General features: G+C 38.0%; 13 protein-coding genes across 33 annotated transcripts in view; 5 read left to right on the top strand and 8 right to left on the bottom strand.

Annotated features, from left to right (window-relative positions):
- Nucleotides 1-1059: 1059 nt before the first annotated feature.
- lgals3a (lectin, galactoside binding soluble 3a) lies at nt 1060-7030 on the bottom strand. 2 transcript variants are annotated; one of them, XM_023286668.3, is made up of 6 exons: nt 6885-7030; nt 6468-6485; nt 5633-6349; nt 4507-4595; nt 4018-4174; nt 1060-2073 (listed from the first exon to the last, which is right to left on the bottom strand). In XM_023286668.3, exons 2-6 carry the CDS (start codon nt 6480-6482, stop codon nt 1918-1920), a joined length of 1134 nt encoding a protein of 377 aa, XP_023142436.1. In that variant the 5' UTR covers nt 6483-6485; nt 6885-7030; the 3' UTR covers nt 1060-1917. The 2 variants fall into 2 exon arrangements, with proteins under 2 accessions (XP_023142436.1, XP_054861752.1); XM_055005777.1 differs by lacking the exons at nt 1060-2073; nt 4018-4174; nt 4507-4595 and adding an exon at nt 4873-5311 and having other exon boundaries at nt 6885-7029.
- Nucleotides 7031-9387: 2357 nt separating this feature from the next.
- Nucleotides 9388-20856, top strand: gmfb (glia maturation factor, beta). The gene is made up of 7 exons (XM_055005781.1): nt 9388-9525; nt 13565-13661; nt 15752-15801; nt 16094-16145; nt 16369-16449; nt 16544-16617; nt 17536-20856. The coding sequence occupies exons 1-7, from the start codon at nt 9523-9525 to the stop codon at nt 17605-17607; spliced, it is 429 nt and encodes a 142-aa protein (XP_054861756.1). The 5' UTR covers nt 9388-9522; the 3' UTR covers nt 17608-20856.
- Nucleotides 20857-23001: 2145 nt separating this feature from the next.
- On the top strand, nt 23002-33465 carry cnih1 (cornichon family AMPA receptor auxiliary protein 1). Of its 2 annotated transcripts, XM_035955601.2 has the most exons (6): nt 23002-23165; nt 26696-26764; nt 27041-27088; nt 29252-29364; nt 29452-29595; nt 32108-33465. In XM_035955601.2, exons 1-6 carry the CDS (start codon nt 23085-23087, stop codon nt 32133-32135), a joined length of 483 nt encoding a protein of 160 aa, XP_035811494.1. In that variant the 5' UTR covers nt 23002-23084; the 3' UTR covers nt 32136-33465. The 2 variants fall into 2 exon arrangements, with proteins under 2 accessions (XP_035811494.1, XP_023142388.1); XM_023286620.3 differs by lacking the exon at nt 27041-27088 and having other exon boundaries at nt 23004-23165.
- A 2027-nt stretch (nt 33466-35492) lies between these two features.
- Nucleotides 35493-45367, bottom strand: cdkn3 (cyclin-dependent kinase inhibitor 3). The gene is made up of 8 exons (XM_023286659.3): nt 45299-45367; nt 42823-42928; nt 42611-42666; nt 42460-42504; nt 39881-40103; nt 37561-37592; nt 37362-37465; nt 35493-35753 (listed from the first exon to the last, which is right to left on the bottom strand). Exons 2-8 carry the CDS (start codon nt 42915-42917, stop codon nt 35664-35666), a joined length of 645 nt encoding a protein of 214 aa, XP_023142427.2. The 5' UTR covers nt 42918-42928; nt 45299-45367; the 3' UTR covers nt 35493-35663.
- A 996-nt stretch (nt 45368-46363) lies between these two features.
- On the top strand, nt 46364-58109 carry LOC111579390 (uncharacterized). 5 transcript variants are annotated; one of them, XM_035955596.2, is made up of 15 exons: nt 46364-46556; nt 46903-47016; nt 47396-47440; nt 49352-49516; nt 49608-49696; nt 50767-50903; nt 51206-51326; nt 51950-52088; nt 52170-52274; nt 52355-52444; nt 54037-54176; nt 54260-54349; nt 55142-55784; nt 57326-57429; nt 57635-58109. In XM_035955596.2, the coding sequence occupies exons 3-15, from the start codon at nt 47399-47401 to the stop codon at nt 57720-57722; spliced, it is 1953 nt and encodes a 650-aa protein (XP_035811489.2). In that variant the 5' UTR covers nt 46364-46556; nt 46903-47016; nt 47396-47398; the 3' UTR covers nt 57723-58109. The 5 variants fall into 5 exon arrangements, with proteins under 5 accessions (XP_035811489.2, XP_054861751.1, XP_054861748.1 ...); XM_055005776.1 differs by having other exon boundaries at nt 46903-47054; nt 55145-55784; XM_055005773.1 differs by having other exon boundaries at nt 46903-47054.
- Nucleotides 58110-58498: 389 nt separating this feature from the next.
- sos2 (son of sevenless homolog 2 (Drosophila)) lies at nt 58499-112027 on the bottom strand. Its single transcript, XM_023286646.3, has 23 exons — nt 111119-112027; nt 92475-92600; nt 91569-91700; nt 91208-91372; nt 90923-91129; nt 84877-85020; nt 83244-83354; nt 75489-75587; nt 74553-74680; nt 72470-73125; nt 72292-72373; nt 72048-72170; nt 70553-70665; nt 69294-69516; nt 69085-69204; nt 68834-68996; nt 67748-67865; nt 67334-67506; nt 67113-67229; nt 64692-64956; nt 63545-63586; nt 63316-63416; nt 58499-61478 (listed from the first exon to the last, which is right to left on the bottom strand). The coding sequence occupies exons 1-23, from the start codon at nt 111200-111202 to the stop codon at nt 60972-60974; spliced, it is 3999 nt and encodes a 1332-aa protein (XP_023142414.1). The 5' UTR covers nt 111203-112027; the 3' UTR covers nt 58499-60971.
- A 1326-nt stretch (nt 112028-113353) lies between these two features.
- l2hgdh (L-2-hydroxyglutarate dehydrogenase) lies at nt 113354-124494 on the bottom strand. The gene is made up of 10 exons (XM_023286657.3): nt 124242-124494; nt 121568-121683; nt 119766-119917; nt 117252-117383; nt 117006-117168; nt 116886-116920; nt 116637-116804; nt 115307-115464; nt 114918-115049; nt 113354-114828 (listed from the first exon to the last, which is right to left on the bottom strand). The coding sequence occupies exons 1-10, from the start codon at nt 124355-124357 to the stop codon at nt 114633-114635; spliced, it is 1368 nt and encodes a 455-aa protein (XP_023142425.2). The 5' UTR covers nt 124358-124494; the 3' UTR covers nt 113354-114632.
- Nucleotides 124495-124504: 10 nt separating this feature from the next.
- Nucleotides 124505-131543, top strand: dmac2l (distal membrane arm assembly component 2 like). The gene is made up of 5 exons (XM_023286656.3): nt 124505-124637; nt 125751-125854; nt 127075-127283; nt 129544-129715; nt 129796-131543. The coding sequence occupies exons 2-5, from the start codon at nt 125760-125762 to the stop codon at nt 129908-129910; spliced, it is 591 nt and encodes a 196-aa protein (XP_023142424.2). The 5' UTR covers nt 124505-124637; nt 125751-125759; the 3' UTR covers nt 129911-131543.
- Nucleotides 130051-146248, bottom strand: cdkl1 (cyclin-dependent kinase-like 1 (CDC2-related kinase)). Of its 2 annotated transcripts, none has more exons than XM_055005685.1 (12): nt 146059-146248; nt 145860-145956; nt 144315-144482; nt 143458-143693; nt 141147-141268; nt 137739-137811; nt 137329-137419; nt 135777-135977; nt 133840-133922; nt 133340-133396; nt 132493-132645; nt 130051-132022 (listed from the first exon to the last, which is right to left on the bottom strand). In XM_055005685.1, exons 4-12 carry the CDS (start codon nt 143623-143625, stop codon nt 131921-131923), a joined length of 1050 nt encoding a protein of 349 aa, XP_054861660.1. In that variant the 5' UTR covers nt 143626-143693; nt 144315-144482; nt 145860-145956; nt 146059-146248; the 3' UTR covers nt 130051-131920. The 2 variants fall into 2 exon arrangements, with proteins under 2 accessions (XP_054861660.1, XP_054861659.1); XM_055005684.1 differs by having other exon boundaries at nt 143458-143645; nt 146059-146243.
- Nucleotides 146249-146338: 90 nt separating this feature from the next.
- On the bottom strand, nt 146339-188119 carry map4k5 (mitogen-activated protein kinase kinase kinase kinase 5). Of its 7 annotated transcripts, XM_035955612.2 has the most exons (36): nt 187695-188119; nt 187045-187290; nt 180023-180080; nt 175186-175276; nt 173117-173181; nt 172958-173013; nt 172827-172874; nt 172071-172113; nt 171891-171963; nt 170728-170859; nt 170449-170511; nt 170247-170328; nt 169393-169509; nt 167470-167548; nt 165602-165673; nt 164505-164563; nt 164278-164345; nt 163791-163829; nt 163166-163210; nt 163038-163080; nt 162040-162250; nt 161916-161939; nt 161726-161808; nt 161267-161308; nt 160944-161028; nt 160768-160847; nt 159235-159295; nt 158361-158475; nt 158029-158087; nt 156906-157009; nt 156115-156292; nt 155545-155613; nt 155348-155440; nt 154782-154852; nt 151915-151970; nt 146339-147330 (listed from the first exon to the last, which is right to left on the bottom strand). In XM_035955612.2, exons 2-36 carry the CDS (start codon nt 187150-187152, stop codon nt 147243-147245), a joined length of 2760 nt encoding a protein of 919 aa, XP_035811505.2. In that variant the 5' UTR covers nt 187153-187290; nt 187695-188119; the 3' UTR covers nt 146339-147242. The 7 variants fall into 7 exon arrangements, with proteins under 7 accessions (XP_035811505.2, XP_054861653.1, XP_054861654.1 ...); XM_055005678.1 differs by lacking the exon at nt 161916-161939; XM_055005679.1 differs by lacking the exon at nt 163791-163829.
- Nucleotides 188120-190824: 2705 nt separating this feature from the next.
- atl1 (atlastin GTPase 1) lies at nt 190825-207580 on the top strand. 2 transcript variants are annotated; one of them, XM_055005955.1, is made up of 14 exons: nt 190825-191008; nt 192207-192457; nt 194192-194326; nt 194701-194805; nt 196210-196260; nt 196465-196521; nt 196673-196765; nt 196904-197042; nt 198505-198632; nt 199655-199711; nt 200076-200147; nt 200805-201236; nt 202434-202448; nt 205814-207580. In XM_055005955.1, exons 1-14 carry the CDS (start codon nt 190969-190971, stop codon nt 205925-205927), a joined length of 1689 nt encoding a protein of 562 aa, XP_054861930.1. In that variant the 5' UTR covers nt 190825-190968; the 3' UTR covers nt 205928-207580. The 2 variants fall into 2 exon arrangements, with proteins under 2 accessions (XP_054861930.1, XP_054861931.1); XM_055005956.1 differs by having other exon boundaries at nt 190826-191002.
- Nucleotides 207581-208947: 1367 nt separating this feature from the next.
- On the bottom strand, nt 208948-221499 carry sav1 (salvador family WW domain containing protein 1). Its single transcript, XM_023293745.3, has 5 exons — nt 221199-221499; nt 218647-219138; nt 214757-215027; nt 211645-211800; nt 208948-210105 (listed from the first exon to the last, which is right to left on the bottom strand). Exons 1-5 carry the CDS (start codon nt 221290-221292, stop codon nt 209892-209894), a joined length of 1227 nt encoding a protein of 408 aa, XP_023149513.2. The 5' UTR covers nt 221293-221499; the 3' UTR covers nt 208948-209891.
- A 1812-nt stretch (nt 221500-223311) lies between these two features.
- Nucleotides 223312-236967, bottom strand: part of nin (ninein (GSK3B interacting protein)) — a 36473-nt gene continuing 22817 nt past the window's right edge. For 3 of the 7 annotated variants that reach the window (XM_035940745.2, XM_035940748.2, XM_035940747.2), the window contains exons 17-29: nt 233776-236229; nt 233333-233431; nt 233175-233244; nt 232931-233077; nt 232727-232843; nt 232415-232528; nt 231284-231430; nt 231016-231195; nt 230792-230926; nt 230597-230698; nt 230301-230393; nt 226027-226143; nt 223312-224249 (exon numbers count right to left, since the gene is read on the bottom strand). In XM_035940745.2, coding sequence (XP_035796638.2) covers nt 224034-224249; nt 226027-226143; nt 230301-230393; nt 230597-230698; nt 230792-230926; nt 231016-231195; nt 231284-231430; nt 232415-232528; nt 232727-232843; nt 232931-233077; nt 233175-233244; nt 233333-233431; nt 233776-236229 — 3991 coding nt within the window. In that variant the 3' untranslated portion in view covers nt 223312-224033. Of the gene's footprint in view, nt 224250-226026; nt 226144-227196; nt 227408-230300; nt 230394-230596; nt 230699-230791; nt 230927-231015; nt 231196-231283; nt 231431-232414; nt 232529-232726; nt 232844-232930; nt 233078-233174; nt 233245-233332; nt 233432-233775; nt 236230-236967 lie in introns of those variants that run through there. The other 4 variants (XM_035940746.2, XM_035940749.2, XM_035940751.2 and 1 more) reach the window with 4 other exon arrangements.

The raw sequence follows: 236967 nt of genomic DNA, 5'->3' as shown, positions 1-236967 counted from the left end.
TTTTGAACAATTTCTCAATAATAAACTTTAATTAATGTCTATTAGAGTTAATTTTCTGGTTGTCTGCTACTGAAATATGTCCAAACTGATTGTTTTTAATCACAAATTCATTCCCGTAATGCGTCTGGTGAGAAATGTTGTAGCTTAATGTCAATTTAGCGTGACAAATCACTTAAAATTCAATTCAAATTTGAGGAAAACAGCATCAGAACATGAGAACTTAAAATAATTAATTTTAATTTCAAAGTACATTGTGTGACATAGTTCTTTGATACCAAAGTATTAAAAAGTAAAATCACAAATTCATTACCATGATGTATCTGCTGAAAAATGTCTTGTCAATTTAGCATAATTAATCAAGCTAAATTCTTAAAATAAATATTAAATTGTTTAAACCTTTATTTTTTTTAACAGATTTTAATGAAATTAAACTTTTCATTTTTTTAAAGGCACAGTGTTGGGAATTTTAAATACTGAGTTTTAATTTTAAAGCACACAATGTCAATTATTCTTGAATTGCCCCCAGGGGACAAATAAAGTTTTTTTAAAATTTAAATTGAGTTAGTCTCCTATCAAAACAGTATTTTATGTTTTCTATGTTTTTGGGTCACAAATTCATTACTGTAGTGTGTTTGCTAAAAAATGTTATGGTTTCATGTCAATTTAGCATAATAAATATTAAAATGAGTTGTAGAAATTAACATAAATTAGATTGAAACTGGACTATTTAACAGACTGGAATCATTTCATGGTTCTAAACAAGTTCTGAAAAAAAATATTTGAGAAAAACAGAGAACCGCAACATGTAAAGCAGGGAAAGATGCCCCTCTTCACAATAATGTCTATTCTCTTTTAAGACGATTTTTTAAAATATAAATTATACTTATATTAGTACAATGCGTATACATATGTATAATATACAAACCTTATTTGAATGTCTGCAGAGCCTTGACCTTGGTCAGCTATATTTTAGTACCTAAATCTGATCTGAAAATGATCTCCAAAAGTTTTGACTTCAAAGGATGACATTTCTCCCACTGCTGAATAAAAAAGAAAGCAAACAGGGAAACCAGTATTTATTGTGTGCAGGTAGGTAGCTCATGAAAAGTACAACATTCTGAATTAAAACAGCTTCTATCAGTCATTATTTGTTTGTTGCCCTGTTATTTATAATCTCAAAATACTGTACCACTGTTATCTTTGGCAACAAATCAGAGACCCCCACTACTTCCACTTCATTTTGCCACGTTTTTCTTTCGCACCTCTCTTTTTTCCGACTATCAGGTCTGACTTCAACATGAAATCATAATTCGTAAAACGTTACGCGACCCTCCAGTCTGAGAGCTCAGGAGGAGAGTCGGCATATAAATACTTTTTAAGAAACTTCATCATACTGTGCTTTGACAGGCCAGAGAGTCTCGGAGGGGGTCGACCAGCATTGAAATGAAAACGGTGAGAAGGAAGTTGACTTTCAGCATCACACTCTCATGCATTACAAAGGCTTATCATGGTCTGATAGAACGGACAGAATAATCAACATACATGTAAACAGAACAGCATTCTAGTGGAAAACAGAAGAAGAAATGTTTGGGACACTTTTTTCCCACTTAACCTACAATCTTTTCATCAGGTATAAATTAGTTCATCCTTAAAATCCTCATTCACTACTATTATATCATAAAATATATTGGATTGTGAGTGGCTATGAATTGAGATGTCATCCAGTAAAAAAAAAAAAAAAAAAAAAGGATTAATGTGTGCAGACCTGGGTTAATCTGCCATCTGTTCTGCGATAAATGTGCCATGTGGGCAACGATTGCACTTCGCTGACTTATAGTGCCGCTAAAACTCCATCAAAAGTATTTGAAAGGATTTCAAACACAGCGGTAAAGTTTAACCTCGGCCTCCTGCACGGACTCAGATCATACTCGGGGCGGCGCTGTACAGGACGATGTCTCCTACGACTCGCAGCAGAGTCACTTCCTCCAGCCCGCCGACTCTGTGCTCATACTCCAGCAGGTGGTTGCCGTCCACGGCCACTTTGAACATGTCCTCCTCCACCAGGATCTTCAGCTGCAGGGACGACAACACGTAATCAATTAGTCGACTGACAGAAAACCAATCAGCTGCTTCTACTTCTAATGACAAAGTAAAAAACACAGCACTTCCTGCTTTTCTTCATCTTCTGTGGCAGTAAATGAAACATCCTCACAGCCATTTGCCTCCATCGACCAGTCAGGTTACAGTTTACATTCGTGACGTTTTGCACAAAAGTTGTCATCAGATAATTTTTTCCTATCAGAGATTTGTGTGAAATTTTATCATAATGAGTACATGACTTCTGAAGTTGTGGCAAAATTGTGTGTTGTGAGATGACAGGGGCCTTTGATGAATTCCAATCAGTTCATCCTTGAGTTCACATGAACGTTTGCGCCAAATTTCATGGAACTGCCTCAAGCTGTTCCTTATAATTCACATTCAAGAATGGGCCGAACATATGGACAACCTGAAAACAACACCTCTGATCTTGGCTTTGTGGAAACAGAAAAATACTTTGGTGATTAATTGCAGCCTTAACTGGAATATAATGATGTTAAGCTAATACAAACTTTTCCCTGTGAGCCAATTTTGAGGTGTGGAGGACAAACACTATTTCCAGAGTGAATTAAGGAGCCAGAAATAAACTGTGTTTGTAGCTGATGTTAATGCATTAACAGGTTTTTCAACCCAGATACTGTCCACAACTGGTTACTGTATAATCCTACCTAGTGTAAGAGCTGCTAGTAAAACTGTAGAATGTGAGTAGTTGAAACAACAAGCCTGCAAAATAATTAAAAAACAAAACTCTTGTAAGATGAACATTTTCCTCTACATTTGGGCCTCTCATCCACACAGACATGCATTGTCTAAGGTCACTCAAAACTTTACTTCTTTATCCACTTTATGTGCATTTTTGAGGACATGTACATGGAGAGTTTGGGAACGCTACATCTGAATTTGCAATTTCAGCTCTTTGTTGCTTTGTGTAATGAGCCTTTACCCGAAACAACAAAAATAATGGCAAATCTACACTAATTTCTTTATGTTTGGGGAGCAGTGGCAGATACAAGTTTACAACTTAACTTTGTAAATCTCTGTTGTTCCCTATTTTACTTGGTCAACAGCATCCAGTTTTGAATCCACAGGCACAATGTGTTCTCTGGTGTTTGATTTATTGTTGATGTTGACTGGAGTGGTAAGCTTGTTGGAGAGTTTGTGGTTGGTTTTGCATTCATGTGTGTATGGAAATACAAGCTAATAATGGGCATGTAGTCTGATCCTTTTTTTTTTTTTTTTAAATAGAAAATATTCTTCTAGAGAAATATTTTAGTTGGTGTGTGCATGGCCTCATTCTCTTATCAACAGGAAGTACAAATATTTAAACATGAATGTGTACAATAAACTTTAGAAAGAGAAATGCTGAACATATTCTCACCCTGAATGCTGAATTTGTTTTACAAAATTAATAGTTTCAATGGCATGAAAACACAACACTTGCATCTTGAACAAAGATTTGCACAAACTCTAGTGCATGTGCACTGAAACATCTGTGGACTCAGACGTTGTTAAAATACCCAGATCACAGAATTTACCTTTGAGTAACTGTGTAGCATGAACATAAAATGCAAGCTAAAGTCATGTTTAGTTGGCATATTCAAAAACACACCTCCTCTAATCTCCCTGCATGGCTCACTGACCTGCTCCAACATTTTCCTGAATTGAACTTGTCTCATCTTAAAGGCTCTGCACAGTCCAACAGATATTTTCATTTATTCCGGCTCATTAGAACTCTACAGTGTGTATTGCATAATTCACCAAAGCCCTGGTGATAATCAGGATGGCAAAGGTGTAAAGTATCCCACATGTATGGTTTAGTTTTGGACCTTTTTGCATGTCACCTCTCTATCAAAAAAAAGTAAAACTACAAAAATATGCAATGTCTTGAGTTTTAAGTAATACTGTTAGATAATTTTTTACCTCAAAACGTTGTCCCTGAACAAATGGGAAGCCTCCTTCCCGCTCCTCTGGACCCCAGTATCCTCCAAGGTTGGAGTTCCTGACAATTGTTTGCTCATGAAATCGAGGGTTGAAGTGAAAGACGACATCTGAACCTTTGATGAAGTCAACATTGAACCTGAAAGAAATAAAAGATAAGTTGCTGCTGCTGAAAAGTGATCAGTCTGCCTCTGTCCAATTAATAAAACATGGCTTGAACAGATAAAATAACTACAATGATGATTCATTTTGGAAGGGTATATTCATTCTGCAGGATGAATGCCTCATGTCACTGTCAATAATAGCATATTCTTAATAGATGTAAATGGTGCAGAGTGTAGCTGGGCCATTGTTATATGTTTATCTGAGTTTTTAATATTTAGAGCTGTTGAAAAAGACATCCAGTTGTGTTTCTTCCTCCAACAGAAAGCACCACCTGCAGCAGACATAAAGGTTTAATGTTGTTCATACCTGTCTGCACCTGGAACGGGCTCCCCGACTATTGTGATTAAAAGTCGTGGCATAATTCCAGCATGAAGCGGGAGATCATATGGCACCATCTGCAAGAAATATTTACATTTTTAATCAAGAAAAAATGCATTTATTGTGCTCTGTTCAGAAATTAAGTGCATTTCTCATTATGCCTTTACAGGAAAAATACACAAATGGATACGGTGTTTACTGTTAATAATATCCCCGGGGGCTGAAGTACATTTACATTTTATCACTAACAGTCTGAACTTGGTAATGGACAACACAGTGCGTCATGACAATTTTAGTTAAATATTAGACAAAACTTTGACCCTGCCCACATTCCAACTGCAACACCCCAATGACTCATTTTCTCCTTCTTTATTTCGCCACTGTTATGCATGTCATAGCAATTAGCCAAGGTAATGACAGAAAAAGCATGTTTTGTACATTTTTTCAAGCTATCACCTGTACAAATTTACTTCTGAACAAAGTGATAAAAAGATCTTTAATTATAAACATAAACACAAGTGACAAGTCAGGTGTAAATGAAATCATCACTTAGAGAATACAAAGGTGTCTTAATGCAGTAAACGTGTGGAATACAAGTGTATAATTCATCATATTGCACTTAATTAAAAAGTTACATCCAGCAGATTGAGCACATCTTTAATTGTATACTGTGTGTTGTATATGATCAGTCTTTGGCACTAGTCAAACCACATGTAGATTCTGGAAGTGATGTCCTTGTCCGCCTGAAAAGTTGAGTTCATTGCTTTCAATAAAATGGTGGTTTATATCTGGGCTGAAAGACAAGACATACATTTTTGATAACTACTTTTGAATATTTATTGATTCTGCTTTATATTTGATTTGCACCACAGCAGAGCCCAAGATACAGAAAAAAATAATAATCCAGACGCAGCCCTCAGTGACAATCAACCTTCTTGGATTAAATCCCAACAGTAGAGGCAGGAAACTAACCTCCTCTGTCCATCACCTTCAGTAATTTTACAAAAATACCCCACAAATACAGCTGTTCCATTGTCCACAAGAGCAAAAAGACACCAGGAAAGAAATGCAGCAAGCAAGCAACATAGTATTTGTGAAGAGAGCTAGTACTCACCAGCGAGCCTCCTGGAGCAGCAGGCCCACCATATGGAGGCACAGGCCCTGGACCGGGACCAAAGTTGCCAGGGGCAGGAGGGAAGCCTCCACCTGCAGGTGGTCCCCATGACCCAGGGGGTATTGGGGGAAAGCCTCCAGCTGGGAATGCAGGGAAAGAGCCGGGGCCAGCTGGAGGGGGGAATGCACCTGGACCACCTGGTCCATACATGCCATTGCCTCCTCCCGGCTGACCACCAGGGAAAGGCACATTTGGGTAAGGCCCAGGTGGAGCTCCAGGGCCCGAAGGAAATGGTCCGGTTGGGTAGGGAACAGGACCTCCAGGTAGCTGTCCTGGAGCACCTTCAGGTGGATACTGCCCAGGGAACTGCCCGGGGGCTCCAGGGCTGGAGGGGAACTGCCCCGGAGCTCCTGGTGCTGGTGGATATTGTCCAGGTATCCCAGGACCAGGTGGGAACCCACCAGGGGCTGAAGGAGGTGCTGGGTACTGTCCCGGTGCTCCGGGACCTGAGGGGAACGGGAACTGTCCCGGCGCCCCTGGGCCAGATGATCCACCAGCGTAGTCACCCGGAGCAGAGGGCTGGGTGGGAGCTCCTGGGGCTGAACCAGGCCATCCTGGGTTTGTGGCAGGTGGGTGGTTGCTGGCAGGAGCAGACGGGTTAGTGTTGCCTATTTTCTTTGCCTGGCTTGGAGTGTCGTCTCCTAAGGCATCAGCCAGCTACAGAAAGAGAACAGAAGAGAAAAGTGACTCTCCAGCCACGACAAAGAATCTGATTAACTACCAGGAAAACAACGAACATGAATTGATGTGAAATTGAGCAATCCTTTGGACTCACCGAGAAATCTGACATGATCTAAAACGAAACAAAAACACAACTTTCATCAGTTTTGTTATGTAGTTATAACAACAGATTATACAAGCTGTCAAACACTGTGGGCTTGTCACACTGAGGCTCTGAGTAATAGCACAGTAAATGTTTCCATCCTCGACCTGTGATACACAAAAACCATTATGGCAGAGCAAAAGCAGCTCGACTTTACGAAAACAACACAACAACAAAATATACAGACGTCACACTGACTTCAAGCTGCGTATTGGGGAGGAAACAATGTTTAAAAAAGCTAATTAACTGATGTTAGAGTTGGCTACCGACCTAGCTAACAGCAGCTAACTGTCACTTCTCCGTTGCTCGCTAGTTTATTTTTTAGCTTCACGGGAGAAATAAGTCTTGAAAGCCGGGTTTTAATGCTACCTCGCCAGAAGGTGGACTCCTCTTCGAACACAGTGGGCGACAGTGATGATCTATGCAGCTGTGGGAGCCAGTTAGCAGCTAATTTAGCCGAGCAGCAGCAGAAAAGCTAAACGATGATCTGCTTCAACTACAACTCTGGAGAAGGAAGCTCGCACACGCGCCTCAGCGGTGACGTATGCTGAAGGGAGGGCGCGTTCCGGAGCGAAAACACACACACGCGTGTTTGGGTTTCTATCTCTGTGAGGACTCCGCTCATTCGTTTAAGACGCAACCCCGCAAACAAAACAACAAAATTAAACCAACTGACTCTGAACTGAAATTGAAAAATCAATTGTCAGACGTGTCTAAGGTGTGTCAAACATGGAAGATATCACTTTCCAAAAAATGCGCTCACGCCCAAAGTGAGAAATTCAAATGAGTCCTCACAAAGACGGAATAAATGCACACCAACTAACACAATGAACCCAGTTATTTAAAAAAAAAATGATGATGAAAATACAAGACCATGTGGCCAAGTTTTCTTCCAGTTATAAAATAAAGCCAGTAAAACACTACACCCAATATGTCTGCCTCAACTAAAATGGCCCTTTATTTTATTAATAACATTATTTTATAAATCACTGTACTCACTGTATAAGCAGTATTAAATCACTTAGAGAATAATATATTCTATAATATAATAATTAATTAGTTTTAAAAATATTTCATCACATGGTGTTTTATTTTCACGATATGTTTCTCATGATATATCACTATAATGTACTCTATATTGGGAGCAGTAACAACAACAACAACAACAACAATAACAATAATACATTCTAGAATCCAACAACATTCATGAATCTTGGCCCAGGACAGTATTCTAGAATCCAGCAACATTCTACAACCTTAGCCTAGGATAACAAACTTAATAATAACCATATTTTTTTTATTTAGCAGCTCTGAAAAAGTTAAAAAAGTTTAAAAAAAAAGGTAAATTATTAATTTTATTTTAATTACATTTTTTCAAATTTATTTTAATTAAATTTTTAAAATCTTGCTGTATTGTATTTTTAACGTATGTTTAGGAGGACCAAATTAATTTTTAGACCATGGGAGGAATAATAATACTACTATTAATGTCTGCAAAGTGACCGTGTCTTTCTATATAGGCTACATTAAGTCCCTGTGTAGCCCTGAGCTGTTTGTCCCTTTTGTTGTTTATTTGGCATCTATTTTAGGTTTCTGAAGCTGCAAAGACACAATGAAGTCATAAAGACACACAAAGATTACATAAAGTGCAGGAGTCATCTTATTATTTTAGGTTATAATATGTTTTAGTGGCTCATATTACTCAACAAACTATGAGTTTTCCAGCCTTGATTCCACAAAAAGGAGATGGCAGTTAGACATTTTCTGTACAATTTTTGATACAAGAAATGGATACATGATATGCTGAATGTGACCTATTTTCTGTTTGTACTGAGAGATTCAGTCTGTTCATATCACAAGCAACAAAAGAACTTTTATTTTAGGGTTATCACCACATATTCAGTGGTGATAAGTATTCTAATGCTTTACTTTGAAGAAACTGTCTCAAAAATGTATCTTCATTGAAACTACGGAGGAGAAAATATCCTAAATACACATTTAGGTGTTTATTTTACAGCATTTCAGTACTTTAAATGCCATTTTAATTAAAATTAGTTTTTTTTCTGAAAGTCTGAGGCAAAAATTTCCACTTCAGTAGAACTTAAATAGACCTTTTAAGTTTAATTCTTATCTATTTTCTGAAAATTTTTGTAGAGGGGTTTGCTTGTATATTATTCACAGTCTTATTCATATAACATGTTATTCCTATAATTTAAAACTTCCTTTATCTAATGCTAAGATGTCTGTTATGGAAATTAATGCAAATCTGGACATTTTTAGATATTTAATGTCTTATTTTGTATCTAAAGATACATTTTCTAAAACCCTTAAAGCTAAGAAATCATTGTCTCAATGTAAGTAATTAAATGAGGAAGTTTAATGGTGCTATTGATCAGGTAAAATGTTTAGCCTGTTCACCTGTAGTGTTGACATTTCAATGAAATCAGCTAAATGCAATTATATTGTGTCATATTGTATTATCTATAGTGAAACATTAATATTTGAACAGCCTTTTACTGTTGTTTGGGAGATTTCAACTTTGTTAGGGGAGTTTATTATAAAGCAATGTATTCTTTTTTAAAGAATTTATTTAGATTTTGGTCTAGAATCTTATTTTGGAAAAGCTAAATTAATGTGATAAATGAAAACAATGAATAAAACGTGCATTTTTGTATTCAAATTATAATAAACTACAATTACTGTATTATAATTATATAAGTAACACACTACAATAAAGCTTTCAACGTGATAATCTAATCAGCTCTTTAGAATTCATACACAAAAGCTGACATTAATAAAGATAAATAAAAGTGGTGATTGCGTAGCGTGATAGTGAGGAGAGATTTATGAGCAACTTTTGAAGGAGGGGCTGCCGGTGTGGGATTGGTCAAAGCAGTCACAAGATGATGAAGTAAAAAAAAAAAAAAAAAAAAAAAAAAACATTGAAAGCGTCTCTACCATTGAGAGCAGCAGCTGCAGCTTCACAGCCTTTTAACTCTACAACACAATGGTAAGTTGTTCTGCTTTCTTCCGAGCGACCTGTCGACATTTTCGTCTCTGCGTTTTGACCGAAAGCTCGAAACAAACGCCAAGTTTAGGAGACTATTGAGGAAAAGTGAGGTCGCAGATTGGCGAGCGTTAGCCTGCTAGCATAGCATTAGTTCCACCCTCTGTTCATTGTAGCAGCGGAAAGTTAGACGGCGGACTGGACCGACTTCCTGTTAGGGATTTCAAAATAAAACCAGAGGGCGATGAAACCACGCAAAATGCAGCACTGTCATTAATCACCTGAATCATATTAGACAAGACTGAAGTTATCTGAGAGCATTGCAAGTTTTATCAACAGTTACACATTCAAGTAAAATTAAAATAAGTAAATAATGCAGTCTGTAATAGTAACTTCCTCATAATTATACAAATAGCTCAAACAGAAAGAGCTTACACAGAAGTCTATTAGAATTCATGTAGAGTAAGAATGCTTTGTAGAGAAATGGGATTTTCTGTGGTAGATGATGCTGTTTTGCTGCAAATATAATGATGTTCAGAGTCAGACTTAACACTGCACAGATTTTTTCGTGTGTTCTGTGTCAACTGCAGTGTTTTGTTTGTTAGATCACCTATAAATGTAGCTATCAAAACTATAGTAAGCTACACTACCATTTTAATACGGGAAAGTGACACTGCAGTAAATCACAGTTCCTGCTTCAGTAAGGCTGAATAATTAATCAAAATATTATTGAAGTTGTAATAGGACTAGTACTATATATATATATATATATATATATATATATATATATATATATATTTTTTTTTTTTTCTTTTCTAGTGGGACAGAAATGCAGTGACTGTTCCCATCAAAATTAAAACTCACATTGCAAAATCAATATTTATCTAAACAATTGCAATCTGATTTTTATTTATTTGTGGATTGTTCAGTCCCATTCTACAGTAATAGAAATAAAATACATCGCAGCAGCAGAATTTCGACACTAAAATAGTAATCTGCTAGTTTTCCTTTTCACTACTTACATATATTTTAGTGTTAAAGTTATTTGTTTACCAAATCAAATCGGAGAAATACCATGGCAATCTATATCTTTAGTAGTGAACATTGGAACATGTGCTAGTATGAAGTGGATGTAGTCTGAGAACTGTGATAGGTTGGTTATCAGACGGCTCTTTGTACATCCAGTAATGCATTTTGCATTTTCCCCTGAACTCTTTGACAAGTGATTATTATTATGCAAAAATGCAAAAAAATGAAGTAGTTCAAGTATTGAAGTGTCAAGTCTGTGTCATTGTTATTTATAAAGCACATTTAAAGCAACACAACAGAGGGCTATTCTATTCCATTTGATAAAAAATAACAGCATTATAGCCTGCATGACTAAACCAAGGGAAAAGTTAGATAGTTGTCTCAGGGCATTTTAAAAGGCAAAATTAGGACTTTACAGCATTATAGAGAGAACACAATGGTTCCCATTGAACAAGCACTTACTAGCAGTGTTTTATCACTGTAAATTAAATATCTGGGGGTTTTGGACTGTTGGGCGGACAAGAAAAATACAAAAAATTCTTCTGTTAATTAACAAATTATTAATTGATTTATGGAGAAGATAACTAGCAATGCATTATTAAGATGGTTTGGTTGGTTAGTTTGGTTGTATGTGTGGGAGAGTTTTGGAAATGGAGTCAAAGCTAATGTCAAATACTGCAGCTGAAGACAGGTTTGAGTGTAAAGGTTTTTATTTTGAAGCCTGAGCTGTCAGGCTTCTTGCAGCTGTGCGTTTGCAGCTTTGCACAGCGGCTGCACTGATGTGTTTTAACATGTCTGGGTTTGGGGAGCTGCCTTAAAGCTAGCTAACCTCCTTATCATTTTATCAGCAGTACTTCCCTCTGGGTTTACACCTGCATGTCATGACAGCTCGACTCTCCTCGCTGCCGATCAACACTCGGGCGGTGTTACTGTGTAACATTAGCTGCATTATTAACTGGAGAGTTAACTGGCTCTCATTTACTGACTGGATTAGCAGCCAAACTGGAGAGCTAGCTGTCAGTGACTGGAGGAATTCAAAGCCGAAGTAAACCTGTGGCCACCTCCGGCTTTTATTGTCTCGCCTGTTCCCCGTCCTTTCCCCTCGTATCCTGTTTTTCAAGAGTCCCAGCCACAGACACTCGAGTCTCTTCTTAATCTGTAAAGATCTCTCCCTGAGCTCAGTGAAATCCTAACTCCCACCAGCCATCTGTTCAGGAAGGTGTAATTATAGATTTCAGAGAGTCTTCGGAGACTCTAAGAGAGTTTATGTCTTTATGATGGAGTTATGTAAGGCGGCGTGTGGACGTGACAGAGGTTCAGAACAACAAAATCCTGCTCAAACTGGTGCTCTGTTGTCTTTCTGGATTAAAGCTTGTGGGTCAGATTGGACCCCTGCAGAAAGTAGCACAGTGGCTATTTGTTGAGCTGCATTTTTGATGCGTGCTTTCAAACAAGGGGATCAAAAGGTCAGATTTATGGGGATTGAAGCGCACCACTCCACTGGACAAAATGATTCCACAAAGGCACCAAACAACTGAGCAAAATAAAAGCCTTAGCATGGCACAGAGCAAGAAAATACCACATCTTTCCTTACAAATCTGTGATACCTATTGCTAGTCAGCCTTGATTTCCTCACATATAAATAAAAAAACTATTTAAAACAATGAGGCATTGCTTTGTGGAGGACTGAAAATAGCCACTAAATATAGTGTTTACTTTTATTCTGGCTTGTTATTTCAGGATACATCCACATATTTATTTAAAGCAAAACAATAAAATGAATGAAAGCCGCTTAAAAAGCTGCAATCTGTGACTCAGCAGCTGTCTTCTATACATATAATCCTTCTTCAAACATTCTTAGAATTAAAAATTAAACTTAACATATTCAGCAATGGATTAAGATGCAGACATATTTTATACTGATTTTTAAAGAAATAATTATATAGAAGAAAAAGTGCTCTATATGTCCACTGCTGGAGCATTTTCTTGTTACTGATGAACATGTATTTTATTCAGTTAGTCCGTTCAATCACAATAATACTTATTTTTCCTGTGTTATTCAGTCGATTATTCTGTTGATTTTTTTCTTGATTGATCATTTTTGGTGCATAATATGTCAAAAAATGGTTAAAATAAAAATATCAATCTGTGTTTCCTGAAGCCCAAGATGTGTCTTCATTTGTCCACAGCCAAAAAATATTTAGTTTCCTGCCATAGAGGACTAAACAAACAAGAAGAAAATTAGACTTTAAGGAGGCTGGAATCAGAGATTTTTGACAAATCTTAAAATAGTTGTTGATTATTTGATAGTAGACAACTGCAGCCGTGTAACTGCTATAAATACAGATAATAATACCAATAGAAGCACTGAGTTTGCTTTTATTCAACATTATCAAGTTTCTGCACATTTTTGCATAAATCAGGGCAAAACCGTAAGTGAATGAGACTTCACCACAGTCATTCCTGCTTATTTCTAATATATTCTGGTTCATTTTCTTTGCAGTGTTAGTCAAGCTATGAGAAATTCTTAATTCTTTATTGTATTGTAACATGAAAAGGTTTTGAAAACGTGTGTGTGAAGCAGGTGGAAGTGAAACTCTTCAACTCAGACAACAGTGAGCAAACGCTGTTAGTTTTATGCTTTGCAGAACAAAGGCGTCATTATTATTTCCTCTGATAGCAGATGTGAAAGTGAGTGAGATTATAGGGAGGTGGAAGACACTCTTTCTGATGCAGATGCTGTGAGTCTCCCAGGTAAAATAAAGAGAAGAAAACATCTGTTGCACAAAATATTACAGATATATATTCTGTACAAATTAGTCTAAAGCAGGCATGTGATCCCCAAAGTAAAGGTCATAGTTTGGGTTTCTTAACTTCTAAAAAAATGCAAATAATTAAGTTGTGCAGCTTAATTTGTGTACACAGTCGCTTGTGTTGATAACATATGAACTTTCAGTGTTATTAATGTAATATTTATTGATATTTTTGCATTTCTCCCCTCATTTTGGAACAGAGTGAATCACTGGTAGTCTGTGATGTGGATGAAGATCTGGTTAAAAAGCTGAGGGCGTTTCGTTTCCGGAAGGAGACCAACAATGCTGCCATCGTTAGTGAGTCACTGACCTCATCTTCTTGCATGTTTATTGACAAATGTGTTCACTGAATATTTAATCTAAATATAAATAACCTTAATAATTAGAATTGTTTGTTACTGTGTTGAACTCTGTGAGAAATTGAGTACTGTCTAAAGTTCAGCTGCCATTAGCACTGGTCACTGCTTCCTGCTCGAACAAAATGGAGGCAGAAACGCCGAATCACAGTAATGAACTCTTACATTTACCCACCTCTAGCTTCAGATATTTTCAGAAACAGATTTTAGTTTCTAGTCTGTGTGGCTCAGTTCACTTCACTGACTTTATGCCCCTGTCTGCTGACATTTAAAGCAGCATTTAATCAAACTCTCATTAAAAACCAAGGAATACTAGACAAAGAGCTAGTTTCCACAACATGTGATTAAAGTCTCACAAGTGTTTCTAGATGTTTCCAGTGACTACACTCACAGGCAGGTTAAGAAGCGTGAGGTAAAGATTAGGCCTGTTAATCATTCATATATGATTGTGCTTGTCTGCAACTTCATAGTGCAGTTGGTTAACATTAAAAGGAGTGGTTTGACATTTTGGGAGACATATATACACTGTTGAGCCACAACATCAAAACTACCCTGCTGATAGTGTGTAGATCTAAAACAGCTCTGACCTGTTAAGGCACTAAGACGTCAGCAGCAGATCCTTTAAATCCTGGAAGATTCATAGTGAGGCCTCCATGGATTGGTTGTTCTTCCTCAGAAGCTTGACCGGATTGTGATCTGGAGAGCTTGGAGGCCAAGTCGACACCTTGAACTCTTGGTCATGTTTCTCAAATCGTTCCTCAACAATGTTTGTTGTGTCTCGGGGAGCTTTATCCTGCTGAAAGAGACCACAAAGAGGGGTACATGGTCTGCAATAATGTTTAGGTTAGCTTCAGTCTGCCTTCTTTAACTCCCTTCCCTCCCATAGTGCATCCTGCTGCCTTCCCTTTCTCAGGTAAATGACACAAACACACCCGCCTGTCCTCATGATGGAAAACAAAAACGTGATTCATCGGACCTGGCCACCGTCTTTCATTATGATCTGTGATGTTCTGACACCTTCCTATCATAACAGTATTGAGGTTTTTAGCAGCTCCTCTGGGATTGACCCACACCTGCCTTGGGCGTCCATCACCCTGTTGCAGGTATACTAGTTGTCCTTCCTTGGACCACTTCTGGTATCCACTGCACATCGTAAACATCCCACAAGACCTGAAGTTGCCTCACCATCAGTTTGGTCCTTGTCAAAGTCTCTCAGATCCTTAAACTGTCCATTTCTCCTGCTTCCAAAAGATCGACTTCAAGAACTGACTGTTCACTTGCTGCCTTATATATCCCAACCTTTGACAGGTGCCATGCAACGAGGCTATCAGTGGTATTCACTTCACCTGTCAGTGGGTTTAATGTTGTGGCTGATTGGTATATTTGCTTTCCTGACACGAGTTAGAAGAGAAGATTGACACTACAGTCATATCTGTCTATTAAATATCAAACTACAGCCAGAAGCCAATTAGCTTGGCATAAAGACTGACTAGCTATTTCCACTTTATTGCAGTCTAGTAAAAAATTGAGTGTCATCAATCCTGGCTCACAAAAAAAGCAGATGAACTTATTGCTTTTTCATGTTTGATTTGTAAAATTCTTCCTAGTGTGTTCCAGTTGGAGACAGATGTTAAAAATACGCTCAGTCAAAACTTACATAATGAAAGGAAAAATGACATGAGCCAGCGACAGAGTGATTCTATGAGTTACCTCTAAATGCAGCAGGTGGTGTGACAGGAGTGAATATCAAAACTGAGCTTAAGCTTTATCCTAACAGGTGTCTGGATCAAAATGTCATTTCTGCTGAATGGGATTATAGCAGCGTGTTCGCATGACCTGAACTCATAAACACCTTTTACACCACAACATTCACAGCAGAATATACTGACTCATTTTCTTGGCATTTTAGTCTTTTTCCTTCAAAAAATATGTTGCTTGAGACTCACTAATCAGTAATTCTAAGCTGATGTGACAGTTTCCATGTAAACTGATTCAGATACTGACTCCAATGTTTGTTTTCTTTGTCTTCAGTGAAGATTGATAAAGACAAGCAGCTTGTTATTCTTGACGAAGAACATGAGGTAGGTTTTCTGTTACTGTCTTTATGCTCATATACTCCTGTGTCTGCAAAAAAGTAAAGGTTCAGCTCTGGCAATGAATTTTCTGGTAATTAAAGTAACATTATAGCAGTGGATTGAAAGATGTGATGATGAAGTGGATAAAATTTGTCTGGTGAAGCTCGTTTTGATTTTACGACCTGTGAGCTGCTGGATGTTAAGAGATAATTGTTTCTTTAGATAACGTGTAACTAACTGGAGGCGTTGCATCACAGCGGAGAACTGAAGTGTTTGTTACATTTCTGTCTTGCTTTAGGATATTTCTCCTGATGATCTAAAGGACGAACTGCCCGAGAGACAGCCCAGATATCCTTTGAATGGATGTTCTGCCTTATTTTAGCAGAATTTTAATGATTTATCTCCCCCATTTTCCTCTATCATGAATTATAAACTCTTTTTCCAGCAAAATGTCACAGATTTTTCAAAACAGTTTAAATATTTACTTGAAGTACATCATTTTACGTTACAGGTTGTTGACGTGTTTGTTCATTTGTTCTGATGTAAACAAACTGTCCTTAGCACCAGGAACATTTGTCGTCTACAGTTATAAATACCAACATGATGATGGACGTGTGTCTTATCCCCTCTGCTTCATCTTCTCCAGTCCAGTGGGTAAGAGCAACTCTTTGACTTTAAATATGAAGCAGCACTTACTTTTTTAAACTACTACTGATGCTGTAAATGTTGGTGTATTTGTGTTGGACAGGTTGCAGACCAGAGCAGCAGATGATGTATGCAGGAAGCAAAAACAAACTGGTGCAAACTGTTGAACTGACCAAGGTTAGTGGACTTTTTATGAGTCGTAGCCATAATAAAGTAGTCCTGGGTGTAATTACTGCAACTCTGTAATAGGAACTGTAGTATTTGCCACATTAGTCAGATGGAAATATCTTGAAACTGCTGGATGGATTGTCATTAACTGTTGTACAGACATTCATGATCCCCAGAGGATGAGCCTGACTACCTTTTCTGTTCCCCAACTACTTGTCAAACCATATAATATTTAAATTTGCCTGCTATTCCCTTTGAAGTAGTCTTTTTGCGCAATAATAAACTGCTCCCAGTGCTTCTGCTACATTTAAAATGCTCCATGGTAGTCCTGGTCTCCACCTACATCAGGTACCATCTGTGGTGCCTGCTGGAGTTCCTCCACTGGGTTAAAATGACAAACATTCAACTTAAATTTTCAGTTTTGGAAAGAGGTAGAAGTTTCAGGGAGCCAAATCTGGTTAGTTGGGTAGATGAAGCGCAACAATTTTGTCAGTGAAGCCAAAAACTCCAACAAAACTACGAGCATGCTCTTGGTTATGCTGCTGTATCCAGCCTTGGATACTTTGTTTTGCTGTTTGGTTTCTGGGTCGTAGCTGTAGACCCACATTTGTCAGTAGTGATGACTCTCAACATCAAAATTCTATTAGTTTGCCACAGTATTTGACCTCTCTGTTTAAGTTTAAAACCCATGGTGAAAACGCAAATACACACCTGTATCTGGTCAGAACAGGACTTTCAGAGATCGCTCAAGACGTAGCAGGAGCATTTGGAGCAGTGTATCACTGCACCAGGAGACTCCTTCAAAGAAGATAGTGGTGTTGGCTTTTAATAGGTGCAGTCTCAGAAGTTCTTGTCTTGCTTTCCCCTGATTGTACTAAAATAAAAGTCCAAATCCTGCTTCTCATTGTAATTTCTGTGTTTTTACAGGTGTTTGAGATCAGAAACACAGAGGACCTAACGGAGGAATGGCTGAGAGAGAAACTTGGGTTCTTCCGCTAAAGTCGTCGCCTCATCCAGAGGTCTGGGATGTGAGGAGGATCCAGATTGCACAACTCGTGTCCTCTCCGAGAGAATACGCAACAGTTAATATTTCCCTTCTCTTTGCATCAGACCTGATTTAAATAGTGTTTGCTCTCTGTGCTCAGTTTTAGGCCTGTTCGATCGAGTTTATTACAATTCTATGTGTGCTCAAAGGTTCAGACAATCACATGAGTTTGAACATTCGCAGCGCTAACTACACCTCACCCACTGGGCAGCCTAAAACTTGAAATGCTATTTGACGCAGGTCTGCTTTTGTCTCCCAAACAATCTCTCCATGTGCCAGTTGTGTGTCTGTGTTGAATTAACACTCCCATAGATCTTGAAGTGGACAGAAATTGATCATATGTATCCGCCCTTCTGCCGTACACTCACTTTAAAGGCATTGTAACTACAGTTTGTGTTTACACTCAGCATTTTTTTTGCATCTCTGAACCTCCTGAGTTTCACCTTTTTCTGTTTATTAATTTTTCACAATTTGAGGGAGACTTATTTTTAGATTTTTTTTAGCTATTTCTGTTGTATGTAGGGTTAGGTAAACATATAGATTTCATTTCCTTTTGTTGTGAAATTCCCACCAGAACCTCTGAACAATCACAGCTACAACCCAGAGAACAATAATAATTTCTGTTTTTTTCAGTTTTCCTTCGGTGTTCATTCAAGGGCATTTAAATTATAATTTACACACTGTCATCACTCCAGTCTTTAAAGTAAAAGAACACTAATACTTACATATGATGTGTTACAACACGAACAAGCTGGCAGACGCCCTTCACTGGTGCTTATTCTGCTGCAGATTTGACCCTGTTAGTCTGTCACCAGATCTGTTTATCTCTGTTTTGAGGAAAAACAGCGTGAATCATGGATAATGCCTTTGACCTGCATATTTGTTACAAAGATATAACACTCCAGGAAACAATATTTCCACTGAAACATTCCAGACATGAACATTTACACACGAAACCTCTAGCGACCATGACAGTCATGATAACACTGCACACAGGGCGGCAATACCTGCCCTCTTTTTAATCTACTGGGCTCCTCTTCTAAGTGGGTTACTGTGTCTTTAGGGAGATTGTTAGCTATTATTGTGCATTATAGCTCTTACTGTTATTAGTGTTTATGAATGTTGTGCTTAATTCTCATGTAAAGCCACTTTTGATTGCTTCATGGTTGCAGCCTTGTGAATGATAGCTGTGACTTCTCCAAATGCCAGTTGTGCTTAATATTTAGACTTGGTAGGTTAAAGGAACAGCATGTGGGCAATTTACATTCCCCATACAAAACAGGGTTCGACCAGTGTAGCTCTTTGACAACTGATATTTATGTACTAAATGTGCCAGCTGCTCATTTTTTGTGCCAATGCCGCATATCCTCAATGAAAAACGCAACATTTTCAGCTTTTAGCACATTTTGAATGAGTCAAAGCAACAGAAACGTGTCACTTTCTACTCTATTTTATACATTTGGCTATTTTCTGGCCCCAAAAGGACTTTCAAAAATCCTCCGACACAGCAATTAAACCCGTGCAGCACCCGTAAAACCAGTTGCTAATACTTTAAGCTCTTAACAGCAGGGTGACAAGTCCCCAGTGGGGTTAACCCAAAATCAGCACACAAAATTAAATGTTTGAAACATGCTACAGTCTGGTTTTGTATACAAGAGAGAAACCTCAACTTGAAGGGCAGAGTTCTGATTCTTGATATCAGCTCAGTATATTGGTCTGACCCTAATAAAGAACTACAGGCACAAATGAATTCCACATGGTCTCTCATCGGTGTCGTCTCCTACTCAGAAACTTATTTTGAAAAAACACAAGGGAGAGTTGTGGCCGGTTTAAAGCCCAAAGGGTGCAAATCGCCACATAATGTATGTTACTGCTAAGTCTACCATACCAATGCCTTGTCTTAATTTTTTTTTTTTTTGTATCATGTCTATGTCTGTTTAAAGACCATGAGGCTGGAATGAAAAAAACTGACACAAGAGAAAAACTGAAAAAGCTTTTTTTGCTGACTGTTTTTTTTTTGTTTTGTTTTTTAAACTATGATCTGAACTTCCAAGAAAGATAATCTTGTTCTTCAGATGTAGTCCTGGTCATAGTAAATAATAGAAACAGTTTCTTTTCCCAGAGATCTGACTCAAAGATAAGTAGGTACAATCAAACCACTTAATGTAAAATCATTTGTTAATGTAAAATAATAGACAGTAAATTATGATTTACATGTCAGGACAGGGTTTAATCCAACAGGAACAGCAGGACACAACTGAAATCACGTGTTTTAATGTCTACTGATAACAAGAGTTACACTGTCAGCTTGATATTAGCCAGTATTATGCTGCTGTAGCAGAAAAACTTGACTCCCACCAAAGTGATAGTTGTGTTTATAGTCATTTTGTTCTTACTTGAGCCGAAGGTGTACCTTTTTTTTCTTTAATGACCCAAAAGATTTGCAAAACACTTTGAGGTCATGTTAAATTTTGAAAAATGCACACTTAATCTGAAATTAATAATTGATTTGCATGTGAATTTAAAAACATTTATTGGTTATCTTTCTAAATTCTTAAAACCTCTAAAATGTGGAGAGCTACTGTAAAAGACGTGCATTTGTTAATGTATTTAAACAGTTTTTTTTTTAAAGCCCAAGGACGTGCTTAACCATTTTCTGCTCAGTTGCATTAATTCTTTGACTGATACAATTTATTTGCGCATGAGCTCTTTAAAAGGGGGCAACATTTGCATCTCAAACATCTGGTCCCATGTGTGGTCTTACTCTTAAATCCAACATTTACATACTGACAGACATTTATTTAAATAAACCTGCTGCTGTTGCTATTTTTCCTGGAAATGTGATGTAATAAACTGTTTATTCATCATGTCTCCCCAGCATAAGGCCTGTTCAACTGGAGCCATGTATCTGGTCATGTCCTGTGGATCTAATAGCTTTTCCTCCTATGTGGTGAACTTGTTGTATATTTGGCCTCTTGAGTCTTTTACTTTTAACCTGCAAATGTGTCGTTCAGCTCTTGGTGTCCTCTCTGATCAAATGCCTATTCTATTTTCTTTCCTTTTTACTAAAAAAACCTCAAAAACACCTGAGACATCTATCATAACCAGCTGCCTCATGGCATCAGTGAAACTTGAGATATTTGTATTTTCCCATACTTTATAAAAGTGTCTATTGTCCAAATAAAATGACAGTGATGTCTAAACCTTCTGTTTTCAAGAGCGTCTTGTTTTCAAACTGTTCTTGTGTGCTCACCCTCTTTGCTCCAGTGCTGGTCCAACAGAAACTCTTTCCAGTTTGATTCCTGAAAAAAGAAGCACAAGGTTTAAAAATTAACAAACAGAATAAATGCTGTATAAGGTAATGAATCGAGGTACTTTTTTGTAAATTGCATGTAAATATACAGTCATGTGGGAAAAACATACATCCCATGGAAAGTGTTAACTTAATTCAGTATATTTTAACAAACCAACACTTAGTTCTCTATAATTCTCAGTATTCTCTATACTCAAATGAGATAAAATTTTGCTGTCATTTTCTTGTTTTTTAACTGAGCATATTACACCTTAAAATCCTTAAAATGAAAATCAGGTTCAAGATCAAGTGTGAATGCTTAGATTATTAAAGGAGCTCACCAGAGTCTTTAGGGGAAAAAAGGTTGTTGATGACTGAAAGTCTTGCAAAAGGATTTAAAAAGATTTTTGAATTAATCATTCTAGTGAAAGGAAAATCATCAACAAGTTGCGTAGATTTTAAACTATTTCCCCAGGGCTGGGAACACCAGCAAATTCATCCCAAGAAGAGACAGTTTCATACAAAAAAAGAGTCTCCAAGAACCCAAAAATGTCATTCTAGGATCTGCAGGTATCTCTGCAACTGTTTCTGTCAAAGTGCTTGAGTCTACTTTAGCAAGTAAAATCATGCAATATACCAGTTTCTAAGGTCAAGGGTGTATGTCCTTTTTCCACAGAGGAAAATTACATCTATTGATGATTTCTTTTAAATAAATTATTGAAATGTTTCCCTGTGGTGTTGTTCAAGGATATCACATTAATCTGTTGCTGTTAAATCAAAGATGACCAAACGTTTGCTTGATCATATTCAGCCATTTCCATGAGATACTGTTTTTCTCATTTGAGTATAATGGAAAAATACATGTTGTTGCAGTATATTAAACTATGAAATATGTAACTAGTAAGCACAGTAGTAGCTTCAAAGTGCTTAAGAATTAAAGAACATTGCTACAAACAACAACAAACAAGCAAAAATGCAAAGTAGTGACACGATAGAGAATTAAGAAAGGAGTGAAACTGAATTTATCACTGTTTACTTAGGTATAGGGATTGTTTTGACAATCCTGAAAACCTCTCAGATGTGGAGAGCTACTGTAAAAGAAATGCATTCTTCAGTTTTCATAAGCCCAATTTAAATGTTCTAATAATAGACTCTGGAAAATAATATAGAATTTTCTGCTTGATTGCATCAGCTCTGACTGAATTTGTTTTAACTTTCACATGAATGCTTCAAAAAGAGGCAACATCTGCATCTTAAACATCTGGTTCCAGCTGTGTTCTTATAAATCAGTGGCGTTGCTGCAGCTCTACAGTTCTAAACAAGTCTGACAGAAGTTTCTTAATAACACAATAATTTCCTGCTCAGTTCATAATAGTGATTTATGATTTTCAAGTCAGGACAGGGTTTGATCCAAAAGGAACAATGGGACAGAGCTGAAACCACATTCTTTGATGTCTACTGATAACTAGACTTACACTGTCAGCTTGATGTTAGCCAGAAAGATGGAACTCCGACCTGTTCTTGAAAGAGCTCAAGTTTTACTTTTTGTATTCTTATACAATACGTGATGTTGTATAAAATGAATACCTGCAAAACACTTGATAAATTTAGAAAAAAAATAGGTAAATAAGATATATTTGTTTTGACAAATGTATTACAGGATAACATTTTTTAAAGTGTAAAATAGTGCATTCTTTATTGTATATAAATCGTTTTCAGAAACCTGATGTTATACTCAAGAATTTTCTGCTCAGAGGCATCACTCACTTTAATCAGTTGCTTTTACACTATTATAGTCTCTACATAAGATAACTCTACAAACCCCATAACTATCACCATTGTCTAACTCTTCATAAACATAACTTACTTAACTGTGACAGTGTTGTCAAATCTACAAATGTCTGTCTCATTGATGAAATTTTACTTGATGTGGCAGAGTTTGGAGGAAAACAACACTAAGACTGAGAACACACACTAACAGGAATCCAGAAGATGGCAGTAATGCTACTATAAGGACACCAGCTCGCTAAACACTCACTGAAGAAGAAGACCCACCGACAAATCTCAAATCGGTTGGGGAGCTGCCTGCATCATCCGCCGACCGGAGCCAGGAACCGACGAGCAGAACCGGAGGAAAAAATGGCGTTCACATTCGCGGCCTTCTGCTACATGCTCGCTCTGCTGCTAACGGCGGCGCTTATCTTCTTCGCTATCTGGCATGTAAGTAAACACGGACACGGACCGCTGGCCCGGCGCTCAGAAACGGGGGATGAAGTAGCGAAAGTTGCCGACAGCGAACACCGGAGCTAGGCCGGTCGGGGATCACCCAGGTTGTTTTCCGTTAGTTCGCCGTGGATCCAGTAACGGCCGGCTAGTCCGTTTCTATGCTAGCTCCATAGAAACAAAGCCATAGAAACGGCCGCGCGCAGCGAACCCGCCCGTTATAGAATGAATCGCACACACCCTGATGCTAGCTAGCTGAAAAAGTTAGCCTTGTAAACAACCACATAAACACACTTTGCGTTCACATATCATCTTGACACAGTCTTTCCCATCTTGTACATTTAATTGTGCACCACACGAATACAACAAACGTCTATTAACTTAAGCTTGTCAAACTAACATCCAGCGTTGCGCTAGTAGCTAGTTAGCAGGCTAGTTAGCAGGCTGAGCTAACTTATCTGTACCTCCAGTGCTGGAAGAACTGATTCTGCTGTCATGTGTTTCCTGTCATGTCACAGTTATTATGCAACACTGGTCATTTTAATGCGAAAAAGTCAACTTTAGCTTAAGGGTTTTGTCGATGTTTGATAATGGTTGTAACTCGTTTACAACTAATTAATGACATAACATGGTTAAAACACAGGCGTTGGTAGGATCTTGACACATTGGTGAGTACAGCACAGAGATCTTTATACTTTAAACTGATAATAGCACTGTTTTTAAAATTATTTCTGAGTAAAATGTACACAAAACTACTCGAGGTAAAGTCAGGTCATGCCACTTTATTACTGTACTCCACATTAACATCCCAGTGAGTTACAAAGCTATACTCATATGTAAAGTTGTGTCTTGGAAATACTTGTTTTCTTAAGTTAATTTGGGTGACCAGGAGGGGAACAGATGGGGGGAAAATTCACCTATAACACTGTATTCAACTGCTCCACAATACCAAATAAATAACTACCAATAATCAGCACGAATCTGCTGTTTGTGTAGCTGAGAAAACCCTAAAATAGTGCAAACGTTTGTACAAATACAGCAACTTATACAACTTAAATGTGTTTTAATTGTTGACTACCTGTTGTCGTAATTGATTAGTTACTTTAATGATTAGAGGTCATATTCTATTTGTAGTTATTTATGTGTATATCTGTAATAAAACACGTGACATGACAGAAAAATATTCTGACTTTAGTAAACAGATCAGATGTTTATTAACAGTACAATACTACTTTAATGCTTTTCATACATATTCATTATCATTTTAAAATGTTTTACACCTGATCAGTGTCAGAGTGCCATTAGTTTTTTTTTTTTTTTTTTTTGTTTTTTTATATAAATTATGGTTTATATTTAGAAAAACACTACTAAATGTACTAAATTGTATAACTTATGAAGATAAACAGCAGTGATCTCTGAGCAAAATGCTGAAACTATTCTCTGGTTCTTCTGGTGTTTTTGACACTTTGTTGGACAAGGCAGATCATTTCAAAACTTTACCTTTGATTTTGCAGAAGTCAAAGTCAGATTTATTTATGAAGCAAATAACAGCCAGCCATAAAACACAATGACTCGGAGATAAATGGGAGTGAGAGGAGACAATAAAATAATATGAATATGAGGTTATGATGCAATAAAAGATGGAGTCAGTGTGTCGAGTTCTGCTTGAATCGAATACTAATGAAAAGAGGTGGTGTACAACTGAAAGTTTTCACCTGTGCTTTTAACATTTGCTTTTAACATTTGCCGACTAAATTACTATTCGGTTCACTGGAAAAAATACATACTATGATTATAACTTGTTAATAAGTACATAAGAATTAATGACATGACATGGGGTAAAACACGAGGAGTATCATTGGTGATAAACAACAGTAATTCCAGGCTAAAATACAGAAGCAGTATGTGATTAATATGAATTAGTCATTCCTGAAAATGAACCGAAAGCAATCTGAATAATAACACAGAACAGTCTCCCTTTCCAGCCTCTTAGATGTGGGAATTTGCAGATTTTCCCAAAGTGTTTGTTATTGTAAACAGAATATTTAGATTTTTTTTCCGCAGTTTGTTGGGCAAAACACATCATTTTAAGGCATTACCTTTTGATTTTGTAAACCACCAGTCTTCTTAAGTTTTCCAGACTACATTAGTGTTTGGTTATCCTGAAAAAAAAATCTAATTTAAAAGAGCAGACAATGACAGTAACTCATTTACAAGTACACAGGGATTAATGATATGACATGGAAACATAACGCAAAACATATGAGAAATATCGTCACTGTAACTTACTATCTCTGTGTAAAATGCTGAAACAGTGCCGGATTAATATTAATTTGTTACCATAACTATTAATCTCTGAGGATTTGCTGCTGTTCCCTGGTCATGTCATTATAAATAGAATATTGTTGGACACAATAGAACAGGGGTGTCAAAAATGCGGCCTGCAGGCCAAAACAGCCCACCAGAGGGTCCAATCCGGCCTGCGGGGCAACTTTGCAGAATGTAAAGATTACTGAGAAGACATTAACTGCAAATTGTAAATTTAAAATAATTTCTAGACCATGACAAGCTGTTTTGATCATAAAGTAAAATACTATATTGCTCATTGTTCTTTTGTCATTTTGTGTCTCATTTTTGTAATATTTTGTCTTGTTCTTGTTGGTTTTTTGTCTGACTTTTGTCGTTTGTCTCATGTTTTTGTCATTTTCTTTCTCGGTTTGTGTTTCCTTTTTGTCTCGGTTGTGTTTTTTGTCTTATTTTTCTCATTTTGTGTTTTGCTTTATTCATTGTTTTGTGTCTTGTTTTTGACGTTTTGTGTTTTTGTCTCGTTTGTGTTGCTTGTCTATTTTTTGTTGTTTTTTGTCTTTTTTGTCATTTTTTCTCATTTGTGTCATTTGTGTAATTATTTGTCTTGTTTTTGTCCATTTTTTGTCGCTTTGTAACTTTTTTAATCAAATTTTTTGTCTCATTTTGTTTGTCATTTGTCTCATTTTTTGTCATTTTGTTCCTCGCTTTTGTCGTTCTGTGTCTCATTTTTGCAATATTTTGTCTTGTTTTTACAGTTTTTTTGTCTTTTTTTGTCTGAATTAAAATACTATATCATTCAGTTCCAGATGTGACTAAACGTTTTGTGCCCTTTTGTAGATAAACTGTGATCTGTAAGTTGTAGTGTGTGTATATGATAAACAAAGGCATAATGTTGTTGAAGTTGAATTTATTTATCTTAAGAAGTTTCAGGTTGTTCATAGTGTTTTGTAAAAAGATAATTCCTTAAATGTGAATATTTTCAGAATGTACATTTTGTCACTAAAACAAAGGAACATTTTGGAAAATTTTGACACCCCTGCACTAGTACATATGATGCCATCACCTTGGATTTTGAAAACATTTGCATTTTTCACCTGTTTTCTTAACATTTATAGACTAAATTAGTATTTAACTGGTAAAAAAAAAAAAAAGCAGACTGATAGATGGAATGTGAGTTTCTCTCTGTGCGTTTTTACATTGCGATCATCTTGTTCCTCCAGATAATAGCATTTGATGAGCTGAAGACTGATTACAAGAACCCTATAGATCAGTGTAACACTTTAAATCCGGTAAGTAAAATCCATCGCACCTCTCACACCTTCCTTGCCTCCATGACCGCATGCGGATTTGCTCTGTTGAAAGATGTTTTCTTTATTTTTAGTCTTAACTTTATCTGCCTCTGTGTCTTTTTCTATCATCTTTCTGCACTGTTATGCTAAATAACCTGCCTGTTATTCAGTGATCTTGTCAGCTGTCAATCTCTAACGCTTTGTTTTTCCTAATCTGCCTTTTTTTTCCTTTTTTTTTTTTTTTACACTTTTTTTTCTTTATTTTACGGCAAAAAGACAGTTGAAAAGGTCAAAAAGATTAAAAGAGTCAAAATTGCATTAAAGGTTTGTACCAATCTTTAAAATGCCCGCTCAGTTCAACTCAGTCTGCAGTCTTGTCATTTTGCACGGGGAAGTGTTTGCAAACGTCTTTTCAGTTAACTAATCTCAGAGTTAAGGCCAGAGTACAGCTCGGGATTACACAACTTGCCACCTGTGCCTCAAGTTACACTGTTGCTCTTAAATTTTACGTTTAAATTTTTCTTTTTTGTAAGCATTTTGATGTGAATTTTTAAGAATATTGCAGCTTTTAGAATGTAAACATTTGCTAAAACTTTGCATTTTGCTTTCTTTCCTATTGAACTGCATGTTTTAAGCTTTGTTAAACATGTTTTTTTTGTTTTTTTTTTAGAATATGAAGCAGTGGAATGTTCTTTTGGATGGTTTATCAGTCGTTTTTTGATAATTGATAAAGTCTAGCTGTTAACTGAAAAGACTTGCAAATGCTCAAAACATGCATGATATATTACAACCTACCCTTTGTTTGCATAAAGTGCTACAGTTACTGGTGCAATAAATTCCCAGTAAACTCAGAAAGTCAGATATTTGGTCTTGAGTTTGAGGCGAAACTAAAATCCTGACAAAGCTTTTCATGGCGTTAATCACAGAAAGACAGATTATTGGTAATTGGATTTTGTAGAAAATACTTTAAGCTGTGGATCGTGGTGATGTTTGATTGGTGTCTGAGGAAATTTATTTTATTCTCCAAATACTTTTTTCTTTTTTTCCTAGTCTTTAATGCATAGTATTTTTCTATAAGGTGGAGGCTGCAGTTTGAGTCAGCAATTAGCAGATTTAAGCTGCTGCATATGAGCTCAGTTTTGGCTCGAACCTGCATCACCTGTGGTTCAGAACAGATGGCTGCAGAATCCCAACACTCTCCAGCTCAGCAATATTTGGGGCCACTGATTGGTCAGTGATTTCACTCATAGGAAGAGTTATTTTAGCGGAAAAAAGTGCAGATTTCTTGATTTCTAACCCACAAAGCGCTCCACAGTTAGGCGGATCTTTTTTTGCGTGTGGGCCGCTCAGCTCAGTCGGCACAACTTTTTTTACTGCCGCGTTTTCTATTTGGCAGCACAGTGCAGGATTTCAGCACATTATAGCCCCTCTCCTCCTCCACCTTTCCTCCTCCTTCCTGCACCTTCCTCCCCCCTTACAAGCCCCTCACCTTTTCCCATCTGTGGGCCGTCGGTCGCCCTGCCGCCCTCTGCTCTTTTTTGAATGCATGGCTTCCATGTGGTGCCTCCATCTGCCCCCTCTGAACCTCCCGCACCAGACCGAACTCCGCAAACCCTCGAGGCAGGCTGCTGCTGCTGCATCAACACTGCTCGTGCTCACAGCATGGTCCTTTTCTCCGGTGTGTCGTCCAGTACGTTTGATCAATCTGTAGGCTCGCCCTCACTGCAAAAAAAAACATGTTGAGATACGTAAATATTTTATATATTAGCTTTTTAAGGGTTCACTCTTTTACTCGTGGTCAGATAATGCTTAATAATGCATGGGAAATGAGCCGTTTTCTATCCACTTGCAACAGGAGATTTCTAAATTCTACAATCAGCTCATGTAATTTACCACAATTATGAGCAGGTGAAGGCAATGCATCGTTTGGTTGCATCTGTTCAGCCATATTGTTTGCATTTTAGTGTCCAAAATCACCTAATTTGTCACCCTGCTTCTTGTGTTACAAATAACATGAGTAGTGCACAATAAAGCTCTGTTCATGTAATTTACCTACAAAACAGGAGCTCACCGTTGCTTATTTTGCACTTTTAATATAGTAAAATAACTGAATGTGAAGCTGGACCTGCACAGTTTAGCCTCATTATTTTGTATTTCACTCCCTTCTTGGACTCTCTGGAGTTTGACTGCAATTTTTAGAGATCCAGCTCTTTAAATAGCTCAGCTTCCTCTTTGTTAAAAAGGACTCGATGCCTTTGAGGAGCTGAAACTTCAGTCTGTTCCGTCCTCTGACCGCTCTGCTTTAGCTTCTTCCAAGTCGCTGCATTTGTTCCACCACACTTTGTACTTTATTATATCTGTGTGGACGTTTAAACGGTTTGTCAGCATATAAGTGTCGCTAAGTCAAAGAAAGCAGATGAGAACAGGGGAATAAACCACTAACTGTATGTGGATTTTGACGTTTTCTTTACCTTTGGCTCGTTCCAGCTGGTTCTCCCAGAGTATCTCATCCATTTCTTCTTCTGCGTGATGTTCTTCTGTGCGGCCGAGTGGCTCACGCTGTGTCTCAACTTACCGCTGCTGGCTTATCACGTCTGGAGGTACGTAATATCAAACTTTGTCAACCTGATAAACTATTAAACTCCTATCGGCTCTCTAGAACCTGCTCTTCTTGCGTTCGGCTGCAGGTATATGAGCAGACCCGTGATGAGCTGTCCAGGACTCTACGACCCGACGACCATCATGAATGCCGACATCCTGGCGTACTGTCAAAAAGAAGGCTGGTGCAAATTGGCTTTCTACCTCCTGTCCTTCTTCTACTATCTCTACGGGTACGCTTTTCATTTTCTAACTCCGTTATCTGCTTGAACTGTATTTTTTTCATGTGTAATCTCAGTGATTTTCAGTAACTTTAACCTGTGTAAATATTTGTAAAAGAATAATGGAAATATCTTGATCCTGTATTTGTTACTCTGTCAAGGAACGCGGCGGAGTTATGTGACAATCAGCGTACGTTTGTCTGTCTGTCTGTCTGTCTGTCTGTCTGTCTGTCTGTCTGTCTGTCTGTCTGTCTGTGCGCAACATTACTCAAAAACAAACTACCGGAATTGGATGAACTTTTCAGTTAAGGTCAGAAATGACACAAGGATCAAGTGATTAGATTTTGGCAGTGATGCAGCTTATAGTCTGGATCCATGGATTTGTTAAAGATTTCTGGATCACTGCGAGACTGTAACTATGACAACAAATGAACACTACGTTCAGCTGCCAGCTGATGATCACATGATTGTAATCCTACTACAAATTGACCGTTGCAGACTTATCGGGACTTATTCTTTGAAAATGATACAAGAAACAGTTGATTAAATTGTGGGGGTGTTTCCGAGCCCCATCAGTTCCCGACGCCTGCTACATATTTAGGTCACGTGATTCGGAATCCGTACATAACATACACATGCACAACACGCCTGTGCTCAGCGCAAGGTAGTTTTTTTTAGAAAAGATTTCATCCATCGGAAATGATACCACAACTGAGCAGCCTTGGCGGAGTACTGCGATCTCCAAGTGCTTTTCTCAACATTTTGGGTTGTACAAAAGATGAATCCCAACATTTCTGATCGTAACAGGTTAGCTTAGCATGAACACTAAAAGCAAGGTAAAAAAGTAGCCTGTGTCTGTCCAAAACTTTTAAAAAATCTTCCTACCAGACTATATCTTCTTTTTCATTAAATCTGTACAAAAACAAAAAGCATAAAACAACAAGTTCTGGTTTGGCAGGGAGTAATGTGCAGGATTTAATGTCTGATAAGCAGTTTTTTTTCCCTAAACACTTCCTGGACCTCAGTGGAAAATGTCATGAGGTGAAGGAAAGACATGAAGGTGAAATAGTGAGTAAAAGACAATCGCAGTGCTAAGAGAATGCGACTGCAGCTTCACTAAACTAAGATCCTGTTGATGTGGGTCTGCTGTGGAGGTTGTGTTGTTTTGAATGTTGCTGCAGGGAACTATGAGTCGGCATGACCTTCTCTTCTTTCCCTTCACAAAGGACAGACCAGTGTATTGTCTACTAAAGGAGACAAAAAGGAAGCACCTTTCTTTAGCATTCAGTAGCTACATTATAAACCACATACTTTTCTTTTTGCTTTAATTATGCACTAGAGCTGCCCCCACAAAGTACATACCGTTTCATGCAGTATACATAGAATTGCATCATTGTACTTTGTCATAATAGTGCGCCTTAAGCTTTGTCTGTGGTGGTCTGTGATGTGAAACGAGCTGCTATGTTTTAACATGCAAATTTGACATACTAAATCATTTTTCAGGTGTACTGTATGGTATGGATATTAGAGAATTCAACCAGCTCCTGTCACGGCTGCCATTTAAATATTTCAGGATTATTTCACTCAGTTAGCAGCTTTCCTAGGGGAAAAAGACTGTTCAAGCACACCTGTGACATTTAAGCTGATTGCAGGCAATTGCTCCTGGTGAATCATCTATTATTTTTTTTTTTTTGCACTGCGAATGTCTTAAAGAAATGACATACAACTCATTAATTAGTGAGTTTTAAAAGGTGCTAACAGGTGGATTTTGCTACCATTGGACAAGCTAGCTAGCTATTTCCCCGTTTTCAGTCTTTGCGCTAAGCTAACCACTTCCTGACTGTAGCTTTACATTTAACCTGTTTTCACAAAATTGGTTGACTATGGCTGTACAGTTAATCAAATATTAATTAAAATCACAGCTTCCCACAGTTAAATGAGTTTTTAAAGGCAGCCAATTTAAATGTAAAATCCTCAACTTCAGTAAATCTGGTACTGAAATGCCTCATTTTACTCTCATCATAGTGATTTTGGGGGATTAGAAGCTTCTATGTGCACAACAAACAGCTAGTTTCTATGGTAGCCTGCATATGAGTTTTTTAGGGACAATCTGTAGATTGTAGTGTCTATAGATGAGCAGGTTCAGGTACAGTTTGATTTATATTTTGTTTATCGGAGAACTACTAAATAGAAATAAAAATCTAAAGTAAGTAGTACTCAAATCATCTCACTTGCTGAAAAAATGCTCATCTTTGACACTACAATTTACAAATGTTCCCTCAATGCATCACATGCCGGCTACAGTAGAAGCTACCTCGGAAGAACCTTAATTTAAGTCTTATTTTGGTGCAAATATTTCTATATTACTAGGAATGTAGCACAACCTGGACTTTAAATCAATGTTTTTTCTATTTAAATTGATCAAAATAATCATAATTACTTTGTAAAACGCTGCAAAACCCACCCTCTAATGTGTTCAAGTAATGCAGTATTTAATCTGTGGTTTATTTGCTCTTCCTGACAGGATGATCTACGTTCTGGTGAGCTCTTAAGACGGGACGACGAAGGATAAAAGGACCTGCATGTACAGTCGACGACCAGACACTATGATCTTAGTGCTGGAACACTGGACCTGCTGGAGAACCACCGTTCAGCAACACAAGACGCCATCTTAAAGTGGACGAACTCTCGACCCCCCCAACAACAACAACAGCGCAGAGTGTCATTTCAGAAACATTTAGCCCGTTTTAAGAGAATATCTCGGTCGCAGCGTTCCTCTCTTAGCACTATAGTTAAAGATTTTATGGAAAATATGGACAAAACCTGAATGGACAAGTTTATTTTTTCCTCTTTTTTTTTTTTTTTTTTTTTAAATTTTCGACGGTGTGGTGATTTTTTTTTTTTGGTTTTTTTTCCTGACGCTCGGGATTGAAATTATTTTTTCTTCATCAACTTTTGAGTGTTTACAGGTTAGGTAGACATCTTCAGGTTTGCATTTATCTGTGAGAATCTGAGCTGCGTTAGAGTTTTTTGTTTTGTTTTTTTTTCTTCCTGTGAAATTAGATTCTGGGCTTCGACGGCTAATTTATACCTGCCACGTGATTCATTACTTTAAATAGCTAAAAGTGCAAACCAGACTTCTGTTCTTGACGCGTTTAAAGGGAACAGCGAGGCCTGAAGTGCATGGGCTATTATCACTGAGTGTTGCACAAGGACAATCATAGTCTGGTTGTTCACAACATCAAACTATCTGATGTGTCGTTTCCATACTTCCAACTTGTAATCCCTTGTTGAACTCTTGGCAATATCTGTTTTCTTGAGTGTGAATCCAGAGTAGAGCACCATGTGTACGTGACCTGTATTTCTGTAGAATTGCCCTTTGCAGCTACAAATAAACTTCCACAAAAAAAAAAGGTAAACTCAACAGTACAATGTGTTCAGCATTAGGAGGCGACAGTACTTTTGCTTTTCTCTGCTTTCTGCGTTTCATAGCTGATGTGCCACACTGTTGAATGGACCTTTTTTTTTAATAAACTTGTGTTTTTGTTCAGTTTCACCACCAAATATTCCACGTTTGTTAGGAAATCCACTGTTTTATTTATTGTGCGTTTTTAATTTTTAAAGATTTTTTTTCCATCATGATATCAAGCACTCCTCGTGGTGTCTCCGGAATCGACATTTCTTTCAAGGCCATTGGACGAAATTTTCTCATTAATACTAGAGTATTTATTGCCATTTACAACATGTAAATTTATCAGGGAAAAGGATTATCATTTGTCACATAATAAAGGAAATTTTTATGTATTAGATCCCATCATGTCACATCTAGGAAATGATGACTTATGATTTTTGAGTCTAAATAAAATGATCCCACTCTGTTAATGTGGACTGGAGTGTTAATTTAATGCTGCATTTTTAATTTCCTTGTGAGATGTCTCAAGTTGTTGCACAGATAATGGTGATAAAAACACTAATCTGAATGATGCTGAAGATCATGTTAATGCCTGCAGTTTTGCTTTGTATTAAAATACAGACTGGTGGCAAATTAATGGGAAAACAGTGAGGACATTTTGCAGGCATAGTTTGTCCTTGCAGAGGAAAAAGTCCTTGCAAATCAACACAAAGTTGTTCTGAATGATCACTTTTATCATTGGATGAAATATTTCCATCCTTAAGAAAGTTGTCTTTTCTTCTGGGCATGAATGACGGTTTGATCAAAGTAAAAATCATATGCACATTACGACCAAACTGAACAACTCACCAATGTGTTAGACAGCGCTTTGCACAATCTTTAAAACAAAATAATGGAATATCTTCAGGAAAAATGGTGTTTGTTCCTCCAGTAGAGTTCCAAAAACTTGAAAAATCTATGCAAAAAGTGCATTACAGCTGCACACTAGGGCTCAAAATCTTTACTGTTTGTTGGTTTTCCTTTAATTTGTCACCTGTTTTTACCTTTAACTGGTAGATGGGGCTTCAATAAAATGTAGTTCGGACATTTGTGGCTCCCAGAGGTTAAACTGTAGTAAGTTTTCTCCTCAGAATTTATTTTGTAAAAGTACTTCTTATGATTTTTGAAGAAAATACAACATTCTTATCAGCTTCAGATATACTTAGTCCTTTGTGCCAAGGAGCAAATTTAGCAAAAACCAAGATGGTAAATGTTACACCTGCCCAACATAAGCAAGGTAGCCAGTGGTGGAAGAACCGTTACTTTACTGTAAAATACTTTACGGTATTTTAAAAGACTGTTATATCAGCCATTGTGTAACTGAAGCCGTCAGGTAAATGTAGTGGAGGAGAAAGTACAATATTAAGCTCTGAAATGTAGTATAAAGGAGCATAAAATGGAAATACTCATGTACAAGCACCTCAGAATTGTACTTGAGCATAGTACTTGAGTAAAAGTATTTACTTTCCATCACTGATTTTAGGACACTGGTTGTGCTGAAGTACAGCTTCAAAGAGCCATTCACACGACTGTTATTTATCATTAATGCACAAGTCTTTATCGCACAGAAAAAACTGTCAGCGCCACAAACTGAAAAAAAACGACACAAATCACAACTCGTCTGACTGAGCTGAACATAAACAAGAAATTCTATTATTTTAACATCTTTTTTGTTGATGTTTAAGTCTCTGCATCAGAGTAAAACCACAATCATAATCAAAACTGAAAATAAAATACAGAATAGTAATTTTTTAAACATTTCAGCACAAATGTATTCAATTTTCAGGATGTGAAAATCACTAAAAAAGAACAGATGAGGCATATTAGTCCTCAAGATTCTTTTTTGAAAATGTTTGTTTTAAAGTCCAAGTTAAGAATTTACAACAGCAATACTTACATTTAATTGTTGATTATTTTCTCAATAAGGGATTTGTTGTTTGGTTTTTGTCACAAAATGGTGAAAAAACGTATTTCCAAAACCCAGAATGACAAATGGCTTTAGTTCACAACTCAAAAGATAATCAGTTTACACAAAGGAGAAAATAAACCAGAAAACATTAAAATTTAAAAAACTCTAATCACAGAACTTAGATTTTTTCTTTAAAAAAAAAAAAAATTGGCGATTAATCAATTACGAAAATAGTTGGCAAAATATTCAATAGTTTAAATCAATTAATTACTGCAGCTTGAATTCCACGCCGTCCAAAAGACAGGCTTGATAGATTTTGCATATTTAGCAAGAAAAGTGCAGCTCCTTCGTGAACATATTGTACCTAAAAGGCACCAGAAAAGCTCCTGTTCAGTGAAATCCACCTTTAAAAACAAGGACACGGTTAAAAACAGAATAAACATGCATTAGGTGAACATTTCTAAATAGAACAACACATGATTCATGTGAAAAACCTGCGTTATTTTGTTTGTGAAGCAGCTGCAACAACATGAAAACACAGAAGCAGCGTTTTTCCCAATGATCCTTTTATTTGGTTATAATGAGGAAGAGAAGCAGAAATATATTAGAGTATTCTTTTAAAGTGCAATTCTTACAGAATACAATTACATCACACGTGATCAGAGAAGAATCACCGATGAATGAGCAGATTGGATTCTTCCTTTAGAAGAGCAGCAGCGATCACCGAGACACCGAACGCTCTGAAGCAGCTCCTCTGCTCTCCTGGTAGGACGAGTACCGCTCCCGAAACTCGTGAAGGAAGTTGTATTGCTACGGAAACGGAAAAACATGTTCAGCAGGAAATCTTTGAGGACAAGGAGTCGTCAAATATTGAAAACAAGATGCATCGTACTTTGGATTTTGCGTGTTTCAGCGCAACAATTGTATATACAGAAACACCACGTGCACATTTCCTAAAAAAAACTCAAAGAAAAATGACCATTTCTCAGTGAGAGATGTAAAAAAAAAAATTAAAATAAAAATCAGAAAATATAAAATTATAATATTTTTTTAGATTCAAGAATTTAAAGGTTTTGCGACAAAAAAAATAAACTGCCACACACAAAATATGTGCAATAAAATGAAACAAGGCTGGAAAATTTCTTTTAAACATAAGAATTTTAGGGCTGCATCTATTGATTACTGTCTTTATCAATTATCTATCATTATTTCTATTGACTGATTATTTGTTTTATTTATCAAATGTTAAAAGTAAGTGAAAAATACACAATTTCTCAAGGAGCTCAAGTTTTTGTTTTTTTTTTTGTCCAACAAACTAAAACTAAAATAAATGACAACTAAATAAAACTGAGAAAATTAAGTTTGAGGCATTAACCAGAGTGTTTTTGTGATAAATAACCTGAAGAACTGATCAGTTTTGTAAACTATTGATTACTCTTAATTTCTTCAATTTGTTTTTAAATATAAAATGCCCCATTTATTCCTAATGGCTGTATTATTTTACTCTTATTGAATTCTCGGTACATTTTTTTTTGTTTGTTTGTTTTTTTAACGTTTTGGCTTCTTCTTGTGCCAAGAAGTGCAGATTTTTTAAATTTTGTTTTTTATATTTTACAAAGTCTGGTTAGAGCAAAAAGTATTCAAATGGGATCTGTAGAATAAAATGATTTTTGATGAAATATTACGTTTTTAAGCTTAGGTTTTGTTAAGTTTTCTGATTAACAAATGAGTAGATGGAGGACCATTAGAAAGTTAAAACTGATGATTCTTTATGTTTTTACAGTGTCTGACTCTGATAAATGGTGTCATTGTAGCACTTTTTGTCTTTCAAATCTTTCGACAGGTTTCGGGATTCAGAGGATTAAGAAAACAATCAGAAATCAATAAAATGCACCTTTCAGAAACACCCATAAGTGCAATATCACGGTATTATTTGTATAACACAATTCATACACAGTGGCAAAGAAATGCATTCAGAAAAAAAATATTTAAAGGTAGACGTACATTAAAATCAAAGAAACAAAACATAAAAGTAGACAATAAGATCATAAAAGCGCATTAAATGACAAGAAAATAGATTGAGTATCTGCAGTTAATCTGGTTTTCAGGCCGGATTTAAAAGAGCCGACAGTTTGAGCAGACCTCAGGTGTTCAGGTAGTTTGTTCCACAGGTGAGGAGAATAATAGCTGAATGCTGCTTCACTATTTTTTTTATTCTGAGGGCTCTGGATATCTATTAGAATTACAATGCTACTAAAGTCTCTGCACTTTTATTATGAAAGCAGTACTGAAATAAAATGAAACCAACAGCAGCAGTTTATAAAGGCAGAAAAAAGTGATGTGATTTTACATTAATGGGATTAAACGTGTAAAAACAGCTCAATGATTCCTTAAAATTCTTAAAAAGCAACGTCTCACCTTCACAGTTTGTATCGCTCCTCCTCCTCGGTGCTCCCTGAGGATCTCGATGGCTTTATTGGGCGTCATTGCTAAGGAGAGTTGAAGCAGCAAACAGGCGGCGACTGAACAGAAAACACGACACAAAAACCACATTTTACACATCAAATGTCGTATTTCCAAACACTGATATCAGATAATAGTGTGAGGATTTTCTTACTTAAAGCGGAGCGTCCCAGGCCTCCATAGCAGCTGAGGGAGGAGACAAAAAAAGTGCAAAATCCCATCAAATGCACGGCTACGGAGCAAACTGTTGTGTAATGAGGTGTCCCGAGGATAGCTGGAAATAGATGCTTTGTGGTGAGAAGCCATCTGCTGCTTCAGGATACCGAGGCTTAAAAATACCTCGGATATTAAGGCACACAAAAGGCTGCACCCGACTCTATTTTCAACCTTTACAGGACCAAGTTTGCATGCTGTGGTCGCAGCAGCAGCCTCCAGATTTACATTGTAGATGTGTTTAGGTGAGTGGAGTGCAGCTGGTTTCCTCCTGTTGCCTGGTGAAGCAGCTTTATCAGCTCTCTGGGGCATGAAAGAGCCTCAGGAGCCTTTTAACAGCAGCAGTAAAAGCTTTGCCGACTTCAAACGTCCTCGTTTTACTGAGCGACACACGAACCTTTAGTTTACCGTCTTTATCTGCACATTATTTAAAAGAAAAACTCAATCGAGAACACATAAAAGCATCTCGTAACATCAAAATGGACTGGAGAATTTCACTCAAACACAAGTTTCACATTAAAACAAGATAGTCTCATGCTATTTTGATGATTTATTACAAGACAGACCTAATTATTTAGGTTTAACGAGAAATCTTCTTTTAATTCAATATTAATAATAATTACACATAATACTTAAATAGCGCTGTTCAGGACACTTTACAAAGTCAGAAAGAACACAAACGATAAAAAAGAAGAAAAGAACAGATAGAAAAGGAGGTTATAAGTTGTAAGCAGTGTTGAAAAAGATTCTTTCCATAATTATGTCAAATTTATTTCCTGATAAAACAACAATTTCTTCTCATAATATGGCACTTCTTCTCATAAAAATAATTAAAAGATGATCATTTAAGAAAATATTCTTTTTATTTCATGTGTCTTCTTCATTTTGTATGAAGCCTCTCAATCAGTTTTTCATCCTTTCAAGGAAAACTGTCTTTAAAATAAGAGATTTTTTCATATTTAGGGCAAAGAAGTAGGTGGTGTATCCTCAGTTATGCAGTTTAATTAGAGTATTTTCAGAAAAAACAAGCATTAATATATGAAAAATCTACATATTTCAGCAGAATCCACGTGTATTTATGGAGAAGTCCAAGAGGATTTGCAAAAAAAGGCAAATTTATTAACTTTCACTGCTTTACTTGACTTGCATACTGTGTCAGAAAACAGATGAGGCATGTTAGTCGTTAGATTCTTTAAAAAAAAAACAAAAAACTTGTTTTTCCATCTACAAATTTTTAAGTGTTTACAACAGCAATGTTCCATATTGGGCTGCAACTAACAATGATTTCAATAGTTTATTTTGTTCTTAATTAAATAAATGATTAGTAGTTTGTTTTTATCAGAAAAAGGTGAAAAATGTCTGTTTCTCAAAGCCCAAGATGACAAATATCTAGTTTTGTCCACAATCCAAAGATATTCAACTTTACTGTCGTAGAAGAGCAAAGAAACTGGACAATATTTAAATTTAATAAAAGGATTTTCTCCTCAAAAAAAGAAAAAATGCTCAAACAGCTTAATGAAAATAGCCGGCGAAATATTTTATACTTTAAAAATATTCAATCGCTGCATCTTAAATTCCACATGTTCTAAAAAAATTATACGATATTAGATTTTTAGAAGAAAGACAGTCTTGATAATTTAGTGACGCTATTAACGTTCAAGCAGAGATGGCAAAATTAAAGCAGCAAAATAAATTATCATTAAATCTAAAAAAAAAAAAAAAACAACTTTTTGAGCAATCAGAAAATAAACTCTTTAATTCAGATAAATTTGATCACTGAAAACCTCGTGAAGTACAGAAGAGGAAATGTGGCCACATATGAGATGTACAACTTCCTTGTACTCGTTTTCAGACATTGTTTCAGGTTTTCAGTCGGTTTGGTTGCATTTTGTTTTATCGTTTTGTGTATTTTATTTTTTTTTTGCTTTTATCAGACTGTGGCATGTCTGGAAGTGCAGCTTCTTAGGTTGATCTATTAAACATTAATATATTGCTCCTACAAAAGATGCCTGTGAACAGATTTTTGCAGGTTATTTTTCTTGAAAACTGGCAGAAAATCCAAGTTTATTGTCTTTCTATGCTTCACTCGGTTTGCATATCAATCTCTGACACCAGTTTGAGATTGTCTGGTGAATAAAAGTCAACCGCACATTTAGTATTTGACTAAATTTAGAAATGCCTAAAACCCTGCAATACAAGTTCTTTATTTCTAACTCTGAAGCAGCTTTTTGTAACTTTAAATTGTGGATGTTTTCACTCACTGGATCACCGTCCTCCGGTTGTTCTCGAGGCTGACCTGCAGCTCCTCCAGGATCCGGCAGCACTGCTCCAGCTCAGGAGCGTCTCCGTCTGCGAAAGGCATGTGGTGGACGGTGAAGCCTCGCTGCTGGTAGACGTCCAGCAGGGAGGGAACCCGGTACTTGTTCAGCTCTCCTCTGGTGCAGAACACAAACACGTCCTGAACGCCCTGGTTCTGGAGCTCCTCTGGTGAAAACAAGGCAAGCAAACAGCTGCAGATTTTAATCTTTTTCTCATTATTTGTTTTCTAGAGTCTAGTTCAAACAGGATTGGAGGCAATATGCTTCATGTACATGTTTAAAACTGCCTCTAGATGTTTAGAATGTTAGAAAGTGACACATTAAAGTGCATTTTATTGTTGCAGTTAACACCTTTATACAGCCAAAATTCAAACATCATTCTACATACAGAATAACCCTGTCAAATACTATTTTCCACATTCAAAGGAATTAGAATTTCTACATTTAAAAAAAAAAAAATAAAAAATCGCCACAATATTAACTGTACTTGGAGTATTATGTGTTTATTTTTAATTTTCCAGCTGATGTCTCTACATTTTTACACTCCACATTTCCCCACTGAGGGAGACTTATCTAGAGCATAAATTGTGGTTGACTGTGGCTATGCAGGGCTGTACAGTGGCTCAGTGGTTCACACTGTCGCCTTGCAGCTAGAAGATCCCCGGTTTGTGTCCCCACCTTCCTGCATGGAGTTTGCATGTTCTCCCTGTGCATGTGTGGGTTTTCTCCTGGTTCTCCAGCTTCCTCCCACAGTCCAAAAATATGCTGAGGTTAACTGATTATTGTAAATTGTCTGTAGATGTGAATGTGTGAGTGTTTGTCTCTATGTGTAGCCCTGTGATAGACTGGTGACCTGTCCATGGTGTCCCCTGCCTTCACCCTAATTCAGCTGGGATAGACTCCAGCTCCCCGCGACCCTAATGACGATTAAACAGTGTATAGATAATGGATGGATGGATGTGGTATGCAGCCCCATACAGTCAAATGTGATGCACCTTTCTATCACAGCAAACAAGCACTAAAGAATTTCAAAACATGACCTGCTGCTGCTGTTCAGGAGATGCTCTGATCAAAATGTGGTCTCTCAGGTCCTTCAACTGCCCCATTTTTCCTGCTTCTAACACGTCAAGTTCATGAACTGACTGTTCACTTGCTGCCTGATACATCTCACCACCCTACAGGTGTCTTTGTAACGAGTTAATCAGCGTTATGCACTTCACCTGTCAGTGGTTTTAATGTTGATCCTTCATTAATCAAACAGTGGGGAAATGTGCAATTTTACAGCAGTAAATTGGAAAGTGCCATAGTGTAGGAAACATCAGTAGAAAATAAAAAATAAACAGAATGATTTTAAAATACTGAGGATTGTATTACTTGTTTTGCAGGAGTCTAAAAGTCTGTGAGAAAGTCCAGGAGGTCTTGAATAAAGTGAAGATAAGAAATATTTTAGAGCTACTCTCCCATGTCAGAACAAAGAGACACTATCCAGAACAGAGAGGACTGACATGTAGCTAAACAACGTGATACAAGAGTATAAATACTGTCATTCCTCCTGTTCAGGGAGCTCCATAACCTGATGTGTGAGATTCTGTTCACTGCCTGAATAAAGAGACGCTGACTTAAAGATCCTCACTTTGAGAGTGTGATTCGTTTTCACATGACAGATTTCCCCTAAGTAGAAAAATACTGATATTACACAGATTCCTGTATGTAGAAAAACTGAAACAGTTTTAATATGTACAAAAAAAAATCCTAAACAGGCTGAATGTGTTGATGTTGCACCACAGTCAAATATATCAGTCTAAAAAATAGAATATTTCCTAGTCAAACAAGTAAAATTAAACTAAATATTAGAGTTATCTATCTTTACCTGAATTAAAGAGTTTATTTTCCAATTGCCAAAAGGCTTTTTTTCAGATTTAATGATAATTTATTTTGCCGTTTCAATTTTGCCATCTCTGTTTGAACTTTAATAGTGTCTCTAAATTGTTAATAAAAAAAAAAAAATCACATCATCTTTTACATCATGTGGAATTAAATCTGCCATTATTGAATATTTTTAAAATATATAAATATTTCACCGGCAATTTTAAATAAGCTGCTTGAGAAAAACTCCTTTGTTAAATTTAAATATTTTCTAATTTCTTTATTCTTCTACGACAGAAAAGTTGAATATCTTTGGGTTGTGGACAAAACAATTTGTTATCTTGGGCTTTTGGAAGCTGACATTTTTCACCATTTTCTTTTAAAGACCCATCAACTAATCATTCATTTAATGAAGAAAACAATAAACAGTTGAAATTGTCAGTACAACATCTTTAAACATGAAGCTATTCAACATAGAAAGATTCACGGAGCTAATTTTACTGCATGGGATTTTCTATAATTACACTCACATGCTGCATTCCCCACGTCTCCTAGCAGAAAGTGTTTCGAGAAATGTCAAATACAGACTAAAATATGTTTTTTTACTCACATCTAGACATTTATTTCGGCCCCAGTAAACATCAAGGTTGTCTTACCAACATCTCTTTGCAGGCTCCTGCAGATATCTTTGTATTTGCAACCTAAAATCAAAAGAAAATCAGGAAAAAAACTTAGACTTCAGATTTTATTTCTAGATTCATAAAAGATATAACAAATAAAGTGTAAATTAATAAACTCTGATTTCACCTGGTAGTGCACATATTCCAAGAAACTGCGAACACTCTACTATGGACAGAGGCAACCTGAAGGCCAACAAAAATAAAATAGAAAAAAAAATGTGTGAATTAACAGAATCATATATGTTTAACAATGCTTGAGTTAAAAAAGATGTGAACTAACAACACAAAACAACACAGTTTTTGTTGGTTTAAGGTCAAACCAAAGCTGCTGAGACTCACCAGGAGATGTGGAAGGGAGTCAGCTGCTCCTCTCCGACCTCCTCGTCTTCAGACGACGAGTCAAACTCACTCGTCTTCATTTCTTCATTTCTCATTTCTCAGACAGCTGAGGAAGGAATCAGGAAAATTAAATTCAGGACTGAAAATTACATTTTTTTTACCATGTTAGCTGCACATCATGTACACTTTCATTGGCGCTGATAATCAAAACTACATGATAAATCTGTTTTGCAAGTTGGGTGCAGTTTATCAGCAAAATCAGTGAACTAATCACCTAAAACATCACATTTAACTTTATTTTTTCCAGGTTTTGTTATTGAAGTGTGCTTGTGAGGCTAAAGGCTGCAATATGTAACAACGCTGACAAAAATAAGTTAGCTGTGATGATGTTGAATTCTCTGCAACTAGAGATTTATATTTGACTGAATACCTAAATTACAGCATACTTTAGAAATGATTGAAAAGATTGAATAGTACAAGTACTATACTTGTAGATTATATTTAAGCACAGAGCAAGTGACCTACAATAAATCCCACTATTTTTACTGTTTTTGATCACTACAGAGATATTGATGTAGCTCTCAGGTAATTCCATTTTGTTTTGTTTACTTCACAAATGGTAGAATAACATACATACATTAAAATATATATATATATATATATATATATATATATATATATATATATATATATATATATATATATATATATATATATATAAAGATAAGATTTATTTATATTGTACAAGCCTGTAATGTTGTAGGCCGTTGGCTGTTTGAGGCTATAGGCCTGAACTGTTAATAACTGGCACACATCTATTTATCTGTCATGTATTAAACCTTTTAAACCTGTTAAAATAAGATGATATTGATAACACGAGCGGCCTACATTTGGCTCCTCTGTGCATCATTCAAGCAGCAAAGAGCACAACAGTTAGAGGGTTTGTCTTTGCAGAGATCTGGTGGTATCCAGTTAACTAATTCAATAAGCCAAGAAAGAAAGCCTTCAGATATAAGAAGCTTTGTAAAAAAGTAAAAAGGATGATGGTAACAAGGTGCAGGTGAGGCTCAGGGAGGTGGAGGAGGAGTTATCTCCTCTTGCTGAAGTTTTTTTTTGCTTTAGCAACACAGACAACAGATTTAATTTGATAATTATTAGTCATTTATTTTGGTTTATTGTGTTATCTGGCATTATGGGGAACTTTTTCCTCTCATCTCATCTGCATCTCCATCAGTCACCCAGATTAGAGTATTAATAATTTATCAAATATAACAATCTCAAGTCCAGCCGGAAGCTAAAACCTGCATCTTGCCTTTACATGTAATTATAGCTCTAAAATTGTCAGAAATAAGACTAATTTAAAGGCTGAGAACCACTGGTACAGGAGCCTGCACTCAGTGTCATGTTAATGAGGAGAATGTACCAAGTATAGGAAGAAAGTGGGATAACCTTACTTTGCAAAGAGCACAGTGTCTCACTTGTTATATTTGTTATATTAAAAATGTGCAACTATTAGGTTAAAATTCCAATATTTGTGGACAGGGTTAAGCAGGCAGAGTGTCATGATGCCAACAATTCTGGTGCAGGTGTGAGCTGGAATTGCTCCATGAAATGTCAGAAAATGGTGAAAAACATCCATCAGTGTTTCCTAAAATCCTAGATATTCAGTTTACTTCATATAAAATAAAGAAACCAGAAAATATTCCAATTTCAGAAGCTCGAATCAGATAATTTTGACTTTTTTTCTTTAAAGAAATTACTCAAACAGAATACTTGATTATCAGAATAGCTGGGGGATTAATTTAATAGCTGCCAATGATGTAAGGTGCAATACTGTGCATATTGTATTCAAACACTGTGTAACCGACCTGCAATAAATCCTACTATTGTTAAAGTTTTGCACAATCTGTCAGAGAAATATTGATGTAACTCTCAGATACTTGCATTTTTTTTGTTTTCTTCACAAAAATGTGGTGTAATGTAAATGTTTGATATAAAATTAGTCCTGCACAGCATAAGTCAAAAACAAGACTTAATTATATCATATAGGCTGCATATATATGATTTTGGACCATGTGAGCTAAAACATGCTAAAACAGCATCATGGAAAAGGTCCTTTAACTAAGCTAAGGTGACAGTAAGACGAGTAGCTACAGGCTAAACATGAACCTGCTAACTACAAATTAAAACTATAATAGTCTTGTCGTTTCTTCTATATTTAAAAGAGTATTAAATTTCCCATAACAAGACGTTATTATCTGAAATAGCATAAACGTTAAATGCCAGAACTCACGAGACTGTTCCTGAATGTTGCTAACGTTAGCTGTGCAGCTTGTAGGCCAAAACAAAGCAAAACGGAGAAGAATTAAACCAAACCTTTACCTAAATGTTATCAGAAGAAGATAACAAGCCTTTTATGTATACATATATGTGGCTAAATATCAAGAATCTGTGCGTATTAGTCATTATTTCTCACCAGCTTCGCTCTGCTCCGCTCGTCTGTTTTGACAGCTCCGTCAGCAGCTGCTGCAATTTGAAAAGTCCGTGACGCCAGCAGCCAATCAAATTGAAGAACGGAACCTCAGCCACGCCCCTTGCAAAACAACCCAGCCGTGAAAGCGCTCGATTTAGAGAGCAGAGATATCAAGGGGGGCGGAGTTAAGGTGGTGACCTTTAATAACGTCCCTAAAACTTTAACAAATGCAACAAATGAGAACTAGCTCTCTATTTTCTGAAGCTTGACGATAAAAACGTTGTATTTAATTACTTGCAACATATTAAAATTAGCAGATAAAATGTGAACCGTTAGGAGCCGGTTCTAAATTCAAACAACAGTAGTATTAAAGTTATTTAAAGTGTATACCAACACTATATAATCTACTATATACGTGTATGTGTATTTTATTGATTATTCATATTTTTAAGCTACCTATATTTTCATTATCTATTATAAGATGCATGACTGAATAGCTTTAATTTCATTATATCACAATCAGATGGTCTAAGGTATTGCAGTATATATAGAATAGAAATAAAATACTGGAAAAATTCTGTAATATAATGTCATCTCTCCCTAAAATGATTGTTATTCATCTTATACTACTACTTTATTTACCATCCGGGCAATTAATTTGTTTTCTTACATTTCATCCAATTTATCTTTCAATTTATAGCAAAACATTATAAAAGATCGTTTGTTTATTATCCATATTGGGAAAAAAGAACTTCTTTATGAGCAACATTTAGATGATATGTAAACAAAAAGGCAACACAAAGATAAAGACGTGTGTCATAAAGTTGAAGCAAAATCAAATACATTCACACAAATGCACCACTCATTTACTCTATAAATCACATTTATTGATATACTGCATGAGTTGCCCAGAGTGCTGTATAAAACAGGCATAGACAAAAATATGTGCAAAGCAAGGCAGAAAACAGGATCAAACCTGGAAAATCAATACATTTAAAACGCAGCAGTTCTTCCTTACAGGCGTTTGCATGCTTCCCTCTCTGCCTGGCTTCTCTCAGCAGATCAGTGCTGCTCACAGAGCATCATGCAGGACATCTGCTGTCCACACAGAGCAGCACACAGCTCAACACGAGCCTTCAGTCGCTGCAAATGACTCAAAACAACACAGAGAAGGACCAATTTGCAGGATTTTAGGGATTTTTTGAACCTTTTCCACCTTTTCAAATGTCTGGAGGGTTATTATTGCGGAGCTTTCACTAAGGTGAGTTTGGTTTTGCTTCATTTGCTTTGACAGTCAGTCTTTTTCTTCTGTTTTTTGGTTGCTTGTTGGATATTTGGGCACCACTGACACTACATTTCTGCTTTACAATACTGTCTGATGTTTTAAAGCAGCAAAAATGTAAATCACAGCCTTGCAATCTGCAATAAAAATGATTTTTTTTTGCATATTTTGCTTCCTTTAAATGAAATAAACTCAGCAAAGCTTACATTATTTCCTATAAAACTGATCTAATCTGGTTTTAATGTGAAAATTGAAATATAAAGCTTTTGCATGTTGGATTTTCCTTTCATTTTTTGCTGATCCCTGCCTGTCCTTCTGTCAGCAGACTTATAAGGAGGGATCTTGGCTCCTGCAGCCGTTTCCCCTGCAGGGCTGAGCTCTTTGGCTGGCTGCTACTTCCTTAGCAGAGGGGCTGCTGGCAGGAGTAACATCTGAGCAAGTACCACAAACAAACAGGCTCAAAAGTCTGAAAATAAGGTTATTAATGTTATTCAAACTCCTCTGGTGAACATAGAGTCTTTAATGCACATTTGAGGAGGATAACTGATGATGGAATTAGCATATTTGTTATTATGTTAATGCATATTTCTTATAGAGCATTTGTTTAGGTGGACAGTAAAGATTTATATCAATATTTAATGTATTTTTGGTAGATGGATTGTATTTTCTCTGCATAGACTCAAAGCCACCACTCTGCTTTCAGTCTCTCAGCTTCCCCCGTGTGACTGCTGGAGAAACCAGAGATCAGATGGGCTGCACAGTTTGTGCACATTAATCTCTGTTTGCAAACAGACTTGTTTGTGTCGCTCTCTGCACAGGTCATGAAGCCTCAGGAGGCCGAGCTCGTCAATGAAATCTCCAAGGTACTCTGCACCGTCCCTCAACAGCCAGCCGGGTTCTGCTGGTTTTAAAGAGACAGTTTGCTTCACATTCTGAGCTTTAACCCTGACAGAGGTCAATTTTGACACTTCACAGCAGTAAAAATACCTTAAATGTCATTCTTTCTACAAATTTTTGTACACTGAGGCTGTTTTGGATCACATTGACCCATATCTATTGAGAAGGAGTTTAGATCCACCAGTGATTACAGACCCTTTGATGAAGAGGGTTAGTTCCACACTGAGTTCCACACACTCAAAGTTTCCTACCACTGCTTTGGATGCAGAGACTAGTTTATAATAAGCGTTTTACTCTTCAGCATTTTGAGCACTAAGTGGTGAATGCTGAATTAATGTTGATAATGATGATTTTTTTATGATATAGCAGTGAGAACACTGATAGTTGCACTGGTTAAACATGGATATATTATAAATTCCAACAGTTCCAAAATGTTCATAGCGTTTTCAAATGCAATAGAATATGTTTAAATCATTGTGGCTTTTATCTTTTTATGTCAAACAGGACATGATATTGTGTAATAGTAGATGCTTTTCTCTAAAAACAAATGTAAAAACTTAAAAAACACACTTTGCTTGCTTTCTGAAACATTTATTAAGGATTAATCATATATTTGTTAATGTGACATAGGCTATTTAGACATTCTAAATAGATCTGGAGTTTCTAAGTTGGTATGGACACTGATAAGGAGGGAATAATAATATAAATAAGTATTAAATATTAATTTATATGTTAATCCTAAATTTGCAATGTTTGACTGTAAAAGTGCATTTTTAAAAAAAAATATTTTGTAGGCTTTTTTGGCTTTTATTAGATAGAGACAGTGAAGAGGCAGACAGGAAAGCAGGGAGAAGAGTAGTGGTAGGACATGCAGCAAAGGGCCGTCAGCTGGAATTGAACCCAGACCGCTGCATCAGGATCCAGCTCCTGTACGTGAGTCACCTGCTTAAACCGTTGAGCTATACAGGCACCCAGTGCATCTTTTTTTTGTATTTAAATCAGCAAAAACAGTCTTATTTTTTCCGGGTACTTGCCATCATTTGAAAGAAAAATTTTGAATTTAAATGGTAATTTGTTCTTTTACAGTTGACCATAAAATGACACATTTATTTTACTGTAGCTAAAAACTAAACCTTCCTTAAACCTTAAAGGAACATTGTTTGAAATGCTAAATATCCCTGAAACTTTATTAGAAGCTGTCGATGTTGTCAGAAAGTGTTGTGAGCACCGGGAAGGCATAAAATATGAACAATATGTAAGGGTTAAATACAGTTAAGATAAAAAAAAAAAAAAAGTTAACTAAGACTGAAAATTCATGGGATGTTTGGAAGATTCTCAAAGCAACATACAGAAAAATGTTCCAGTAATGTCATATATGAACGAGAATTTACCCTGAAATTCTTCTATAAAACCTGGTAGCAGACTTTGATGAGAGGTGGAACAACTTCAAGAACCAAAAAAGTAGAAGTTTGGTTGCCTTTTACTGAATGAACCAAACGTCACATTAAAAATACGACAATTTAGGCACTAACGGCTTTAACCCTGACATACTGTTCATATTTTATTCCACCACAGTAGAATTTCCTCTTAGTCAGTGACTATACCAACTTTTAAACTCCAGATCTATTTAGATCTTAGACATTCTAAATAGATCTGTAGTTCAAAAGTTGGTATAGTCACTGACTATGAGGGAGTTCTACTGTGAAGGCATAAAATATGAACAGTTTGTAAGGGTTAAATAGTTCTAAAATTAGCAGCAGATGAGGGAAAAACCCAGCTGATGTCCCAGAGTAAACTAAATAAAACAAGTTAGACAGACATCTGATGCTCCTCTCAGCTGAACTCCCTTCTGATGTTTTCATTTTGACTTCCTCCAGCTGCAGTGCATGGTGTCGGAGCTGAAGACGGGCTTCACCAGCGCTCTGCTGGAGCTCAGTCAGATCCAACATGGAGACACTTACCTGAGGGAGGAGCTGGAGGAGAACCGGAGGAGCTGCCAGAAGAAAGCTCTCCGTCTGGAGGCTCTGGTCGAATCACTGAAGGTGACACTGAAAAGCTACTTACAGCTGATGTGTCAGCGTAGAATGATGACGTTTGAGATGATAAAGTGAACTTTGCTGTGTGACTCTGCAGGAGGAACTGGGTGTGATGAGATGTCAGGTTGTTCAGCTGTACAGCAAAAGACCTCAGCAGGAAGGAAAGAGCTCCACATCTAAACAGAGGTAGAAACACACATATGAACTACAGAGCTGCCGCTGTTTCAGATGAATGTACACGACTGTTCAAAAGTTTAGGGTCACCCAGACAGTTTCAGGTTTTCCATGAAAATGCACACTTTTATTCATCTCCATAGAGGTACAGAGGAACATTTCCAGCAACCATCACTCCTGTGTTCTAATGCTACATTGTGTTAGCTAATGGTGTTGAAAGACTCATTGATGATTAGAAAACCCTTGTGCAGTTATGTTAGCACATGAATAAAAGTGTGAGTTTTCATGGAAAACATGGAATTGTCTGGGTGACCCCAAACTTTTGAACAGTAGTGTAAATACAGTATACAGATCCCACTGTAGAGTTAACATATACTTAGATATCTACAAGAAAGTGTACATTTTTCTGCTCTATTTGCAGTCAAGCCTGAAATTATTCATACCCCTTGCAAATTTTTAACTTAAAGTTACTTTTATATTTAAATAAAAGCTGAGAAACTATTTTTTCCACAATGATGCCTGTTGTACATCATCTTATTATCTTTTGGGAAACATCTGTGTCATTTCCAAACAAAAAAAAAAAAAACTTGCTGGTTGAATAAAAGTAACTTACAGTCAAAATTTGCTAGGGGTATGATTAATTTCGGGCTTGACTGTAAATAACTTTACAATTAAAACTAAAAGGAAAAGGAAGCTTCTATTTTTGTCACATTGTTCTGAGCTTTAATTTAAATGCAAAAGTACCAATACATGACTCTACTTTTACCATATTTTGGGAGGAAACTGTTTATTTAATAATATTTTCTAATAAATTTGCCTCTTCATGGTCATTTAAGTGGCAGATAGCTACTGAATAAACTCACCCTGAGTGCTCATAATGTCTGGGAGTTATTTGTTAATAAATCACAATTCTGAGTGTAAAATACCTACAATTCCTCATAAACAGGGTGATTGTATGTGGTTAGCAGGTGGTAATAACACAGTAGGCAGAGCTGCAGTCTGTATTATCCGTGTCGTAGCCTTGGTGGTAGCAGAGGAACATGTCGAACCTGCAGACAGACTTGTTGCCATCTGTTGTGCAGCATCGATCCAGCAGAGTCGGTCGGTGGACGGAGTCGCTGCGACTGTTCGTCTGCTCCACCAGCCGCTCTGTCCAGAGGAAAACTGCTCCTCCACTGCTTCCTGCAGGGCCTCAAGGCTGGACTGAGCGAAGGAACAGGTCAGATACACAACACACACATTAATATACAGACAGTTTGGGGTTTTGCATGCATTTAAAGCCAATTAGGCTGATTTTAATACTTAAATAAAACAACACTGAAGCCTGTTGACACAGTGTAATAGGATTTATTGCTGGTTATAATGATAATTCTCTTCTGTAAGGCCAAAGTCACCAGATTTCAGGCTAAAAGAACAACATTTAGGGTATTTTTTTTACTGCTGTCAAATGTCTAAATGGGTCAAATTTGACCCAAGCAGCATGTAAAGGCTAAACGTAGCTTTATATGTTTGATTTTCCAGATGCTCGACACCAGGTGGCGATGCAGCTTCTACACTCTGAGTGGGAATATGTGTCAACTTTAAACCAACTGTACGACAAGTACAAGACGCCACCAGCTCACCAGATGACCATGGAGCCGTAGTGAGTCTTTAGAACACATTAGAGATTAAAACAGCTAAAAAAAAAAAGGAAGTGTAGCAACTAATAATGTAATGATGGCTAATAATGTCATACCTGCCAATAGCGTACCGACCACAAACAGAATGACCTTGCACTGAGCACAGGTGTGTGATTTGCATGAGTACGTTATGTACTGATACCGAATCATGTGACCTAAATATGTAGCGGGCGGCAGGAATTGATGGGACTCGGAAACATCCCCACAGTTTAATCAATTGTTCCTTGTATCATTTCCGACAAATAAGTCCCAATAAATCTGCAGCGGTGGATTTGTAGTAGGATCAATCATGTGATCGTCAGCAGGCAGCTGATGTAGTGTTCATTTGTTGTCATAGCTACAGTGCCGCTATCTGGCAATGATACAGAAATTTTTAACAAATCTGTGTATCCAGACTATAAGTTGCATCACTGCCAAGATTTCATCCGTCGGAAATGATACAACAACTGAGCAGCCTTGGAGGAGTGCTGCCCTCTCTAAGTGCTTCTCTTGTTGGCTTTATTACATTTAAAATGCCCAGATGTGTTACATTACTGGTTGCTACAAGGAGTAATTGTGTTTTTTTCCCTTCTTCTTTGTGATCCAGTCAGACTTACGTGAAGTTCGTGGAGCAGCTGCTACAGCGCCACCTGCTGTTCAGAAACACTCTGCAGGAGCGTTTATCCGCTGAACACTGGAAGTCTCTGGTCGGGGACATCCTGGTGCAGCTAATCGGACAAAACGACGTAAGATTTTAGGATTTAAGTGCTTTAAACTCAACAATGAAGGACATAGTGCTCACATTAGCTCTGCTTTGCATTGTCCAGACAGCTTTTTCAGACATGTACCTCGGATACACGACCACTCTGGCCACGTTCCTCTGGCTGGAGTTCACCAGACTGAACCAACCAGAGAAAAGCCACAAAATGCAGGTGATGCAGCGTTTAATCAGGTTTAATGCATCTAAAAGACCAGATCCACCAACAGATGCTTCCTGTCTTGGTTTGTACAGAGCGGCCAGATGGAGAGGGAGGAAATAAAACTGCTGTCGTTGCTGTTGGCGCCAGTCGCTCGAATCCACAGCTACCTGAGTCACATCCAGGTGAGTCAGCAGCTCAAAAGACACTTTAGACGTATTAAGCATCAAATGCAGGTTATTTATTGATTGAATTTAGTTCACTGTCTTTATCTACACATTATTTAAAAGAAAAGCTCAATCAAGAACACATAAATGCATCTCCTAACATCAAAATCAACTGGAGAATTTCACTTAAACACAGTTTCCACATTAAAACAATATAGCTTCATGCTTTTTGATCACTTATTACAAGATAGAGACCTAATTATTTAGTTTTAATGACAATTTTTTCTTCTTTTAATTTAATATTAATGATAATTATAAAAATATACTTAAATAGTGCTGTTGATGTGGACAATACAGTTTTGTCCTGTTTTTTAGGGTTAATATGAAGACTATTAGTAATTTAATGTGATTTTAGTAGATATTATCAGTTTATTTAAGGGAAAAAAAATTTAAAAATGATATTTTTTCAATCCTAAATATAAATAAAAGGAAAGCAAATATCTGTAAAATAATTAAATTTTTTGTTGATTAAAATACAACAAAATGATTGTATTAAACATCAAATGTAGGTTATTTACTGATCGAATTTGAATTTCTGTCTTTATCTGCACATTATTTAAAAGAAGACACATAAATGCATCTTGTAACATCAAAATTAACTGGAGAATTTACCTTAAACACAATTTTCAAAATAAAACAAGGTAGTTTCATGCTACTTTGATGGTTTATTACAAGATAGAGACCTCATTATTTATGACAAACTTTTCATCTTTTAATTCAATATTATTAATAATTATAAATAATTCTTAAATAGCACTGTTCAAGATGCTTTACAAAGTCAGAAAGAACACAAAAAAATTTAAAAATGAAGAATATATATTAAGGGATTATAAGTTGTAAGCAGCGTTAAAAAAGATGTGTTTTTATGAATTTCTTGAATATGGAGAGTAATGTAATAAAAACACAGTATAATTAAATGTTCCTTTTGGGTAAGAAGCATCAGTTTTATCTTCTTTTAATCCTCCTGTTGTCCTCATTTACATCCACCAAAAAATATTGTTCCCTTGTCAGAAAAAATTCCAAAATTTCAGCAAAAAAATTCCCCAAATTTATAAAAATTTGCAAAATGTTCAGGAAGAAAATTCAAAAAATTCCTTAATTGTTTCCCTTAAAAGATTCATTTAAAAAATACCCCAAATTAGGCAAGACATAAAAATAAAAAAATAAAAATTGTAAACATTTTCAAAAAATGAATAAAAATCTTCCAAAAAAAAAATCTAAAAATATCTGAAGTGATTCCATATATATCAGTAAAAGCGCTAATATTTTCTTTCAAACATTCAGAAAAAAATCTACCAAAATCCAGTAAATTTCACTGGATTTTGGTTGATTTTTTTCTGAATGTTCTTAAGGAAACATTTTTTAAAACATTTCTTTTTTTCCACCAAAAAATGTTCAAAAATTTCCCAAAAATGTTGAAAATGTGGAAATTTTCACTGTGGAATTTTTTTTCCCCACATTTTCAAACATTAAAATGGGTCAATTTGACCTGCAGGACGACACGAGGGTTAAACGGTTTAATTAAAGTGTGTTGTTAAATGAATGTCCAGAACCTGCTGCAGTGGACGGGTAAAGAACATCCAGACTGCAGCCTCCTGCTGGGAACCGAACGAGCGCTGAGGAGCGTTTTGTCTCGATGTCATGTGATCCTGGAGGAAGACGTCCGATGGGAGGAAGGAGAAGGACAAAGGTTAGAGAGTCAGGAAAAGGACGACACCAGATTAATTAACAGTTTAGAGGTAAATTCATGTATAATTTCTGTTTTATTGGCAGCTGCTCTGATGCTGCAGCAGCAACGTCATCTGCAAACTGCTGCACAAGAAGCCAACAGACCAGAGACGAGAACAACCCTGCAGCTCAGAGGTGAGTGTCAGGAAGGGTGGCAGAAAAAATACGATAAAAATGTAAAATATGTTTTTAGCTGACCTAAAAACAGTTTTTATAAAAAGGCGTAATTTTATGGTCAAATGTAAAAGAACAAATGACCATTTATAGCCATAATTTTTCTTTCAAATGATGGCAAATATCAGAAAATATACATTTTTGCTGATTTAATGCAGATTTTTTTTTTCAAAAGTTCAAAATTTTGACAAAAAAGGGAAAAATCTGTAAAATAACAGTTAATAATGATGAATATTTTCCATTCCCAATATATAGTTTTAATTTTTCTTTCAAATGAAAGTAAATATCAATTTTTGATATTTAAAATACAGTGAAAATAGTTTCATTTTACAGTGAAACATTTGCAGGGATTTTTTATTTATAATCTAACTGGGGAAAATCTGTACAATCATAGTTTTTAAATCTTAAAATATTTTTTGCATAAATGACAATGAAAATAAAGATGTGTTTTACTGATTTAAATACAGTAAAGGTCTTGTAATTTTATGGCCAAATATTGGGGGAAAAAAAATTCAAAAAATGTTTTGCTGATTTAAATACGGGAAAAAAAAGATTTTACAATGTGTAACAATTTTTTTTGTAAAAATCCAGCTTTCTGGTGTGATCATTATTTGTAGTTTTGTCTTTTTTTCTTACAGTCAACATGTAAATTATTGTTTTTTTCAGTGATTTTACTAGATAAATTTGGCGTAATTGTTTAACTATTTCCCTCCTCCATGTGTCCTGGTTCAGTGACTTTCCTTCGTGTCCCAGCAGAGACCTTCAGCCTCCAGGACTCTCCAACGGGCTGGACGGCGGCCACTCCATGCGTCTGGAGTGTTGGTCCTGCAGCCCGGTGAGGAGGGACCGGACCGTCCAGAACCAGCCGGCTCACGACTGCAGACGCTGCTGCTCTCTCCTCACCCCTGACGCTGCCGGATGGGGGGAGAACAGCGACTCGGGCCAGGGCACCTTCAGCCAGAACAACGGAAAGGTTCCCCACCAGAACCACAGCCTGGAGGACGGAGAGACCGACCCGGACGACACCTCGGCCTTCGACTACTCCTCCGTCACCTCCTGCAGCCCGGACGGAACCCTGAGGAGGGAGACGGTGGAGAGCGTCAGCGGGGAGGACGAGGAGGACAGCCAGGTCCCGGTTCTCCTGAAACCCTCCTACAACCAGCAGCAGCAGCAGCAGCCGGAGACGCCCAGAGAGAGGACGGTGTGTCTGAGGTGGCAGATCCCCAGGTTGACCCCCCATCCTCCGCTCAGGAACCCCAGCGGGCCCTACGGGGACGGACCCATGCCCTGCCTGGTGGGGTCCTACGGAAAGAGGCTGGTCAGCGTGAGGAAGGGTTCTCCTCCTCTTCATCCCAAAAGTGCCTTCAGACCCATCTGGGACGACCCGTCCAAGCAGGTATGCAAGGTTTCATTTATACAAGCGATGCACTGTAACGAAAACAATCTGTAAAACAAACAAACACACAAAAGAAACCAGTAAAAACCTGCAAAATTTGAAACATTTTTTAAAAAATTGTAAAAACCTGTAAAAAAAAATAAATAAAAGAATCAGCTTTGAAGTGCTTCAAATATAGCACAAAAACAAAGCAATAGGAAAAGGCAGTTCAACACAATAAAAAAAATTAAATAGAAAGACAAAGATAAAACATGTAAGAGTGCAGCTTAAAATAAATATCCAAACCCACTGTTGCAGAAATACATCAGTCGTAGTTAAAAAAAAATATTATTTTCTATTATACATCAAAATATTTTTTATTTATTTATATATATATATATATATATATATATATATATATATATATGTATATACGAGGAGAACATGTAACATATAGGATATATAGCTCATTTTCTTCTATATTTGGGTTTATATATATATTACTATTATTATTTATATTTATATTATTGATTTTTTGTTCCTTTTTTTCTAAATTTGGGTCTTACAGGGTTGAGGACAGAAATAGAAAAGAAAAACTCCCATCAATTTATCAGTCAGATCTGTTCAGGCCAAAATAAAACCAAACACCAGAGTATCTCACACACAAATATCCAAATTGAAGCCTGCAGGTATTTAGTTAAACAGTGTAGGAGGAATATTTTACACGTTGATCTATCAGATGAGAGCAGCAGAAATTTGTAGATTTGTGATTAAGGAGACTAAACTTAACTTTGGAGGACAAAAGTCCAGTTCAGTCAGGAACATCTGACCAGTCAGCAGGTCCTCATTGCCCAGTTTATCCAAAAATCTGTCCTGTTTACTTTAATCTGTCACACCTTTTAAAACCAAGATGTCCAGAAAGTGGATTAAACTTTCTAATATCTCCTCAATTTGTTTTCCTGCAAACTTGTTTATTTTTCAGCTCACGGGTGTTTCTGATTTATCTCCTCCCATTTTGTCCAGTCCAGGTTAAAAAAAAAAAAAAAAAAAAAAAAAGAGTTAAATTATGTACATTTTTCTGTCCCCTTATTGTGCATCACAGCCAACTTGTGTTTTTTTTATTCACATCTAAAACTCTACTGCACATATGGAAAATAATTTAGTAATAATCTAGTTTCTGCTTCATTTTCTGACATTCATTCTCCCAAAGCTGCTCTTTAAAGCCACTCAGTGTAGATTTTAGAGCCCCCTAGTGGTGAACTGCTGCAGCAACACGTGGACTCATTTTCACTGGGATCGTCTTTCATTTTATAATGTAAAAAAATGTCATCAAAGCATCATGTAAGACGATATAATCACATAAAAATCCTACATGCAGTGGGTTTAATGAAAGAAAATATTCAATCTGTTTGTGTGGATCAGAAAATTGTCCAAAAATACCCTTACTCCCATGTTTTCCATGTATTTTTTGTCCTACAGCATCCTGGCTGAGTCCAGTTTTATGTTTTCCTGTGATAAACTCCGTCTACCTGCTCTTTATGTCCATGTTATTCATGTTTCAGGCTGATTCGGCTCCAGAGAAGGACAACAGACAAGGCTTCATACCGATTCAAGCTCCAACCAGACAAAACTTCCAGAGTTTCAACCCGAGCAGAGAAAATCTGAGGTGAGCCTTCGTTATGTTGAAAATACAACAGAAATGAACATCAGCAGGATTATTTTATCTTTAATCATCAGGTGTCTTCTGCTTGAACATCTCTGATTTGCTTTAAACCCTTTTTTTGACTGACAGCTCAAATATTTTCTGAGATTATATGTCAAACCAATAGATGATCAATAAGATGATTTCACCTCCTTCTGCTCGTCTTCAGACCTTCAGGAGTCGTTCAGCAGCAGAGAGTGAACCAGGGGTTGTGGGACGACAGCGAGGACAGCGAAGGACCCTGCAGCACAGTTTGACCTCCAGCAGAAAACAGACTGATGATAAACTGAAGTTGAATCCAAACAGGAGAAGATCTGTGACGGAGGAACTAAAAGCCACAACAGACGTTAACAGAAGTGAATCAAAAGCCTGAAAACTGAGTGTTTCTGATTTTATCTTTAAGCTGAAACTTGTACGAACACTGAGGACTTCTACATGTGGGATTATATTTAAGTACAAGTTAAATTAAGGCTGAAAAATTAGAGGGAAATATCTAATTGTGATTTTCTGCCACATATTTAAGTTTTAGTTTAATAGTGGCTGTAATAGATCTTAAACATGTGATGCAGTGTAAACAGCTGAGACACCAGGAAGGACGGCATGAATCTGAACATCCCAAATTAAAACCTTTGCGATTTTTCTAATTGTGCTGTTTCAAATTGTGATTTCTCCTTTTATTGCTGTAAAACAAAGAAACTAGTAAGACCAACCAAGAAAGCTATGAGTCCTCCTCCAGAGGTGGTTAAAGAAGCAAGAAACTAGTAATCAAGGCCACCAAGACAGCTATGACTCCTCTGACCTTGGTGGCCTCTGTCAGAGAAGTCATAGATTGCATTTCCTGTATTTTGCAGTCACTGTAGCGCCTCCTACAGACTTGAAAAGGCAACGTAAGGTGACGGGTAGGTTGCTGTTTGATGCCAACTCTGCCAGAAAAGTGAATAAATCTCTTCCTTCCGTCTTCTTAACACCTTTAGCTGTACATAACTAGCTGGATTTACAGGGGGAAAAAGAAATAAAGCAGAGAAATGAGTAGTTCAGTACAAAATAAGACTGGGTGATTTATTAATCTCATCAAGACCATTAATACAAAGCTGTTAAAAGGCCACAAACCATCAAATAAACCGACTGCTGGATCAAGCTGTTACAGTGCCACCGAGAGGAAAACTAATCTGTTATTCTGTCAGGGGTTTTTTAATAAAAAATATCAAACATAAAAAAAACAAAACAGAAAATCTTGGCAAAATTAACCCCACCAATACTGACATTTGGGAAATTTGGGAGATGGATTAGAGCTTCCATAAACTCCCCCTTTTTATCGCTAGTTTGATCAAAATCACCCGCCGCCATCGGCACGAAACAGAAGACGAGGAATTTGTGTTTTCAGAGCGACATCCTGGGGCGTTTGTGTCGTTCACAAACTTCAGCAAAAACGGGAGCAGGAGGAGGAGGCGGCGGCAGCGGGGTAAAAGTGAGGTGGTAGACTTTTTTTCTGCCCTGATCCACGTAAGAAAGTGAGTTTAACAGTTGCATAGGACCACTGCATTTACAAACATGACCTATAACAACTGCGGCTCTTCAACAGTACAGCCTAAAGTGCACAAAGTGTGTTTCTCAGGAAAAAAAAAAAAAAAAGAGTCCAATTTTTCACTCCCAATACTTTGCAAGTGAATATATGTCTGTACATATTCAGCTGCAAGCTTTTAACACAACCTCTGTTTAATGAGTAAGCATTTAAAAAGTCTTTGAAAAGGAGGAAAAGGCAATTAGTAGTAGGATGTACAAAGTGAAGCACACGTCTAAGTAAGTGCTTGGCATACTGAACTGTGTGTTTTTTTCTCTCTCATTGCTTTAAAACACCTAAAGGGGGCAGGGAAGAAGAAAAAAAATGGCTTTCCTCAGTTAATACTCCCAGTGTTTCAACTGGAGATTGTCTGTAAGTAAGTTAGTGACAGCGACCTGTTTTTTTTCTGTTGGTTTTTTTTTTTGTTATTTTGTTTTCTTATCCGACTGTAGCAGCATTGGATTATTAGGCAATATTTGACTGAACAGATGCGGATGGAGGATACAATACAACAAGGGGGGCGAAAGAGGAGAAGAAAAAAAACTTGTCACTTTATACAAATTATTTAGTTAGTGTATACATGTTATATATACACAGTATCCACAAACATGTACAATTTCATAGTGTATAGCTTTTGTTCTAAACATTACATAGGCAACTTTATTTTCTTTTCTTTTTTTTTAGCATTTTAGACACCGTTTCGCTTATTTCTGTAAAGTAGAAAACAAAAATAAAAAGGCACATCTGAGCAATGATGTATGGATTATTTCAGTCTTTCCAAAATGAAACAAAAACAAAAATGTTTCAAGCAGAGAAAGAAAAGAAGCCGGGTTAAAAATTTCCTCTTTTTCAGTTTTTTTTTTGTGTGTGTTTGTTTTTTAGGAGCAGCCACTGGGGTGGGAGGAGGAGCAGCTTTGGTGGGAGGATGCGTGCTTCCAGTGCTACGTTTGAATACCAACGAAGAAGAAGAGTGGGCCGCTGGGGGTCTTCTGGAGGGGAGCACAGTGTCAGACAGCAGTGAGCGTCCATGAGGGGATCAGTTAAGACGTCTTCCATCCGGATCCCGGTGCTGTTTGATATCGTGGGGAGTTTTTTTCCTGCTGACATTGCCCGAAGCCTGATGTGCAAATGGAGTGTTCTCGGCTCTCGTTTTTCCCCCCATCTGGGCCGAGACGCCTGGAGTTCGGGGTCAGAGGTCACCGCTGTTGGATTTTTTTTTTTTTTTAATATATATAAAGGCAACGTTTTGTGGCTGTCGCGAAACGAAACAACAAAACAGTCAGGACAGTTTGACTCTTTACAGTCACAGTGTGAGAATCCAACGTTGGGGGGGGGATTCAGCGTCGCCTCCTTTGTGTGTTTCTTTTTAAATGTCACATTTGTGTGTTTAAAAAAAAATAATCCCTTATCCCCCTGCATAAAATAAGACTTTGGCAACTGTTTGCTTTCAGTTAGTAGGAAAAAAAAAACACAACAAGTTGGTGGAAAACGTCTGCTGCTGCTCACAGCCGCCACCGAGGAGCTACGAGAGGAGAAAAGAGGTTGTAAAAATCCTGCAGCAGGACTCCAGAGGACGTCAATGCCCAAAAGAAACCAAGCATGACTGGTTGAGGCTACAAAGTCCGAGGCCCTCGTCACGTTCACCCCCACCGTGAGGGGTAAAGTTGAGCGTGGGAGGGGTGAGAACTTTTTAAATCGGGAGCAGAAGGCCCCCGCTCCAACAAACTCTCCTCGCTGTTCATTAGCTGGCACACCGGTGTGGGTTTTCTCATTGGCACAGAGGGTTTACGATGGAGGCGGAGCTACTGATCCCCTGAGAGGCACAGCGGGGGGCGACGATGCACGGGGTGGAGTTAAGAGAGTATGGAGCAGTGTTATTCTTTCAGATCAGTAGCTATGAGTCAACTGTGTCGTAGTTTGAAGCGAGGAAAACAACGGAGCGTGCTCACTGGCTGCTGTCGGTGTTCTCCACCAATGAGAGGCCTTGTAGCGGCGGCTGCAGCGGCTCCCTTTTGTATGTCTTTGGTGGGAGTTTGGGGAGTTGCGGGCTGGAGTTGTGGCGCGGGGGGACGGGCGGGGCGGTGATAGGGACCGGCAGGGGGCAGAGGCTGTTCTGGCTGGCGCTGAGCTGGCAGCTCCGCCGGGGGACGCGAGGGGACGGCGTGCTGGGCGGCGTGCTGGGCGAGCTGGGCGAGCTGCCAAAGTCCCAGTGGTATCGGCCCACCGGGGAGGGCTGCAGGTTCAGGGGGTAGTTGATGAAGATCTCCGGGGGCCGCTGGGGCACCGGGGGAGGCGTGTCGGGGACGGGGTCGCGGGGAGGCGGAGGAGGAGGGCTGCTCAGAGGGCCGTCGATGGGCGGTCCGTTGTGGGCCAGCGGCCGGGGCTGGTTCCGGGGAACCGGAGGAGGCAGCCGGGGAGGGATGGCTGGAGGGTTGTCGGACTTGGAGCTCAGCTGAGACAAAACAAGATACATTAATTACAACACACAATAATAATAATGATAATAATAATTAACAATGTCTTGATGAAGTATGAGTCATTCAGTATTTAGCATTTGCCAATAATCCAGCACATTTTCCTGTGTAATACTCAACTGTTAGATTGTGTTGTATCTTATTTTTCTTTATTTTGTTGTGTTTTTATTTAGATTTGTCTGTATTTATGTCCTATGGGTTGCGATACATAATTGCACATCACTTTGGTTCAACTCCTTTTGTTTCAATTGTGCCTAGAAATAAAACTGACTTGACTTTAACCCTCGTGTTGTCCTCATTTACGGGCACCAAAAAATTATTGTTTCCTTGTCCGAAAAAAAATCCAAAAATTCAGCAAAAAAATTCCCCAAATTTCTCAAAATTTGCAAAACCTTCAGGAAGAAAATTCCAATAATTCCTTAAAAACTTCCCTTAAAAGTTTTATTTAAAAAAAAAAAAAAATCCCCCAGGTTTGGCAATAAAACTCTTGTAAACATTTTCAAAAAATTAGTAAAAATCTTCCAAAAAAATCCTAAAAATATCTTAAGTGATTACATATATATCACTAAAATTTCTAATATTCTCTTAAGAACATTCACATAAAAATCAACAAAAATCCAGTGAAATTTGCTGGATTTTGGTAGATTTTTTTCTGAATGTTCTTTTTTTCCACCAAAAAATGTTCAAAGATTTCCCAAAAATGTTGAAAATGTGGACATCAGAAGTTTCACTGTGAAAATATATATTTTCTCCACATATTCAAACTTTAAAATGGATCAATTTTGACCAGCAGGACAACATGAGGGTTAAGTATTGCCGATCAGTTGTAGTATCTGGTCCCTCCACCAGGTGGAGCCGCTTGCTGTTTAATACTGTAGCAACCTGAGGAGGCTGGAGGTTCGGTGTTGGCAAGCAGAGAGCATTGTGGGAGTTTAGCTAGTAAAGGAGCACTATGACAAAGACTTCACCGAGGCTGAATGACCTCAGGCCAACAAACGTGTTAAAATTTGCACCTTTTTATAAGATCTCGTAGCTGTTTTTGTTGCTTTTTCCACTTCCACATGAAAACAAAGATACCTAGCACTTAAAATTCCAGTGATCAGGGTCAGGGCATTCCTTATAATAACAATAATATTAATAATAGCTTTATTTGTGTAGCACCTTCCAAAAAACTAAGCTACAAACTGCTTTACAATAAAACAAATGTCAATTTTGATAATTAACTATAATAAGTTTTAAAAACTAAGACGTTAAACATGTAATATAGCAAGATGAAATAGCTAAAACTTTCAAGTAATGTCCCTGATGATAAAGAGGGAACGATATGAAAGAATTTATATTCATGGAAAGTTGTATTTATTTTTTAAAAGAGCTTCATCTTATTTTTTGTGTCTTCTAACGCTGAAAAATCTCAAACAATCTAAAAAAAATGGCAGATAAGTCAAAAAAGTTGGGAACCTTGGTGTCAGTCTTTATGGATAAACTCAAAACACTGCAGGGGTGACTCCTCAGATATCATACTTGAGTTAAAAGTCGGGTATCTTGAGCAGGCTTCTTTCAAACCGAGGTAAATTAAAATGCAGGACTTAAGGACTTTAAACTGTGTACCCTCTGGAGCAATTAGTGACGCATCTAAACTACCAAAATGCACTCCTAAAGGAAATTTTTATTCCAAGTTGTCACCTTAAAAGTCATCTTTGCACTTTACTTTTTGCACTCAGCCACAGGTGCTATATGTTCAACTGCACTGCATAAAATGTAGGTTAGGATTTGTAAATATGTGTTTAATGGTGAGAAACGATGCGCTGCTCTTACTTTAACTTCAGACATGGCGTCTTTCCTTCGAGGCGGCAGAGGAGGCGGCTTCAGCTCCTCTACCAGCTGGTGGAGGCTGCCGCAAGACACAGACTGGAACTCTGAGGGAAACATAAGACAACAGATGAAAGGTCAATGGGATGCTATGAATGGCTCCTCATTGTAACAAACGTAGAATTACTGTGAAATAATCAACTGGAAAACTACGGAAACAAAACCCCTCACTCACTTGAAGGCGGCAGGAGGACTGAAGCAAATATGGCGTTACTACCTGTAAAATGTAAACACAGAAATAATAAGAACCTCAACAAGATGTGAAGTTCACCTTCTCTATCTTTATTCTGAACAAAACAATCCATATTGGCTCTATTTACCGACGTCTGAAGTTCAACACAAACCTGAATCTGTGGCTGAACAAACATTTTAGTCTGAGTGAAAAGGAGTAAGTTTATGAGAATAAATTGTGAAAAGCCAAAACATCAGTGGGTGAAACAAATGTGCACTTTTTGTAAAGAAATTAATTTCTATAATTTTTAGTCATTCCATCTCAAATGATCAGTGTTTAGAACAATTCCTGCTCAACCATGTCTGATTTGGATATTTATAAAGACATTTGAGAAAATTTTAGGCTCACACATCACATATTTCCAATTACAAAAAAAAAAGTGGCCTGTTGACCCACTTTCAAGAGGTTTCTTTGCACATTAAAATTTGAGGCCATGTTTGAATCACAATATTTCAAGAGCTGTAAGATAAAAACCTGGAATTTTCACTGTTATTTCTTATCATGTCCCTGATTTAGAATCTGAAATATGTATTTATTTGGATGGGACAGTGCATATGAATGAACATACAGTCTCATAATAGTTTACACAAGGTTGCAGTAAATACGCTGGATTTAGCACAAGGCTTATTTCCATCCGTTGTACCACACATAAAAGAAACAAATTAAAATAAAAGATACAGTGTTACGGACGAATAAAAAACAATATAATAAAACAAAGACAACGACAATTCATACTGACAGGGTTAAACCTACCCTGAAGTGATACTATTTTAGAAAAGTGCTTTCTAGGCAGAGCCTGTCATAAAGTGCAGATAGTTAAAGAGCCTGTTTTTAAAATATCTGATTTTAAAGTGTCTGAATTTAAAGTGCCTGAATTCCTCAATGTTCACAAGATTGACTGTCAATCAGCCATGTCTTATAATGTCCCTTAAAACTGACAAAAGTCATGTCGGTGTTTCGGCCACCATGTGCATGACATAAATTTTGTCATTTCTAACTGTCTGTGCAACAAGCTGGTGAATGCACGTGTATCAGGGATATAAATGCTGCTTAAAACTTAGAATTCCCGTCTGCAGGAGGATGAACTCACCGCCGTACGAGCTGCTGAGGTCGTGCTCCATGAAGACTGAGCTGAGGTCGGACGAGGCGGACTGCGGAGGGGTGGGCGTGTTCGGGGAGGTGGGCACCGACGCCGACGCCGGCGTCTCCGGCTCCGTCTCGGCGATGCTCCGGAAAGTGATCTTGTGTGGGGGCTCCCTCTCCAGGGGGACGGGGTGGCCCTTCAGGGTGCCAGAGGTAGACGTTCGTACAGGCCGGATCCCCGGAGATTTCAGAGTGTAGCCGGTCTTCCTGGGCTGAAGGGGGAGAGAAGAGGAGGAGGTGGGGGATTCATCACTGAAATTACTCATCATTTTACTGCATGCTGCTAAAGTTTTATCTCATAAACCATTACTTTAAGGATTGTTGGAGAAGAGTGGTAATAATACTGCAGATAAAAGGAAGGGGGGAAAAAAGTGGCCTGTAGAATCACAGCTGCTGCACCAAAAGGAATCTAATTGATTTGTGGCTAACAATAGTATCGGTTTCTTAAAATTTTCCTTGGATATACTTAATCCTGCAGTGAGGAGCTTTTGTCTCCCCCTTCAGGCAGTGACAGGAATTACATAAACACTGTCAACGTGTTTATAACGTGCCTTTCTGTTCATTACTGTCTTTTTTAGATTTTAGTCTTTCCTCTAATAGGAGAGTTTCTCTTTTATCTGGACTAGAACTGCACATTTTAAACAATTAGCTTAGCTGACAGTCAGCCACGCTAACAATCAATAATCAATTAATCACTGTCATATGCTGATTAAACTGTTTTAACCACCGATACTTAATGTTTGCCACAAAATTGGCTCATTACTATAAGAATCTGAAGAAAAGCTAAACACCAGGTAGCCTGACTTAAAAATTAAATAGCAAAAAATAATGACTTCACCTCAATTTGCTATTTTGCCGCCCACAAAATCAGTTAAACTCATTAATCTCTTCACAGCAGTTTGATATCAGATTAATCCTCACAGCTGATCGACATAACAGAGCGATTTGTTCACTGTAGTTAATGCTAGTCCAGCTGAAACATATGTCCAAAAAACTGTCGTAAGAACTTTACAAGTCCAGGAATTCTGTCATTACTGACCTCCACCTCTAAAATGTGTTTTATACCTACAACAGAGTGTTCATCACTTTAGGTTGAATGTTGTTGAAAACATGGAATCAGAGTGAAACAAACAAACACTCCTGGCCTTTGTTAGCATTTAAAAATCCTAGTTTAGCGTTAGCTTGAGCCTCGGATAGCTAGCTAGACCTTTTTTACAATTTGATGCTGCAGAATTTATCAAAAAAAACGCCACAATTAGCAGTCAGACAGCAGGGAGGTGCGCTTGTTTTATGCAAACCTTGTGTCGGTTACCAAACACAACTCCATGTAACTCCATCTCAATAAACAACAAGAGGCTCCACCTGGTGGTGTAAACAGGTACTACAGCAAATCGACAAAACACTTCCTGACACACGTCCCACGTCTTCTGCCTTATCAGTTAATATAACTGTAATTTAAAAAAATGCTAACAGCAATAGATTAATCAACAAATAATTATTAACATCCCTAATCAGAAGTATCACAAACTTTTTCTGCCACAAGTTACACTATACTCTTATTTGCTGTAGCCTACTTCATCCCCATCACTATAGTTGCTCCTGTCTTTAGTTTTACCAGATTTAAAACTCCACTATACTGCAAAATAGTGATTTAACTGTATTAAAGCTGCAGCTATTGACTATTTTAGTAATCGCTTTAGGTTTGGTCTATTTAAGCTGCTGGTACTGCAGCTGATAGAACAAAAATAAGACAATTGATCAGTTTATTATTTATTTCAGAGAATATTCAATCAGTAACTTTAGTTTCACTTTGATTTGGCCACAAATAAAAAATTAAAGACCAATAAATAGAGATCTATGGATTATTTAGTGTTACAAACAGACATTTCTTTTGGTGAGCTACGGTGCAGTTCATTTTTTACATGTACAAATCCACCTCAGTGTGGCTGAAATCTCAGTAATTTACTCTAAAAACATGAGAACATCTTTACCAATATCATTCACTGCAGTTCAAACAGGGACTAAATTCTGAATATTTCTCATTTCTAACTATCTCTTTGAGCTTTTCACTACAGCCACCAAGCAAAGCAGCCTGTTGAGGCATCCAGGATCTGTTTCCTATTAGAGCTGCGACTAACAGTACAGAAAACATTCCTATCAATGGTCAAATTTACCATGGAAACATTACACTTTATTGTATATTCTACTTTTATGGTTTTGAATCGCGATCAAAGAGCAGAGTCATGTTCTCTTCTCCGATCTGCTGTAAATTTGGATTTGGGGCTGAAACTGAACAAACAGAAGTGGAACTGGAATTACACCACACATTGCTGCAGTAAAAACGTTTCTGAAAAGCATAAACACTCACAAATCGGGGAGGCTGCCTGCAGTTCCGTGGCTCAATGTCCAGAGACATTTGGAACAGGTAGTCAGCAAACTCCTTCTCGCTCCTGTTACCCATCGGGTTCAGGTTCTCAAAGAACCTCTGTGGAACAAATTAAACACATTTTAAGTTTAGGATTTGAATTTTAAAAGCTAAAAAATTCAGAAAAGAACACCAAAAAGAAACTGTATAGAAGGAGTTCTCACCCTGATGTCGTGTTCCACCTTCAGACAGTAGGGCTGGTTCTGATACTGCTGGATCTCGCCTGTGATCTCGGCTACTTTCCTCCTCTTGCTAAAGTTGATCAGCTCCTTGCCGTGGCGTCTGAGGAAGTCAGGGTTGCCCTCCTCCGTCTTCAGGATGTTGGTTAAATAGATACCTGAGGATGACAGTAAAAACTCAAATGCTGCTTTGTGTTTTTGTCTGTTCAAATCATCATTTCGAGACCAAAAAAAATCATCCAAACTGGTAAAAACTGCAGGAAAAATGAAAGATTCAATGGTTTTGTGATAAATAACGTTGACTCACAAAAGGACAGGATCCAGACAAGACAGTTTTATATAAATATTTTTTTTGTCTCGTCATACTCGACTTGCACAGTAACTCTGCAGAGGACTTACCAAAGAAAGGCACACAGGGTGGGTTTATTGACTTGAGTTTAGCCAAGTATTTCTTAAAATGGTCCTGGCTCAGCTCCACAGCTTCTTCCAGGATTTTCTTTTTCCTCTCTGGTATTGCCTGCAGAGGAGACAGAGAAAGTCACACAGATTATCGTCTGATCACCAGTTCAGCTTCAGAATAAAAAGGGTCTATTTTCTGGTCATAAAAGTAAAAACAGACTTCAATCACAAACCCATTTATATCACGACTGACAAAATGACGGGAAATTTTCCCACTAAAACTATGAGGTCACAATAAACAGCAGATGTTTCTCAGTTGCTAATGGCTGCTGCTTTTTTTTTTTAACATGCAACAAGCAAATAAACATAATTCTGCAGTTAGATAGTGGCGCCAGCACCTTTTGCCAGTGTCAGAGACTAAATGTATAAATTAAATTCAATCACAAACTAATTAAATTTTGGAATAAGAAGAGCATGTTAAGCATTTTAAATTTGAATTTATAATGTCTCAACCTTCATTTTTAATCCTGACAGTTCAAAACAACTTGAACGTTTATTAAGAACACCTTATTTCACGTCTCCTTTCAAGATCTTTAACCATTTGCTGTAACCAAATCTGCACTTCCTTGCATCTCCGAGGAATCATCCGCTCTGATAAACAGCCATGTTACCAAAATTTGGAGACTTCTCGGTTGAACTGCAGACTGTGTTTACATAGTGCAGGGTAACAAATTAAACATCTAAGTAGTAAAGTAACTATAGTGTGTAGAGCAGGGGTGTCAAACATGCGGCCAGACTTTGTAAAGCGTAAAAATTACAGAGAAGACATTCACTGCAATTTCTAAATGTGTAAGACTGTAAAATTACAACACCTTTTTGGAGTTACCATCAAGTAAAATGTAACTTTTTTGCTCCACTAGTTGTAAAAATCTACAAACAGCATGAACATTCTTTTATTTTCATCCATTTAACAGCTTTGTTTTCCAGTGTAACGAGTTATCAAGTGTTTGGAGCAATGCTAACGCAGCTTCTCTGGCTTTATGATTTAATAAAGGCCACAGGTGCATATATTTTTGTTCGCCTCACCTCGAAGGTGTGGTCAAGCCTGTAGACGGGGACAGAGTTGATGGCGCTGACCACCTCCAGCACGCCGTTGAAGTTGTTGAGCTCCTGGAAAACCTGCAGAATCTCAATGACGCGCGACAACATGGCCACCCTCTCCTCCAGGTTCATCGTCTCGACAATACACCTGAAACACGATGACACGAACACGGTTAGATTTATGCAATCTATGAAATCTAAAACCAGCGTTCTTTCTTGTGGATGGAGCGACTCACTTCTCGAACCACAGCGTGAGGTTGGTGGTGTGACGGATCATACGGAGCAAGTTGGGCGAGTTCTTCTCTTTGTCCTCTTTGGTCCAGACGCTGCCGACCAGCTCAGACGGCCTCACGGCTCTATAAACGAAGCAGGTTTTTATCTTATTCATACATTTCAGTGACTAAAAACTGATTCCTACACACAGATTTTGACTTTAACCCCTCACCTGTAGAGCTCGGACTCGAGGAGCGTCAGCTGGCGGGCGATCTCGATGGGGTGAAGGGTCATGAGGTCGAACGATTCCACCTGTCCGGCTCGGCAGATGTGCCACTCGATAGGCGGAGGCGAACTCTCGAAGGTGATGTTGTGGCTGACGCCGTTCGACTGAGTCTGCAGCTTCCTCCTGATGATCTTGTTGATGGACTCCACCCACTTTCTCATGGACTTTCCTACAGAAAAAATAGGTAACACACAAGATAAAACATCTGTATATAAACTCATTTCACCTTTATTTCAAGAGAGAGAACTTATAAATGCAGATAAGAAAAATTAAAAGATAACTCGGATAACAATGACAAAGCAAATGTTAACAGCAAAACTAAAAAAAAGAAACAGTTGGAGCATTTAAAAATGTAAAAAAAAACAAATGAATCAGCTAATACACGAGCAGCTGGAAGTAAAATAAGCAGAGATTAGAAGCCTGAATTGCCCCGAGGATGAAAATGAGTCAAGCTTTAAACTGTTCTACATGTTATTCCAAGTTGCAGGTGCACAGTGAGTAAAACTGGATTTTCCGAGATCGGTAAAAACAGTCGCCACCTGCAGCGTAATCGGATCGTTTTAGTGTGTTTAGCAAGAGAAGACATAAAAGGCAGAAATTAAGTCATGTAAGAGGGTAAAAAAAAACCAATAAGGCTCATTGTATGTGAAAACTTTATCTAAATAAAATATTCAGGTCACTGTCACAAAGGAGTAAAGAAATTAGAAGATATTCAGATTAAAAAGCCGAAATTGGAGAATTTTGACTTTCTTTTCTTTAAAAAGTTACTCAAACCTTTTCCCTGATTATCAAAATAGCTTCATATTAATTTAATAGTTGACAAGTAATGGAATAAACGCAGTTCCATAGTGAATGAAGGCGACTTTTTTCCAAATAAGACCCAGGTGTGTCAAACTTTGCTTTTTTTGTGGCACAATAAAGTATCTACACATCTTTCCATACATATGTGTGAGATATATTTGTATAGACACCAGATATGGATCAACCATTAAACAAAAATATATCATAAAATTTAATCCAAGAACTCCAAAAAAAGCCTATTTCATGTAGGGATCCTGCAGGTTAATGTCATATTTTCCACCTTAAAAATCCCTTGATGACAAAATAACCTTATATATTCATAAAGCGCTTTTCCTAAGTGTATTTCAGTTGAAGAAGACAACAAAACAACAAAAATAAAAAGCTTTTGTGTTTCAGGAGCTGACCTCGCAGTTGGATTTTGCTGGTGATGTATTCCTCTAGTCGACTCCTCAGCTCTGGATCGTTCTCAAAGTCGTAGAAATGATGTTCGACCCACTGACGGAAAACGTTGAGAACCCTGGGAAGCGAAGTAAACACTGATTAAACTGTGCACAATTATTCAGTTATAAAAACTGAAAAAAAAACTTTATTTTCGCTCAAGTGGCTGCATATTTTTACTTTGTGTGTCAACAGAGAAATATGACTGACTCAGCAGGTTGTTTAAAGGTCTCGACTGAAGAGTTTTTGGCTGGAGATCATTTTTTTTAAGGAGAGGATACTTAAAAATAGAAGCAGCAGAGATGTTTTGAGTATTAAAGGGTAGAAGTCACGCCTGAAGGGATATTTTTAACCACTTTGAGTATCCTGGTTTTAAAATAAACAGTGGAACTAGATAAAAATGTTTACTTAAAAACAGACCACCCAAAATTGAATCCCAAATCTCTGCTCAAACACAATCTGTATTCTTTTTCTTGGCATTTAAGGCAAAGATGTTAACAAAACTAACATTTAATTTAACATTTAAAAGGATTTATTGCAGCTGCCCTTCAGTCTGTCTGATACCAAGAAGCTCTCAGCTTTAAATGGTGCCAACAAGACTCGTTTCGACTCCCTTGTACAAAATCCAGTGACAAAAATGGTTCTGACTCAGAACTGAACAATACAGTGTAAAAGAGCGAAACAACAACAGGAGACAGACACAGAATCATTTGTGGTGTTTTGCTCGGAAATAAAAGAAAGCAGAATAAAATACTTTGTACACTGTTTCTACAAGTTTAGAGACTCAAGATAAGATATTTCAGGGATTCTTCTCTAAAAATACAAATAATGACCCCATTCCAGCTGAGTTTTAGTGTAAATGTTGGATTTTAACCTCCACAGAGTTTACACCAACATTTGGTAAATCAAAAGGTACAAAGAGTCATCAAATGTTATGTTTAACAGTGTATGATATGGCATTCGAATTTAAGAAATTCAACAAAAGTGCCAAGCTATTAATAAGCTATAACCAATATGAGGACAAAACTGTGTTTTGGTTTTATCATGTCCTACTGATCCTAAACAGGCGCGAGAAATTAAAAATGTACATAAAATGAAGTCCAGTTCTGAGGAGGCTCAGATTAACATTAAATCCACTCATCTTGTGCATGTATTCAGCGTTTTATTCTTGACAAAGCCTTGTTTATGTTTTAGCAAGTGCCACACAACTCAAATATTATTGCTCTGTAAGCAACATACAGCTAGCAGCTTTCTACAATGCAGCATTATTCTGAATCAAGAAAAGAGACAAACCCAGACATTATTTCTGCTTCCTTAGTCTGCAGAGTTCCTTGAATTGTTTTGGGGACTGATTCCATGTCTAGTGGAAGTTTTTTTTTTATTTTTTATTTTTAGCCTTTAATGTATACTATTTGCACAGAGCTGCAGACAGAACGAGCTCTGATTAAGCTGCTGTCGTACCTGAGCTGAACCGGCTGCACGTATTCCTTTCGGAACCTCTGAAGTTCGGCTGCCATCGGCTGGTCGCCGTTCCAGAGAGCCTGTCGGTCCTCCTCGGTCGGTTCTGGCTCGGGGATTTCAATCCTGAGGAATTGATTTAACAGACAGATTGTCAGAGAGTCTACAACCACTTAACTAATAGAGATATTTCAGACCACTGAAGAACACATTGAAGAACTGCAGTATGTCGAGTGAACGTCTGTACCTGTCTATCAGCAGAGTGAGGAGCTCCTGTGGTTTGCAGAATGATCGGTACGTGGTAAGAAATGTGCGCACAAAGTTGGGATCTAGAAACATGTCAAACAGATTAGATGACAAACATCACAATCTAAGTCTGAAACTGACGTATTCCTTGTCGTTGTAGAGGCGTTGCAGTAACTCACCAGCATACATGTGGTAGGTGAGCCTCTCTATGAGTTTGACCACAGTGCCGGCCTTGATGATGGGGATTCCCGTTTTGCTCTGCACTTTGTCCTCGAACACTATATTCTCCTCAGAGTCCTGCACAGCGAAACGGTAAACCTCCGGAGACGGCAGTCTTAGAGGATGCGCCTGCTCTTCCTGCTGCAGCTCTGTGTCCAACATACGGTCCAGAGTGGAGCGGTACTGCAGGGTCACCAGCGCCGCCATCCACGCCGCCTTCTCCTCTGCTGTCCGTGCGCAGAAAACCGCGCAGTTTTCGTCTTTGCCTATCAGTTCAAAGGCGTGCCGCAGCTCCGCCGAGTCCTCACGGTCCACAATGCGGATCTTCCTCAGAACGAACTTCTCCTTCAGGCGGTACTCGGCGCTGCTGCCCGACCCCGGCAGCCGCGAGCTCTGATTGGCCTTGCAGCTGATCATGAGGCCGTCGAACAGGAAGTTGTGTCTCTCGTGCTTGGCGCCGGCTCGTAACAGCGGCCCCTCCAGGATGAACTCGCTGCAGCACTGGCCGATGTCCTTCCCCTCCCAGCCGTCGATGCTTTTCTGGATCTCGTTCATGCGTTTGATGGCGAGTTGTTTGCTACGAACCTGCCTGCTGTAGAGGCGGTACATGGGCTCACTGTGAAAGAGGATTAAAGATCGGTGAGAAAACAGAAAAGATCAGAGCAAAATTAAACCTCCACAAGCCCAAAACCTGACAGTAAGCTCGACAGACAAGTTGCTATTTAAAAAAAAAATCAGCACAATTTAACCAGAAAAACAGAAACAGTTGATCGATCTTTAACTCCTTAGATTTAGGCAGACTTACCATCATTCAGTATACAAAACGTGAACACAGAAAGAAATTTTGTTGCCATTGGCTCAGCACAGATTTAACATTTAAATGATTCTAAATCTTTACAGAACAAGTTCAAAACTGTCCAGAGTGACATAAAATTGGTCCAAAATTGCCAACAATTTGCCCAAAATACCTCAAAATGTGTCAGAAATTCTTCAAAATCTGCACAAAACAAGTTAAAATCTGTCCAAAGTGACATAAAATTGGTCCAAAATTGCCCAAATTTGTCTAAAATAACTTGAAAATTGTCAAAGAACCTGTTCCACATCTGTATAAAACAAGTCAGAAACTGTCCAAGGTGGGATAAAATTGAATATAAAAGTATGTGTAAAAATCTAAAAAAAATTCATCTTAAAAGTATATCAAAATATACAGCAGCAAAATGCTATAAGAACTACTCATCTATGATCTGCTGTTTTGTCAGAAAAATGGATCAAATCTAAGCTTAAAATCATGATATTTCATCAAGATGAATTTCCTCTCCATGTCTCGTCTATAAATTAACAGAAAATAAAGTGTTTGCAGAAGCCAGATTCTATAGAAAACATAAAATTCTGTGCTCCTCAGTGCAACTGTGAGGATTTTAGTTACTCAGCTGCGACTGAAAGTCACACAACAAAAATTCACAGACTTTTCTGCTGAATTTGGCTGAACTGCAGGCTGTGTTTACACAGAGCAGGAAGGAGAAGTGGGCAACCCAATTAAAAACGTAAGCACTAAAGTATCTACAGTATACAGAGGCACCATCTTTAAGCCAGCAGAAAAATGTAGCACGTTTATTCCAGGTTTTTTAAAATTGTTGGAATATTATAATCAAAGGAATTCAACTTTTGTTTTTTTCTTAAGTGAATTTTGTTATTATAATTTTGCTATGCTGTACAGAAGACACTTTAAAGTTCTCTCTACTTCTAGTTTTTTTTTTTATTGCTCCCATAAAGGTTCTGGACTTCATATTGCAGTGAAAAATGAGCACACAGTGAGTAAATATATGACAGAAGACAGAAACTGCGTGGTTTTCAGAGAGTAAAACCACAGAAAAATCAAAATATAAAGCGGGTCTGAACCACTGGATGCGTATTTTGCGAGTATTCACAGGTTTATGGTACATGTAAAGAATAAATACCTGTCCTCTGGTCGATTGGAAAAGAAAAAAGACAAACTGAATATTTAGTTTAAATACTGTGCTGTACGGTAAAAGGAGGCGTTACCCAGGTTTGCGGCGAGGCTGGTGCTTGGCATAGATGCGCTCCACGCTACATTGAAGGTTAAGCAGAGCTGTGATCGCCTGTTTCAGACATTCTCTGTCGTCTTGGTCTTCACTGCGCTCCTGAAGTTGCTGTAGAAGTACAACAAGGACAGTAGATATAATGTTACATCTAATAATACAGACGCTTTTAGTCAAAGCAGGAAAAGCACAAGTGTAGCTGGTAACAATAATGATAAAGGAGGTGCATTTAGGTGTGCTAGCAGAATAAATGAAAGTCTCACTGGGACACTTAGTGGAGCCGAGCTATCCTCTGTTATTAGTTTAACTCGTTTTTACTAAAACATGCTGTTTAAAAGGTCTATAAAAAAGGCATCTTTAAATAATACAAGTGCCAGCAGATACAATTATATTTTCCCCCAAAGCCACATTATTAAAGATTATGTCCCCTAACTAGAACCTAAATTTAATCTAAAAGCTACTGTAGAAGCTCATTTAGAAGCAAGAGAAGCACAAGAGAAGCTGCAAACATTAATGCTGACTGCAGAGTATTTAGATGTGCTAGTATAATAAATGAAAGTCTTATTGGGACACTGAGTGGAACGGAGTTATCCTCTGTTACTAGTTTAACCTGTTTTTACTAAATTATGTGCAGTATTAAGGGGTCTACAGAACAGGCATATTTTAATAACACAAATACCAGCAGATACACACTATATTTTTACCAAAATACACAAGAAGTCACGTTATTGAGGGTTATATAGCCTAACTAGAGCCTAAATTTAATGTAAACGCTACTGTAGAAGCTCAGTTAGAAGCTAAGAAATCCGCTATATTTATCATTAACAATAAATCTGGTCTGTTTTCTCCCAAAACAAACCCCAAAAAACGACTGATTAGACTTATTATTGACCATATTAGCGGGTCTATCAGGACATACCTGTAGTAGCTCAAAGTAGTGCATACAGTGGTACACTGGGACCATCATCAGCTGGGGGAGGACATACTGGACAGCTTCTTTAAAGCCCTCTGCAACTGACTGGAGACACAAAAACACAGAAAACAATTGTGATGGACCAGTATGATGACATTAGAAAACATCTGACCAACTAGGATGCCATTTGCACCCATAAAGTCACATTTTTCTGCTAATAAAAGAAATAAAATAAATAAAAGCCAATAAAAATGTCCCAAAAAGTCACTGGTTTGCTAATTTAGCTCAAACAAATCAAATGTCTTGGGTTTTCAATGGTCAGAAATGGCAGGAAAAGGCATGTCAAACAAGGTAACAGCACACAGACTGGTCTTATTGATGTGCACAGTCACCATCCAAAGGCCTATTTTAAGACAGGAAAAACCCTGATGTGTATTCTTATCGAGAAAGAAATGGCTATAAAAATTACCCATTACTATGAGTATTTTCAACTCATTTAAATTAACCAATTACGTTATTTGACATGTCTGACGCCTGTGTTTTGTGGCTGCAGTCGGAGCCATTGTCTAAATTTATGTAGTTTTATTCATGTCGTCATCATAATTGAGAAAAATGTGATCATTAAGGAGAACTCTGAATCAAAAACGGGGCATTCCGCTCTAAAAATACTGCAAAAAAAAATTCACAAATGCTAGAAAGCAGAGGCCGAGACGGCTAACATGTTTTAGTGTATAAATGTGAAACCGGATCAGAAGAGAGGCTGCAGGGTGACGAGTCATGACTAGAGGGAGGAAGAGGCCGTTGACCGAGTGAGGCAGCAGAGTAACCGGAGAGGAGGCCGTCACAGTATCCATTTAAATCTCCCGTTCCCCTGATAGATGACTCTGAATCGATGTGCGAGTACTCAGACTCCACAGCAGCGGCCACAGTGTCTGCGAGTGTGGAGGGAGGAAGAGGGTCGTGTGCACCGAAGAGAAAGACATCAGCTGCCTGACAAACAGTGACGGACGGCAGGCGAACGACGAGCGTCCTGCAGGTTTACTGTGAGTGCAGCAGATGAGCAGCATTTCTGGTGCTGTCAGTTTAAAGTCAACGCTTTGTTGGTTCATCATTTTTACATCTCAAATCATTAAAGGTCTTCTGCTCGACAATCTCTGATGTGAGGTTTTTCTCATAAACTATGGGAAATCCAAATAAACTCTATTAAATTTTAGCTTAACATACATAAAGTGCTTTCTGAATTTTTTTATTTTTTTATTTTTTGCATTTTTTAAAAATTTGAGGCTATGTTTGGATAACGATATCGCAGGAACTACTTAAGATAAAAGCCCTACTAAAAATCCATATTTTTGCTGTGAATATTAGTAGTTTTGACCCATTTATTTGGGTTTACATGTGAATTAAGGCATTTTTTTTCCATGATTTTACTAGTTATTTGTAATTTAAATATTCCATCTCAAATCATCAATTTTTTTTTTAACAATTTCTGATTTGCCTGAACGTGTTCTTTTTTAAAAAAATAATAAACTACGGATATTTATAGAGAGATTTGTGAAATTTTGGATTTATATATTAAACATTTTTTGGGAAAAAAACTGCCTTGTAAAATCCCTTTTCAGCATTTTTCGAATATTGAAATTTGACGCTATGGTGTGTTTGAGCTACTATATTTCAAGAGCTATCAAAGATAAAACCCTGAAATTTTGGACAAGTATACCAAATAACCTCTGATTATGAGTAAGATGAAATATGAAAAACTATTTGAAATAACTAACAAATGATTTCAACAGTTTTTGAGATGATGTGATCAGAAAAATGCCTAAATTTTAATTTATAAAGTGGGTCGAATAGCAATCTTTGAAAGTATTTGATACACCAACCTAGCAGCTTAACAAATAGCTTTATGAATATTCATATTTTATGTTGTACGAATTTCAGATTTCCGGCAAACTGGGCAGAAATTTTCTCAAAATTTGATGATTTAAAATAAAATTACTCTTCTCATATGATCACCAGTAAAACCAGAGCCGAAATACACTCATGTTTTTCTATTTTATGCCACTGTGTTTATTCTTTCTATTATATTTTGTGCTCTGCTGATGACTACACAACTAATATCCAAAGCTGATGATACATCTGCACACATAAAAACCTGCATAAAGTGTTTATATGCCACAGGATAAAATCCAGGAGCCATAAAACCAGAATTTGACACTTTTACATGCACAACATTGAAGCCCAAAAAATCCCAGTCACAAAATAGAAAACTGCACTTTTTTAAAATTAGGATGCACATTTTCAAGGTAGCAGCTTCACGTAAATCATGAAAGTAAAGTTGGCTTTCTGTCCATTTGAAACATCAAACCAATATGATGGTTCTACTGAAATAGATGCCACTTATACACCTAATTCTGAGTAAATAATTTAATCTCAACAACCACGGATAATTTTGTTCTCTACAGGAGAATGCATCATTGTGGTTGCAGCCTAAATATAAACACAAAACAGCAGAAATCGGGTACACAGTGACTATGAGACAGCGTGTTCCCATTTCAGAGGTACAGGGGCCGCCTAAAGTCATGTCGTGGTCTTTTGCCGTCCTAATTCACAGCTTATTTTCAACATGAAATGTGCCTCGGGCCAACCGCCCCCTGCCTCCCCCTCCTCCCCAGGAGAAAAATGGCCCGCAGTGTGGCTGCCTGTTCTATTTTTAAAAGGCGATGCAATTTACCCACAATACCAGACGCTGCAGAGTGCAGAAGCTGAGTGCTCGACAGACACATCTATCTGACGGGGAGGAGGGAGGCACAAAGTCAAGAAGGATGGAAGGATGAAGCACATGCAAAGAGGCGAAAGCTGAAGAGGAGGCGCAGAGGAACACAGGTTTGATCTCCAACACAGAAAACGCTGCAATAAAGACACGTTTATACCCGGAGCTGTGGATTTAAGTGTCCACATAATGTTCTTGTATAAAGAAGGTGACGAGATGGAGGCAGTTTGTGGAGAAAGATGATCAGAACACACACATCTCTGCATTCACACATTCATGGAGAAAGGATTTGTAAAAGATCAACTTTGACGAGGTCCGATCACAATAAATTAATCTAAATATTTGCTCTTTCTATCTTATGCACCTTGTATTTACACGATTGTTCAGAAGTTTGGGGTCACCCAGGCAATTTCTTGTTTTCCATGAAAATTCACACTTTTATTCATGTGCTAACATAATTGCAACAAGGGTTTTCTAATCATCAATGAGCCTTTCAACACCATTAGCTAACACAATGTAGCATTAGAAGACAGGAGTGATGGTTGCTGGAAATGTTCCTCTGTACCTCTATGGAGATATTCCATTAAAAATCAGCTGTTTCCAGCTACAATAGTCATTTACCACATTAACAGTGTCTACACTGGATTTCTGATTCATTTAATGTTATCTTCACTTTAAGAAACTGCTTTCTTTCAAAAATAAGGACATTTCTAAGTGACCCCAAACTTTTAAATGAGAGTATGAACTGAATCTACATGTTTATATACGTTTACATACAATACTTGTATGTACTTTTCACACTACCTTAAGTCATTATATTTTCATTTCTGTGTAAAATCCAAAAGTTTGACATCAGTTGAAGAGTTTGGAAGCAGAGTGGTCTAACCAACTTTCTGTAGTTTTTGATAAAAATGGGTTCAAAGTTTTGTGTTTTCAAGGCTGGTCTAACATTTGAAGCACCACTGTAAAGCTTGTGGGTTCGACCACTTTGCCACTAAAATGTAGACCATAAAATATTAAAGAATTTATATAAAACTCAGTTCGGATTTTTTGGTCCATTCTTGTCCACATTTCAGTTGAGCTGCATCTAAAGTTTTTTTTTTGGAAGCAGACCAATCACAGTAGTTTGTTTTAATCGAACAAAGCCCAGCATGAATTAACTTGTAGATTTACTTAATTTGCTTGCAGTTAACTGTTGAAATTATTTCTGAGAGGTACATTGTTTCTCATAAAAAGTCCTGGTGGGTGCGACCACTTTGCCACTAAAATCTGAACCATAAAATATTAAAGAAATGATAGAAAACTCGGTTAGACCACTCTGTTTCTTCTTTTTATAGTTTGTAATACACAGATTAAGCTAATCTTCCAAATCACTGGATTCATAGATTACGCTTACAGATACTATATTTCAACTGTATTTTTATATTTGCACTTATCTGACTGTACTTCATAAAAAATAGCTTAATTTTGTGAACATACTGACAGGATTGCTGCCTAATTTTGTTGCACACTGCAATGACAATACAAGAATTCTCTTCTGTTAGCTGCTCAGTTGACTCGACTGTTTAACTGATTATAAATTAATAGGTCAGATAATGTTCCCTCTTCTCAAATTTTCTGATTTTCTTATTGCAGAATAAAGTAACTTAATTATACTTATAGCAACACATTACTATGAATGCAGTAACATGCTGCTGCTTCCTCCCTCACTTCACAACAAATATACATATTTATTCATTTATATTCATGATTTTTATTTTTAAATCTTAGATTTCCAACCTTGGACATGAAGTAGGGCCTCCATTTTCAAATAATATGGCAAATATGTTCTCAATTAATCAATAATTTCTTTGGTTAGGAAAAAAAAGTCAGACAATATTGACAACAATGAGAGCAAATTACGCTTTTCAGGAGCCCAAGGGAATGACTTCAAATGTTAGGTTTTGTCTTGGTAACTTCAAAACTAATTCTCAGTTACAACATGAAAAAAATTCTCACAAGCAACAAGCTAAAATGGGGAAATGTTTGGTATTTACATGATCAAAAAAGTTTTAAAAAGTTGATTAGGTTCTTAAAAAAAGTTTCAATTGATTGACTAATCAACGTTAAAAGTAAGGCTGCAGCTAATTATTTGAAGGTGCTAAAAAATTATGCAGTGAATACAACAAATATTCAATTTGCTTCCACACAAAGCAGAAAACAGCACCTCTGCAAAACGAAGAAGCTGAAACTGGACATTGTTGGCATTTACACTTAAAAAAAAAAAGAATTGATTCCAAACATAGTTGCAAAAACATTTTCTGTTGATTGAATAACTGATTAACCGTTCGGCCTATGAAAGAAAACGGGGTGTTTCAAATGAATACTGTTATCAAAACAGTGCAAAACTAAAGCTGCCCTTACTCCAACTCTCACACAATGAGTGAATGAAAATAAACTCTGGGTAATCAGAGCACAGTGTTGATCTAAGTGGGGTTAAAGTGGTGGTTCGAGGGTAAACACAGCGAGGCCTCAACCTGAGCTGGAACACGACTGTTTTGGTCTTTCCTAAACAGGAGGCCTCTGGGTGGATTATCGGTTATAAATCTTCATTTTAATTGGAGAAAAATGGGACATTTGTGCTCAAACTCTCGAGAAGAAGAGCAGAAAATTGCCCCACTCTGTAAATGCTGTTGCGTTGAGCTCTGCTGCTGCTGCTTCATGTGAACAGTCGGCCTTCGGCCTGAAAAAACACCAGCAAATATTTCATCTTCAAAGGCTGCCAAACTGCACCCCACCGAGCATAATTCAATGCTATTCTTGTGAGGAATGTCCAAATAAAACAATGCGGCTGCAGTGAATAAACTGTACACAGGACGCTGAATATGTCATGACAAGCCCTCGACGATATTCGGAGGAATTCCACCCAATGCTCAGGTTAACATCAAAGCAAAACCGGAACAAATACCGAAACGCTGTTTGCCGAGTGTTAACACATAAATGACCCGCATGTACCTTCATACTAAAAACAAAGCTTTCATTTTTATGACAAGTTTACATTGGAGAATGCCAGGAAAGATGTGACAGTGAGATATCAGAGCTGTAACAGGTTTGAATTTTAACACCCAGAGCATGATAATTAAATCAGATTGAAGTTCTCAGTAAGTAAAGAAGATGAGCGGCAAAGCATGCAAAATATGTTTTAAAATTACGCACAGCAAACATGCCGACTTGTACAAAGAATTCAAGAGTTTGACGAGGTAATTAGCTATGAGAACTAATAAAGGTTAAACTCAGATTTTTCCTTATAGCTAACTGACCAGACTGGAACTTTACATGCAAACCAAGCCTTCCAAGCAAACCAATACAACTAACATTAACTGTTTTTATAGCTCATAAGCTGCTAAAACTAACAAGTGTGCAGAAATCAGCAACTCTAGTTATAATGATCACTTCATTAATTGTCAGTAATTATTTGAATTATGACAAAATGCATTAAACAGAGCGCAGCCCTGCCAAGAAGCTGTGTTCAGTCTATTAAATGCTGTTTATGAAGTAACATCAGTTTGAAATTAGAAAGGTAACTACAAAATAAATCATGTATAGCAGACATTAGATTACTGCACACCATGTAAAAAGCTTTTACAACACTGTGACAGATGTATTTTTAAATAATCCAAGATTAATGTTATAAATGTAATAATTCATTGTCAAAACATTTCTCTATATATGAGGAAGGAAGCAGGTTTTGTATCTAAGTCAGAATTGGGTTGTTGTAACATGTAGGTTCCACATATATCTGTCAATTTGAGAAATTTGGTAAATGCGTTTAATTCTACATCAGGGGTGTCAAACTCATTTTAGTTCGGGGGCCACATACAGCCCAATTTGATCTCAAGTGAAAAGTAAAATCACAGTATAATAACCACTAATTAACGACAACTCATTTGGAAAATGTTCACATTTAATAAACTATCTTTTCACAAAAAACTATGAACAATCTGAAGAAGAACAAGTTTAATTTCAGCAATATTGTGCCTCAGTTTATCATTTACGATTTACAGATTAGTGTACCTGCAAAGACATAAAACATTCAGCCACATGCATCAAAACAACTGGTCAAGGACTCAAAAGTTATTTTAAGTTTACATTTTTACCATTTGCTGTTAATGTTTTAGATTTGCAAAATCACCCCTTTTCTGCATGATAATAATCACACAACAGGTCTGAAGAAGGTTGTGGCTCTTGAAATGTACCACACCTTTAACTAAAATCTGTAAAATGAAAGTAGTACTGTGGTTAAAAGTTTTCAATTGTTCTGAGAGTGTTATTTCAGCATTTAGTGATGACAGACTTTTATTAAAAAATTATTCATTAACCCTCGTTTTGTCCTGTGGGTCAAAATTGACCCGTTTTAAAGTTTGAAAATGTGGGGGAAAAAAAATATATTTTCACAGTGAAACTTCTGATGTCCACATTTTCAACATTTTGGGGAAATTTTTCAACATTTTTTGGTGGAAAAAACAAAACGTTAAAAATCTTTCTTAAGAACATTCACAAAAAAAAAACGGTTTTACTGATATATATGTAATCACTTTTTAGGATTTTTTTGGAAGATTTTTACTAATTTTTTGAAAATATTTACAAGAATTTTCTTGCCAAATTTGGGGGATTTTTAAAGGAAACTTTTAAACTTTTTTCTTCTTTTGCAAATTTTCAGAAATTTGGGGAATTTTTTTGCTGAATTTTTGGATTTTTTTTCAGACAAAGAAACAATATTTTTTGGTGTCCGTAAATGAGGACAACAGGAGGGTTAATATCAAGGCTAATTTACAAATCTCAGATAGACTGAAGAACTTGTGAGGGGATTCACTCCTTTACCCCCTCAAAAAAAGCAAGCGGTATTATTGTATTTGTATCGCTGCCGCACCAAAAAGAGAAAATCGGATTAGTTTCTGACACTAAGCATTCCGGTAGAGCACTCTGTGACAATCTCTGATCAAACACCTCACCTGAAAGTAGAGGCCGACTGTTGGTCGTGCCATCAGGTTGTTGAAGTGCTCGTGGAAATCCCTGCTGAGGATGTCCTGGGACAGAGTCTCATAGGGGTCGAATGCTTGCTCCTAAACACACAATAATCCAGGAGTTAATATTCATGTATTGTTACCTGATGAAGGTGCTCAGATGTAACACAGCATCTCAGACATTTGGTCAATCTGCTTCACCGAACTCAGCTGCTGGCATTAAACAGAGAACTGGTTTACCATAACTACCTCATCCTCAAGTACAATGAGGAAACAGCATCATATGGTCTATCTGCAACTGTTGCCACTTGCACATTTTTTGCATTTTTTTTTTTTTGGCAAAGATTTCTATTTACCTCTTTTACTCCACTGTCTAGTTATTTTTTATTCTCAACTTATTTTTTGTCTTGTATATTTAAAAGGGAAAAAGTCATCAGGAATTTCATTGTTCACTGTGTATAATGACAATAAAGCTTTCTTATCTCAATTAAGGTAAGATTTATAATAATTAAAGGGTTTTTCCTGGCTCAGAATGGGCCTTTATCCATGATTTCTTGCAGTCATAGCGACGAGTTTCTTGCTTTTTTGAACAAATCTGTGCATTCTCATTTTGATTTTGCTCATTGACCAAAACAAAAAAATTAAAAAGGTGTGCGCTGCTACCACCTGTTTAGCTACTTGCTGGAGATGCTGCAGGTATTCACTCCTATGCATCTAAATACTGACTTGAAGGAGGCAAATGCAAATCCCCCCCCCCCCCCCTTTTTTTATAACTTTGTATTTTTAATTAATTACACAATACATTACTTTGTAGAAATGCGTTTTCACTTGGACTCCAAAGAATGATTTGTAAATTCTTCAAAAAGGCCAAATTAAATTGACCACGGTTCAATGTTGGCAAGCAATAAAAGGGGAAATCTTTCAAGGGGGGTAAATACTTTGTATCGGCCCTTTATGATGGTATTTATCAGCTGATAACGTACGAAGAGCTTACAAAATGCATTAAGGAATCAAAATGCTGTCAAAAATTGTTCTGTTGCCCACAAACACACAAATATATGTATGATTCTGTCACCTGAACTGAACTGTACTGTGCTTTTATAACAGGAAGAACAAGGTAAGTGTGAATTTTTGGCCCCGTTTTTAGTTTTTTTAGACGTCTTTGGTCCATTCTGTGTCTACATTTCAGTCGAGCTGCATTTAGAGTATGTTTGGAAGCAGAACAGTCGCAGCAGTTCCTTTTTAATTGAACAAAACCTGCCCAGCATGAAGCAGATTTCCTGTACTAGTGTGCAGTTATCCAGTTGTTGGAATTATTTCTAAGGAGTACATTGTTTCTCATAAAAAAAATCCATTTGGGGAATTCACACAAACAAAAAGGAATATTAAACAGTGTTTGTCATTTTTACACCTGACTGGGAAAGACTTAAGAAATTATTCATTCAAACCTCATCATGTTGATGTAAAATGTGTTCCTCTGATTACTTCATCATCACACGACCCTCGCAAACTAAACTAACAACTGAAGCAAATTCCTGTGATTTTCCTGAACTCTGTGATTCGACCATTCCATAATCGGATAAGTAGGTAACCTGGTTTTCAGGCCAGAAAGGTTTCGTACCTCTGCGAGATCTTCAAAGCAGCTGCCCACCAGCGGATGAGGGCTGCCGTCAGCTGTCATCTCCACGGCGTCCTCGATCAGTCCGAGCAGCTTCATCGTCAGCTCGTGGATGTCCAGGATGTTACTGAAGATCACCTCCACATCCTGCAGGAAAACGTGGATGAGCAACGCTTTATTTCGACTACTACTTCTTTTTAAATCACCATTTTTGCCTTCTTCAGCTTTTGAGGTGTCACTAAAGTTTTCTCCACCTGCTTGGTGACAAAAGATTGACTGTTTCCAGGATTTACATGTAGATAAGGAAGCTGCTTATTGGGAATAAATCAGGTTAAGGTGTAAAATCAGAGATTGTGGTTGTTATAAAAACCTGTGTTAACATGCAGTATTCAAAATTTTGTGTCTTCCAGTTGGTGCATTTGGACTGACATTGTGGTGAAACTACACAGTCGACTTATTTACACTTTTCATTTCAGTTCCAGTTTTTGATTTAACTGTTTTGAAGATGATGATGAACCACTGTGACTGGAAATCTTTCCTTTCATCCCACAACAACAGCAACCACAGGGATGCCTGGAACCTTATTCATGTAGAAATCTCAGTTGGGCTCCACATGACCAAATTAAAAATGTTTCTGCTGCGGATATCCATCTGTGTCAACTATACTTCTCTTATTTTGCTATAAAAGTTATTTTCAAACTGAGATGTGCCTCTTGAGATTGTATAGAAGGCAGAAACATGAAGCGAAGAAGTTGCATGAGGTGAAAGGGACAGGTGCATGGAAGTTTTAGTTACTGTAATCTGGCCATTTGCTAATGTGGCCCAATTACCAACACAGTCAGCTGCAGCAGCTTTAGTGGCTGTGACATACAAGTTTTACCATCTCAAATCATCACGTTCCATCTGCTTGACCATCTTTGATTTACTGCTAATCATAAACTATAATATTTAGAATGGTATCTGCATAATTTTAGCTGGATATAACAAATACTTTTCAAGGTTAATCGGTTAAAAACCTACACGTCTACCACTTGCAAAAACTATATTTGGGGAACTACTAAAGAGAAAAGCCTGAAATTGTCACTGGTATTTCTCATTATGTCATTGATCAAAAATTTCTTCTCAGTGAATGAGTAATCAAATAATCTGTGATTATAGGGGAGTTGAGACATGAAAGAAAAACTGAAGCAATCATGAAAATTCAAACAAAAAAATTGATAATGCAGAACTCACAGTGATACATGTAGTTTCATGTCACATATACATCTTTTTTTGATTCATTGAGCCAAATAAATATCTTTAAATCCACATGGAAACATTAAAAAAAGCACTCGGAAAGTGAGATGCTCTGACAAGGCTGCCAAGTCGTATCATTTCCGACAGATGAAATCTTGACAAAAGTCATGGCAGAAATCACGGCACTACAGAACGTAATATAGATGTACTCACAAATAAAATGACCTTGTGCTGAGCACAGGCGTGTGTTACGCATGTGTATGTTATGTACGGATACAGAATCACGTGACCTAAATATGTAGCAGGCAGCGGGAATTGATGGGACTCAGAAACACCCCCACAATTTAATCAATTGTTCCTTGTATCATTTCCGATGGATAAATCCTGATAAGTCAGCAGTGGTGGATCTGTAGTAGGATCACAATCACGTGATCGTCAGCAGGCAGCTGACGTAGCATTCACTTGTTGTCATAGTTACAGTAATGCCAAGCCGTTACCTCGCAATGATACAGAAATCTTTAACAAATCCGTGGATCCAGACTGTAAGCCGCATCACTGCCAAAATCTAATCACTTGGTCCTTGTTTCATTTCAGACCTTCCCTGAAAATTTCATTCAAATCCGTTCGTCTGTTTTTAAGTCATGTCGCTAACAGACAGACAGATGGACAAACGTACGCCAAACATCACATAATGCCGTTGTTCCTTGGTAGAGTAACAACACTCATGATTAGAGGTGTGACGGATCACAACACTCAAGGTTAGGATCATATTAGTGCTTTAGTTCCCGTATCGGATCAGTTTTCAGACAGAAAAAGACACCAATACTGCCATGACTGTTACTGTAAAATGCTTTTAACATTTCATGTAAACACACAACTCATTTGTATCTTGTCAATGCAACTCTGTGTCAGGATTTAGGGTAATATTTCTCATGGAGGCATTTTGCAAGCAGGATTACACAAAAACTACCCGGTTGAATATAATTTCATGAAACTTGGTGGAGAAGTGAAGGATTTTCAATAAAATTATGTTGCAGATACAGATTACTGTCGTAGAATTTTTGAAAAACAGCATTAGCTAGAGGACTGTGCTCTCAAAGTTCTTTCTAACTTTGCATATAATTCACGGGATACATTCATGCGAATTCATGGGATACTTTTAACTATCAAATATTTATTCTCAAAGTACTATGGAGGACTTCCCAACCATGAGTAGACTGACAACAGGAATATTTGACAGCTACTTTGGCATGCCTATAATGGTGCAACAGCTAAACTATAAAAAGAAAAGTTCATGCAGATGTAGCCGTCTCAGATTTGTCCGGGGGCGCATACAGTGTCAGTGCCTGTATTTCTTAAAATGATGTTTAAGAAATCCTCTTGCCAAAGAAAACTGACAACAATCAGGTTTTCTAAGTGCATGTAAACACAGTAAGTGTGTCGCAGGGTGCTGCTGGAAGAGCTCCCATCCTCCGCCAGCCTCTCTTGCATAAATACATGGGGGAAAAAAACACAGAGAATGTGCTCTAAACAACAACAACAGGCTCAATTTGCCTGAGGAAATGATTAGTCAAGCAGATGAGGCCCCTAAAATAGCACGGGGCGATTATTGACTGCTCAAGTCTGAATAGAAGTTCAGCCCTGTCATTATTTGACCGTAACACTTTCTTGACATCTCCCGAGTAATTTCAGATTACGCCGTGTTTCAACAGACATAATTGAGGTTGCTCTGGCGGGGGCTGCAGATGTTGTTCCTGTCTCAACATAATTACATGTTCTGCATTCCACTGGGCCTCACAAAGGTTTATCCTCCTCACCCAAATGATACCGCAAATTACCCAACCCAAAATATGCAAAGCCACAGCGACCCATTAAACCCAACTTTCCACTCAGTCCTTCCCAATACGTAGACACACTGTTCGATTCTTTACTTTATCTACACTTTTCTCTGTTTTTTTTTTTTTTTTAGGGAATTATTTGCCATATTAGACATGTTGTAATTAATATTCTGTTTCTTGGGTTGACCCTCTGAGACAGATACGAGCGTCTATTTACTGTGCTGTTTACTGGAGGAGTCAACGAGCACCAGTGACGGCACAAAATTGGAGCTTTAACCATTTTTATTAGGATATTTGAAGAGGTGTGACATTCTGTACACACACTAATTGCTCTGACTGTGCAGTAACCACCGATTCTGAGAGCGAAGAGCCTTAAACGTCATCAATAACCAATATTCAGTGTATTTAATGGGATAAAAGATAAATATGTAACCGTAAAGCTGCTTCTGCTTGACATAAAACAACTCTGTAAAATCTGTTTGAGTTTTTCACGCTGCTCCATGATGCTGATTAGCAGTTAGCCGATTAGAGTTTTCAGCTGTAATCTTTAAATGATCTTTTGCTGGATTTGACTGAAATGGCTTTGATGGAAACTTGACTGTTTGTTTAGAAGCTGGATTTGGAGTAAATCGGCCTCAGCTGCTTATTCAGCACAAGAAGTGGAGAATTCATCACCTTCGGGTAGCAATAGGCTGTTTTTTTGCTGCGTTTTATGTCTGTGTGTTGTTTTAAATAGTTTTGTTTGGATGCGGTCCATGTTATACCTATTTATATTACACTTGATTTCACTAGATTATTAATTTTATATGACATTTCAGTGTCACTGTGTTCACTGCAGAGCAGCCATTGTTCTCTCTTCTGTAATTAGTGATCTCTACACTTTCTCTTGTTATATATTACCAATGTGACAAACAGAAAGTATTATACAACCAGCACTGAGCAGCTCTATGAACTAAAACGTTAGCCTTTGGTGTCTATTTCAACTGCACTCCTGACACACTCAATGTCCATATAGTGTCTTCTTTTAAGATCAAGTCTTTTAGCTTGTAACATCCCAATATGGTGTTTTTTAATATACTATACATTAATTAGCAAAATAAGTAGTCAGCACCATAGCAAATATTACTAACTTGACACTGCAGTATCCTGAGTTTAAAAAACATAGACTCAGACTTTAGGGTTTTAAATTTAACACACCTAAATGATCGATTTGGTCTATACTTCCATAGTCTTCTTCTTCATAATCTGTTTCTTGCTCCTACTCGTTCGGCTAAATTACTGAAATATTACAAGTTGTCACGGTGCAGCATAGAACAGTTTTACCTCATAGATCTGCACATTCTAGAGGAGGCAATGTTGTACGTTACATCTGTGTCATTTTAAGGAAAGAAGGGCTATATTTCTAGAAAACATTGGTGGCACAGAGATGAGTTTTAATTTTCATTTCAGCCAAAGGATATGCTTTAAATTGTTCCAGATAAGACAAAAAAAGTTGAGGCAGCCACCTTTTTTTTCTACAGTTTTCTAAAACTTTTCAGAAAGGTGCTGGTGTCATCATTGCTGTTTCTTTTTGGACTCATCACCCAGGTAAACAAGAGATGGAAATAAAGCTTGTTTTAGCCGTTTCTGGTCTGACTACAGCTTCCTAAATGTGAATATTTTCAGATTTCTTACCTCTTCTATGACTGTAAATTGAACAACTTTGGGTTGCAGAGAAAATGAGACATTTCAAGAAATTATCTGAGTAAAATTTTTTAAAGTTATTTTTTGGGCCTTTTGTTGGCTTTATTGGACAGCTTAGTATAGAGACAGACAGGGAGAAGAATGGGAGAAGACCTGCAGCAAAAGGCTGTGAGCTGGAATGGAACCCAGGCGGCTGCATTGGGTACTATAGCCCTTGTTCATGGGTCACACGCTCAACCAATTGAGCTATCTGGGCAACCCTGAGTCATTTTTTAAAAACCATTTTCTGACATGTGGCATACTAACCAACTAAACAATTAATTCAGAAAAACAATCAGATGAATTAATAATTAAAATAACTGTTAGTTGAAATGCTACAACTTTCACAAATTATCTTACAGCTGAGTGGGTTCCTACTGTGACAATGCGCTATTAATAATATCAAATAAATGTATTGGTGTTGGTGTGGTACAACAGCAGAGTGAATGCAACAGAAAAAATTTAAATATATGGAAATATTGGTGTTTATCGTGCAATTTATGTGAATCTGGCGATGCTGGCTAAACTCAATTTATTACTGAGTAGCTGAAGACTTTCCACAGCAGTGATTATTGATTTTAGTTGCTGACGGAGCTTGTTCTTAGAACATGAGAAAAAATGTGTAAAAAAAAAAAAAAAAAAAAAAAACAGGGTTCTGATGAGTTTACTTTACAGTGCTTTAACGTTTACTTTGTATTCCATAATTAGATATATATTCATGGATTAATTAATTAATATTAATACTCACTCAGTATCTCTTTTCATCAAAAAAAATCTGTCATACCACTGATATGTGAAATACTGTTATTTCTAGAACTAGTATCTATGTATATTTTGTTTTTTGTGCTACATTCCTTAAATTTTTGCACAATCTTTGCTGTAAATACTGCAAATTTCCCCACTGTGGGATTAATTAAGGGCTTATCGTATTGTTATCATATCATATGTTATAGAACAGAACAGAATAGAATAGAATATCCTTTATTAGTCCCACAAGGGGAAATTTGCAATGTCACAGCAGCAAAGTGGCAGTAAGAAAAGCAAGAGAACACATGTATAAATTAAGACATATAATATATACACTATATATACAATATAAATAAGAAAAAAAAAGAAAAAAATACACACCAGGATGCTATCTGATCTTAGATGAGTGATCTTGTACATCATCAATGTATTTAGTCTGAAATGATTCCTCCAAATGAGCAACAATGAAATGTTTACAGCTTTTAAAAGTTGACGGTGTTCCTCACCTGAGTCGTGAAGATTTTCGGGTTGGACAGGAAGTGACGGCGGAACACTTTGATGATCAGGTCGAGCTCTCGCAGGTACTGCCGCTCCTCTGCGATTTCAAGCCTCACCAGGTCGTCGTACGTGAGCTCCCCGGAGGACGACGGCTCCTCTGGACACTGCGACATCAAGCCGAAGTCCTCCTCCTGGTCAAACATGTCCATCAGCACCTAAAAACAAGCGACTGATCAGTCAGAGTCGATCAGAAGCGCTTTCTTTCACCCCTCGTTTTGTTTGACGACTCTCACCTTGTCTGCACACATGGACACCTTGATGTCCTGCTGGCTGATGTCAAAGTGACGGATGTTGCCAACGTAGTTGCCCGCCAGTTTCAGTATATCTGCTGATATGTACTCAAGCACTGCCACGATGTACAGGGAAACATGGTAGTCCACTTTGTAGCCCAAAACCTCCTGTTGGAAGAAAAAGCAGAATGTTTAGGGTCTGTCTGAACCTGCATGACCAGATCACTTCAGGCTAATTTCATTACACCGAACCAAGCTGTCAAAACAGAAAGCTAAACTGGATTTCAAATATTTCCCAGCAGTCGTCTGTGTGTGAGGACAGGGAGTAGTTATGGAGAGAGATGAGCTGTTCAGGAGACTTTACCTTAAGCAGTGGGTGTATCTTGTCCACAGGAAGAAGTAAAGGGTTTCTTCTCTTACGTTTCTCGATGGCTGACTGGGCGTCGGCGATCGCCCACTTATCTATGGGGTGGGGGAAAGTTTTCTGGACACGTTCCTAGTGAGAGGGAAGAGGTAAAGTACCGTAATGTTAGATGGCTTGGGTTCTTGTGAAATACTGATGGGATAGCATTTATATAGCAGACTCATCTCTTCAGCAACTGCAGTTGGTACAAAATGCAACAGGAAAAAGAAAATATGATCCCCTCACACCAATATTCGTCTCTCTCCACTGGCTTCCCGTCTCTTTCAGGATGGATTTTAAGATTTTATTGTTTGTTTTTCAGGTTTTAAATAAGGTTTATTTAGCAGAACTTTTACATTTTCACACCCCTTATAGAGCACTGAGGTGGAAGAACCACATGTTTTTAGATGTTTCAAGATCTCGACACAAGAAAAGAGGCGATCAAGCTTTTTAAACTGCTGCATCTCATCTGTGGAAGAGTTTGCTTTTCATTTAAGAACTGCTGAGACTTTAGAAATTTAAATTTACTGCTGAAGACTCGCCTCTCCTTTTTGGTATTCCATCCAAGTAGAGCTTTACACTCTCATTTCATATTCTATTGCGCTGCATCTTTTATTTTTATTTTTTATTCAGATTTGTCATTTTAGTCATTATGTTTATGTCTTATGGGTTGCTCTTTATAACTATACAGCTCTTTGATTCAATCTGTGGTTTTAAATGTGCTTTAGAAATAAAATTCACTGGATTTGACTTGATCATTGGGGAAAAATGGCATCAGGATCTGTTACAGTGATGCATTTTCTACATTCCACATATCACAAGTTCAGATTTGGAATAGATACTAGGAGAGAGCTGTGAATGATTTACCTCTACATCCTGCACAGAGCGAGGCTGGGCCACACACAGCATGTTGAGCAGCTGCAGGATCAGCTCCTCGATGTGCTGGAGGGCGTCCTCCTTCGCCGTCAGGTTTGGGTGGACCTGCTTCTGTACCTGAAACGTCAGAGACAAGGCAAGTCAGACATGGAACAGTGGGTGAAATATCTCAATGCACTTTAACATGGAGTGAAACTGTGTTTATTTTAGGACAAGAAGAAAAAACTGTCGTCTGCACTGGTGACATGATGTAAACTGAAACTGATTGTAACCATCTGGTATGATGCACCTCAGCTGGGCTCGAGTTTAATGACGTCAAGGCTGCAAGTACAGACAATCACCGAATGAACATAAACGCCTTTTCTTGGTCTTCAAAGGGTCATACTGGTGGTTTTTTTCCATGTTTCAGCCCACTGACTGCAAATTAGAAGTGATTCTTGTCATAGCTGGTTATTTTCCAGATTATATCCTGAATGAAAAAAAAGGGTAGACCTCTAGTTCTGTTTCATTTGACAACCATGTATAAATGAACATGCAGAAACTCTTACATTATCATCACTCAGTAATGCATTTGCACATAGGAATATTTAAGTAGTGCTTTCGAGGAAGCTCAGACATCTGAGAGTCAGTATGCAAACAGCCTTAAAGACAACAAGCATTTCTCAAGTTCTAATCCTCTGTTTCTGAGTTAACTAATGAGTTATTTCTTATTTCTATATGCCAAATATATGTTAAAATCATCCTCTTTTCTCTTCTGGTAAAATGTTATGGTTTTGATGACTCCCAAAATCCTGAACTCTGGTGTTTATGCTTTCATTTTTGCAATCAAATGTCATTTGAGGAAACTAGCTGACCTTTTGCATCATATAAAACCATTCACTAGCTTATATATAACAGCATAGTGATATTATAGTATTTTATTACGTGTTTGGATGACACCTTGTGAAAACCTTGTGCATGTTAATAAACACTGTGGCTGAACTTTAATTTACTACTTTCGCTCTTCAACTTTAGAGGAAAGAATGAAGGCTACGAGTCCTGTTCAGCTCCATGCTATGCTGTATTTGCTAAGCAACACTTACTATAACTATATTCTGTCCACATATTGCATTTTACTTGTAAATATGTATATTATAGAAGACAAACACACTTTAACTGTGTTCAACTGTGACTACGGAGCAAGACAAAAGCAAAAGCAAAAGCAAAATCATAATATGAATTTCAACATTTCCACAGTGTAAATACTGGATTTGATTTTGTGAACAAGTTTAGGATGTTTGTCTGTTCCTGAATGCAACACCAAGCCAGGGCTTTCAAAACTCTCTGCGCAAACACACAAAAAAACTAATACATATATAGAATAGATCTATCAAAATATAACAGTTAAAGCTTCATTGCTCAAGAACTGGGAAGTTTGTATAATAACTGGAAGCAGTTAATATATGAACAAAATTAGGCGCATGAAAGGAAGGACATGATTCCAGACTAACTTTTCATACTGGCTGCACTGAAGCCTTTAATATTTTCATTCAGGTACACTAGCATAAACATTAGGTGGACCCATATTGCTTTAACTGCACCTTTTGGTATTACCATTTTGTCCGTTCCCATACAAATTGGTAGTGTCTTGACACAGAAATGATTGGAAACAAGATAAAGGTGCAGTTAAACACATTTAGCATTGGCATTGCCATTTCTGACTTCTCACCAACTCCTTAGGTTAGCAACTGCTTGGGGCTGCAACGCTGAAGAAAGACAGGCATTGCTTTCATAAATATGAATTCTCAACGCCAGTGTCTCTACAGCAAATGTAATGTTCCCAGCCATGCAACTCAGGTTGTTTTCTGAAGCAAAAATTTACAGATGCTCCCTTAATGTCTCATATGCAGACTATAGACAGATGCTTCAATTTACTAATGTTCACCTAAAAGCCTCTATTAGACCCTTGTGCACAAAGAAGCCTCTAGTTTCCACTCAGTTACTGCAGCACACCCAACTCTGACAGAAAAAAGTCTGACAATTAATAATGTCAGATTAATTTGAGTTGAAATTTTTATCTACCGTGGATGGCCGCCTAAAGACACACAAACAGACTTGCTAAATGTCAGGCACAACGATGCAACAATTGAAACCGTTTAGTCACACTTCACTGATTTTTGGCTGCACTCTGCATCCCTTTAGGAAACCAATCTAAAAACACACAGATAATTAAGCTGCAGGACACAAATCACAAGCATCTCTCTATAAACTCCTGCTGCACGCAACAGATAAAATCTCTCTCCACGAAGGAAAGAATTCAGCCTCAAATTAGTCTGCAAGACACTCCTAAACAATAACTCTGTCATCGAATATGATCTCATTAAAAAAAGAACTATTTAAAGCTCTCTTCTGCTGATTTATTAAGTCAGCGGCCAGGTTTGCTCAGCGGCGAGGGTGGAACCGGCCTGACAGAAGGTGTGGTTTACAGGTGCAAACAGCAGCGAAGGTGTGGCTTCGTCGGGTCTGCAAGTGGAAAGAGAAGAACACCCCCCGACTACCCTCCAGCCTCCCAAAAGTTGTCGTCATTCGGGCCGTGCCCTCTCGCAGGAATGCTGTCAGTTGAGATACTATTATAGCACCCAAAGCAGCCTTGGAGGGGGAGGAAAGAAAAAAAGGAAAGAGCTGTGGGAGAGAACACGAGGAGAGAGGTGGATAGAAAAGAGAGCCTCACATTTACTCTCGACTCACAAAAGCGCTGCCTGTTCACATGCTACTGATGGAATTACCCTGGCATATAGTAAAGGGGACCGCTATGATGACAAAACATTGCCCCCGGATTGAGGAATGTGAGAGGAAAAGTTAAAAGGTCAACGCAGACCGGGCTTCGCGCATTCTTCTTCTCTGACTTAACAGAGATGCAGCGACAAGCAGGATGTCCCCTCGAGTCTCAAGTTCATTTGTTTGAGACAGAATAACAATCAGAGAAAAAAGGGAGGAGGGTGAAAGTGTCTCTCGAGGGACTATAAAAGACCCTAAATCTGCTTTGATTCATTAATTGCATTCAGATGCGTTTTAAAACAAGAGGAGCTGGAAAATCTGAAGCCGCAGCTTGGCCTCGTTTTGTTTCTGTACGTCATTTCTGTTTTGATGCACGCTCACAAGACCGAAAAGTTATAAATAAGCCGCAAGCATAAACTCGACTCGAAAAAAATATATATCAAAGCAGAAGTAGGTTATGAGATAGATCCTTTGGACCGCAAATAGGCACTTGACCAAATTCCACAGGACACCAGGAGCTGTGAGTCACCACACTGAAACTACGGGGGTTTCCCTCGACTCCATTCACAGAATAGTTGGCCCGTTTCTAAGAGGCCCAGATCCAACAAGTGTCGTCTATCTCAGGACGGGAGACCGAGCAATGAAAGTACACAAAATTCCAAGTCATTTGAATAAAAACATAACCAGAAAGTGAATTCAAAGCACAAAGTGTGACGCAGCAAAAAAAAAAAAGGCAGTAAACTGAGCAGTTGTTGTGCTGCAACACAAGAGGAAAATCTATTTCTGAGTCAAAGCTATTAGTCAGTTAATAAAAACTAAATTTAAATAACTGACAGTTTCAGTTAGTAAGAAAATTCAGTGGTTCCAGTTTCTTCAGTGTGAATATTTTGTATTTTTCTTGGCCTTATAGGAAATTATAGTATTTTAGGAAACAATGAGACGTGTAAATATGACCCTTTTAATTTGATTTCATAAATTTTAGCGACCAAATAATGTATTAATCATCAGAAGGCTGATCAATATCATCATTAGTCAGAGCTCTACCTGTTTAATAGAAACAATGATCATGGATTATCTGGTTTACAATGTTTTTAGCCCATCATAGCTACAATGACTAATCAGTTGTCAACTATTAATTAAATCCCCAACTGTTTCATTCAAGGTCCATTTAATTTAGGTTTGAGTCATTTCTTTACAAGTGAAAGAAAAATTATCTGATTCCAGCATCTGAAATATAAGAATTTTTTGGTTTCTTTACTCTACTATGACAGCAAAATGAGTATCTGAGTTGTGAGAAAAAAAAAAAATCAAGAAATGTACAGACAGTCTCGGTCTTTGCCATATTTCAGTATTTTCTGAAAATACTGAACAAGCAGCTGATCAGTTTATCAAGAAAATAAGCGACAATTTAATTGGCAATCAAAAAAAACATTGGTTTGGGCTAGAGCTGGAACAATTGATTAAAATATTTGTCAACTATTTCGATAAATCGATTTGAGTAATATTTTTTAAGAGAAAAAAGTCCAAACTCTGTGATTTAACTTAATAAATGTGACCATTGTCTGGTTTCTTTGCTCCTCTAGGACAGTAAAATGATCATCTTTGTTTTTTGAACAAACCAAAATATTTGTGGACACTTTCTAGGACTTTGGGAAACACTGAAATTTTATAGACCAAACAATTGATTAATCTAAGAAATAACTAGCCAAGTAATCAACAATAAAAGCATCACCAATACTAATAAACGCTCATATTTCTTCCACTGCTGAGAACATCCGGTCTCTCCTGTAGCAATATGAACATGTTATTTTTGCCAAACCTAATAAAAAGGAACAAAGGGAGGTGCAGACATAAAATACAATGCTTTTCAAATGTACAAATTCACTACAAAAAATAAGAAAACTACTTTCACACACATGTAAAATATTCTATATTTATTTTTATGTAACATTTTTCAACCTAACAAGCCGATTCTGATAACATCCTGCTGTCACCACGCATCCCGAGGGAATATATTCGTGAAAAACCCTTGACAAACATTTGCGACTCACTTTCGTTGAATTTCTGGACTGATTTAAAAATATTCTACGAGTCAGCAGTGAATCAACGTCTAAATGCAGGAGTGAAAGCAGCACAAGGCCATGTGCAGGTATGACTGCGGCTCGGTGTATTTACAGTACCGCTGCAACTCGATCCTCATGGGTGATGGATGCAACACGGTCTAATACAGTTGGCGGCGAACTCTGCAGTTAAAGAGTGAGCAAAGTGAAAGCTATCAAGTGGAAAAAAACAAAACAAGGGAACTCCTGAATTTGAAAAGTTCTAAACATCAGAGACAAGGACGTAAGAAGAAAAGACTTTTCCGTTTTACGACATTAGTACTCTGAATTTGTAAAAAACAGAATAGCCTCAAGGCAACAGGTTCTCCACAGAAGCTGCTATAAATGTCTAAATGCAGCAAAAAAGCAATTTCTGAAATGTTTAAGCAATTAACTGACTGTTCCAAGAGTCAATCAACATAGTATCTAATAGACAATAACTATAATCTATTAACTACCTATTAACTATCATTTATCAAGCACGAAATATTCATCTCATACCTTCACTATTATTCTGTATTACTGTGAACAAGGTGGGCAATATGGATAAAATCTATGACAAAGTCGCAACTAGACCATGTTGATTAGCAATATGTACCATAACTGAATGCTAAATATTGCCAAAATCTCACCCAAACATAAACTGATAAGTTGTCCAAAGTGATTAAATTCAAAGTGAGGTGTTTAAATTCAAAGTGAATCTTTTATGTACCAGTCCTCTTGGGAAAATAAGTCAATAAAAATGATAAAAATGATCAATTTTGACTGAAATGAACATTTTATGCACCATTATTACATTAATTACTATGCAATGCACATCATCTACCATGCATTACGTATTTTTTTATACTGTACAATTGAACATGTATCTTACTTCAATGAATGTTTTTATGTCCAAAATGTCTTCCATTTAAGTAAAGGCATTTCCAAATGTGTTGTACATTTGTATGATGACAAAAAAGGCTTTCTATTCCATTTTATGTTATATTTGTGACAAATTTTTCACCTACATCCATCAACCCTTTTTGAAACCATCGATTATTTTATCAATTATTCTGCCAATTATTTATTATGTTATAAATTAGATAACTCATTGATAAATTGCTTAAATTGTTGCAATCAACTGACTTTCAGCTCTGATAATATATTTCATATTTACATACCAACATATTGTTTAAATTAAAGTAGATCAATTATTTCACACATCAGAGTAAAGCTACAGAAATAAGATAGGTATGACATAGAATCAGTAACTAATATCTAGAATTTATAACCGTTTTCAGAAAATATCCAGCAGATTAATTGATGATATGACCTAAGCCCTACACCAGTATGCAAATTCTCTTATAGAAGACAGATTACATTTACTTTGTGTCATAGTATATATACACACATTCATTTAAAAAACTAGAATATTGTGAAAAAGTTTCCATGTTTTACATTTTACACACATTACAGGTTGAGTGAAACCTTTAAAGCTTCTATTGTTTTAATTTTGATGATTATGGTGTAAATTATAAGAATATTACTGTTCAAACAATATAAATACATGCATTTATCGGTCTATTTCAGTGCCCACTAAACTGGTCTATAATAATTTTAACTAAAAACTTTTAAAAAATCCTAAACTTTTGCACAATTTCCACATTTCAGTCAGTGGTTCCTAATTCTAAATGTGTTTTATTAGGGTTTCTAGATGTCACCATGAGCTAAAGGCAGATGAGGGATTTCTCTAAATTCACAAACATTTATAGGTGGAACAGCCAATTAATCAAACACATTCCACAGAGTAACTAACGACAGGTTGTAGTAACTTCCCACCCTGCTGCTAGACATTAAAATGAAAAGTATCTCCATCACACAGTATGTCAGGCTTCGTGCTCATCCTCCTGTGCCATGTTAAGGTGTTCAGTTTCATGGGTCAGCTCCATTAAGAAGGGAAAGGCTCGCGTACAGGAAGTCCCAGCGCTGGCTCACTCTCACTTTTCCCTCCTCCTCCTCCACCTCCACCCCCCAGTCCTGCCTTGTTCTCTGCCCACACAGAGCGAAGCCCCCGGGGAGAGCAGATCATAGCAGCAGACTGAGAGGTATTGATGTGCATGTACGAGGAGGAGGCAGCAGCAGCAGCTCACGCTACACACCGACTGGAGACGAGCCAAAACCAGGATTCACACACAGACAAAAAAAAAAAAACACCGGGAGAAAATATATAGCAGCTCCGGTTGATCCTCAGAGCCCTGCAGCAGCATAACAGTATCCATGTCTGTCAAAACTTTTCCAAAAGGAGACCACACAGAGCGCAAAGGTTTTCAAAAACAAGTCAACAAAATGCCAAATACAAATGTGAATAGATTTAAACAGAGTCTAGTTGATTAATTTCTGAAAATGATTCAACAATATTTTAATTTTATTTTTAGTCACTAACCTCCTAAAACCACTGGTATGTTATCTTTAAATAAATAAATTGCAAAAACTACATCATTTATGAGAGCCAGAAATGCTAAAAACACAAAGAGGTGTCGGATTATGGACTTTCTGAGGGACCTTGAACTAATCATGTGTGCTGTGCGGTTGATGTGCAGAAACCTTAACAAAATTTAACCTTAAATTATGATGATTCATTAAAACCATTTTGTCCTGCACGCACATCTTACTTAAAATGTACCCGATCCTGTAAAAAAAAAAAAAAAAAATTCTTCACTCCTCTGCAAAACTTTAAAAAACATTAGTAGGGCAGGGGCGTCAAACATGCGGCCTGGGGGCCAAAAGCAGCCCTTCAGAGGGTCCAATCCGGTCCATGGGACGACTTTGTAAAGTGTAAAAATGACAGAGAAGACATTAACTGCAAATTGTAAATTTGTAAAACTGTAAATTTAAAATAATTTCTAGACCATGACAAGTTGCTTTGATCATAAAGTAAAATACTAGATTGCTCATTGTTCTTTTGTTGTTTTGCGCCTCGTTTTTGTAATATTTTGTCTTATTTTTGTTGTTTCTTGTCTTGTTTATTGTCATTTGTCTCATGTTTTGCTTTTTGTCTCACTTGTGGTTTTTTTTGTCATTTTGTGTTTTGCTTTATTCGTTGTTTTTTGTCTTATTTTTGTCATTGTGTCTTTGATTTGTCTCGTTTGTGTCTTTTGTCCATTTTTCTGTCACTTTGTGTCTCGTTTTTGTAGTATTTTGTCTTGTTTTTCGTCTTTTGTTGTCTGACTTTTGTTGCTTTGGTCATACAGTAAAACACGACATCATTCAGTTCCAGATACCTGTGACTAAATGTTTTGTTCCTTTGTAGACACTCTGATCTGTAAGCTGTAATGCACAAATGATAAACTGAGGCATAATGTTTTTGAAATTGAACTTATTTTTCTTAAGGAATTTCAGGTTGTTCATGATGTTTTGTAAAAAGGTAATTCCTTAAATGTGAACATTTTCAGAATTTTTAGAAAGACTTTTTTGCACTAAAACAAAGGAAAAATTTGGACTTGCACAAAAGACATTTTTGAGTTTTCTCTACTTCTAGTCATGGCTTTGCTGTTTCCATAGAGGTGCTGCAGTAAAAAATGAACCCACAGTAAGAAAAAAGTGAGTAGCGAAAAACACATAGAAACCACTTCAGAGTATTATAGTCACTCATCTAGAAAATATGCAAAACATTCGGTGGTTAGAGCTTCCTAAATGTAAGGATGAGCTGCAGCAATACCAATATATTCTACTGTCAGATGTACATCACTTTGGATAAATTCAATTGTAGAACTGCAGAATAGTAGAATATGTATAATTATCTTCTCCATTCAGTGATGAAATAATGTAAAATCATCAAATGTTCTGTTTTTTTTTCCTCCATCCACGAGCCAAACCCAAAAACATTTAGTTTATATGCACTTTTTCCTGGCTTATAGTGAGCATTTAGGCGGTGATTACATGTAATTAGGATGATTGATTAATGTGCAGTAAAGGCAAGGAGATTCATCTGTCAGAAATCGGTTGGAAAATGACAGAAATGCTGAATTAACATTTTAAATCAAGATGAGTCGACTAGTCTAAAAGTAAGTAAACAGTCAAAATTGTAGACAGTTTAAGTGTTAGGGAACCTAAAGCCCATCCCTAACATAAAAGTGCCTCTCTTTTTTGATCACCTGTATCAATATCTTTCAAAACTGACTCTTGATAAAACAAATTAATTTAAAATTGCAATACTCCAGCTGTCATTCCTCTTTCTAATCATCACTCTGCGGTCTTGAGGAACGTCCAACTTGCAGCACTATCTGACGATTACACATCATGAGTTGCATGATTAAACACCAGTGAACGAATGCATTTTAGAGTTTGAGTTATTCTAATTTTTAAGACTCCTTGATCACTAATAATCGGTGTCAGTCAATCCCTAATAAAAATGTACTTTTATCCTACACAGGTGCCTCCATTTGTAGCAAGAGGCACATTTATAAAATCATTTTTAGTGAAGCCTCTGTAGAGATTCAGGTCACGAAATGACAAATCTTACATAAATACAACTGTCAGTTCCTGCTGTGTGCTCGCACTGTGCCTTAAATGCAACATTGTGACGTGATCGGCCTCAACCCACAGAGAAAATTAGATCTGACATCAAAACAATGGAACAGACTGTGCGGCCTAGTAGACAAAGTTAAAGCAAAAAAAAATAATAATAAAAATCTGACAGTTCAAGTGGAAAAGTACCAAAATACTGACACCAGGAGAAAATGTTACGACAGCAAAAATCTCAATTATATGTGTTAAGGAGCTGCCTCAATAGTTAAAATCTGTGCATCTACACTGAGGGACAAAGAGATGCAGGTCACTCGTACACAGGCAGCTTTTTAATCAGCTTGCATCCTGTTTCATCATCTGTGTTCACATCTCGACTGTAACACTGTGATCAGGTGTTGTGTGTGTGTGTGTGTCGGCAGCAGGAGAACAGAAAGGCTGGAGGTAATAATAGAGGCAGCATGGTGTTAATACAGGGTTAACATTTCTAATTCAATTGATTACTCTCCTGGCTGTGTATATGGGGCTGCATCAGGCTCAGGTTGCAGGTAATGTGGCTTGTGTGTGCGTGTGTGTTGTGTTGTGCAGAGGTGAGTGTGGGGCTTGTTATTATACCCGAGCATGTGTCACTGTTTGTGATTCATGCTATGACATCATCTGCCATTACAACCAGACTGTCTGGGGAACCATAGGGCAGAGATCAACTCTGAGACAACAGGCATTAAAAAAAAAAGACGCACACATGATGCATGAAGCAGACACACAAAGACAAAGACCCATAAGGAGAGATCTTTATGATAAACAAGCACATGTGAGCACGATAAGTAAACAAAAACTCACTACAAACACACTGCTATTGTGATATTTCGCAATCCTTCCTCACATTCACATCATTAAGATAATGGCTGGTGCATTTAGAAGCACATGGCCTCACTTTGACCCCCGTCTGACCCGACCCAGTGACCCCTACAGGCCTGCATCCATCCATCCTCCATCTGAACCCGTCTGAGGTCAGGCTGACGGGAAAAGACCTGATTCAATATTCTGGGAAGTGTGGAGAACCTGCGTTTTAATCAGCCCAATCTTTTCTCTGTGCGCGGCCCGAGGCTGCTGCTCAGGAAACACGACCTGCTACCAAGAACATCCTGCCACCAACACACAAGCTCATCCCGGAGATGAAGCAAACCGCCGCTGCACGAAATCAACAAGGTGCAGATTATGTCACTTGCATCTTTTACTGCTTTACTTTTCACCCACCTCGTACGTGTATTACTTCTGCTTTGGCTGTTTCGCTGCAATCCAGAGAAACGCATTTATGTGCACCAAGATCATATAAACAGAAATTAACAACTGTCAGACAGCAACTACCTTTGCTATGTGCTAAACCTGTAGCTTTATCCTTTAGCTTTCTTAAGTGATATGAATGACTGAGCACTGGGGCTTTTGATTCAATTTCTAAACCCCAGAACCCTCCAGCAGGTTTGAAAGAAAACCTCTGCAAAATGACACTATTAATAAAAACCAGAAACTGCCCAAACACAAAGAATCATCAGATTTTCAGCTTTCCAGTGATCCTTGAACTACTCATCTGCAATGTGTCAATTCACTGGAAAACTTGGGAAAAAAAAGGCTTAAATTGTGTCAAGTCAACAAAATCACTTTGTTCCACGTCTCAAACAGTTTACCACAACCTGTTTGCACTAGCCAGATTCTGCAAAAAACAAAAACATTCCAAGAAGTTAGTTGTGACTCAACCGCAAATGACAGTCATCTGATAAAAATCCAAGCGCTTTTCGAGAGAACTGCAGAAAACTGATGAAAAATATTTGACAGTATTTGATATTTTTTTGTTTGTTCATCCTCTAAATGCACCCGTGGGTGACGAAACAAACAAACCAGTTTCAACTTTTCGACGGTCTGTGAACTACTCATAGTAAGTGACATGCAGTTCTGAGAAGTTCACCAATTCCAAGCTTAAAATTTCATGTCTCATTTAAATAATGCACTAAAAATATAGCAGTTACACCACATTTTGTAAAAAAAATAAAATAAAAGCATTCTGCATTCCTTGACTCAACCAAGAAGATATTAATGATGTGGCAGCAAACAGCAGTCAAATGGCTAAAATTCACGTAATTTTCAGCTGAACTGCAGGCTGTGTTCACTCAGAGCAGATAGAAGACAAGTATGAACACAAACAATCTAAATAGTGAAATATCTCTAGTTTGTAGAGTCACTGTTTTTTCCCCATTATTGGTAACAATTGCGGACACTTGGAAAATGTTGTACATGTTGATTTCAGGTCTTTTTCAATCATTGCAAAATAAACAAACAAACGCAACTTTCATCTTCTTCTTTTTATGATTTATGGCATAATAATGTGTTTTTACTGCACAGAGGACATATTTGACTTCTCTTTCCTTCTAGCCATGGATCTGCTTTTCCTACAGAGGTGCAGAACTTTATGTTGCAATGAAAAATGAACCCACAGTGAATAAAAATGTGACACAAGCAAGAAAACACTCAGTTTGGAGCTTAGAGGGTAAATTAAAAATCCCCCAAACCCATCCACATTGCTTGTTTTGCCGTGCTAAAAACTGACAAACATTCAATTTACCATCACGTAAATCCCCACACGTAAGAAACTGAAACTAAGGAATGTCTGGCACTGCCGCTTGAAATATGACGTCTACGATTATCAACATAAATTATTGCCGCTTGACTGTGTAAACAGTCTTTGAACCTTGTTTATTCACAACCTTTGTCCTTGCATGCCTTCTGATTATGATATAATTTTAAAAAATATGAGGATTCGGGTGCACCGGCTGCCCAGGAGATCTGCTGCTTAATATTATCCTTATTTCTGTATCCCCTCATTTTCTGCCACCTCTGCACTGTCAAATTTGCAATAAAGGCCAAAAATATTTGAAGAACGAAAGCATAAGAAATCTAATATGTTGCTGAAAACAAAACTTCATACTTTATCCTGAATCCATGTGAAGAGATGTGACACCAAAACAAAAAACAAAACCTAAAGTGTTGACATATGTTGTGAGCACTTGGATTAAAACGATACACATAAAACTACCTTTACCGAATACCCAAATCTGCAGAAATTCTGAATGGACTGGCTGCAGGCTACTCATATAATAAAGTTTTAGTATGACGAATACTAGCTGGTAAACAAAATCTAATGCCTTTCAGTTTATAATACTGCCAAGTAAGCATTCAGCAGAGTCACCTAAGGTCACCACAGACCTAAAATGAACTTCCTAAAGTCAAAATTTCTTCATCCAGCTTGATGACAGGTCTAAGATGAGACACATAAAAGGTAGAATTGAGTTGATAAAATAAATTGACACATAAATAAAAAGCATACGACACAGCAAGACTGGTTTCTGACTGAGTTAATATTTCACTCTGCATTTTCTAGGTATTTGGCACCTCTAGATTTAAAAAAAATAAAAAATCTAAGACGCCAAATAAAAGAGAAACAAGTGAGAATAAGATCTTATCTGTGGGAAACATTACAGCAACTTTCTATGGCAACAATGCACAAAGAGGTGTGTTTACTGATTTCACAGAAACCTTCTGCGGTCACAGCTGACGGATTCGACTGTGTGTTTTTTGTGTGTCACATCCTGCCTCTATTTCGCTGTCATTTACCACTAAAAAAGAAAACTCGAACTCGGAACTGTTAAGGTGTAAGACGTGACAAATAAATGACAAATACAGCCGTCTGCGCTAATTAGCCACAACGACAAAACCACCCATTCTGCTAGTAAATCATCGAGGCCTGAACTCCACAGACCTCTAATGGTGTCCTGTGGTATCAAGCACCAAGACGTAAGCAGCAGATCCTGTAAGTCTTTTGGAAGTTTCACAGTGGGGCTTCCATTGAATTGGCTTGTTTTTCCTGAAACTTCCACAGATGCTCGGTCAAATTTGGAGTCATTTGGAGCTTTTGGCCATGTTCTTCAAACGATTCCTGAACAATGTTTGCAGTAGGCAGGGAAGATGATCTGTCTGAAAAAGGCTTGATTCAAAAATGTTAAGGTAAAAGTAACATCTACGTGAGTTTTCCACCACCTATGCCAACTTGCTACCATTCTGCTGCCATCTTTTCTCCAGGTAAACAGCGCATTCCTTATAGCTAATCCATGCTTTCTACATACAATTCACTGTAGCATCGTGTCAGTGATTATTCCCGTGTGAACATAGCACAGGATTACTGGAGAAATTAGCACTTCCTTATCACTATTTCCATACCTTCATTGAGAGAAAGCTGGTGCAAACAAAGCTCCCCCAAAGTCCAGCAGCAACTACTTCAATTACAATTCTGCTAATGAGGAATGTTAAAGGTGTGGATGGCCGAGATTTTGCTCGTACATTCTCTCCTCATACCAAACATCTGTTTTGAGCACCACTTGTTTTATTTGCACATGTGCAGTAGCATCATGGACTTGGGTGGATGACAGAAAATGCAACATTGCGGACGCAAAAAGCCTGAATTGACCTTTAGCTGTCCACACAATATGAAAAAAGAAAATGTTCATCAGGCAAGGCCACCTTCTTCTGTTGCTCCACAATCCACTTTCGATACTCATGCTTATTCTCTGCATTTTCAGCAGTGGATAACCACACAGTCCCTTATGCAGCAAAGTGCTTTACAGTGAGTTTTGACACCTTTCTATCATAGCTAGCATCAAGGTTTTTAGCAGTTTGTTGTACAACTGGATCACACAAGCAGCCTTTACTCCAACCATTGTCCTTTCCTGAACCACTTTTGGTACAAACTAAGGATGTGAATGTTTGCATTTCAATTCAATTTTATTTATATAGCGCCAATTACAGGTCAAATTGTCTCAAGACGCTTTACAGGTTAAACATTAAATTTGAAATGTATTAACTGATAAGGCAGAAAATGTGCTGTACATTAATTGTAGTACCTGGTTGTTCCACCAGGCGGAGTCATTTGCTGTTTAGTGCTTTAGTGACCCCAGGAGGCAGCTGCTCGAATTTCAAAGCAGAAAGCATTGTGGGAGTTTAGCTAGCAGAGTACTACAATGAGAAAGTATCCTGTCAACAGAATCACACCAATTTAACATCACCTCAAGCTAGGGGTTTATTTACAACGCAAGTTAAGCAGTCCATATGTCTTGTGACCACAATCAGGACAAATAATGATGTCTACTGGGTTCATTTTCCGTTACTGATTCATTGATTATTGATTGTTAAGGTTGCAAACAACCAGTTAAGGAAATGGCTGAAAATTTGCACCCCTAAAATGAACTACTCCATACCAGGAACAACCCAGAAGACCAGTCAATTCAGAGATGTTTTGATTTAGTCGATTTAGTCGAAGCCCTTCTTAAAGTCTCTCGGATTCTTACTTTGACTATTTTTCCTACTTCTGACACATCAATTTCAAGAACTGACTGTTCACTTGTTGCCTAATTTATTCCAACCCTTGACTTTTGCTACTATATGAAGGTAATCAACATAATTCACTTCGCCAGTCAGTGGTTTTAATGTTGTAGCCGATCGGTGCAAGTTGTCATAAACTGACCGGAGTGGAGGCTTTCAAATAAATCTGTCTGACTCTGTAGTGACAACAGCTCTGTCTAGTCTGGGTAAAAGTGGCAACAAAACCATCTGACGAAAATAAAACAACTACCTCTGCTTCAGCTCAGAGTGAAGTCACCCTGTCAGAATGCTCAGGTCGGGAGGATTAAAGAGGCAGCGCGCACAAACTCAGAGCAGGCTTGTAACCGGACCAATCTCAGCTTTAGACGTTGGCCCGTTTCTCATGGAGCGACGCCTCGTGAACTCAGCAGCACCGAACAGCGCTAACTCATCATGGCAATGGAATGAAACTGTACCCGGCAAAGCTCTCAATGCCAGCGAAACAGCAGACCCAGGGAATGCACAGTTATTATTAACGCCAGCATGTCTGTGGTGAAATGACGCTCTTCCATTGCACCAGGCACGAGCCGCAGTGATCAGGAACAGCCAGACGCAGCAAGAAGACTCGTCTGTGGTGAAATATCGTGAACATCAACAACACACACACAAATACAGACGGCTGCGTGTGAATACAAGTGACTGGAAAGTAGAGCTAAATTGCTTAACCTTTTGGCTTAAAAATAGCCTTTACTTTAAATGTCACAACATCTCCTTCATGTGGACACTGATAATTTTTAGGTAGCAATAATGCAGAAATCTAAAGAGAAAAATGAAAGCGATGCAACAAAAGTCAAAGGCATTGCAATACATAGTCTGTTTCCAAAACCAAAGCAGTGCTTCAGAAGGGTATAAACTTGAAGCTACAACTTGAGGTGATTCACAACTTTCTCTTTACCTCATTCTTACAGATGTGCAGTTAGGTTTGTATTTCTTAAATGTAAAGAGATCCCAATTCTTATAAACTATCCAACTGACACTGCAGCACACTGACAATTGATTTTATTATCATTGAAATCTGTTATTTTCTTTCACTTCATGATTTCTAAGACTTGAAATTAGTTTTTCTGCCTGGCCAACAGCCAAATAATACAAAAATATTAAACGCGTACTATAATGCAAAACAGAGAAAAGCAGCAAATCCTCACATTTGAGAAGTTGGAACTTGCAAACTGTGGTCATTTGTGCTTGATAAATATCTTTGGAGTGTTTCAGCCCTACATCTATCAGATTTCACAGTAATTTATGAAATGCCAGTAAATATCAGCCGTCTCATTTATGAGGTATTCTATCAGTAATTAGCCACCAACCACAGGTGATACTTCCCAAAACTACCTCCCCAGTTGATCACAAAGTTATGTAACAGCTGGTTTTCTTTAATCGTGCCTCTAAAAAACAATCTAAATCATTTTCAGGGATGGTGTCATTCACCGCGGCTCTTTTCTGACATGGAAACCTCCCTCCACCCCCCAGTGAACAGCTGTGAAAAACAGCGAGTCACAGTCTGTCAAAACCATAACAAACTTCTCTTACGTCAGTCTCTGACAGGCCTTCCCTCCGGCAGTTGTGAAGCAAGTTGAGACAATGAAACTGTGGCACCACGTCCCACCACCTGCTTTCTCGGTTTCACCTGATTCATCGCGCCATTTCTACCCGCAATATGGATAACTCACAATTCTAGAGCCGTGTTATTTATAAACACGGTGTTGCTACATGGCTAAATCCAAGGCTGGTTACCTCTGAAGCCACAGTGCTGCTAAAATTAACTCATTAAAAGCTTGTGTCTGGACGATATTCGATTAATGTCATGTCAAGTTCAGGGCTTATTGATGAAATACTGAAAGCAGTTTTTCCAGCTACAATTTTTACAATCTACAGCCAGACAAAGGACTTAAACAAGAGTCGTCCCATATTGCAGAGTGATTACATCGCCTGCCACATGTGCACTAATGCCCTCAGTGGTAGGTCTCTGGTTTGAATTTTTGTCTTTTCCTGCTTTCATCCCCTAGATTTCCTGCTTGTCTAAATTATCTCTGCCAATAATGGCACAAAAATGCCCCAAAACAATGATTTTAAATAAAAAAGCAGCTTAAACCAACACTATTTTAGTGATAAATCCCATTATTAAAGAAGTAAAAAGCTGATTTTGCACATGTTCCGGCAGCTTACTGCCAACATAAATAAGATACTTAACCAGCTTCATCAAAGCGCAGCAGAAAAAAAAAAACAACTTAGAAAAGAAGTATATTATGAAGAGCAGTCATACGTCCTTCCTGCTGTGAGAATAAACTTGTTCTGCAATACTTCATTCTATTTTAGGAACAACAAATATGTCAGTATTTCCAACAATGTCTGTTTCCAAAAAAGTCCACATTCTGTGAAGTTTCTACTGTAGAGTGCTGAGTATTATAAAAATAGCTGTATGTGGTCTTAGTTCTTGTCAAGTCTTAGTTCTGAGTTCACCAAGAGCTGACAGACAAAATAAACAGCGATAACTTGACATTTTCAGTGTGTTGTTTTTGTCAGCAGGAGACTTTTAATTTGGAGCTCATGCAGTGCAAATAAAGAAACACCAGCAGCTAGCGGGTGAGACGAGATGCAGACCAGAAGCACTTGTTGCAGTTTGGGTTGAACCTCAAACCACCTCGAAGTCCTCGGAGTTTGTTTTGCCATCCTGATGTCATACACTTGCATCTTTTCCAACCAATATGGAAACTGAGAAATGTCTTTCCTGCCGATGAGTGACTCTTCAAAGCTACAACCACATCAGGGGAGTGAAATTCACTAGTAGGTCTGGACAGGACCTCGTGGGTTTACACGCAGACCCATTTCAAAGGAAAAGAGAGCTCTGTGCACCTTCCAGTTTCTAAACAATTTGGCTTTGCGTGTAACCCAACAGAAGATCAGCGCAAACATACAGAGCAGTGATAACTTTGTGTTTTCATTTGGAGTCGTGACTTTCCAAAATGTGGGAAGGTCAGAAAACAAAAACATAAACCTGGTGATGACTGGGAGAAGCCCAGATGATGCAAGAAAAAGGGAAAGAGAGTCAAAAAGGAACTGATACAGGTCAGTCCTGCTGACCAAGTACATTGAATTTAAATTGCTTCCCATTGTCAAAGTTTCAAATAACTTCACAAGAATGTAGTTGCATTTCGCTGGAAAACAGAGTGAAAACTGACATGCAAGCATCAAAAACAGCTGCAGGCGGTTTCTACTCAGCAGGGATGAGGCATCTTTACTGTTACACTGAATGAGGAACAAATAGAAGAGGTTGGCAGCAACACACATCTGACACGATGCTCCTCTGGCGTTTAACCTGCACCCTGCAAGTCATTAGCACACCCCTCAAAGCTATGAAACGCAACCAAGTCACTGTAGAAACTTGTCAAAATTCAACAACTTCTTCAAATTCACTGTGGGGAAAAAGCAATTATGGGGAACTTGGGTGACTGTCTGATTGAATAAACACACTTTAGACATGTGAACAGCCGCAGAGGATGAGGACAGCAGTTTCAATATCTTCAAAAATCTGCAGCCACGATTAGTGATCAACAAAATATTTTTTGGATAATTTAATCCAGCAGGGACATGCAACATACAAATACTGCAAATGCTTTGGTAGCTTTTAACCGTTCAATTTATAATTAATATGAATAGTTTGTGGTTTTGGCTGCAGATCAGACTAAATTGGCAACTTGTCAACAACTTTCTGTTCAACCCAAAGTACACATTCAGATGAAACCTGGCGTGTCAGTATGGAAATGGGTGTACTGAAAGTGAATGAGGATTAAAACAGTGTAGTGATACCTTTCGTAAAGCTTGCACGAAGAGGCCTCTCCATTTGTGACTGTTCTCGTCACTCGAAAAGTCGTATATCTGCTGGGGCTGCATTGCTGTAGCGGCTCCTGGCGTTGCCGTGGTCCGGACTGAACTGTCAGCATCGGCCCCGGATAGATAGTCCTTATGGGTGGGTCAGTCCAGGGCAGGCACGGCGGAAAATAAAAAAAGTCAAACCAGCTCGCTTGCAAATATGAACACTAACAACTAACCACAGTGGACTCGAGTCGGGTTAAACAGCGAAAAACGAGCTATAAAAGAAAATAAGCACATGTAGCAATAAAGTTAACTCGTTAGCTCGGCGGCTAACGTCGCTAGCCCCGCTGCTGCTGTTGTAAACACGGGGCTAGCCGAAAAGCTAAGGGCTAATAACAATGTTGCTAAGTGTTATACTTGCTACTTGGCGTTCGCCGAAAAGCTCACAACAGGCACGTTTAGTTCGGCGTTAAGTCAATACTTAGGAGAGCAGCTTGTCGCCGGCTAACTACAGCTACAAGTCACGTTTGGTTTATTTGCTGCCTTAAACACCTGTAACGTTAGCGAGCTAGCGTTAGCCCGACGAGCTAACTGGTGCTACAGGCTGCTGCTGGCCTCGATGCGCTCCGAGTTCTATGTTGTGGCACACGAGCCGTTCCGCTCCAAACAAGGCACACTTTCTCCAGGGCTGCCCGCTTCGCGTTTAGGCATCTTCTCCGCGGCGATCGCACGCTAAATCCGCCGAGTATTCCCAGGAAAACAACGAGCGGTCCGAGGCATATCCGTGAGCGGAGCAGCTGAGGAGCAGCCGAGGTGTTTTTGGTTTGAGAAGTCGAAGATGTTCGTACCAACTCCGCTGCTGTCTGCTGCTGCTGCCGCCGCCGCCGCTGCTGCTGCTCGGTGCGCCGCGCGTCCTGTCAGGCACGCTGCGTAATTTCACATTTTATTGGACAGAAAAAAAAACAAGGCTGGACTTCTCTCTTTTTTTTGGACTTTTGTCTCGGCATATCACACACTGTAATAATTGAATAATTTTATTGATGTAGCATTAAAAAAAAAAAAAAAAACAACCACAACAGAAAACAAGTCTGGGCTTACGTCTCAACACACACTGTAAGAATAATAACTTTATTCATGTAGCAATTTAAAAAAAAAAAATTAAAAAATAATAATAAAAACAAGCATGGACTTACGTCTCAACATATCACATACTGTAATAATAATAATTTTATTCATGTAGCAGTTAAAAAACAACAACAAAAACAATCACACACTCTAATAACTTTATTTATGTTGCATTTTAAAATATTAAAAAATAAATAAATAAATACATTTATACAAGTCTAGACTTCTGTCGCAGCACATTACACGCTAATAATAATGACTTTGTGTAGCATTTTTTTAAACGAGGCAGGACTTGTATCTCAGCACATCACACAATGTAATCATATGAAGAACTTTATTTATGTAGCATTAAAAAAGTAAAAAAATACATTTAAAAAACAAGGATGGATTTATGGATAGGCACATCAAACACTGTAATAATGATAACTCTATTTATGTAGCATTTATAAACTAATAAATAGAAAAAAACAAGTCTGGACCTATTTCTCAAGAAGAAGAGTAATTTTATTCATTTCGCATTTTAAAAATAATTAAAAAAAATAAAAACAAGGATGGACTTCTGCCTCAGCAAATAACACACTAACAGGAAGAACGTTATTTATAGAGCATTAAAAAAATTAAATAAATAACAAAAAAAAAATTGGACTTATGCCTCAGCACATCAGACACTGTACTAATAAATTAATTTATATAGCATTTTAAAAATAACAAAAAATAAAAACAAGGGTGGACTTTTGTCTTTGTAAATGACAAACTGTAATAATTATAACTTTCTTTATGTAGCAGTTTAAAAAAATAAATAAAAACAAGGCTGGACTTATGTCTCAACACATCACACACTGTAATAATAATAACTTTATTTATGTAGCAGTTAAAAAAAACAAAAAAAAACAAAACAAAAAATAAAAATAAGGGTGGACTTCTGCCTCAGCACAGAACCCACTAATAATAGGAATAATATATATTTTTATATATATATATATATATATATATATATATATATATATATATATATATATATATATATATATATATATATATATATATATATTTTCTATTATTAGTGGGTAGCGGGATGTATTTAAATAAATTAGACCACATTCATGCATAAAAAAAAATCCATTTTATTTTTATGCCATTGTACAAGCATCATCAGTAAAAACATTAAGGACAAGAGGTTTCACCCTTTAGCATCTAATTTACACAGAGTTTGTTCTTCCGCTGGGCTCATGCATCATGTTTGCTGCTGATTCTGCCTCCTGGTGGACAAACTGTACAAATGCTTCACTTAACAACAGACAGAGCTGCCGTAACACTTGTAGTGTAAAAAAAAACACAACTTTAAACACATTAAAGTTAATTATAAAGTTGATTTTTCCAACTATTTTCTTCCTTCCTGCACTTTGGATGCATGAGCTTGTGCCAAATATCTGCATTACTACCCGAAATTAACAAATCTTATGGCACAAACCACTAATATTACGGCATTTTCCATTTAAAAATAAATATTTATGGGGAAAAAAATACTTGAACATTCATCTGTCAATAAACGGGACAACAAGAGACTCATTTTATGAACATTATCTGAACAACTGAAGCCTCTGAAGCAATAAGAAAAAAGCAAATTTGAGCAAAAATTGCATAAAATCACCGCTCCACATGTTTGTCTTTATGTAAATTTAAGACAAAACTGTTTAGTCTTTGATCTAATTTTAAAAAAAGACGTAAGAACAACCCGTCTTTCTTCAAAAAATGTGCGTTCTTTAGCGAGAAGTGTGCATTTCATGACGAGTTTCATTCCTCAGAGATGCCCAAGTTCATGGCAAAATTTGTAAAAAACTAAATTAATAATTTAATTTAAGGGTTGTATAATTTACTCATTTTTAAATACTGTCTAAAAACTTGAGCTTTTTCACCAAAAACTGACAATATTGAGATGAAAAACTGCCTTCAATGGTGAAGAATTCAAAACTAAAAGAATATCAGTACCCAAAAATCCCTCATTTAAAATCCAAGCTTACATTCAGTATACTGTGTTTACAAAGCTGAATATTCTGATTTAATATCGCAAATCGACAGTAATGTCATTAAAGTTAATTCTTGTATGTTCAGAAAGAGCATCTTGTGTTGTATTTTATGTTTAGACAGAAATGTAGTGCATTAAAATGAAGTTTTACTGTGAAATGTGGTGTAAACATGTCATGAAACCAGAAAATAGCACCGCTGGAGTAAAAACTGCCTTAAATATGCAACTCTTTGATGACATGTCTCCTCCTCCTGTTAAATTAAGGTCTGACTTTTGATAATAAAAAAGTGATAGTGATGTTTAGGAAGCTGAATACAATGTTGTAGCTGTCTTTTTTTTTGTTTGTTTCTGGATTCTCTATAGCGTGAAGCGACTCTCGACCTCGTCTGCGATCATTTCACCGATGGCGAGGGAGGAGGTTGCCGCCGGCGACGGAGCGTTCCTCACATGAAGCACCCGACTGGCCACGTCGCCCACGCCGCCGTCAAACACAAAGTCGTCCACCAGGTTTCCGTCTCGATCGAGGGCCTGAGCTCGGACTCCAGCAGGACCTCTGGAGAAGAAACAGGCGGATTAGAGCAAACTGTACAGACTCATAACGTTAATTTAATATAAATACATTATAGAGCATCATTTATCTACCTGAGCACGTCACTCAGGGAGAGTTCAGGGATGTACTTCTGCAGAATTTTAACCTGTGCACCAATGAAGACTCCCCTGTACATTTCTCCGATCCCGTACGTCATGTTCTTCAGTACGAGCTTCTGAAGGCCTCTGAAGATGAAAAAATACAAAGATTAAATATTTAGCATCACACACAGAAACATAGCAACTTTATGTCTAAAAATGGACACGAGATCTTTTCTTTGTACAAACTTGCTTCCAAACTTTCCTTCTGTAGTATATCTATGACCTTTTGACAGCTTTTTATGAAGAGGCGTGCACCAAAATTTTGCTGACTATAAAGCATCTTATCTCATCGATCTGAACTCTCATCATCACAGTCTTTCAAGATAAACTCCTGACTGTACCTGAATGACAGAGCGTCTGCCAGGTCTCTGGCGTTGAAGTCGTAAACTTTGTAACCCTCCCTCTTGAAGGCGAGCACGGCGTTGGGGCCGAGCCAGATGCTTCCGTCCATCCTCGGGGTGAAGTGGACGCCGAGGAACGGGAAACGGGGGTCGGGAACCTAAAAAGATATGAAAAAGAATCTGTCTAATAACAGTTGGTACACTGATATTTAAACATAGAAGCGTTATTGAAAGAATCCCTGCAGCTTCATCATCAAGGAACAGGCAGAGGTGTCACTATCGGATTAGTCAGGCTCACATCTGTCTGATAATTATATTGAAGTCAAACTTAGAGATTAATATCGCATGTATGGCCCCATATTTTAGATAACTTGATTCTTTTAAGAGAAATTATGATTTGATTAATTTCTGTTTGCTGCTGAGTCAGAAAATGTCACCAAATCGACACTTAAAATTGTGATTTCAACAAAATTACCTATTTTCACGTCTTGACAAAAATACACCAAAAATAATTAGCAGTAGTAACTAAATTCTGTATAAAGCAAAACAATTCTAGCTTCTTCAGCACAACTGCGAATCTGTTATTGACTCAGCTGCGACCAATAGTGAGACTTTTTGACTGAACTGTCTGGAAACAAATTAAAACTATAAATAGTAAAATATCTATCATATGTAGAGCCACCATTTCACTTTTCCCACTGCTGGTAACATCTGTGGGCACTTAGAAAAATGTTGCACATGTTAATTCCATGTTTTTAAAATTTTGTAAAATAAATTTAAAAAAATCAAACTTTTGTTGACTTTTTTATGATTTATGACATTAAAACTGCATTATACTGCACAAAACACATTTCTGAGTTCTTTCTGCTTCCAGTCGTGGTTGAGCTGTTTCCATTCAGGTGCAGGAATTTATATTGCACTGAAAATGAGCTGCAGGTTTGGACATATTTCTGGTCTTGTGAACATCTTTTGGCAACATTTTCAGCCTAAATCCCCAAGCAGGTTGGAGAATATTGTAATAATTCCCAGGATTCTTTTCAGCTACAGGGACCAGCTTGGAAATCAGACTGGAACCTCAAGTTAAACCAAAATGTAAATCAACAACAGTTAAATCTGCTGTCATTTTTTCCCTAAAAGCATCCCAATCTCTCATAAAACAGGCTGCAAGTTACTGTTATTTTCTACACCATTTTTTAAGTCCTGACTGACTCCGTCTTTCTACCACTTTGGAGCCACTAAAGCTGGAGATTATTGAGATTAACGATCATATTTAGTACCAACATATGATGATAAACTTCTGCAGATCAGAGCAGATCTTCAGCAGACTTACAGGGTAGATGTTCCCTTTGACCAGATAGTGTTTCTCAGGCTTTAGAACCAGATAATCTCCTCTGAAGGGGACGATTCGTGGCTCCCGGCTGCATCCAGAAATCTGCGACAGTCGGTCTGAGTAGAGACCTCCACAGGTCAGGACGTACCGACATCGAACTTCGTTACCCTGTAGGAACAACAGAACACAAGAAGACATGAACAACAGAACACAATCCAAATAATCTACACAAAGCAACGCTTATCTCACCTGTTTGTCTCTGAGTGCGATTGGATATTTCATTCCTGCAAATGGAATTACAAAAAAGTTGAACATAAAACAACTACATATCTTTCTAAACTCTGATGAACATTTGCAGCAGTTTGTTACCTTCAGTGCTCCCAGCTGGACTCTCCGTCGCCATGGAGATGTCATTGACCTCGTATTTGGTTACCACCGTCCCGCCGGCCTCCTTGAAGTCTGTGCCGTACTGGAGAGCTACCATCCTCCAGTCTACGATGCCGGTGTAGGGCGAATCCAAGGCCATGATCCCCTGAAAAGCACAGACGACACGCTGTTAGCTTCTGTTAGCAGGTTTTCTTTAGTCCCCGTAAGAAAACAGAAACTGTCCCTAACCCTGCAGTACGGCTCTCGCTCTCGGATGCCCTTGGCGTCGACGATGCTCAGGTCTCGTACGTTGTTCTGCAGACCACGTTCATATAGAGCTTTTAGTCTGGGGATCTCCTCCTGCTCCACAGCTACGATTAGCTGCAGGAAAAAACAGCGTAGAAGACAGTTAAGTTTCTAGATCGATCCTAATGTTCAAGTGTTTTATAGAATAGAATAGAATAGAATAGAATAGGTCTTTATTGTCCCTGTTACAAAAACTATGAAAATTAGTTTAGCATTCTCTCTGTATTGGCAGAATTATAAATAAATTCTACAAAGCAATATTAGACACAGACTGAAAATACATACAACTGAAATATATGCAAAAGAGTCATATAGGCCAGAATGTACACATATATACAATATAGAATCAGTTGTGTGGCTAGAGACCTGCTCTATGCATGATTACTGCATATAATAATAAATACTCTACACTACCATAAATATTGCAATTATAGGGCAAGTGATCATATTCGGTACCTTCCGCACACATTAAATGCGTCTCAGTGAGGTTGAGAAGGATGCGGTTTTCACCCAGCCAATCAGTGAAGATCATTCTACATTACAGTACACTACATCATGACATCTGACCAATCAGCAGAGGCCTGGAACGTGTCAAACTCTCTCTTTTCTCTGAAGCTGGAAAAAAGACGAACTTGCAGCTCGGTCCTCTTCCATATTTGCGGTCGAAACGTCAAAACTAACCATAGTCAGTTGACAAAATTCACACCTTACGGTTGAGTAGTTGTGCTAAATGATGAAATATACATTTCTTGGAATGTTTTTTTTACCACTAACGGGCAAGGAACCATATATAGTAACTTCATTGACGTTGAATTTCAAAATGAAAAATTTAGTAAAATGTCACAAAAGTAAAAAAGTGTTATGTCCTCTAATCACACTCTAGGGTTGAAATTTTGAATTTCAAAGTATTTCAATGAGTACCCTTTAAAGTGTTAAGCATAAATTTTGCACTTAAACATGAATATTGCACTGTAGGCATGTGATATTGTCATTCAGAGGGGAGGGAGAAGATATATGACAGCTTGTGGATAAAAGCTGTTTTTGCTGCTTTAATGCCGCCTCTTTATTCTGTTTGTTTTTGTTTTTTTCTATTTGCCTTTTACCTGTAAAATGTTTAAGTACTGAGAACAGCGCTATACAAATAAAACGCATTATTATTATTAGTAACACAGTGGCTTATATTATCATTCACAACAGTACATTTTATGTTTAACATCATACTGAATACAAAATCAAATGTCTGTAATGACTATGATGTTGCAGTATTTTCTAAATCATGTAGCAGCACAAACCTTCGAAGAAAACATCCACTACCAGCCAAAAGTCTGGCCACACGTTCTCATTCAGTGGTTTTTATTTAATTATGTCCCACATTGTAGATTAATACTGAAGACATCAAAACTAAAAAGAACACATATGGAATTATATTGTACAAAACAACAAAGTGTTAATCTTCAGTATTAATCTACAATGTAGAAAATAATACAAATAAATAAAAACCACTGAATGAGAAGGAGTGTCCAAACGTTTGACTGGTAGTGTAGATTAAAAGATTTGCCATTTAACCAAGTTTTCTTTGAATTCCTGGGTTTCATTCACACAATTATAAGCTAGTAAATATTTAACATGTTATATTTGACCAGATGTAGCCATCAGTAATAGCAATAACATAAGAAATAGGGTCTCTATTGTAACCTTTGCTTCTATGATGGTGTTGTATCTGCTAATCATGTGTCCTGGTGGATTACACTTTCAAAAGGTGATGTTTAAATCACCTGTTGGGTCACATTCAGGTAATTCATTCAGAGCTATTTTGACAATTGGTTTTGCCATTTAAGGTATGAAACCAAAAATATGAAGCTTTCAGACGGTTAACGCCACTATTAAGCTGTTCTGACATTTTATAATAAAACAGCAATAGTGAATATTTTAGGCTTTCATTTTAATATGTAAAAAAATTATTGAAATTTAATTTCAATATATATTATAAAATAAAATATGAAATCAATAAAAATTAAAACATAATTTAAATTTAAAAAACAGATTTTTTAAAAAAAATTTAAAAACTATCTCAGTAAGTATTTGATATGTCAAGATAAAATTTCACTGATAATTTTTTAAAATAAATATCAATATTTAATGTTTTAAACAGGGTGCCCCTAATTATCTCAAATTTTTAAATTCTCTGACATTTTTGATTTTTAATTTTAACCCTCAATCTTATTCTTCAACTTTTAAACTGCTTAGTTCCATCGTTGTTATGATTGCTAATCTAGCTAATTATTCATTTAATTTATTATCATTTCTACTATTTATTTTAACTGACTGCTCTGACTCGTCTCCTATATCTTGATTGGTTGTCTATATAAATAAAGCTATTATTATTTCAGACAGAACAACCTCTAAAGCAAACACGCTGTAAAATGCATCTGATGTGGTTGAAACACAGCAGCGGACCTTTCCACATCTCTTGTAAGGGAGTCCTTTCTTCTCGCAGTACTCGTAGGCTAAAGTGGCTCCTCGGACACACAGACGGGCCTTCAGGGAACCCGGCGTGTAGTAGATCCCGCTGTGAATCACCCCACTGTTGTGCCCACTCTGGTGTACAGCTGCCAACACAGACACAGTGGAGAACAGGAGGATTTATTACCACACGGACAGGACAGCGAGGATCTACCAGACTTCTGCTGAGTCTGTGCTCAGCTTCTGTTTTATCTGCTGCTGTCTTTCACAAAAACGATGAGGTGATTTTTACCTGTAGCAAAATAACTCTGCAGTATCTTTACAGGAAACAGTTTAGAAAGTAGAGTCCATCTGACATTTTCTGTACATTTCTGCTCTCTGGTGTCCTCATCAGACTTAACTGAGCTAAAACCAAAATATTCAAACACTATTAAACCCTCCTTCCTAAACTGGAAGAAGAAAAATGCATGTATTTGCAAAATATTTAATTTATTAGAGAGAAAACTGGACATTTACAACAGTGGCAGCACATTCTCAGTACTCCTAATTGTTCTCAGTGCAGCTAAAATCTGATTGAATGTTTTTCTCTAAAAACCTGCAGGAAGCTGTAAAGAAAGTTGATTATTCTAGTAGATTCTGAAGTTAACCCTCCAAACCTTGAGTAGTTTCTGGACATTTTTTAGTCTTGTCATGTTTTGACTCATTCTGGGCTCATTTTTACTGCAATATAAAATCCTGCACTTCTATGGAGAACAGAACAACCATGTGTTGTTTCTAAGACTGACAAGTTGTGATTTATCTGCAGCGATTCCCAGAATGTTGAACTTCCCCTTCAAGGTGGTTTTAAAGTGACGTTTTTCCTGTTCAATACGTGAATAGAAGATTATTTATTGTGATTGAGGTGGCGTTTTTAAGTGTCTGTGTGACTTAATGTATGAATCATGAGTCGCCCTCTTAATTTTGACACTCGTATATCACTGATTATTTAATATTTGTTTATTTCTATTATTTATTTTCTATTTTGTTTATGGGAGTGTGAGTGACTGATGGTCGAGACAGAGAAAAGGTAGGAGGAAATAAGCTTATACTTGCTCCTCTTTGGATATGTTGGGTTATTATTTTTTGCTTTGTTTTGTTGTTGTTATGAGCATTTTGATTTGTTTTTGTGGCCTTTTTCGTCATGTCCACGATAAAAACATTAATTCATTCTATTTTGCTGTGTTTATTAGGACAACACGAGGAGAGAGAACTCAAAAATGTATTTTGTGCAGCATAAGAAAAAATTTTTAAAAAAGAAAAAAATCAAAGGCTGAATTTTTTTTGATGACTTCTTTTACAGAAAAATGAAAAAAACTCTATTCTATATGCACACCACATTTCCAAGTGTCCACAGGTGTTATCAGTACTGGGGAAAAAAAAAAACATGTTGGCTCTACATATTCTAAATATTTTACTATTTCAACTTATCATCTAGCTCCATATTTGTTTCCTCACTGCTCTGCGTAAACACTGCCTGCAGTTCAGTTCAGCCAACTTTGTTTCTATTTATTCACAAGTTTTTCTCATTATTTGTTTTCTGCATTTTATACTTTTGTGCTCAAACACTGACTATGAGGCTAAAAGGCGACTCTGAAGTTAAAAAGTGCTAAATTAAACCTGAAACCTGGCATCTTACCATCACTGGTTAATATCCAGAGTGCTGGAAAACATAAAAACTTACATAATGAGGAGGCATGCAAAATATGTTTCTCTTTAGAACATCTTCACCACAACAACAACTTTAAAACTCAACCCACAGAGCTCCTTCTCCTTCTCCAGCAGGACGAAGCTGAGCGTCGGGTGTCTCAGAATGAGCTCTCTGGCTGTGGCCAAACCCACGATGCCGCCTCCGACCACGGCCACGTCATAGGAGCTGGGAAAAAGAAAAAAAAAAAGCACGCACACACACACGCACACACACAGACACACACACAGACACACACACACACACACACACACACACACACACACACACACGGGGGGCAGTTCAAATTTGGTTACTGATAATCTATTGTCTTAGCAGGTTGAAAGTACATGAGAAGATCCAGGTCAGTGGTTCATCGTCCAACTATACACGACTTTCTGAGACCTTTGAAACCGCGACACACATGTTGAAACAAACAGGCGGTTTGGAAATACTAAGAGGACATCCTGCTCTGATTAATGATTTGAGGGGGATATGATTTATTCTGACAGATACTGCAGCTTCAGTTCAATATTTGCTATGTAATAGAGTTAAAATATTAGACTGAGCATCAAAAGTGAGACCAAAACTTCCACAAAATCAAATCTACTGTCATTTAGCCGTACATACAATCATAGTGCAGGCAAAATGAGACAGTGTTTCTCTAGGAATCCAATAAAACAGAAGAAAAAAAGAACAGAATTTAAAACACACACACACACACACACACACACACACACACACACACACACACACACACACACACACACACACACACACACACACACACACACACACACACACACACACACACACACACACACACACACACACACACACACACACACACACACACACACACACACACATCCCTGAGATGTATTGCAGCTAAAATGAAATTGAAATTGTCTCTGTAGAAGCCTGTGGTTAAAGCAACTCTTTGGATTATAAACACTTTAAAACTAAATCTAAGGAGGAAGCTGTTTATCATTCTAGTGGTTCTGTCTTTGATTCTCTGGAACCAGCAGCAGTTAGAAGCGATTGGAGAGGGTGTGAATGAGCAGACTGACCATATTGTAAGTTGCAGCCTTTGTGATTTGCTGCATGCAAACCAAAACTCGACTAATTTTTGAGCCCGACCACAATCCAACAGCTGGATTCAATGTGTTTGCATCATTTCTGTGTCAGCAAACGAAAGAACACAATGTTCAAGGCTGAGAGAACATTTAGACCCAATGGGCCACGCAGCATGTTGGCAAACATCTTGTTTTGTTTCAGAAAATTAGAACCACGCATGTCACAAAACTAGACTAAGCGGGGGAACCAATAAAAAACAAGAAGAGAAAAAAAACTCTGCAGAGGTGGAACAGCAACTCATGAGAACTTCAAAATAAAACTGCTAAAAAGTGACAATGTCGAGGACAAACTGTGCTTCAGGGTTTTAGCTCTTTAATTTGCTTTTGGATGCTATAATAATTTGTACAAACTCGTCGTTGGCATTAAGCCGGAGCGTCTGAGGTTACGACCTCAGATGTTTCATGAATAGATCCGGTTCTTAATAGTTGTTTCTTTGCCTTAGATAACAGTCAAACTGCTCAGGACAGAAGAGGGAAGCTTTTCTAGTGACATCCTTACAGATATGCAAGTAAAAGACCTGATAATAAATAATTATTATCACAGAAGAGGTGCAATATGAAGTAAAATCAACAATAAAAATAAAAGAAGAAGCAAAAAGTAAAATAGATCACATCAGAAAGAAAAATACAAAAACACCTTCATATAAAAGTAAGATTTTACTGACATCTCTGTATATTTTAATGCTCTTAAAGCACCTTGTCACTCCAGTTTCAAAAGGTGTTATGGAAATTAAGTGTATTATTATTATTATTATTATTATTATAATTAATTTTACATACTAATACTTTTACAGGAGGAACATAAATCCTATCACCACTGAGCTGCAAATTAGGTTTGATTATTAATTTAGTTTACTGTGTTATGGGACTTTCTACATCAGCTGCACCTCTTTTCACGAACTTCTGAACAAGTTTTCCCAATTATTATTACATAAAAGTACGACTGAAGTTGAAAAAAACATACAAGATAGACCAATCTGACAACATCTGGTTGCTAAATGTTGGCAAATCTGGTCTTGTTCTGTGGGTTTTGTTGCACGCCACACTTTTATGTACGATTTAAGCTTTAAATCATCATAAATACGGTTAATTAAGGCACACAGTTAAAGGAACACTGTGATACTATTGCACAACACGGGGTGTGTCTTCGAAGACACATAGTAAGTGCATTATCTCACCCTTTGATGTTAATTTTACCCTTAAAATTGTGCAATTAACAGGTTAAAATGTGCCTGAAAGTGCTTCATGATCCCGACATCACCTCTGAGGTGTAAATAATTAAGCCTGAGGAGCATTTAACTGATGAAACTGGTTTGTTATTTCTTGCGGGAGTCATTTCTGACAGCGGAGAAGCTGCTGGTGAAGGATCAGGCACAAAGCAGAGTGTTTCATGTGTTCAGGTTCAGATCAGGTTCTGCAGAGGAACAGAGATGTTGTGCAACGTGGTTCCTGCTGCTCAGTGCATATGGCAGTAATTAAAAGTGAAGGCACTCAGGCAGTGGCCGCTTGTCTGAGTCTTTTCTAACTTTTTAACACGGAACACACAAAGAACAGCTCGTCTTACTCTACACATGTAACACAACCACAGCGGAGCAGCTCAGTCAGTCTCACCTGTGCAGCTGTCGGGTTGGGACCATAGACTGTATGGTTGGGACGTCCTTTACCAGCCGTTTGGGCTTCGCGGCGGCCGCAGCCTTCACAGGCACCCGGTTTAAAACTCGGATCATGTTGTCAGCGTTTCCAGCAGCTCACAGCAGCTTCTTCTTCATCGTACAGCGGCCGGCTGAGCTCTGAGTCCCGCTGTTTCCTCCTCCTGCTGCTGCCCCTGAAAGCCGCTGCTCCGTCCTGGAACCCGACATGAGGCCACGCCCCTTGAGACGCTCAAGCCGCAGCGACGTCAACGCGTTCAGCCAATAGAGAGGCACGTCGTTTCGTTACGTCGTTGGGTGAAAGGTCGCAGTAATGGCGGCGGCTCAAATGTAAACAGTGTGATCTGTTGGAGGACAGGTGAGGATTTATTTACCTGTAGCTCGGTTTTTACACTAGAATGTGTCTGCAGCGCAGTTTCAGGACCGCATTTCCACGACCTTTGTTTTAAATTATTTACTTTTAGAACCAAATAAAATGACGAACACTTATTTACGCCAAAGGTTAGCTAGCAGTTCTAGCCCACAGACACTAAAAAAAATCAACTTTAGACTGTTATGAATGGAATAAACCTTCAAACCCATTGCTTGTTTTTAGAAAATAATATTGAATCTATTAAACATTTGAAAATGTTAAGTAGAAAGTAACACTTGAGGCGAAACAAACAAATTTATAACGATAAATTGAATTTTGCATAGAAAATTGGAAAGAAACATTCAGAAAATGGTATTTTAGGAGGAACGAAACTTTAAAAATAGAAACATTTGGGCAGAAAGAGGTGGAATAAATTTATAAAACTATCACTGCTTAGACAAAAAGTACTATTTGGGGTGGGAAAAACTTCTACAATTATAAGTAATTGGACAGAAAGTTGTATTTGAGAAGCATAAACTTTTAAAATGTAAGTAATTTGACATAAAATGCATTTTGGAAGAAATAAACCTTCTAAAACTGTAACTCGCTAATTAAAAAGTAAATATTGGGTGGACTAAACCTTTACAACTATAACTTGTTATAGAATGTAATATATCAGTGGAATAAACTGTTAAAACTGTAATTACGTGGACAGAATGTTATATGTTAAGTGAAACAAACATTTTAACTATCTGTATTTTGGTTGGAACAAATCATTAAAGTTCTAAGTAACTGGACAGAAACTCATTTTGGGAAGAATAAACCTTTCAAACAATAACTCGTTCATGAGAAAGTACCATATGGGTGGAATTAACCTTTATGACTGTATGAATTTGGACAGAAATGTAATATTTTGGATGGAATCTTTTAGACTATAGGTGTTAATTTGGATGGAATAAGCCTTCAAAACCATATCTGATGCTCTTTAGTGTTCTGCCAATTTAGGTCCTCCAACTGCAGCCTCCTCTGTATACAACATTGCAGTTTTCTGTAGTGTCTTTAACTAATTCACAGTTATTAATAAAGCTAATTATGTGTTAATTGTGTGTTTATTTTCAGTCCACAGATATGAGACTGCTGTCGCAGGTGGTGAAGTCTGCAGTGAGTCAGAGGGATTGGAGCCGCAGACACTTCTGGGGTTGGCTCAATGCTGTTTTCAACAAGTGAGACCCTAAACTTTATTAATACGCTGTTATAGCTAATAGCATGGAAAGGCACACACTCAGTGGTCTCCTTTTTAGCCATATCTGTTTAAACTAACCCATCTGTTCCACCGTAAAAACTATTTTTATGATGCCTATGACGCTTTTGTTGACATTGCCGCAGATCTGTTAATTATTTAATTATACTTCTTGTCAGATTTATAGAATAAGTTGAAAATGTCATTTGTTGTAATGGTAAGAAAACTGTTCAATTCAGTCAGTTTCGTGCAAAAAGCTTTTGAGCTGTTCAACTGGGGACAAATTCTCGACCTTTGAGTTAATCCACACCTGAGTCGAGTGTAGCTTTAAAGGATAATGATCAGATAGTGTGACCAGCACACAGACTCTCCTTTGACCAGTGACTGTAAAAGGCCGCTTAAAATGCAGCTTTATTCAAATGACTCGATGCCAGAGATGAAAAGAGAAAGACGAGAACGAGCTGCTGGATGCTGGAATGTCAGTTAGTGCCGTTGCAGACACTCGAATGTCCACAGCGCCACCACTTGTCGTCTAACAAATAGTTTCAGATTGTCCCTTCTGACTCGTCCATCTCTGAAACTGGTCGAGAGACGACTACATCTAGAGAATATTTGGTAAATATAAGGTTATCATTTTGACGGTAAATTTATATAGACTGTCAGCTTCTGTGATTAACCTGATAAAACCAAATGCATTGATCACAGATTTTTAGAACGAGTATACATTTGCAATAAAAGTGAAAACTGTGATGTCAAAATTAGACGGCAGTTCAAGGTTAATAGTCCAAGTTTTAACTCCTAAGCTGATGCAAAGTTATTTTCATCAAGTAATTTGTATGTTTTTTCATAGAACTAGATGATAGGTAATCTATATTAGATGTAAAAACACTGGCCAGTGTCCCTCCAAAGTTATTAAAAACCAAAGTTTCCTGTTGCCTTGTTCATTTAATTTGACCAACAGTCCAAAAACCCCAAAGTATTCAAACAAATCATCACATTTTTTAAGTTTCAACCAACAAATGAGTGGATTTCCTTGATAAATCACTACACAAACAGTGTGGGGATGACATCAGCTGAAAACAACTGGCCTGGTGGGCAGGTCGCCATTTGGACTTTTGTCTCTTGTCTCTTCTCAGCACCCAGCAGATGTGACCCGACACATTTCATGTTCTGTACACTGAGTGTTTGTTGACGTTCTCTCAGGGTGGACTACGAGAGGATCAAGGCTGTCGGTCCGGACCGAGCCGCCGCTGAGTGGCTGCTGAGATGCGGTGCCAAAGTGAGGTTCCAGGGTTTCGATCGCTGGCATCACGACTACAACGGACTGCCAACTGGGCCTCTGGGCAGATACAAGATCCAGGGGATTGATGCCACCGAATCCTGCATCATGTACAGAGGGTTTGACCACCTGGGTCAGTGTCACAGTGTGGGGAGTATTACCTGCTTGTCCTTGTGACTTATCCCAGACTCATTAGCATTTTCTCCAAAACGATCATGGATGCTGTATTTCAAATAGATTATCCAGACTAAAGCTCTGCAGCAACACACAGCAGAACACAACGACAGAGTGGGCAATAGAGTAAAGAAAGTAAAGAAAATCCAACTTCTTAAATAAATCCAAGGGTTTATCCTCTGTACAGACATGTCTTTAAGGCTGAGCTTATCTTGGTACATTTTTAACTCTAACCAGATATACTTCGCTCTAGTTTGCCGGCCTCAGATGTTCTTAGCTGGGTCTGTGTTCCTAACATGCTACCATGAACTCATTTAAATATCTCCAGTTAACGTGGCAATATTCCGTCATTAAGAGCCTGTTGTTTCATAGAATGTATGGAGGAAATGTGAATAGACAGCTGTTTGGTATCTTACTTTTAGCATCCTGCTGTTAGCAAGTTAAATGCTAACATTTAGCCTGTAATGGGAAGCACCCAGTTATAGTAACTTGCTAACATTTTCATAACATTAGCGTCCTAATACAGAATACTACAGAGTGAGTACAACTTTGTACAATATCACCTAAATGTCAAATGATTCAAAATCTCTCAATAATTGTGTTATTTCATAGTTGAAAAGTGGAGTATTTGCTCTTGTTAACCATCAGAAACAAATATTTTAGAAAGACGACATTAAAAATACAAGCCCCAAAGCAGAAAATCAATGCAACTAAAGTGAATACAACTATGATTACTAGTTATGTGTATTACAATTAGCCTAACTGCAAGAACATGGTGACAAAATAAGATGTGAACATCTGAACTTTCTCAGTTTTGGACCTGTGGACTGTGTTTATCTGCATGCTGATTATAAGGCTGGAAAACGAAACAGGAAGCTGAGTGATCAACCTAAAAATGAGTTGAAACACAGTTATAGTAGTAAACAGGAGGTGAGGAACAAGCTGCAGTACCACTAATCAGAGCTGTGTTGGTTACTGCGGTACTTGCACAACTTAAAACAGACGAGCATGTACTTCAGATTTGGTACGGGGATTGGGAGTACATTCTCTGATCAGAGAAGATCAAGATCATTTGGATCGGCTCACATTGAGTCCAGCCTGTTGGTATTAACCCTCCTGTTGTCTTCATTTACAGGCACCAAAAAATATTGTTTCTTTGTCTGAAAAAAAATCTGCAAAAAAATTCCCCAAAAATTCTGAAAATTTGCAAAACCTTCAGGAAGAAAACTCCAATAATTCCTAAAAAGTCTCCCTTGAAAGTTTTATTTAAAAAAAAAAAAAAAAAAAAAATCCCCCAAATTTGGCAAGAAAATTCTTGTACTTTTTCATTTAAATAAGAGCAAACACTCTACTACTCAACTTAGAAGTGCTGCAACTGATGAAAAGCAATTGAATTTAGCATCAGTTGACATTAAAATGATATTGCACAGTATACTGTAACTTGTCAACATTTGGCATATCAGTATGATAAGCTAATAGTAGTTTCTGTAACCTTCTGTAACTGGAAACCTTAAAAGTGCACAAAATACAGCACAATTTAACATTTATTGATACTAATACCACCATAATAATGTTCCCAGAGTGTTGATATGACACTGGGAACATTATTGTTCATGAACATAATGTTAAATGTTGTCCAAATACATGCAGCTTTACAATAAAATCCACTAAAATGTGGATTTAAATTAGAATCTGTGGCATCAAAACAATAAGGACCCAATAATACGATGCTGATTTGATTCCAGCTGTCAGTACAGATGTTGTACATAAATATTCCATCCTCTGTAGAGTATCAAAGCTGCTCCCACATTTAATCGCCATCCATCCCCTAGATGTTAAATTATTTCCCTCTGACCCGGTGCCGGATTAACAGACCAAAGCGTCTGTTCCGATCAAAGATTAAAGCCAATGTTCAGAAAGTGTAAATTTTGCATCAACCGCGTTGGCTCGAACTCGACCCCGTCGGTTGACCTGAAAGTGATTCCCCTCTGTTAACAAGAAAGGAAAGGCGAGGGTGAAAGTGCATCTCTCTCAGACTGATTATCCAAAAGTGACGCAAGAGGACGGGATGTTTTACACCGAGCAGGAATGAACACACACCGTCTGGCTGCCGCTCTGCAAACTCTGTGTGTGTTTTTTCCCTTATCTACAGATTGATAGCTTGTTGCAAATATAATCAGTAGTGTGTGCTGATGCCGTTTTTGTGTTTCTTCCTTCAGATGGTTTGAAACACGTGGAAGAAATAAAGCTCAGTAAGTGTATCTACATAGAAGACGCCTGTCTGGAGAGGCTGAGCTCCATAGAGAACCTGCAGGAGAGTCTGTACATGATGGAGGTGGTTTCATGTGGAAACGTGACCGATAAAGGCATCGTCGCTCTGCACAAACTCAAGTCAGTGAAGTTAAAAAAAAAGGGTTTAAACATGCCTTTTCATAATTCATGCAGTAATCAGGTCTGACGTTCTCCTTCAGGAATCTGGAGTATCTGTTTCTCAGCGACCTTCCTGGAATCAAAGACAAACAGATGACGGTGGGCAGACTGCAGACGGCGCTTCCACGTCTGGACGTCGAGCTGGATCTGGAGTGAAAATATTCACGATGTCCTTTTTAAAGGTTTTCAGAGTCAAAGACCCAGTTTTGAAAGAAAGGACTTGCAGGGCTTTGATGGTCTGACAGCAGATCAGTTTAGGTGTATTTTTCTGCAAACGTGATGCTGCTTGACATTCATTATGTTGTTTTTTTTTTTTTTTTTTTTTTTTTAAAAGAGTGTGGAGCAAAGCTGATGTTTCATTTCTGCTCTTGTCCAGCTAATGCAAAAGTTAAAGTCCCTCCTCAGTCGTCTATTAAACCCCTAGAAACTCATCTCCATGCGTCAGAGTGACATATTTAGACATTTCTTTGGATTAAAATAATCTCTCCATTTGTTAAAATGGCTTTGATGCAACTCTACACGCATTCTTTTTTGCAGCTCGAGCACACCAGCTCACCTATGCCTCTGCGGAAACACTAAAACTACTCAATGCCAACTTGGCCAACTGGTCACACATGTTCAAACCAGTGTCTTGCCAGAAACTGACTGCAGTCAGCAGGAGTGTTTTGCTAATTATTGTCCACTTTATATATGTCTAGAGTTGCTTTTTTCTGCATCCAACAGTCTTAACATTCAAAAAACATAATTTTATATCCCTCTGTGGTGAAAGCAAAGGTATGTCTTTGTGAAAATTTATGGTAACTGAACAATTGTGCCCAAAAAAGCAACTTATAATGTAATCAGGCATGACATTGAGGATCACAGGCAGTACTATAGTGTTATTTCTGACGTTTAGGCTGTATGTATGTCGAATATCCATGTTTAAATCCGGAAACTAGACTGTAATTAGCAAGATTTATGTCTAAGTTTTACATAAAAAATGAAGAAAGCATATCTTTTGCAATCATCTTAATGCTTTACCTATTTAGATTATCACCAATCCAGTTCTTTTTGTCAGTTAAATTAGCTGTTAAGGAGCAATTCTGCAGTTTTCCACTTGTCAAAAAAGGATTGCAGCCCCTAAATTGTGACTGAAATGTCATTAATGCATCAAAATGACTTGATTTCATTAATAAGGGTAATATTTTAAAGATTAAAGCCCATAGAGTAATATATTTGGAAGCCTAAACAAGCAGCAGGATCAGTTTTTGGCAAGAAACACAGGGAATTAATTCCAAAAAAGAAACAAAATACATTAAGACCTTAAGTTGATTGGTTCCTTAGGTTTGTGATGTATGAAACCCAGGAAGTCTGAATCCATGTTTTTGAGACTGTCATTGGTACATGGGTGGAAAGTTTTCAAGCAGATAAAAAAGAAAATATAGACACATGAACACCGTAAAAAAAAACTTCATTTCCACCAGAGGAAGACGGACTTCGAGGGACTTTATACCGTCGACACCAGTTCTCTTTGATATTGTGTAGTTTATTAAAGGTTACTCCACATGTACACAGAGAAAAAGCAATGTAAGAGTAATTTAAATCTTTTCTTTTCAGATTAATTTGGCATTTGTCATAAAATATATCTGAGGACAGACAGATGGCTGAAAACATCCTTAGCACCAGAGTTCCAGAGAGGATGAGTACGATGTTGTACTGCTGCTGATAAACGCTTGTAAAGGTGGTTAAAGGAATGTTTACAACTGTATTCACTCCTCACGTTAATAAATATTATGTCCAGAAAAATGCTCATGAGTCTTTTGCGTCCTACATTATAACTTACTAAACATTAAACTCTACTATCAAAAACGTGTCGCTCCTGCAGAGTCCATCGTTGTATAAAAATACATTTGGCAAACCGGGCAAAGGCAGTAGTTTTACCTTCAGTCTACTCAGCGACTACAAGCGGAGCAGCGAGTCGCTCCTTGTCTCAAACATCTCTACAAAAATCAGCTCAAAATGTAGGCAACATACGTAAACCAGCGGGTCGGAGGGGACATGCTGGGGATAGTGCATAGACCGACGTCAATATCGAGAGACAAACATGTTAAAAAGTGGTTGAATCCTTCGTTTTAAAAACCGCAGAGCTTTGTTTCCCAAGCGGCTCGGGAGGGAAGGAGGGAGAGTTTAGATGTTGGGTAGGTGGTAGTTGAACTTACGCAGGTTGTTGTAGTATTTTTTATTGTCCAGAGCTGGAAAGATGCTGCTGCCGGTCAGCTGTGGCAAATACTGCAGAGTGAAGAAAACATTTTGAAAAAGAGGTTTTAGGGAGTATTTTGAGAGGAGTTAATGACTTTTTTCATGGATACAATTATTGGATTTCTAGAGTTTAAGGAGATAAGGCTAATTAATCATGAAAAATTGTCAGATTTTTACATTTTCAACCATCTTTGAACTTATCTGTGATTGTGTTGTTTTGCCAGAAAGCATAACAAAATCTAAGCTTAAAATCATTATATTTAATCAAAATCACTTTATTCTACATTTAGAAATTTGCTCTAAATGGACTGTTCAGGGGCTGCACAGTGGTGTAGTGGTTAGCACTTTCGCCTTGCAGCGAGAAGATCCCTGGTTCGCGTCCCGGCTTTCCCGGGATCTTTCTGCATGGAGTTTGCATGTTCTCCCTGTGCATGCGTGGGTTTTCTCCGGCTGTAGGATAAGATAACATCTAACGTGAGACTGTATGGAAGTGTTCTCACCCCGTGGGGAAGGTGTCTCCGAGGTAAACGTGTCCTCTTGTTTCCGGATCGGTCCGAGCTGCTCTCGCTCTTTTCTCTCAGACTGTCGAAGTAAGGATGCTGGAGGAGCTGCTCGCAGGACAGACGCTCAGACGGGTCCATCCTCAGGCAACCCTGCAGCACCAGCAGGTAGGGAAATGAGTCCCTTAGAGCTTACATCAGCCATTTGTACAGAAGAATTTACATAACAGATCTGGGAACTGAGAATTATATACAAGCATTGAAGCAAACATGACAAAAATTATATATTCTGATTACCTGGGAAATTTATGTTTTTTTAAGTTTTAACCCTCCTGTTGTCCTCATTTACAGGCATCAAAAAACACTGTTCCCTTGTCTGAAAAAAATCCAAAAATTCACCAAAAAAAAATCCCAAATTTCTGAAAATTTGCAAAACCTTCAGGAAGAAAATTCCAATAATTCCTTAAAAGCTTTTTTTTTTTAAAAAAGAGAACATTCAGAAAAAAAATCAACCAAAATCCAGCGAATTTCAAAAAAATATTTTTATCTGAATGTTCTTAGAAATTTTTTTTTTTTTTTTTTTTTTTTAAACATTTCTTTTTTTTCCCACCAAAAAAGTTTCAAAAATTCCCAAAAATGTTGAAAATTTGCAAATTTTCACTGTGGAAATATGTTTTTTTTTCCCACAATTTCAAACTTTAAAATGGGTCAATTTGACCTGCAGGACAACACGGGGGTTAATATGCCTCACTAGCTGCAGCAAAACCTGCACATTTCACTGGATTAAACACAACTTTACCAACAAAACCTGACTTAGAAACATTTTAATTTATGACAACTTTGTTACCTTCATGAGGCTCAGAGCTTGATGTGAGAGGTTTGGATATTTCTGCTCCAAAGGTTCCTACAGAAACCAAAAACAAAGACGGCTACAAGTTTAGATGCTTCTGTTCCTGTATTTCTTTGTGGAATAATTCAAAATATTGAATTGTAGTGTGGGGCTGCACAGTGGAGTGGTGGTTAGCACTGTCGCCTTGCAGCTAGAAGATCCCCAGTTTGCATCCTGGCCTTCCTGGGATCTTCCTGCATGGAGTCTCCATGTTCTCCTGTACATGTGTGGGTTTTCTCCGGGTTCTCCAGTTTCTTCCCACAGTCCAAAAACGTGCTGAGGTTAACTGGTGATTCTAAATGGTCCGTAGGTGTGAATCTGAGTGTGATTGTTTGTCCAGGTGTCCCCTGCCTTCACCCTAAGTCAGCTGGGATAGACTGCAGGCCCTCTCTGCGACCCTAACGAGGATTTAGCGGTGTGTAGATAAAGGACGGATGGATGGAACTTCTGTGTCTCACCATCTCTTGAGGCTCTGGGATGGAAACTCCGCAGAAGAACTGGTTGTTGCTGAAAACCTGCTGGTGTCGAGGGATCAGATCTCCTGCAGGAGGTGAAAAAAATAACAAAATCACACAGAATTTAGTGAATCAAGCTCGTTTTCCTCTATTGCTTCTGTAAATCTATGGTAAAATTACAGCATTCAGTCTATATATTATAAATTATCTAAATGATTTATAGACATTTTACAATTTCATCCTGCGGTAAAGTGTTTTTCCTGCATTTATTAGAGTTTTTCCTCAATTATATGTGAAAATACTCTTAAAAACACAAAGATTAAAGCATCCGGAGCACAAAACCAACTTCCAGATAACTGTAATAAACACATTTTAAAACGACACATTTACTTGCTAATATTTGCTAAATGATGCTAATAAAATATGTGCTTCACGATGACCAAAAACTGTGTTGCTACTTTCGGTGATGAATTTGCACAGCAAACAGAAACCGGCTATAATTTCATGCCATGAATATTCAAATAGTGTGTAAATATAGATGTTTTCATACAGATACTTATACATATTTACAAATGTATGTAGAAAATATAGTAAAATTTCCATCTACTGTCAACAAATTTTAAGAGAGTGTTGTACAAACACTGTAAAATTCATAAAACTTCTATAGTCCTGTTTTGTTTCTTCACTATTTTTCTATCTGTTCTGTAAATATAAAGAGCTGTAAATACTGTAATTGTATTTAATAACTTCTAACAACTCTTGTATTAACCGTTTTTGAAATGTAATTTTATTCTTATTTAGTTTTTAAAACCTGAAAACACGAACTAATGTTGTGTTTTATCTCTTTTTCTTTTCATTTGTGTCACGCCATCTTGTATTTTTATTACTCAGCAACATTTTAAATGAGGCCTTCACACCTCAGTGTACTCGGACTTTAAATAAAGTTTTGAATAAATTGTCTAATAGCTCCATTTTATTATTTTTTCCCAATATGAAAAACTACCAGTGATGGAATGAAGTACATTTACTAACGTGCTGCACTTCAGGACAAATTTGTGCCACTTTTACTTTACTTTTTCATTTTATGCAGTCATATACTTGTACTTTCTTACATCTAAGAAGAGAATATTGTCCTTTTTACTCCACTACATTTATCTGACAGTTTTAGTTTTTCTTCAAATTATAATTTTTCACACCTCTCTGACAGTGAACACAACATATCTCCAAAACTGGTTGATTTTGAAATAGATTTTTCTCTGATAAAGTAAAAGATTAGGATTTCTTGAAGAGTTGAGACCATTCTCCAACTTCTTAATTTATATAAACGTATTTTAAAATGTCTGAAATGCATTGTCACAAAGCTGCAAACAGGGCTGTTTGTCTGAGCTCATGAAAAGTTGATTTTTTACGAAAATGCCATCCTCCCAGGACAACAACGGCACAATAAAGCTGATGTTTTTACAACTTAATATGCATTTTTGTTAAATAAAGTAGTTAAAACGTTTAACACATCTAGCATTATAAACACTGTCAGGGACCATTTTACTGCAGAATGAGCTTTTACTTTTGATACTTTGGGCACATTTTGGGCACATTTTTACTTTAGAAAGGCTTTGAATGCAGAACTTTTACTTAAAATGTAACTTTTACTCACTTTTCATACATCATGGACATGCATCTGCACCTTCAATTACTTCATTGTTGATCCAACTGCACTATTTTTAAATAAAGTTGATTGAATTGAATTGTAGTATTTTCACTATGAAATATCAGCACTTTTACCAAAAAAAGAACATAAATACTTCTTCCACCACTGGAGACAACAAATGAATCATCATGAGGGTTAAATTTCTGTATTAAAGTTGAATTCTTTTGATAAAATAGAACATTTCTGGTTCCAGCTGCACGTTTCTGAGGTTTCTCTGCAGATCTGATCTTACCTAGAGTCTTCCTGATCAGGTACAGCTGGTCCATGTCGGACTTTCCGGGCCACAGAGGGATTCCTGACAGCAGCTCAGCGAACACACAGCCGACGGCCCAGACGTCCACCGGGGGGCCGTACTGAGTGTCGCCCACCAGCAGCTCCGGAGCTCGATACCAGCGAGTCGCCACGTAGTCGGTGTAGTAATCACACGGTCCGGCTGAAGGGGCAGAAATACGCAAGATCAGGAGTCACAGAAATGAATTATCATCAAGTATTAACCCTCGTCTTGTCCTGCGGGTCAAAATTGACCCGGTTTAAAGTTTGAAAATGTGGGGGAAAAAAAAAAAAAATCACAGTGAAACTTCTGATGTCCACATTTTCAACATTTTTGGGAAATCTTTGAACATTTTTTGGTGGAAAAAAGAAATGTTAAAAAGGTTTCTTAAGAACATTCACAAGAAAATCAACCAAAGTCCAGTGAAATTCGCTGGATTTTGGTTGATTTTTTTTTATGTGAATGTTCTTAAAGAAAATATTAGAAGTTTTACTGATATATATGGAATCACTTTAGATATTTTTAGGATTTTTTTGGAAGATTTTTACTCATTTTTAAAAAAATATTTACAAGAATTTTCTTGCCAAATTTGGGGAATTTTTTTTAAATAAAACTTTTAAGGGAAACTTTTAAAGAATTATTGGAATTTTCTTCCTGAAGGTTTTGCAAATTTTCAGAAATTTGGGGATTTTTTTTTTTTGCTGAATTTTTGGATTTTTTGACTGCTGAAACATGTCAGCGAGGTAAAAAACTTTACTTGAAATTTGTCCAAAATGAGGCAAAAATTGTAAATAATAAAACATGAAACATGCCAAAACGCTCCTGAAATAGCAGAAAAATTGTCCTAAATGACTAAAAATGTGATTTAAACCTCTGGTACTAGAAGTGTGGTCTGCAGACGGTGGATTTTTTTCATGAATGGTTGTTTTCTTAATGAAAAGAACTTTTCTGCACATTATTCAACCATATTTATGGATGCTGGAGTTTAAAACACAGAAATAAAATATTTTTTTTAAGAGTCTCACCTCAATTTTTCTTCTTTATTTTGCTTAAAATGAAGCAAATTAATTTTCAGTGTTGATCTGTCACACGTCAGACTGCAGATGCGGTTGAAAAGAAAACCATCTTTTCCTTACTTAGTTGTCGGTTAAAAAAGTAACGCTATTCTAAAGTAAGAAACGACAAAATAAACAATCCATCAACCACTTGATTGAATTGAATTGAATTGAATTGAATTGAATTGAATTGAATTGAATTGAATTGAATTGAATTGAATTGAATTGAATTGAATTGAATTGAATTGAATAAAGATTTTGGGACAAATTTAACAAGGACGAAATTGTTGCTATATTTTGACAATCAGTGCTTCATAAACAAAGCTGCTCGAACCCTCTAAAGATTTGTGAAATTGTTAGACGCTGAAGATTACTTTCACTTGTGACTACTAAGGCTTGGATAACTAAATATGAACATAAATTGACCAATAAGTGTTACAGCTGTTTAATAAACTCACTGAGAATCCTGGCGAACCCAAAGTCACACAGTTTGATGACTTGACGTTTGGTGATGAGAATATTCTCCGGCTTCACGTCTCTGTGAATGCACTGCAGAAACAAACAACAAAATCACTGCACGAGCTTAAAAACGGACCGAAAACTCTCCTTTTTAAGCGGCTTGTGTTTGCAGGATGTTGACAATAAAAAACAACGGGCTGTGTGAGAAAGTAGAGTTTGAGTTAAACTGAGGCCTCATAGCGTTTGTTGTGTCTAGGTGATACATTAACAGCTGGTCAGCCAAGGGGAAGGAATTCTTGTTAAAAAAAAAAAAAAGAGCCATAAAGCAGAGGAGCTCGGTGGGAGCTGGAGGAGGAGGAGAGGAATTCAACAACAAGCTGAGGGGAAGAGATCGTGTAAAGACACTTACGTTTTGTTTGTGGCAGAAGTTGACAGCTTGAAGCGTCTGCCAGGTGATGCTTTTTACCAGATGCTCTGGAACGCTGCAGGACAAGAAGGAAATTAAAGAAATCAGTTCACAGACGCACAGAAAATAATCTGATTGTTTAGTTTGGAAGCAGTAGCTGAAAGGAAGACTGAATTTACTGGAACTTTTCCAACACAGAAAAGCAGAATGTTTTGATTTAATTTATGGTAATTTGTAAGACTTTGATTCAATTCAATTTTATTTATACAGCACAGATTCACAGCATACACCACCCAGACAATTTCATGTTTTGCATGAAAACTCACACTTTTATTCATGTGCTAACATAATTGCACAAGGGTTTTCTAATCATCAATTAGCCTTTCAACACCATTAGCTAACACAATGTAGCATTAGAACACAGGAGTGATGGTTGCTGGAAATGTTCCTCTGTACCCCTATTTAGATATTCCATTAAAAATCAGCCATTTCCAGCTAGAATAGTCATTTACCACATTAACAATGTCTACACTGGATTTATCATTCATTTAATGTTATCGTCATTTGAAAAAAAAAATGCTTTTCTTTCAAAAAATAAGGACATTTCACCCCAAACGTTTCAACGGTAGTGTATGTCATCTCAAAGCACTTAGCATAATAAAAGTACAGACATGAGATCAGAGCAAATAATGAGAGCTTCAAGGTCGACTGCAAAAAAAGATCCTCCAATTTAGTAACTAAACAAGCTCCGTAACACTTTAGAAATAATTGCAGATTTAAACATTTCCATCACTAATGCAAAAAAGCCCATAACAGATTTGAAAAAAGAGTCTATGTGTAAGATTTAATATATTTTTGAATTTTGCACATCATTGATTGTGTTATTAGTCCGCCAAGGAACAGTGGAGTTATGTGATGATTGGCATACGTTTGTCTGTCTGTTGGCAGCATTACTCAAAAATGGACCAAAAGATTTGGATGAAATTTTCAGGGAATCTCAGAAATGACACAAGAACCAAGTGATTAGATTTTGGCAGCGATGCAGCTTATAGTCTGGATCCACGGATTTGTTCAAAGTTTCTGCATCATTGCCAGATAGCGGCATGGCGACACTGTAACTATGACAACAAGTGAACACTACGATAGCTGCCTGCTGGTGATCACATGATTGTGATCCTACTACAAATCCACCAGATTTATCAGGACTTATCAGTCAGAAACTATACGACTGAGCAGCCTTGGAGGAGTACTGCGCTCCGACGGCTTGTCCTTTTCTAGGTTGTTATTCACCTTTGCTGCGGAAAAACTGGAAAGTTTTCCCGCTGTGGGACTTAAAAGATTTTTCCATTTAATTCAATTCAAATCCAAAAACTTTATTTATCCCCCAGGGGCAATTTAACCCTCCCGTTGCCTTCACTTAAGGGGCACCAAAAAATTTTGCTTCCTTGTCTGAAAAAAATGTAAAATTCAGCAAAAAAAAATCCCCATATTTCTGAAAATTTTCAAAATTTTGCACGTTCTTAAGAAACATTTTTAACATTTCTTTTTTTCCATCAAAAAATGTTAAAAAATTTTCCAAAAATGTTGAAAATGTGGACATCAGAAGTTTCACTGTGAAAATATAAATTTTTTTCCACATTTTCAAACTTTAAACCGGGTCAATTTGACCCGCAGGACGACACGAGGGTTAAGAAACACGGAGCAGTTGGATCGACAAATAAGTTATTTAAGGTGCAGGTGCATGTCTGCTTAAGACTTGTACTTTAGGTTTTTGAAGATATTTTACCTCTATAAACCTAAAAGAGAAGTCCAGTTGCTGTTTTACTTAGGATTTAGGATTACAATGACCTAGATGATTGAGAATCTACACAGAAGCTTCTCACTATAAGCTATAAATGTGAACTACATGATGGATTAATCTCCTAAAAGTCAAATTTCACATTAATTTATGAAATCACTGTTTAGATTTTAAACAATAAATGGCTAAATTTGTTAAAATTCTGGTCATTTTTGGCAAAAATGGGACTAAATAATCTGCAAAGGTGAATCTAATAAACAAAGCGTGGGTGTATTTGTGTCTAATTTCATGTCTGGATTAGGAAAAAGCTCTCTGTTTGCTGTTATGTCTGGTTTCTCTTTGTTCAGCGCAGTTTTTCAGACATTTCTCTCCGTGCTGCGTTTCCATTGTGAGCCTCAATGTCTAACACTGAGGCTTTGTTGGTCCAGGGGCCTCCATCCATCAGTGTTGCCGGGGAAAAGGCTAATTCGAGCCTTGTGACTGGCAATTAATAACAATCTCCTCCCCTCTTCCCGGCTCCGTTGTCTCTTCTTTCGGTCCGGAGGCCGAAACCAGACGGCCAAAACACTGCCCATAAAATGTGGCTCCCTGCCAGCAAAGCATTCTGGGAGAGCATCACTGTACACATACCACAGAGGGCCGCTCGGCCTCCTGGGAAACCAGCGTCGTGCCCATCGGCGCCGGACAAAGCGCTCTTATGTATATGTAATGTGGAGATAACTAAAGCACACACTGCTCCGTTAAAGCAAACACACTCAGATCTCAACACAGTCAACACAGAGAAGCTCAAATTAATTTAGAAATAAATAAAATAGATGTTTTAATAGATGCACTGTGTCAATCTGGGACTTTATTTTAACTAATAACAGTTATCTAATGTCTCTTTTTATTCATGGAGCTTCATATAATGTGTTTAGTAGAATCTCTGAGTAAATTTTCTGTTATTTTTAATTTGTTTTTCTGGATTTATCTGTTATTATCTTGTTTCACAGCCTTGTTTGATTCACAAATCCAGCTTTGTGATGCTCCAAATCCATTTAACCCTCGTGTTGTCCTGCGGGTCCAAACTGGCCCGTTTCAAAGTTGGAAAATGTGGAAAAACAATATATTTTCACAGTCAACATTTTTGGGAAATTTTTGAACATTTTTTTAAATGTTTAAGAACATTCACAAAAAAAAATATTATCAAGGTATTAACAATAACATTAAACCGTAAATAAGTATTGAAAATAATTAGTTTAATATAAAATTTGACTCTTTTTGTTAGCTATAAGTTGGTAAATTACATATTCAGTTAAACCTGTTTGAAGCTAACACTAGAAAACTCTTCATTCACAACTTTTTTTGTGTTCATAAACAGACAAAGTTTGATTTCGGCTGAATATTTTTGTGAAAATGTTGCAACATGGCAGACTTGTTTCATCTTTGACTTTAATTTTGTTGAAATTTAAGGCCTCTATTTTCTCTCTACACATCAAATAAAGGCAAAAAATGATGTTCTGCAGTTAGTTTTTGTCTCTTATTGTTATTTTAAACTCTGTAAACTAACTAAACATCTGCATGTATTTATTCGCTTTTCAGAGAAGTGAAGTCTAGTGAGGAGACAAACCCACCCTGTGGGATGTCGGTCCAGCTCGTTGAGGACGGTGTGGTCGCAGTACTCGAACACCAGGTGCAGCTTCCGTTTACGTCGAAACACTTCGATCAGATTCACCAGGTTGGCGTGTTTCAGTTGCTGCAAAGACACGAAACAATGGAAAAAATCAGACATTTGTATGACAGAATCGCACAAACTAAAACATGAGAGGAGGGTTTCGTCTGTGGCTCTTATCAAACACACTAAACTGTTCACAGGAGGTAATAAACATGCTGTTGCCCCTGACAACGTGTCCTATTTATGAGCTGCCGGTTTCCAGCGGGCCGCTAACACTCCCACCACCGCATGACTAATTAAACCACCAACAATTACACCAGCGCATCTTTGATAATTACTGAACCGAATAAAAGCAGGCGGCACTTGATCAGACACAAACTTTACCACAAAATTTAAAAAAGACGCAGCATTTTAACTATTTTTGTCCAGCTTCCTGCAACCAGAATAAATTCTGTCAGACGTTTCCCTGCAGGGTTTTTCCTTCATTTGATTAAAGCTCTATAAAGCTGCTCTGAATGCTGCTGCTCTCTTCTCTCTGCAGAATTAACTGCATCACTTCCCTCCTGCTGACTGCACAGAGGAGCAGCAACGCTTTATGTTTTATGGCATTAAAAACAAGATTTAAACCTTTAAAACTTCAAATAAAAGCCTGAAATCAGAACAGAAAAGAATAGAAAGTCTTAGTGAATAAAAATCAAAGTAGACTGAAATCTTTAATTGTACAGATGTGGTTTAAAGGGACAAGTTAGCTCCTCTAATAAGTAGAGAAATAATGCTATTTAGTATAAAAACTAATTTGTAGTTCAGCTGATATTTGATTTAGTCACTTGCACGAACTGAAGTCTTGCAAAATTTAGTATGAAAGCCAGAAAAACTGTGTTGTTCAGTGAATAATTTGACTTTTTCTCTTGTAATTGTGACTTAATGAGCCAAATCCTGGCGCAAAATGTCAAACGCTTGACTTTTTATAAAGCCAAATCAGACACACGATCATTTAATCTGGTAATTTACCTTTTTTAAAACCAAACATGAGACTATTCTGAAAAAAGTTAGACTTAATAAGACAAATGATGATGTAATATATCATATTTCTGAGCAAAAATCATGTTTATTATCTGATATTTTGAACTTTTTATATCATCTTTTTACATGAGACTTTTTATCACCAGTTTGACTTAAGACAAATATTTATGCATTATATCATTTTAATTTAGATAAGTTAAAAAAATCTAAGTATTTCTATCATAATTTTTACTTAATGAGCCAAATATTATGTATTACATCATAATTCTTACATACAATATTTATAAGAATGATATAATTTTGCATTTATCTCTTACAACTGCTACTTTGTGAGTTAAATTTCAATAAACTACCTCATATTCTGACATAAGATCTCATAAACTAGACTTTTTACATGATAATTTCAATTAAGTCAGTTTTTTGACCATTAATCCCATTATTTTGGCTTTGTAAGCTCATACTTTCTAAAATTTGACATACTCTCTCGTAAATTGGACTTTTTATCTGATCAAGGCACACAGTGAGACTATTTTTTCATAATTTTGATTCAATAACCCCTTTCTTCAGGGACCTTTTACTTAATAAGGGAAATTTTGATATATTATCCCATAATTATCATATATTATCAGATAATTTTGACTTCATAAACCAAATATTTATGCAATATATCATCTTAACTACATAAGTTAAAAAAGTAACTATTTTTATTTTTTACTTAATAAGCCAGATATTTATGTATCATAATTGTTACAAATAATATCTGTAAGAATTATGTAATTTTGCATTTTCCTCTTATAACCTCTACTTTGTGAGTTAAATTTCAATCAACTATGTCAAAATTTGGACTTTTTACATGATAATTTCAACTTAAGTCACTTATTTGACTATTTATCCCATAATTTTGGCTTTGTAAGCTCATACTTTCTATTTTTTAAGCTAAAATTTGACATACTCTCATAAGTTGGACTTTTTATCTGATCAACGCACAGATCATAATCATAACTTTGACTCAATAACCCCTTTCTTCAGGCAACTTTTAATTAATAAGGGAAATTTTGCTGTAATATCCAATAATTCTGATATATTATCCTGTCTGATCTCATGACTTTATTAGCCAATCCTTTTCCATTTACAAAGCCAGAAACCTGCATTTTTCTGATCTGGACAACAGTTTCATGTATTGATTTTTATTAGTTTAATGTCAGTAAATGTCAAATGTGCACGAGTAAATGAGGCTGTGTCGTTACCTTGAGCATCCTGATCTCCCTCAGTGCGATCTTTTTGATGATGGGGTCGTCCTCGGACTCCACGAACTTCTTGATGGCGACGATCTGACCCGTGTCTCTGTTCCTGCACTTGAAGACGACGCCGTAGGATCCCTCTCCGATCTTCCCGATCTTCTCGTACTTCTCCATCCTCGGGGAAAATCGGCCAACTGCTCATTTAATCGTGGACGAAAAGCAGAAAGGCAAAAAAAACGACTCTGAAAATGATCAAAGAGACACAGGAGGGGATCTCAGCAGCGACAAGAAGGAGCTTTTAGGAACCATAGAGCTGATTTAATTGCATATTTGGGGCTACTCACACCATAATATCAGATATAATGGTGAGTTATTATAAATTTACATGCATCTAACACCAGCAAAGAGCATTTCTGCACCTGAGCTCTGATTGTGTTTAACCTGGAGGATCAAAATGTTCAAATAACATCTTAAACTGCCACCAAAAGATGCTCGGAGGGAACATTACACCTGTCCTGCAACAGTTAGATTGCGTAACAAAACATTTGCAATGCAAAGTATATTAGGTCAGTTCCCTGAGGGCACAGAGAGAAAACAAATAACAGAGAAACAGCCAGGGGAATAAAATCAAAGTGCTGCACTTAAAAACAACACGAGGGTGGAAATATTAAATACATCTAATAAAAAGGGAGATTTCCATCTTAGATTGTAGGTTCATAACTCACACATGATGAAAAATCAACTACAATAACACAAAAGTCTCAGCAAAGTTGCCTCCTGACACAGACACATTTTAATATTTCAGTAGAAAATATTTTAGAAAAAAACATTTTATTTGTGAAAAATGAACTGTTGACACTGACCTTGTGTGAAAATGTTTGCAGATGTTTCTCAGAGTCAGAGTGAGGCTCCACTTCTTCTTCTTCTAAACACCAACCTGTGAGGTGGACGATCTCAGCTCAACTGTCCCTGCAGCTCCAACCAGCTCCCGTTTTAAGGCGTCAAGTCGGATACAATCGTCTTGTCTGGTTCTGTTTTTCAAAATAAAACAACAAAAACACACCACTAGCAGGATTTTTTTTCAAAGTAACTCTGTTTATTTTTATGTTTTTGCTCACAAAATTACCAAACAGTTGATTTAAATGGCTTCATGAGCCTTGATAATTATGCGTCAGATGCTTTTTATTGTTATTGATCTAAAATCTAATCTATTAATCTCTAATCTAAAACTAAATTAATTCAGTAGACAGACGGAGTTTACAAAACTACATTTAACTAAATATGTCAAAGTGATTTTATTATTTGAATCTACATGAAAATATGCCTTTTCAACAGTATATACTACCATGTACCCTTTTAAACAGCTTCTTTTTAGCACAAATTAACCCAAATTAACTAAATATGCAAAAGAACATTTCTGCAGCTAGTCGCTAAATATTAAAAGTGAACTATATTTAACTACATGAGCAGAAACAAACTTAAATGTACAGTAGTTCCATTTTATTTTTAAACTTTAAAGGAATGTGTTTTACTCTCGTGTAGAGCTGCAATGATTAATCTATTATTTTTTGACTATTAATCACCAACTATTTTGATGATCAGTTAATTACGGTAATTGATGGAATTAAAAAATCTATCTACTATAAATATTTTCTATATTCTTCCCTTTACTATGACAGTAAACTGAGCATCTTTGGGTTGTTGATGAAAAAATTTAAAAAAGGAAAAAAGATTTGCCATCTTGTACTTGAGGAAACACTGAGAAAATAATCGAAACAATCAATGAAGACAATGGAAATAATCGTTTAGTCACAGTCTGAGGTGATACTAAGCTATATTTATTTTCAGAACGACGTTAAATTTATTAATTTTTTTGCTGTGTAGGTTCAAATTTGATTTGAAACACCGGACACTTAAAACTGAACAATACTTTCAATATCATTTGCAATAATTTTCTTCCTCAATAGTCTCAGTATCATGTGCACAAATTTATTTTCATGTGTAATATTTCAGTTTTATGTACATTAGCAACGTAATGTGTAATATTTAATTATCATGCATTTTACCTAATTAATATTACCAATATTGTGTTTTACTTTTCTATTCTAGTAATATTTTAGCTCACTTATTTTGTTTCATGTTTAATGTATTGTACTTACATGTTAGTGATTTTCACTAGGCACTATATTTATTTGTATGTTCTGTCATTTGTTTTTTCTGAGCACTATCTGGCACAGGAATTTCCTTCGGCATCGATAAAGTTTGATATTCTTTATATATTGTAAATTGGCAAAAAATATCCAGGTTGATGTAGTAAAATCCTTTATAACAAAAGCACTAGAAGATAAGTAAAAAAGACTTTCAGCTTAAGAACTACTGCTTTTATTTTGAAGGTAACACTTTCTGACCTGCAGCTCTTCCCACTGACTCTCTCTGACCAGCTTCACTACATTTCTGCCTTTTCCACTCTGGTCCCCATAGGAACAGCCGACTCCACCTCCGGCTCTGAAAAAAGGGAAAGCAGGACTCCTGTAGATATTCACATGTGGGATGATGTTTATAAATGAACAACCAGGTAAATTGTAGCCACCTCCAGTCGAGTCTCACCTCTGAAAAACAAGATTTCACCACTCCAGGGTTGATTTCTTACACATTAGAGTCTGTTTTATGTTTCTTGACTCTTAATCCACATGACATCATTCTATACGAGAGCGAGCTGCAAACAAGAAGATTCAGTTGCACTGAGACCAATTAGTGTCAGAGGAAAGGCAGACTAAATAGGGAAATAATGGAAACTAATACTCACTCATCTTCCACGTTCTTCCCACAGGAGACTCCTTGTCAGTGCTGTTACATCTCACAGTAAAAATGAACTACAATCCATTCATTTTATCATGTTAACAGCTTTTTTTTTATTACAAAAGAAACAGTATACATTAAACATTTTGCGAAGGGAGTGCAGAGATGTTAATAAAACCTAGCATTGTCCCTCATTTTGTCATTTCATTTTAAATTAAAAAAAAATGTACAAAAGTGCTTACATGGTGCAAATAATGAGAAGTAAAAGGTCTATAAAAGAGGAGGGTAAAGAAAAAAAAAAACACAAAAAAACATGTACATTATATCCAAGTTCTAAAAATGCAGCAGAGCAGGAGATGTGACTATATTACAAAGCTGTAAAAATCACCCGGGAACGCTTCACTAGGTAGTTAATCCTCACGCAGCTCCGTCGCCGCCTGTAAATCCAACTCTTTACTGAAGATGAGGTTAATAAATATTGCTTAAATAACCCACAGGGCTCGTGGGTTTTCTGTTTAATCCGATCTATTAGTCTGGCTACAGAGCTGGTAAAATCTCTAACGTTTGCCACCGGCAGTGATTATGAGTGACAGACAACACCGTAAATCTCCCGTTTGTTTCCTAATACAATCACAACTCTTGTGGATTTTTAATGGCACTTTAGTCGATAATACCTCTAGATAACTTGTTTGCAACTCGGTCCACGGTATAGAAAAGTGAGAAAAATGCTAAGTAACGTCGTTGGTTTGAGTTTTCACTGTTTCCTCGTCATCTGGCGGAGCTACAGTGAACGTCTCGTTGCTGCTGGTGGTTTAAGGCTACTCATGAATCCACGCTGAAGAGGCTCCACTTTTACTGACCTGCACATCCTGGGGGATCGGTAACAAAAGCTCCCAATAATAACTGTTTTCCAACCAGACGTTTCCCTTCGCAAAGACGGTCTGGAAAAGTTTTCTCCCAAACACTGAGGCGTCCAGTTTCCGGGCTCAGGATCAGTAACTGTTCTCGTGACCTGCTAAGATGTAGAGGTTGCTCAGAGCCGTGGGGTTGTCGGTCGGTCGGCTCTCCAAAACCACCACCCTGCAAAACAAGAAACACAGGAGTCAGGACAGTCAGCAGGAATATTAGTCCCTCTTTAGTCATTTATTAAACCCCTAAAAGCTCATCTCTGTGTATCAAAACAAGGAGAATAATCTCTTTCTGTCTTATAATCCTCCTAATATGCAGATCTAGAGCACACTAGCTCACCTTCAACTCTGCTCAGAACTACTCTATGCTACACAATGACATACTGGAGTAATTTCACCACACGTTCTATGCAATTCTTAAGGAATAGATTAATACAGAAAGCCCCATCCTACAAGCGGACAAGACTGGTTTCTTCGGTAAAATTGCATACGAAACCCTAGAAGTCTGAATCTGTGTCAGTAGCTTCAATGTGTCATTGGCTGCTTATTTTGCTCATAAGATATCTGCTACCATAAACAGAAAACACCATATAGACGTGAAAACAAGCTAAAAACTTGATTTTCACTGAAGGGGATCTTCAAATAGAATTGGAAAATGGAATAAAATCTGAGAGTTGCATCTCAAATCAACTCAATCACTGTATTTGCAGGTGATTAGCTTAGCTTAGCATAAAAACTATAAACAGCTAGCCTGCCTGTGTCTAAAAACCAATTAGGTCTTGTTTATTTCTTACACCAACAGGAATGTAAGGCGAAGCTTTTTTTTTTTAAACACTCTTCTGAAGAAATTAAACAAATAAAGCTTTTCAGAAAATGGTCAACAAATTGGGAATTGTTGCTTTTCTCCTGCTTTTCCAACACTTTCATGGCTAGTATTCATTTTTTGCAACAATTCTCATACTGTAGGTGTAGATTTCATCAGAGGGTGCAAGGGATAAGTCCCCCATAATGTTCAGAATTATACATGAAATTTATTAAACATATTGACATGAGTAGCTGCTACATACATGTCAAAAAGGTGGCTTAGTCAAACAAAAGACAGAAAAGAGGACAGAAGAGTAAATAATGCCTGTATGTGTGTTTTAACTCAGCAAGAACATCCATTGATCTGGAAGAGGTTCCTATTTAAAAGCAATACAGAATGCTTGGGAGTCTTATAGCATTATGCTGTGTTATATTTTGATCTGATGCTTGAATTTTGTGTTTTCCAACATAAATTGATGCAGAAAAGTAACGAATTGGTCAGTATTAAATTGAATCCTACGCTCAGGGCTTCTACAAGCTGCCACCTTCCCATCACCTCCTTCTCCTTTAGGATGATCCAGATGTTTTCTCAGAATCCTCACTCTTCCACCACTAACACTCAGACGCTGCAAGTTTCTACTCATCGCCTCGTCATCACAGACCTACTCCTTTAAGAGATCCATGATATCAGTGGCATCTAATTGCCAAAGACTTTCTCTGTTGTTGACCTCAGGACGCATTCTTATGCAATCTGCCCTGACTGAAATAAAATGACGTGTTGCTCAGTGAGCTTCAGAGGTGGAAATGTCCAGTTTTCTATGCTTTAGATTCTTAAATCCATTCTTCTGCATTCATGGTAGCAATTGGTTTTAGCTTAGGGCAGCGTGGTTTGAAAATGAAACTCCAGAAAACAACTCCTCTGCTTTTTGTCTGACATTAGTTTACAGTATCTTTGTAAAATGAATAAAGACTAGTGGGACGTAAATACATATTTTGTGCTTTGCAAAGAGTCCTTGAAAAATGTCTGTTTTTCAGCTTTGTAATCAATTGACAAGTTGACAAAATAACATAAAAACTGTGGCTAAACTTCTGTCACCAGCAGCTTGTAGAAATGTGTAACTTATTGATAGGCAGTTTAGTAATAATTGATCTGCACTGACAGCTAATAACAAGCCCAGTGGCATCATGTTGATGGTATCAGTCTGCAGATATCATTGTACTAACAGAGCCGTGCATGTTAAATGTCACATTAGGCGACAGTCAGATGATGACGGTTAGATCAGGATGGCAGTGGAAGCATCTTCAGATGCCACCCGTCTCGTGTTGGCGACAGCTGAGCAGGGAAGCTACAGTCTATACTGTCCGTTCCATCAGATGAAATTACAGAGGCATGGAGAGACACTCAAACCAGGCTGGCAGTGCCCAGGCGGCGGTGAATAAAACATGGGGGGCTGGGCAGCAGAGAGGCTCGGTGCCACCGGCAGGGCGGCTCGATCGGGAGGCCGAGTGGCACCGCTGGGAGATCCTCCTCCACTGAGCATCCTCAGTTTCAGAGAGAGTGTGTGAGCTAAATCACGTCCTGCTTAGTCTGCAGCTGAGAGCAACCATCAGCACATCAGCCTGTGCAGGAGTGAAGCTACTGAGTACTACTGTAACTGCACAGAACCAATCAATCATTCAAAGTTTATTTCTATAGCCCTTTACAACAGCCCAAAGGGTGACCAGAGGGATTCACAGTGAAAAACAAGAGAATAATTTAAAACAATACAGTAACTTAAAACAGGACAAACAATCACACTTGTGTTCACACCTACGGGCAAATTTAGAATAATCAATTAATGTCAGCATGTTTTTGGACTGTGGGAGGAAACTGGAGAACCCGGAGAAAACCCACACATGCACAGGGAGAACATGCAAACTCCATGCAGAAAGATCCCAGGAAGGCTGCGACGCAGACCAGGGATCTTCTAGCTGCAAGGTGAAACTGCTAACCACCACGCCACTGTGCAGCCTGTAAAATCATTGTTTGCTTTACACATAACTTTGATATATTGCTGATGAGATCAATCAAATTGGAGGTAAAGAGGTAAGTCAGTTAACCCTATGATCCCCCCAAAAGCCAAAAATTACACAATTTATTAGACATAAAATGTAAAAACAGAGAGAATCTGAGGATTTTTAATGGTCCCCAAACTGTGATGTATCATGTTGCCCAGGAAATTATCTAAATCTAATCTTAAAAATTGTGATATTTCATTAAAACACTTTTTTCTACATGTCTAATTTTAAAATTTGCCAAAAATAATCCACTTGCACGAAACTATTTCAGTGCTCCACGGCACAACCGAAAAGTCATCAGCGACTCAGCTGCAATCAATAGTGGCGTTACAAAAATTGAGGGACTTTTTGGCTGAACCGCAGGCTGTGTTTACTCAGAGCAGATAGGAGATCAGTAATGAAAAGTAGTAAATCTTCTAATGTATACTACTGTTCAAAAGTTTGGGGTCGCCCAGACAATTTCACACTTTTATTCATGTGCTAACATAACTGCACAAGGGTTTTCTAACCATCAATTAGCCTTTCAACACCATTAACTAACACAATGTAGCATTAGAACACAGGAGTGATGGTTACTGGAAATGTTCCTCTGTACCCCAATGGAGATATTCCATTAAAAATCAGCTGTTTCCAGCTACAATAGTCATTTACCACATTAACAATGTCTAGACTGCATTTCTGATTAATTTAATATTTGAAAAATAAATTATTTTCTTTCAAATATGAGGACATTTCTAAGTGACCCGAAACTTTTGAATGGTACTATATGTGGAGCCACCATTTTTCCAGTATTAGTACCACACTTGTGGGAACTTAAAAACTTTTGTACGTAGTGCTTCCAGGTTTCTTTCAGTTTTGCAAAATATATAATAAAAGAAACTCAACATTTTTTAAAGATTTGTGGAATGATGACTGTGTTGTACGGCACAGGAGACATGCTTGAGTTCTCCCTACTTCTAGTCATGTCAGGTAAGGAAACAAAAGTAGATGTTTTGCTAATTTCTTTGTTTTAGGTAACAAATTGTAAGCTTACGACTGTTGGTTAGACAAAATACTTGTAATCAAAATGATCACTGTATAGACAAAGCTTACCAAGAAATATAAGCAGCACGTTGATTACACAGTAAAAATAATTAAGACCTGAATAGCTGCTTGCGTATTTTAACATTTTCTAATTTCAGCTTCTTAAATGTGCTGGTTTTCTGTGTTATATATATCATTATAATGCCACTTGTATTTTGGAGTGATGGCCTGACAAAAAAAGCACTCCTAAATCTTGACTTTTTGGATAAACATCTACATATATGCGTGATACACAGCAGCAATTTTTTTGATAAATCTAGCCAGAAAACTGGCTCCAGTCACATTAGTTTGCAGGTTTACTGTATTTTTTGTGACTGTGAGGTGTCACATTTAAGAAATTCAGCTTGACCTTCATTTCACTGTCACTAAATCTACTGAGGCAGCAGGTATGAAGCAAAAACAGCAGGAGGGTCTTCAGGATAATGTCTGTGGTGCATTTAGGGACAGCAGTAGCATTAACATGAAAACAAAGTGAGGAGAGAAAAACATGGCTGCATGTAGAGGCAGAGCGAGCGACGCAGCAGGAGATGAGAGCTGTGGGCTGAAAACACAGGTGGTGAGCTGCTTGTTTGCTGGTTTCCAGGTAATAGGAAAACACTGAGGCCTCAGGGAGGACGGTTGTAATCAAGAGGACCAGGAAGGTTCAGGGAGTTCATGGGGAGAATAAAATAATGGTGACGGTGAAAAGACAGATTGATAAGGAGGAGAAGCTAGTATTCTAGAATAAATCAGCCTGGTGATGGTTTGTTGTTTGCCCTCTGCTCACTCGTGTGCACTGATGTGGGTGAGATGTAAATATTTCTGTACCAACCTGTCGGATCCGAGGAGGCGGAAGACTCTGCTTGGGTCAGAAATCTCCTGGGTCACCTGGAAAAGAAAGAACACAAGTGGTTTAAAGTGACAGAAGGTTTTCTGTATATGTAAAGTAGCTTTGAGGGTATGTTGTAATGTAAGAATAATGACGAATGAAATCACACGTTTTTATTCATCTTGTACGTTGTGTTAAATCAAACCTTTAAGCACCGCCAGAACCAGACACTCATGCCAAACACATCTATTAACTACGTAATCAAGTTTAATCAAGCAAGATAACAAAGCAAGATTAAAGAAAGAAGCTCAGTCAAGACTACAGTTTTCGCCACAACATTTTTTCTCTCACAAATTTTTACATGACAGTTAAGCTTTTGACCTTCAAGAAATTCATCTGGTTTCCTAATTGATCTTCACTGATGAGATTAATCAGGCATCATGACCATAAAATAACAACAGATCTATTCAGAAATTCAGACCGTGATCAATTTGAGATCAAAATCAAGGTTAATTGGCACAGTTTCCACCTGCATTACAGTGATATGCTACAAATTACACCATATCGAGGAGTTAAATGAAACTTTTGCAGCTATATCTATGTGAAGATTTAATGGCAAATTGTTTCGTAATAAATTTTAAAAAGTACTTTTTAAGCTGATTATACTTAATATAGAATAGAATAGAAATACTTTATTGATCGGCAAGGGGAAATTCTGTTATTAGAGGAGCAAGAATAAAGTGACCCACTATCCATACAAATAAAAAACAACAATAAAATAATAACAAATAAGCAGAAAGATCTGGTAAAGTAAGGTAAAAAAGAATAAAAACGTACAAAATGCACAATATAGTATAAAATATACTAGAGTAAAAATGTACCAAAGTGAAAAATGCCTATAAAGTGCCAAAAGCACAAATATACTGTAGTAAAATATAGTCAAAGGAGGAAATTAAACTGTCTTCTAAACTGCCAAAGTATAGCAACATTAAAGCATTACTAGCGTAGATTTAGCTCATGTTTAGTGTCAGTCTGTGTATAAAAGGCCCATCGATCAGTGTGAGGGAGCGAGTTCCCCTGCTGTGTTTTACTCTTGGTGGTGAAGCAACATGAGGATCGTGGATTCTCTCTTTAACAACATGTTTGTATGTTTTTAAAAAGCCATCGGTGAATGGGCGATGTCTCCAGGGACTTTGTGTCTCTGTGTACCTGGACATCCAGCAGCTTACCTGCTCTAGTCACAAGATGTAGCCTGACACTTTGCAGTGTAAAAGACAAGGGCCCCTTCAAAACACTGGCGTGTTGACATGTCATGAAAACTTGTTGACAGATGTGAGATAGTCGGCGGGTGACACCTGCTAGGTGTAAGTCCTTGGCCTCGGGAGAGATCTGATCTGTTTAAGTCTAAGCGAGAACAAGGTCTCGGGTGTTCAAAGGAGGACCCACCGAGCCGAGCACGGATCACCAGCCTCGCCCCCCTTGAATGCCTTCGCTTTTGAGGGGAATCATAACGAGACAAAGGCTGAATTATTTAGTGCTGCTCCCTGTTGTGTGACGGGTTTCGTTTATGATTGAGCATGAATTTTGCATGGCCGCTGACATTTCAAAAATCCTTGCTATGGTCGAACTGTCAAGGCGGGCTGGGCACAGACTCGGCAAACAGGCCTTCTGTTTCATCCGAGTGCTGCGGGGCCACGTCTGACACGGCCGGCTTTCAAAAGGGTGGCCCCTGTCGCCGTATCACTTTTCATTAAAACAGAATGCTTCACCTCCCTGCGATCTCTTGAACTTTTATTGTGCTGCTGAGCGCAACTCGCGATCGGGTTAACATGGAATCCCTCCCTGAAAGCTGGACAAATTCATTGCCTCGGCCCGACACAAAGACACTTTGTGTGGCTCCACCTGAGGGCTAATCTCCTGGGATCACCTACAGCAGATATCCACAAATACAAACGGACAAGACTTAGGGTCTTTGTTGATCAGAGACAGAGGTGTTTGGTCGTTTGTTCAGCCAACAGGCTTCAATTCAGGGAGGTGACACAAACTGCATTCAGGTTCCACTTGAGGAACTACAAAAGACCCATGAATACCGACACCGAAGGTCTGATTCCATTATTGTTTATAATTATCAAAAACCACCAAAAGAGATGATTTAATGTTAATGGGGTTTTAGTCTCGTGTTATCTGTTAAAAAGACTAAAAAAGTACTGAAGATTATGGCTGCATGATTAAGGCCAAAAATATAATCACAATTACTTTTGAACAATATTGACATCATGATTATTTATCTCTATTATTCACAATTTAGGGGACAAAATATTTTTGCACAGCACTTCTCGATGTCCATGTTGTGCTACATTCTTGCTAATGTACAATTTTTTTCATCAAAATGTAACTTAAAATAGTTCTCATCTGAATTCAGTGCTTGCCACAAAGGAAAAACACCACATTTGCTAAACACCTGCTTATCGGTAGACACTACAATGTACTAATGTTCCAATGCAAATTCTACTGCAGCCTGAATGCGAGGCGGCTATGCACAGATAAGCTTCTAGTCTCCATTCAGTCACTGCATTGTAGCAACTCAGACAGGTGTGTGACCAAAAACTACTTTGAGCACAGTTAAATAAAGTGTTATTATGTCAGATTTATCAGTATGAAACTAAATAATTTCTCCTGCATTTGTTGTTTACTATGATTGGAGCGTCCTATGAAATTGGATCGATTGTGCCGCCCTACTGAAGACAATATACAAAAAACTGGGACAGAATCTGAAAAAAGATTCATGAATTTGTATTTAAACTAACATTTACAGATAATGTGGATTTATCAAGATTTGACTCTGGTTTAGTGGCTATATTATATTTTACCTCATTGGACTTGAAGCTCTTTCCCTGCATGCCGTGTTTCCAGAAGGCGAGGACGCTGTCCTGAAGGCACACTGTTAAAGTATGGAGGAAAGTGTGTGTTAGGAGCAAGAAAAATCACTTTGCAAAAAAGCATTTTATAACTTAATTATGCATTATTGCTAGAAATTGACCATTTGTCAGCTTACTGGGCTGGAAATTTTAAAAACACGCCAGTTAAAGTAACGAATTTCTGGTTTTACAATGACATGAACCAAGCACAGCAGGATAAAAATACTGATCACCTCCATGCAGAAGATGGGATCCAGAAATTCTACTTTTGAATACTGTTTGCTGTTATTGTGCGTTCAGTAAATCAAAACATAACTCCGTATCTCAATTGAAAGCTTGTGCTGAGAATTCAGATCTCCAGTGGCATCATTTCATGTCTTCAACAGTCTAATAATAGTATTAACTGCAGCGGGACAGCATTCTAGCAACATATAAATAATGGAGGGGAACAGCATAATCCACTATTAAACAATGTCTTTATACTGATGCATGTAGGTGGACGAATGATCTAAACTTACCAACAGATCCGATGCAGAAGTCAAAGCTGAGCTCGGAGGCCAGCTTCTTGTTGGACTTCAGTCTGCCCTGGAGATTAACGATCTTCAAATTTTCTGGAGAGAAAATGTAATTTCCAAACAGTTTGCACACTGCTCCATAAGATTATTGACATGTAAACTTGATAAAAACCGTTGGCAAACTAATAGAAAGCACTTACGGTCCAAACACACCAACACTGTGTCTCTCTCCAGCTGGGTGACATGGATTGCATCCACCTGTTGATTATCTGTGGGGAGGAAAGGTGCAACAATGATCTTCTTCGTCAACACTTTGTAATTTACTGCTTATTTATATGATACAGTGACATTTTTCTTTTCTCAAAGGTCAAATCTACTCTCTGACATTTCTGCTACATTGCTGGATATGCTATGAGTCCATCCAAACACTGTTTTATCTTGTGAAAGGTGAATCTGCTCTGAGTGGCTGTTCAAACTAGAAGAAAGCCTCAAGGATGTTTGATATGATATATATAGTACACAAACTGCAGCTACATTGCACTCTGGTCTACTTTTGGTCAAAACAAAAACAGTCTCTTTCCTGTTTTATGGGGCCCCTTGGTTAAACTGTTGATGCTTTAGTGGGTTGGTAACATTTCCCCTCTAAACGACAGCAATTTTGGTTTATTTTTCAATTTATCCAGACATCTCAGAGCCGCAACCTTCCTACAGAACAACAGTGTGTCTTTATATTTTTCAAAACTTCAAAACAGAGAAAATGTTTGACTTACTGGTCCCCATCTCTGTGAACCAGGAGGAGCAGGAGTTGAGGTTGATCGTCTCGAAGCGGACCACCTGACCCGGTTCTGTGCCCTGGCTGATGGCGACACACACCAGAGGATACTCCTGCTCCGGGACCACCAGCATCTCAAACACCTTCAGCGGGCTGGGAAGAGGGAAGTCAAAGTGCTGCAGCACAAACAGAGACACAACATGTGGGTGAATGTCAGTGATGTTCTGATGTTTAATGATGTTTCCACACAAACTTTAAATCCCAGGAAACCTTTTGAAGGAACGACCTTCATACTGTTGGTTGTTTGCATTTCCAACATGGTCTAAAGAGCCGTGATCATTAAACAATTAGCTCGCTGACATATGAAAGGTGATACCTGTACGTGTCATTTTGCGCAGGACTGTAATACAAACTACAGATCAGCAGGAGGGGGTAATTCAGTAGACTAGGGGTGTCCCGATCAATTTTTATTGCATCAGATCTGAATGGAGTTATTTTCTTTTTAGCACCTCCCAAAACTATTTTCCTCAATAGTGGTGGAAACACAGCTGTAGTTTGTCATTCTAAAGCTACAGATACTTTGTGTACTACAAGTACAAGGAGCGTTATGCTTATAAAAATTCCCAGAAACTTGTACAACTTGAGTTAAAATGAGTGATAAGTATTTTCTGAATTAAACTACTTGCATACTTTTGGAGGAAATAATATAGTGCAGTCTTGCAGTTAAACCAGGCACTCTTTTAACAGAAATCTGTAGTGTTTGAATTCAGGGGAAAATGATCAACTGACCTTGATGAGCATGAACCTCTGCATCGGCTCATACCACTGCAACAGGACAATCCCAGACTGAAGCGCTCCACACAGGTACTTGTGGCCCGTATATGGGTTTCTTACTGTAAAACAAATCACACAGACACACTGAGTTATGTAGACATAGTATACAGATTAAAACGGGGGTTCAAAATAATGGTGCAGCTGACTGATGATCCATATAATTCCTGGAGGTGATGCATACAGACATATACCTATCCAAACACGGGTATAACGGCAACACAAAATAACACAACAGCCTAGCCGCCACAATACTATTTTATAGTTATTTATTCCAGGTTAGTAGCAGAATACATCAAAGTAATCTCCATGTATAAACTGTGGTACTGGGAAAACATACACTAAGAAAGAGCAGCAAATTCATCCATCCATCCATTATCTATACACCGCTTATTCCTCACTAGGGTCGCGGGGGGTGCTGGAGCCTATCCCAGCTGACTCGGGCGAAGGCAGGGGACACCCTAGACAGGTCGCCAGTCTGTCGCAGGGCTACATATATAGACAAACAAGCACTCACACATTCACACCTACGGGCAATTTAGAATAATCAATTAACCTCAGCATATTTTTGGACTGTGGGAGGAAGCCGGAGTACCCGGAGAGAACCCACGCATGCACAGGGAGAACATGCAAACTCCATGCAGAAAGATCCCGGGAAAGCCGGGACGCGAACCAGGGACCTTCTCGCTGCAAGGCGAAAGTGCTAACCACTACGCCACTGTGCAGCCCGCAGCAAATTCATTTAAAAAAAATCTTTTCTCACATGGCAAAATATATTTCTAATATTTGCTCATTTTTATTTGATTTCTGCAAAACTCAGTGTCTCACGACCTCCTTTGGGGTCCTGACACCACTTTGGAAATCACTGGTTTCAAAGACTTCGCCAGGAGAAACTCATCATAAGAAAAATATTCAAAACCCCATTCGCACTAATTTAGATGAAAAGTCATAAAGGATTATAGCAAAAACCAAATGAGGACATGACTAAGTAGGGACGTTTCTCCTGGTGTATTGACACAACTAATTATGTTGAAAGTAAAGATACATAAACCAGAGTGGTTGGGAGGGAAAGGTCACTCACCAATGCAGCACTTGTGACATCCCTTTGTGTCGGGGATCTTAGTTGTCAAGGCAAATCTCCTGAGGAGGAAAAAAAGCAACGTTGTTGTGACCACAGTCTTAAAAGAGCCGATGACGTCTAGAATCAGGGAAGTTGGCCAGCGGTTCTTCTTTTTCTGTATCACCGCAGTCGTTTGTCATGATGGTAGACAGTGTAGAACAACAGCAAAGCGACTACACAGCATGAGCGTAGCAACGTGCTTATGGTTACAAAAGGTGCGGCCTTATTGTGAAAGTGACATGAAAGTAAATAAGACAAGAGCCAGATCCAAATTAAAGGTCTGTTGATCTCACCTGGGCAAAATTTTATCTGGGAAGCGATGAGTCTGGAACTGAGCAGCCAAACCAGGCTTCTTCAGCTGTTCAAACAGCCCGATGAGATTGTGGGAGTACAGCTGGAAGCTTCTCCCTGCAGCAGAGTACAGCATATTCAATCATCAACTCTAGGAGTAAACACTGTAAGGAGTGCAGTAGTAATCTAAACTACAAGTTAAAATATGACAAGAAGTGAGTAAAGTGTTATTTTAAACATAATTTCCAAATATTATCAACAATCCTGGACCCCATGAAGCAGTTTTCACATGTAGAAAGGTTAGATGTGAACAGGGGTAAAAACAGAAGTGTGATGATGATGATGTGAAGCATGATTACCTTCTGATGAAGCCAGTTAGTAGAATATCAAATCAAGCCAGGCGAGAGGATGGACAGTGTCCAAGGGAAGAGAAGAAGAGAACAGAGGTTAAGTATACAAAGGGGCAAAGTAGACCCTGTGCTTTGTAATACCATCCTCAACTGTTTAACCCAGAAAAGGACCGACTCAAGCCAAATAAAGACAGTTTGGTTTCAAATGATGGGTGATTTGAGTTTATTTTGTACATGAAATGAACTACACTTTCTTGTGCTGCTAGAGTACACTGTAACCTACAAAGATCAATACATCGAAGTGTTTCTTCAGCAGAACAGGCAATAACTTGTGAGTCACTGTGCTACAAGGACAAAGCTCTTACAGAGGCTCTCCGATAGTAAACAAAAGAAACAGTTATTTCAGGGCTGCAGATATGGAGTGACTGTGTTGCCTTCAGGGGCAGGCAGATAACACAGGACAAAGAAGCAGCAGGTTATGACAGTGGCCAGTGGAGCAGCAGGCTGTGAAAAGTCCATCACTTACCCGACAGAGACATCAGGTTGTTGTTGATGACGTACAGCCACGTGCACTTCCTTGGGAAAAGCTGAAATGGCGTTTAAACAGAAATGAAACAATCACCACATCATGAGCTCAGAAAGAAGGGAGAATGAAGAGTTGAAAGCACATTTAGCTGTCAACTGAACACTTGCTCTACTTCTTAGCTTCAGGCAGGTTCAAAGCCTGTGCATAAAATCTGGACATCGCCATCGTGATGCAACTCTGGTTTGTGGACTATTATTCTTAAGTCTGCATTTCAGCATTTATCCCATCTTGCGCTTTTAAATCTGGATATGACGAGCAAGCAGTGGGTCTGATTGAAGACTCAAACACATTACACATGCCTATATAGTAGCGACTCGATCATACATATCCACGCCCTAAAACACATCTTTTCTGTGTATTTTATTCTAAATTGAAGGAGATTGAAACTAGCAATTTAGACCATACACTCGTTAGGAAAATATTGAGGTAACAAATCAAGTTAGAAGTTGGATTATTGTGTCATGAACTTCCATACAATATGATATATTTTTGCATTTTCCCCCTGCTGGCTGTTACAAAAAATTCAGGTTTGAGTCACTTCTGTATTGGCTTCTCTGTTCAGACCTGGAGTCTACTTCCATTTTTAATATACAGTCTGTGAACAGGCACATTTTAAGGCTAAAGTTAGGAGCTTAACTTAGCTGTTCATTGCATTTGGGTTGTTGTACTCCAGTGATTCCAGTGTGATAAACACACTGCTTATTCCATTTCAGCCAGCAAACAGGCCATTCTTGGTGGAGATCTCAGTGACCTTTTGACTAATTTTGCCTGAAACCAAGAATCTGCTGTTTCAACTGCTTATGTGCTGATACAAGAATGTAAAGCTTGACAGGGAACAGGAAATTACAGAAGATGGAGTTTACCCTGTGGCTACAACAAACACACAACATATGCTAACATGTATGTTCGTGGAGCGGCTGCTGCAACACTACGCTTCCATTAAAATCACTAAACAGTCGCTAAACCAGGCATGAGAGCAGTGCTGCAAATGTAAACATAAAATTTGATATTATTTATGCAGTTTGTGCCAGGCCCCAGAAATGGGTCATAAAGTGTAAATACTTCTTAAATATGAAGCTATTGCTGTTTTACATCAAACAGTGTACTGGTGATCACCCTGTATCAGCCTGGTAATGTTATACTCTATATAGTCTAGTTCAATCTGTAGTTGTTAACTTACACATAATTGACAAACTAGGTAAAAAATCTGAAGTTATCAAACGCTGGGTCCAAAAACCGTACATATATGCGCATTTAGGTGTAGCCACAAAATAGTTAGCGCATTCTGCAGCACATCCACTTCACAAACAGTCTGCACAAATTACTTGTTCAATGTTGCCAAGGCTTTAGCAAAAACTAGAATTGCAATTGCATACACAGCTTGAAGAGGAAAAGTAAAAAGTACTTCTGCTCTAATTCAACAAATATTGCTTGCCGTAACTGTAATGTGTGCTTGGTTTTAGCTGTTGTTACCTGCTCCATTGTGGCTTCATGCAGCTCATTAAGATTCAGCGTATAGATGCCATCCTCTGTCCCAAAGATTAAGTACTGATCTAGAATGAAAAAAATAAAAGAAAAAGAGGTATTGGCGCCGATAAAACATATTAATTCTGCATATTTGTGCACAATGCTCACTGTGCTGCGTGTACCTTTGGTGTCCGGATGAATCCATGATGTGGCACAGTTGATCTTCAATGGACAGCCATCAAACACTTTAGAGAAACAGGCTCCCATCTGCAATGAAAAGCAGCGCAGATCAAAACAGGCAGCCTCTGGCTCAGCAAAGCGCTAAAATGTCAGCCAGGGTTTAATGAGCTGGAGCTGAGCTGAACCACAAAGCAGAAGGCTCTGCGGACCCCAAATATCTACAGAATGCACAGCGGCAGCAGCTCCAACGAGAGTTTAATAACAGTGTCCATGAAACCAGACCAGCGGGGAAGACAGCGAGGGACAATGTAGATGAATCACTCACCAGTACTTTAGGAGTGGGTGGCAGGCCGTTGATAGCTGGTTTCTAAAGAGGAGCGGAGGAAACGAAAACCATAAGACAGCAAAGATGCAGAAGACTCAGACAAAGCAACAACAATTATTTTAAATTTAGCTACCTAATTTAGCTCCAGTCTCAACAATGAGCCAAACAACAAACAATACAGACTGTTTTTCTGAGTGTGTGCCCTGTCACAGTCAATTAAATGTTCAACACGACTGCATGCCAGATCTCCATCTTTAGCTGTCAGCACTTGCACATGATGAAGGGGAAAACATCATATTTGAGGTTTCAGAACGAGGTCAGCCAGCTCGTTGGAGACACGGCACACATCAAATATAGGCTCTACGACCACATGTGAAATTTTTATCCTCAAACCAAATGAAACAAAAGAAGAGAGGCGTGGCTATGATGGAACATGATGTGCATTATCTCTAAACTCACAGGGAATTCCTTCTTCTCTTTCCGGTGCTGCCGGTTGGGTGGTGGCCTGGGACTGCCTTCATTCACGCTGTCATCTGAATCGTCTGCCATGAAAGAGGAGACGTTTGAAATTACATCTGAGGCACAAGTGTCAATCATACAGTCAAACCGGAAGAATGTAAATCCAAAGATTTACATCAGGCTCCCTTACCTTTACATTCAGGTTTAACGAGAGCTTGTAAAAATAAAATAAGTGCTCATTTAGAGACACAGAGGACAAGTAAAAAAGTGCACTGCACATGAATTGAGGGTACAAAAGTAATGCCGACACTCACCAGCATCAGAGGCGTGAGACAAAAGGCCGGGGCTGCTGACGCTGGCTGAGAGGTAATCTGGAGAGGAGTGCTCCACCTTGTTGCCCTGCTCAGGTGTGCTCTGTCTGCGAGACACCTGGCTGGGTCCGTTCTCAGAGTTGGGGAACCTCCGGACAGTCAGACACCTCTCATCATTAAGGCCGATTTCCTCCGAGGAGCTGTTCAATCGTGGCTGAGAGGGAAGCAAGGAAAAGTCTTCATTTAAAACACTGCAACACGCACACTTTTAACCATCTGAACCCAAAAAAAAGCATATTATCTTTTCCAAAATGACACCAATTATCAAAGCCAGAAATTGCAAGAACAGATGGAACTATCAGATTCTTAACTCTCATATGGTCCTTGAGTTACTCATTTGTGACATAATCCTGCGAAAATTATCCAAACCTGAACTTAAAATTCATGTCATTAAAATTGCATTTTACATGCATGTTTCATTTAAAAATTTTGCAAAAAAAAAAACTGTTTACTACTACAGTTTACTCAGCTAAAGCCAAAAAGACAAAAAATCTGTGATTTTCAACTGAGCTGAACTGCAGACTGTGTTTACACAGAGCAGATAGATGAAACAAACATAAGTAGCAAAATATCTATAGTTTGCAAAGCTACATATTATTTCAGTACTGGGAACACTTGTGGCACTTGGAAAAAGGTCGTACATGTTGATTGGACTTTTCATCAATGCTTGTGGATCAAATAATTAAATAAATTTAACTTTGGAGTTTCTTATGTTAGGATTTTTGAAATTAAAATTGCACCAAAGATATTTTTGAGCTCTCTCTACTTCTATAAATGGTGGTGTTAGTTTCAGTGAGGTATATGAGTTTAAATTGCAGTGAAAATGAGCCTGCAATAAGGAAAACATGAAACATGAGTTTAAAAAAAACTCATAAACAGTTAAAATGGATAAAATCTGCAACCTGAATATAGTAAAAAAAAAAAAAAATCTCTAATTTTACCTTAGGGGGCAGAGGAGGAGGTACACCGGGCTTGAGGGTCGACCTGAAACATATACAGAAAGATGTAAACTACATAAACAAATGGTGAAGCACTAATGATGAAACTTGAATTTATTGACGTAACCCACAGCTCCACTTCTTCAAAGGCATCTTCAAGATGGGCAATGTGTCCCCTGCAGGATATAGACACAGTAATCAGTGTGGAAATTGAGAGTCATCAGGCCTCTGGGGGGATGTTAATGGAGCAAATGTTGATGTAAAATCCTTCCTTGGTGTAAAAAGAGCATGACTCTCTGGGGACATGGGGGCGTATTTGTTCAACAACTGAGCTTTTTGTGTTAAAACAAGACCTTAAATCACCTCTGAGGTCTGTCAACACTTACCATACCTAATATGGTGTTAGTTTAAGACACGGAGACCAAAATAAAATCTGAAAACTATGTTCAGAATAAGATGAAGTGCTGTTTCTTTACTCAGTGAGCCACAAACTAAAATTAAAGCAGTATGATGCAACTTTTTACAAAGATCTGGACATCTAGCAGTGTCTTTCATTTTCTAAAACAGCAATGTATAGCCCAGTCTGTATTTCTTCTCTCAGTTTGGATCTACAGCTACTACCACACCACATATGGCGAATGGACAGGAGTCAGGGAGGGTGGTTTGTGAAATCTCACTGCTAAAAAGAGTGGTGACAGAGCGAGGGGTGGGTTTGGATGGTGTAGGGTGCTACAGCACACACAGCGTTGGTGTTACCGTTGGAATAATTCATCCTCAACGCTTTTGAGAAGGCTCCTTCGAGGGACAAGACGAGTGAGGCCGATAGAGGACAGAGAGAAGCGACAGGAGAAAAAACAGTCAAAGCACATGGACAAGTGAGAAGAAGCTTAAAGGCCAGAGTGACATTTAAAACGAGTGAGTTCATGCACAGGTTAGATCCAGTGAGTAAGCAGGTTAATGTGAGAGACAGTGAGGAGCATCCCTAAGGAAATATTTACCCCCAGAGTGTAAAAAAATGAGCATCAAACAACAAAACATGCTCGACTGCTCTTAGGAATTACATGCTTCATCGAAAACAGACTCAGAAGAAGTGAAATAAATATAGTGACAGAACTTCAGTCCTGCGTTTGCTCTATTTTCTCTCTAGAGATGCATTAATCCCATACAAGGCAGGTGATGAGTGAAAGAGAGAGACTGGGTGTAAATGGGAGCAGTTCCCATGACGACAGTTTCCATGGATTACCTGGTTGTTATTCCTCCCTCTGCAAACGGACTCCAGGGGGAAGGGAAGTCGTTATCTTTACTCACATCCTGTGGAAAAGCACACAAAAATAGAAGTTATTTTAAATATGTGCACTTTTTTAATTTGCTAATTTATTTTCACTTTTATCCAAACACATGAATCAACTGATTTAAAAAAAATGAAAAGTAGTAGCTGCAGGTAGTCATTGAACTGAACATGATAATCACCATTTCAGAGTGAGCCTCGGTTTCCTTCCGGAGCGGCGGTTCAAACTGGAGCTTGTCGACTGTGAATGACAAACATTGTGTTTCGTTTTGTTGTTTTCCTTGCACACACCTTCGACACTAGAGGGCATCAGCACCCAACACTTCAAAACACACAAACCTCGGGAGTAGCACTCTTGTGGATTAGTACCAGGAACCTTTGGAAACACACTTCAAGTCCATTCTTAACATGAAATCACGTGTAAGAACGAACCAAAAGCGGATCAGCAGCTTCCATTACATTGTACCTGCCAAAACACCAATGATTTACGGTGCCACTATGTGAATGTTTGGTCTGGAGCCTGAAGATGAGTTGGTCACCAAAGACAAACAGAGATTACACTCGACACTAACCAGATCTGCTCGCTTTGGGGAAATATTGGTGAGAGAGCAAGAATTACAAATAAATCACGGAACAGATTCTCCTTAGTTTAGGTTTGAGATCACACTCTGTCAAACAGTTGATCCAATGAGGAAGACTGGTTTAGTGTCCAGTGTAAACACGACGTGAACCCGCTGCAATTATTAAGGTGGAAGAAATCAGCCAACCTGCCAATACATACTCCCACGTAATCAGCTTCTCATGAACAAACAAACTCTGTATTCAAGAATTTAGACCACAGATTTGTCTCTCGGAGTGTTTTTTTTTTCTGCTTGAGGTATGCTGATAATGTGGACGTGCTGCAGTTTTGTAAAACACAGATAACAGCGAGGAGGTTACGAAATCAACACAGCGAAAAAGTTTGAGAAAGTGAAGTCGAAGGGGTCAGGTAAGACATACGAGTCAAACTTAACTTCCTTGTTAGGATGTGATTAGTCATCTCCACTGTAATTTTATTTTCATCAGCCTGACAGGAACCAAGATGTCACAACACCCAAATTATTCAACCTGAATCAAGCTAAAGCTACAGTCAGTAGCCACTTCATGCAGAGGAACTCACCTTATTAGTGCCACTAGAATCTCAAACTATTGTTCTGTTATGCTACAACATTCTCCTATTTCTGAGGAGTGAGCTGGGGAATTAGACAAACACACACTGTCTCACTACGCTGTCACTAACCTGCATCCCCCCTGTGTCCCTCAGTGAAGCTAGGACTTGAGAAAGGCCCTCCTTGGTCTGTTCCATTGTTTGCTTCATGGAGGAGGGAAGGTCAGATAATGGTGAGAAATTCAGATAAAAACCAAACAGGACGTGCATCTGGTACATACGATCACAGTACAAACAAGCACAAAACACAATGAAGCACAGTATGCGTCGCTACAAATAAATACGACAAACATCTGACGGACACACGTCGCACCAATGGACTAGATTGAGCTAAAATGATGAAGTGACGAACAACCACAGCCTGATGACACGACGGGCACAACACAGCGTTCAGTAGGGCTGCACAGTATAGCGTTTCCTTGTTAAAACATTTTTTGATGCTTGATACTAAAGACAACTCGCATAGTTCTCGATTTCCATGACTAAAAGACAAGAGAATTGTGTCTGATACGGCAAAATTTTGTTTGAATTAAGGGTTCTTGGCGTTATTTTTTAACTTTATTTAAAATAAAATGTGTGTTCACAAACAGACTCCACATGTGCACAGAAAAGTAAGCGAGGAAAAGGAGAGAAAAAGAATAATTGTTTGCAAAAAACCCATATAGTGAGTTCTATGCTGCAGAAAAGATGATGTTGACCAAAAACAAGTACTCTTTCTGCAGCGTTTTGAAACTGGCAAAAGTGCAAAGCTAGATAGCAAAAAGCTACACTGGATGCCTTTAACAGTGTTACACCGCATGAGAAAGGTTCCAAAGTGATTTTTAGGTGCCTTTCTTCAATTTTTTTATTTTCAATTCTGATACACTCACCTATAAAATTATCCCAATAATCCTAGAATGGCTTGACTCTTTCCAAATCGAGCCATTCCAGACATCTGATATAAATTCCTGCATTTTTTGATATCAATACATACTACTACTACTGTTCAAAAGTTTGGGGTCACCGAGGCAATTCCATGTTTTCCATGAAAACTCACACTTTTATCCATGTGCTAACATAACTGCACAAGGGTTTTCTAATCATCAATTAGCCTTTCAACACCATTAGTTAACACAATGTAGCATTAGAACACAGGAGTGATGGTTGCTGGAAATGTTCCTCTGTACCCCTATGGAGATATTCCATTAAAAATCAGCTGTTTCCAGCTACAATAGTCATTTACCACATTAACAATATTGAGACTGTATTCCTAATTCATTTAATGTTATCATCATTAAAAAAAAAATGATGGACATTTCTAAGTGATCCCAAACTTTTGAACAGTAGTGTATGTACTGATATGAAAAAACAAAGGAATTTATATCACGTGTCTTGAATGGCTCTATTTGTATTGCAGAGCAAACAAAATATCGCAATATCACTCTTTTTCCAACACTGTGCAGCCCTACGTCCAGCTTTATCTACATCAACTAGTGACAACACAGAAACCCAACAAATTCCCTGAAGGGTTGTAAATTATAAAATATACGCCAACTAGTAAACTATATCAGATTCTGTTCTTTCTGCCTAAAAACTTAACACCTCGAAAAAAAACTCAGTGGCCCTTCAGACAAGTTAGTTCACATTATTCTGTTTAATAAAGGATGAGAGAGAATTACTTCCTACTTTAAAATAGCATGTTACACAGAAGCCTCATGGACTCTACTACGTCCACTTTCTCTTCCGTGAATCCCCGGGCTATTTTTATGCACACCACCACATGCTGTGGTCTGGACGAGAGCCAGCCAGCGCTGCAGGATTAGCGGGATGACCCTCAGACAAGCCACCGGATCTTTATTGACCTAAACAGCCAGGCTGGGCAACACATGGACCAATGACAGCACAGATGCGAGGCAGGGGGCAGGTCTTGGCGATGGGTTTGGGCCTTTTTGTTCACTTACAGTCGATCTCTGAGCGCGTCCTCTCGGCTCTGGCGTGTTTGTTGGTAGAGCGGATGGTGTGTCTGACTGCAGAGAGGGGCTGGAAAAAAGAGAGAGAGGAAGAGACAGAATTAAAAATAAAGAAATGGGTTTGAACTGTTTGAGCCCCAAAACCCATTGGGGAGTTCGGAAGGCATGCTAGCTTCAAAAATACATCTATCAGAGCCAGAAATTGTAAAAACGGGGACTTCTGTTGGATTTCAAACTCTCCAACAGTCCTCAAACTAGTCATACCTGACATGTGGTACCCTTGGAAAAATTAACAAATTCTAAGCTTAAAATTGCAGTATTTCTTCAAAACCCACTTTTTCAGAATAGAATAGAATAGAAATACTTTTTTAATCCCTGAGGGGAAATCTGTTTGCTACAGCAGAAAGAGTACAGTTCCCACCACCATAAATACAGATAAATAGGCAAAAATGCGCAGCAAATAAAAAATAAACAATAAGAATAATATAAAAAGCAAAATGCCCTAAAATTCAAGTATGGAAACAAATTACAAATACTTTGAGCAAAATATTGAGAGCAAAATAAAACATGCTTGTGCCTTAAAATAACTGCAGCATGGCACAAAAAAATGGTATACAGAGGAATGACGTTAGGAAGTTGTTGGAGGATACATACAACACAATAATAACTTTATTAATCCCTGAAGGGAAATTCAATGAATGAATGAATGAATGAAATGAATGAATGAATGAAATTCAATTCAGGACATTCCACATGGGGCAGCATCTTTCTGGAGTAATGTGAAAAACAGCTAGTTTGATGAGGTTGTAAAAATGTAAAATAATTACAGTATATAGAGCCATAACTTTTTTCCAATTTTGTGTGTCTTATGTGGACATTGGGAAAAATGTTGTACATGTTGATTCTAGTCTTAATCGATTTTTGTAAAATAAATAATCAAAAAAATTCAGCTTCTGTTGCTTCTATTTTTTAGAATTTATGGCATTATAATTGTAAAGAAGACATGTATGAGTTCTGTCTGCATCTTGCTATGGTTGTACCGTTTTCATAGATGTGCAATACTTTATATTGCAGTGAAAAATTAGCCCCCAGGGAGTAAAAATTCACAGCGTTATCAGCACTAAGAGCACTTGAAAAGGTAAAGTTTCAGCAACTTATGTAATACAAACTTGAGTAATTTGGGACATATAACATTATCTTTTAAAATAATCTATAGACACAGATTCTGAAACTTGCAAGTCAAGTTAAAGCTGAGCTGCGTTTCTTGTGCAACATGGCATTATTATGCATCCCAGAGGCTGTTTGTTTGCAAAGAGCTCCATTGCTTGCAGTCAATAGCCTTCGGGGTTGTTTCACTCATCGCGGCCAAGACAGTGCTACTGCTGTCAGGGGGAGAACAGCACAATGGTCTTTTAAAAGGCGCTGGTACCACTTCTTTGGCTGCCACATCGATGTGATGTTGATTCCAGTTGGAATAATAATGTCAATGGAGAGAATCAAGAAGAGGAGGAGGGAAGGGAAGTTTTAGGGGAACATGAAACCAGACTTCAGCAAAACTGACTGCTTAGCTTCCACTGCCAAGCTGCAGAAAAACCATGCTGTTCTAATGTTTACATCCACCGCTGATAGAAAGTCTGACGGTGTTTGCAAGTCTGTCGGTTTTGCAAAGTCTGCTTTACCACAATGTTCAGTATCATCTACTGTGACAGAGGGAGGTTGTTTTTGCACTGATTTTGTTCTTTTTTTGTCGTTTATCTGTAACAAGAGATTTACAAAAACACCAACCACTGCCATAATATCGGTTTTAATACTTTCAGCTGCTTGGCTATGCAAGATCTGATTTTCCTACTGATGTCTTTAAGCGAAGACACCTTTTTCCATTAATATGATGCATATGACATGGAAGCAGACTACCTCGAGGTCATCGTCATCCACTTCACTATAATGCTGGTGGTTGTCTGGGTTGTTCATCTTATCTAGGAGGTCGACTGCGAGCCTCCTTGTCAAACCCGTCTGGGCCACAAACACGTGCTGGAAGAAACAATAAAACAATAAAGATATTTTATCTCAACAACAGTTGTTTTATCAGCACTCTGACATTTCTAATCTGACAAACACGACCCATGAAAGCAGCTGTGGAAGCATATCATCCCTAAAGAGAGATTTAAGTCTTAGTTTTAGTATTAGAGGGTAATTAAAATGGTCTCTGTTAATCATCAGCTTTCAGAACTACTGTGCTGAGACAACTAGCCTCAGAGGTAGTAACTGTGTTAATAATAGTAAAAGAGTATCTTTTAAGAAACGGTAGCACTTGTGTTTATATTCTGCCTGAGGCCTAAATATTAAAAACAGGTGCTAACTGAACTTTAGCTCCTCTTTAAATGAGCTGACGCACTCCAGCTAAGATATAATTACAAAGCTTTAATAAATTACTGAGCAGTTCAAGGAACAGTCTCACTGTACGCCAAACAGCTAGAAATTCTGCCAAAACCCCACATAAGCTCATTAGAACAACTAAAGTCCTGCTGGATTTAGTCAGACCCACAACTTCTTGTTTGTCAGGCCTTTCGGATTTACAAATATCAAGCAACAACAGCTTGTTCTTGTAGTAAAAAAAATTACAACACAACATTTTAACAGCAACTAAAAAAAATTGCATCTCAGCTAATGCTTACTGTTTCGACAAGGTTCAGCTCCTATTTTTCAAATATTTCAATCTCTAAGTGACATTAAAGCATCCGCTACACATTAAAGGCACAATTTCTTACCGATAGAAGCTTCTCCGCAGTGGGCCGCTTCTTTGGGTTCTTTGTTAGAGACACTTTGACAAAGTTATGGAAGGCAGCAGACCTGGAGGACAAGATAGTTCTGTTTAAATACACTGATTATCCATGGTATCCTCTGAGGCAAAGGTATGAACTATCATATTGTAAACCTGCAATAGTACACTGATTATACTGAGACACTCACCATTTGTTCTTGTCTTTTAGCTTGGGAGGCTGGAAGCTACTCTTGGACATCAAAAACAGGGCCCTACAGAGGACAAAGAAAAGAGGGAAATGTGCTCCAGTAAGGAATTAAAAGCCCTGCAGCATTGACTAAATTTATCTTACATGTATTTTGTATAAAACAGGACGGCTGCTCGAGCAATCAGAAGACGTGATGACACATTAGAGGACACACAAAGGCAGGAAGCAGGCTAAGAAATTATGTGAGGAAGTTCTGACCGATCTTTTTAGGTGGAAGTACCTCATTGGATGCAGGTCAAACATCGGAGGCTGCAGCTCGGCCAGCTCTATGGATGTGATGCCAACGGCCCAGATATCGCACAGCTGGTTGTAGCCGCCGTTTTTCTCCACTGCTGCCACTTCTGGAGCCATCCTAGACACAGTCAGGACAAAGCTTCAGCTGCTTTCCTTAATTTAAAAACTACATTATTACCAACACTGTGATAACATGTTGATCAAAACCACGCCAGGGTTTTAGTGTCTTGCTGTAAGACACTTTAATGTGGGAAAACAAACTTGTACCTTTCAGGGCACCACTAGCACACTGTAGCTGTGTTTCCATTTAGCTGTCAAGCAAATTTAAGGTGGACTTCTGAAATGTTCGAGTGAATAAACTACTATTAAGTATTATTATTCAATAGTGTCACCAGAAGGCAATGGTATAGGCTACTTTACGCGTGGCTGTAATAAACAGAGTAGAAGAGGTCGGACACAAAACCAGATGTTTGCTTACCGCTAAAGAACCTTAAAGAAAACAAAATTTGGGTCATCTAAGAGAAAAAAACGAGAGAAGGCTTTGGGAAAGTTGTAATTTTTCTTTCAGCTGGAATTAGTCATGAAATAGCTGACCAGTCATACAAAGTGAATATTCTCTGCATTAGAACTTATCCAAAAAACTGGTTTCCATCAATTATTATGAGCATTTTCTCTTTTTTGAAAAGTTGAAAACCTGTGTACCAACAAATTCTGAAAATGATTCTTTCATGTCAGCTGGAATAAGTCATGTTTCAGATGAACATGATGAAAGAAGCAGCAACAGCTGACCAGATATTTTTTCCACGTTAGAAGTTACTTTAAAAAAATGTGTTTCCATCACCTATTATGGGAAATAATTCTATTTCGAAAAGTCAAAAATCCCCTCAAGCAAATGCAAAAACTTTTCTGCAAAATTGAGGATGTTTTTGTGAACTTTTTGTGATGTAGTACTTAAAAATGGGCATGAAAATACATAATGGAAACACAGCCACAACCTGGATCCTGCTGCAGAGAAAATGGTGACACAGACTGTCAAGTGGAAAATATCCTAGTATGTGGCTGCAGGTCTTTAATCAGTGCTTCTTTGAAAACGGCTTACAAAACCTGTCGAGGGCCCAATGGCTTGTTTTATGAGAGTGACACACTCACCAATAAGGTGTTCCGATGAAGGACTTTCTTTTGGCAATGGTGGCTGTTATCTTGGCTGCAACTCCAAAGTCAGCTGTAACGAGGGTTGACAGGGCTTTTCAGATTACGTAATGCACACAGGACTAAAAGCAAACGAGGAGCTCAAGTCCTGGAGAATTAACACGCCAGAGAACAACTTACCTAACTTCACATCTCCGTTGTCTGTTAGAAGTATGTTGGCACCCTGTTAACGAACAAACATTTCTTTTACTTTGAGAAAATACATGCAAGAGTCAGTACCCATATTTTAACATCATGTCACCAAGACTTAAAACACTGCGCTGAGCTGATGTTGTGCCCAACTGGCTCACAACAAAGTGCCACTTATGTGTTAACCTTTCTCAGCAACATCTGGTCTGGTTAAATCATTAACTCCTGGTCTGTTTCTGATCTGACTTCCAGTGAGGCAGCACCAGTATTACGGCTTTTTGACAGTTCCACCAACAGTGTTTCTGTTGGCTGTGACTGACAGTCTCTCTGGTGGCATCCTGCGGTGAGAGTAGCGGAAACAGGAAGCGCTTGCTGCGTAGAGCTGAGAAAAGATAATAGGTGCAGCCCTGACCTTCATGATAACACATGAGAGCGAGGCTCCAGCCTTCTGTGCGTGCGTCGAGCACCATCAACTTTAGTTCAACCTCAAAACTGCGGTAAATGACACCATCGGTCACATGCTGGCAGGCGAGCACATCCCCAGCTATGATTTTCCTGTTGCTTCAGTTTACACCTCTGCTGCACTACAGAGGAGTCAGACCTCTGCATTTACAGAGATATTAATAGTTTTGAAGCTACGCTTTGAAATTTGCTGTTTGAAGATTTTCCATCTGCATGAACATGAGACCAAGTGTTTGGGTGTGGACACTGAAACTTAAAAGAACACAAAATAAAAAGAGATGATACCTTGATGTCACGGTGCATCTTGCCCTTGATGTGCAGATATCCCAAACCCTGTAAAGGCAATTAAGTATTCTGTAATGAACTCAACTGAAACTACAAACTTTCCAATATTCATTCAAACTATCTAAAATTACCTGTAAGGTCTCCCTGCTGACATATGCAATTTGGAGTTCTGACAAAGGTCCAGTCACTGTTACATAACACAATTGAATTCAATGTTTGCAGGAAATGGAAGACAGAGGTGGGTTTCATATTATGCACACATAAAAAATAACTCTGGACTGAAAACTTACCATGATAGATGTCCTGCAGAGATCCTCCACCACAGTACTCCATACATATCCAAAGTTTCTCTCGACTGGAAAAAAGCAGATGAAGATATTTCTTGAGTAAACACATCACACCAAGTAGCACAACATCAATAAGCAGCTTTCCCTTCCTGAATAACTTCACAAACATGTTAATAATTTAAGCCAAGTGGTGAGAAATAAATTGTTAAATATTAGTAGTTTTGTAGCTTTTTGTAAAATAGGTCAATAGGATGGTACATGATTAGGGTGAGTAAAATAATGTCAACCAAGTCTCTAAAGGCCAAAAATAAGCAGCGTGATTACAACTGACACCAATCACACTGCTAACTGTTCTTATTTTTAGTCAAAATGTCTCATCCCACTTTATTTAAGATAAATTCTCTTAAGTGACATTTCAGCGAAATGGAGGGACTTGTTTTAAGACAATGCATCTTAAATATCTTGTTAAGTTAAACTATCTTGAAATTATCTTGTTTTGAGTTGTATTTTACAAGAGAACTCAAAAAAAGTTTAATACATCTCAAATTAGGAGGTTACATCAAAGCAAAAATCTATTTTTGAGTGAAAAACTACTATTTCTTTTAGCATGTCTGGCTTATTTTAAGACACCTAAGTTTGACAATCCTGGTAAAATAGAGCTTAAAATAAGTTTTCCCAGCTAATTTTAAGATCTCAATATTCTAAATATCATATCTTATTTCAAGAAACCTTACCAAGCTGTTTTTCACTTGTTCTATTGGCAGATTTTTTCACTTATTTCAAGATAAAAGTTCCTTGAAATAAGTTTTTCTTTCTTGTTTTGAGAGGAGCATATTTTCCAGTGCAATCACAGCTAATGCTATTCTTCTAAGGCTCTACTACAGATTGGTATGTTTTTATCTGACCAAATTTTCACTGTGCTACACCAACAGCTTTCTAAACCCATGAATACCATGTTTTCAAACTCTGAACCTACCCAGCCTAATGGAGACTACCTGGTCTGACTTATTTAACATTTACTGCCCGTTTACTCAGATATGGCTCTGAACTAGGTGACGCTGCGTCAGAGAAGTCGTCGGCATGGCTGCATTTTGTTCAAACAGATGGCCATAAAGTCCAGTGTAAACTCTGCAAACTGCAGCTTTCTTATCACAGCTCAACAACCAACAAGGTATATCATGTACAAACAGGAGGCGAACTTGTCAGTTCTCGTTCTGGGATCAACAATTGACTTCAGAAACTGTATAAATATAGGAAGGTGCATGATGGTCTGTCAAATAACCAGGTTAAAATGATGTACAATGCTGCAAATACTAGCACTTTATGTCTGTATATAGTTCATTTAGGTTAACAGGCTCTCCCTTGTAGCAATTTAAATAATCCTGAGATAACAAACAGCAATCGATTTGTTCAAGACTCGATGTGATTTCAGTCAGTCAACGCTTTCTTCATCTGAGTACAGCCATACACTCTTCACACCTTTTAGCTGGTCATGGAAACCATTTCAGGTAAAGAGGCACATCAAAAGGAAACTAGAATTTCCTCAAATAAATAAACTGTGGTTTGCCTAAAACAGTTTGATAATAATTAATGCATGGCGGGTTGCTCATTAACATTTTACTGTAACCTGTCGAGCTCTGTGTGGCGGGAATATATGAGACATTGCCTGCTGCGATAAGACATGCATCTCTCTGCACTAACAGCCACATAAAACAGTTCAGAGGCTCATATTCCAGTTAAACCTGCTGGAAGTCGGAGGCAGTTGTGGGCGGACCGGACCTACTTCCTCTGAGATACCAGCCGCAAAACACAAGACTCCATTAAAACACAAGAGCAGCATCCTGGCACTGAAAGGCCTAGTCAGCACCAGTCAGTCCAGTTGCAGAGTTTGAGTCATACTTTCACACAACACTGTGACTAAGTAATTTAATGCAACATGTGAGTTTCGGGCAGCGGCTTGTTAAATCCTTTTGACAGTTACATATGAATTCAACAACTGGACTGGCTGTGAGAGAGGAGAAAACAGCGAGTCTGAAGTGACAAAGCAGGCGTATTTTTGAGCTGGATCTTACCAGAGGTAGCTCCCAAAGTAGGCCACGATGTTGTGGTGCATGCATTCCTTCACCATGAAGATTTCCTGCTGTATGATGGAAAAGTCATCCCCTGGAAACAGAGGGAGAAATCGCACAGACAGAGAAATATTATTAGTTTTTCATTGTCTGCATAACAAATTGCTCCATTTTAAAATGAGAAATGATTGCAGGAATTAAACTGGAATCATTTACAGTCCATGTACACAACAAAATTGGTGTTTTTGACGCTAAAACAAACTTTGAATTTGACAAAAATCAAAGCAACTGGAATGCCAGAAAGGTTGCCTTAAATTTCAGGCTTTAGAAAACACTTTCCCTTTGGTTTACCAGTCTGAAAAAAGCCACAGAGTCATCCCATATTTACCTCTGACTATATGGTTCCAAACTTCATTTCTGTGTAAATACAGCAGATTATAGAACAGCCAGTGACATTAGAAGGAACATCTTGTACTTTTAAAGTTTATGTGGTATAGGCTAATATCCAGGCTGCCTTCCAGTGCAGCAGTAGGAAGTAGAAAGACAAAAATATGTAAGTCCAGCTGCTCCCAATTGTGCAGAGAGACAGCCCTGGAATACATTAGCCGAAGGTTAAGATCTATCAGATTCTGCCAGCTTCAACGCTCAATCAGCCGACTTGTCATCACAGGCAACACTCCAGATTAAGCTCATTAAACAGATGTGCCCTCTGCCAAAAAAGGGTGAAATCAAAACAGCAGGCTGCACATTTCTGCTGCTGGAAATCACTGACAACAAACCATTTACTCGTTTCCCTAAGCATATGGTGAAGTGTGTTGGTTCCGCTCAGTGTGGTGGCATGTAAACACAGCTTTTTTGATGTTTGAATTCTGTTATAAAATCATCTGGCTGACATCTCGGTCCAAAAGTCAAACAAATTTTGACTACTGGCGCTTAACTTTGAGCTGCCATTTAAAACAGCTCCAAACACTGAACCAGGTGGGCCTGTGGTTCCATCACATTTAAACGGGATTTAAACTCTGGTAGAAAACATGGCAATGGAAACCACAGAAGCTCTTTATCGAGCATAAACTGTTTGTACCCAACTGCAGTCCTGTTTTGAGCCTGTCTGGGAGGGTTAGGCTCTCTCATGTGAGCGTCTGAATTAAAGTCTCATTGGAATGTCAACACGTGCCAAACAAGCCGACCGATAAACAACAAAGCAGTAAATTTCCATTTGCTTTGGACGACAACTTACTGGCGTGTCATCGCAAGGGTTATGAAGTTTAGCTAGTAGAAGACTTATGTAATCTAGAATAACAACCATGCATACCTGCTATTATTACACATAGAACAGCATCTTATAAACAGAACATTTCTTCTCTTCAGATTAAAACAAGCGAGAGCCAGGATGTTTTTCTCATTCAACCCAGCAGGGCAGACTGGAGAGAAGAAAAGCCACAAAATATGTATGTTTCTAGCTTTTCCATAGCTGATTGTGCAAAAGGAAAAACAAGCCACCAGTGAGAGGATCATATATAAAGAACATGCACTGTTCAGTATATGGTAAGTGTAAGGGGTGTGTACATCCAACTGGTTTTACATTCACCTTGGAAGTAGATCTGCAGTCATTATTTAAATAAACAATTAGTTGTCAACTATTTAATTAATTGCCAGGTATTTTGACAATCAGATTCAATCATTTTTCAAGAACAAAAGTCAAAATTCTCTGATTTCAGCTGCTTAAATCTAAATATTTTCTGGTTTCTTTTCCCCTCTTTGACAGTAAACTGAAATATTTTAAATTGTGGACAAAAGACATTTGAAGACATCATCTTTGACTTGGGGAAACACTCCACAACATTTTTCACCATCTTTTTGACCAAACTAATCCATTTATCCAGAAATCAATTGGCAGATTTATCAACAATGTTAATAACCATTAACTGCATCCCTGTCTTGGTTGGCTGCTATTATTATGACTTTCAAAAGCTTGATTTAAATTCCTAATTTAATCCTTGTTTTCATATTTCCAATAGTTTGTTCAGCACACGACTGCAGTCTTGTACCTGTATGCTTCATACTAGAGTCAACCAGTGCAGTTTTTGTTAAGTGTGAATATCATTTATTAACAATCAAGTACACTGATAACATATATTTAGAACCAATATACATTTGCAGTAAAAATGAAAATGTTGGCATGAAAATTTAGTACAACTCCAACATACAATTTCATTGAAATGTCTTTTTTTTATTTATGTTTAAATATATATAATAAAATAAAACCTTTCTACGTTTATCACTCAGTGTTGAAGGATAAATCAATGTTATTATTACATTTCAGACAAAGCTCTGTGCAGGAAATTGTTCGAGACCTCAGAGTGGTGACTACAGACAAAGGGAAGTGAATGTATAAGAGGCAAAGTAGCACATTTTTAAATTAATTTATGTTATTTGAAATAAGTTTAAAATAATGATACAGATAACCAGAAAAATTCTACTTCAGACTTGGCTTTAGCAGTGCATGTCCCCATCATGTGCACTTGTTTTTCTTATTCTTATTACATAAACATGGCATGTGTGTAACGAGAATGACTGAACAACAGTCCTTGTGCTTGTATCACCACCAGAAGGCTAAGAAACTGGAAGTGAAGTGCTTGTATCATTCAGCTGGAACTCCTCCCTTCTCTCTCTGGATTTTTATGCATAAGAGGAGATAATAAGGACATAATGAATGCCTCACAATTTTTCAAAAGCTACTTAGAGCAACTGCTTTACAGCTTTAAACACACAGCTTGAATAATAACAAATGTGAAAATCATTTCCTGGCTACATCAAAAAACACCGCAAGGAGCATCACTTGTGTGAACTAATTAATTACGTTCTAATTATGCATCGCTACATCTGTAATTACGCTCAGACGTTTTCAAATATAACTGTTGACAGAAAATGGTTCCAAGAGCCACAAAAAATTTTCTGCAAGTGTAATTTCAGTGACACGGTGCTGAACTTAGTCCTAAAAAAATATATAACAAGTCGCCCCACAATTTTCTCTTCTTGGTGAGTCGAGGCCGAAGCCACTTCCTCTCAGACTGAGTGCTTCACTCGGCTCTGAATATGCACATTCTCACCCATCTTGTCAAGTTTCAGTTCACTATGCTGTAGTTATTCAGTGTAAAGTCCTGACCAGTCACACATTACTATGATTTAATAGGTGTCATGTCAGTTCAATATTACATTTTTAGAGGTAAAAAAGCTCTCATTTAACTTCAAACTGTTCACTAATTCGGAAGCATCAAAGAACGACATCAGAAAACGTCTGCTGCGTATATCCCAACGTGACAGCTTATAGAAAATTAATTCAACTGAGAGAAACTGTTCAACAATATAAAGGCTTGCAGCAGAATTTCTCACAGGAGCTGTCAGGACGCTGCTGCAAACAAAGAAGCTGAAAAACTTGGCCGACATAAGAGGAAGAGAGGTATAAAGAGGTCTTTAAAGGAGCATGTACACTCCAAAAAAAGGGAAACTCTCCGACGTCCTCTCCCACGTATGGTCAGTAAGTGCAGACTGATGCTAATTTGGTGCAAAACGGTTGTTTGTCTTTTAAATTATACAAATAACAAGCCCCACAGGCCTGCAGCCGGAGGGCTTCACCACTCCTAAGTTTGTTCTCCGTGTCCCTGACTTCATACCGGCATCACTTTTCCTGGTCAAACCTGTTTGATAGCACGGTCCACCCAAAGCTGATTACCTTGAAAACAGAAAGGAGTGACTCTGGCAAAAGTTCGGATAAAGAAAAGCGAGGCCTTCCTAAACAGCGTGGCCTGGGATGGGATAATCCTGGCTTTGATTCTTGTTTGAGAATCACAAAAAAGGAAGATACAGAAAAGATTAAAGGTGATTAAAACCTGCACTGGACTGCACAACTCCAACACTGCTCTAAAACATTTTTACCTGTGCACTTGGCTCAATTTCACTACTAAATTATCTGGTATTTCTTTGTATTTTATGTGGTAAGTCTGCACAAATAATATTTAGTGTGACTGCAGTGCACATCAGTGAAAGTGCATTTAAAATTTACATTCTGAAGCAAGGAAAACTCGTCCCTTCTTGAGTCTTTCACACTCCGACACTCTAATCCTAACTCCTCCTCTTTCGATGTTCCTGCAGAATATATTTGTCTTCTGTTTAATCTCTCCACACACTGATCAGAGAAGGGAAACGTACAGACGGATGATCTTGAGTTTACAGATCAAACGCTGGACAAGTTAAATATTGGTCCCACATCAAATCGCTCCCAGTGTAATGCAGACAGCGGCATGATGAATGAAAGAGAAAACAAACATAAGTGAATCTCTCCTTCGCTGGCTGGTAATCAGCTGAGCTCTGTCTGGTTGATGGTGGCACAAAGCCCTTTTCTGTAATCCCACTAATCTGGATCGCACTAACTCTGTCACTAGGTCATCACCAGTACAGACCCCGCCGGACACAAACGCATTCCTGCTCTTCTCCGTGTACACAATCGCAGGCTGTGATATGATTTGGAAGCATTTTTATTTTAGAAATAATAACTGCTTCAAGTCTTTGATCGGTACTTAAAAGGATTAATAAACTGAAGGTCATTAATTCACATAATAAATATCAAAATAAGTCAAACAACACTGGTTTTATGAGCACAGAAGAATCTGCACTCTACGGTTTTGGCACCAAACGCAAATATTTTTCAGTCTTTCTGCATATTTCACCCGAAAGCCTGGAAAATAAGTTATTTTCCAGACATTCAGAAAATGTGAAAGTATCGTCTTTTTTTTTTTTGTCGCTGTGATGAGAATAATGAGTTAAAGATGATGATTCTTACCTGGTTCCAACTTTATGATCTTCACAGCAGCAAGCTCTCCTGTTTGTATGATTCGAGCCTGAAAGACACAAAAAAATACAATTGTGAGCTTTTTTTGCAACTCACTCAACTGTGAATTCCAAAACAAAAAAATGATCATGTGGATGGAACTAAGTGTTAATTTACCAAACAAAACTATTTCTGCTTGATGCTCCTCTCCTCACTTGTGGGGATTTGTGGCTTTAGATTGAGATTCAAGTGAGCATTTTTTAAGTTTTGGGCTCGTCGTTGGATAAAACACGATATTTGATATCAGCTTAAGTTAGAATGGCATTTTTTGCTATTTCAGACATTTTACACACCAAACGTTTGATACATTAATCAGAAAAATGAGAAAACTATTGTTGCAGCCCTGTTCTTTGGGATATTATTGCAAAAATGTAATTTAAAAAGTGCGGGGCTGTTAGTCCAACAAAAAAAGCAGTTTGCACATGCTTTTATAGAGAACTTGTGAGTGTTTTATGCCCATTTTTTACTGAATATCAACAGATAAATTGCAGTTGCAGCTGACATTACATAACATGATACTGTGCTCTGACAAGACATGATCTAATGGCCTACATAAACCAATGAACTGGATGATTTTTTTCCACCTCTGAGAAACTTTCAGTTCCTGAATCAGGCAAATTCAGCCTAAATGACTGGTTCCCTCTGATATATTTTCCGAAAAGGCCAAATATATTTCAGACAAAGCTCTTCCTAAAAAGCACTATCACCAAAAGAGGTTATTCGGTCAGTGGTGTTAGTCAGCAGGGAGAGGCTGGAGACAGTCTGTCTACAACTATGACTTATCAGTAAACCTTTAAATATCTTTACTGTAAATGACTGGTGGTTTTGGCATTCTTGCAGTTGCACATTTTCATACTTAATTCTGTTTCTGCTCCGAATTTGTGCATTACCGCCTTCACAGTGTGACATTTTATATCACCAACAGCCACATCCAACTCTGCAGAGAAAAGAGATTTCAAGATGTGTCCGTTTGTGTGAAATATCTGTGCCAAAGTAGGCTGCGCTGACTTCCAAATCCAGGTCAAGACGGGATGCTCCCTAATCCGTGGGAGCGAAATGTCAGGGACGAGCAGCTAAATCAGCCGCAAACCATAAAGCCCTGCAGCGAGGCCACCTTCCAACACTGGGAACGTGTTGGCTGATTTGCATGTATGAACACTAACCAAATGAGGCTTGCAACTGCTCTGCAGATAATATCCCACGTGTGCCAACAAACAAATTGTGTTACAAATAACATTTTACAACAGAGCTTCAAGGATTCGTGAAGTAAGTGTGAAGTAGCAAACTAATCTCCAACAAATTTGATAATTCATCAATTTGAGTAACTTTTACAGAAAATAAAAGTCCGAACTCGTTAAATCCACCTTCTTAAATTTGATTATTCTGGTTTCTTCACTTCTCCATGACAGTAAACTGAATATCTCTGCGTTATGACCAAACAAGATATTTGAGGACGTCATTTGGACTTTGAGAGATACTGATTGACATTTTTCTCCATATGTTGGTTGATTTGCATGCAGAAACACTAACCAAACAAGGCTTGAAACGGATCTGCAGATAATATCCCACATGCATGCAAACAAATCATATTACAAACAGTATTTTACAACAGAGCGACAATGACTCTTTAATTCTTGTGTCAACGAGAAAATTAATTGCCAAGAATCTGATAATTTATTAGTAGGTATGACCAATTTTTAAAGAATAAATGTACAAAGTGTCGGATTTCAGCTCCTTAAATTTGAATATTTTTGGGTTTCTTTATTTTTCTATGTCAGTAAACTACACATCTTTTGGTTGTTGCCAAACAAGACATTTGAAGATGTTATTCGGGCTTTGAGAGACACTGACTGATGTCTCATCTCATCTCATTTTTGGAGAATTCACATGTCAAACAACTCATCCATTAGTCAACAATGAAAATAATCATTAACTGAAGCTCTATCTTCCAATAAAGAAGAGTTATTCTGCTGTTCACGTACTGCATCACGGCACACTTCTTAAGCATTGATTTTTAAAATGCTGATTTCCAACTATGTGAGCCAGCAACTCTTCAGCTTCCAAGTGTCTGTCTGAGAGCTTGCTAACAACTTGTGTCTCACTTTACACTTCCTGAAGAAGCTAAAACCAACCTGAGAACTAAACCAGGAAAGGAGAAGTTCGGAGCTGACTGTTCACACGTGTGAAGCAGCAGACAGGACAGTTTTATTAACCTTTGACTGAGGGAAGGAGGGAGCAAGTAACAGACCTCTAAAGAGACAACATTTGACACTAGATCAATCACCGTGTCAGACTGAGGTGAAACAGTTGTGTCTGACGTCTGCACAGATCTAAGGTAACTGTGGTTAAGACGTCTCTTTACAACACAAACATGCAAGGAAATCTAACTTTTTATAACATGTACAAAGCCTCTGCACACAAAGGCTTATTGATGTGTGCAGGATCAAAAACTCCTCAGTGAAATATCATTGATAAAGTGAGTACAAGCAGGATTCCCTGGTTCCTTGTTTGGCATCCGACTCTGACACAAACAGAGGAATCAATATTCAATTAACATCCCATTCAGATCTTTTTGTAGTGGACTTTCATTCACTAAACAAAACTCATTCACACAAATATTTTATTGGCACCAAAGTGGAACAAAATTCCAGCACATACTTTGTTTTTAAATGTGAAAAAGTTTCATAATGTCTATCAGATTATTAGAAAGCGATATTGACGATCAATCAGTCAGTTCAGCAAGTGTAATTTCAGAGACATGATGCCAATAACAAATGAATGAATCATTGTCAAAAACGATAAAAAGTGAAAATGCATTTCTCAAATCAATATAATCAAATTCTTTGTTTAGCATCCAATTTTAACACAATCAGAGAAATCAATAATGCATTAACATCCTTTACTGACTACATGCAAACAGTTTTTTAAGAAAAAAAGACAAAATTCTAAGATTCCACCTTCTTAAATGTGAATATTTTCTGGCTTCCTTCTGTTTCTATGACAGTAGGCTACATATTTTGGGATATTCCACTTTCTGACAATATATAAACCAAACAATTAATTGATTAATCAAGAAAATAATCAACAGATTAATCCACAATGAAAATATTTGCTGCTTGCAGCCCCGGCAAATTGTCAACTGTGATGCCAAAGAGTAGAAACGTGTTTCTCAGATTAGTATAATTAAACGTGGTAAATCATTAAAGGTGAGGAATGCTGTGCCCATTAAAGTTCATCCGTGCACGGCGGGCCAGAGGAGGAGTTTTCCCAGTTTGAGGTGTTTCCGCTGTCAGTGCAGCGTGGAACACACCCATAGCGAAACGCATGTTTAGACAGGGGCCTGATCATATTTCAGGCCACTGCAGCCTCTCAGCCTGCGAGCTCTGGGAGAATACCAGGCGCAGCATTCCACCGGTGGCCCGTCTGGGAGTGGGGGGAGGCCAGAGAGGCTTTGTATGGAGAGAGGCCACGACAGACTGGCTGAACTATCACGTCTGGATCAGATGGTCGGTCTGTGACAGATGGATAAACAACAAAAACTCTCCAGCAAAACACACCTCGCTGCAGCCCCACACACAGCCGGTAAAAACTGGCGGTTTCGGGAGCTACCAGATTAGAAGAAAACTGCTACACTTCACATAAAAACGGCAATAAAATAATGTTTTTGCTAATTTTTTTTGTAGATATTTGGCTAAAATGTCATTTTAGACTAGAAAATGAAACCGTTTTTGTCGATTAGTGTGTTGATTGCAGCAAGGAAAGCAAGGAAAAAAATGTCCACTAGAGGCAAAGGTGATGCTTCCACCAACAGTTCATTACTCAGACATTCAATTCACAGTAGGGCTGTAGTGATAAAGTGTTTTTCCAAATCTCAAAAAGACATCCTCAGAGATATTCAGTTAACTGTCATAGAAGAGTAAAGAAAACCAGAAACATTTCTAATTCAAGAAGCTGGAATCAAAGATAATTTGACTTTTTTTTAACCTAAAAAATAGCTCAAAACGATTAACTAATTGTAAAAACAGTTGCTGATTAATTTAATAGTTGACATCTCACTATTTAATCGTTGCAGTTCCAGTAATAGCAGCTGCAAGAACAAGTGAATATTTTTGCAGGATGAATCAGTTATTAGAAATCAAAAAAGTAGGCAGCTAATTATCTATCGATTGACTAATCAAACATTCTTTCAGCTCCACTTCCTCCATAATAAATATTTTAATTCTGGGGTTGTACTGCTTTCAGGAAAGTCAGCCTTCTGTCAAAATACGGCTGTTGCAGTGACATCTTGCCTATCAAAGACATTTAATACATTAAATAAATACAGCACGTGGAATAGTGTGTACTTTTTTTTCCTCTTTAATTACACAGATATCAGTGTGTTTTAGTTGGAAGGTTTACTGTATATCACTTGTATCATCATGTTATCAATACTAGCAGAGCCAAACACAAGGGCTTTGGGAATGATTTAGGGAAATCTCTGATTGCAATTGGATTTGTGACATATTTTTATCAAAGTCAAGCTTCAGTTTAGTATTCATTGTGTAGCTTATAGATTTTAAACGTGCTGAAGCATTATCACACGAGATACGATCAAAATAGTGACTGTCACTCACAAGGAGGACAGCATGAATTTGTAAAACCACTGACACGTCAACTTAAGTCCTGGCTCAGGCGCACTGTTTAACATATTTCCTAAACTGTAGCCTTGAGATTTGCATTGCATGTCAGCACTGACAACGTGATATATGCATATTTAGCATCACACAAAAACAAAACTCAGACAGGTCTCATTCAAGTCTGTCTGATAGACTGTCTGATTTAGGGGCTCTTGTCTTGTGTTTTTTTGTAAAACTACAATTACAAGACAGAGTTTGTTGACATACATTCTCCACGAGCACCACAAACTGTGTGAGGAACAGTAAAGAAACACTGAAAACGAAGATTTTGTTGCAAAAACAAACACAATCCCTCGCCATATCGCGGTTCATCTTTCACGGTCTCACTGTATCGCGGATTATTAAATTGCACTTGGTATTGAGGACATTTCCCTATATTGTGGGATTTTGTGGGATATAGATATTTTTTTATAATTGCTATTGTGAAAAGCTGCGTTGAAGTACAACGCTAGAGAAAAGATATCTGCCTTTTACGCACTCTGCAACTTTCAGATGCATTTATTTTGACACAGAGCAGCACTAGAGAAAATGTGGCAGGAAGTCATCAAACACACTACACTTCACACTCACAGTCCTGACAACATTACAATTAACGAAACTAACTAGACTTACTAAACCACAAAAACACAATAAAACAAACATTCATAACACTGTAACACTAATAGAAGCCACAATAATGACATTTAAACCCCCAACACCCCGAACTCCCATGATGCATTGCAGCACAACAGTTCAGTCAGAGACCGGCTGTGCGATCGCTAGATTATTTTAATTATTTCTGCGGTAAAATAAGTATTTTCTAGTCTAAAAAAATTCAAACAATATGAAAAAAATATTTAAAAATAATAACTAAACATATTAAAAGAATATTTAATCGAAATAAAATGCGGAACCTACAGCGATTGGTGCTGATGGGTCTGGAACGTAACCCCCGCGATAGACGAAGGACCACTGTATTAGTTTTGTGGAATTGTTTCAGCTACACAGAGGGCAATGCTGACAAAAAAAGGAACTCTGTCAATAGTTTCCACACAAAGCAACATGAATTTTAAGTTATTTGACCCTTTAATCAGTCCTACAAACCTCCGTATGATGACCTGAATGCCATCCAAAGCAAAAAACTATTTTGAATGTATTTACCGGAGTCACACAAAGTGAGAAAATGACTCCACTACAGAGTCAGTCCTTTCATTCTAGATTTCTTACTTATTATTAAATGTTATTCGAGTCGTCTGGTGAAAATTCTTACATCTTTTCCTTATGGAATTACATATTGCAGTAAAACAAAGTCTTACAATGTCAGTTTTTTCCAGCATCATACAGCTCTATTTCAAATCAACTGATTATTAAACCTGTCTAAACACTATTTAAAACATTCAATATCACTGTATTTTGCTTGACAGCCGATCGTATGACTACATATTTTGGTGAGACTGACTACTGATGCCGAACATTTTCTCCACAAAAAGAAGTCATGTGGACAAATTGGACAAGCAGCTACAAGCATTCAGTGTTTATTTGACTTAACCAAATCTGTCAAACTGGTTCAAGAAACCGTTTCAGTTCACAATAATGCAACCAGAACGACCAGGAGAGGATAAACTACTCTTTTTAAAAAAAAAAAAAAAAACTGCTGCAACCATAAGGGCACTCAGCCGTCATTTGGCCCTTTAATTAAAAACAACGGTTACATTAGGCTGCAACTGATTAGTATTTTCTCGATTATTTGATTAGTTGTTGAACACAGTCAGAAAATAGTGAAAAAATGTCAACCAACATCTCATTTTGTCCACAACCCAAAGACATTTGGTTTACTGTCATTTTGGAGGAAAGAAAGCTGAAAATAATCACATTCGAGAAGCTGAAATCAGAAAATCTAGACTTTTTTTCTTGAAAAATTACTCAAATTGACTAAACGGTTTTTGAATAGGTAAGAACTAATCGATTAGTCTTTACAGCTCTACTTCACTAAAGCAGAATAGGTTCAGGAAATAGTTTCAGTTAATAATCATGCAGCATGTACAACCAGGAAAAGACTCACTTAAAAAATAAAAGTTACATAATTGAAAGTCATGCACCCGAGCATAATTACACAGTTTTATCTCCATGGATGGATGCAGAACCCGGCCCTCAATCAAGAAACTACTGCTACATGTGTCCGCCACATGCTGTCATGACTTACAAAACAAACAAACCTCTGGCTTGAATTACAACGAAGTGGTGATTAGTCATGAGATGGCCAGTCATGGTATCTGCAGCTCTAATGACAGACTGTGGGAACCAATAACTCCACTGTACCTTGTACACGTCTCCATATGTACCACTTCCCACCCTCTGAATGAGCTCGAAGTCATGCTGGGGGTTCCTCCTCTGGATCTCACCGCTTGGCCGGGGAAAGATGTCCATGGTGGCTTGAACCAGAAAGAGGGATCCTTTTACATTTAGTTGACCAAATCTGGTGGTTTGGGTGGTTTGATGGAGCAAAGAGCTTGAATATGAGTCGGTTAAGTGTTACTCAAAGGGCCCTTTTCCGTGCTCCATGTCCTGATAAAACAAAGGAAAAAGTTTGGGGAGAAAGTGTTAGAAAAAGGGTGCAACTGTAGCAGAAGCATAATAGGCATTTAAGCTTTAAAATCAATAATATGAGTAATAAAACAGACATGGTTGTGGCTATTTCAGGTGCAAATGTCGCACCAGCACCATAAACTTCTAAGTATTTAATTTTTTAGCAACTATCATTTAAAGTAAAGTTATCGGGGAGTATTTCTGAAGCATTTCACAAAGCAGAAACCACTAAAACAACACTAGCCGGTGTATAAACACTGTGGTCACTCCAGCAAATAGCCGGAGCCAGTTGAGGGGGGCTTAGCATCCGAGGCGAGTCGGCTAATGCTAGCTAACTAGCAAACTTAGCTTCGCGTCCGCTTCTAAACTTCAGCCGCTCGTACCTTTCACGACACAAACACCGCCAACGAGCACGTCCTGCATTTTAAAAAATCTTTTCCGGGCCTTTGGCGGTGCGATGGCGTCGAATAATGGCACGAATGAGAGAAGCGGTGCCCCTTTGTTATCGAGGAAACAGCAGTAAACTTCAGTTGGCTGCTGCCTCCACTGCCGCTGCTGCTGCTGTTCACTCCGTCTCCTTCACAGCGCTACGGTCCACTTCAATGTCCGCAGAAGCCTTAAGTTGTGCCGTTGACATGTCATTTCCCTCCGTCGGCAGTTTTAGAGACGCTCAGGACTCGTGTGTAAAATATGTTAACGGTGTAGTACAAAAATAAACTCGTAACGTTGAATTCACTGACAGAAAAGGCTCCCGTAAGAGCAACAGTGTGCTAATCTCTGTAGAGTCGCAGTTTACGGGACTCCGATGCTGCGTTCAGGAACACCTCGAAACATCCAGCCTCACTATAGGAAAGCCAAGCCAATGCAGCCAAGAAAAAGTTTTAACCCCCACTTTTAAGTTTCTCACTTTCATTGCTTTTCATCGTCCAATACTGGTGAAATTAATTAGACGTTTTTGACAAGAATGTAAATTAAAGACTCTTTCATGTCGAAGTGAAAACAGATTTTAACAAAATAATGTCATTTATTTGAAATGTAACCTATAAAATTGGTGATTGCGTACATATTCAAGTCAGTATTTAGTGGATGCACCTTTGGCCACAATTAAGACTGTGTGGAAAAGTTTCAATCACCCTTGCACATCTGGACACATCTGCAGTTTTATCTCATTCCTCTTTGCGAAACTGATCAAGCTCTGTCAAAATCAATCAAAAACAAACAGCCCTTTTCAAGTTCAGCTGTAGATATTTTAATCAACTGAAATCTGGGTTCTGACTGCCGCTCCACAACATCCACCTTATTGTTTTTAAACATTTTTTTGTAGTTTTAGCAATATGCTTCAGGTTCTTGTTCTGCTCGAAAACAAATCTTCTCCCAAGTCGTAGTTCTCTTGCAGACTGCATCAGGTTGTTCTCCAGGACTTCTTCATACATTGCTGCATTCAGTTTGCTCTCTACCTTTATATGGCTTCCAGGGTCTGCTGCTGGAAAGCATTCCCCATTATGATGATGCCACTACCATGCTTCACAGTGAGAATGGTGTTAACGTGCAGCGCCAAATATTGCATTTAGTCTGAAAGTGCAATTTTGGTCTCATCAGACCAACAAACCCTCTTCCAGTTTACTTCAGAGTCTCTCACATGCCTTCGATAAACTCTAGTTGAGACTTTATCATTTTAATTAACTGACATTAGAATTCTGTTTTTACTTTGACATGAAAATTCCTCTTTCCCTCATTGTCATCCATTCGAATTGTGTTGAGCTTTTTGACCTACATATTTGAGCTTCACTCTACAGGGCGATGCATTTGCAGAGATCGATGCTAGAAACATGTTTTCACATCATCACATTCATCCTCTGAAAAGCGAAAGTTTCTCTCAGCTGATCTTGTATCTAGGGCGAGGTAATTTTGTGACCACGATTAATTTGAAAGCCGGTTGTGGTTCAGTATAGAACAGGAGCACGTTGGTGAGACCTGAAAACCTCCAGTGCACATAAAGTGAGAACTGACATGTTCACAGAGCCTGTATTTGTTTTTTTGACCTTTATGTTAACACAGAGTACACTGAGGTTTAGGGGCTTCATTTTACAAGACAATATAAGTAAAATAATAAACAAAAATGAATTAGAGCATTTACAACATAAAATACAAATGAATCAACTAAAACAGGAGCAACAGGAAGTAAAATAACATCATGTCTTCATTTTAGCACTACAATATTATTCACTCTGTTCAGTTCTTGTATGTGCTTAAAAACATAACCTCTCTGCTATATATGTACCATCACAATTTGGACTCTTTTCATTGTTTTTGTTACATTTTTCTGTATGCCTAGTTTTTTAATCTTTATTTTTAAGCTACTGGATGCTTGAATTTCCCCCAAGATCAATAAAGCTCTAATCTATTGTAATGTACATCACTTTGGATAAAAGATTATATGTATGTATGTATTCTAGTAATTCATTCTAATATCAAGTAATCTATTCTTATGTCTATTTTTATTTTAAGATTTTTTATAAGGTAAATAGTTAAATCATATATACAGGGGGACATTAAGATAAAGAAATATACAAATAAAATTTTAAAAATACATCAATAAAAAATAATAAATCCTAGTGGAAAGTGATAAATATTGTCTTTGTGAAAAAAAAATCAGACAAAAAGTACTAATCAATCGAGTAATAAAATGTATTAATAAAGCATTTTAAAACAGCCAGAGTGGACTGAAGTGCCGTACAAAACAAAATTATGCACAAAAAAAATCTAATTTTAAATCAAAATAAAATAGAACAAAACACTAAAACAGGATACCAACTTGTAAGATGTATTTCTGACAAATAAATATAAGCTATTAAGTCCATTAAAATGTGCTAAAAAGCCATTAAAAATATGCACATCTTGGGGTAATTCTTGGAAATATTAATGAAGGAGGAAGATTTGATAAAAAATAAAAATTAAAAATTAAAGTAAAAATGTCAACCAGTGTTTCGTAAAACCCAAGATGTCTTATTTTGTACCCAAAGATATTCAGTTTACTGCCATTTTGAGGGAAAATATTTACATCAAATAATTTATTTTAACTTGCTGTTACTACTGAAATCAAAGTTTTCATGTGTATATGTTTACATGTGTAACTTTAAGTTGCTTTTAACAACCAGAATGCTGAATTCTTGACTTATTTGTTTGAAGTATATTTTGCACCGATCTGAATACAAGTCCACGCCTTTACTACAGCACCTGAAGGCATCATAAGATCCAATTTCTATGTACTTAGCGTCACCTACAGCTCAGAACTGGAACTAAATGTGGGGTATTTTCACTGCAGCGGTGAGGAAAGTAGGTTTGTCCGCAGCTGCAGTAGAAAAAAAGCCACATATTCGGAGGTTGCACTTATTTTTGCACATTGTCCAATGAACCGCTCTCACTTTTTCCGCATTATGAAGCTTCTGCTGCTGAATGGAGGAACAACAGCGCCCCCTGGCTTCACGCAGCGTCCTCTGCAGCACTGTGGGAATAAAATAATTAAAAAAAGAGCTCCATCATCCTCCTCCTGCACCGTTGTGCTGGAGATAGGGCATCCTCCCAGCCGCCGACACTCATGACTGCCGACTAGGGCCGCACATTTGCGCACAAACGGAGGGATTCAAGGACCGCATCATGGCCAAACACCGTCCCGACAGAGACAGCTGGGGTGAGTGTACGTAACATTTCATTTTTCATGCCTCCCTTGACGCACATACATGTTTCCTTTTTTTTATTTGATTATTTGTCGAGGGTGAGGGTGTAAAGCAGCGCAGCCAGTTAGGTGTTTATTTCCCATCGTTAAACGCTCATTTCGACATTATTGCAACAAAGAGGTGCGTTTGTTTGGACACAGCGTTCCAGATGCACCGTCTTCTGCAGGAAAGCATATATTTTGATGGGGTGGGAAAAAGCATTAAATTGTAAGAATCTCTAGATGCACTGTTGGGGGTGTGAGGCCCCTAAAATAAGCTTGAAAAATCACCTTCTGGTCCATTATGTTTGTCATTGTGGTGCATCTGATGTAAAATTATGTAATCAAGAGTATCATCTGCAGCCTGATCATCACTATCAGCATCATGAGCCTCTCTGACATCACTCTAACTTTAAATCCAGGCCTTGCACATAGAGGGGAGGAAAGGGGTGAAGAACGGGGGGAAAGCAGGAAGGAAGATGCTGCTGTTTGTCATTAGAGAGTTTATCTGCTGTGACCCACTTTGAGCAGACGGTGCTACTGACGTCTTCGGCTTGTTTTAAGGGCAGCAGCAACAGGATCAGGTGAACCGGGCAGGCTCATGTTGGGCCGGGCCGAGGCCTCTGCAAGGAGATGGGAACTGACAGGAAAACCTTGGATGATTCCTGGTTAAATTATTCACCATGCATTCTTGGCAAAATGCATTAATGTTTAAGCGCTACCCCTAAATGTTCATGTGTTACAGTAGTTAATTTTGCACCATTGGAATCAACCTCACAGCCCTGAAGATTGGAGTGACTTTAATGCCTCCTAGTCTTATGCACGAGACTGGAAACACACTGAGTCACTGCCTGAAAAGCTCCGGAAAACAGCCCTGAATGATCTCATTGGACGCCAACAGATGGGATGGATAGCATGGCCTGATTCATTCTAATTATTATTAACAAGCTCGCAGGCGATGCTATTGATCTGAGGCTAACAGGAAGGAGTAATGGACTTCAACTTTCCTGTTTCCTGGCTTAATGGACCGCTAAGTTTGCTCATCATCACTGTGGGGAACTTCTTGATGCTCAGCCACTCACACAGTAACATTTCAGCTGCTTCTTCACCGATAGGATACATATCAGTCCCATCTTTCAGGCTTTTTGTGCATTTTTAAACCCGTTTCTTTGTCTTTCAGGGTCCCTCAGCGACAAAAATGTCTACGACTGGAGCTCGGAGGAGGAGGAACCTGATGGACGAGCTAGGCCCGTCCAGGTTCTGCTGGTCAAAGATGACCACACCTTCGAGCTGGACGAGGCGGCGCTGAGTCGCATCCTGCTGGCTGAGGAGGTCCGGGACCGGGAGGTGGTGGCCATCTCGGTGGCCGGAGCTTTCCGCAAGGGCAAGTCCTTCCTCATGGACTTCATGCTGCGCTACATGTACAACCATGTAAGTTTCTGCTTCTGGGCAATGTTGAAAATGACGTCTGTCAGCTCCCACATCCAAAATGTGGTACAAATAAGAACATTTCTACTGTTTTAAGGTAAAGTTGAGATGTTTCAACCATAAGCTATGCCTGCTCTTTTCTAAGGAGACGTTTCTTTCAAACCTTTTGGATCTTGTTGTGGGAGAAAAATCTCTGCTTTAGCTCAAGACTAGATGTTTTTACCTTGTTAAAATGTCCATATGGTAGATTTTCATGCTAGAAGAGACATTATGAATGAAAAAGGCAGTCAACACCATGGTCAAGTATACCTACCTTGAAACTACAGTGTACATATGACACACAGATTTTGATTTCTAGGGTTTCATTTGTATCAAACCTGAGGCAACAAGGGATTGTTTTCATGGACAAAACTTCTCCATAATGTAACTTTGATGCACAAAACTTAGTTTTTAGGGGTTTAATCAACAACCAGAGAGGGACTTTATAAACTGCACCAAAACTCGGAGAGTAAGGAAGCATAAAGATGGAGTACATAATGAGTTTGAATGGGTTCAAATAAAGCTGACATGATTATTAGGTATAATCAATGGCAGGGATGCTTAAAAATGCACCAATATCCATTTTTATTTTTAGTTCAATCAATTTTAACCAATGATTTTCTTAAATGTTACAACGTAATTGGTGCAGTCAGTGCTACATTTTCAGACAATGTTGGTGACGGCAAAGTCTGACTCCATTCAGTGCAAAGGTTTTCGATATGTCAAATGATCATAGAACAAAAAAGGAGGTTTGACACTGGAGTTGCAGAGTTTGGATGGCAGATGAAAGCAGCTCAGCACAAAGCATAGTGCACCTGAAGAGAAAACACACAATCGCTAATATCTGTTTGCTTCTCTCCTGCTAGCTGTGCTCACATAAACCACATTTTAATACAACTAAATTCCTATTTAAAGCAGTTCTCACTTGCATATTTTCTGTTTCTGTTGTCAGACAACAGAACAAGTGACTGAAACGTAGCCCAGTGAAACATCATGTTAACCAGCAGTCATTTTCAAGCTGCTGATCTGCACTGCTAAAAATTTGTGATTTTGTAACTGCTGCGTTGTCTGACAAACTTACCAAACATATGATTTAAAACCCCCATTTATGCTGTGAATTTGGCAAGAATTCCACATAAAATGATCTCTCAGAGAAAAAGTTAGAGGTGATAGAAAGTCCTGACTTTGCACTTACAGTCATGCTTGTGTCAGCTGCCTTGCGGTCAACTGTTTTGCTCCATGCTCCATGCAGAGAGAGTCTTCTTCCTTAAAGGGGCGGGGACAGTAGTAGATAAGCTGAAATTAAAGCTACAGACACTGAAACAGCCCATTTAGGGCGGGGCTAAAACCAGAAGCAGTACATTGATAGTTAAATGAGCTATCTTTGCAGTATATTGAGCTTAGAAAAATTAAAGAATACATTGATTAATTTGCCTTTAAAGGAACGGCACAATTTTTTATGCTTGCACCAACCATAAATGGCCAGACGTATATGTAAAAAAACATACACAAAGATCTATTTATGACCTTACATGCTGTATTTGTGCCCATAAATTTCTTTCTTTTCTCTGTGTTTATATGTAGTCAAGTTTATATATTTTGATTGCAGTTTGCATTCAGTAAAATGCCATGTATTGTCAAAACATCCAGTATCTGATGTACATATTAAACTGAACTGTGTGCTGTTACGGTGCTCAGGCATCTGAACAATGGCTCGGAGATGCAGAAGAACCTCTGACCGGCTTCTCCTGGAGGGGAGGCTCAGAGAGGGAAACCACCGGGATCCAGATCTGGAGTGAAGTCTTTCTGGTGGACAAACCAGACGGGAGAAAGGTGAGACTGAGTATCATCCTGCAGCAGATTATTACCAGTGCAATGAGGTACATAATTATATATGACACTGACACTTTATTAACCTTTTCACACTGCATTTTTTTTAATTTCTCATTAATCTTGGTATCATTTAGACACTTCTCTCATCCCTACAGCAGCCAAACATCACCTATTTTTGTCTTTTTTTTGCCTCAGACTTCACTTAAAACCAGCTTTTAAATCGATGCTTGGTCTTGGTAGCCTCTACTCCCTGGAGTTCAAACACTTCCTCCACACACTGTATTAAAAGTCACTTCAGTCAGCACAATAGAGTGGAGGAAAACACACAGATCACTGCAGCACAGGTCAGTGTTTTTATCTGTCTCGTTACATAGGTTGCTGTGCTGCTAATGGACACGCAGGGCACGTTTGACAGCCAGTCGACGCTGAGGGATTCAGCCACCGTGTTCGCTCTGAGCACCATGATCAGCTCCATGCAGGTAAAGCCACCTTGTCTCATCTGACCGAGCCTTTCTATAGACGAGACTGTGCATATTTATGGTCATGCATGAATGTATGAGTGTATTTTTAGCCAAGCGTGTAGGATGCCAAGTCAGTCAGTCCTGAAGTTTGGCCCAGAATGGCCTATCTCAGTGATTGTTGGGAAGTATACCAGTTTTCCTGTGGTGTCACCATGAGTGTGACACTTGTAGTTTTTGATGGACGAACCTTAATTTTGCATTATTTTAAGCCTTAATACAAGATATATAAGCAGCCTTTATAAAAATTTGTCCCCTATACAGTTGTCACAAATGAGGAAATTAGCTATTGAGACCAAAACAACATTCGAAATACATTTATTTCTGCTATAAAGTTGGACATTTTAACATGGGAGTCAATGAGGATTGACTCGCTTTTGGAGCAAGCCTCAAGTGGTCATTCGAGGAACTGCAGTTTTTGGAACTTTTGCATTTTTTGGGGGTTTTTTTTGTTTTGTTTTTAGGCATAGATATTGCCACCCTGCTGTTGCCTTTAAATTCATTGGTGATCCTTTAACCTTTTGATGCACAACATGGGTCAAAAGTGACCCATATTCAATGGAAAATTGCTATCTCTTGACCCATGTTGTGCATCAAAGGGTTAACTTGTCATCTAGTACCTGTTATGGTAGCTGTGGTTGAGGTGGCAGACAAGCACTGTATAAATCCAGACCATGACCATTATTTTCTGGTCAAAATTTAAATTTGTCAAATTCTTTTATGAACAAAGACTTGCTAAACTATCATCAGCCTTACTTGCATTCACACCTGTGTTTACTGCAAATTGGCAAATGTTAGCATTCAACTGTAGAGTTGTAACACACCTAACTAAGACATACTGTAGCTGCTAATCATGTTAGTGCCACAACATTCTGCATTTTAGCATGCTGATGTTAGCCTTTAGCTTAAAACACCACTGTGCCTAAGTAAAGCCACTGTGGAAGAAGCACTCAGATATTGTATGTATATAGAAGTAACATTACTGTAGTGTAGAAATATTCAGTTACAAATATATTAGCATCAAAATATACTTAAAATACCAAAAGTAAAAGTGCTCATCATGCAGATTGACGTTATGAAAGAAATATAGTGAAGCTAAAAAGAGCAATGTTTGTCTCTGAATTCTAGTGGAGTGAAAGTAGAAAGTAGCAGGAAATGGAAATACTCAAAATTTATAAACAGTACAGTACTTGAGTAAATGTACTTAGTTACTTTCGACCACTGAGCTAAAGTCGTACAGAGCAGCAGAACCTGGAATCATGTTGGATCTGTGACACCTAAGATGTTTTTTTTTATAGTTGTGTAACATTTTTCCTTTCATAAACGTTTGAACTAAATAATATTGTAAATGAACGTCTCTTTCAGGTTTACAACATCTCACAGAATGTACAAGAGGACGACCTTCAGCACTTGCAGGTAAAACACTCGAGTTTCAGCGATAACTGCTCAAACAGCACCGTAAAGATTAGAAACCTATTGCCAGAAATATAAATTCTGAATTAACACGTGCCTATAGAAGTTTTGAAGTGGTTGAGTGCCGTCGACCTTTCAAAAAATATGCAGTACTTAATCAAGACACTTTAGATTGTCATTGATGTTGTCTTTCCTACTTTATTTCAGCTTTTTACTGAGTATGGCCGACTAGCTATGGAGGAGACTTTCCTCAAACCGTTCCAGGTATTGAATGTCACATACTTTGACAATATGCTCCCTGAAATGTTTCATTGAACCTCTTTTGAAGAATTTATTGACTGAAAATAATTTTAAAGTGAGCAACCATTCTGAAAGTATCGGATGAAAGAGTCAAACGCTGCATTTTCTTTCCTAGTCCATGATTTTCCTCGTACGAGATTGGAGCTTTCCGTATGAGTTTCCCTACGGACAGGAAGGAGGCATGAAGTTCCTCGAGAAGAGGCTGAAGGTGAGTCAACTCTGACGTCACTTTTAATCCCATCACATCGTTTTCCTCTGCAGACTTTGCTTTTAACAGCATCTGAGGCTGGTTTAACTCAATCACCTCTAAAACCCGATACCTGTGCTGGTTGTGTTTGCGGTGCAGATCTCAGAGAACCAACATGAAGAGCTGCAGAATGTCCGGAAACACATCCACTCCTGCTTCACCAACATCTCCTGTTTCCTGATGCCTCACCCCGGCCTCAAAGTGGCCACTAACCCACACTTTGATGGAAGAATTAAAGGTATATTCCCCTTTTTATTTCCTTCTAACAGATGGATGTTTCATTCAGAATAGTATTGTTTCTGGTTGGTATGTTGAAAATCAAAGTCAAGCTAATAATGGAGGGATTCAACTAGGAAGCGTTTGGCAAAATGCAACAGATGGATTGGATTATATTAAATAAATCAACTTAAAACAGTAATTAGTCTTTGCTCTGCCTGGCAGTTGCTCCACAACTTTAGTCTGGACTTTAATACAATTATTGGATTGACTGTTATGAATTTTTGTGAAGGTATTCATGCTCATCAGAGAATTAATCATTCTAAGTCTTCGTCATATTGACCAATCTAGGGAAATATTTCCATATCTACTAAACTGATGGATGACTACAGGAATCATTTTGATATTTGGTGGAGACATTCATTCCCATGAGCCTCTGGTGCACTTTTGTTAACAGGCTAACATGATTGACTGAATAGTAAACCTGGTAACCATTATAGGCACTAAATATCAGCAAGCTAACATAGCAGCGGTAGCATCATGATGTGAAGAATGGTGGTGGCAGCATCATGATGTGAAGCATGGTGGTGGCAGCATCATTAAGTGAAGCATGGTGGTGGCAGCATCATGGTGTGGAGCATGGTGGTGGCAGCATCATGATGTGAAGGATGGTGGTGGCAGCATCATGATGTGAAGCATGGTGGTGGCAGCATCATTAAGTGAAGCATGGTGGTGGCAGCATCATGATGTGAAGCATGGTGGTGGCAGCATCATGGTGGTGGCAGCATCATGATGTGAAGCATGGTGATGGCAGCATCATGATGTGAAGCATGGTGGTGGCAGCATCATGATGTGAAGCACAGAGGTGGCAGCATCATGATGTGAAGCATGGTGGTGGCAGCATCATGATGTGAAGCATGGTGGTGGCAGCATCATGGTGTGAAGCATGGTGGTGGCAGCATCATGACGTGAAGCATGGTGGTGGCAGCATCGTGATGTGAAGCATGGTGGTGGCAGCATCGTGATGTGAAGCATGGTGGTGGCAGCATCATGATGTGAAGCATGGTGGTGGCAGCATCATGATATGAAGCATGGTGGTGGCAGCATCATGATGTGAAGCATGGTGGTGGCAGCATCATGATATGAAGCATGGTGGTGGCAGCATCATGATGTGAAGCATGGTGGTGGCAGCATCATGATGTGAAGCATGGTGGTGGCAGCATCATGATGTGAAGCATGGTGGTGGCAGCATCATGATGTGAAGCATGGTGGTGGCAGCATCGTGATGTGAAGCATGGTGGTGGCAGCATCATGATATGAAGCATGGTGGTGGCAGCATCATGATGTGAACACTTATGAAATCACCTATTTGACACTAAATAATTGATGTGGCTTTGTTGGGGGAAGTAAACTGTTTATTGTTGTTTTCCTGCATCACCAGAACATAGTGTACGTTCTCACCGGTCGCTCTTGTCCTTGTCTAGAGATTGACGGTGAGTTCATAAACAACCTGAAGATTCTGGTCCCCTGGCTGCTCAGCCCTCGTAACATCGATGTGAAAGAGATCAATGGCAGCAAAATCACCTGCAGAGGCCTGGTGGAGTATTTCAAGGTCAGAACTGAGAACTGTGATGACGCACTGGATGAGCAACACTGGGCTTCTTTCAAATTATCACCTAAGATCAGCTCCCAGAGATTTCACTTTAACATTCCATTCTATTTTCTTGTAATCAGGTTTATAAATAACTGCTAAGAGGACACTAGAGCTGAATTGGCTAAACATTTTTAAATTAATAAATATCACTATGATACTTAGCCAGTGGATTGCTTACAGTAATGATTTTTTGCATTAAAAGTTTTCTGGAATTTTATGTTTCAATATGCAAATAACGCATTATTTATTTAAATGTATGCTAATTTGCATACATTTCCTAACTGAAATCTGAACATTAGATAAAGCCAAGTTCAAAATTCCTGTTTCATTTTCTTAAGATGCAGTTTTAAGGTCAAAGATTTTTACAGAGGGGATTGTGAATATCTTTTTTTAAAATTCCTGCATTATCAGAAAGTAATTTCAAATTTAAACAGGCTGGGAAATAAACAATTTTGTAATGTTTTTACAAATATAATGTTGTATAGATCAGGCTGTGAATGATATATTAACCAGCCTCTCTAAGGAAACCTTTTGATATAGATAGGAATAAAACCAGAGAGTTTGACATTTGTGTGATTACTGAGTGTGAAAAAAACAAAAAAGATTTTTGGGGTGAAACAGCCTTTAAACATATGTACTATTTAATAGATATCACTATGGAGCGTCCCAAAATAACTGCTATAATAAAGACAAATATTTATTGTATTACAAGCTTCCTGAAATATTTTAGCATTGTATCATTAAATATCTGCCTATTTGCATGCACATCTAATATGCAAAGCAAAATAACCACATAAATGTGTATTTTAAATGTTTTGTCTCCACTCTTCTGAAGATGTTCTGGGAACCAAATATCCAAAAATTTCAAAATTAACCAGTGCATGAAAAAATAGATGATTTTGTCTTGTAAAGCAGTGTATTTCTGCACAAACTACAACACATTTATCATGCCACTTTTCTTGATTTTTGGTATATTTCAGGCATACATCAAAATATACCAAGGAGAAGAGCTGCCACATCCAAAGTCAATGCTACAGGTACGTTTTTAATGATGTTTTGTTTTTATAGAAGCCTATATTTAACATAGTTTTTACATATTTGCTGACTTTTAGTAGTCAATGCTGATATTTCAGGGGAATATTTGTATTTTGTTTGGTAAGCTTTGCCTTGTAATGATCTGATCTAATAGATAAAGTCCAGCATTATATGGTTAGTATGTATGCTACAAGTAATGTTTTACATTTTTCATGCTTCATTTGTGTATATAGTACACATGTAATGAATATTTTAGGTACCTTATCTGTGTATCTGCTGCAGAGATCCATGAATTCAGTTTAAATTCAGTTATAGTATCTTATGCTTTAATAATTTAACACTATATTTTCATGTGTTTCCACTCAGGCCACAGCAGAGGCGAATAATTTAGCAGCAGTCGCAGCTGCAAAGGATCTGTACAACAAGAAGATGGAGGAGGTTGGTGAGAACAGGATGTTTAACCCTCCTGTTGTCCTCATTTAAGTGCACCCAAAAAATTGTTTCCTTGTCTGAAAAAAATCCAAAAATTAAGCAAAAAAAAATTCCCCAAATTTCTGAAAATTTGCAAAACCGTCCGGAAGAAAATTCCAATAATTCCTTAAAAGTTTCCCTTCAAAGTTTCATTTTTTCTTAAAAAAAAAAAAAAAAAAAAAAAAGTCCCCCAAATTTGGCAAGAAAATTCTTGTAAATATTTTCAAAAAATGAGTAAAAATCTTCCAAAAAATCCTAAAAATATATAAAGTGATTACATGTATATCAATAAAACTTCTAATATTTTCTTTAAGAACATTCACAAAAAAATCAACCAAAATCCAGCGAATTTCGCTGGATTTTGGTTGATTTTTTTGTGAATGTTCTTAAAGAAACATTTTTAACATTTTTTTTTTTTCCCCAAAAATTGTTCAAAAATTTCCCAAAAATGTTGAAAATGTGGACATCAGAAGTTTCACTGTGAAATTATTTTTTTTTTCTCCACATTTTCAAACTTTAAAACGGGTCAGTTTTGACCCGCAGGACGACACGAGGGTTAAGTCAGTCTAAACCTCCACCTGCTGCTGAATCCTTCCTCACTGACCAGCTCCTTTCTGTTTCCAGGTGTGTGGAGGCGACCGGCCTTTCTTGGCGCCCAGCGAGCTGCAGGCGCGACACGGCGTCATCCGAGAGGAGGCGCTGCAGGTGTTTCGGGGCGTGAAGAAGATGGGCGGCGAGGAGTTCAGCCGCCGCTACCTGCAGCAGCTGGAGGGGGAGATCGACGAGGTGTTCGTCCAGTACATCAAGCACAATGACTCCAAGAACATTTTCCACGCCGCCCGCACGCCGGCCACGCTCTTCGTGGTCATCTTTGTCATGTACGTGGCGGCGGGCATCACGGGCTTTGTGGGCGTGGACATCATTGCCAGCTTGTGTAACATGATCCTGGGCCTGGCGCTGATCACGCTCTGCACCTGGGCCTACATCCGCTACTCCGGGGAGTACCGGGAACTGGGCGCCGTCATCGACCAGGTGGCCGGAGCGCTGTGGGACCAGGTAAATAAAGAAGACTGAAGTTAGGAATAAACCTCACTGTCTCACACAAAAACCTCCAATTTCAGTTTTAAAATCAGATGACAGAGGGATACACGCAATCAGACAACAGCAAACACAGGCAACGCTAAGAAAAGTAATAATAAAACCAGAAAGTTGTTGTTCTTGAGGTGAATTTAAACTTCTCAGCTGAGCCCAAATACCGACAAACAGTCAGATTTCCAGCACCTACAAGAAGGAAAGAGTCCAGGTATATTTCAGAACTTTAAAATCAACTCTTGTGTTTTATTTGCAGCTAAAGTAAATCTAATTTATCTGCTATAAATGTAACACCAGAAAGAATTCAGGTTAAAATAATCAATTTACCCCCCCAAAATTCACTTTTTTGTGTCTTTTATGGCATATTTTCTTTATTATATATTAACTCTCTGAACTCCAAGCAGTTTTTTTGTTCATTTTACTCACTTTGGCCTTATGTTTCATTTCAATCATGGCTGCAAGTAGAGAAAACTCAAAAATGTCTTATGAATAGTATGTCACCATTATAATGCAATAAATCATAAAAATGGAAAAAAAATTTATTTTCATATTTATTTTACCAAAATTGAAAAAAATGAATAGATATGAATAGTTCAAGGGTGGTCAGAAAGCTAAAAAAACAAAGATTATTTTTCTTTTTTTAACAGTTTCTGGTTCTGAAAGTAATGTGATTTTGGTGATTTAATAAAGATAACATGCGTTTTAAACCTGATTCAGAGGGTGAAGTAATTTCACAGTCCCGTTATGGTGCATGTTGCTGCACTTTCACGACTGAAAGAAAAATAAAAACCCCTCAAATATTCTAATAAAACAGGATAAACCACACTGCAGTCCTTTTATAGAACTCTAGGAATAAAAGAATTGAATCCTGTTTCTTTTCTACTCATGGAAAAGTGAAATTTAGTTTAAAAAAAAAAAAAAAAAGAACGAAATAATCCTGAACTTTAGTGCATGAAATCATGGTCATTGGTAACTGATGTGATCCAGCATCTTTAAACCACTAGGGGGCAACAACCACTTTTAAATCTTTCAAGCTGAGCTCCATCAGAGTGGTAACTTATTGTTGTTGGAGAGTCTTTATATACTGTATGTGTTATATTATCTATGTGTGTACACGTGCACTTACATTATGTATGTATGTTTTTTTTAATGCCTCTGCAGGGGAGCACAAATGAGGTAAGTGGGAGTGTTTATTAAACTGGGAGCAGCAAGAGCATCTTTTAAAGAGCAGATATGGACGTTTAAAAGTCAGACTATCGTGAGAATATAAAAACTGGAGGCCAGAGACACATTTGTGTGACTATTTCTTGCCACTTAGGTTGGGTTATCAACTGGCAAAAGGCTTGTAATAATAATTTAACTGAAGATGCACCACTGAAGCACAATAAATGACATGATAAATGGGTCCTGTTTAGAAATAATGAAGCTTGAAAACCTTGATTTCTTATGTTTTCTGCTTGTTTGTGCCACATTTCCTAATTATTAATTATTGCACTGGAAAGTTTGGACACAGTTTTGCTTTGAAGCCCAACAGTGAATAATCTGGCCTTGATATTACTCTACGCTGCTCTGAAAGGTGCTCTGCTCAGCTCACTTATAAAAACTGTGCTTTATATTATGATGACAACTTTTTTGTTCTTTTTTGTTGTTAAATTAGCTTATTTCTGTGTGTTTTGATTGTTAAAAAAATCACATTTAACAGCTAGAAGTTTCAAACAAGACTGTAGATGGCTAACGGTGTCTCTCAAGGATCAATTTTAGGCCCTCTGGTTTTTACTCTGATGATCATAATAATAATTTTGTTAACCAGCTCAGCACTGTAAGGCCCATTTTCTGTGATAATAATAGCATTTTTATGCAATTGCATCATATCAAACCAGGATGCAGACCTCCCTGCTAAACTATAAAAATCTAAAAAAAAAAAAAAAAAGATAGGTGAATTTTACACACATTCAGTGATGTTTTCTCTTATCTAACTGACAGAACAAAGCTTCATTAATACCTAGAATTTGGCTTGACAGCACATTGTCCGACAAAACAAAAACATAAAATCAGAATTGCACTTTTACACCAAACAAAGCTTGTTTCTCTTCAGAAAACAGAAATAAAACTTTTTAAAATTTATCAAACTATCTGTACTGAACTATGCAAATATCCGGTATGCTGCAGCTATCACCCTTATTCCTATGTTGGAAAGCATTTTGAGTCAATATCTGTTGTTTTAAATGTGCTTTATAAACAACATTGACTTCACTTAACTTTTCACATTTTAAAGATAAAGAGATAAAGTTCTTTATTTCTCCCCACTCCAGGGGAAATTTACATTGTTACAGCAGCTTATGTAACAGTAGACATAGTGATAAGAATAAAAGAATAATAGAACAATAGTAATAATATTTACAATATATACAAGGGTGACAGATGAGGGTAAAGTGGCTTAACAGAAAAAATAAAAATAAAGTTTAAAAGTGCAGAGATGTGCAGTGCAAGAATGTCAGTGCAAATTTTATGGTTTGGGGTGGTAATGATATAGTCCAGTTTATGTTAACATCAGCCAGTGATGCTGATGTTGTAAAGTCTTATAGCAGATGGAATGAAGGACCTGCGATAGCGCTCTTTCTTGCAGGGTGGATGTCTTAGTCTGCTGCTGAAGGAGCTGCTTAAAGACCCCACAGTGTCATGCAGTGGGTGAGAGGGATTGTCCATGATGGATGTGAGCTTTGCCAACATCCTCCTCTCACCCACCTCCTCTATGGAGTCCAGGGAACAGTCCAGGACAGAACCGGCCCTCCTGACCAGTCTGTTTAGTCTCTTTCTGTCCCTTTCAGTGCTCCCTGCTCCCCAGCAGACCACTGCATAGAAAATAGCAGACGCTACCACAGAGTCATAAAATGTCCTGAGCAGAGTCCTGCACACTCCAAAGGACCTCAGTCTCCTCAGCAGGTGGAGACGACTTTGGCCCTTCTTGTACAGAACCTCTGTATTGTGTGTCCAGTCCAGTTTATGGTTGAGGTGAACACCCAGGTATTTGTATGTGTCCACCATGTCAATGTCCAAACCCTGGATGTTCACCGGTGCAGTCCGGGGTGTCCTCCTCCTGCTGAAGTCCACGATCATCTCCTTCGTCTTACTGGCGTTGAGCTGCAGATGGTTTCGCTCACACCAGTCAACAAAGTCAGAGATGACCGTCCTGTACTCCCGCTCGTCCCCCTCAGATACACACCCAACAATGGCTGTATCATCGGAGAACTTCTGGAGGTGACAGCTCCCAGAGTTGTAGTGGAAGTCCGATGTGTACAGGGTGAAGAGAAAGGGGGAGAGCACTGTCCCCTGTGGGGCCCCCATGCTGCTGACTACCACATCAGACACACAGTCCTGAAGCCTCACGTACTGTGGTCTGTTGGTGAGGTAGTCGATGGTCCAAGCAGCCAGGTGACAGTCTACTCCCGCTCCTTCAAGCTTCACCCTAAGCAGAGAAGGCTGGATGGTGTTGAAAGCACTGGAGAAGTCAAAGAACATGACCCTCACAGTGCTGCTGGGTTTCTCCAGATGAGTCAGTGATCTGTGCAGCAGGTAGATCACTGCATCATCCACTCCAATGTTCGGTTGGTAGCGAATTTACTACTGTGAGTTACATTAATGAGGTCCTACATTAAAACCACCGGCCTAATATTGCCCTGGTGGCCTTTGTGCTACGAAACAGCTGTGACGTTATTCACTTCAGCTGTCAGTGGTTTTACTGTTGTGGCTGATTGGTGTTTATAAGGCTAGCTGGTCATCACTGATGCCTTTTTATCTAATTTGCTGAAATATTTAACTCTATACAGTCTTTCTAATCATGAATGACTGCAAAATCATTGATGCTTTTGCTTGTTAGCTGTTTAAAAGTAAGCCAAATGTTCAATTGTTCAGTGTTCAATAATTGATGATGATCAACCTTCATGCACATGATTAAAAGTGTAAGTTTTCATGGAAAATATTAAATTACCTGGGTGACCCCAAACTTTTGAATGGTAGTGTATGTTATGAATTGGCGCTATACGAACAAGAAAAGCATTCAGAGCACAGTACTGCTCCCGGTACTGCTTCATGACTCCCGATAAGTCCGCAGCAGTTGATTTGCAGTAGGATCGCAATCATGTGATCGTCAGCAGGCAGCTGACATAGTGTTCACTTGTTGTCATAGTGACAGTGACGCAGTGCAACTATCTTGCAATGATACAGAAATCTTTTAAAAATCCATGGATCCAGACTATAAGCTGCATCACTGCCAAAATCTAATCACTTAGTCCTTGTGTCATTTCTGACCTTCCTCAGAAATTTCATCCAAATCTGTTGGCCCGTTATTGAGTAATGTTGCTAACAGACAGACAGACGGACAAACATACACCAATCGTCACATAACTCCACTGCGTTCCTTGGCGGAGTAACAGAACTGAATTGAATTTGCTTCGTAGTTCATCCCTCTGGCCCCTTGTGCTAACATTTGTTGATGCCGGTGAGATTTCCTGAATGAATTAACACATTTCTTGGCTCCACAGGCTCTCTACAAGCTGTACAATGTAGCGGCCAACCACAGGCACCTGTACCACCACGCCTTCCCCGGGCCTCAGGTGGACGAAGCGGCCGAGGAGCAGGACAAGAAGAGGGACTGATTAGAAAAAGACAGAACTCGGCAGGGACTTCTGGAGGAACATCCTCACCATCAGGCACTCTTTTATTCTGGTACCGGCTCCGGTGCATTCACTACTTTACTCCTTATCCCGGACTGTGTAACGTTCATGCAGGCAACAAACGCCATCTACCATCACTTTTTAAGAAAAAAACCCACCTGTACAGATACTGTCGGCACTCTGCTGGAGGAGCCCTGCGCATATCCAACCTCCAGTCAGCTCTTTAGTTCACACTTTCTCCATCGTTTGTCTCCATGATTTTCAAAATAATAGCCCAACGTGTGAAAATCCTCCCATATCGTGACGATTTGTTCTGTTCTTTGAAGTTTAGTGCTGTTTATAAGGAACAATATCTATGATGTTTGGAAGCCAAAAATAATGTGTGTTAACTAATGATCATCAGCATGGTAAATGGTTAATGTCTGTCATCTTTAAGCTCTAAAAACCAGGTATAGTTCATTTTAAAAAAAAGTTTTAATGGTTGTGACAAAGTGGTATCGTGCCATAACGTAAAAAAAAAATCACTTCATGCAGACACTCGATGGCACTTTTGTTTTGGAGGTTGGCGGATCAGGGAGTAGCAACACAACAGAGGAACACGAGTTTACACATCACAGCTGACGTTATCTCACACTGCAATTTTGTAATTCCTCTCGCTATATATATATATATATCTATCTATCTACATGTGTGTGTGTGTGTGTTTGGCTTTGGAGAGGAAAAGAGTGTTTCCATTGTACCGCAGAGGCGGGGGCCGAAGCCATTGTTGTGTTTCTCACTGAATGTTCGAGCAGATCCGAGGAATGTAGCTGTTCTGCGGCCACCGAGGAATCAAAGCGAGATGTTATTAGGCGTGGCGACGGGCCCCGCTCTGGAAAAAAAAAGAAAGAAGAAAAAAAAGGATCCTCATTCCACGTCTCTTTCATCATCTTCACAAAACTTAAGCTGAATCATCTGTGCAGAACTGCTGCATGATGAAAGAGGCCCGAGGCTTTATTTTGTTAAGTTTTTTTTATGTGTTCTCCAAAAACTTCTGCTTGCATTTTTGGTGTTCGAATACTTGGGCTTAGCAAGACTGTTACTGTACATTTGTATATGTGTGGTTTTTTGTTTTTTTTAGCGCTGTGTAACGTCACACACTGCAGCATACAGTAGAGACTTGTCTTTTATTCGCCCCCTCAGATCTGGTCAGAGGAACACCGTCATGCATATTTAGCAAGTTTATAGTGAGGTCAGACCTCAAGGGTTGAAAATTTAAAGGCACTGCAGCAGAGTGGCTTCTTGAGTCTTCCACAATGTATAATCAACATCACACAAAGAACCATCCGAGGCCACTTTAAGATCTGTGAGGTTTCTTTTTCCTTTTTTTCCGCCTCCCTCTCTTCACGACCATGTTCTGGGTGCCGTGTCCATTCACGAGTATGAAAAGTAGTATTTGTTTACGTTGTGTTGCGAGATTTTTGTCTGTTAGAAAAAGAGATTTAACGGCTCCGTTCCTCCTCGTCGACGCCGAAATAAACACTCCGGAGCCTCTCGGTGAGATCCTCCAAGTCAACTCTGCTTCGTTTCGACACACGCGTTGCAAAGTTTCAGTTACAAAGAAACAACTAATAAAGATGGACCAAACTAACACAACCTAGACGTGTCATTTATTGTCAAGTCAGAGATAAAATACTGAGCTTTGATGCTGTTTTTGCAACATACACTGCTGTTTAGAAGTTTGTAAATGTCCTTATTTTAGAAAGAAAAGCAGTTTTTTTATGAAGAGAACATTAATCAGAAATCCAGTCCAGAAATTGTTAATGTGGTAAATGACTATTCTAGTTGGAAATTTTAAATGGAATATCTCCATAAGGGTACAGAGGAACATTTCTAGCAACCATCACTCTTGTGTTCTAATGCTACACTGTGTTAGCTAATGGTGTTGAAAGGCTAATTGATTAGAAAACTCTTGTGCAGTTATGTTAGCACATGAATAAAACTTTTTAATGGTAGTGTATATTACCTAGGTTGTTGATTAAGCCCCTAAAAACTCATCTCAGTGTATCAAAATGACATATTTCCATTTTTTTTTTCCATTAAAACTTTCGATTTTTGACTTGGATGCAGCTTGAGCACACCAGCTCACCCACAACTCCGCTCAAATGCTATAGAACTGCTCGATGAGACACACCAGCTACGTTTCCATAAACCTGTCAAGTAACAGGAAGCTTTCTCAGTCAGATTACCTTTTCATGTCAGCTGGTATTGAAGCTGTACATGAGGAAATTGAAAAAAGTAACAGTAAAATGCTCAGAAATGATTCGATAACCTCTTCCATTAAAGTGTGTCACCTCTTTTTCCAAAAAGTCCAAAGCACCTCAAGTACAAAGTTATACTTTGTCACAGAAACACATCTTATTGGAGTATTTCAATCATGAAATGTTGAAGCCAGAAATCGATTTCTTCGGTTTGTTTCGTGTGAAATTCTGGACGTTGCTGCAGTTTCCAGGCAGAAACACCTGCATACTAGCATTAAAAAAACACCATATGTACATGTCAATGAGGTTAAAAACTAGACGTTCACCAACGGGGGTCTTTAGAAATAATAAAAAATGGCATCTAAAGCCCCCAGATCACTGTAAGATCAAAAAAACGTCCACTATCAGACAGAGGATTTCCATCTACGTATCCTGAACCAATATTTTCTCACTATCTCCTAAAAGGGAAATATGTGGCTTCTTAGCTGCTAAATGTGAACCCAAACAAGCAGAAAGTCACCGTAAAGCTCCATAAATGTCAGATGAGGTAAAGATTCACCAAATTATTGTGTTATTTTAAAGACATCTGCTATAATTACAATATAATGGCCAGGCAGCAGGAGGTAACAACTGTAAATTTATGTTTGTTTCCTTCCTTTTCAATCCACAAAATTATTTACATGCAAACTCTTTGAGACTTGTTTTGCAAGGACTCACTAAACAGAAGCTGCGGGTTCTTTACAAACCTACAACCAAGCACCCTGTCAGGACATTGTAAACGATTTTAATTTAATATTTTTGGAAGTTACACAACTGTCCCAGTCGTAAACTCACAACAGCCTCCAGTTGTATCTTAAGAGGAGCCAAATCTGATGAAGAATTAAAACCATTTCTGAGAAACTGAACTTCAAGAAAACACTGTATATTAGATAAAGAATGAAACAAGGAGATTGAATTGCACTTGTTTGTCCAACTTAATGCTCCAGTAGCTTATTTATGTTTCATTAAACACACAAAACAGAAGAATATTCCTGATTTACAGCATCGCCAAGAGCTGCTCAAAAGGTCTTTTCATCAAAAGTTAATTCCCTGTTCAGGATTTCATGGATTGTCGTAAAAAGTACACAGTACGACATTAAAAAAACAACAATGCACACAGTTTGTTTAGTGTATCAGAGGTTGGTTTCAGTTTATGAGGGAAACAAAGCAAAGGAGAATGAAGTGTTTCATATTAGAAGAAGCTGCCTGTTGCTTTCTCCCACAGGAAAAAAAAAAAACATGACGGATAAGCCGGTGTGTTTACATGATATGAGCAGACGTTATAAAATTGCTGCATTTTATTTTATTAAAAGGCACAAATCTCAGGATGTTTTTCAACAAATATCCAGAGCAGGTTTTTTTTTTCAGACTCGTTGCTTCTCAGTCTTAAAAACAGTTCTCCGGTCGGTGGCTGTAAAAGACAACGCAAGCAGCCTCCTCGTTCTTCATTCTAGTGTTTTATTCAGTCATTCATAAGTTGAGTGTCACGTCAGAGGGACGAGGCCCCCGTTAAAGTGAGTCTTGACTTCCTGGCTGATATATTTGGATCAAGCGAAGGCACAGATGTGTTTGGTAAAGAGGCAATTAGGAGTCGATCATGATTTCAAAGGGAGCGCCGACCGCTGCCAAACTGTGGAAACCTCAGAGAGGAGTGGCAGCGACACACATCACATGTTCCCTATGAAGTTCTTGTTGGGCTGCTGGGCGTACCACTGCTGCCGCTGTTTGCGAGCCTCCACCTCGGACAGCAGCGCCTGCCGGTACGCCTCGTACGATTTGACGATGTGCTCCAGCTCCTTCATGAAGAGCAGCTTCAGCATCCCCTGATACGTGTCCAGGTCGGCCAGCTGGAAGAGCTCCCACTTCAGGATGTGGTCGTACCTGACGGAAAGGAAAGAGGATGATTTTATTTTCAAAAGGCGGGCTGTTTTTTGATCATCTATAGTGTTCATGAGCACAGGAAAGCAGGCACACCATGACCACAATACACGTTTCAGTTTAAGTGCAACAGATTTTAACCCTCTGAATCCCAAAAACTGCAAGTTAAAAAAAAACAAACACATTGTCTTTACAAAATTAACAAACATAGAACATTCATTAGACCCAGAAACTGTAGAAGAAAAAAACTAAAAAAAACAGATTGCCAGATTTTAAACCTTCCAACAGTGCTTGAATTAATCATCTAGGACATAATGTTCAGTTGGGAAACTTTAAGAAATCTAAACTTGAAATCCTGATATTTCATCAAAATCACTTGATTCAACATATCTTATTTAAATATTCACCAAAAATAATAAAATAAAATGTTTGCACCAGATCCTGACTTCCTCTGTGCCACAAGGAAACCAATGATGATTCAGTCACATGAAAAAAATTCAGGGAGTTTTCAGCTGAACTGCAGGCTGTAAATAAAGCAATTCCTGTGTTATACTGCACAGAAAACCTTTTTGAGTTCTCTCTACTTCTAGTCATGGTTGTGTTCTTTCTGTAGAGGTGCAGGATTTCATACTGAGGTGAAAAATGAGCTCACAATGAATAAAAATGTGACAGAAGTTAAAAAAAAAAACAAAAAACTGCTTGGGTTCAGAATAGCGACACATTTAGCAAAAATATGCCGTAAGAGATACAAACGCATGATTATTTTTGGTATAAAAAGGACTTTTAACAGGAAAGAAATATTTTTTTTGGCCTTTGACACGTACACATTTGAAATTTAAATATTTAATACTAATATTGACTGGAGCTGTTAGGAAAGAATAGTCGGGCTCTCACAGCTCTAATTTGCTGCTATGATGTTATTTATAAAATCTTCCTGATTAAAAGGAACTTTTGCAACTGGGATTCAAGATATGGATCAGAGGAAATTTGAAAGAAGTGGAAAATTTACCTAAAACTTCTTTTTATTTTTGTCTAATTTTGTCCTTTATTTGAGGTCTATTGTTAAAATAGAAAATCTAAACCACATTGCACTGAAAGGCCATTAAGATAGATATGTGGTATTTAGAATAGAATAGAATAGAATAGAATGTGTTTTATTGTCATTATACAGAGTACAAGACTGGAGAGCTTCTCTTTTTCAGTGCAAACATAGCAGAAGGTGCAAGATTAAAGTCTTAAAAATCTTAAAGGTATCTCTATTTACAAATATACATAAATGTCACAAACAAAACATAGAGTGAATTTAACATTGCCCCAGCAAAGAATAATTTAAACGTTCACTGATTCCTCCTTTCTTGTGATTCCTTCATCAGCAGAAGTATCTCCACCTGTCATCAGTTTACCTTGATGAGGTGCAGAAGTCACCTATTACATACTGTAAAACAACCATTCTCCTTCTTTTTTTGGTTTAAATGAAACTCCTGACGTATAATCTTTGCATGAAGCCGACACTGATGTGAGTTTTGCGTGCGCGCTACTTACTTGAGCGGAGCACGAGCGTACACCTGCAGCCAGTCGGGGATCTCGGCGGTGTGGTAAGGGTTCGCTGGTACGAGCACCGGCTGGTTCCTCTCTGCAGGACGAGGCTGATAAGTCACAGGAGGTGGAAGTGGAGGCGGCTGATCGTAGCGAGGAACGCTGGGACAGGAAGAAAAGACAGATGCTGTGTTTACGTCTTATTTTGTTCATTTAAAACCAAACCAATGACATTAAGGCTTTTAACAGGCAGAGAAATAGAGGCATTAACTTGTTATAATTGATAAAATTGTACTATTTATTTAACTTTCCAACAGTCTGTGAACGCATTATGTATGATATGGGATCACACCGGGAAAAATTATCAAAAGGAAGCCGACAACTGCGATATTTCATCAAAATGACGTTATTCTACATTAAAAAATGTTTCAAAAATGAAACATTTGCATGTAACAGACATCATAAAAACCTTGGCTTAACTGAGAAGTCACGACTGAAACCAACAATCATGTGACAAAAATTAAGAGATTTTTTCTATGAACTGCTGGCTGTGTTTACTCAGAGTACATGGGAATTATGGAAACAAATTAGGGAGATCAAGGGGAAAAAACAACATATATATCAACAAAATACATGCAGAATGGCATTAACACGGGGTTTTTACACCTTTTTAAAAAATACTGATGTAACTAAATCCAAGTGGAACTGTCGGTTTTAAATGAACTAACATCTAAATTTTCCTGGAATTAACGATGCAATCTGATTACTTCAAAGCTACTCCAGTCTTTTGGTCAGTAAACGTCATGTAGAAATGTCAGGTTTGTCTAAATGCAGGAGTATTTAATTAAAGATAAACGGCAAAATGAAGTTTCTGGTGGTAAATTTAAAATGACTTGATATTTGCTTTGTTTTAATTGAAGCTGTTTTTGCAGGAAAATTCAAATTTGTCCCAAATTACATTATATTCCAAGTTGTTGGAAGATACAGTAATGTAGTGTATTATATATTATTAATAAATATCTTTCTAGAGTTGTTTGTACAGATTGTACAATGGAAATAGGCTGAGTCAAATATCCTATCTTTAGGATGTGGAGCTGATGTTTTTTCCAGCATTTATAACACTTCTGGGTACTTGTAAAATGCCGTACATGTTGATTTTGTGTTTTTCTGTCTTTTTAAAAACAAACTAATGCAAAATATTTTATTTACCTTTGATTTAAAATATCATTTATAGCATTGCAATTGTGTTTCACTGCACAGAAGAGATTTCGGAGTTCTCTCTACACCTAACTACTTGAGGTTCAGAGGGTTAGGGGTTTCCAAAATTCAACATCTTTCACTTTTCTCCCTAGCAGGAACTGTTCCACTGCAGGATATAAGTAGAAATGTACCTAAAACTATTTAAGTAAGTTGAGGTGGGGTGGACTTTTAATGGTCCAGTCCCCTAACTGGACCATTCAGAAAGTTTCCACATAATTCTTGAGGTGATGTAATCATTTTTGCAACAACTGCACCAACTTCAAGTGCATAAAAACGACAACACACAGTACCTATTGAAAAAAAACAAACAGAAGACGTGATTGCAAGACAGAAACTGTTCAATCGATCACTCTAAAGAGAGAAGATGATTACTCCTGTCTCTATAGCACATATTCAGCTAAAGTTATTCTTATTAATAAAGTAGCTTTTAGAGTTTTAAATGACAGGTTCCTTGTCACACACAGTGGTTACCCTGAGTGATGAAATTCTTATTTTGTGAACTCCCTTCACACAACTGAAACTAATAAAATGAGATAAGATAAAAATGAAACAAAAAAAATAGAATAAAAAAGAAATAAGATAAAAAAAAATGTTAGAAACACAAATAAATTCTGTGTGCAAATGTTATATTACACTACTGCAATACTGTTGTATGTAAACAGTCAAGGGATGTGTATTAAATATTGCTATTTCTAGTTATTGCAGGTGAGTCAGTGATTTAGCAGCCAGTGATTATATTTCCATTTTGCTGAAGCGGTGATTGAACAGTTTCCCTCGTGTGACAGTGTGTGCTTGAGTGCAATAATGTAAATATTTTATCCTTTTCAATACAAAATCTGATTGTATATTCCCTGTAAGTTCTGTGAATAGCATGTCTTTAAAGAGCTCATTTACCTAATTTATTTATTTTTTATTTCTGGGGGTCGCTTGAGTTTTTGGGATCACAGCAATGAAAAGTGGCCAAATTTCACATCGTCCTGTTTTTGGACTTTGGAATATATGTTTTTCAATTCTTTCAAGAGTGTAAAAACAAACAAAAATGCTGTTTTTCTTCTGTTATTTGAGGACAGATCTATCTATCTATCTATCTATCAGAAGAAGAAGAAGAAGAAGAAGATTCACAAAGTGCTTTGATAGGTAGAACATAGTGATAAAAGAGAAATAAAAGAGAACTTTACAGGAAGGTGAGTCTAAAAAAGTGAGTTTTAAGAAGTGATTTAAAAGGATCTACTGATTGGGTGAGCCTTATCTCCTAAGGCAGGTCGTTCCAAAGTCGAGGGGCCTTGATGGAGAAGACCTGGTCACCCTTGGATTTAAGCCTCCACTTTGGAACAACGAGGAGGGCGACTTTGGAACAACTAGGAAGGACCCACCTGAGGATCTAAGGCTACATGAGGGGAAGTACAGGGTTAGTATGTCTGAAATATAGCCAGGGGCAAGGCCCTGGTAAGCTTTAAAAGTGATCAGTAAAATCTTAAAATCAATTCTAAAACGGACAGGGAGCCAGTGGAGGGAAGCTAGAACAGGGGAGATGTGATGTCGTCTGTTAACACCAGTAAGAAAGGGATGTTTTGGTCCTAAAAAAATACAGAACAAACAAATGACGTATCAAACACTAGGGCCTGTTTTATGCAGTTGATGCCGATGTTTCAGGGGGAGAAGACTGCTACTCATAGAGGACATGAAGCAGCCAGAAAAATGGCATTTGTTGTTGTCGTCTTCTCTGAGTTTAACCAATCAGCATCAAACATCAGACAGCAGTTTTTTTAGGGCCGTTGAGATGTACCAACCCTGAAAACTGCCCTGAAAAGCCTCACAGGGGCGATTACTGCAGTGTAAAGCAGCCTGATGACATTACCTCGGAGCACACGGATGACGATACTGCGCCCTCTTGTTGATGTGATCCACATAGTAGACCCCAAACTCGGCAGACTCCACCTTCTCCCAGCCTGGAGGGAGCCCTTCCCTCTCCAGAGGGTGGCTCCAGTGTGTAGTGTTGGTGTTGTGGTCGATGTAGTACTTCCTGCCACGGATGGTCCAGTCGACGGTCCAACCAGCCGGAAGGGGGAGGTCCTCTCCCGTCAGACTGGAGAGGTTCCCCAGAGACTTGGCCTGTATTCGCCCTATGGCTGGAGGAAAACAAACAGTCTTTTTTAGAAAGCTTGAGGCGGAGGGAGAGATGTCTGACCAAACATACAGAGGAGCAGCTGGCCAGTGAACAGCTCCTCTGGGAATGGAGAAATATTCTGAGAAATTTCTTAAAAAACAGCATGTGTGGGAAAATGTCACTTAACCCTTGTGTTGTTCTGCGGGTCAAAATTGACCTGTTTTAAAGTTTGAAAATGTGGGGGAAAAAAAAGATTTTCACAGTGAAACTTCTGATGTCCACATTTTCAACATTTTTGGGAAATCTTTGAACATTTTTTGGTGGAAAAAAGAAATGTTAAAAATGTTTCTTAAGAACATTCACATTAAAAAATCTACCAAAATCCAGCAAATTTAGCTGGATTTTGGTTGATTTTTATGTGAATGTTCTTAAAGAAAATATTAGAAGTTTTACTGATATATATGTAATCACTTTAGATATTTTAAGGATTTTTTGGAAGATTTTTACTCATTTTTTGAAAATATTTACATATTTAAACTTTTAAGGAATTATTGAAATTTTCTTCCTGAAGGTTTTGCAAATTTTCTGAGATTTGAGGAATTTTTTTGCTGAATTTTTGGATTTTTTTCAGACAAGGAAACAATATCTTTTGTTGCCTGTAAATGAAGACAACAAGAGGGTTAAAGCAGAGGAATGTAAGGCGTTTAAAAAAGGTCATTCCGATGTGGCAACTGAATATACAGCAGGATAAGAGAGGAATGCTATGAATCACTACCTAAAGCATGACGGATGCAGCTTTAAGCAACGCTGCGGTTCTGGACAGGGTTGTTTAATCCCTTTAACTCTGTTGTGACGGAGCATCTTATTCTGACCGACATTGTCTGATGAATGGTAGGAAATGGGAGTGTTGTTACTTTTGGACAGGAAGGTGAAGAGCTCTGCATGGCCAGGCGTACACACAGGCGCTTTCAACAAACCGCTGAACTCCCAAACTCTGCATAAGAGCAGACAGCAGAGTGGGTTCATTCAACAGGTCCCGGACTTTTATTGGGGAATAACGTCAGCGAGGAATGCTGAGCCGACAGCTGTGTGGACGGACCGAGTGAACAAATGAGCCAGCAGGGACCGAGAGAGAGAGAAGTCTGAAAACACGAGAGAACGTGCAGATAATCCAAGTATCCCAGCAAAATGGCGGCTACGATCTGATAAATTCTGCACGAGAGTGACAGCAACAGAGCCGGAGCTCTTTGCCAGCTGCTGAGTGAAGGGATGGAATGTGCGAGTGCTCCGCAGAAATGCATTCCTCTTCCTCCTCCACCTCATCATCATCATCTCTGCCCTTTTCTCCAGGAAAATACTCACTGAAGACCTAAAGCTCGATCAGCGCATCGCAGGAATTTCACTGGAGACAGTCAGGAATAGTCCAGATTTATACCTCGCCATGTGCTGCTTGTATCAAAGACACAAAGTGGGCACTTTAATAATATCAATTCAGCTATACACAAAAATATAAATCTCCAACAACAAATAAATGATTTGTTTTGTGTGCAGAAAATGGACATTTAGCCAAATATTAGCATTGCTGTATGGATATTTTTGACCCAGACATACACAATTGTTTAAAAGTTCACTTAGAAATGTCCTTATTTTAAAAAGAAAAGCAGTTTTTTTCAATGTAGATAACATTAAATTAATCATAAATTCAGTCCAGACATTGTTAATGTGGTAAATGACTATTCTAGCAGTCCATAGTTGTGTTTCCAAGCAAATTTGAAGTGAAATTTTGACATGTAACAACAGTTTTTGAAAAAAGATGATCTAACCTAGGCTTCGTTTCATTAACTGCCTCGAAGTGAACAAACTGGGCTGTGTAGTATCATCAGAAGGTGGTGGTACAGGCTACGTTATGCACAGTAGAAGAAGCTGGAAGCCAAATCAGGAGTATGTTCAAACATCTGTACGACCACATTACATAGTAAATAAGATTTAGTATGTCTTAATACAGTATGCCAAAAATACCAGGTGTCCTGCTACATCTGGTCAGATTTTGTAGAGTACAAGCCGGCATGTTTCTCCAGCCATTCTGACCCACAATCCTCTGCCAAGTTACATCCCATACACCATAGTGTCTCGTGCGGATATAAACAAGTTTGAGGTAAAGTTTGACACATATTATGACCACGTAATATGTTCCAATTGTATGCATATTATATTATAAAGTCCATTAAGGGCTGGAAAGAAAAAGTATTTGATCTGGAACACATCTCAGTTGTTGTCCAACTGCTAAGTAACCATAAAGAAGAAGAAGAAACAACAACAAAGAAGAAGAAAAATGCAGAGACGAAAGAAAAAAGTCATAATAATTCTTTCACCTTATCTGGTATTAGCTGACCATTCATGTGAGATAAATGTTCACTACCTTAGTTCAGAAAAGATGCTTCCATCGCCCATGAAGCGCATCGACACTTTTACAAGAAAGTCAAAAAACAGTCAAGTGAGTGTAAAATCTTTTTCGCAAAACTGGGAAAGTCATTTCAAATTCTGCAGTTTTCTTTAACTGTTAGTACATCAAAATGTGTGGAAAAACTATTTACAGAAACATGGCTATTCACAGTTAAACATATGATTCTTCTGCATCAAAGAAAAATAAGGAGATAAGGTCAATAAGCTGCTGATCATGTGTGATCAACAAGACAAAAACATCTATGCATAATTTCAACCAGATTTTAAATTACTTTTAAATGTCAATGTTCATGTATTTTCCTATTTTAAGTAAACGCTAATAAACACCCATATTTTTAGGAATTTTATAAACATAAGAAATACACACGTTGCCTTATTTTCAAGCTCTTGTACAAACTACATGTTTACAGTACAAACATAAGCTGATAATAACAGCAAGAATTTGCCAAAATTACACGGATGACTCCTCTTAAACGTCTCTGCCTGAGCAGCATAAAGTGTGAAATGTAATTATACAGGAGAGCAGCGCATACGTTTGCAGATGATTCATAGCAGTGAGCAGTTTGAGGCTCAGACATCTGACTGGAGGGCGGTCTGCAAATTACGGGTTTGCCAGCAGAAAGATTCGGCAAACAGAGGTGAAAAATGCGGAGCCTCTAATGCCTGTTCAACTTCGCTCCAAGGGCTGGAAAATTCCTGTGACCCCCGACACATTTAATCTGAAGGAAATTACACACTTACATCATACTGGTGTGTACAATGCAGAGCAGTGAGATAAAAATATCTAATTCCTCAGGAAAACTGGAATAAAATTGCTCTTTTCAGCTTGACAGCCAGTGGCTTGCATTCCTTTCATAGTGGCCGATGTGTGGTCTAAACCCAATTCGTAACATTCAGAACCGCAATCATACATTAGCGCGGTCGCTTTATTTAAACTGCAAAGTTTTCTCAGAGAAGTTGGCTGGGTTTTTGCAAAAACATTCCTCGTAAGATAAGTCTGAAACAGTGCAGGCGTGCTGGTGTGACTTCATTCATCTATAAACGACAAAACTTGCAGATAAAAAGCTTTAAAAATGTGAATTATAAACCCTCCAGGATAGACTACATGCTGGGTGCTTTCCTACTCATATGGGATTAAACTAGTTCTGTAAAAGAAGTCAAACACATGTCATGTTTACCTGACGGGGGTCTGCTTGGAGCTGGGGGGGTGTGCTGTCGGGGAAGTCTTTGGAAGTTGTGTTCATTGTGCTCATAGTATCTATAGTCCTCAGGAAAGCGTTCTGGGACCCTCCTAGGCTGCTGCCGCTGCTGCTGCTGGTGCTGCTGGTTGTCATAATAGGGTTCAGAGGGGTAATAATAGCGAGCAGCGTCTCCGTTCTCAGACATAGGGCTCACGTCTGTGAGGAAGGACTGTGACGAGCCTCCGTACTCGTGGGACAGATCTCCCAGACTCCGAGGCAGGTATGGAGGTGCAGACATGCGGTGGCTTTCTCGGCGGGCCACCTCATGAGGAGGTCTCTGCACGGGGGCCCGCAGGACGCTCTTGTTACGGGACCCGACGGGCTCCCGGCTGGGTGGCACAGAGTAGGAAGAGGGCCCCATCTCTGGCAGAGGGACCTCTGTTCGTCTGGGAATAGTGGGTCCATGGCGGATGAACGAGGGCATCAGATCTGCAACCAGGTGAACAGGCAGAATGCAAATGTTAAAAATAGTCGACACAATAACCCCAGCACCTGCTCAAATACTAGACGTACAACTGGAGGCACTCAAGCTTGAAATATTTTCCCTCCACCACAGCTACAAGTGCTTTAGCTACAGACAGCTAAAGATCTAATAAGAGTTATTTGATCTCAAATCATCAGGGGCTTTCTACTCAAACGTCTGATTTGCTGTAAAAAAAATTAACATAAACTATGTTCAGCTTTCATATAGGGCTGGCCCGAATAGCAGTTTCTGGGCTCCGGATATTCGGCCAACGGGGAGGGTGGTGACGGACGGAGGAATATTCGGATCTCAAAATTAACATTCGGATACCACTGTCACGACTGACTATTCGGATATTCGGGTCCATCCCTACTTTCACAGCAGATTGAGCAGGTATCACTGTACAACAAAAGCATCACTAGAAAGCATAATCCAAAGAGAACAGTTTAGAATACAGTCCAAGACTTTCAAAATGGTTCTAAAATGCAATCTACTTATCCAATATAGCAAATTCAGATTGTGGCCAAAACAAGACACTGCAGGACATCATTTTGGGTTAGTGGTAACACTGATCCACGTTTCACCATTTTTAGATTTTATAGAGCAAACAACCAGAGCTGCACAACTGATCATTTTAACACAGCGAGTGCGATGGGACTTCAAATTTATTCAAACACATGAAGCACATGAAGAAATTTTTGCTGCTTGATATGAGAAGAAAATGCACACGATTCTCATGTTCCATGACTAATCTACATGAAAAGTCTGTCTCATAGAGCATTATTTACTCCGATTCAAAGTTCTTGGACACAAGATGTTTTTCTGTTTAGAAAGTATAACTTTCTTTCTGTCAGTTGTATTAAGCATTTTGGCTACAGAAAGGATGATGTTGACCATAAACATGTTGACGGTGTCTTGCAATTGTTGCCATCACACAATACAACAAAACTAATTTGTTTAAATCAGCACCACTGAGCTCTGTATAAAGCCAAATCTGAATGCCATCGAAAGCAAAAAGCTATTTTGATTATGAGAACAGTTTAAAATGCCCTTTATTAAATTATTTTATTAATGCAGATGTTCTCTTGTCAAAAATCACCCCAATCATTGTCATTTAATACATTCTTTCCAAATAGAGTTATTTAAATCATGTGGTATTTGTTCAGATTGCATTGTATAACGCAGAAAAACAACTTATTACGATATATTTTCACCCAGTATCGTGCAACCCTACAAACAACAAATAAATACATCAACAACGAAAAAAATAGGTAGTTGGAGTCCTATGGTGTTGTATAGTATAGAAACAACAACTCAATTTAACGACAATGTATGTGATAAAAATCACAACAACTACATTAAATGCACCAATAATAACACAACAATAAAACACAACATTACACTGACAGAAGCCATAATAATAAGCTTGTTGACTTTTAACCAAAATTTAAATGTAATGTCCTATTTTCAACAGCATATTTTTTCCACTTAGGTAAATGTTAGTAGTACTTGCTATATATGAGCTCAGTGCTAAACGGTAAACATTGATTGCATCACAAAAATTAAATGTCAGTTAAAGGAAACTGTCTATTTAACATCCACTCAGTTCAACCTACGGACAAATGCAGGCTAACTGGCACCAACTCAGACAACAAATCAGTTCACTTGATATGAAGCTGAAAGTAAAGGTCTAATAAAGATAAACTTGTCATTAATTGAATATTTTAGTTTAGCTGCCATAAATTAAACTTACATCCGTTTTCTCACAACTTTACGCAGCTGACGTTCACATAGCAAGTAGATGAGCATTTAAGCTAGCACTGAACTACGCTGTTAGCAGCCTGTTTGTTTACAATAAACAACTGTTTACACGTTTATGAGCCACGTTAACGTGAGACAATATTCCCAAATATTCACTTCAGCCTGTTGGGTGATGTTAGCAGGCTCCGGTTTGACACTTATGCACTTTTAACCAGCGGGCTAACTGATGCTAACCCGAGCTAGCATGCTAACTTGTTGCGCTTACTTCTGAGGAGCGGCGACGTTTCCTTCTTCACATATTTCCCGTGTACCTCGGCTGGTTTCGACGCTTCGTTCTTGCTTTTCTTTCGTGAGAGCATAACTTAAGGCTCGGACACATCAACAACGCGGCGCTGGAAAGTCATGGCACGATCCTCCGACTCTGCTACCGTCCCGGTCAGTCAGCGCGGCGCGGAGAGTAAACATTTTTTTAGCCTTCAGGCTGAGCTAGCAGCAGTTAGCCCGCTGAGCTAACTCTGGGAGCGTCTGTCCGCTCCTCCGCTGCTCCTCACCGGGAATAAGCTCCGTCCAGTCCGGCCTCCCAGCTGAGAAACTGCCCTCTGCAGGAGAAGAGAGGAGCGAAAAACCCACTTAGTGTTGACATCTGAGCTATGGAGCCTTCCACTGGGACAAACACCGCTTATGTGTGTGTTTTTGACCCGAAACTGACAATATCAGATACATACTTTTTCACTTAAGATTGTTAAAAAGATTTTTTTTAAAAAAAGTAATAATGTTCAAGTTAATCAGATAAATGCACATGTAAAATAGATGTACAATACACTGAGGGGAAAAAACAACTGAATTCCAAATTAAAGACCTGAGAATAAAGCAAGATTTAATACACTGTATTATTATTATTATTATTATTATTATTATTATTATTATTATTATTATTATTATTATTATTATTATATGCTAATAATTATTATTATATATATATTTTTTAAATTGTTGTTCATTTTGTATTGTGAGACGCAATTTTTGCACTTAAGGTAGCCAAAAAACAAAAACAAAAACAAAAACAAGAACAAGAACAAGTTCAAGGTAATCAGATGAAATAGAGATGCCTATGTATGGATTACATAGACAAAAATTCTTAAAAATACACACACACAAAAAACGTAATTCCAAATATAATACCCGAGTACTAACCAAGATTTAATATAGTGTATTATTATTATTATTATTATTATTATTATTATTATTATTATTATTATTATTATTATTATTATTATTATTATTATTATTATTATTATTATTATTATTATGTTGAGAATAGTGGAGCTAATTTTAAGATAAAATAAACCTTTATTAATATCAAAGAAAATTCTTGTGCCAAATATTGCTTAGAAAAAACACGATTATGTGTCTGTATTTTGACTATAAAATGATAATAATAATAATAATAATAATAATAATAATAATAATAAAATACATTAATTCTTGTTTAAAACTCAGGTCTTTTATTTGGAATTATTTTTTCAGTTTATTTTTAAGACTTTTTGTTTATGTAATCTATACAGTCATCAGCATTTCGCTTGATTAACTTGAACATATATATATATATATTTTTTTGGTTACCTTAAGTGCAAATGTTGCATCCCACGTTTTCAATTTATTATTATTATTATTATTATTATTATTATTATTATTATTATTATTATTATTATTAATAATAATAATAATAATAATAATAATAATAATAATAATAATAATAATAGTAAAAACAACAATAATAATAATACAATGCATTACATGGGCTACCTTAAGTGCAAAAGTTGCATCTCTTATTATTACTATTATTATTATTATTATTATTATTATTATTATTATTATTATTATTAATAATAATAATAATAATAGTAAAAACAACAATAATAATAATACAATGCATTACATGGGCTACCTCAAGTGCAAAAGTTGCATCTGTTATTATTACTATTACTATTACTATTACTATTATTATTATTATTATTATTATTATTATTATTATTATTATTATTATTATTATTATTAATAATAATAATAATAATAATAATAATAATAAACTGATCATATGAGATGCAACCTTTTATTGCTGTTCATCTTGTATTGTGAGATGCAAATTTTGGTTCCTACTTGGTTTCGTTCATGGTGGGACAAATTTTAATGTAGCAACGGGGAAACAACATGAGCTGCAGAGCTGAAGTGGAAGATTACACTGTCTTAATGGGTTGATGCTGATTCAGTTAGATTATTTAAGGAGAAACTGTTCATCTCCAACATGAGGTTACATAAATATAACAGTAGTTTTCAGCCAAGTGCACTGCCAGTAAAATAACTGATGAATCACCAAACACCATCCATTCACTTTATTGATACCTGCAACACAAACATCACCCTGTTTCAACTTTAGTGCAGTTCAAAACACGAGCTCCTTCATTTGAACTAAAAAAAACATTCATAATGCAGCATAATGTCTTCAAATGCAGCTTTACATATTGCAACAGGTCATAGGATTACATGTAAAAGTTCAATATTGCCACAGACATTTTAAAGTCTTCAGGTAGTGTCGAATAAAACCTTTGCAAAGGTCACCAGATTATTTTGTGTTGACATGATTTTAGTGCCGACAGACGGGTTTCGTCTTTACATAAAGGCTTGAGAAGTGAAAGACACACAGACGACACAGTTAATTTCTTAAACAACAGACAAAAGAACACTTATTTAAAAAGTACACTTCAGTTTTGCTGTTCTCTTTACACACATACACGTATTTGTCACGGTAAAATATTTATTCACTTACTGGTAACACTGACAAATAATTATTACAAATTATAAATTACTGTAAAATACAAGCTCTTCTTTACAGTCTGACCTCACATTTGGTTCTTCATAGGTCCAGATAATTATTACTTGCAATAAAAAGAACACTGCATATTCAGAACCTGCCAGTTCTCGTGCATTTGGCTCGATCTGTTGGCACAAAGATTCCAAGCAGCAACACATAACTACATGAGTTTTCAGCAGCAAACAGTGCAATGTATGGCTGACTTTCAGGAGTGTTTCAGGAGACTCTTCATGGACATTTGTAGTGGCAGGGTAGCGATGGGAGAGGCGCCGGGTTTAGCTCACGCACTATCTTGTTGAGGCTGGAGATCTTCTCCTCCAGCAGGTAGTTCTTCTTCTCTGCGATCTTCTGCCGCTGCTCGGTGATCTCCAGAGCCTGCAGCAGCTGAGCGTTCTCCACGTACAGGTCCTTGATCAGCACGTCGGCTTTGCCATTCTTCTTCAGCTGGAAAAGTCAGACAAAGGAGACGATGAGGGATTTGATTAAACCCTTATTTAACCAGATAAAACCCACTGAGATCAGGATCAGAGGTCAGCAGCACACGTCATAAAAACAATTATGAGGGGACAGTATAAGTTAAAACATACAATTTTGAAAATGCAAAAGTGTTTTACAATAAAAAGTGCAGGAGCTGTAACAAAGACAACAAACAATTTAAGATTTAGAGGCACAAGCACTGTTCAGTGGTCTCTCGCTGTCTATACCTCAGGATAGAACGGAGGGCTTTGATGGAATAAATTCAGACAGTTTCAGTTCAGTTTGTAAAGTTTTCTATGCCGATGCAGCAGCAAAGCTCTTTTTCCAAATTCAGTCCTTACACGAGGAATATATAAAACAATACAGCATAGCAACTGGTTGTTCTTTGGTATAAAGTGCACAAATAGGCAGGAATTAAGCCTAAAAGAGCTTTATAAATTAGAGTCAGCCAATGTGTGTATCTGCATGCACTCAAAGGCAAGTCCGATTTAAAACACTATTCACAATGGTGGGTCAGACGACTACAGTCAGTAACAAATCTCAGCGCTGAATGAAAAACAGTGTCCAAGGACTGGAGACATTTGGATGAAGCACTTGAATAAAGCATGTCTCCATAATCAATTATGGGCAAGAAGGACGCTGTCATCGATTTCTTTCTGACCCTGAGAGAGAAGCAGGTTTTATTTCTGAAAAAGAACCCAAGCTTCACCCTAAGTTTAGTGACCAAGTTGTTTATATGGTTTTTAAAATGATAACATCATAATAAACCTAATTTTATGCAGGTTACAGCAGCCTAAATGACACATTTGCTGGCTAGTATTTGCCTGTCCAAGCTGCACTGGTACCAACCAGAAGTACACTTTTCCAGAGGTTAATGTATCTATACCACATCTTAAAATACTTTTTTGTTGCCATAGAAACACCATTTTTTGTGTTTTGATGCTGACTGAGCAGACAGTTGAACTCATTAAGGAGACTACTGTTCATTTTATGACCGGTTTCTTCAGGCGCATGAAAGATGAATTATGTTTTCATGTGATGCTACAAGTTGTTGGGATGCTTCTTCAGTTAAATTTGGTTGCCATCATCCTCCTTTTTATGTATTTTCTTCTTGATTTTAAAGTTCTCCTTGCTAAATAATTACATAATTTCTCTGGGTTTGATACTTTCACTAATAAAGAGGCAATAATCTCATGTTTCTCAGAGGATTTGGCATAAAAATGTTGTGAGATTTGATTTCCTTTTTTCATCAGTTGTTTCAGCGGGTGACTTTCATATGAAGTCAGGATTTTTGCCTTCAGAGGAATTTTTGTGGTTCCCAAAGAAGTTTAAGCCTTCACAAAAGGAAAAACATATTTTTAAACCAGTTTTGGTAACTGTGGTTTCTTTAACTTAAACATAATAGGCATTTTGTTGATCTAACGGTCTGACTCATTGCCTTTAGAGATGGTGTCGACAGTGTGCAGAAATTCAATGTTTTAATTCCACATGATTACATTTACTACACATCTGTTCACTTAGTTTTAAGGTTTTTATTTAAAAAAGCATTCCAGATGATTTAATTTTTGGATTCTACAAAGCTCCCAAATATCATCCCAGCTTTGTAGGCTGCAGCACCTTAAAAACAAAGCTGTATAACCCATAAATTGGGGGTTTCCACCTTGTTTTTGATGGTAATATTACTATAAATAAGCTTCTTCAGTCACGCAGTTGACTTTTTTAGCTTTTAAAGTGTTAGACTGACCTGGTCTTTCAGCTGAGCGACCTTCTCTTTCAGCAGCAGCTTGACGTTGTGCAGCGACAGTTCGATTTCCCTCATTCTCTCCTCCATGTTCTTCATCTTCTTCTCCCTTTCGTCCTGCTGAGGAGACAGTCGAGGAAATCATCAAACCGCTGCAGACGCAACAAAACGGCGATAAAATGTGAGCTGATGTGAATGAAAAACACAGAAACCACGTTTCTTGTGAGCTAGTTGATTTATTTTAATCATGGTAATGATTTCTGGTACATTTCTAAAGGAGAGGGCAATGCTCTAAAAAAATAAATAAAATATAAATAGGTATAAAATAATGCCATATATTCCAGAGACCTCTACAAAAAAATAATTTAATGCATAAATAAAATAAATCCTAACGTGATCAAATAAAATAAATAACAAATAAAATAAAATACATTCGATTCTATACATGATGGAGGGAAATAAATCTCACTAAGTGAATCGAAAACCAAAACACAGACATGACAACATTAAATCTAACGACACACTACTGGGACAAACAGTGATTTGGCTCAGGTGGATTCTCTAATTATAAAAATACCAGATAAACATTCAATAGTTACGTGACGTTTGAACAGTCCTTGCTTGAGAGAAAAATAAAACAGAAAAACCAGAAAGATTCACTTTGGTTGTGCAGCAGCAACAAAAACAGGCCCAAATATAACATCCACCAGACAGAAAGTAGCTCAAACACACATTTAAATACATGTAGTGTCAAATATTTAGTAAAGAAGAGATAACAAAGTGTGAAAAGTGGTTTAGGAATCTCTATAAACCCTGACTGGACGGCGACATCACCTGCAGTAACAGGCGGAAGTGGGTTGATTGTTAGAAAAAGGCTCAGAAGGCACAGACTCTGCCTCAACTCCTCGATGATCGTAAGGCAAACACAAGATTTAGCCTCGGAGGATTTACATACCCTGTTTTAAAACATTATAAAATACCAGAAAATACAGCTACATTTAAAAAAAAAAAGACTCCCTGTAATCAGGAGAGATGTTCAAACTACAAAAAGTTTGCAAATGTTCGGCATGTCTGACAAACTCTGAATTATCTTTATTATTGTCATTAAAATCCCATTGGGAAAAACAGCGGGAGCTTATTTTCTGTGCTTTCCTGCCACCTAGCAGCAGTGGAATAAAATTACACCGTTGCGCCTTTTTCAATCAGGCACCTCGTTTGTTCACAATCTCCTATAAGGATGCAGAAACAGACTCCAGACACAGCAGAGGAAGAGCAGAATGTGAGGAGAGGTTAGAGCGAAGAGCAGGAAAAGACGCCGGCGTTACAGTCCACCGATCCGCCGGTAGCTGTCTGCGTGAGCCGCCCGCTGCTCCGCCATCGGCCCCTGGAGAGAAAAGGCAGGTAAACTTCACCGGAGCTCCACCCTCACCGCTACACCTGAACACCTCACACAGGCTGAACACATTACAGCCGCTCACATTGCTTTTAATGGAGGTTATAGATAGAAAGACGAGGAAAAAATGGTCAAATAACCTAATAAATGAATGCAGATAACACATATAAGCATGAAATTGTGAAATAATCCAATTAAATCTGAAAAATAATACTAGCAATCCCACGTACACTAAGGAGAAATCATTTCTATGGTCCATAGTGGCAATGATTCCTTCATAATTTAAGAGATGCGACAAAATCCACAGTCTTCTTTGCAAAAATGCCAAACTTTATGGGTCAATTCATCTCAAATCATCACAATTTTTTGACCAATTTCTGCTCAAGCCATCTCTAATTTGCTTGATTTTTAATGGATATTTCTAAAGACATTTGTTGAATATAAGCTTGATTTTTCAAGTATGCTTTTCGAGATAATTTTGTTAAAAAATTGCCTGTTGAACCACGTTCACCAACAAGAAGGAGCTTTCAATAAACATGTTTGTGTTCTGTGAAGTCAAAATTACAATTTCAGCATCCACAGTTGATAAAAAACAAAAAACAAAAACATTGCTATGTATTATAAATTACTTAGAAAGTGGACTCATTTTAGCTTTGGCCCCAGTTCTAAATTTATTTTTGCACAAGGACTGTGGATTTTGATAGTATTATAACCAGCAGGAATAATAGTACATATGGGATTGTTAGCATCGTGTTAAGACAGACTGCAGAACACTTTTACTTTGCTCCAGCTGCTTTGAAATCAAACATCTTTTATATGAGGTTTGCTATTTCATTAATTCCATATTTTGGTGAATGAAGACAAATGTGAAGGGAACAGTCATGTGACCGACTTAGAAAATGTCCCAATTTCATTATTATATTACATAATGTCAATATAAATGATTTCTTAGTTACTTAATTTAACATTTTGGATGCTTAGAGTTGCTTATTTCACAATGATTCTCACTGATCTAGCAATGAACAAAGATCCACCAGCAGCATGAACACAGTTTAGCTCTACTGTACATGCAAAGGTCCAATTTTATCCAACAACTGTGCATAATGTACATAAGTAGTATCAATAAACTCCAGTATGTTCTTGGTAACTTATTGGTGACTAGTAATGTCATGCTAAAGATACAAATAAAATGACAAAAGGTAATAACTAACTACATCTATCTGTTGGAGGAGACGGAGGTTTGTGCGATATGACTGTAAGAAAAGGTGAGGAATGGAAACAAGCACCAGCAGCACCACACCCAGATGATCACACCACTGCAGCTACTCCAGTCCCGAGATGGAAACTCAAATAAAGACGGTGAGTTTAAAAACACAACAAAGAGACACACGCGAAGCAAAAACCAAACCCATAATGTAAATATTATAGCGTAACATCAGGAGATGACGACAGACGAGGTGCTGAGATGGATGTTTGACAGGAAACAAAACAAGGAGCAAACCAGGCTTTCAAACACAAAGGAAAATGGAAAGTAAATTTTAAAAAAAATAAAAGGATTATCACAACTAAATGACACTCAGTTCAGGTGTTTGGGGAATTATGCCCGTTTTCAACAGTTTATTATTGTTTTCAATGTTTCCACTACCTATTGGATAACTATTTATACAGTTTGTAAACCCTATGGCTGTTTTTTGCTTTTGTCACATTTTTGCTCACTGTGGGCCCATTTTTGACTGCAGTATAAAGTCCTGTACCTCTATGGAATTAGAACAACCATTAATACAAGGAGAGAGAACTCAGAAATGTTGTTTGTAGAGTGCAATAAAGCCATAATGCCACAAATCATAAAAAAGAAAAAAACTAAGTTGAATATCTTGTTCTGTTTAACATGTGCAACATTTTTCCATGTGGCCACAGATGTTACTGAATGTTGGCTCTACATACTTGAAATATATTACTATATCTGTATAATTGTCTATACACAGCCTGCAGTTCATCCGAAAAAATTCCTGAGTTTTTGTCATGTGACTGTTGGTCATAGTTTAGCCACTAATGGCCTCTTGGCTGCATAGAGGAACACTGGATTATTGTTTCTGACGGAATCTGGTTGATAATTGGCAAATATTTAAATGTAGAATAAAGCAATTTTAAAGAAGCATCGTGATTGTGAGTTAAAAATCTGGGGATATTTTCTGTTTTTACAGTTTCTGCCTCTTTAACTCTGGGGTTTCTTTATAAGATAACATGGATTTCAAACCTGGCGGAAGGTTCTGGGCTTCAGAGGGTTAAAATTGTTCTTGAATTTAAGTGTTGGTCAAATTCCAGAGATTGAGGTTTCCTCGCATATTCCATTATTCTGTTTGCTGTAATGTTAAGCTACTGTTCAAACTGAAACACTGGTTTCTAATGATTGCTTTCATGCTGAAAAATGTTGCTTTTTGTTCAAATTTACCCCCACAAAACAAATAAGGTAAAATTCATTACTTCGCACCTGAATTGAGTGATTTATGAGAGTGCGTGGAATATAACGGGTGCATAGACATTTAACTCCCATTATATCCTTTTATAAACAGATAATAACATGACATGTGTGGTGCACGTTTCCCCTCTTACAGGCTGTAATGATGAATGTATTATCATTAGGACAACAAATAACCACGATGTGACAAAAAAACAATGACACAGAATGAATGTAATGGAGCTCAGTGGAATGATACAGTGGAGCTCAACATCCAGACCCAGTAGTTTTTCTATCCTGCAAGTGATGATTTCATTTGCAAGCCTACTTGAGCAGAACATAAACATGCAACTGTCTTTTAGCTTTTCGAATGTAATTATATATTTGACCAGGTCTGCTGTGAGGAAGGTTGAAATCGTGCTGTACCTGCATGTTGTCCGGATCTTCGCCACGGTGTTGTCCTCTCGGGATCCTGTGAGGAGACGGAGGTAGAAGTCCGACTAACTGAGCCTGAAATGACTGAAAGCAGAAAGAAAAAGTGATGCAGCCAGAAGAAAAAAACAAAGGTGCACAGTAGAGAATCTGATCATGAATTCCCATTTACATGTTAATTTTTGCCAAATTTCTTGTGGAAGAAAAGTTAAATGCAGGCACGAAACTTACATCAAATCATACATTTTCTTGTAAAAGCTGTGAAGAAAGAACTTGGCTTCATGATCTACCTCCAGCAGCTGTGTTGACAGTCGAGTCATTTGGGCCTTGAGCATTTCGTTTTCCTGTTGAAGACTCTCCAGCTGTGAGTGTCTTTGTCCGGCTTCACAGCCCTGAAACCAAATAATGTAACAAGAATTTAGGAGATCGTCACACAATCCGGAGTTTTAAAAAGGATTTCCTGGTGGGATGAATGCAGTTTATACCTTGTTCAGCTCCCTTTGTGCTTCCAGCTCCTCTTTCAGAGAGACGTTCTCCTGCTCCAAGGTCTTCACCAGGGACGACTGACTCTGCTGTTTGTGCTGCTTCAGGGACAGGATGGTGGCATCAAGCTGACGGACCTGCAGATACAAGATAAAAGGATGAGTAACGGAGAGGAAAATGAACACTAAGATGCTCGTATGTCTTTAAGATCCATGCCTCTGCTCACCTTTTCTCTGGCCTGGACCAGGTCTCCTTTGATGGTGCGTACTTCTGCCTGAAGCCTCTCATTCTCCTGCCTCAGCAGCTGCTGCTCCTGCTCCTTCAGTCGAGACATCTCGTCTCTGTACAGCTTCTTGCTCTGATTCTGCAGACCGCTGGAATGCAAGGCCATCTCCAAAATATGGTTCTGAGATTCACAGAGACAAAAGGTCACATTTTGTTCTTTGGTGGAGCATATGTGTCGTTGCTGAGCCCACTGAACATAAAAAACTCACTTTATCGTTTGTGTTCTGCAGCTGTTTGTGCAGAACTGCAACTTCACGTTTGAGGGAATCCTTCTCCTGCTGCAAAACACGGAGGTCCGACTTCAGACGAGCACTTTGATGGTTGACGGCCTGAAGAGTTTCATCCGCTGTCTTGACCTTTTGTGGAAAAGAAATCTATTTATTGTGATTTATTTGTTGACATGCACAGATTTAAGGATTTTTTTTTGTTACAAATCCATATAAATACATTGTAAGTTACTGTAAAATGCTTTGGATAAGACTACTAAACAGCAATTGTCCTGTAATGTTGTTCTAAATATTAACACACCAATGAACCCTCTGAAGCTAAAGTAGTTTCTGACACATATTTGCTCATTGTGGGATAATTTTTAATTGCAATATAATGTCTTGCACCTCTATGGGAAGCACAATCATGGCTAAAAATACAGAAAACTCAAAAATGTTTTTTGTGCAGTGTAACACAGTTATAATCTACTTGTATCTACTCTCAGATGTTTGTCACTTTGGATAAAAGCATCTGCTAAATGAAATAGTACAATTATAGAATAATAGCATGAATCAGTGAAAAAAAGAGAAAATAAATTGAGTTTTTTTTTTCTGCTATAGATATTGTACAGCCTTTAGAAACTACATTTCCTACATGAAAAATATTTCACCAGACCATGCTGAATGCATCTCCTAGCAACCTGCTGACAAATTGCCCCCTTTAATATCATTTTGCATCTATTTCATTGATCAAATATTTTATTTTCTTATCAGTCTCTCTTTTCATTTCCTCTCGGCTATCTGTAAACACAGCCTGCAGTTCAGCCAAAAAGTCCCTGAATTATGTTTTTAGGTTGCTTGTTACAGTGCAAAATATTTAATTTTTTATAGGACCTGGTGCAAATGGTTTATTTCTGGCAAAATTTCAGTTAATTCATATGAAAAATCACAATCTTAAGCTTAGATTTGGTTCATTTTTCAGTAATTGATGCTGTTTTGACAGTTTCTGGCTCTCAAAAGATGTCATTTTTATGATTTCTTAAAAGAGAAGATGCATTTTTAACTGTGTTAATATTTTGGGGCATTCATAGGGGTAAGTTGTAGGTCAGGATAGAGCTGATTACAATAGTTCACCTTTTCCTGAGCTTTGGCTAGCTGGTTGCGGAGGCCTACAGTCTCTTTATCAACACTCTTCTGCTCCTCTATGAGATGGCTGATCTGATTCTCCATAGCGTCCACCTTGACTGCCTGAAAACAAAAAGACAACGTATGTGTTTACTGCTAAAGTGAAACTCAAATATCTCAGCAGATCTGTACTCTGTTAATTGCAGGTGAAGTTTAATGGTAAGAGAAAGTGGTGGTAATAAGTTTTTGATTTGGTGTTTGTGTCACACTTTGATGGATTTGATGTGAGATCCGTTAAAGTGCTCCTAAACTGACGCTCACCTTCTCTCTGAGGTCGGACAGCTGCTGTGACAGCTGGATATTCCTCTCCTCCAGCTGTGCAGTGTCCTCCAGAGCTTTGGTCAACTCTGCCTCCAGAGCAGACACACAAGCTGCCATCTAACACAAAACAGCCACCGATTAACTACCCGCTACGACAACCACGACACCATGACGACTATCAGCCCGACGTTGAACTCTGTTTACCTTGTTTCTCTCTTCAGCGGGGAACGCCTCCCTCCTCTCGTTTTCCTTTATCAGCTCTTCCAGCTGCTGTCGTAGACTTTCCATTTCAGCAACATTTTGGGTGTTTTCCTCCCACAGAATGCCGTTCTCATCCTGCAGCTCTGAAATCTGCAGAGAGATAAATTAAAATTTAAAAAGCTGCTTCTGATTGAAAAAGACCTGATTATGTGAAGAAAAACTAGTGTTTAGTAAGTTACTCCTTTACCTGCTTCTTGAAAATCTCTGCTGCTTTATGAGCTTCAAACTTCTCGTTGTTCAAGTACCCCAGAGTTTGTCTAGAAGTAAGGAAATGTCACACTGCATGAGGAAAAAAAAATAGAACAAAGTGATTTAAAAATAAAGAAGATGGTTGGTGCTTCTTACGTTAACTCATCCTGGGCCTCTTTCAAGTCCTCTTCCTTCAGTGCAGCAATTTTTTGCCTGAGGATGACGTTTTCTTCAGCAAGACGACTGGCTTCAGATCTACAGACAGAAAAAACTGTATTAGAAAAACATATTCCTACAAACTATATTGAAACTAATCCACACGATGCATATATAGAACACATCACCACAGCTATACATTGATTAAAACCATCTTATTCTATGATTTACAGACGTTGATCATGCAAGTTGTTGTTTCTCAGGTGATCTACAGGGATCAAAGCAGCTAAGCCACATGTGTTTGGGTTCAGCAGCTCAGTAACAGGTAGAACAGCTCTACGTTGTGTTTGGGAGTGCTTACAACATGACAGCACAAAGGGACGGGATGACAGAGGCCACACGAGGGACATGGAGGGTCGGGATCCTAGTTTTCTCCACGTTACCTATGAGCCTGTGTGGTTTCATTTAACGTCTGTGACTTGTCTTGCAGCTCTGTGATGGCTCTGCGGAGTTTGGTGTTCTGCTTCTCAAACTCCTTACAGCAGCCATCGAGGTCGGTCACTGCCTGAACTTTCACCTCCAGCTCGCCGTCCAGATCCACAAAAACCTCCTCCGACTCTTCTGCGTCCGGGTGCACCGCTGAAAGAATCCCGTCCTGCATCTCCAGTTCACCGAGCAGCTCAGACAGCTTGGTGTTTTCTTCCCTCATCCGGCTGATCTCGTCCACAAGCGAAATCTGCTGATCTTGGAAATCCTGGAATATATTGATCTTCCCTTCAAGGTTCCAGATTCTCTTCTCAAGCTCGCCGTTCTGGTCCTTCAGTTTGGCATTTTCACACATGCAATCTTCATATCTGATCTGAAGATCTGTCGTTTTTAAGGCCTGTATCTGCAGCTCTTTGACGTGCTCCATAAGCAGCAGCATTTTCACTTTCAGGTCGTAGTTTTCCTCTAAAATCTGGTGGCTGGTTTTGATCTTTTCATTGTTGTAAGCCAGTAGGTTCTCGAGTATATCTGTCTTCTGCTGAAGCAAAGAAATCTTCTCATGTAGAAGAACGTTCTCCTCCGTGGCAGCCTTATATAAAGAGTGCAACTTTAGGATAGATCTCTCCTGGTGCTCGTTATCTGTATCTTCAACCAGAGTTTCAACACAGTCAGGCTTTCCTTCTGCGGTTAAATGTTCACCTTCCTGTCCACAATCGTGAGAGTTACTTGTGGAACAGTTAACCTCAGCATCCTCCAGAGAAAGTTCACAAGTATCACCTGTCTCCTCCGGTGTTGAGGCCACGACCACAATCTCATGATGCAGCTCGTCTTCATGGGAAAAGCTTCCACAATCCACCTCCAGTACATCCTGAGGTTTGTTCTCCTCATTACACGAGTCAAGAACTTCATTATTTTCACCGTCACCAAACGCCTCAGGTGATGAGACGTGCTCACGCTGCATCTCTGGGGAAGCGGTTTCAAGTTTGTTTTCAAGATTTAGAACATTTTTGTGGGATTCTGGGTTGTCGTGATCACAATAAGATGATTCACAGGCTTCATGAGAAAGAACATCCACCTCATCGTCGCATCCTTCACCGAAAACGGTTTCAGGCCACAAGTCATGAGTCTCAGTCGTCTCATCCTGCACAACACTCTGATCGCCTGGTTCTCCATTATTAGCAGCTTCCATCATGTCGTTGTCTTTGTGATCATCACTAGGAGAATCTTGATCAACATTTTTCATATTTTCTGCATCTTCACCTGCTTCCACTGTTGTCTCGACATCACCTTCTTGATGAAGTGGAGTTTGAGAGATGTTTAGCATCTCTTCCATACATGTTTTAATCTCATTCGACTCCTTCATTTCTTCTTTCTCGTCAGCAGCCAAAACCTGTTTCAGTTCCATCTCGAGTTCTTTTACTCTATTTTTAAGCACATCGTTTTCTGCTCGAAGCTCCTCTCCATTATCTTCTGTATTATCTTTGAACTTTTCCTCAAGAAAAGCCACATTTTCCTGCAGCTCCTTCCGCTCAAACTCAAAGTCTTCTGCTGCCTGGTTCAGCTCCATCTCCAGCTCTTTAATTCTAATTTTAAGTCCATCTCTCTCTGCTTGAAGCTCTTCTCCCTCATTCTCTAGATTGTCTTTTAACTTCTCCTCAAGAACGGACACATTTTCCTGCAGCTCCTTCCGCTCAAGCTCAAAATCCACGGCTGCCTGTTTGAGAAGCTTCTCCAGCTCCTCTATCTTCATCTTTAAATCATCTCGCTCAGTTAACAGTTCGATCCTCTCTGTAATCTGCCTCTCGGACATGGCAAGCATCTCATTGTATTTTGCCTCAAGTTCTGAGTAGTTGCTCAGAAGTTCTGCCCTCTCCTGTTTGAAATCCTCCACTGTTTGATTCAGCAGAAGCTCAGTCTCGAGCGCTTTGTTCTCAATCTGAACAACCAGCTCATGTTTGGTGTCCAGGCTTTCCTGCAGCCTGTTGTGGAGGTCATTCAGCTGCCTGCTCAGCTCTATTTCTTTAGTCTGGGCGTTACTCATTAACTCATCCAGCTCATTTTGCAGTTGCTTGTTCTCCACCATCAGTGCTTCCATTTCTTCGCTGTGAACACTTTCTATCTCCTGTCGTTCTTTCGTCCACTCTTCATTCAGCCTCTCTCTTTCCTGCTCCATGGCCTCCTCCATCATTTTTATTTGTTCCTCAATGCTCTCTAGAGCTTTCTGCATCTCTGCTTCCCAGTGGAGCTTCTGTGTCATGTGGCTTTCAGAAAGAGCCTTCAGCTCACTTTGGTAATGCTGCTCGAGTTTCAGAACATCGGCCTGAAAACGCTCTTCAGCAGAGTCCTGATCACCTGAGAAACGATCTTCCACTTCTTTGATTTTCTGCTCGAAGCTCATCTCGATTTCCCTCCTGTACATCAATGTTTGTTACAGCAACAGTACAGAACTTTAATAACTGTAATAGCAACAATCCTGATCAACAACTTTTTTTTAAGCATTTTAAATAAATTAAATAGTTTAACATTTTGAGTGCTTTGAGACTTGGACAAGGATCAACACTGCTCTCATATCAGGTTGCAGCAAAGGAAATAACAGCTTAGTTTCAATTCTAACACTGTGCAACATTAATGCACATTTAAGGGCAACAGAAGCCCTTTTAAAGGATAGGAAGAATTGCTGGTTTCATCAGTCTGTTAAAGGGACAGCATTCACTGCTCACCTATTTGCAGTGGTGGAGAAAGTCACAGTGTGCATGTGAAGCGCACTTGGACACTACATAAAGTAGTGTATTATACATAACAATGCATTAATCAAACAAAACAATACACAGACCAGCAGGAACCTCTTCAAACTGTCTAATTATCTATAACTTCACACTGAAACCTTTGTCAATATGTGGTGATAATAAACTACTTTAACAAACTGTAAAATTAAAATATCCAGACCGATGGAGTTCAAGACTCAACTTGAGGACGACTGTATTGTAACAAATTATTTAAGCGTTTATATTATAAAATGCGACTGGAGCCTGTCTGAGGCATAGAAAAGTACACAGTGTGACTTGTTGTTTGATTCTAAACAATCCTATCTCCATATTGGGGGTAATTTATATTATTCACAATTAATTAATGAAGTTACTGCTCATGTG

This window comes from Amphiprion ocellaris, chromosome 20, assembly GCF_022539595.1.
Source record: "Amphiprion ocellaris isolate individual 3 ecotype Okinawa chromosome 20, ASM2253959v1, whole genome shotgun sequence".
Taxonomy (NCBI): Eukaryota; Metazoa; Chordata; class Actinopteri; family Pomacentridae; genus Amphiprion; species Amphiprion ocellaris.
The sequence above is the reverse complement of the archived record's forward strand: the minus strand, read 5'-3'. Positions and strand labels throughout refer to the sequence as shown.

Bases quoted from the DNA above. Each gene is read 5' to 3' on its own strand.
- lgals3a (XM_023286668.3), bottom strand. The intron at 4,596-5,632 runs GTGAGTACTAGC...TATTTCTTGCAG, and splicing joins CTGCTCCAGGAGGCTCGCTG to ATGGTGCCATATGATCTCCC. The intron at 4,175-4,506 runs GTATGAACAACA...TATTTCTTTCAG, and splicing joins CCCGTTCCAGGTGCAGACAG to GTTCAATGTTGACTTCATCA.
- gmfb (XM_055005781.1), top strand. The intron at 16,450-16,543 runs GTAAGAGCAACT...TGTGTTGGACAG, and splicing joins CATCTTCTCCAGTCCAGTGG to GTTGCAGACCAGAGCAGCAG. The intron at 16,618-17,535 runs GTTAGTGGACTT...GTGTTTTTACAG, and splicing joins AAACTGTTGAACTGACCAAG to GTGTTTGAGATCAGAAACAC.
- cnih1 (XM_035955601.2), top strand. From the start codon at position 23,085: ATGGCGTTCACATTCGCGGCCTTCTGCTACATGCTCGCTCTGCTGCTA. The intron at 23,166-26,695 runs GTAAGTAAACAC...TTGTTCCTCCAG, and splicing joins TCTTCTTCGCTATCTGGCAT to ATAATAGCATTTGATGAGCT. The intron at 26,765-27,040 runs GTAAGTAAAATC...TACGGCAAAAAG, and splicing joins AGTGTAACACTTTAAATCCG to ACAGTTGAAAAGGTCAAAAA.
- cdkn3 (XM_023286659.3), bottom strand. From the start codon at position 42,917: ATGAGAAATGAAGAAATGAAGACGAGTGAGTTTGACTCGTCGTCTGAA. The intron at 42,505-42,610 runs GTGAAATCAGAG...TTTTGATTTTAG, and splicing joins TGGAATATGTGCACTACCAG to GTTGCAAATACAAAGATATC. The intron at 35,754-37,361 runs GTGAGACGTTGC...CCGTTTCCGTAG, and splicing joins GAGCGATACAAACTGTGAAG to CAATACAACTTCCTTCACGA.
- LOC111579390 (XM_035955596.2), top strand. From the start codon at position 47,399: ATGAAGCCTCAGGAGGCCGAGCTCGTCAATGAAATCTCCAAG. The intron at 47,441-49,351 runs GTACTCTGCACC...GACTTCCTCCAG, and splicing joins TCGTCAATGAAATCTCCAAG to CTGCAGTGCATGGTGTCGGA. The intron at 49,697-50,766 runs GTAGAAACACAC...TCTGTTGTGCAG, and splicing joins AGCTCCACATCTAAACAGAG to CATCGATCCAGCAGAGTCGG.
- sos2 (XM_023286646.3), bottom strand. From the start codon at position 111,202: ATGCAGCCCCAGCAGATATACGACTTTTCGAGTGACGAGAACAGTCAC. The intron at 70,666-72,047 runs GTACGACAGCAG...TTCGCTTCCCAG, and splicing joins GTGCAGCCGGTTCAGCTCAG to GGTTCTCAACGTTTTCCGTC. The intron at 67,230-67,333 runs GTGAGAACTCCT...TTTGTTCCACAG, and splicing joins AGGTGGAACACGACATCAGG to AGGTTCTTTGAGAACCTGAA.
- l2hgdh (XM_023286657.3), bottom strand. From the start codon at position 124,357: ATGATCCGAGTTTTAAACCGGGTGCCTGTGAAGGCTGCGGCCGCCGCG. The intron at 115,465-116,636 runs GTAAGTCTGCTG...ATATCTTTTTAG, and splicing joins TCAAAGGGAACATCTACCCT to GTTCCCGACCCCCGTTTCCC. The intron at 114,829-114,917 runs GTAGATAAATGA...TTTCTTCTCCAG, and splicing joins TCCCTGAGTGACGTGCTCAG to AGGTCCTGCTGGAGTCCGAG.
- dmac2l (XM_023286656.3), top strand. From the start codon at position 125,760: ATGAGACTGCTGTCGCAGGTGGTGAAGTCTGCAGTGAGTCAGAGGGAT. The intron at 127,284-129,543 runs GTCAGTGTCACA...TTCTTCCTTCAG, and splicing joins CAGAGGGTTTGACCACCTGG to ATGGTTTGAAACACGTGGAA. The intron at 129,716-129,795 runs GTCAGTGAAGTT...GTTCTCCTTCAG, and splicing joins GTCGCTCTGCACAAACTCAA to GAATCTGGAGTATCTGTTTC.
- cdkl1 (XM_055005685.1), bottom strand. From the start codon at position 143,625: ATGGAGAAGTACGAGAAGATCGGGAAGATCGGAGAGGGATCCTACGGC. The intron at 141,269-143,457 runs GTAACGACACAG...GTGTCTTTGCAG, and splicing joins GGGAGATCAGGATGCTCAAG to CAACTGAAACACGCCAACCT. The intron at 132,646-133,339 runs GTAACAAAGTTG...CTGGTGCTGCAG, and splicing joins AAGCTCTGAGCCTCATGAAG to GGTTGCCTGAGGATGGACCC.
- map4k5 (XM_035955612.2), bottom strand. From the start codon at position 187,152: ATGGACATCTTTCCCCGGCCAAGCGGTGAGATCCAGAGGAGGAACCCC. The intron at 163,830-164,277 runs GTAATCCATGGA...TGTCCCTCGAAG, and splicing joins GAGGGAGGAATAACAACCAG to GAGCCTTCTCAAAAGCGTTG. The intron at 162,251-163,037 runs GTAAAATTAGAG...CTTCCCTCTCAG, and splicing joins CTCCTCCTCTGCCCCCTAAG to CCACGATTGAACAGCTCCTC.
- atl1 (XM_055005955.1), top strand. From the start codon at position 190,969: ATGGCCAAACACCGTCCCGACAGAGACAGCTGGGGTGAGT. The intron at 191,009-192,206 runs GTACGTAACATT...TTTGTCTTTCAG, and splicing joins CAGAGACAGCTGGGGTGAGT to GGTCCCTCAGCGACAAAAAT. The intron at 196,766-196,903 runs GTGAGTCAACTC...TTTGCGGTGCAG, and splicing joins TCCTCGAGAAGAGGCTGAAG to ATCTCAGAGAACCAACATGA.
- sav1 (XM_023293745.3), bottom strand. From the start codon at position 221,292: ATGCTCTCACGAAAGAAAAGCAAGAACGAAGCGTCGAAACCAGCCGAG. The intron at 219,139-221,198 runs GTAAGCGCAACA...ACCTGGTTGCAG, and splicing joins AACGTCGCCGCTCCTCAGAA to ATCTGATGCCCTCGTTCATC. The intron at 210,106-211,644 runs GTAAGTAGCGCG...CCTTTCCGTCAG, and splicing joins TACGCTCGTGCTCCGCTCAA to GTACGACCACATCCTGAAGT.